The sequence below is a fragment of the Schistocerca nitens genome, chromosome 2 (genome assembly GCF_023898315.1).
Source record: "Schistocerca nitens isolate TAMUIC-IGC-003100 chromosome 2, iqSchNite1.1, whole genome shotgun sequence".
NCBI lineage: Eukaryota > Metazoa > Arthropoda > Insecta > Orthoptera > Acrididae > Schistocerca > Schistocerca nitens.
Window position 1 is genome coordinate 397,194,976 of NC_064615.1, and position 263,933 is coordinate 397,458,908.

A 263,933-nucleotide genomic window follows, 5' to 3' on the forward strand; every position below is an offset into this window, starting at 1 on the left:
GTTCCGGACTGATGCGCCTAGAACCACAAGGCCACCACCGCCGGCTTCACGCCAGTTCCGGAACTGAACGTCCACTGAGAGGCGACAGGTGGCCTTTCCAGATGAATCACGTTTTATGCTCCATCAGACAGATGTCCGTTGGCGTGTATGGCCCTGCAACAATCAGGAAGGTCCAGGCTAGAGGAGGGAGCGTTATGGTCTGGGGAATGTTTTCGTGGCATTCTCTGGGAGATCTCGTCATTCTGGAAGCTACAGTGCGTCAATACAAGTTTCCATCTACCCTTGGGAATCATGTCCACACACATACAGCCTGTCTTTTCCTCGGTACAATGGCATCTACCAGCAGTACAATGCAATATATTACACAACTCGCAGTGTACATGCTTGAGAGTGGGAGGATGAATTGCCGTACTCTACTGGCCACCAAACGCCCTGGATTTGAACCCAGTCGAGAGTCTGCGGGATTACCTCGATCGGGCTACTTGCACCATGGATCCTCAACCGAGAAACCTAGAGCAGCTGGCGTCAGCACTGGAGTCGGCATGGCTCCTCATCCCTGTCGATACCTTTCACAACCTCGCTGATTCTCTTCCTGCACGCCTGCGCTGCAGAAGTTGATTATTCAGGCTTTCGGCAGTTGGTCACAATGTAACTGGACTGTATCTGCGCTCGCATTGTATAGTGTTTCAAGTCCAAAAATTAGAATTCCGGCAAATCGCAATTCTAAGTTTGACAACTAGTGCAAAATCATTTAATGGTGGCAATAGTTGTTTTGGTGCTTATTGTACTCTCAAACTATCTCATCAGCACAAAGTGTTTTTCCGTTTAAAATGAAGTTTAGTCACTGATGTTCAACATACGTTAGTGTGCGTTGTGCACTCACGAAAATTTGAAACGTGGCAATGTGCTGTGCACGAATGACCACGCTTCAGATAGCAATAGTTTTAAGAACTTTATTCGATAGCTAAGAATATAAGGTGGCTTCAGAAAGATCCCGAACGCAGTTGACCATTGACGAACATCAATAGGAGAAACTCGTTCAACAATCACGCTGAAAATGCAGAAGCAGATTCCTCTTCGTCATTTTATTCTTTGTTTTCCACCTAATGTATTTTCAATACGTAATTACCTCCCTACATACATATCTTGGTATACCCATCGCAGCAGAGATTAGCTAAAAACGAGGACCATCAATGAGTGGCTACCGTGCATCACGTTTTAAGACCATTCATGATCTGTTTTCAAACTAATAATATGAATCATAGTCCATACAATAACGTTTTCTAAAGAAAGTAACAAACAATTCTCATTTCCTCATAAGTGAAGAATTTCGTTTTTTTTTTTTTTTTTTCCTGGCCCTAGCGCATCCGACTATGTACCAACTGCAGACCAAATGGTGATATGACCTCTTGATTCTGATGGTGGCAGCCTGATATTTCGAAGAAATCCTACGATCAGTGAATCTTATGATCGGATGGGGACTGTCGGGAAGACAGGGCTGAAGGGGGAAACATGGCAGAAGAAGGATTCTCGTAAAATGCTTCGAAATTTTGGGTTGGAATAACATCTGAAGAGAGATAAAAACAAAATGTACCAAAGAGAGAATCGAAACCTTTACGCACATTCAAGGACAACTGCTCAGAAAAATTAAGAGATAAAAGACGTCAAATATTATTTAAGGAATACTGGGGAACTGGGGATTTCAAGGCAGCTAGTCTTGTGCTATATATTGTTTAACGATGAAAGAATACTGCTGTGCAAATCATGTTTCTCAGGCGTATTTGGTGATACCAGGAGATTTCTGGAAACAGTCATAAAAAAAGAAAAAGAAGCAGACAGACGTGCGAGTTACTGATTGGCTCAAGAGCGGAAACAGCGAAGCTCTTAGAGCTGGTGTTAGACAATCTCAGGAAAATTTCAATCTACAATAGTCACTATTCGAGAAGAGACTGTAGTAAAACGTTGTTCGTCTCACACCTTACGATTACGCCCCTGTATGAAGAGTATCCGAAACAAATAAGGAATAGTGGCAATGCATCCTAAAGAGGTTTTTCTCAGGCATTCCGGAAGATGAAAATTGATATAAAAAGATCGAAAGTGGACATACGTGAGACCTGTGACAAAATAAAATGCAACTGTAACTTGCTCCAGGAAACAAAGAACCTGAGTTAATGAAAACTGTGAAAGAACGATGCAGCTTACAAAAGTAAGGCTGATGATAAAGAAACTGCAAAGAACAGTAACAAAACACAGACCATTACAACTCATTTGCAGCAATGTCTCCCAACTCCTTTACTCAAAAATTCAACATCATTTTACATACGGACGTTATGGACGTACAATCTGGGAAAGGACAGACATACTTATTTATGGCATTAGGCTGACGCCGCAAGACGAGCTAATAAAGTGGTATTGTACTTGTATGAATTTATTCACGATTCCAACCAGAAGTAATTCCGACAGCTGTCCAGACCAAAATAAGAACAGCCGTATTGCAGTGATGTGCATGTTTGCGGTTCAGAAGTCGCCGACTTTTTAAATAGTCGATCATAAGTTATGTATTCCTTGAAACATCCACAAGGACTGTGATTCATCGCACAGTTTAATCAAGCGGAAGAGGAGGACTTTTCAATGGACCTGTATAACACCCATATGTCTGGGCACAACTGATTAGACAAAATGAAAAAAAGAGTTATTACTGTCAAAATGCAGAGAAATTATTTTCTTTACTATACTGCTCTCTTGAAAACTAAATTACAAAATCGAACCAAAGACAACGACGGATTCCATTCCAACGCAGGCATGTTAAGTGGCTTCAGTCTGAAACAGATCAGCCAGAGATTGTTCTTTATAAAACATCACTGGTAAAAGAAGAACCATTTAAAACTGTGTGCTTCAGGAGATGGGGAAAATATCAAACACTGAAACCTTTTTTGAAGTATTCCGAACCATGTAACGTTTTGCCTGAGAAAAAGAATGATTTGAAGGACCCAGTGCCACTTATTTCTCCAGTGTTCCATTAATTTTACCAAACTTTACCAACACCGAGCAGTGCTGGGAATATTTACCCTGGTGCAGACGATGAAGATTAAGAGCCATGAATTTTTTGTGTGTAACTCTATGTTTTGTTCGGTGTGTTTATTCCAGTAACAGTACAGAATAAATGACTATGTTCCTGAATACCTATGCTTTATCTGTTAATTTATTAAACATTCCTAAGAGCTTGCAGAACAACATTTTCCTAACCTAACATCGGAGCCCAAATCCAGCACGAAGACTTGTAACATTCCCTAGGCCGATGTACTACCTTGTAGCATTCCCTCTGCGGAATGACAAACCCTAACTTATAACGAACTGGACCCCTTGGACTGTCTGGTTCGGTAAGCTGTAGATTTACAGGGGTGCATGGCAGGTCCTCTTTGTGCGGTGGCAGTGTAGTCAGCCTCCGCACTTTCTCGACCTGTAATCTTCCCTGCCCTTACCTGCAGTTTAGCTGCTCGTACGTTATTCGGCACCCTGTGGATTCTGTACTTAGCAAATATGTAGAACTAAGGTTTTGGAGAGGAATTCCGCTGCTTCTGAATAATGAAACGCAACTCTGATAATAGCGATTATATTCTAGAGACACATTGGCCTCAAAATCCTTTGATACAATTTATTAGAAACAAATTGCAAAATCGTAGTTTGCACGCCAGAATCCAGCCAGATAGCGGTCAGACGGATGTGCCTCTCGAAGTGGGTTTAAGACTGCTGTCGGATACCGATTGCATTTGGTTTTTGTCGCAATCAGGCTAATCCCAATTGTGATCGTATTAATGTAATTCACTCAGCTGCCACGCGGGTCTTTAATGCACAAGGCCAGGATCTTGTATTATCAGATGCCACGGAACTCAGTCTTTACTTACACTAAACATGGTCATAGCCAATTGGTCATAATGATCATTGGCAGAAAACAGAATTGCGACAGCAGGAGCGAGTACAGCAGCTGACTTACCGTGTTCAATGACTGTCGTGTTGTTGCACGCAATAAGCTTTGCTCGATTAACTATTTGCGTCTGTGTCTCAGTAATTATCACATATTAAGATAAACATTCATTCACAGTCAAAATAACTTCACCACCTACGCGAAAGTTGCTTTGTCACAGTCTTATTCAGATTTAGCCAAAAAGCGAAGCTTAGTTTGCAATCTTGCAGGAGCGCCACTGCCGGCCATCCGTACTGCTACCCGGTCGAACCGCTAGTCTTCAACAATGGCGTGCTGTGCCTCCTTCTCCCCCACTAAACCGCTTGTGGCATCAGCCACCATCTCTTCTCTCAAAACAGACACATTTTAGTTTATACTTTCCCCGTTGTTTTCTGCGCGTATACACTTTTGATTTACACTCTTCTGCAAATTTTACGCTGGTCCTCTGCTCTAATTTAAAGTTTTTTTGAAACTAACTACTTTTTTAAGCCTTCCGCAGCCTCTGGTCGGACCAGTCCACCCTCTCCAGCCCCAAGGGGTGTCAGCCTGTGGATGCTGCGTCGTATTTCTAAGCTACCCGTGGTTTTTCTGCGTCCTTCCGCCTTCACGTTCTTACAAGTCGGCATGATGGCCTGCCACGCCCGACTCGGCTCTTATCGTAACCCTTCGGCACGCTACGTCCGCTCTGCCGTCCGTCTGTCTCCCATCCCGTTGCATTCTAATCGGCGCTCGCTTAATTAAAAAGGCTAGAACTTTAGTTTCATTGCCCCTAAACTCTTGTTCCATTGTCCATACAAAATCCCATCATACACACTCCGAACGTTACCGAGCTCAGGGAAGACTGTGTCATTTCGGAATGGTCGGACTCGACAGTTCTCTGCACCAGGTCAACACCTGATGAACATAACCAACTATACACTAATGCACGGCTCAGCGAGAGATACCAATAGGACTCGACACAACTTTCCAAGACAGGAAGTGAAGTGCCTGGGATGTATTTGTGGACGTAACTCGTTTCCGCCACTTTTGGACTAGACACACTACCTATTCACTGCAAACATATGTTCTCGACCGATTTACTTCAAATTTTTACTCGATACACTAATACATAATCAGGTGGACATAGGCTATACATTTTTTAAATAACAGCGTAGTGATTTTCTGTCAAAATGAACTGCGAGAAAAAAAAGATGCTGCCCTATGAAAAATGTGCGTTTCGTTTTCTTTCTCGCAGTCAGTTGTAACTACGATGTCAGGGGCACTTAAATCAAATAGACAGACTGTTTCTCCCATGGTATATTTTGTCCCATTATGCGAGGTCTATTCATTAAAGAATGATCATAATTTTTCAATTGTCATAATTTCTCGCACTAAATTTAATCTTATGATGTTCTGTTAGCTTAATGTGCAGCAAACACGCCGTAGTAGTTTCGTTGTTGGGACTCCTGGTTCCCGCCTGTGAGAGACAGGCAAGGTCAGACATATTCAGTATCTCCTATAGCTGCAATGGAGGTAACACGCGAGGAATAATATCCGGCTTTGGAATTCTGCTTTCGTCTCAACAAATCTTCAGTTAGTCCTATACAATGTTACACGAGGCCTAAGGAGAGTCTGTTATAACGTACAGCATAGCTCGAAGGTGGTTTAAAATGTTTAAAGAGGGGAGACAATCAATTTCAAAGCGAGTTGGACCCAGTGCTTCAATTGCTGTTCTTACGGAAGAAAACATCAACACTGCTGCTGTTATTGTGAGAGAGGATCGACGAATTACCTTAAAATCACTTTCATTGGGTGCCACTCACACGTTGGTGACAGAAAAATTACACGTGACATGTGTCTGTTCGCGATGGGTTCCAAGACTTGATTCCCGAACAAAAGGACATTCGCGTGCAGGTCTGCATGCAGTTAAAGTTGATGTTAGAGGAAGATCCGGAGTTCCTTCCAAATGTAATCACTGCTGATGAAACTTGGCTGCATCATTTTGATCCTGAGAGCAAACAGCAAGGCTCAGTGTGGAAATCTCCTTCATCACCAACCCGCAAAAAAGCAAAAGTGGTTGCTTCTGCTGGGAAAGTTATGCTCATCTCATTCTTTGATATTCATGGAATGTTTTATCAGCTTGTGGTACCTACACACCCATCAGTAACCGCACAATGATACAGGGATGTCCTGAAAACATTGCAAGTTCATGTTGTTGTGGTTTTCAGTCCAGAGACTGGTTTGATGCAGCTCTCCATGCTATTCTATCCTGTGCTATCTTCTTCATCTTCCAGTACCTACTGCAACCTACATCCTTCTGAATCTGTTTGGTGTATTCATCTCTTGGTTTCCCTCTACCATTTTTACCCTCGACACTGCTCTCCAATCCTAAATTGGTGATCCCTTGATGCCTCAGATGTTCTACCAACCGATCCCTTCTTCTAGTCAAGTTGTGTCACAAATTTCTCTTCTCCCCAATTCTGTTCAATACCACCTCATTAGTTATGTGATCTACCCATCTAATCTTCAGCATTCTTCTGTAGCACCACATTTCTAAAGCTTCTATTCCCTTCTTGTCCAAACTATTTATCGTCCACGTTTCACTTCCATATATGGCTACACTCCATACAAATACTTTCAGAAAGACTTCCAGACACTTAAATCTATATTTGATGTTAATAAATTTCTCTTCTTCAGAAACGCTTTCCTTGCCATTGCCAGTCTACATTTTATATCCTCTCTACTTCAACCATCATCAGTTATTTTGCTCCCCAAATAGCAAAACTCATTTACTACTTTAAGCGTCTCATTTCCTAATCTAATTCCCGCAGCATCACCCGATTTAACTCGACTACATTCCATTATCCTCGTTTTGCTTTTGTTGATGTTCATCTTATATCCTCCTTTCAAGGCACTGTCCATTCCGTTCAACTGCTCTTCCAGGCCCTTTGCTGTCTCTCACAGAATTACAATGTCATCGGCGAACCTCAAAGTTTTTATTTCTTCTCCTTGGGTTTTAATTCCTACTCCGAATTTTTCTTCTCATACCAGGCGAGAACTCATTTCCGTGAAGCAGGATGCATGCTGCACCGCGATAATGCGCGGCCGCATATTGCCAATATTGTTGCTGAAGATCTTGTAAAAATCAAAGTGAAGTGCATCCCTCACCCTCCCTATAGCCCGGATTTCGCCCCATGTGACTTTTTTCTGTTCCCTCGCTGCGGAGGCGATGTTTAAGGACCTCTCAAAAAATGGTTTACCGCATATATTTGAAGATTGGCAGAAACGCTGGGACAAGTGCATCGCATTCATGGGAGATTACTTTGAGAATGACCATCAAAATTATGAGGATGAGTAAAGATATGTTGACAAAAAAAATTATGATCATTCTTTATTGAATAGCCCTCGTATATTGGAGTGGCCGAGCGGTTCTAGACGCTACAGTCTGGAACCGCGCGACCGCTACGGTCGCAGGTTCGAATCCTGCCTCGGGCATGGATGTGTGTGATATCCTTAGGCTAGTTAGGTTTAATTAGTTCTAAGTTCTAGGGGACTGATGACCTCAGAAGTTAAGTCCCATAGTGCTCAGAGCCATTTGAACCATTTTGAACCTCATATATAATTTTAAACAAAATAAGTATAAACAACAATATGATGTTTTGTTTCCTTCCTAGCAGGAAAATGGAATTTATAGCTTTTTGACTAATGATTAGAATGCTAGTCTCGGATATGAATCGTTGGAAACTATGTAATCCCACCCGTTCGCAGATTACAACTGTGTGAAATACTGTAAATGAAGCTACTGTCCTCACATGTCCCATAGCTCTTCGACTGGCTCGCTAAATGACCAAATTTTAATCCCATAGAAAATGTTTGGGACTGCTTGGAACAGTGGATGAAACGTATCAGTCATCATCATCCCGCAATTTCGTTGCACCCGGTGGATATCCTATATGCGAAGAGCCTTGAAGTTTCTCTTCGTCGACTATTCGCGGCCAGAATCAAGGCTATACTGTGGTGTTATACTGTGTTAGCGTTACGTCTCCTGGCTGACTGGCATGCTGATTTCCATTACGTACATAATGCTGCGTGACTACCGCTGGTTGGCTATGCGCTCCCCGACCATTCCAGATGTGTGTGGGTGTGGTTGCATCAGAACTGTGGGCCCGTTGTCTGTGGCTGCGGCAGGGCAGCTGCGCCGAGCTATCTGAGCCTCTGCTGTTTATCTTCGCGGGCGGCAGGGACGGACCTCTCGGCGCCTCTCGCCTGCGTGTTTGGCGATCGTCGGTAAACACTGCGCGGCCCGCCGCAGCCGGCGAGCCAGCCCGGCGCGCTGCTCAGCTACAGCACGGACCCGTCACAGCTAAATCGCGGGTACTTCCTCTCCCTCAACTCATATTGTGTCTTAAGGTTGTACCGGATATTCTTGAACTGCATGTCTTTGATGTGGTTTACAGTAAGGATTCAACACTAGAGAGAAATAATGTGCTGGCCGGTGTGGCCGTGCGGTTCTAGGCGCTACAGTCTGGAACCGCGTGACCGCTACGGTCGCAGGTTCGAATCCTGACTCGGGCATGGATGTGTGTGATGTCCTTAAGTTAGTTAGGTTTAAGTAGTTCTAAGTTCTAGGGGACTGATGACCTTAGAATTTAACTCCCATAGTGCTCAAAGCCATTTGAACCATTTTTTTGAGAAATAATGAAGGAAGACAGTAGTTCAGTCTGGCGCGTGCTCGTAAACTGTTTCCTCAACTTTGTGCTTGAAAGTACTAGTGACGAAGCAAGCGACATCCTAAAGGTTCCTCCAAATTCATCACAATTCATCTCCTTGTGCAACCATTGGATTCTCCAAATAAACCCTTCCAAAACCCAAGCGCCAGGATGAACCACGCGCAGCTCCTGCCCCTGCAACTTTTACCTTACCATTTACGACCGTTCTGTCCAGTTAACAAACATTATAAAATACCTCGTACTCATGCTTGGTCGCCGACTAACACAGAAACCTCATCTAAGAGAGGGTGCTCCGAAATTTTTATGTGAAAACTTAACGCTTTTTAAATAAAGCAACAGTCTATATCTTTATTCTTCAGGTCTACATATTTATTTCTCAATACAGTCACCCTGGCGACGAACACACTTCTCCCAACGGGAGACCAGTTTGTTGATATCTCATCTCTCCTTTAATCGTTTCACCACTGCCAAAGTGAAGTCTTCGAATGTGTTCTTTAAGATTTGGGAACAGACGAAAATCGTATGGGACTAAATTGGCCATCCTCCATAGACGACAAAGGACGCTGTTTCTCATTCGCCGACGTAGTTACATTACACACCGCCATGTTACAAGCTACAATTCGGAGCCCTCTAGCAGGAGAGGTTTGCAGTTTTCATCAGCCAAGAGGGAATGTCGACCGAGCAATAAGTATGACATGTAATACCTCAACCTACATTGAGAACAAATTTAAAAAAAAATTAGAGGAATTAAGTTTGAGCATGCCCTCGTACTAATCGCTGAACAGAAAGCACACAATAGACTGAAACTACTAATCGACCGAACATATGGAAATTTGTGGTAAGTTCCTAAGGGACAAACTGCTGAGGTCCCTTGGGTTACACACTACTTAATCTAAATTAACTTACGCTAAGAACAAGACACACATCCATGCCTGCGGAAGGACTCGAACTTCCGAGAGGGGGGAGGAGGGGGGAGGAGGGGGGAGGGGGGTTGAGCCGCGCGAACCGTGGCAAGGTGCCTAGGACCGTGCGGCTACCCCGCGCTGCCCGAACAGCTGGATTTCAGATTGTATCCTTCCACAATCCTGCATACCCATAAATTCGTGATGGGACTCATCCTCTGCTATGGAAATGTAGCATACCGCTAACATTACACTGCTGGACGCATCCTCCTATGGCAACAGGTGGGACCACACAACAAAACCAGGAACACTTTAGAACGTGATCGTTGTCGTGGCCTAGGTGTCATAGTGCTGGGTGGAATAATGCTGCATAGACATACTGTCCTTCAAATCTCTGAACCTTGTATACTTACCGTTATTGTGAAACTGGACTCCTTCCCCATGTGCGTCTTTTCAGGGATCCATTCACCTTTGACTTCACTCTTATGGCTGACAGTGCGCGACCGCATCGAACCGTGCAGGTGGAGGAGCTTTTGGAACGAGAGGATATTAGACAAATGGACAGTCCTGTCGTCCTCTCTCTTCCCCCCCCCCCCTCCTCACCCTCACCGACCACGATGGGATACTTTGTGTTGCAGCACGTCCACAAGCACCGACGACCAGTTGTCGATGGCACTGGTGAACGAACGGAACTCCCCACGACAAGAACATGTTACCAACCTTGTGACCAGCATGAAAGCACGTTGCAGACCTTGCATTGTCGTCCATAGTGATCACATACCCTAATACGAAGCATGTCACGCCTTTCTGTAATTTCTAGAGAACCATGATAAATCACAGTGACTTCAGTGTAATTATTGTCTTTGAATAATAGCGTCACTTCTGTTCGTCTCGTTGCATGTTTTCTTCATTTAATTTCTATGTTTAAGCTGTAGTAGTTGTTTCTATGTATGGACCATGTTTCATGGAGATATATTGCTTGGCACTGACACATCATGTGAAAGTTACTTTCATCCTTAAGTTTTTCACACCAGTGTTTTAGTTGACAATTCTATGGACCTACGCTTGCGAAATTTTAACAGCAAACCGTACCGTGATGCAGAACACCTCTCTTGTAGCCCCTCTCTGTGGAAAAAAATAAAATGATAGTGTGGCATTGTTGGCCGGGAGGCCCCATCCAGGGAAGTTCGACCGCTGGGTTGCAAGTCTTAATTCAGGTAACGCCACACTGGGCGACTTGCGCGTCGGTGATGAGATCATGAGGAGGACAACACAACACATAGTCCACGAGCGGACAATTTCTCCAACCCGGGCGAGAATAGAACCCGGCACCACTGCCTGGTTGGCAAACACATTACCACTCAGCTAAGCAGGTGGACCCTCCGTCAGTAGCTGGACGAGCATCACCCAGTTAGGACACTAGAGCTATTCAAGTCTCAGACGGAACTGTACTTTTCTAAATCTTGAACTTATACGTCAAGAAAAGAGTTTGTAATTGTGTGCATCAAGTGATGCTTTATTGTTCAAAGACAGTTGTAAATATTCAGCTTATTCCTGTGACAATGGATTGGGATTGGATAAAGTTAAGTAAATCTTTTTGTCATTCTTGTAATAAAATGAAATAATTTTTCAATTGGTGCAGTTCCGATCAGCCGTCACCCAATGCACTCGAAGAACCCGCAGCTATGGTCGGACATTGTAGTTTCGTCAGTTCATAACATTATGCGATATCTCAAAGACTGTAGGCGACTAGCGCCCGATAGGACAGATATATTGTTCGCTGGGCTGCATAGGTCGTACCTTGAGTCGCGAAATGGGCTTATTTGCAGCATCACAATAATCGCACACGGCCTGTGCGACGACATCGGGAGCTCCTGAGTTGTCAGCACGGCAACCGTTGTCACGGCTCTATCCGACGCCGCAGCAGAGACGCTTTACAACGAGTCCCTGCGCAGCATTACGATGGAGACATCCGTGTTTGGAGGCTCCGGAAGAACGCAAGCGGCCAGACTGCGTTGTCATTGTTATGAGTATAATGGCCCAGCACCTGGTATGATAGTATGGTCTGCCACTGGACACACTACATGATAGCCTCTGGTTCGCACAGCTGGTTTATTTTTAATTTTTTTATTTTTTATTTATTTTTTGACACCAGTCTCACGTCATGTTAAAGGCCAGTATTCCACAATCAAAATGTCTGTGGAAAATGAAATGTGATCAAATACTCATCATATTTTTTTGACAAAGATATCTGAAGTGGCGCAAAAAGAGGAATTACAATCTAATGAAATTTTCGTTGTTGTTGTTGTTGTTGTGGTCTTCAGTCCTGAGACTGGTTTGATGCAGCTCTCCATGCTACTCTATCCTTTGCAAGCTTCTTCATCTCCCAGTACCTACTGCAACCTACATCCTTCTGAATCTGCTTAGTGTACCCATCTCTTGGTCTCCCTCTACGAGTTTTACCCTCCACGCTGCCCTCCAATGCTAAATTTTTGATCCCTTGATGCCTCAAAACATGTCCTACCAACCGATCCCTTCTTCTAGTCAAGTTGTGCCACAAACTTCTCTTCTCCCCAATCCTATTCAATACCTCCTCATTAGTTACGTGATCTACCCACCTTATCTTCAGCATTCGTCTGTAGCACCACATTTCGAAAGCTTCTATTCTCTTCTTGTCCAAACTGGTTATCGTCCATGTTTCACTTCCATACATGGCTACACTCCATACAAATACTTTCAGAAACGACTTCCTGACACTTAAATCTATACTCGATGTTAACAAATTTCTCTTCTTCAGAAACAATTTCCTTGCCATTGCCAGTTTACATTTTATATCCTCTCTACTTCAACCATCATCAGTTATTTTACTCCCTAAATAGCAAAACTCCTTTACTACTTTAAGTGTCTCATTTCCTAATCTAATCCCCTCAGCATCACCCGATTTAATTTGACTACATTCCATTATCCTCGTTTTGCTTTTGTTGATGTTCATCTTATATCCTCCTTTCAAGACACTGTCCATTCCGTTCAACTGCTCTTCCAAGTCCTCTTATATCCTCCTTTCAAGACACTGTCCATTCCGTTCAACTGCTCTTCCAAGTCCTTTGCTGTCTCTGACAGAATTACAATGTCATCGGCGAACCTCAAAGTTTTTACTTCTTCTCCATGAATTTTAATACCTACTCCGAATTTTTCTTTTGTTTCCTTTACTGCTTGCTCAATATACAGATTGAATAACAGCGGGGAGAGGCTACAACCCTGTCTCACTCCTTTCCTAACCACTGCTTCCCTTTCATGCCCCTAGACTCTTATAACTGCCATCTGGTTTCTGTACAAATTGTAAATAGCCTTTCGCTCCCTGTATTTTACCCCTGCCACCTTCAGAATTTGAAAGAGAGTATTCCAGTTAACGTTGTCAAAAGCTTTCTCTAAGTCTACAAATGCTAGAAACGTAGGTTTGCCTTTTCTTAATCTTTCTTCTAAGATAAGTCGTAAGGTTAGTATTGCCTCACGTGTTCCAACATTTCTACGGAATCAAAACTGATCTTCCCCGAGGTCCGCTTCTACCAGTTTTTCCATTCGTCTGTAAAGAATTCGCGTTAGTATTTTGCAGCTGTGACTTATTAAACTGATAGTTCGGTAATTTTCACATCTGTCAACACCTGCTTTCTTTGGTATTGGAATTATTATATTCTTCTTGAAGTCTGTGGGTATTTCGCCTGTCTCATACATCTTGCTCACCAGATGGTAGAGTTTTGTCATGACTGGCTCTCCCAAGGCCATCAGTAGTTCTAATGGAATGTTGTCTACTCCCGGGGCCTTGTTTCGACTCAGGTCTTTCAGTGCTCTGTCAAACTCTTCACGCAGTATCTTATCTCCCATTTCATCTTCATCTACATCCTCTTCCATTTCCATAATATTGTCCTCAAGTACATCGCCCTTGTATAAACCCTCTATATACTGACAAAGATTTTTCACGTCATAATTCCTTCAGAATGACCGACGAAGACTTATTACTGTGCTCTGCAGTTTCCTGTACAACAATTGCACTGTATTTGCATTTGGAAGAGGAGAAGAAGAAAAGAAGAAGGAAACGTACTTGAGTGACGCCATGGGTTTCACTGCGAGATGCAAGTCGAGGATGTAAAGCTGTATGATATTTACTTGACATTGCACGAGAGTACATTTCAGAGTACATCTTAGAAAATAGATTAAGGAAAGGCAAACCTACATTTCTAGCATTTGTAGACTTAGAGAAAGCTTTTGACAATGTTGACTGGAATACTCTCTTTCAAATTCTAAAGGTGGCAGGGGTAAAATACAGGGAGTTAAAGACTATTTACAATTTGTACAGAAACCAGATGGCAGTTATAAGAGTCGTGGGACATGAAAGGGAAGCAGTGGTTGGGAAGGGAGTGAGACAGGGTTTTAACAAAAGAAAAATTCGGAGCAGGTATTAAAGTCCATGGAGAAGAAATAAAAACGTTGAGGTTCGCCGATGACATTGTACTTCTGTCAGAGACAGCAAAGGACTTGGAAGAGCAGTTGAACGGAATGGACAGTGTCTTGAAAGGAGGATATAAGATGAACAGCAACAAAAGCAAAACGAGGATAGTGGAATGTAGTCGAATTAAGTCGGGTGATGCTGAGGGAATTAGATTAGGAAATGAGACACTTAAAGTAGTAAAGGAGTTTTGCTATTTGGGGAGCAAAATAATTGATGATGGTTGAAGTAGAGAGGATATATAATGTAGACTGGCAATGGCAAGGAAAGCGTTTCTGAAGAAGAAAATTTGTTAACATCGAGTATAGATTTTAAGTGTCAGGAAGTCGTTTCTGAAGTATTTGTATGGAGTGTAGCCATGTATGGAAGTGAAACATGGACGATAACCAGTTTGGACAAGAAGAGAATAGAAGCTTTCGAAATGTGGTGCTACAGACGAATGCTGAAGATAAGGTGGGTAGATCACGTAACTAATGAGGAGGTATTGAATAGAATTGGGGAGAAGAGAAGTTTGTGGCGCAACTTGACTAGAAGAAGGGACCGGTTGGTAGAACATGTTCTGAGGCATCATGGGATCACAAATTTAGCATTGGAGGGCAGCGTGGAGGGTAAAAATCGTAGAGGGAGACCAAGAGATGAATACACTCAGCAGATTCAGAAGGATGTAGGTTGCAGCAAGTACTGGGAGATGAAGAAGCTTGCACAGGATAGAGTAGCATGGAGAGTTGCATCAAACCAGTCTCCGGACTGAAGAAAACAACAACAACAACAACATTTCAGTGTGCGCTGAGGAAAGAGGCTCCTCATAACCCGAAGCACAACATTCACCTGAGAAGTGCTATATCTGCAAATACAAACTTATACTAACGCTACGACTTCTTGCAATAGGAGAACACTAGTTTATAGTAAAGCACTAAAATACCGCAGTGCACATTGACGAAAATACCGGACACGTGTGAGGCTAATTATAAAGCACTGAAGGAGGAATATCTGAAGGGTAAATGAGTGTGTTGTACACAACGTAGTGAGTAAGAATTATTTTTAATTATCAGCAGTTGTAGATCATAATGACACATCAGGAAAATGATCTACAAACTTTGGAATTTTTCCTCCTCCTCTGTCCGTGCCTCTTGCAATGCAGCTTGGATGATGTCCGAGGCAGAGGTGGACGGCTGTGGCGTTACCGCCGTCAAGTCCCGTCTGCGCATCAACGCAAGATCGATTTCGTGCACTGTGCCTCTCGCAAATGCAACCCCACCTCCCACGACACTCATTTCTCGCAGTTCACATGCAGAGTGATTCAAGAAAACACAAAACTGATCTTCTTTCGGTGGCTGAGGACGGCTCTCAGTAAATTAAACCACCACCTTCAGCGTTTTGGTAGCCTCCAGAACAGCGTCAGAGGATTTCCTTCTTTTCCTTCTTGAAGACTGCTCTTGGATTTGGATTCTAGTCGACTTCACCCTCTTTCTCCTGGAACTCCTATGCGTCTATTTCCTGCTATAAATACAGGAAGGAAAACCATGAGTTACATATTATATTAAATATACAAAAATTTGTTTACAAGTACCCACAAGCAGGAAAGAGTAGGAGCAAATTCCATATGATTTCGAGCAAATGCAGAACGCTTATAACTCCATAGGGGCAAGTGAAGGAAAGCATATTCACACCAGATGTTCACACACTAGTGGCTGTCACCTGTTCCATTACAATCTTTCAACACCACAATATTGTTTACCCTTGCACGTACTAGCTACATGTTCTTGTAAATTGTTGTAGGAACTAATGAACGTGTTGGTGATGCTGGAGTGTTTGCCAAAAGTAAGCTAAGGGAATGTCTTCCCGACAGATCTATTTTGAACATTCCTGAAGGCAAAAGCGAGGAAACACAAATATAACAACTCCAATGGTTGTGCTGGCAGACCACGCTTTTCCTCTAAACTACGACACATGAAGCAATATCCCTTGAAGGAAATCACTAAGGAAGAAAAGCTCTTTAATTACTGGTTGTTTCGAGGAAGAACGCTAGTGGATAGCACCTTCGATGTTCTTGCCAATCGCTTCAGGCTTTTTTCTTACTTCCATAAATCTAGCTCCAGAAAATGTTACTACGAGGGTTGACTGAAAAGTAATGCCTCCACCTTCGTAGCTCTTCAACAGTTGGCAGCATTGGTATGGGGCAGATACTGGCTTGTTCCGTAGCCTCTTCTCTACAGCTCCAGTTGGCGGGAAGCCTTAGCATTGAACGGTTGTGTTCTAACAGTGTCAAGTATGGAATCCGGCGCAGATTGTCGGTCAATGCGATTCAAGCAACGTGCAGTCATTGAATTCTTGACAGCAGAAGGTGTCTCCCCGAAGAAAACAAAGGGTAAACCATTACGACCCAGAGACGAAACGTCAATCTATGAAATATCGACACAAAGACTCGCCCCAGAAAAAGAAATTCATCACGCTGCCCTCAGCTGTAAAAATCATGGCCACAGTGTTCTGGGACGCATACGGTGATATCCATGTTGATTTCCTTGATCGTGGAACAACAATAAATTGAGAGCGTTACATGACAATGCCGCAAACTGAAACGACGGCTAACAAGAGTCCGAAAGGAAAAGGGAAATGTTTTCCTGTAGCATGACAATACCAACCTTCACGCTTCACGAGCCAACACAGCAAAATTTCAGAGACTGAAGCTCACCACCGTACGGCATCCTCCATACAGTCCAGACTTAGCACCATCTGACTTCCATCTGTTCCCTATAATGAAAGACCATCTGCGGGGACATCATTATACTTCTGATGAAGACGTTGTGCCATTACATACCTTTGCTTCTTCATTCGACTAGCTAGTGCAGATGCCATTGATTTTCTTCTTTATGTCTTCTGCAGTACATCCCGGCCGTACTTCACTAAAGGCATCTGCAATTTTTTTATAGCTTTCACTTATTTTCAGTTTGTTCTTGTATTCGGGATGCCGAACATTACATAGTGCTTCGTCAGCTTCGTTCATCAGAGCCAACTTGGTTGTTGATGAGACACACAAAACTTTGTTTGCAGCAGACATGTTTACAAATATCACAGTAGACTTCAAACAGCTGCAACGACGCCAGCGCTTCAAGCGGTTACATTTGTCCTTACAGTAAACAGAAGACGATCGTTCTCTTTGATCAAATCTTAGGCAAGGCGCTAGTTTTGATAAATGAAAATCTGAAATGGTTCAAATGGCTCAAAGCACTACGGGACTTAATATCTGAGGCCATCAGTCCCTTAGACTTAGAACTACTTAAACCTAACTAACCTAAGGACATCACACACATCCATGCCCGAGGCAGGATTCGAACCTGCCCCCGTAGCAGCAGCGCGGTTCCGGACTGAAGCGCCTAGAACCGCTCGGTCACAACGGCCGGCAATGAAAATTTGACTAAGGCCTAACTTTGGATAAGTTTCTTATTAGACTATCAAATTTTATTTGAAAAAGAATGTTAAGACAACCTTGTAGTGTAGCACCGGCCTGTGCTCTGTCATCAAGGTCTATTTGCCCTGGTCAAAACGTTCTGCAGATGTCTCATCCAGTGAAAACATCTGGTCACTGGTTGTAGGAATCACTCTTCAGCCGCTACGATTGATGAACTCTGGGGCACTGACGCATCCGTATCTGTCATCGAAGCTCAGTTCGAACCGATCCCCAACCAGTGTAGACCCGTTGTTGCTGACAGAGGTGAGCGCTATGTATACTAAATTTCGCACCATATTTATCCCCAAATCACCTACAAATTTACTTATGAATTCTTACTTTTTCTTGTCAGCAGTCATCACGTCACGAGTTCTTCCTACTATATGTTGTGCTGGCAGAAGAGCCAACACCGTGTTACTAGAGGAGGCCGATATGCACGCGTTTTAGCTCACGCAGGCTGGCGTGAGGAGGGAAGGACTATACTGACGTGAGGTCTGGAACATGACAAGGAATTAGAATTCAGAAAGCGGACGGAATTAGTTTGATACTTTAATCCAATAATGATGAACGTCGCTCTTGACGGTACATGATTCACAATATTATTTGTTCAGAATACAGTCTTGAAGTGATTAGTTGCAGTAACTGAATATGGCGCCTTGCTAGATCGTAGCAAAATGACGTAGCTGAAGGCTATGCTAAACTGTCGTCTCAGCAAATGAGAGCGTAAGTAGTCAGTGAACCATCGCTAGCAAAGTCGGCTGTACAACTAGGGCGACTGCTAGGGAGTCTCTCTAGACTAGACCTGCCGTGTGGCGGCGCTCGGTCTGCAATCACTGATAGTGGCTACACCCGGGTCCGACGTATGCTAACGGACCGCGGCCGATTTAAAGGCTACCACCTAGCAAGTGTGGTGTCTGGCGGTGACAACACACTCTACTGAATACGCATCATTAGAAAAACTTCGGTTTTTGCTATCCTTACTGGTGTTGCAGTTTAATGGCCGGCATTGTAGATGAAAATCCAGACCTATGTATGGAAGCAGTGTTTACCAGCCGAGGTGAGGTTTCGGGAACAGCGTAGGTTACGCAGCATCTCTTACAGGATGGTAGCGAGGCTGACACGCACACACACACACACACACACACACAAACGCGCGCGCGCACGTGCACGCAGACAGAGAGAGAGTAGGGGGGGGGGGGGGGGGGGGACACTAGTGGAGAGGCCTTGAAATGCGAGATGCTGTGGGAGGCGTCCAAATGGACCAAGGACACGAGCCGGCGAGAGCCGCACAGTTCGGTGCTGATCCGGCAGTCGCGCCCACTCAACGTCACCGAACCTCCAACGGAACGCGCTTCTAGTAAGCAGCCAGAATTCATCATTTCTCGTCCAAAGAAAGAGGACTCTCATTACCGATGGTTTCAGGAGACCCGCATCAACAAGACTGTACACCATAATCTTAAAAAAAAAAAAGTGCTGGCAAATACTAAAATCTCAACACTGTGATGGATACCGCATTCGTGATAAAAATTACTGTCTCACAATGAGAGGAACAAAGTATACTTATTACGATTACGTTCCCCTCCCTCCACTCTCTGCCCCTCGCCATCTCTACAAACTACCACACACACACACACACACACACACACACACACACACAGCCGGCCGGTGTGGCCGGCGGTTCTAGGCGCTTCAGTCTGGAACCACATGACCGCTACGGCCGCAGGTTCGAATCCTACCTCGGGCATGGATGTGTGTGATGTCCTTAGGTTAGTTAGGTTTAAGTAGTTCTAAGTTGTAGGGGACTGATGACCACAGTGCTCAGAGCCATTTGAACCATTTTTGAACACTCACATTATTTACGGTAGGAAATGACGGGAAAACCAAAAAGATGTTAGTACAACATGATGTGTACCTGGCGTCATATTCTACAACATTTATTACTTTACAAACCGGTTTTTGGTTGTTACGTCATCGGGAGGTACAAAGATAAATATGCAGAGCTTTGAATATTTTGTGGGATCAATGATTTTAAGATAAGTATTTTAACTAAAGTTCAGTCTTGATCACAACACTTATGTCTCAATAACATAGGTATGTTATTGAGACATAAGTGTTGTGATCAAGACAACTTTAGTTAAAATATAATAATCTATTGATCATTGTATTCCAAAAATGTTTACCAGAATTTAAGATAAGTGCTATTAAAGAATATCTCAGCTTTGTTTTTAGTAAGGGAGTAAAGCAACGTGATAGTCTCTCTACTTTCTTATCAATATAGCCTGCGCAGCGTAGCAAATAACATCAACAAAAGAGTCGCCATATTTATTAAAAGTGACAGGATACGTGCCTATGCTGATGACATGAAGTTGCAGTAGTAGGAAGGAACGCCAAAACAAAGCAACATATCTGGCAATGAAAAGAGAAGCATTACATATCGGCCTCATAGTAAATGAAAATAAAATATATGGTAATGTCACAATCTGAGGCCAGAAGTACCCCTAGAATCTAAGTGTAAATGGGAGTATCCGCTTTCAGTTACTTGCGAGCTTTAATGTCAAATGATAACAGCACTGGAAAGGCTGTAACGTATAGGTTTCAACAAGGGAATGGAGTTTACTTCAGCAAATCTGCAACTCTTCGGAAACAGCCTTGTGAAAAGAAGCCGCGCGGAGTGGTCGTGAGGTCTTAGGCGCCATGTCACGGATTGCGCGGCCCCTACCGCTGGAGGTTCGAGTCCTCCCTCGGGCATGGGTGTGTGTTGTTCTTAGCATAAGTTAGTTTAGGTTAGTTTAAGTAGCGTTTAAGTCTAGGGACCGATGACCTCAGCAGTTTGGTCCCTTAAAAATTCACACACATTTGAACATTTGTGAAACGAAGAACGAAACTCTTACTGTATAAATCTCCAATTCGCCCAGTTATCACACAAGGGTCACAGGTATCGAAGCTGGCAGCAGGTGACAAAAATGCTTTAAGAATCTTTCAGCGAAAAGTACTACGAAAAATTCATGACCCAAGAAGGAGAAGGAAAGCTGGAGGATACGCTATAACACCGAGCCATAATCGTTAATACGAGGAAGAGTTGTAGTAACATTTGCCAGTTCACAACGAATACGTCGGCTACGACACCTGAAGAGAATGGCGGACGATAGAATACAAAAGAAAATGATGAAGGGTGTTATCCATGCTACTAGACGAAAAGGGAGACTTAGGAGAGGCTCGATGTAGCAAAGCAGCTCACTAGTCTGAGAGTGCAGGGCGTTAAAAGGAGCTACAAAGAGACCAAGAAGCGCGGTGGAAAATAGATAAAGAAGCCAAGGCTCACCAATGGCTGTAGCGCTACCGAAGAGAAGAATCAGTAGTGTTCTCGAAACAGGAATGTGGAGGTAAGAACGAATGCAGTAAGGAATATAAACAGAAAAATTCAGGCTGCTTTTAAGGTCGCCGGTGCATACAATAAATCTAGGGCTATTTTCCGTCCGGGAAACGACGAAGCTACTTGAAGATATCGTCAAGCCAACTCGCAGCAGCCTTACGATGTAGCCGGCCGTTGCGGCCGAGCGGTTCTAGGCGCTTCATTACGGAACCGCGCTGCTGCTACGGTCGCAGGTTCGAATCCTGCCTCGGGCATGGATGTGTGTGATGTCCTTAGGTTGGTTAGGTTTAAGTAGTTCTAAGTCTAGGGGACTGATGACCTTAGATGTTGAGTCCCATAGTGATCAGAGCCATTTGAACCATTCCTTACGATGTATGGTAAATATTCGCGTAGGCATAACGGACAGCCACTTTACAGATGAACTCTCATTGTTCAAAGCTTTTGCCGTAAATACACAGATTTCGGGTGAAGTAGCTGCTGCAACTCAATACCTGAAGTGAGCCGGTTTTAGCATGCTACATACCGTTGAACTTTGTGTAGCTGTGATAGGAATGCAATGCTATTTCATGCAACAAAAACATCCGTCTGCGATAGACAAATCGAATTCTTTCGTAGACTAGTTCTTTGATGTTACTAGTAATTTGCTCAGCGTATGTTATAATTCTACAGTTGTCCTTTGTCCACACCTGTTTGCTAGTTTCGGCACATCAGTTACGGCAGTACCTTTTGGAGCAAAGCTAGAATGGCTGGCAGTAGCTGTTAGAAAAAAATTTTCCCCGCCCTTTGTGAAGGGTTTTTTTTGGCGACAGTGATGCTACAGGTCGGTGCTGACTCCTATAAAATGGCTCTGAGCACTATGGGACTTAACATTTTGAGGTCATCAGTCCCCTAGAACTTAGAACTACTTAAACCTAACTAACCTAAGGACATCACACACATCCATGCCCGAGGCAGGATTCGAACCTGCGACCGTAGCGGTCGCGCGATTCCAGAATGAAGCGCCTAGAACCGCTCGGCCCCAAAGGCCGGCGCTTACTCCTATAAACCAAGCTACTGGGAAGCAGTTGTCCGGGCGAGATCTGTAGACTAACAACAGATTAGGAAGTGGTACCTTCATCGTGCTCTGGAGCAGCCCCGATTACAGTGCGAATAATTTATACCGTGAGTGCCGTTCTGAAAGTTAAGAGAAGTCGAACCCACAAAACAGTCCTCGGCAAACCGAAGCAATGGAGTCATGAATTCATTCCTTCAACTAATTTTCATTTAGATTTGTAAATGTCTCTCTCTGAATTTTTCAAAACAGAGTATGTAGTATCTCCCCCCCTCCTCCCCCCCCCCCACCCCAACCCACAAGACGTTTCCAACTATCTGCACAGCTACCCAAAATAATTCCGTAGGTTTTGTCAGAAACAATGGCATGTAATTCTCCACTGATAATATATAACAGTGTGCAGATCTTTAGCTTTTTTGTGCTGTAACATTGGATGAGAAAACAGAACATTTAACGGTAAAGTCTGAAAGAATCGTTGGAATACATGTCGTACAGATCCTTCTGTAAGTTTCCTGTTTATCAAGGGGTATCAGTGTGAAATAATTTGTTTCGCTACAACTAGCTCGACAGGCGCATCCGAATCAGTGAAAGATGCAATGAGTTTCTAAACGTAACGCATAACAACTAAGATTTTGCTTATGCAAATACGGCAAACTGAAGCGCTTGCGGCCCTTTAGCGTACGTACAGCCAACAAGGCAAAGGGGTGGTGTACTGTCGTTGACATCGAATTCAGAAACTGCAAGATATAGATATGGATTTCAAAAATCACTCGAGATGCAAACACAACTATGATAGCATGAAGAAACATGGCAAGTCGAAGAGGATGCGCGACAATAGTGTTCTTGGGAAAAAGGGCGAAACAACTTTCATCGATAGAAAATTTTCCTTAGGTCTCAAATGCAAAATTCACCCTGATATTTAAAGTATTGCTTATCCGTGTTCACCGTAAGATTATTTGCTAGTGTATTTTCTCACTCACAAGCAGGGTCTCCGGAACACATTAAAATGCGCCTACTAGTTTTCACAACGAAACCTGTTCAAGCAAGCGGCCGACAGTGCATAAACTCACCGACTTCTTGCTGTCTGCGACAGATGGCGTTTGTGACTAGCATCCGGCTGACATCGCGTGGCGATTCTGCGAACTACACAATAAGATGATCGTCACCTGTACGTCTACGATCGACGCTATGAAATATGTGTCCTTAATTGTAGATAATTAACAAGTGGCTCTTCTTCTTTCAAAGATACACTTTGGCTTTCTCGATTGTCGGGGCTACGCATCGGGGCTGTTGTTTATACACATTCATGTGTCTGCGCAGACAGATCGTTGCGTGTGGACCGGGCTTTTGGCAGTTTGGTCGATCACGAATCGATATATGTATATGCGATCAGGATATCATTATACACGGTGATACTAAAGCCCGGTCCAGACGCAACGATCTGTCTGCGCAGACATCGGCGCAGATGTCTGTACATGCAAAAGATCGCTGCAAATGTGATGTGTTCACACGACACAAACCCTAATCTACTACTCGCCCGCCATCTGTCGGTGTAGAAATGAAATATCAGTGGCAAGCGACTACGCTCCCCGTAAACGTCAAAATTTAATTCAGTTATTTTGAAATATAGCAATGGAGGAAGTTCTGTTGTGGTCTGTGTTCGCAACTTGTGTTGCAAAAAACATTCAGACCAACCGCAGGAAACAGAGAAAGCGGTCAAAATGGTGTAGACAGTGGCTGCTAAAGCGAAAGCAATTTTCTCACGTAAATTTACTGCGAGAGTTGCAGGGCGAACCAGTTTTGTTTTACATTACCTCGTGTTCCATTTCCTCGCACATTGAAACTCCAATTTCATCTTCAGTTGTACTCCTGCTTGGCCTTGGCGTTTCTTGATCACTAAGAAAGACAAGCAGATCAAAATACCATAATGTTGGCTGGTATACTTGATCTACTCCTAAACCAGATCTTCTCGATTTCTGAACTTTGGATAATTCTTTTCGGTAAACAATTCGCTGACAGACTTAATTTACTTGACTGGCCTTCATGAACTCATCCTTCAGGAAAGCGTAAATAACTTCACATCTGTTGGGTATTATTTCACTCAATGCTTGTTTCGATATTGCAGATGAAAATTCCAAATCCTTGTAGCTCCTTCCTGTTGCTAGGAATCTTAATGTTACCGCCAGCCGTTCATGAGGAGAAATTGCCCTTCTCATACAAGTATTTTTTTCTCATAATATGAGGGGTTACAAGCTTTAAGAGATAATTATAAGTTTCGACATCCATCCGCAAATAATTTCGCCAATTCGCAACGAAATTATTTTTTTATTACCGTTTCTCTGATTGCCGAGGCGTCAACTGCCCGCAATTTTTCAATTAGAGCATTGTATGCTGCTGTCTTTTTGTCTCGGTCACTATATTCTTTACTTTTAATCTTCCACAAACATGGGTGGTTTCTGTATATTTCAATGAATTCACTTACAAACTCTCGAGAACACTGACGAGTATCAGCCATTTTAATGCTCTGTGCGCACAAATACAAACACTAGACTGAGCAAACAGCTGTTTCGCGCCAGATTTGCGGCGATCTCCTGTCCACACGCTCCAACTTGTCTGCGCAGATGTGGTTTGAACCCACAGATTTGAGAGGTTTCGCTCAAACCTCCAACTCCAACTTTCAGGTTTGCACACACCTCAGGTTGGTGCAAATGTTCTGTCCACACGCAACGATCTGTCTGCGCAAATCACATGTGCGTAGACATTTGCGCAGACAGATCGTTGCGTGTGGACGGGCCTTAACGTTTATAAACCCCGAAGCGACGTAGATGACGTTGGGACAAATAATGTAATATGAGACACATGGGGCCGCAAATGTCGGGAAATACTCGAAAAGTGGGTAACAAGTATTGAACATGTTGCGTCACCAGATGACACACACCTCTGCATGTGAGCGGTTGAGCCTATTGGTCTGTCGCACCTGATGAGTCCAACCCAAGTCAGGTATTCACGTTGGTGTCGCTATGGGCCTCCGTGCTCGACTAACGCGCGTGAGGCTCGGATTTCGAGTCTTGCGTGTGGCAGAAAGTACTTTTTGTTGTTTTGGGCTAGACAGTTATGTCTTTACATTGAGGTAATATTTATTATTTCATTTACTGGTCTCGCGGTCTCCGCTGGTTTATTGCAGAGTACAGTACAACAAGCAATTAGTGTACTGCGTCACAAGTAGCTGAGTATAAACCTCCCAACCGCATCGCCACCAGTAACTGAAGTACGTTTTCTTAACTAAATAGTCTGTAATCAGAAAAAGAAGAGACAAAAGCAAAGAAACACAAAATCAGAACAGCCATTTCTTGCTTACAGTGAGGACAATAATTTTCTTGACTTCTAAGTTTACAACAGATCACAATTAGAAAAGGTGTTCGAAAAAATTGCAGCGTAGGCGAAGACGTGCCTTTATTTGCATATACGTTACGAGAGGTACTGTGGGTGCCCTCCTTTCAAAGATATAATTTGGTTGAAGCACCTGCGTGAGACCATTTTGAATTTGTCAAGCTCATATCTGATGTATTTTGTATTATAATCACATTGTAACTTATGTTGCATAAATAAATGCCATTCCAGAACACTTCTACACTGAAAATCTCTCGAAAAGGGACAATTTATTAATATTAAATGTCAGATAATGAATTATTGGCGTTTTGAAGATTTTCGGAGATGTATGACACAAGAGACAATGCAGTAAACTTTTGCGTAGTGGAGGAAGCTCTTCGCAGTGAATGAGGAGATCTAATTGCGAGTACTGAAGTTTTGGTTCGAGTTGTACCATCAGCAAAAATTTTATTATTCACCTTCACAGTTCTGAGCGCTTCTGTAGCTTGTCATTGTCAATAATTTGCAAATTAAGCTTGAAACACGGAAATGTGAGTGAATATTGAGACACGTCGATATCTGGTGAAAACAAACTACCACTCATCGTCAGAACAAAAAACATAAAAAAGTCTGACATGTGAGAAAGAATTAAAAGTGGCTTGGTCGCACTGTCAACTGCCTAAAAGTATAACAGAAAATTTACATGCCAGTTATTTTAGGAGACTTCTTTTCCAAACAAGAACGTCTTCAAATTAAGCACATATGCAAACGAAACATACTCTGGCACTGGTGCAGGCATATTTCTGCTGCTGTTTCAGTTACTCTTAAGAGCAAAGGAAGAAGTATACTTTCCTAGGAGGGAACTAATTTTAGAACATACTTCACACAACCAGCACATTTATTTAGGTGTGGGGGAGCTTCAAGTACTTTTTGTAATACATACCACTATGTAAATAACTAGTATGTAGTTAACAAGTTCTCATTTGCAAAGAAAGAAAATACGGCAATAGTTACAATTTTTCGCACAAATTAGAATATACTTCACACATTCAGCACACTTATGTTGCGTTGGGGAGCTTCTTGAGTACTTGTCGTACTACATACCGCTATGGAAATAACGAGCATAAAGTGGGCAGGTTGTCACTTCCAAAGAAAAGATGGTGATACTTTTCAGATTTGCAGTGAATGAACCAGCCAAACATATTTACAGTTTTTGCTTTAATTCGTCTGTCAGAATGGCTGCCGCAGTCACAGCACCATCTCGACAACAGAGACATCTATCGATGCCTTCAAAAAAGCCAAACATTGTCTTGGAAAGGAGTACAGCCATGGTACCTCTCGTGACTGTGTGATCAAAAGTATCCCGACACCTGGCTGAAAATGACTTACAAGTTCGTGGCGCCCTCCATCGGTAACGCTGGAATTCAATATGGTGTTGACCCACCCTTAGCCTTGATGACAGGCCTACGTTCAATCAAGTGCTGGAAGGTTTCTTGGGGAATGGCAACCCTTTCTTCACGGAGTGCTGCATTGAGGGGAGGTATCGATGTCGATCGGAGAGGCCTGGCACGAAGTCGGCGTTCCAAAACATCCCAAAGGTTTTCTAGAGGATTCAGGTCAGGACTCTGTGCAGGTCAGCCCATCATAGGGATGTTATTGTCGTGTAACCACTCCACCACGGGCCGTGCATTATGAACAGCTGCGCGATCGTCTTGAAAGATGCAATCGCCATCCCCGAATTTCTCTTCAACAGTGGGAAGCAAGAAGATGCTTAAAACATCAATGTAGGCCTGTTCTGTGATAGTGCCATGCAAAACAATAAGGGGTGCAAGCCCCCTCGATGAAAAACACGACCACACCATAACACCAACGCCTCCGAATTTTGCTGTTGGTATTACACACGCTGGCAGACGACGTTCACCGGGCATTCGCCATACCCACACCCTGCCATCGGATCGCCACATTGTGTACCGTGATTCGTCACTCCACACAACGTTCTTCCACTGTTCAATCGTCCAATGTTTACGCTCCTTACCCCAAGCGAGGCGTCGTTCGGCATTTACCGGCGTGATGTGTGGCTTATGAGCAGCCGTTCGAACATGAAATCCAAGTTTTTTCACCTCCCGCCTAACTGTCATAGTACTTGAAGTGGATCCTGATGCAGCTTGGAGTTACTGTGTGATGGTATGAATAGATGTCTGCCTATTACACATTACGACCCTCTTCAACTGTTGGCAGTCTCTATCAGTCAACACACGAGGTCGGCCTGTACGCTTTTATGCTGTACGTGTCCCTTCACGTTTCCACTTCACTATCACATCGGAAATAAGGGACCTAGGGAAGGAAGGAGTGTGGAAATCTCGCGTACAGACGTATGACACGAGTGACACCCAATCAACTAACAACGTTCTAAGTCCATGAGTTCCGCGGAGCGCCCCATTCTCCTCTCTCACGATTGCTAACGATTACTGAGGTCGCTGATATGGGGTAGCTGGCAGTAGGTTTCTGGCGGTGTCCGGATACTTTTGATCACATAGTGTATACAAATAAAGGCACTTCTATTGGAGCGGTGTGCTGCACTGCCCTCCTTCCCACGAGGCTAGGATTGACAAGCCCAACTGCTGCATGTGTGGCAAGGTACATCATTGGAGCCCTCGTACGTCATCTGGTCACGTAAAAAAATGGTTCAAATATCTCTGAGCACTATGGCACTTAACTTCTGAGGTCATCAGTCCCCTAGAACTTAGAACTACTTAAACCTAACTAACCTAAGGACATCACACACATCCATGCCCGAGGTAGGATTCGAACCTGCGACCATAGCGGTCGCGCGGTTCCAGACTGTAGTTCCTAGAACCGCTCGGCCACTCCGGCCGGTGGCGACGTCACATGTCCAACACGAAGATAGGCCATGGCATGTATAACAATGTCCTTAGGCCTACTACTAATTTGAGCCGCGGGGAGTAGCCGCGAGATTTGAGGCGTCATGTCACAGACTGCATGCCCCCTCCCGCCGGAGGTTCGAGTTCTCCCTTGGGCATGAGTGTGTGTGTTGTTCTTAGCATAAGTTAGTTTACATTAGTTTAAGTAGGACTAGTGTGTAAGTCTAGGGACCGATGACCCAAGCAGTTTGGTCCCTCAGGAATTCACACACATTTGAGCTCTTTTACTAATTTCTGTACTGTAGTTGGAGTCACGAACGATGGTAGTCGAGTTCAGGTTTGTTCTGCGCACCTACGTCATGTATTCTCCGACAACCATTGAGCGTTCAGTTGTGTTTTGAGCGCTCTGCTGTAAAGTGTAGCTAATGTGAGCATTAAACGTGACCGTAACGAGTTGTTTAATGAATTTCGATTCCATTTGTCGTTAGTTGTCGTCGCTGATTGCGGCGGTAAGTGATAAATAATGCATATGCAGGAGAGAGATATAATTTGCAGGATATACGCTTTCTTCAAGCGGAAAGAACGCGTTTGCACGTATCGCAACTGTCGCTTGGAATCGTCAACAGCGCACTCCCGGTCTGTGCCTCGACATGCGCGAACTCTCCATCTTTCGTGGTTCAGCTTATAGGTTAAGGTGACCAGATTTTCCACGTGAAAAAACGGGAGATTTGCGAAAAACTGCGAGTAAAAAAATCTGGACAAAAAGGGGCACTAGACAAAACGAAAATATTCTGCATATATGACTGCATCTCTTTACTAAAATAAATAAAAACTAAAGTTTATACACATAAAAAGGCATATATTTTAACTAGGCACTTCAAATCATGCTTTTAATCGCGCTGCATCACATGCTAATTCATTGTTTTTTTAAGAACTGATTATAATTCAAAATATTGAGAAACTGACAGTATGATTTCTGACAAGTGAATACTAAAGTAGACATCAAAAATCTGTAGACCATTTAGCTACTGTGTGACGAACACTGCTACTAACTTTGTACTTATCAGGAGACGTAATATCTTCCAAAAGCTTTGAATTGGTTGATAGCAGATTGTAGAATACCTTGCAGGTAAGCTTTTGATAATGAGTCTCAACTATCACAGTTGCTTCAGTAGTTTCAGTGGCAAAACGGCTTTTCTCATCAATCCAAAGGTAATTGACAATTGAAAATACCCTTACCACAACAGCATTTGTGCCTGGTACAGCAAAAGAAAAACTTAAAGTGCGTTTATATTTTTACATGAAGTACCTGTACTTTTAAGTGTATGAAATAAATGACCGATCTCTTATCCAAATTAGCTTTATCCCCTTTCTTCAAGTTTCTTGGATACAGTGTTGTTCATGTAACCTATCTCATCAAACAATGCATCTTCATCTATCTAAAATGTTGCACCTGAATCTACTGACTTAAGAATTTTCAGACAATTTAAAAGTCCAGCCCAAGAAACAGAATTTTTCAGTGTCATCCAAGAAAATGATTTCAGAGGTTGAAATCTAGAAGTCAACTTTTCTAAATAGTCACAGAAGTGTCATAAAATAAATTGGTAATCGTAATAAATTGTTGATGGTGTACAGTAATGTGCCACAAATTGGTTCCAGGTTACTTTATTAAAAAAGTAGCGTTACCGGTTTCGAAATTTTTTGCAATTCATTATCAGACGGTTTTTTCATGCTTTCATCAATACAGATTATACACTGGTAACCCGTAAGTTGCCATGAAATGTCCATCTGGCGCATTTGTATTAGCGGTTTTGTTGCAGTGAAATACGTTCTCAAGGATTTTTAATCCTCACAGTCACAAACGTTGCACTGCATTGTAAACGACTTTCGTTCGGTCACAAAACGTTGTGAGAATGTATTACATTGCAAGAAAACTGTTAATACAAATACGCCAGATGGACATTTCACGGCAACTCACAGAAAATCAATGTATAATCTGTATCGATGAAAGAATGAAAAAACTGTCTGATGATGAATTGTAAAAATATTCGAAACCGGTAACAATACTTTTTGAATAAAATAACCTGAAACTAATGTGTGGGTAGCTGCTGTACATCATCAACAATTTATTTTATATAACAGCAACCGTCTTCAACCATATCTACATACAATAAAATTGGATTGGTAATCGTCTCGTATTTTGAATGAGTGAAAATACTTTTCTTTTCCATGTTAATTAAAATTGAAGAAATAGCTGGTACTGATTTTTTTCTTTAAGCAGCTCTTAACTCCTAAACTGATTTTGTAGCTGAAATCGCGGTTCTTTCCAACTTTTGGACTGAATTTGAAAACATTTTCAATTGGCTTTGTGTGGAATGAAGCCAAAGATGTGACTGTTGGTTCTCAAAACACTGTTTCAGCTACGTAGGACACCTATTCTGAGATAGAAAATAACATTTCAAAAGTTCATACTTATCAATAACACTCGTAAATCTTGGCAACAATGACAGCCATCTGGTTTTAATTCTATCTAGAACTTGCTTGTATTCAATATCAACGAAATCACAGATTGATTTTAGTTCCTCCACACACCCAGTGTAAATGTGAAAATACTGAAATTATTTTAATTCATTGTTTCTGTGTCAATGGGAATTATGTCTGCACTTGTTTAAACTCCATTGTGTTCCACATTGGATGGACTGCCGGTGCCTTGAAAGTTTATCTTGAGAACGCTGTTCAGTTTGGAATAAACTTTGTTTTCTCCTGCCCTCTTACACTCACCAAACTTGGTATTACAATTTGCCCAAAATGCGGCAATCTTGTCAACTATATTTTGATTTTTTAAAGTATCCAGAATATAGTTAGCTAATAATTCTACCGTTGCTCCACCAGTGTGCTGAAGACATTACTTTGCACTGAACACCTTTGGCAGGAATAAAGTACCTAGCTAGAATCGGCACTAGCTTTAATCTTTTTTGATTTGATGCATCAGCCATCACAGACACATACTTATCATCTAATCTAATCTAATCTAATCTTAAGTTCTGGCTGAACTTCATGCATTGCTTCCGGCGATAAAACGGTAGCTAAAATGGACTCGCATTTTGTCCTAGAACGTGTGAATTTCTTCTCAAATAGGTCTCTGATGAGAAGAGACGTGCAGTCTATTGAACCGAAAGAATGATTGTGTTTTGCGGTATGGAATGCGTATAGCCCTTCTTCCGCAGCGATACGTTTATCTTCCTCTGTTTGTAATTTATTCGTACTTACAAACTAAGTCATGTTGCTAGAAGTTCTCGCAGAAACTGCGAACAGGTGCTTCTTTTCCTTTGTGTGCTGCATTATATCGGCACGTCCTTCAATGGGGAAAAAACTGTACGACACTACGAACAATCTACCTTCGTACTCGTGGTTTCCTTCAAAAAAGGGAATTCTTCTTTCATGGTTTTCGCGAAAAGACACTTTCTTTTCCCCATGTTAATGGGCAGGAGTTAGTTCCACACACAATAAAACCAGACAATGGAGCGCACTAAAGCAAGCTTACCGAACCCAGTGTTAAAACTGCCACCTACTACAGTCCGAAGACATCGTGCCGGTTGCAAGTACTGCAAATTTATGTCATCTAACAGTGAATAGCTAATTCGTAAAAAGAAATACAACTGAACATTGATAGCCCTATAGCAGTAGCAAATAATCAATACGAATCGCGGCGCTCACGCACTGAGCATGATGGAAAATCTTCTGTTCACACCTCTCCTCATTCTGCGACCAAAATAATGCTTCTTTATTCCAGCTTTGCTTTGAAGACAAAACAAGACTCAAGAAAATGTAAAAAAAAAAAAATATGTCTATGACACTAAATTTACATAAAAATAAATAAAAACACAAAATGATGGACTGTGCGGTTGGTCCCGGCGGAGGTTAGAGTCCTCCCTAGTGCATGGGTGTGTGTGTTTGTCCATGGGATAGTTTAGGCTACGTAGTGTGTAAGCTTAGGGACTGATGACCTTAGCAGTTAAGTCCCATAAGATTTCACACACATTCGAACATTTTTGAACACAAAACGAAGCAAAAGGTACAGTTACTGCTAATTGCCAAAAGACGGGACATTTTGGCGTCTGGTTAAATACAGGGTGTACATAAAGTCCGGGGACACTTTCAATTATTTATTGCACAAGAACCAATTATTGTACAGATATCATACATATGTCATTTTGAAGAGAAACCATGAAAGTTTTTTTTCTTGTTTGGTAATTTGCCGATAGCCAGCGCTAGTCGCAAACATGGCGAGTACCACATGATGTAGCAGAGCTCCGCGAGAGAATACGGGAAACGACTGCGACAGTCGACAATGCCATGCTGAGGCGAGTATGGCAAGAATTAGATTACTGTATTGACGTCTGCCGGGTCACTCATGGTTCGCATATCGAATATTTGTAAAAAAACCTTTCAGAGTTTCTCTTCAAAATGCAATATGTATGACATATGTACAATGTTTAGATCTTGTGCAATAAATAATTGAAAGTGTTCCCCAATTTGATGTACACCCTGTATTTTGCGGGACAATGGGAGACGGAACAAAAAAAAAAGGACAGCCCCGTTAAAAACAGGTCTCTGGTCATCTTATTCTAGGTACAATAAAACTGAAATCATGCAAGAATGATTATCGCTTGCATGAGGCACTACATCTTGTATTAAATGAAGCAAAAGGACTGAATCCTATAAATAAGCAGCTATACCATTAATGTCGAACATAGATCTTAAATCACAGTATACTGCGAAGTTGTGTACTTATTTCGTTGTGGTATTAGTAATCAGTAAGCAGAAGACGTAGATCTCATTTGTACATAAAAACGCAATTACGAGTTAACAGGTTTAGAAACGCAGTTCATCTGCTGAGTTGAACTAGCGAACGAGCTGAGGCCTACACTCGTGAAGTACACGCCGCAACCTGTCTTTTTTGCGAGCCTCGTTCAACATTTGTCGTCCACTTTACGGGTACCTCCCGACATTTGCGGCGCTGTATGTCTTACGTTAAATTGTCTCAGCGTCATCTACACCACTTCGGGATTTCTAAACACTAATAAGGATCACCTTGTATAGATTCTCTAATAAGAATCACCCTGTATAGGTCCTCTAGGCTCATGAGCTCAGTAAGCTCGCTAGTGATTCTATATGTACGGATCTAGCCACACTAGCTGAGAAGCAAAGCAGCGGCTCGGCATGCTTCTAGTGACACTTTAATTGCTATTTTGAAAGCTACTGCTGTCTTTTTGTCCCTCATAACTGAGAACCTGCCAACATTCTTGCGATTAACATCAACTTGTAGGAAGATATAGGTTTCCCCACTAACATACACGTGCTTGTGTCTGTGTGTGTTTAACGAAAGATGCCTATTGAGTTTGGTGGTTCAGTCAGTAAATACTGCGTTAGTATTCTCTAGGTCAGGGGGTTCAATCCCACATTGGAGTCATGCGTTTTTTTTTTTTTCATCTATGACTTCTTTCACCTCTGGAAACGATTTGTTACCTTGAGAAATGCCAAGATGCTCCAGAGGAAGAGCTCCATGTGAAAATGAATAAGCCAATTCTGAAGTTAGTGTTACCCATTTCAGTGGTTCACAACCTGAGGGTAATTCAAGAGCGCCCATATGATAGTCTAGAGGGGGGTGGGGGTGGCAGGACCTGGTGATATGGAGTATTTTTGATATTTTGGAAGATGAATGGGGACTTGTAAGTAGCATTAAAAAGTTCTGGTTCCAACCCTGTTAGAAATCTGTGTAAAAAAAACCAGCTGACTATATTTTTTTTCTTTCTCTGGGAGTTGGGGGAGGGGGTGTAGGTCACCCCACCCCCTTGCAGCTGGGTCAGTGTGCCCTTGGGGTAATTACCCCCTGAGGGGTAAAATAAAATTTTCTGAAAGAGTAAAAAAAAGATTCAGTTGTGTTTTGGTCACGGAACTACATTATTTCTGAAAGAGCATTACTGTTATCACTATTTTGTAAGACTGGAATACTGATTACATGTGTTACCAATAACTACTTCTTTTAAAATTTCAAATACTAGCATTAACACTTGATAAAATATGATGGACATTACAGCTTGTGTGACGACTGTATGGACATCTCCCTCACACTATGCATCAGTACACACATCTTTCTACTTTGTACCATGCATCTGTGACAGTAAAATTGAGACATGTTTGTAATATAACATGTATGATGAGAATGTCTTCTCGAAGTTGTAGGTAGTTCCTGCATGGGAACAGAAATTGCTTTATTATTCACTTTGCAAGACTAAAAGAACTAATTAACAGCACAAAAGTAACTACACAGTGGTCATTGCACTGCTGTGGGCCTCTACACATTATTATTATTATTATTATTGGTGCCAGTGGCCAGACCCAAAGCATTGGCAGCCTAAAGTCTTAGAATTTCTTGTAGCATGCCACTTTACAAACCTGGTATTATTTTCCTTTTCAATTTGTCTCTGGACCTATAGTTGTGGGGTCTTGCCCACTCATCTCCTATAGGTTGCCTAAAGGATGTTGCATTCTCGGAATGCTATACAACAATTCAAGCAACTAACATTAATAGCAGATTGACAATACTTAACTTTGGAATTACAAAAACGTGCCGCAAGCGATGGGCGACATGCAAACAATCAAAGTCCTTTGCTGTCTACAAGGTCCACATAAGCAATTGATATTGATCACATGTCACTGCTATCGTAGTGCTCTCCTAGTCCTGTCCGAATGCTGTCTGGCCGAGGCTGGCAGGAGTGGCGCTTATATTCTCTTCAGCTAGAGGGCACTCCTGTCATGGTGTGCTCCGTGTCAGTGGGCTATTGGCTGACATCATCTCACCGCCTTCTTTGCTCTTGCATTTTTCAGCTTCGTTCCGGCACTTGTGGTTACACCAGAACAATATTAACCCCATATTACTGGGAATATTATGGAGTGGTTTTGAAACCTAATGTTCATCCGCCAGTCGTTCTCTTTCTAATGCACAAAACAAACATGACGCTTCAAATCAAATGCAGAAACTCTTTCGACAAATTATGCTATCATGGCAACTCAGAATTTTGTGGAGCCACGAAGTATACACTGATAAGCCAAAACATTATGACCCTTGCCCACTGCGACGTTGGATGCCACCTGATGGCGTTGCAGGCACATGAGGCGGTAACAAAAGTGTGTATGTGGAGCAGACATGGACAGGTGATTACCCTAGTAAAGATATGTGTTGCAAATGGGGAAATCCTTGAAATAAGCGACTCTGACAAAGGGCAGATTACTATTACGCAGAGCCTGTGAACGAATATCTCGAAAACTGCGAAGCTGGTCGAAGGTACACGTGTTACTTTCGTGAGCATCTATGGAAAGGAGTAGAACAATGAAACTACCATTAGGCACTAAGTGGTTGGACTTTTCACAGAAAGTGGGGTTCGGAGGCTTGTTTGCTTTGTAAACTAGGATAGATGGTGATTTGTGGCATCTCTGCAGAAAGAGCACAATGCCGGTGAACGCAAAAGTGCTTTGGAACACACCGTTCATTGTTGACCATGCAGCTCAGCAGCAGACCACCCAAACGTTTTCACATGTTTACCCACCGACATCGTCTATAACGATTGCAGTGAGTGCAAAACCATCAGGATTCGACCGTCGATCAATAGAAACGTGTCGGCTCTTCGGGTAAATCACATTTTTGCTGCACTAGGTCAATATTCATCTCAACAACAACGTGAACGGCGGCAGGAAACGTGCAGCACGCCATGGATGCAGGCTCGTGGGAACAGTATTAAGCTATAGCAGACATTCTGCTGCGCCTGCATGGCACCCGTAGTAGTAATCGAACAGATGCTGACAGCTGTGAGCCATTTGCATCCCTTCATGCCTGATCTCTTCCCCAACGGCGATGTAATCTTTCAGCAATATTAGCAGTATAACTGTCCATGTCTCAGACCAAGAACAGTCTCGGTGGCCAAATTCACCTGATGTAAATCCTATGGAGCCCATCATGGTCGCTATCGGGGGTCCTCAACGCCTACGTAAATCAGCGCGAATTACGTGACCTGCATGTAGACATCTGATGCCACATACTTCCACAAATCTACCAAAAGGCTGTGGGATTCCTCATGCGCAGAATCAGGGGTGTATTTCGTTCCAAAAACGGACAAACTAGCTATTAAGCAAGTGGTCATAATGTTCTGGCACATCAGTGTATGTTGCCCATGTTTGAAAATTTGCTGAACTCGTCCAACACTTCGCTAAGAAATTAATTTCGAATATTACCATTACAAAGGTACACAGTAACTCGAGCAAGTTTCAAGGACTAGAGTTTATTTTTAAATGCCTCGTCCACCAAGAACATTGCCGATCACTAGCATGATCTGTTGTTTGTCTATGACTTGTCTGAACAGCATTCTCTGCACAATGCATACCTGATTCTTTAGCCAGCATAATCTTCCACGTTCTGGACCATGACTGTAATCAATTTATCCTTGAAGTGTTATTGCAATAGATTGTATTAGTTGCCATGTGTTCAAGTTTTCTTCAAATGGCTCTGAGCACTATGGGACTTAACATCTGAGGTCATCAGTCCCCTAGAACTTAGACCTACTTAAACCTAACTAACCTAAGGACATTACACACATCCATGCCCGAGGCAGGATTCGAACCTGTGACTGTAGTGGTCGCCGGGTTCCAGACTGAAGCGTCTACAATCGCTCGGCAACACCGGCCAGCAAGTTTTTTTCTCTTGATGGTATTGAGAATTTGTAAATCTTTGTTCATATGCCACAGTACTGCCGCATTTTGTGACTTTATCTGTCCACGGCGCCCTTCGAAACGCCGAATTTGAATGCCTGCAATTTCTTATCTAATACTGCTGTAAGTTTCCGTGAATTAACTCCATAGAGTACGAAATTGAACACGTAGTATCGAAGTAATCGAGTGCGAAGCATAGTACTTACGTCATGGCTAGTAAGAACTTCTTTCATTTCCTGGAAAGAATTTCCGCCCATTCAATTCTGCAACGAACTTCTTTAGAGAAATTCCAGTTATCATTGATTTCACACTCCAGATATTTATTTGATGAAACCCTTTCGACCTTATTATTACCAATTGCAAGACTGGTATGAATTTCATCTTTGTTTCTGCTGACGACCATCCATTTTGTCTTCTTATCGTTTGAACGTATTCTCTCGATACTGCTTTCTCCAGTAACAGTTGTTAGTAGTTCTTGCAGATCTTCCTGTCCAGTTCAAGGAGACAGTGTCATCAGCATACCTGATTGTATTAATGAAAGCTCCAGTAGTCCTTGATAATTTCTATCATGAGCGTCTCGGAAAATCTTTTCAGAACAGACGTTGAAAAGTAGCGGGGAGAGAATGCTGCCCTGGCTAACTCCGTCCATAACTGATTCTCCTTATGACAGCTAACCATCGACACGCACTCCAGCACTTTTGTTCCAGTACAGATATCCAGTCAATCAGCCGTCAAAAATATCCAGCCCAGGACAGCAGTATACGTCTCAGTTTGTCATGCTGAACAGTGTCAAATGTTTTTTCATAATCAATGAACCAAGCGTAAATATTTACATAAACTTCGCGACATCTTGAATTGATGGCTAAAGATTAAAAGTGACATCTCCCGAGCCCCAAAACCTCCCCTGAACACAAACTGAAAAATCTCCAATGCTCTCCTTACATTTGCATATATTCTCAAATCAAAAATTTTAAGAAGTAACTTGAGAGCATGACTCATAAAACCGATCATTCTGTACGCATTGTAGCATTTTTAGTGGGGTTTCAAGAAGTTGTATAAACGTTGATGTGAGCCGACCATGTGGTATGATCCTGCATCGATAAATGCTGTTGAACAAACCAACTGGCAATGAAAGAGATAGTTCGTTCTTGAGTAGTTTTAGTACTTCTGTGTGCGTTTCCATCAGGATCTGGAGCCTTCCCAATCGGACAGTGTTGTGGTATGCTCTTGTGTCATCCATACCATTTCTCTCCCAGACAGAATGTTGTCCCTGAAGTGATTTTCAGTGAACTCCTTCTACTAACCCAGTTTCTCCGCAGCTAAGGAGGATTCTGGCATCTTTGTTTCTGAAGAGCCCACTTCCTCCGCTGTTATGAGCCCTTGTCGCTTGCCTTATTTTATTGTTCATGTTAAATGAGTCATACATTGCGTTCAGATCTTTTATTTAGCTACATGTGTTTGAAAGATGTTGTTCTTTTGCACTACGAATTTCTTTCTGTATTGCGTTCTGCAATTCTCTGTACATTACTAGGTTTTTATTTTTGAAGGATCTTCTGTGATCAGTCTTAGGATTTCATCCGTCATCCAAGGCTTGCATTTCATACTCTCTGTGCTCTTTACCTTTTCTTGGCTCACTTCATTCGCTTAGATTTGACTTGGTTCCAAGTGTTTCCAGCATTATTTATATCTATGTGTGACTGGGTGTAGTCTAGTTTTGAGCGCAATACTATTTGAGCTTCTTTACTCAGTACTGTATTCTGGATTTTAAGGGTCGCAGTTCGGCTGTTTCACTACACTGGGTAACATTGTTTTTTTCATTTTCATATTCAAGGGAGTTAGGAAAAAGTTGTGATCAGAGCTAATATCGGCGTCGGTATGTGCCTTCACGCTTCTTGTGGAATTTCTGAATTGGTTATTGGAGAGGGTGTTATGAATTTGACAACTGAAGTTTTTGTCGCTGTTTGAGGTACATGTGTAGAGAAGACGTGGAGGTAACTGAAAATATTTGCTTTTATGAACTTCTTCTCCTGGTATAGCTGGACCATCTGATTATCTCGATCATTGCCTATCCCCAAACCAAAATTACTTACTATATCATTGCACCGACCAAGGCCTACCCTGGCATTGAAATCGTCTGTCACCAAGGTACCTGAGTTGGTGTAAGACCAGGTTGTCCTGATTTGGATGTAAAAAGTTTCGGTATCATCATCGGATGCCTCACAGGTTTGGGCATACACCTTGCAAGTGGGCTGCTTCTGTGTTGGCACCACTGTGTTTTTGCATTGGATCTCTGACTGCACTTTCTTCTTAAGAGACTCTGTGGCTGGTTAGACTTGTTGTTGGAAGTTAATAGCCAGTAGTGTTGGGCAGTTGGAAGTTAGTCGACAGCAGTGATGTAAGTACTGTTGGGCAGTTGGAGGTGAACAGCCAGCAGTGATGGACGTTAGATATGAGAAGTTAGCATTGATGGAGGGTAGAAGTCTGAAGTATTAGCGTAGGCTAACGATCTGTACATGTTCGACTTGGAGATTGAATATTATTCTTGATTATATACCTTTGTACAAGATGTCAATGACAATTTTTATTCGTGTTTGAACTGGATGTCACATCATTAAGGTAAAAAATACATTATTTGGTTTGCTACAAAATCATTCCTTTGCTAACTACATGCCTATTAGTAGTTACTAGCTTTAGTAGTTAGAATCTTTTATTTAGCTGGCAGTATTGATGCTCGCTGTATTGCAGTAGTTCGCATAATGAAGATTTTTGTTAGATAAGTGCTTAATGAAATGTATAGGTTATTGTTAAGATTTCTTTTTAGTCAAGGCCATTCTTTTGAATCAATTATTTGAAGTCAGGTTATCTTTTTTTGAGCAGTCAGATTGCGTTGTGCTGTGATATTGTGGGCCTCAGTCATCCAAGATCACGTTAATGTACGTAATAACTACGACATCTGTACACATAGCATTTTTAATTTTGTATATGACAAGTTAAGTACATTGACTTCTAGAGAACATTGCTTATGAACGACAATAACTACAACACTTGGCACATTTTTACCATTACTTAATGACAGAAATTATCTTACACCAAGACGCATAGTTTAGCGCTACATGACATGCTTTTGAGTGATTATTTTTCGTATTTGGAATGTTTTTAGAAATATTTTAGAACTACTATGATACAGAGAAGGTTTTCGGCAATACATTTCATTCCGTTGTTGTTATCTGTAACATCTGAGGGTAAAACTACATCAACTCTGAAGGGGGTACATGCTTACTTTGTGTACCATGCGTGCGGCAAGCGCAAGGAGCCCTAGCTAATATGGTATTTCCTTATATGGTTTTCGACATCGGTACCATATTTCTCTAACACAGAATTACACAGCTATATGATCATTTAACTGAGAGAGACAAACATCTTCTTTACTGTGTCAGTGACACATATTTACATAATTACACAGTTAGATTACTTCACACTTATAAAATTGTACTTTGCTGCGTTTTGGGAACTTTTCACATTTACTTTAGGAACCACTGTGATACTATGAGAGATTTGAGTGATATATTTTGTATGGGATCATGATTTTTGATGTACGTTTGAGGTAGATGACTCTACTGAAGCTAGCAGAGAGAATTTTTTTAGGAGTTTTGACATTACTGAAGGAAGCTACGACGAGTTTGAGATGTGATTGATCTGTTATGACATGTTATTATAGAATAGTTATGAGATGTGAATATATTTGTGAATGTGAGTACCACAATACCGACAGAAATTTTTGGACACTGTCATTCATGAGATTTCGTTTCTATACACTTCTAATGTAAATTTTCAACCTGTGAAATTTTTTTTGTTGGTATCAACCTGTCATTGTATCGGAGACTGCTGTCATAAATATTTCGGTAAAGTGTGTATGTGACCTAGACGAATCGTTGCACTGGGCTGCGTGCTACTTGCTTTGAAATATACTTATTATTGTGCGGACTTTAAACTTCCCTTGTGCTGCTTTAGCTGCTTTGAAACTACTCGCGCTTTCACAAGCGCTCGCATGGTTGTAGAAAAGGGAAGCTATTGACCTCGTTATTGACTTTTCTTTGCAGAATGCACACAAACATGACACATTATTACTTGGAAACATATGATTATACTGTGGAGCTTGTACTTTGTGCTACTTACAGAAATGTTTATGACGTGATGAGAAATAGTTTTACGTCTACACACCTGATTACAACAAGTGTCTTTCTACGAGAGTTGAGAGAATTTTTACTGACTTATGAAATGCTATATGGCTATTGAATGACGTTTTCATGCTTTGCCTTGTACATGTTTGTTTATTTTATTTGATATCTAGTTTCTAGTTGCACTGTAGCATTGATTTTATAAAATAAAGTTTAATACATATACTAATGTACACACTTTCTGTCTACAGATCTATTAAATAACAATTTTATAATTTACATTCTTAAAATAGGAACACTACGAAACGAAAGAAGCATAAGAAGGAGAAGTGATAGATAACAGGAACAGTATACATAATTACCTTTTCCAAGGACATGGTAATTGTTTCGTTGAATAGGTTGTTGTGGTGCATCACTTTAGAATAGATGTGACACAGGCATTAAGATGTAAATAGACATTCCCTTATCCGTATTGGTATCTTTACTGTAATTTTTTTTTGCTTGTGCTTTGTCTTGTTTAGGTATAAGTTATTGCATTTACTGCTACTACTTGCCATGTTTCTATTTAAATGTTACTTTGAACTAGTCTGATAAACCAGTTACCACCAATTTATTTTTCTTATTTGCTGCATATTGCCTTATATGATTTGTAATATTGCATTTGCTTTGCTGATTTTGATATACTGCTGCTTGCTTTGCAAATTGGCACGTTTTTTGTCATTGCTGTTTGTGTTAATTGTTTTGTACTGCTGCATTGCCTCATTCTCTAGTTTATATATCTGAGCTCAGTAGGATTAAGTTAGCTTAAGAGGGGGTAGGCTATACAAGAGAATGAGTTGTGATGAATTGGGAAGACATGTACTGTAGTACCAAATGTTACAGTGAAAACAAACCCTGTCCTTTCCTTTTGTGTTATTCCGCTATGTGTTTATGTGTACCCTTGTGTATCTGTGCTCTTCCTGTCTCTGTGTATTTACCTGATAAAATTAATTGATTTTTTTCTTTTCTAGCACTAAGCTGCATTTACTATGATGAGGAATACTGTTATCCTCAAATCTAAAATATTCTTTACTTTGGAAAGATGTTTAGACGTTATTTATTCTGTTCTGATTTCCTTTAATGCTCATGTGTCAATTTAATATTTCAATGGATACTCTCATTTTTCATTTATTTACTTATGTTACAATTCCTGGAATACTTATGTATATGGTTATTTCTATTCCTTTGTAAAGCCTGTATTACTATAAATATTATCTGTATTATCATGTTCTTTAATGATGTTTTCTGTACCTTTGTAATTGTATCCTTGTGCTGTAAAATTCTAAATTGTATAGTCACCAGTTCTTCAAATTAAGTAAATAGTAGGGATTCATTTTACTGCACACATTTCTGTTGGTCATACTGTATGTGTAAAATCTCAGAGGCTAACTGACTGTGTTAGTGTTTGGATGTGTGTTGATAATTCAGCAAGGGACTGGTTAACAGCATTGCTGGTTCTACAGACATTGCAAAAAAAAATTGTGAGTGCACAAGTGGTGGTTTATGGACTTTATTATCCACAGGACTCTTCAATTGTGATTGCACACCAGCACAGTTGCAATGGATGGCTGCTGGCCGTCTCTGTAAAGACTACAGTGGATCTGCACCCCTGGTGGCCCACTACTACCATAATCCCTACAAGGACTACAGTTGGTCTGCAGCCTCGGTGGCCCACTACTGCCATAATCTCTACAAGGACTACAGTGAATCTTCACCCATGGTGGGCCACTACTACCATCATCTCTACAGGAAATACTGTGGGTCTGCTCTGTGGTGACCTACTAATTCTACCAATATTCTTCAAGACCTCGACTGACTCTGCTGTGGGTCTCGCTCTCTTGTGGCCCATTACCAATATTCATGTCAAGAGTCAGCACTGTGTTTCCATTAGGAGGACAACACTTCTTCAACACTGCATGGAGATCCACTACTTGCATGTGCATTTTCTTTTACTACTCAGACTTTGTGCATAAACTGTCATAGACTACTACTCTGATATATTATTACGACTGTCTTGAAGTACTGTGAGGACAATATTTGCATTTGACCAACAGTGAATTAATAATTGTGTGCATTTGATCAATTTGATATTGTTAATATAAAAATTTTAACAAATTGATACTGGCCACTGCCCAAAATAATTAGTAATTTTTTTTAGGGGAGCAGAGGGGGCTATGTAAGTGGACTGCTTCTGTGTCGGCAGCGCTGTGTTACGCTTTGCATTGGATCTCTGACTGCACTTTCTTTGTAAGAGACTCTGTGGCTGGTTGGACTCGTTGGAAGTTAATTGCCAGTAGTATTGGGCAGTTGGAAGATAGTCGCCAGCAGTGATGGAAGTACTGTTGGGCAGTTGGAGGTGAACAGCCAGCAGTGATGGATGTTAGATATGAGAAGTTAGCATTGATGGAGGGTAGAGGTCTGAAGTGTTAGTGTAGGCTAACGACCTTTACATGTTTGACTTGGAGATTGAATATTATTCTTGATTGTATACCTTTGTACAATGCGTCAATGACACTTTATATTTGTATTTGATCTGGATGTAACATTATTAATGTACAAATACATTATTTGATTTGCAACAAAATCTTTCCTTTGCTAACCACATGCCTATTAGTAGTTAGTGGCTTTAGTAGTTAGAATCTTTTATTTAGCTGGCAGTATTGATGCTCGCTGTGTTGCAGTAGTTCGCATAATGAAGATTTTTGTGAGGTAAGTGCTTAATGAAATGTATAGGTTATTGTTAAGATTTCTTTTTAGTAAAGGCCATTCTTTTGAATTAATTATTTGAAGTCAGGTTATCTTTTTTTGAGAAGTCAGATTGCGTTGCGCTAGGATATTGTGGGTCTCAATCATTCAGCAATTTAAGTACAGACACACTCATTTAAATATAGAAGTTTCAACCTGCATTAAACTCAGCAGAATGGACTTTGCGTTTAATTGTAAAAAGTGATCCTCTCGGGTACAGGTACAAATTTCTTGGCGGTTGTGTTGATAATTGGCTGTGTTATGAAACTTTCTCCATCGAAATATTGCCTTCATAGGTTACTTGATAACCATTAACGTTACATTTTCTGTAATTAGACCAGCGCATCGTTCTGATTCCAAGGATTTCAACTTTGATTCTCTCAATTTCTCTGACTTCAGCGCTTCTTGCTAAATGACCAAGGTGCCTTCCTTATGGCACCATGACCGTCAGCTAGTCAGTAGACCCGGTGCCGTCCTGCTCCGAACGGTAGATCCGATATACTGAGGGTGGACATAAACATAAAAACAGCGAAAAATGCATGCATGAACATTAATGGAGGTGCTAGCCAGATCTGCTGGTTGCGCTGTTGTATTTGACCACGAATCACCCCTATGCAGTGTCCTCAGTACGTTGCAAGCGTTAGTCACAGTCATAACAGTGTTCTGTATAACTGCGAGTGTATTATGTCTGAATTCATTGATCCGAACTTGGCAAATTGTTGGTGCCCGTATGGTTGGTACTTCTACAACTGAGGTAGTTGAAGTGTTTGGACAGGGAAAGAGGAAAAACAGCATCCATTAAGTCACAAAGCGGACGAAAGTGTATGTTGAGTGATCGTGACGAAAAATAAGAGGACGACAGCTGCAAAGTTAGTCCAGAAGTGAATGTCGCACTCACGTATCGTTCAGCACCAAAACAACACGAGAGGAGCTCCACAAGCAGGGAACTGCAAATCGACCTGGAATTCCAAAACTACTCACTAGTGATGCAAATACCTGAAACGGGAAACGTGGTGCCAAAGGCATGAATCATAGAATATCGAGGAATGGAAGAATGCTATTTGGTCGGATGAGTGTTGTTTCACTCGGTTCCCAGCCTTTGGCCGAATTAACGTTCCAAGAGTGAAACACGACAGGTTTCGATGATGATTTGGGCAGCCATATCGTGGTATTCTATGGGCTGCATGTTACTCTGCACGGCCGCAATAGTGCCAAGAATTATGTGGCCATTTTGGCTGATCAGGTCCATCCCATGGTACAATGTTTGTTCCCCATTGGCGATACTGTGTTCCAAGACGACAAGACCCCTGTTCACATAGCTCACTTCGTTCAGGACTGTTTCTATGAGGATGAAGACGAATTTTCGCATCTCCCATGGGCACCACAGTCAATAGATCCTTGTGGTCTACTTCGGAGGGAAGAGTGTGTGATCGCCATCCACCTCCATCATCATTATCTGAACTTGTCACTGTTTTGCAGGAAGACATTTTTAAGATCCCTTGAAACCACACAGGAGCTGTATTTACCCATTCAGAGAGGAGGGGGATCTGTTTTGAATGCCAACGGTTTTCCTACACAGTATTAGGTAGGCATCATAATGTGTTGTGTTTCATGGTGTGTCCATATTTTTGTCCACTCTTGTACATCTACGTTGTCACGATGTTGTGATCCTAAACTGCAGTAGCAATTCTGACAGACGAATTAAAGTAGCAACTCATTATATCATCATTCATTTGCGTATGGAGATTGGGAACAATGACTGCTTAAATGCCTTTCTGTATGCAGTAATCAGTCTAATCTTGTCTTCGTGGTCTCTATGCAAGTGATAAGTAGAGAGCTGAAGAATATCCTTAGATTGTTCACCTAAACTCTGTAAGTGAGCTTCCATTGTATAATTCACGTCTCTCTCCGAGCATCTGCCAATTCATGTTTTTCAGAATTTTAATGGCGCTCTTCCACAAATCAAACAAACCTGAGCCCAATTGTGCTGCTCTTCTTCGTACACATTCGATATCCCTCATCAATAATATTTGGTATGGGTCCTATATATTTGTGCAGTATTCTGAAATGCGACACACAACCGTTTTGTGTGCAGCCTCTTTTGTAGGTTCTTCCTGTAATAGCTTTTGGAGCCATGGTACCATAACAAAGCGACTGACTTAAAACACTTATTTACTATTTGGGGAGCATATTGTTAGGTATTTTTCGTAATGTAATTGAAAATAATAAGTATGAAGTTGACAGGTTATGACTTTCAAACAAAAAAAAGCAGCAGTAGCTTCCAAAATTTGAATAAATATACTAGTGGGAGATATATTGAGCCACTGCTTTAATTCGTCTTCTAGAATAGCTCCCATATTTTCAGATCATGATACTGCAACAACAGAGACATTTGAAACTCCCTGGCAGATTAAAACTGTGTGCCGGACCGAGACTCGAACTTGGGACCTTTGCCTTTCGCGGGCAAGTGCTCTATCTACTGAGCTACCCAAGCACGACTCACGCCCCGTCCTCACAGCTTTACTTCTGCCAGTACCTCGTCTTCTACCATCCAAACTTTACAGAAGCTCTCCTGCGAACCTTGCAGAAGGTCCCGAGTTCGAGTCTCAGTCCGGTACACAGTTTTAATCTGCCAAGAAGTTTCATATCAGCGCACACTCCGCTGCAGAGTGAAAATCTCATTCTGGAAACATCCCCCAGGCTGTGGCTAAGCCATGTCTCCGCAATATCGTTTCTTTCAGGAGTGCTAGTTCTGCAAGGTTCGCAGGAGAGCTTCTGTAAAGTTTGGAAGGTAGGAGACGAGGTACTGGCAGAAGTAAAGCTGTGAGGACGGGGCGTGAGTCGTGCTTGGGTAGCTCAGTTGGTAGAGCACTTGCCTGCGAAAGGCAAAGGTCCCGAGTTCGAGTCTCGGCCCGGCACACAGTTTTAATCTGCCAGGAAGTTTCATATCAGCGCACACTCCGCTGCAGAGTGAAAATCTCATTCTCCAACAGAGACATTTGTCTGTGCCTTTGATAATGTAGGAGATTCATTATCCTCTTTATCTTTGTTCATCTACTGCTTCCTTTCTTACATAACGAAAGCATTACTTTCTGTTCCACAGTTCCATCTCTCACCTCACATCTTAGTTCAGGAAACAATTCTGTCACTATCTCGCTTATATCCTAACCGTAAACCGTCTTCACTGTTGGCTTCATTTGTTTGTTATTTTAACACTGCTACCCTGCAACATGTCACCATTCTACCTAACTCCACGGTATCACATTCATTTAAGATTTGGCGTTCCATAGCATTGTCCCTGGCACCACTTGCCCATTTAAAGGACTTAGGAATAACCTCGTCTTCTATATTTAGGTCATCTGCTTCTTGCTGCCTATTTATTCATGTAACAAACATCTGCAACCTATTCTTCATCATTTCCCAAACAAGTTGTCAAATAAAATCTACTTACTGTGGTAGTATACTTGACCTCTGAATCATTCACATCTATTGTTCCAGCAGTATTCCTTACCTTGGAGTACTCATTAAATTTCTCATATTGTTTGTGTACTGGACTACTCTATCATTTGTCTTTTTGGATCCTAAATCCATTGACTGCCTTTCCCTCAAAAGATCTGTTTCCTTCTCTACCTCTGTGAAATCGGGATTTACCACGACCCTGGAAATGACACAGGAGGACCAGGCCGCTAATAACAAATCCTTTCTGAGAAAAACTGGTAGAAAAAAATCCAAGTTAATTCGCCATTTTCAGTTTACAGAATTAGAGGCATTCAAAATGATAAATGACACAGTCACTGAACTACAGTAATAATAACCTCAAAAAAGATGCAAGAAAGTTAGACTTTAACAATATTGGCCTTATAAAATTAAATTTAGAAAACGTTTAAATAAACCAATCAATAAAAACAATCAAAACTGAATTCTAAATAAATTTCTTCAAGTGAGCTCAATTCCAAGAAAATGGGCAGACCCCCAAAAGATAAATTTTAACTAGTTAACAAGACATAACAATTCACCTTTATGGCTTACCCAAATGTTTTACACCAAATAGTTTACAATTAAATTTAAAACACAGTTACAATATGTAGTAAGTGGAATTAATGCATTAAAGTGAAAATTTCCTGTGCAAATCAAAAGCCTCTTGGTCAGCAGCAAAATTTCATTTATGAGTGGAAGTCAGATAATATGAGGTACTGAACTTGAGCACAGACAGATAGGACATGTGACTGCAAATAGCAAGCCACACTAGGAAATGCTCAAGAGACATGCACGCAGCTGCAAGCAAGCCAGTCCTATGCGACAAGAAGCCACCTACATGGCATGCTCTCCTGGCAACTTCATAGATGCTGTCAACAAACACTGAACATAAATGTCTCACTGAATTACTCTACAAGTGAAAATTATTGCTTAACCATGATTGCACTTACAGAACATTTCCAATAACTTAATAGATGCTGTTAACAAACACTGAACATAAATATCTTACTGAATTACACTACAAGTGAAAGTTATTGTTTAACCATGCTTGCACTTAGAGAACTTTTCCAATAAGGTCATACATGCTAGGAAATAAGATTCACTATAAATGTAAGACATAAAAGAGAACTCATGAAAATGAACTGTAAATTGTTCCAAGAAAGAAAATAAATAACAACTCGAATAAATACTATAAGCTACTTTGGATTCCCAGTGTCCCAGCGTGTTCCAAATACCTTTATGAAGTTGACTGGGAAACCAAAGTAATTTACAAAACGTAACTTGTTAGGAATTTAAATAAAGTTTTCATAGCGCTTTCTGATCTGAACTGAAACAGGTTAAAATTCAAAGTGAATTTTTGAATGGGCCAAATTATTGGACAAAAATATTTAGTATGACACATTTCTGCAAAAAGCAGTTGAAGTAGTTTGTACATGTTGAAAGGTCTCCTGGACTCAAGACTAATATTGACACCCTGAGAAGGTGTATGCTTGAGAACTTGTAGTGGTACTTAGTCAATACCCACAGTTACCAATGAAAAGTCTCTATACTACCTTAGAAAATGGGATGAAACCTCAGAATATAGATGCAGCCATCTTCAAACTGTAGGGAACCTGCAGCAGAGGAACTGGAACCAAAATAGGAACCCCACAGTAACTGGAAGATGAAATAACTCCAGAAATTATCTGTCAAGCATAATTCGAAAGAGAGACCTACTCATGAAATTTCAGAGGTAGAGTCTTTTATAGGAGGAGAAATCAATGGATTTGGGAACTGAAACTTATAAATAAATTATGGAGTAGTGCAGTATGTAAACAATATGAGAAATTAGCGAATGTTCCAAATGATCGGCATATTGCTGGATCAGTAGATGCAATGATTAAGAAGCCAAGTATACTATTAGAATAAGAGCATTTTATTTGACAACTAGTTTGGGAAATGAAGAACAGATTGTACATATTTGTTACATGAATAAATAGGCAGTATAAGGCAGATGACCTAAATATAGAAGATGAAGTTACTTCCAAATCATTTAAATATGAAAGTGATGAAATGGACAGTGCTATAGGACTCCAAATCTTAGAGAAATGTGGGGGGGGGGGAGTTAGGAAGAAGATAAAATGTTGCAGAGTAACGAAGTGTTAAAGTATTAAACAAATGAAACCAATGCTGATCAGGGAGTATGGTTAGGACACAACAAAAATATTGATGATATTCTTTCTGAAACTAGAAAGTGAGATGAAAGGTGTAACAGAGGAAAAGATAGTAACATGTTTTTATGCGAGAAGGGAAGTAATCAATGGGCAAAGAAAAGTGGATAATTAATCTGCTGACATATGCAGTAAAATGCTAGTAAATCAAACTGGAAAAATTCTGCAAACTGCCATTGGGAATATTTTTAGGAAACTAATGGCAAAGATAAGGTAAGTACTCTGGACGATGAAATGAATCCTATGCAGGACACAAGCAGTGTTGCATATGTAGTAGATAGTAATTACATGGAAATGAATATAATAAATGAAGATTCAGAAACATTTATTGATGATCATCAAACCCTGAGGCTATTTCAATGTTCTTTTCGGATGTATCAGAGTCCAGAACCAACAATGAGTATGACTAGGAAAGGTTAGCTGTTTTGTTTAAAAGTTTCTACTCCAACTGGTGTAATGAGAACAAATATTTAATTTGGTAGAGTTATGATAATAAACACAGAAGCACAGGTGAGTGGGACGATATAAGTGTAACTTTCTTTCATGATGGTCAGAGATGTGATTTATTTGCAATGATCATTCTAGAGTTACGAGGACAACAGGAGAATTGATAACCTGAAACATTTTGAGTTTGAGACTACTCAGAATGACTTAGCTAGAAAAATCAGTAAAGAAGCTCAGAAACAACAAATAAATCTCTTAATAGTGGTAAGGAAAAAGCAGTTTTTATCAAGTCTTTCATACTGAGGAAGAATTTAGAATAGTGTGCACAACATGTGTGAAAAATGAAGAGATAATAAAAGAAATGTGTAAACACTTAAAGATAATACTATACAGGTAATGGTATAAAGGATCAAGATGATCAAAAGTGGTCAGTTTAAATTATAAGTAGTTTCAAGATAGATAACATAGGCTAACGACAAATTTTTGTGAAAAACGGTTCTTACTTTGATAGCTGATCTTTATAGGTTTTTATGAGCTGAATCCAAATCGAACCTTAACATTTTTGTATCACCCATTGTTTTCGAGCAATATGCTTTTTATTATATAGTATAAAAATACTATGCTGTATGGTAAATGGGGAAATTAATGAAACACTTTGTTACAACATAAGCTTGATTTGTATTTACAGTAAGCTACGTAAAACAATGATATGTGTTAATGGAGGTTTCACATGTCAGCTGGAATTGGTTTGTATTTTCTTTCTCTTTTTTCTTTGAAGCTTCTTGTGTAGTTTTCTTTCTATGATGAGTCACTTGCTGAACGTCTCGGTGAAGTGACCAACAGTAACCCATCATGTTGGTGTTCCAGCGGCCTTGATAGGGGTTTTCCATTCCTTTAATGTCCTGGTGAAAACGCTCTCCTTGCTCCTCACTAACATCTCCCCTATTATAGAAATAGGGTGTAAGTAGCGTGAATAAAAGGACGCTATGTGCCAGAAGCATGAAGCGCCCTTTGAATGTATCCTGATAGCTAAAAGAGCCACGCGCACTTTGAATAAGAAAATGCTATTTGACACTGAAATCAATATAAAAGATAGGGTCACCACCAACTCTAGCCACACGACAAAAAGAGGTAGCACTGAGTCGGAAAATTACTTAATTTATTAATAAGAAAAACTCACAAAAGAACATTCATTGTAAAGTCATTGATAAAGAATGGGATGTAGTTATTAATATGATCCAGGCATTCTTCCCGTGAATCAAATATTGCGTAAAGTAAATAGGACGTGAACACCATGCGTAAGTGCAGCCTGCAGCAAGATTCGTGAAAACACGATCTCTTCCAGAGCGTTTGTTTCAGATAAAAGAAGGGACACTAATCACTACACCTGTGCACATGGAAACGCTATAGGTGGGCCAATAAGGAAAACTACAAGGTAAATGGCGAAGGTAACGGCGACGTAACATCGGTACACAAGATAAGATTGAAGGCAAAATTATTTATTCCTTAAAACAATGATGTAGTGCATCTATAGCCTGCTGTTGCATGCTAACTATATACAATTGCTTGTGAAATACGACACGTTTCATAACAGACTCGCGTGTCCACTCGGTCCGCGGAGACAATTTCTATGGACCGTGGCCAAATTTTAATCACATGAGACAAAGAAAATTCACAAATACACAAAAATTACCAAGATCCGGAAAAGATTAGAAGCATACACACACAATTGTAGGCACATAAACATTCACACTGAACCGAGGGCACTTCAACATATGCAACTCCTTTGTGCTGCGTTCCTCTCACGGATCAAAGTCAAGACTGCATTGGGAATCAAACTGAAAGTCTACAAAAGCCTTGCATTCCCTGCTGCAACCCAGCAAGTAAATCTTTATAAGACGAAATTCGAGACCAAAAGCTAAAAGCTCCCCTCTCTATGTGACAACGCGCCACGCGGTCAGTCCAACTCACCCTTCTTCGACTGGAGCCCAGCTGTGTACGCTTCCCGTACCGGCGGCAGACTGCCTCCCGCTTCTCCAGCCTCTTCCACGCTCCGCGTGGACCGGAAAACCCCAGGATGCCATTTCCGCAACCAACCTAACGCAGGTGGATTTCTCCCAAGTAGCGGAAACCTCTTTGCCGACTTGACCACTACGAGCGTTGGCAATGAAAGGTGGCTACAGGACCCTTTCATCACCCCAAACGTCCCGGAGAAGACTGTGCCGCGAATTTTCTAGCCATGCTAGGAGATTCGCCAACAGTCTTCGAAACAAACATACCCTAACGAGTAACAATTGCAACAGTAAACAGCAGCACAAAAGAGTTGATTAATCTCTTATATCCAAGTGAGCTTTATCTGACCTTAGTCAATAATTGTGACCTCATGCGGTCCGCAAAGCAAACAGAACAAATTAAATTAAGCGTGATATCCTACGCTAACATCATGTCATCTGACGTACTACGACCACAACTATGAGATATTATTTTAAAATTGCCTTAACCAACTATCAAAAGTTAACATAGAGACATAGGTGAACAGGTACATAATATATATAAATATATAAACAAATACAATGATGCAAAATCATTATCACCAACCAAAGCAGTATCATCTGGTGCTGACATATATAAAAACATGCAAGTGAAAGTGCAAAATACAATATTCACAACAAATACAGTGATACAAAATCATTAATGAACCCAATGGTATGACAGCTGGTAAATAATCACCTATGGAAAATAAGACATGAGTACAAAAACACATCCAGAAATCAACTCGTTGGCACGCTGTGATTTTTCAGTTTCGCCACATGGTTGTTTCACTGGGTATTCTCTTTAGGTGCTGGGGTGGGCGTCTCTTCTAAAGGCGACTTGGAGGATAAGCTACTAGGGGACCACAACACTGAACTGGGGAGTTCGCAGCGGCGTTGATTGTAACGTCCGTTGTAACCCAGGTTGTTCATCCTAGACAGCACCCCGCGACGTTGCCTCGTGCCCGTTTCCACCCTCTGCGTCCATACTGTGGGATGGTTCGGCGTTGCAGATTTGCAGGACATCGCCACTTGTGGGCCCTGCCTCATCATCGAGAAGGCGGCTTGGCGGTTGTCGTCCGTGTGTTGTGGAGGAATGTGTTTTACCGACACACGCCCCCGTCTCCTGTCGTGTCAATGGGGAGACACGCGCTCTTCTGCGTCGCATCGAGGTCGACGTAAACTCGTGCGGGTGTCGGGCTTGAGACCCGCTTATCACCTCTTTGCACCGTCTCAGCTGATGCGTCAGTGGTGGGACCCGTGTCCCTCCGGGCAGTGGGCGTTACCTCACCGCAGCAGCCGTCTGGACTAGCGGCGCTCAGGGATCGGCGGCCTCGCCTGGTGTGCGTCATACTTTCCCTTTCGCTTGTCAGATGACTAGCGCATGGGGTGGAACGCCGGCCATCAGCTGGCGCTGCCGTGTTGACACGCCTGCGGGCTCCGGTGCGAGCCTGCGCCTGGGGGAAGACCAGCATCCCCTCCCCTCTGACGGGGAAACAGCTGTGACCGCTCGCCGCATCACTGCTTCGCCGTTGATACCAGGGTTCGGCAACGCCTGCCGGTGGACCAAGCCCTGTGCTTTCTGAGGCGGAGGCTCCCTAGGCGGCCTTGCACCCACTTAAGAACTGCGCTCACAGGGATCGTTACAAAATATCATGTGTACAGATTACCACAAAATCTTCGGAGTTTATCACTCCTGATCAATACATGGAATAGTGCCCAAAATTAACTTGACAAAAAGGGCCTTCTTAACATTACTAATAAGAAGAACAACGAAGAAAATTAAATAACCAATATTCAAACAAACAAAAAATCCTTTTTATAAAATATAGTTCCAGCATTACATCTGCTGTCAATCATTCAGGGTAGATCTTGTACAAGGTTTGGTCAGGATTTGGATAGGATTTGGCGCCGCTGCTAGCTACAGACACAAAACTCTACCTACTCCTAACTACGCTCTCACGCACAATCTACACAGCTCGTACTAGTCACCATCACCATATAGCCCGACTACAATTCCCACATATAAACAAAACATTCCTTTCAACACCAATACCCATATCGTTGTTCATTGACTGCTCCTCCAAGGTTTGCAGAACATGTTTGCTGATCTGTGAAAAATTTCCGAGACTTCTTTTCTATGGACATTGCATAATAAAAGTTATGATTAATGAGACACAGAAGGTTCATTCAAGTCACATCTGAAATGGTAAATGTTTCAACATCTATTCATCAGCCTAATGCAAAAGGTCAGTGGGCATAAAAATGGCAATAAAAATCATCCTATCCTATTAGCAAACACATAAACACTTCGTCCTATAAGTACATAAAAAAATACTGTCAAAAGAAATCCATTGTCCAGGGCCATGAGTACCCAACTTACTGCTATCATAAGATACTCATAATGATTACACACTTACTCACCACATGTCCCCAGTGGTCCTCACCTACCGTCATGTTATTTTAGCTTGGAGGTAGTCGCATTGATTCTCTATTAAATATCAAGCTGCTTGAGTTTATAAGCTGTTTCCATATACATCTTCTGGGGTTTCACATTCTGGTGTCCTCAACCGTACCTAGTAGTATGTGACGGCAAGTTACACTTTCCAAATATCTTATAAGATGGCAACTCTGAAAATCAAACACTATTAATCTCCCTTCATACACAAGTCCTTCACCTACAAGTCACCAAGTTGCTTCATTAACATCACAGTACATTTGAAAAATCTCACTGAATCATGCTCACCTAAGGGGAATAAGAACACTAAAACTGTAATTTATCATCAAGAATTACCTTACGACCATTGACTCGCCACGCCAACACACCCGATACCTTTTTAGTCATCAAAGAACGAAAGCCATCTTACTGTAATAGGAAACGCTTCATATGAGCCTCATAATCATTCACATTCAGATGTTTTGAAACTGCACAACACTACTCCTTTCTGCTGACAAGAAGAAATAACTACACATATATTGGGGGACCCTTTACAATACACAGAAAATATACACTTTAATTTTAATCACACCAGTGTGAATCAAAACATTGGAAAATATGCACTGTAATTTTACTCACAAAAGAATGAGTGCGAAAAAGCATATGGGCAATACGTCATTCCGACCTCCGAGGGGCAAGATCTTCTGCTTCTTATTCAATGTAAGGTTTTACGTTGGAGATGTGGTGCAGGCCCTTCGACTTTCGAGAGCGGAGTGTTTCTACTTCAAGCGCATTCGGATGTGGAATCCGCTTGATTCTGTACGGCCCGTTGAATAAGAAGAAGAACTTCTTTGACAACCCAGCCCGTTTATTAGAGAGCTTGTGCGAGCGTACAAGTACTTTCTGGCCCACGTGAAAAGTTATATTCCGCACCTTCTTTTTGTAGGTTCTTATCCGAGCCTCGGCGGCACTCTTTATATTTTTCAGGGCAAGCTCCACAATTGCAGATCTTCGTAACCTGGGTTCTACTGGCCAGGGAACCACCTCTTTTATTTTACTCGGAGGCTCCTTGTTTTTCGGGACCAGAATCGGTGGCAACGTCGTCGAGGAATTTGGCAACTCATTTAGTATGTTCTGGAAACCGGCTAGTTTCGTGTCCCACGTCCGGTGGTCACGGTGGCAGTATAACCTACACAATTTTCCAATCTCCTTCATCCACCTTTCACAAGGATTTGCTGAAGGGCAGAAAAGGGAGATAAAGATCGATTTCACTCGCTTTCTCCGAAGCATATGCTCCCAGTGACGTGACATGAATTGTGGCCCGTTGTCCGAAATCACACGCTTCACAGTGCCAACCTCCCGTAAGAAGTGATTTGCGAACGCGGCAGCTACTGCCTTCCCGGTGGCCCTACGCAGCGGGGTGAGGCAGACGAATTTCGACGTCAGCTCTACTGCCACAAAAATGTACGCAAATCCGTTCCTAGAACGCACTAGCGGACCGAATAGATCTACTGCTGCGAGATCCCTGAGTTTATTGGGAACGATCGGGTGTATTGGTGCGGCAAACGACACAGTGGGCGGCTTGGCTTGCTGACAGGGCTTGCATACCCTAATTACTTTACGTATACGCCGAAGCATATTATTAAAGTAACAGGTTTCCCGCAGCTTCTCCAAGCATTTCCTCGCACCAAAGTGACCGTAGCTCAAATGCACGTACCACACGAGCTTGTTCACCAGTTCCTCCGGAATCGCTAACAGCCACCTGGAGTCATCCAGAGCTCGCCTCTTAAATAGGATGCCATTCCGGATAATATAATACTGCCTGATGGCCGCGTGGGATTTATCATGCCATTTCTCTTTGATGTCACGCAAGACTTCGTCCTTGTCTTGTTCCGCCCCGATATTGCCTAGTGACGTAGTGACATAATTCTCGAATGCCACATTTTGAAGGTATAACACACTGAAATTGTTTTCATCAATAGCGTTATCCTCAGCATGGGTGAGCCCGATAGGCATCCGAGATAGAGCATCAGCAATGATGTTCTTGTGCCCCGGAATGTACTCTATCGTGAAGTGGTATTCCTGGAGGAACACCGTCCACCGTCCGAGTCTACCGTGATTGATTTTGGCGCTCATTAGGAATTGTAGTGCTCGGTGGTCACTGTACACCCTGGTCGTGCGCCCGAACAAATAGTAACGGAATTTCTTGAATGCCCAGACAATCGCCAGGGCTTCAAGCTCCGTGACAGAGTAGTTCCGTTCACTCCGCGAGAGCACACGGCTGGCGAACGAGATAGTTTTCCAGGTGGACGGGTCCTTTCCACCATCCGTCTGGAACAACACCGCTCCCAGCCCCGTCAGTGAACTATCTGTCATCAGGCAAAACTCCTGATTCAAATCCGGATGGGCGAGCAATGGAGCGTTAACGAGTGCATTCTTTAATTCGTCAAATTCGCTCTGTGCTTGTTCGTCCCACATCCAAACGGTGTTCTTACCCGTCAGTGCACATAAACGAGGGGTGGACAAAACATTGAGATTTATAAATCTCTTGTAGAAATTGCAAAGCCCCAAATAACCCCTGAGCTGACGCTTTGACGTGGGCGTTGCGCACTCCGCAATTGCTGAAATTTTTTCGGGATCCGGATGAATTCCATCCGCCGACACAATATGACCCAGAAACTTTATGCTTTCACGCCCGAACTGGGATTTGTCCAGATTCACGGTCACCCCCGCTTTCTCGAATACTTCGAGCAATCGATTTAGAACCCGGTTGTGTTCCTCCCATGACTTCTCTGCAATTAGAATGTCGTCCACATACACAGTTACGCGCGCTCTTAGGTCGTCAGGTAGTATGCTATTCAGGCCTCTTATGAAGGCGGCTGAAGAAACATTCAACCCGAAAGGGAGACGTTTAAACTGGTAGCAGCTCCCATAGCAGAGGAAGGCAGTGTATTGCCTGCAAGACGAATCGAGCATAATTTGCCAATAGCTGTTTCGGAGGTCAACGGATGACAAAACTTTCACGCCATGAAACCTTTGCAGCAGTTCCTCCAATCCTTCTGGCCTATCTGTCTCAGACATGATTACCGTATTTATTTGCCGCGAGTCCAACACCAAACGCACGGACTTGTCCCGCTTTGGCACAACGAGTAATGGCGAGTTGTATGAACTCCTAGCTCGCTCTATTATACCCTGCTCCAGCATCCTACTTATTTCGGCTTCCACACTGCTCTTGTGCACCAGTGGGATGGGGTAGGGCTTAACAAAGAAAGGAAGATGCTCGCGCACCGTAAAGCGGTACAGAAATCCATCAATTGCCCCCGGTGAATCCGAAAATACTCGGGAATGGCTTCTCAGAACGCGACACAGTTCCATACGATTCGCTTCCGAGGCTCCCGCACCAGCAATACACCTTTTCACCGCGCTCGTGAAAACATCGTTCCTACCATACTCATTAGGTTGTGAATCTAGGTCACTAATCAGATTGACCAAAACCTCCTGCCCAGGTCGCGACTCAGTCCTAACGTGAAATTTCAGACAGCTCACCTCAGACTCCTTGCGCAAAACACATTCCTCGAAAATTAGACTGACAGGGTTGCTCCCGGCAATGATAGTCATAACACCGCCAGCCACGTCGATTACGGCGCGGTGGGCATTCATGAAGTCAGTCCCCAATATCATCGCCACGCTCATCAGCGGCATCACAAAAAAATTGAATTCAAACTCATGTCCTTGACAGACGAAGTTTACTCGAGTCTGAACTTTAATTTTAACACTTTTTCCATATATCGCGCCCCTGACTGTAGTTCCTCTCACCTGGAAAGTTGGCCAACTCCCCGTTTCCTCAGACTTCCGAAACGCCGCCTCACTAATCAGCGAAAAGGGGCTGCCAGTATCGAGTACCCATCTAAGACTGACTCCCCGAATGTAAACAGACACGACTGGGTTTACCGCGGGCACACCAATACTGTGGTCCTCCCTCAACAAATCTTCCCTAATATCGTCTTCCTCTATCAAATGCACATCAATATCATTGGTCCTCATTAAGTTGTCGCCAACCGAGTCAGCCGCTAGTCATTGATCCCTTTGATTAGGGTCATGTGGCGGATTGTGACGCGGGTTTGCGGGACGAATTTCAACACCCAATGGCGGACCACCCGTACTGTTTACAGCACCCCTGTTGTTGCTTGTTCGATAATTATTCTGTGGTCGGTCACGACTACCGTTCCTAGGTCCGCTATAATTACTCCAGTATCTCTGCTCATTACCATATCTTCTAAACTCCCGGGGGTGTCTTTGATTTACTCTCGGCGAATGATGACGATTGGCATCGTTCGTTCTGCCCGCGTTCCGTGAGGAATCGCGACGCTGCCAACGCTCGCGCGCCCTGTAACTCTGAAGCGACCCGTTACGTCTGGAGTGCCACCTGTCTCTACGGCTGCGGCTTCGCTCGCGCGGCCGCTGCTCGTAGGCGCTCTGACCGTAATTCTGCGTGGTGCCATTCGCATCGCACTTAAGCTCTAAAAGGAAATTGCGAAACCCCTCTACGTCATCCTTACATCGTCCTGCAAGGATAACGTGCCGCAACTGCATTGGAAACTTTCCCAGGCAAATACGAATAATTTCTGCAGGTCCATAAGGATCGTCAAGATGTTCATTCGCCTGCAGCATGTGCTCGAACATCTGCACAGGGCTGGAGAACTTTGACCTGTTTAACTCTGGTAGCATAATGAGTCCGTGTTTTACACGACTTTGCGCTGCCACTGACCAATATATCGACAGGAAGTGTTGACGAAACTCCCCAACAGTGTAGCAATTGCGTGCAATTGACCTCATCCGCGCCGCTGGCTCACCTTCGAGGTAGCCGCACATATACTCTATTTTGTGCGCACTGGGCCACGTAGGAGGGAGGGAGAACTCGAACTGCTGTAACCAGGCCCGCGGGTGAATCCCCGTAGCCGAGTTACGGAAGACTTCAAACTTCCTCACGGTCAGAAAATGTTTAAAGTCAAATTCGTGAGTTTCCCTTGGCGAACGTTCCTGAGAGGATCCGCGCCGTTCCCACCTGGTACGAGATCCGCGATCATAACGATGATCAAATTCGCCATCGTTCCCGGAATCATCGTCGGAATAATGGCCCTTTCGTTCATTTCTTTCAACTTCATGGGCCTTTAACCCTTTTAGGTGAAGTTCTAAACGGGCCATGCGCTCACATATTCCCTCGGTAACCCCTCTTTGTTGTATTTTTGTTTCACACTGTCCACGCGGACATTTCGTTATCGACCGTATTTCGTCTGCATCCGCTGATGACGAGGTAATCGTTTCCCTATTATTGTCAGACTTACGCGCCACTGCGTCTGAGATCCTGGCTATTTCTTCTCGCATCTCTCGGTGGGCCGTGTCTTGTTTTGTTTGCGTAAGCCCTTGCTCTCGCTCGAGAGCTATTATCGCCTGGCTGAGGGTTTCTACCTGCGCGCTAATATGGACCGGGCACTTAGCCGCAGTGTCCTCTATTCGAGACACAAGAGCCGCGTGGTCACTCTGGCATTGTTCTGCTAACGCGCGGTGATCCCTGGCGGAATTTTGTCCTACTCGGGACTCAAGAGCCGCTCGTTCACTCTGGCATTGTTCTGCTAGTATACGTATATTCCCAGCGAACCTTTCTTCTTGCTCCATCACCTGCTTGCTAATGACTTTCTGCCCCTCTTCTAAGGCGGAGATGCGTTGGTCAATGATCGCCAGTTTCTCCCCAACACCCTGTATTATTTCACTAGTCAATCTTTTATTTGCTTCCTCGATATGCCTCCTATTTTCTTCTGCTTGTTTTTTATTCACTTCCTCGCTATGTCTCCTATTTTCTTCTGCTTGTTTTTTATTCACTTCCTCGATATGTCTCCTATTACTGTCTAGTAATTGTCGTAGCATAGCCTGTAATGAATTTGCATCTATCGAATGATTCGAAATCACTACAGCGGGCTCAGGATGGGCAACACTTGTACTTGCGTTTTCCCCGTTTCGTTCCTGGTCGGACTCGACGTTTTGACCTCGTCCTTGTTCAGGGTTATTTTCTGGCAGGTTTTTCCGATCGCGGCTCCCTGAACAGCTACGCGTCTCCATCATAAGGATAGTTACTCCGTGCTCCAAAATACAACAAGAATAATGCCAAAGTCTCCTAATGGACTCACAGTCCCCAAAAAACACCCAAGATTTACTATATGACACTGGTACACGCCACAGGACAAGAATCAACCCAAACTTGTAACACAATTGAATACTAAATCACAATATTTATGCAGTAATACATATACAAGATAAAACATGTAAGAAAATGCACACCTATATCATAAATTCACGTAAATTCAGTATCACAGAAAGACAATATACCAATTAGCACATCCAACCGAAAATAACTAATCCTCACTGTGCATCAGAAGATCTCTGGTTTACCGAAATCCGTGAGCAGGGTAAGCCATGTGTAAGTGGCGTGAATACAAGGACGCTATGTGCCAGAAGCATGAAGCGCCCTTTGAATGTATCCTGATAGCTAAAAGAGCCACGCGCACTTTGAATAAGAAAATGCTATTTGACACTGAAATCAATATAAAAGATAGGGTCGCCACCAACTCTAGCCACACGACAAAAAGAGGTAGCACTGAGTCGGAAAATTACTTAATTTATTAATAAGAAAAACTCACAAAAGAACATTCATTGTAAAGTCATTGATAAAGAATGGGATGTAGTTATTAATATGATCCAGGCATTCTTCCCGTGAATCAAATATTGCGTAAAGTAAATAGGACGTGAACACCATGCGTAAGTGCAGCCTGCAGCAAGATTCGTGAAAACACGATCTCTTCCAGAGCGTTTGTTTCAGATAAAAAAAGGGACACTAATCACTACACCTGTGCACATGGAAACGCTATAGGTGGGCCAACAAGGAAAACTACAAGGTAAATGGCGAAGGTAACGGCGACGTAACATCGGTACACAAGATAAGATTGAAGGCAAAATTATTTATTCCTTAAAACAATGATGTAGTGCATCTATAGCCTGCTGTTGCATGCTAACTATATACAATTGCTTGTGAAATACGACACGTTTCATAACAGACTCGCGTGTCCACTCGGTCCGCGGAGACAATTTCTATGGACCGTGGCCAAATTTTAATCACATGAGACAAAGAAAATTCACAAATACACAAAAATTACCAAGATCCGGAAAAGATTAGAAGCATACACACACAATTGTAGGCACATAAACATTCACACTGAACCGAGGGCACTTCAACATATGCAACTCCTTTGTGCTGCATTCCTCTCACGGATCAAAGTCAAGACTGCATTGGGAATCAAACTGAAAGTCTACAAAAGCCTTGCATTCCCTGCTGCAACCCAGCAAGTAAATCTTTATAAGACGAAATTCGAGACCAAAAGCTAAAAGCTCCCCTCTCTATGTGACAACGCGCCACGCGGTCAGTCCAACTCACCCTTCTTCGACTGGAGCCCAGCTGTGTACGCTTCCCGTACCGGCGGCAGACTGCCTCCCGCTTCTCCAGCCTCTTCCACGCTCCGCGTGGACCGGAAAACCCCAGGATGCCATTTCCGCAACCAACCTAACGCAGGTGGATTTCTCCCAAGTAGCGGAAACCTCTTTGCCGACTTGACCACTACGAGCGTTGGCAATGAAAGGTGGCTACAGGACCCTTTCAAGGGAAAGAAAATTTAAAATTATATAAAGGCTTTGAAAATATTTTTTTTGTTTTATTGTAAATATACAATGTAAATCAATAATAAAGGTTTGGAATTTGAGCATCGTACTCAAAATTGTAGGATTACTACAGATACATATCTAAAAAATTTAAGAAAGAGAATACAATATTTTAATACAAATGTCTAATTTTCAAACATATGGATCAGGATGGACATTAAATAGAATTATCAGCATATAGTTAGCAATTTATAGATATGTTCCATTAAGAGGTTCATCTTATGTTGAATTATCAAAATAAAAAGGGCCATCAAGCTTGTATTCATATAAAAAAACAATCAAAAATGATTTCATTGGTCCATAGTTTCACCATAAAATACAATAACTAGACAGAAATGTAAATGCGGATAGAACAAGTAATTATAAAAAATTTGTTATAGAGCTCGAAAAAAAAACCTAATACATTTCCTTTTTCAGATGATGACATTTCAAAAATTGAGTCTATAATTAATATATCTATTAATTTTTATTGATTTCATGACAGATAACAAGTAGACACATTAAAATCGAAAATATAAACAAGAAAAACAATTTAATATATTTTATTTCTGTTTGTAAATTTCTTGGGTGCCATAGTTTTAAAATTGTTTAAAAGCTTCTGAAATATTTTTACCAGTATTATCTTTTTAGTGGGACAGCCCAAGCTATACTTACTAAATATTTATATCCTTTATTTATTTTGAGGTAGTTTTCACGTTCTGAGAATCAATTTCTTCTTAATCTGGTTGCCTTAAATTATCCATATGAAAAGAAATCATATTTATTCTTTCAAATTTTTTTTCATTTCAGTTTATGTAATTCATTAATTACTTCTTCATGGATATAATTAGGCAGATCCAAGTACATATAAATTTTTTTATGAAATTTATTTTTTTATTTTTACAAACTATACCAATACTATCAAATCTTTGTCTTCCATTTTTTGTAGTTGTTCTGTTTAGATGATGCTGCCAAAATTTTTTGTATTTCAGATACTGACTATATTTGTCAGAAACGACAAACTTCACATGACTAGGGTTATAGCACTCTAGAGAGTTTTACGTTTTTGTTCTGCCTTATGCAATTAACAGTCGAAGCTCTGTGATATTTTCGAGGACAGACTTCATATAATCAAATAATGAGGAACAGACTTCATTCACATCCTTTCCACGGGTTCCGTCATGATAAACATCTAAAGTAATTAATCCCTTTTCTATGTCCTGAATGGAGAAAACACTGTCAGATCTTTCTGAGATGAAATAGATCCTGTACTAATACTTGTGGCAGGCTAATATTTTGGATATCATCAACATGTGTCTATGCTTTGGCTCCATCTGATTTTTCATAAGTGAGAGCAGAGTAAAATTTTCTGCTTCGACACTGGTGTATTGTAAGTTCTACAGCAGCTGTGTGTTTTGCTATATCATTAAGATGTTGTGATCTGAGCTTCAATTTCAAACCTTCACATGTACAGCATGTGCCGACCTCAAACTGCCCACATCAGTACTTTAAATTTTCTTTGAAATAATACTAGTTGAAACAGTAACTTATTTTGGTGTCGGCATGCTTCTCTAAGAACAACTTCCACATAATTCTGGAAACTTTCACATTGTTTTGACACCGAAATATGTACTAAGGTTAAACAGCTTTTAAGAACAGTAGTGTGATTCCTGCAATGGGAAGGACTGATTATGCTCCCTTACTTGATCACGAATGGAGGAGGGAAGATTATAATTACACAACTGGCCATTAAAATTGCTACACCAAGAAGAAATGCAGATGATAAACGGGTATTCATTGGAAAAATATATTATACTAGAACTGACATATGATTACATTTTCAAGCAATTTGGGTGCATAGATCCTGAGAAATCAGTACCCAAAACAACCACCTCTGGCCATAATAACGTCCTTGATACGCCTGGGCGTTGAGACGAACAGAGCTTGAATGGTGTGTACAGGTACAACTGGCCATGCATCTTCAACATGATGCCACAGTTCATCAAGAGTAGTGACTGGCGTATTGTGACGAGCCAGTTGCTCGGCCACCATTGACCAGACGTTTTCAGTTGGCGAGAGAATTGGAGAATGTGCTGGCCAGGGCTGCAGTCGAACATTTTCTATATCCAGAAAGGCCCATACAGGAACTGCAACATGCAGTCGTGCATTATCCTGCTGAAATGTAGGGTTTCGCAGGGATCGAATGAAGGGTAGAGCCACGGGTCGTAACACATCTGAAATGTAATGTCCACTTTTCAAAGTGTCGTCAATGCGAACAAGAGGTGACCGAGACGTGTAACCAATGGCACCCCATACCATCACGCTGGGTGATACGCCAGTATGGCGATGACGAATACATGCTTCCAATGTGCGTTCACCACGATGTCGCCAAACACGCATGTGACCATGATGATGCTGTAAACAGAACTTGGATTCATCCGAAAAAATGACGTTTTGCCATTCTTGCACCCAGCTTCGTCGTTGAGTACACCATTGCAGGCGCTCCTGCCTGTGATGCAGCACAAGTGTAACCGCAGCCATGGTCTCCGAGCTGATAGTCCATGCTGCTGCAAACGTCGTCGAACTTTTTGTGAAGATGCTTGTTGTCTTGTAAACGTCCCCATCTGTCGACTTAGGGATCGAGACGTGGCTGCACGATCCATTACAGCCATGCGGATAAGATGCTTGTCATCTCGATTGCTAGGCCATTGGGATCCAGCACAGCGTTCCGTATTACCCTCCTGAACCCACCGATTCCATATTCTGCTAACAGTCATTGGAACTCGACCTACGCGAGCAGCAATGTTGCGATACGATAAACCGCAATCTCGATAGGCTACGATCCGATCTTTATCAAAGTCGGAAACGTGATGGTACGCATTTCTCCTCATTACACAAGGCAACACAACAACGTTTCACCAGGCAACGCCTGTCAACTGCTGTTTGTGTATGAGAAATCGGTTGGAAACTTTCCTCATGTCAGCACTTTGTAGGTGTCGCCACCGGCGCCAACCTTTTGTGAATGCTCTGAAAAGGTAATCATTTGCATATCACAGCATCTTTTTCCTGTCGGTTAAATTTCGTGTCTGTAGCACGTCATCTTCGTGGTGTAGCAATTTTAATGGCCAATAGTGTAATTACTCTGCCTCTCTTGTCTTCTGAAGTTTCGCCAGCAAGCTTCAGAACCCTTATCCTCTGAACTCGCTTTTTCACTGATGCCAAACACGGTGAGGAAAGCTTTCATACATACCTCTTCTCCAGATGAGCCCACTAAAACGTGGTAAGTGAAGCTAGAAGAAGATACTACCACAGCTTGTTCCTTTTTGCTTGGACGCCTCTGCTTCATTGGTATGCATTGTATAGTCCTTGAAGAAATAGGTATTACTCATTCTTAGTTGAAACATAATAAACGTGGTAAAGATATCTACGCAGTTGTCTTCTCCAAGGTGTTCTAAACATTTTTTGTTACATCTGGGAAAATACAAAGGAATACAATAACGTTTGGGAGAATATGCAAGCAAGGATGTAAAACACTACATGTTCACTGATAATAACACACTGTGTACGTTAATTTGATTTAATAACAAGTATCAGCTGAAACATACATATCTGTGGACGAGGCATAAGCAAATTAGCAGAGTACCTACAAGAAAATATGGCTTGTTTAGAGTGAACTGGATTCCCACTGTGATTTACGTTGGGTTCGCTTTTCAACAGAGATACTTCTAATTTCGTGCTCTTGTAATAAAGTGAATTTCGTACTGTCCTTCATTTTCGCGTCTTATCATCAGTATCACTATAAACGCGTTCAGCATGATATATTTTGCTCCTAGTAAACATACCACAAACTCGGGAGACACGAGACACGTGGTAGCCAGCTCTTCAATTGTTTGCACTCACCGAACCATTGCCAGCTGTCCAGTTTTAAAAGGGCGCATGTCAGTGACTTATGACCATTTGAAATACAATGTGATTTTTAATTCCATGTGTTACAGATGCCCTTTTAAACTTAAATGATACATCTAGCCCCCTTATATATGTGCCACTATAAAACGCAATGCAGCCGAAGTAGTGACTTACGCCCTTTTAAAAGAGAACGATTCAATTGCGTGCGGTCCGCTGAGCCGTGCACTTTATGTTAACGGTGGCTGTCTCAGTTGTCAACGATGCGTCTCCCGCTGATCCGTGTAGTTCGAATATCCTCAGTGCTATCTCTCTGCTACACTGCGTGGCAGTGCAGTCCTCGCCACAGACATACATGTGGTCTCTACACACCATACATGCAGGGAATGTGCTTCGTATCATGCATGGGAGACTGTGCAGTGTCATAAAATTTATATTGTAAGAGGCAGATGAGAGAGTAAAAATCCCATTAAAAACCATGCTAGAGAGAGTTGCAGCAGCCATTGGCGTTTCCCATTGCACAACAAAGAAAGCAAAGAATGACTGGAAAAACGTATTTCTCAAGGTTTCTCTACTCCAGGAAAGACACAGAAGAATAAGGAAACATATACTAATGGTCTTTAGTTTACATTTCAATATGGTATAATATAAAAGTACATGCATTATGTATATGTTAGTGATTGAAACTTCCTGGCTGGTTAAAATAGTGTGCTGGACTGAGACCTTCTGCCTTTTACAGGCAAGTGCTCTACAAACTGAGCTACCCTACCTTCCAAACTTCAAAGACCTTCTTATGCAAAACTTCTAGGAACAGACCTCCTAGAAGAAAATCAGAAAAATTATTTGCTTTTGTCAATAACTGCATTTTTATTTTGTATAGTGACTTCCATTTTCAATATCAAGTACCATCAACAGGCCATCCTACAGTCAAAATTTTATAGTACATAGTTAGAACATCCTTTAAGCTTAGTATCTTACACTTGGTTCACCTCTTACTTTAAGAACAGAATGCATAAGGTAATTCTCCGCAATATTGAGAGTGGTAGTGACGTTCAGTCCCAATGGGGCACTGTTAAGTGGGGCGTTCCCCAAGGTTCAGTGCTGGGGCCACTGCTGTTTCTTATTTATATAAATCATGTGCCTTCTAGTATTACAGGTGATTCAAAAATATTTCTGTTTGCTGATGAGACCAGCTTGGTAGTGAAGGATCTTGTGTGTAATATTGAAAGAGTATCAAATAATGTAGTTCATGAAATAAGTTCATGGCTTGTGGAAAATAATTTAATGCTAAATCACAGTAAGACTCAGTTTTTACAATTTCTAACTCACAATTCAATAAGAACCGATATTTTGATCAGACAGAGTGGGCATATTATAAGCGAGACGGAACAGTTCAAGTTCCTAGGCGTTCAGATAGATTGTAAGCTGTTGTGGAAAGCCCATGCTCAGGATCTTGTTCAGTAACTAAATGCTCCTTTATTTACCATTAGAACAGTATCTGAAATAAGTGACAGTCCAACACGTAGAGTAGTTTACTTTGCATATTTTCATATGCTTATGTCGTATGGTATTATTTTTTGGGGTAATTCTTCTGATTCAGAAAGGGTATTTTTTGCTCAAAAACGGGCTGCTTGAGCTATTCGAGAACCTCTTGTCGACCCCTATTCAATAGTCTGGGAATTCTGACATTGCCCTCACAGTATATATTTTCCTTAATGTCGTTTGTTGTTAGCAATATTAGCTTATTCCCAAGAGTTAGCAGCTTTTTGACCTTAGGATGGCAAGATAATGGTATCTGGTACTAAAATAGGTAGACATTAGACAAAACAAAAGTGTGACTAGGCAGAAATCAAATCTGCATGTGGAATGCACTTCCTTGACTCTTGTGCAGAAAGGAGTGCAGTATTCTGCTGCATCCATTTTCAATAAGCTACCACAAGAACTCAAAAATCTTAGCAGTAACCCAAACACTTTTAAGTCTAAACTGAAGAGTTTCCTCATGGCTCATTCCTCCTATTCAATTTCAATATCAAGTACCATCAACAGGCCATCCTACAGTGAAAATTTTATAGTGCATAGTTAAAACATCCTTTAAGAAACACTGAAAAATATTTTTGTCTATGGCTGATAATGTATGGTATAAACTGCAACCTTAAAAAGCAGGCAGTCCATTATGTCTTATATGCAGCTCACTTATCCAAGTGTGTAATATACTAGAAGTGAAGGTCAATGCTGAGCTTAAAGAGACCCAAATTTAAGTTGTTTTTTGACCTTAGGATGGCAAGATAACGGTATCTGGTACTAAAATAGGTAGACATTAGACAAAACAAAAGTGTGACTATAGAATAAAGTAAATGTTTTTCCTGGATGATGTAAGGTTCATAACCCAAAACACATCAATAATCCTCAAACATGCACAGTGCATGGGGGCTTAATTAAAATAAAATGCAAATAATTTTAATTTTTTGCTTTAGTAGCTGTCTGTCCGATTACGAAGTCTCGTAAACGGTTGGCCCTGACTAGTATTATTACGCAATCTGACTGCATAGAACAACAACAAAGAATGAAATGGAAATTTTCATTAACACAATTAATTAATTAAGTCCCCAGCAACTATAAAACCTAAGAAACCAAAGCACAAGTGTCACTGTTCTGTGTGTAGAAGTATGACTCAACGTACACATCTGGCACGGTTCTTCTTCAATAACACAAAAAAAATTTTAAATATCATTTATACTGAAGTAATTAAAGAAAATAGAAATAGTAGAATTACGCAAGAAAACCAGAATAACATTCTAATCCAAGAACACAAGCCAGATGCTTTGTTGACTGAACCTGTAATGACACATTATTTAAGACACTGAAATAATAAAAAGAAAGCATGGAATATTTTACCTTCATATATATTGATGAAAACCACTCAAATCATTACAATATCTCCATTAGAACAACATCTGCTATCTATTCCATCAAACAACTGCATAAGACATGGAACAAGCACTCCCTACTACAACATCTCGACAAGCACACTCCACCATGACCTCTCAGCGAGCACTGACTACTACGAGTCCTCGACAGGCACTGCCCACTACGACATCTCAATAATCACTGCCAGTGGAGGCGGCGAAACAATACTCTCTAGCGCGATCTCTGGCGCTGTGGCTCAGTGCAGCCACCTTTCATATGCCCTTCCTCCACGGGCCAGAATTTGATGGTATTTTTGCCAGCATTGGTGGTTAAAATACCACCAAATTCGTCCAAAAAAAAAAAAAAATACAGACAAAAATCAAAAGATAAAATTAATACATAAATATCACATAACGAGATAAAATTTTGGCTTTGCACTGACCTTTCAATAAGCTAATATATAGAATACAGTAAGCAATACAAATTCTTTCATACATGTGACTTTACATAATAGTTTACACAAGTATTATGTGGTTAAACAATTCAATCAATAGCGTCAGCAATGACGAATATGTGCAGGTAAGAGTCTCATAACTTTTCACAAACAGTAATACACAAAAAATCAGTTTATACAAATATTCACATAAACGCTTTTCATAGCTCAAGAATAAGCAGTTGACAGTTCCAGCAGTAGCACCCAGCAATGGTCAACAGGTGCAAATACCAACAAGTAACATTATTTCAATAGAAGCAGTCCATCAGTGGCACCCAGCAATGTTGAGCAGGTGCAGACACCAACAAGTAACACCATTTCAGTATAAGCAGTTCCATTAGTGGCACCAGCAATGTTGAACAGGTGCAGACACCAACAAGTAACATCTTTTCAGTAGAAACAGTCCATCAGTGGCACCCAGTAATGTTGAACAGGTGCAGACACCAACAAGTAACACCATTTCAGTATAAGCAGTTCCATTAGTGGCACCAGCAATGTTGAACAGGTGCAGACACCCACAAGTAACACCATTTCAGTATAAGCAGTTCCATTAGTGGCACCAGCAATGTTGAACAGGTGCAGACACCCACAAGTAACATCTTTTCAGTAGAAACAGTCCATCAGTGGCACCCAGCAATGTTGAGCAGGTGTAGACACCAACAAGTAACACCATTTCAGTATAAGCAGTTCCATTAGTGGCACCAGCAATGTTGAACAGGTGCAGACACCCACAAGTAACACCATTTCAGTATAAGCAGTTCCATTAGTGGCACCAACAATGTTGAACAGGTGCAGATATCAACAGGTGACATCTTTTCAGTAGAAGCAATCCATCAGTGGCACCCAGCAATGTTAAACAGGTGCAGACACCAACAAGTGACATCATTTCAGTAGAAGCAGTCCATCAGTGGCACCCAGTAATGTTGACCAGGTGCTGACCGCTGTCCATAAAATTCACTATCACTAATCACACTGTTCATCAGCAGAAATTAAACATGTCCTAGTGGCACCAATCATGTAGAAAAAGTGCAAATAACAGTCCATAATATTCACTATCACTAATCACACAGTTCATCAGCAGAAATTAAACATGTCCTAGTGGCACCAATCATGTAGAAAAAGTGCAAGTAACAGTCCATAATATTCACTATCACTAATTAGGCGGTTCATCATACAAATAATAATAAACACACAAATGATATCATGTAATTGTCACATTAACTATTACAGTACACAAATAGCAGTAAACCTATAATATTTATGGGTGTCAGTGCAAGCCACAACAAACAAGTAAAATAATATTTAGGAGATAGGTTGGGATCACTTCTCTGGGATTATAAAAGGAAAACACACAAAACACACTCACTCATCTTTCATCCACATTTAGTGCTCCTGTGTAGTTGAATAGTGTTAACTGTGTAAATGCAATTCTGTCAAAATTTTATGTTCATCATGTGTATCAAGTAGTAGTGGCAGCAATGTATAACAGTCAATAATAGTTAGTCAACGTCATAGTCATCATGCCAAGACCAATGTTTGCCAAGCCAGATCAAAATGTACGGTTGCTGAACAACTGTCAGTGTGCCAAGATATGCAAATACTTCCTCTCTTAAAAAAAAAGTATATACTGCTTAGTGATTTAACAAAGTGTGTGTGTAGACAATCTTCTTTCTACTTGAGTGTTCTAGTCTGCCATCTTCATCCTCCTTGTTCCATATAGACCAACAAAAAAAATATGCTCCTCACTTACTTCACCTCTTATCCACCAAAACTCCAATAATCATCAGCATCGCAGTAGAGAACAGAATGTCAACAAGTGGATGCAGCACAATCCCTACAACGAGGCGCTGCCAAGCAAACAATCTATAATTAATACCACAGTGTAACCTAAACTCCATGTTCGTACTCCGCATATCAGCATTTCTATATACGAAATTAAAGAGTACTTATGACAACAAAAGGAAATGTGTTAATATGCAATCGATACGCAAAACAGCAAATATGTATCTTACATAATAAACAGGTCATTATCATCATATCAGCATAAGCAAATAAATGTTCATACGTAATCTTAATAAGTAAACATGAAGGCGCAAGCAGATCAATCACAAAGTATAACTTACATACATAACCATATCAGCACAACTAATCAGGTGACAATTATAATTTAAATAAATAAGCACAGCAGGCACATAATAAAAAAATATGACATCAGTGAAAAGGCATAGCAGCCAAGCGATGCATAATATACATAAGTAACAACACTGTTCATTAATCAATAATTGTCAAAATCAGTAAATGTACACAAGCACGTCGCTTCACAAGTAAATTCATGGAACATGAAATAAGCACAAAGTATGCATCACGTAATCGCGCGCAGCAAATTACGTCTAAAGTACGTACCTAAGTGGAAGTATGTTACCTGAAAAATAAACTCAATTAATCGTTACCTTTTTGGTTTTTTACTTTTTTTTTCGAAATTACATTCTTCCTGAAATTTTCTCCATAGCAAATCCTCTTAACGTCGGACACACACAGAATTTACCTGAAGGTCTTAAATACTTTATACAACCGTATCCTGAAAAATACTGAACGTTAATAACATAATTTATAAAGTCACCATAGCTTTATACTGAATTTAATCCGAGAAATTAGACTGTGTATTTGTTTACGTCTGTCAGTGCATCCGCACCGAGCGCTCGATCAGCTGTAGGCGCGTGACATAGGAAGTAATTGTTTGCGGTCAACGACTGCCTTGTGCGGCGCGCAGACTGACTGTTGCTTTGAGTATGTGCCGCCGCCAAAACACAGTGCGGTATCCTTGTATTCTCTGCATGTTTACATTTAGCTGTTAGTTTCTCACAAGTATGTCATTCCACAAAAATTTTAACGTTTGATATATGATGTATTCCCTTAGAGCATCGAGATTTAAGTGTTTCTACTTCGACAGTGTTATCATGAATGATTTTGCGAACTCTATATGGACCGTTATAAAGCAGAAAAAATTTGCGTCACAAGCCTTTTCCTTTATGAGACAAACGATGAGATTTAATTAACACCTTTTGACCAACTGACAAAATTTTTAAACGACCAGGACGTTTAGCTGATTTCTCTCTTCTTGCAGCCGCAGACTCAATATTTCGTAGAGCCAGGTTGACAACTTCAGAATGCCGCAGTTTCCGTGAAGGCGGAAAAGGAACGATTTCAGAAATGCGATTTGACGGTGCTTTGTTTTTTAATATCAGTATAGGCGGTAAAGAAGTTGAATCATTAGGGAGTTCATTCAGAATGTTTTGAAAAATATGAAGATACTGATCCCAAGTTCTGTGATTCTGATGACAATAAAGACGACACAATTTATTAATTTCTTTCATCCATCTTTCTGAAGCGTTAGACTGAGGGTGAAAAAGTGAAATGAAAATTGGTTTAATCTTACGACGCCGTAGAGTACGAAGCCAAATTTTAGAGCGAAACTGTGATCCATTATCTGATATAACCTTATCAACATGACCAACTTCTTTAAGAAAATGTTTGATGAAAGCATTAGATACTGAACGAGCTGTTGCCTTGCGTAAAGGTGTAAAACACACATATTTTGATGTCAATTCCACTGCTACGAAAATGTACGCAAAACCATTAGTAGAACGAACCACTGGACCGAACAAATCGACTGCAGCCATGTCCTTTAATTTCGCTGGAATGATAGGAAACAACGGTGCTCTGTGAAAAATAGTTGGCAGCTTAGCCTTTTGACATAATTTGCATTTGCCAAGAACAGATCGAATGCGTTTTTCCATATTACTGAAGTAGCAATTTTCTCGTAATTTATGAAAGCATTTTCTGGGACCAAAATGTGCATAACTGAAATGTGTAAACGAGGTGTGGCCAAATCATCCAATCTAACAAAGCGTCTAAGAAAATTACAGACACCAAGGAAACTACGAACATCACGTTTTGTGGTAGGAACAGCATAATTACGAATAGCGTCTAGTTTCTCTGGATCAGGAAGAATACCTTCTGTAGAAATAATGTGACCCAGAAATTTCACCTGAGAACGACCAAATTCAGATTTTTCCAAGTTCACAGTAATGCCAACTCTTGCAAAGATACGTAATAATGAATCCAAAACTTTGTTGTGTTCACTCCAAGAACGTTTAGCAATAAAAATATCGTCAACATATGAAGTAATATTGTCACGAAGATAAACAGGTAAAATTTCGTTTAAACTACGAATGAATGCTGCAGAAAATATAGTAAGTCCAAACGGTAATTTCCGAAGTCACTTTTGCGTAAAACAGTCAAATCCGGTTATTCTTTACCTACTGTCTAGATAGATGGATAGTAGAAGAATTGTTTTTATAGATACAAAGAATAGTATAAGAGTAGGCAGCGGTGCAGAAAACTAAAAGGGAAATAACACCACTACAGCTCGGGGCCCTGTGAGCGCTACGGCACATATTCACTTAGTGTAGTGAATCCCCTGAGGACTTTAATAGCTGCACATAAATTTCAGTTTGTGACTTAGTGGCAAATTTGGCGGAAGTGCGTACGTAAATTGATCTAACCATGCACATGGATGTATGTCATTCTTGTAATTGCGGAAGATCTTAAATTTCCCAACAGTCAAAAAGTGTTTATAGTCAAAGTTTTCTCCTCGTGGCGACAAAGACCTACCGCGTCTGTCCCAGTCCCAATGTTGATTATTGTCAAGTTCGCGCGCCTGGCGCTCTCTTGTTGCATCCCGTAAATGAAACAAATTACTTTCTTCAAACCCCTCTGCTATCTGTGCTTCTAAATTTCTTTTGCTGTCTTTTCCTGCGATTTCGCCTTCGATTTGTTTGACTTGCTTACGTAATGCCTCAACTTCCCTTTTAACGCGTTCATTAAACTTTCCCTGATTTTCAACATGCTTATTTATGTTCTGGTACTCTTCAGTTTCCGCAAATGGTAATGGAGTTGTATCATCCGAATCTCTGTCCCCATTTAAACTAAGACTTATCGATTTATCTGTAATCTCCTCAACTCTTTCCGATAAGTCACCTATTTGTTCTTTCTGATTATTTACGTCTTCCGTAAGTGTCGCGACTCGGGTTTCGGTATTGTCACATTTAGTAGTTGATTGTTCACACTGTTGTGTTAAGTCATTTGGTACGGATTCCTCGATTCATTCAAATACTTCTTCCTTATCGTGTGCACGTTGTAAATTTAACTCTGAAAAATTTTGTACTATCACGCGATCTTTTTCTTCCCGTTCTCTGTCCTGTTCCTCTTGTCTGATTTCTGTTGAAATTAAACTATTATTGTGAGCATTCAAAACCGGTTGTACTTCTTCTCTAATTTCTTTCTTTGATTCAACTTTCATGTTCTTGAAACATGTCCCTATTCATGAGTCTAACCGTGTTGTCATTGCTTTCATCTTGGTTTTAATTGTTCCTATCTCTTTTTTTAATTCAGATCCTAACTGCTCCATTGTTCCCCTTTGTAAGTCTAACCGTGTTGCCAAAGTTCCCATCTCTCTTTTAATTGTTCCCATTTGTGTTTTAAATACAGATGCCAAATTTAATATTACACCCATCAACTGCTCCGTATTAACTTGTTCGAAATTCCTTTCGCCCCTAACATTTCCCACAAAACCAGTTTCATTCGTCATAGCTGTAAAGCTATCTGTGTTCGATACTATTCCAGAATTTTCTATCGTTAATCTCGTATTCTGTGAATTTCCTGATTGAGAAAAATTTTGAAATGGTTCCGGACTATTTTCCCGACTTATTAAATTGTTTTCCACTTCATTATTCACCATACTGTTGTCCTGTGTTGGCGAGTTCGCCATCTCAACAATTTCGTCATTCTGACTATCCATCATTTTTGCCTTTTTCATTGATCGCGTAATCATTTACAAAATATACAAAACTCGTCACTATATGAAAATTACACACAATGACGCTTTATCTCCAACAATACCATTCACACGAAATGTTTCCCTCAAACACGATTAATCGAACAATTGAAATAATTGCACTAAATTATCAAACCCGTAGACAAGACAACAAAAAAAATAAATTTTGCAAAATACCATTAGAAGAATGCCAATTACCAAATCTACACATGCAATATAGACTACAATTACTAAACTACAAATTACTACAACAATACTACTGTCTACTATTTTTACAATCAGAAGAATTCCAAGGGACGATCCGAAGCAGCGGTCGCCACGTGCATGGGGGCTTAATTAAAATAAAATGCAAATAATTTTAATTTTTTGCTTTAGTAGCTGTCTGTCCGATTACGAAGTCTCGTAAACGGTTGGCCCTGACTAGTATTATTATGCAATCTGACTGCATAGAACAACAACAAAGAATGAAATGGAAATTTTCATTAACACAATTAATTAATTAAGTCCCCAGCAACTATAAAACCTAAGAAACCAAAGCACAAGTTTCACTGTTCTGTGTGTAGAAGTATGACTCAACGTACACATCTGGCACGGTTCTTCTTCAATAACACAAAAAAAATTTTAAATATCATTTATACTGAAGTAATTAAAGAAAATAGAAATAGTAGAATTACGCAAGAAAACCAGAATAACACTCTAATCCAAGAACACAAGCCAGATGCTTTGTTGACTGAACCTGTAATGACGCATTATTTAAGACACTGAAATAATAAAAAGAAAGCATGGAATATTTTACCTTCATATATATTGATGAAAACCACTCAAATCATTACAATATCTCCATTAGAACAACATCTGCTATCTATTCCATCAAACAACTGCATAAGACATGGAACAAGCACTCCCTACTACAACATCTCGACAAGCACACTCCACCACGACCTCTCAGCGAGCACTGACTACTACGAGTCCTCGACAGGCACTGCCCACTACGACATCTCAATAATCACTGCCAGTGGAGGCGGCGAAACAATACTCTCTAGCGCGATCTCTGGCGCTGTGGCTCAGTGCAGCCACCTTTCAACAGATAGATGAAAAGTTTTTGCCTAACTGCAATACAGCAAACTTCAGAGAAGTTATGAATCTACAAGTGCAATGAAGTTCTGTTCTCACAAACCAGCATTCTACAGACAGGTGGTACAGACTTGGAAAAATTTTCTTCTCCAATACGCAGTATAAACAGTTAAGTGGTTTTGCCTCATATTCTTGGATCAGAGTCATGTACTGTGTAACAGATATCAGTGGACAACAAACTATCAATGGGCTACTGTGCAGACGACAGCCTTGGCAGTGGAGACATCTGCTGACTCTCACCACAGATCTGATCACCTCAAGTCATAGGAATCTGAGAGAAACTGAAACTTGTTTCAAAATTTTGGAAATTCTGTGGGCTATGAATGATGTTAATTATTTTTTTCTTTTTTCTGTTATCCTCCATATATTAGTCGTATTTTGAAATTAACTGCTGTTTAAGCATGGCACTAGTGTTTGTGTGCAGAGTACTGCCATCGCTTGTGAATGGTCTCTGATTCAGTAAGTGTCTGGGTGTGACAGTTCTTTCTCACATTCGCTTCTTATAAATTCAAAACATGCGGGCTGTAATAAAAATTCCCGCTAAATGTGAAGTGCGAGCGGTAATTAGATTTCTTTTGGCCCAAAACGTTTCAGTAGTAGACCTTCATCATCAATTGTGTATTGCATATGGTCCAAACGTCATGAATGGAAGTGTTGTGTGGCAATACGCATCGGAGTCCACAGAAATTTTTCCATGGGGGTCACGATTCAAAACTTGTCATTTTTGATATTACTCATTCAGTGAGTCTGGAAACTTATCATGCCTCAAGTAGTAAATTTGACAAGAATTACACAAAAATAACTGTCAAATGATTGACAATCATCTACTTACTCTTTTTAAAATAGATAAATTCGGTTCGTTAATGGTAAGCATATTTCAATATTTTATGCAAAGTACATCTCTTTCTGTTATTTCATGAATGTGGATGTTATCTGTTCGATTCAACGATCTGAAATTACATCCTTCTATAATAATTCAGGATGCCCGACAAGTTATGAAATAAAGCTATAAATATTCCGAAAAGTAAAATACTCCCACTATGTTAGGTTGAAACTGAAAATTAAAAATCTGAAACAGGAAAAGAAGTCAGAATGACTGGAAAAATCCTGCTAGATATCAACAAAAATGTCACAATAATACTCCTCAAAGTGGAGAAACAAGAAATAAACTTTCAAAAGGCATATTCAACTTTGATGCCATCCATAAAGTTTGCATATAAAACTTCTCAGCTGTTCATTTAAATGAATTTTTTGCATTTCAAGATTTATATTGTTTGGCGTTGACCAGCATAACTGAAGTTGAACAAAATGTATTTTGAAAGCTGCATTGTTTTAGGTTGGTTAGATAAAGTATAACCCAGTGCCAACAATTACTACATGAATGTGGGAAACCTAAAAAATCTTCAAATTGTCTAATAGAATAAACTTTTAATAGCCCGGGACTGCACAAAGTTTACCTTCGCCTTTCCCGTTGTCGCATCATTGTGCAGCATGCGAACACTGTACTGCAGATTTTGTAGCTCCTTAACTGCATGTGGTGCTGTGTTGCTCCTGTAGACTTTAAGGACGTCGCAGACCTGTAGAACAAATTTTTTGACCTTAAAATTTCACACTTCTTTCTGCACTCTTCTAGCACAGAATATGATATTTTCGAGTAATGTGTTTAGAATTAAGCGCAGACGTAAGTACCTAAAACATAGCATTGCTGTGTTCTCTGAGTGTGCAATATTGGCTCTGTCGTGTAAAACTGAATGCAGATTTAGCAAGCCATCAGGGTTTTGTTTTCCCACAGACAAAGGATAAACTACAGTTGTGTATTCGTTCTGAATCAAGGTGTGAGCACGTCCTTATGGAAACTGGTGGTGGATGACTAGCATATATCCTGATTCCATGTTTATTGTGTTGGGAATCAGTGACGAAATTCGTGCTCCATAGTGTTAGACTGACTCTTCTCTTCACTCAGTAAGGGTTGAATGAGTAAGCCGCAGATAAAAATTAAAGGCATTATTTCAGCTCAGTCATGTAAGGTTTTGTACCTATCTTGAATACAGCGCTGCAACCGTACCAAGGAACTGGCATAATTTCCCATGAGCTGAATAACAGCTAAGAAAACTAGGAATATATAATGAATGCTACGTTGTTTTAAATTCATTGGATAACATGTAACCAGGGCCAATATACGAGTACATGAATGTGGGAAACCGCCCAAAACCATCCTCAAATGGTCTAGTAGAATCAGCTTCATTTCTCATAGGCAATGTTAAATCTTCATTTTAGTGGAGTCGCGCACAGTGATTGTTAGAGAATTCTGCAATGCATAAAAAGGCTGTGTCCAGATTACAGAAGGGGACAAGTGCTCCCTCTTGACCCTTTTTGCAGACGCTTATGGCAGTTGGTCCGATTCACCGCGCTTGTGCTGTAAAAGTGGGATTACTGAGTAAGAAACGCAAAGTTCTGTACGCATTAATCCCGCTTCTTCAGTACAAGCACGCTTTATGAAAAAAGGCGACACTGGTCTGTGACGCTGCACAATCTAGAGGGGACACCACAAGATTGTGAAGAAGATTCGAGTAGAGGGAACGAAATGTCGATTATCTGAAGAAATGTGATGCGGCCTAACAACCCAGAAGGGACTTTTATTATGCTAACTCCATGTTAATTGCTTTGCATTTTTCACTGGTGACAGCTCGCTCACCTCAAGACTGGGACAAAGTGGACGGAATAACGATTAATCATTCAGCAAGATTTTCAGACTTCAGTGCTATGGAACAAAAAGAGGAGTTATACGAACGAACGGATAAAGTGTACAAGAAACACACCACTGGGGATCCGAAACGAGTAGTGGTGAATGTCTCGTCAAAGATACTCGATGAAGCAACTGTTTAAGTCCAGGACAAAGGTCTGAACTTCGCAACTATGCTGAAGAGAATTCCCGATTCGAGAAATTTAAGTGTCGTCGAAGCATCCTTGCTTTGTCTTCCGAAGGTGCAGACTGCAGAAGTAAGACAAGATGTGTCGAGATTTCTAAGCAAATCGAAACCACCCGAAAGCCACATATAGGTGTAGGAAAGGAAAGCTCTTGATGATCAAGAAGCACGAAAGCGTGATTGTGACGAAATCAGATAAGGGGAATGCTATAGTTGCCATGAACCCTGTGGAATGTCACAAAAAGATGGAACAGCTATTAGCTGATGCTGTGTACCACAAGTTAAAAAATGATCCGTCGAACAGAATCGTTCAGAAAGTGAAAAATTTGATGTCAGACTCCAGAATGGATAGCTCTATTACAAAGAAAATAAACGCCTCAAATACCAGTCTCACCCAGAATGTATGGACTACCCAAGACACACAAGGAATCGGTTACTTTGAGACCTATAGTGAATGGGATTAACACGCCAGCCTCCTTTTTAGCAAGTCATTAGCCTGGAAAACTGAGACATCTAGTTGGAAAAACCAATACTTTTGTCAAAGATTCGAGATATTTTTTTAGAAATTATACACATGGTGAAGATATCCACAAGTGACATTCTTTTAGTTGCGATGTGACATCTTTATTTATTAACATACCAGTATCAGACACAATGGAGATCATAAAGGATTAAGTTGCTCCAGGTGTTTTATGCCTTCGACTGAGCTGCTTTAAATACAATGGTGAAGCGATACAAACAATGAACTAGAAACCACCTTTGTGGACAATAATATTTTGGATATAGATGCCCCCCCCCCCACACACACACACATGATCTCCCAGTTTCGCTTCTAGCCAAAGTTGTGTGCCCACCAACGGCAACAGGAGGAATTTTAAACAACACTCTTCTACAGCATAAGTGCGGGAAAAATTCCGTTCCGACCAATGACGTTGTCCCACCAATTGTAGCCACAAGAGTTTTAGCCAATAACTCGTCCTTCGGCTTTAGCGCGGGAAACTGCTCTTATTATCCAATGACGATGACCCACCAATGGCAGCCCAAGACTTCTTACTCGATAATCCCACTTCTCCAGCACAAGCATGGGAAACAACCCTTCATAAGAGAAGGTGACACTGGTCTCTGACAGTGCTCGATCTACTGTGGACACCACAAGATCTTGAAGAAGATCCCAGCAGAGGGATTAAAATGTCGATTCTCTGAAGAAGTGGTCGCAGCCTAACATCCCAGAAGACTTTAACTTCAGTTACAATCGCCACGAAAGCCTGTAGAATTACATAAACTGCTATGGAACTTTACAGTGTCTCATATAATGACAATGTACAAGATACCATAACAATTAAACTAAGAGAAAATGTTTTGCCTGATAGTTCAGAAGTGGGGGAGACTTTTAACACTCACTTTCTAAATGTAGCAACAATAATAGGTTTAAATGGTTCAGTTGAAGAAGCAAGAGAATAGAGTAAACATGCCATTCCACAAAACTTTAAGCAACTACATCCTTACTGAAATTAATAGAATTCTAAAAACTCTAGAAAAAAGCTTATGTTGCGTTCATGGAATTTCAAACAGAATTCTGAAAAGATGTTCCAACGTTTCCATCTTAATAAGCAGTGTCCTGAGTGATATATGAAATGCATCTCTGGTGCAGGGAACCTATTCATAAGAAAGGTAACAAGAAAGACTTAAACAATTCTCGTTCAATTCCCTTACTGACATCTTTTCCTAAAATATTCGAAAAAGTAATGTACTCAAGGGTTGTCTCCAACTTAAGCAGAAACTATTTATTTCGGATACCAGAGTTTGGTTCCCAGAAGGGTTGCTCGACTGAGACTTCTATTTGTATATTCACCCATCAGAGATTACAAGCTGGAAGAGGATGTAGATGAAGATGAAATGGGAGATATGATACTGCGTGAAGAGTTTGACAGAGCACTGAAAGACCTGAGTCGAAACAAGGCCCTGGGAGTAGACAACATTCCATTAGAACTACTGATGGCCTTGGGAGAGCCAGTCATGACAAAACTCTACCATCTGGTGAGCAAGATGTATGAGACAGGCGAAATACCCACAGACTTCAAGAAGAATATAATAATTCCAATCCCAAAGAAAGCAGGTGTTGACAGATGTGAAAATTGCCGAACTATCAGTTTAATAAGTCACAGCTGCAAAATACTAACGCGAATTCTTTACAGACGAATGGAAAAACTGGTAGAAGTGAACCTCGGGGAAGATCAGTTTGGATTCCGTAGAAATGTTGGAACACGTGAGGCAATACTAACCTTACGACGTATCTTAGAAGAAAGAAACCTACGTTTCTAGCATTTGTAGACTTAGAGAAAGCTTTTGACAATGTTAACTGGAATACTCTCTTTCAAATTCTGAAGGTGACAGGGGTAAAATACAGGGAGCGAAAGGCTATTTACAATTTGTACAGAAACCAGATGGCAGTTATAAGAGTCGAGGGGCATGAAAGGGAAGCAGTGGTTGGGAAAGGAGTGAGACAGGGTTGTAGCCTCTCCCCGATGTTATTCAATCTGTATATTGAGCAAGCAGTAAAGGAAACAAAAGAAAAATTCGGAGTAGGTATTAAAATTCATGGAGAAGAAGTAAAAACTTTGAGGTTCGCCGATGACATTGTAATTCTGTCGGAGACAGCAAAGGACTTGGAAGAGCAGTTGAACGGAATGGACAGTGTCTTGATAGGAGGATATAAGATGAACATCAACAAAAGCAAAACGAGGATAATGGAATGTAGTCAAATTAAATCGGGTGATGCTGAGGGGATTAGATTAGGAAATGAGACACTTAAAGTAGTAAACGAGTTTTGCTATTTAGGGAGTAAAATAACTGATGATGGTCGAAGCAGAGAGGATATAAAATGTAGACTGGCAATGGCAAGGAAATCGTTTCTGAAGAAGAGAAATTTGTTAACATCGAGTATAGATTTAAGTGTCAGGAAGTCGTTTCTGAAAGTATTTGTATGGAGTGTAGCCATGTATGGAAGTGAAACATGGACGATAACCAGTTTGGACAAGAAGAGAATAGAAGCTTTCGAAATGTGGTGCTACAGAAGAATGCTGAAGATAAGGTGGGTAGATCACATAACTAATGAGGAGGTATTGAATAGGATTGGGGAGAAGAGAAGTTTGTGGCACAACTTGACTAGAAGAAGGGATCGGTTGATAGGACATGTTTTGAGGCATCAAGGGATCACAAATTTAGCATTGGAGGACAGCGTGGAGGGTAAAAATCGTAGAGGGAGACCAAGAGATGAATACACTAAGCAGATTCAGAAGGATGTAGGTTGCAGTAAGTACTGGGAGATGAAGAAGCTTGCACAGGATAGAGTAACATGGAGAGCTGCATCAAACCAGTCTCAGGACTGAAGACCACAACAACAACAACAACAGGAATTTTTGTGATCTTTCCAATTCTTTTGATTGTGTTAGTCATGCTATACACTTAGAAAAACTCAATGGATCTATGATTGTATATGTAACTGGTTTGAAATGTACTTTAAAATCAGAATGCAAAACGTTGTTCTGATAATTTAAACAGCAACGTTGGAAAGGTAGAAAATTTTTGCGACAGGGGAAAATTCACAAACTGAGTTCCACAGGCTTCAATTCTGGGTCCTTCTCTATTCCTTAAATACATGTGATTGACCTTCCACTTAGTATTCAACAAGCAAAATTGGTACTTTTTGCGGACAATACTAGTGTTGTAGTAAACCCCATTAGAGGGAAAGCAACATAAGAGATTTTTAGTGACGTTTTTCAAAGAATTATTAAGTGATTAACGAACATGTACACTTCCTTAATTTTGAAAAAATACACAATTTTCAGTTCTGTACAACAGACAGAGTCATACCAACAATTGATGTAGAACATGAACAGGGGTCAGTAAATAGGGTAGAATGTTCCAAATTTTTGAGTGTACATATTGATGAAAACTTGAACTCGAAGAAGCATTTTACTGATCTTCTCAAACAATTGATCAGCTACTTTTGCTCTTGGAAAGAAAAAAATCGACGTCCTGATATATTTATATATTTCTACTCAATAATGTGTTATGGAGTAATTTTCTGGGGTAATTCAGATCTTACAAAGAAAATTTTGGTTGCATAAAACCGAGCAGTAAGAGTAATATGCGATGTTCACCCATGGTCGTCATGTAGGTACCTCTTCAAGCGATTAGGCATCTTAACTGACTGATTTTAATACTAGTTGCATGAGTAGAACTAAAAAAAAATGTGTTCATTTATGTTAACACTTATCATCTATACATTTCATGTAAACTGACGCGGTCCACATTCCGATAAAAGAATCGTTCGAATGATCTATGGGATACTTAACTAAACACTTGTGGTCAAAGTTTACCAGATACTTTTTTGCTGCTGTTGGTCCCTGTCACAGTCGACTTTACAGCAAAGTAGGCTGTGCCCCTTTGTGCCCTTGTCCTTCCAATATCGATAATGTATGCCTCCCCAGCATTTTTGATATTGTAATTTGCTCTGTGTTGGCTACAGTGGAAAGACAGACGAATTGCGGAGTTCGAAAGCATAACACGGGCGTTTGTATACAGACAGTGGCTGTTTGAAAGTAGTTTGTGCACAAGTGTGAGTTAATGTGATGACAACACTTTAGATTGTAGTACGGAATGTGAACATATTCCACAAAAAATAGAAAAATGACAGTTAATCAGCCGTTGGATTCAAAAGAAGTCCAGGTATTCAGTAATTTCTTTCTTTGAGACTGCGTATAAAAATGATGTGGCTACTGATCGTACAAGTCGCACACAAGCATTTGATGTATTACTTCTATGGTTTCAGGAGTTCCAGTTCAAGTTGATATGTCGTCTTAATGTTTTTTCGGACGGAGAGTTTGATTACAGTGGTTACCTTAATCTTGTCGCGACAGCGAGCAAATATAACTTGGCTTTCGTTGGATGCCCGAGCGGAGTGCAAGGTAGTTTGAAATCTTTGTGTTTTATGCCGTAGATTTGAAAAGCTTACGAATATCGCAAGCTATTTTCTGTGGTACAGAAATTTTAAAATTAAGGTGTTGCGTTTGAGTTAAGTAACAAGTGCTGTAGATTTAATATTAAGAAAACAGCTAACTTAAATAGGGGCTGTTGTGGAGAGTAGCATTCGATTGAACAATTTGTTTTAATATTTCTCTCCTCTCTTTCACAGCAATAATTATTTCTGCTGTTGTAAACAGTGAAGCCCATGGAAATAAGTCTTTAACCGAGTATCCTCATCGTAAGCTAAACCTTGGCAATCAGCCATCACATCTGAGCATAAGCTGTGACCAGTCATGTATTGTGATTGCGGTAAAAAAGGACGGTTGCCCCCACGCATTGATCTACAGCGTATCATCTTTCTTATCAAAGGTAAGCTTTCTCATTGCTTTGATTATAGGTTAGTGTTGGAAGAGGCTGTACCCTGTCACATTATTCAGCATGCTGGTATTTATTTTTTTATGCTGGTTTATTGACAACCATGAAGCTGCTGTAGTCACTCAAATCAGTTTCTGGGAGAGAAAAAAACCTGTAGGTGAATGCTTTCCGTTAGTGTGAATCTTAAACAATTGATTTGCCTTCTAGTTAAGAAACTGTGAAAAGATAATATGCTCAAGATTATTCCTTGAACATGTTTGTGAGACGGACACAATTTACAGGGGCATCGTAGTAAACCACTTCACTCAAATTTGAAAGCAGCCATGTCTAATCCTAATTACAAAAGAATAAATTTAGATTTTCTGTCATTGACATAAAATACAAAAAGTGAGTTCCAAAACAGGCAATTAAGCAATAACATAGTTAATTCCATTCTCCATTTTACTCTGATGGGATGATCAATGATTAAAGTATAAATATGCCAAAATCAATGCTCAGTGACTTCCTGCATAGGTACATGGATAACATTTAGTCTCCAACTTGTTGGTAACAAAGATGACAAATATTGAGTCACTCTTAAGCATTTGTGACTGTAGACTTTTGTGGCATATACTACTGGTGAGAAGGACGAAGGTTTCCAGCTGGCTGGCAGTGATGAAATACTGTGAAGTGTTATCGATTGTCATGCTCATAATCTTATGAATTTGCTAGAAGATGAGGGGTATGACACTTGTCAAAATTTAGCAGTATTTCAAAATTGCAAATCCAGCTGTAAACCCAAGAGCCTTTAGTCACTGAATGTATTGTTATTAACCCATAGAAAACTTGACATGGTTGAGCTGTGGAGCATATAATCTGATTGCTCATAATCTTATGAATTTGCTAGAAGATGAGGGGTATGACACTTGTCAAAATTTAGCAGTATTTCAAAATTGCAAATCCAGCTGTAAACCCAAGAGCCTTTAGTCACTGAATGTATTGTTATTAACCCATAGAAAACTTGACATGGTTGAGCTGTGGAGCATATAATCTGATTGCTTAATTCAAGTTTTAGTAATCTTGACCAGAAATTGTATTCCAGAATATCGGTTTAGATTGTTTGGACCATTATCTTCAGACGTACACAAGATATACGGGGTACAAAAGAATTAAAAGTGAACATATCATAAAAAGCTTGCTTACTAAAGGTACTGGTAACACGCAATGAACAGTGTGCATACACTTGATACATCACTAAAACTGGTGCAACCTACTTAAGGCAATTACTGGATGTTTCCTTTGAATAATCATAGCCAGTTTCCTGCCTCATCCTGCTCCAATTGGAACTTGTTTGCTGTGTCTAGTGCTATTGCTGTCAACAGAACGTTAAACATTAATCTTCCTGTCAAAGAGACAGGAAGGCTGTAAGTAGTTAACTGCAGTGGTGCAACTATCTGCATTGCAGAGATAAACACGTGGAAGTAAATCGTGGTACCTGAAGCTCTGTGTAGGAGGGGGTGGTGGTAGGGGGGATTGGGACAGAAGTTGGGTGACTGAGTGCCCATTCTAAAAGGGACCCACTTGTTAGGAGGAGGAAGCGAGGCTAGCTGTTTCATTTCCAAACATTGGCTGGTATGCAAATTATTTAGAGTTTCGTATTAAGTGCATTGCATAAAGTCCTAGATATTTTTTGAATTTTTTGGCATTTGATCTTATACGTCAAAACTAAACAAGTAACATGGTCTATAGTGAACCTATACCAAGAAAGGGGTCACACAGAACTGTGAGGAATGGTTTTGGACCAAACTGTTCACAGCTACTTCCATATTTGGTGATAGAAAGAGTGTTGCATATTCTCAGAAATGATTATCAGCATACATCGCACAGATTACTGATCATATTAAGTATAACAGACAGAAATGGAGGCTTTATAATGGGGTAGAAAGAAATAGAGGACCATAGCGGACTAGTCAAAACACCAAACCACCACTTGCTGAGAAAAAGGGAAAAATGGGTCCAACCATTGCCAAACTGTTTTATAATGACAAACAGTTGAATTCAGTTAGATGACTCAACATAGCTAAAGAGCATCTTTCAACAGTAAAAGTAAGTTTTTTGAATAAAATTTACAGAAAACTTGGCAAAACGGAAAGTTGTGATTGCAACTATTTCCTTTGATCCCTGACGCCATTGAGGTGGCAAACACCCCTATTTCACAGCCAACTTGTAGAGTAGGCTATGCCTATTTCAAGCATATACAATATGGTGACCATGATATTGCTCACTACAGCTGCAAGCAAACATAAATAACATACAAAATACTTTATTCTAGCAGTAGAATGAAACTAAAGGGGTAACCATAGGAAGTAGGGAGTTTTAGGAGGGGACACTATTCCAAAACAACTATTAACTAAAAAATTGAATGCACAAGCATTTCACACACACACAAATGGAAAAATGAAGACTACTGCTGTTCTAAATTGCTGTTGTTATGTACTGCAAACAAAGACCATGATATCAGTAACCCACCTGTAAATCAAAAACCCAGTATCACAAATTTCATTTGACCTATATAGCTCAGAAGCACTTTATACCAGGATGCCACACACAACTCCAAAACCCGATACAACAAATTTCACTTGACCCACATAGCTGTATGAAGCCCTTGATATGCTGAACTCACACAAATCTCCAAAACCTGATACCAAAAATTTCAGTTGGTTTATATGGCAGCTGAAACAAAGTCCTCAGTACCAAAAACCAACACACACAAATTCTCAAATCCTTTGCCCACACCTTCACTTGCTCTATCTATCGAAAACCAGTCCGCCGTACAATAAACCAAAATACTTATAACTAATATCAAAAGCATAACCTAACCAATGATGGTAAACCAATATCCACAATGCCCACCAACCACAATCCAACACTAGTACCAAATGCTAGCAAGAAAAAACCAGAAATTCGTGACAACCAGCATCATTGCCAGTTTAGATAGATACAGATAACTATAAACATACTAACCATACACATTACACTATACAAACAACACCTCAAAAAGTACTTATAAACAAAAGCCACCATCATGTAAATAAAGGCTGTGCCTGCTCCTCCCCCCTCACTCACACACAACAAAAAGCTTAAAAATAAAAAAAAAATACCAAAATCATCTGCAGTCACCCCAAATGACTGCAGAAACTTGATCACTGCTACAAGCAAAGACCTACACAGCAAATCCATGACTGACAAAAAAGGGAATCTCCAACCACAGGAAACACACAGCGCTAATAATTCTGTTGACAATCACAAATCCATCTGACATAATATGCAGTCAAAGTAACTCACTAACAAACTGACACAGACGCTCCAAATAACAACCTAACACACTTGAATCACAGTGTCAGATGACTCACTAGCACAAACATAAAAGTGGTTCCATTCCGTACTGGGCACCTGGTACAGGAACCGGTTAGGAATTTCTTGAAATAAGACAGCCTCAGTTGCAAAATCTTCTTATTTACAGGAAATAATGTATTAATGGACAAATTTTGGTTTTCCACATTAATTTTTACACCAAACTCCTGATGCCCCAAAAGGGTGAAGTGCATCATTTCCAGTAAACAAAAAAATTTTAAAACCGAAATTGTCTTATTTCAAGAAGACTTTGAAACATAAACATGCAGCTCACAACACATTGTCAACAAACATGACCCGACTCAAAAATACCATACCACCATGATGTCACACAGCACAGTTACATCGCCGGTCAAAGTAGAAGGGTGGAATTGCAACTTACCATTGACATGAAAATTGATTTAGCTTTTGCAGGAATGACCGCTTTTACAATAATTATGAAGCATTGTTAAATTAACTAGATGTAAACACTATGCGGTTACACTGAAAAAAGTTTATCTTTCAGATAAATATTAAGTATTTTCTGTTGAAGGTAAGGAAGTAATTGTATTCTAAAGAAAACAGTATCCACAAGATGTTAGCATAATATATTTTCTTGTGTATTTGAATTGGGTAGGGTCATGTGCATTCGACAGAAGACTGAATTTGTACATGGAGAGGCATCATTGTACAAAATTTCTATCATTGAATGAGATTAGATTAGATTAGATTAATACTAGTTCCATGGATCATGAATATGATATTTCGTAATGATGTGGAACGAGTCGAATTTTCCAATACATGACATAATTAGGTTAATTTAACAACATACTTAAGTTAATATAACAACTTTATTTTATTGTGTTTTTTGTTTTTCTTTATTTTTTATTTTTTTAATTTTTTTTAAAATTTATATCTAAAAATTCCTCTATGGAGTAGAAGGAGTTGTCATTCAGAAATTCTTTTAATTTCTTCTTAAATACTTGTTGGTTATCTGTCAGACTTTTGATACTATTTGGTAAGTGACCAAAGACTTTAGTGCCAGTATAATTCACCCCTTTCTGTGCCAAAGTTAGATTTAATCTTGAATAGTGAAGATCATCCTTTCTCCTAGTATTGTAGTTATGCACACTGCTATTACTTTTGAATTGGGTTTGGTTGTTAATAACAAATTTCATAAGAGAGTATATATACTGAGAAGCTACTGTGAATATCCCTAGATCCTTAAATAAATGTCTGCAGGATGATCTTGGGTGGACTCCAGCTATTATTCTGATTACACGCTTTTGTGCAATAAATACTTTATTCCTCAGTGATGAATTACCCCAAAATATGATGCCATATGAAAGCAATGAGTGAAAATAGGCGTAGTAAGCTAATTTACTAAGATGTTTATCACCAAAATTTGCAATGACCCTTATTGCATAAGTAGCTGAACTCAAACGTTTCAGCAGATCATCAATGTGTTTCTTCCAATTTAATCTCTCATCAATGGACACACCTAAAAATTTGCAATATTCTACCTTAGCTATATGCTTCTGATTAAGGTCTATATTTATTAATGGCGTCATACCATTCACTGTACGGAACTGTATGTACTGTGTCTTATCAAAATTCAGTGAGAGTCCGTTTACAAGGAACCACTTAGTAATTTTCTGAAAGACAGTATTGACACTTTCATCAGTTAATTCTTGTTTGTCAGGTGTGATTACTATACTTGTATCATCAGCAAAGAGAACTAACTTTGCCTCTTCATGAATATAGAATGGCAAGTCATTAATATATAATAAGAACAACAAAGGACCCAAGACTGACCCTTGTGGAACCCCATTCTTGATAGTTCCCCAGTTTGAGGAATGTGCTGATCTTTGCATGTTACGAGAACTACTTATTTCTACTTTCTGCACTCTTCCAGTTAGGTACGAATTAAACCATTTGTGCACTGTCCCACTCATACCACAATACTTGAGCTTGTCTAGCAGAATTTCATGATTTACACAATCAAAAGCCTTTGAGAGATCACAAAAAATCCCAATGGGTGGTGTTCGGTTATTCAGATCATTCGAAATTTGACTGGTGAAAGCATATATGGCATTTTCTGTTGAAAAACCTTTCTGGAAACCAAACTGACATTTTGTTAGTACTTCATTTTTACAGATATGTGAAGCTACTCTTGAATACATTACTTTCTCAAAAATTTTGGATAAAGCTGTTAGAAGGGAGATTGGACGGTAATTGTTGACATCAGATCTATCCCCCTTTTTATGCAAAGGTATAACAAGGCATATTTCAGTCTATCAGGGAAAATGCCCTGTTCCAGAGAGCTATTACACAGGTGGCTGAGAATCTTACTTATCTGTTGAGAACAAGCTTTTAGTATTTTGCTGGAAATGCCATCAATTCCATGTGAGTTTTTGCTTTTAAGCAAGTTTATTATTTTCCTAATTTCAGAGGGAGAAGTGGGTGAGATTTCAATTGTATAAAATTGCATAGGTATGGCCTCTTCCATTAACAGCCTAGCATCTTCTAATGAACACCTGGATCCTACTATATCCACAACATTTAGAAAATGATTATTAAAAATATTTTCAACTTCTGACTTTTTGTTCGTGAAGTTTTCATTCAATTTGATGGTAATACTGTCTTCCTCTGCTCTTGGTTGACCTGTTTCTCTTTTAATAATATTCCAAATTGTTTTAATTTTATTATCAGAGTTGCTGATTTCAGACATGATACACATACTCCTGGATTTTTTAATAACTTTTCTTAATATAACACAGTAGTTTTTATAATTTTTGATAGTTTCTGGGTCACTACTCTTTCTTGCTGTCAGATACATTTCCCTTTTCCTGTTACAAGATATTTTTATACCCTTAGTAAGCCATGGTTTGTTACAAGGTTTCTTACGAGTATATTTAACTATTTTCTTGGGGAAGCAGTTTTCAAATGCATTTACAAAAATGTCATGAAATAAATTATATTTTAAATTGGCATCAGGTTCACAGTACACCTCATCCCAGTCTAACTGCTGTAGGCTTTCCCTGAAATTTGCAATTGTTAAATCGTTGACTGAACGTACTACTTTGGAGGACTGTTTAGTATTGCTGAATGGAGCTATGTCATATATTGTAACTAGCTGTGCACCATGATCAGAAAGACCATTCTCAACAGGCTGAGCATTTATCTGGTTAAAGTTATCTTGGTCTATAAAGAAGTTATTTATCAGTGAGCTGCTATCCTTTACCACCCGAGCAGGAAAATCAATAACGGGTGTCAAATTGAAAGAACTGAGTAATACTTCAAGGTCATTTTTCCTATTACCCTCTTTCAGAGAATCTACATTGAAGTCCCCACAAATAATAATTTGCTTCCCCCTGTCTGACAGATAGCACAACAAGGAGTCCAAATTTTTCAGAAATAGATGAAAATTTCCTGATGGGGACCTATATACAGTTACAATTATAAATGTGCCTTTATTTAATTTAAGCTCACAGGCACATGCTTCTATATGTTTCTCTACACAAAACTTTTTTGTTTCTATACTTTTTGCACAATGATAACTTTTGACATATATGGCAACTCCTCCTTTCTCCATATTTTCTCTCATTACATGTGCAGAGAGCTTATATCCACTTACATTTACCTTATCCATATCAGTAACAATGTGATGCTCAGACAGGCATAGTATATCTATTTCATTCTCAGCTTCTAAATCTTCTAAACAAACCAGAAGCTCATCTACTTTATTCTTTAAACTCCCAATATTTTGATGAAATATACTTACATTATTTTTAATTATACTTTTATGAGAACCTTTCCTTATTCTAACATTTGCGGTACTCTCCTGTCTGAGTTTCTCATTGTGCTTAGGCCTAGTTCCTATACCAGTGGTCACACGGTGTTCAGAGAGGCAGATTATGTCAACTGGGTTGGGTGACTTTAATTCATCAATGCAATTACCTAGGACTGAGATACAACTTGGTGGAGATAAAATTTCTGGTGATTGGCGAAAATTTATAATTGATAGCTGTTATTGGTGATCCAATGTGCTAGAATTGTGCTGTTTAATTTCTTTCCTAAACTGAAGATTTGTTTCAATCCTGACCTCTCGTAGAACTTGACATCTTTCTGTCTTACCTATCCTAAAAAAGGTGCTGCTCCAACACCTGTAACCACTGGTATTTTACCATTCATGGGAGTGCCTCCCCCCCTTAAACTGCTGTTTCGCCATAATCATGGAAGGAAATATATTCTGGTAACAAAAGGTGGAGTTAGTGTATTTGTTTCCACTCAGAAAAAATAATTATAAGAGCTCTGTTCCACTGTTAAATATATGTTTTGAAAAGTTTACATTTGTTGTTGTTGTCTAATAATGACTGTTTTAAACTATTCTGTGCTAGTACTAGCACATTTCCCATTTAAGGCCTTGTTCAATTTTACAGACTCCAGGAAGCATGTAATCATTGTGCAATGAAATTGATGTTAGCCTGTACATGAGTTTGAGAAAGAAGTTTTGCCTTGTATACATAACAGATGTGTGCTTAACTATAAATTAGTTAACCTGTGTTTTGTGTCCTGCAGAATATTACTTTGCTGAATGAAGTAAGGTTATCAGCCAGCCTGAATACCCACATCTTGGATCTTACTTGGAATCCTGGGATACCAAACATCTTTGCTACTTGCTTATCAGATGGAACTGTGGGTGTTTATGAATTCAAATCTACAGGAACTGATATAAAAACACTTCCTCCAGAAGCTCAGGCTGCGTAAGTTTACAGTATTGTGTATTGATGAGTTACTTTTGTGCATATGTATGTTTGCACATTTAGTTTGTTTATTATAGTAAACTGATAGTATGAATAAACTGTATAGGCAGAAAAGTTTTAACAAGAAGAAGAAGTAGTTTGATTATGATGCGTAAATTGTAACCAGATTTGTGAAACTAGTGAAATAACAACTATCAGTATACCTTCATATTATCAGTAACATAAGATATTATCAGTAACATAAGAATGCTTTCCACTGATGAATTTTCAGTCTTCACCTACTGTGCTTTATGTTCAGCATTAATGTGGATGTACGTTGGTTTAGAGGCTAACTAATGGACAGTTCTTCCTCTGTATTTGTGTTTTTTATATTAATTCTGTACAGTTCTTACTTTCTTCTTAAATGTTTCACTGGCTTAAATATTGACCTGTTGTATCAGCTGAAACATTTTCATAACGTTCTCCCCCTTTTCTTTCATTATTGCGAGTTTATGGAGAATATTGCTTCACTGGTATTTGTATGCTATTCTTCTTGAACATATTGGTGAGGGCCTTGGATGTCATTATGCTTAACAGTGGTGTTACAATTTTAAGAAATAATCAACCATGTACTGTTTGATGATGCTTCAGATTGCCTGTGTAAAACAGCAAACTAACTGGACTTGATAATACAAAACTTATATTGTGACATCCTAAATGAAGTGTTATCATATTTGTTAAGAGCTGAAGAGATAGCACTCAACCACTCACAATTCATGGCTGGTTTTGTCCCCTCTCAACAACCCTTAGTTAAATAACAGCTATGGAGTTCAATGAGCCTGGATAAAATAACATTGTAATCATTTTCTCTTTTATGTTTGTGGGTGATTTTGTTATGTTTGTGAGCATTTGTTTCAGTTGCTTCAGCTGGAGTCCTCGTGGTAAACAACTTGTTGTTGGTACTCGTTATGGAGAGCTTATACAATACAAACCAGACCTCAAGCCAGTCAAAACTCTCCCAGCTCCAACACTTTCTGAGAACCCTGTCTCAGTTGTTAATGTCACTTGGATATCAAATTACCAATTTGCTGCTGTGTATCATGACAAAGTGAATGAAACTGAGAGACCAGGTGTGTAGAAATTGGCGTTGTGTCCTAAATATGTGTTTAACAACTGCTTAGCTGTGAGGTTTTTTGTTTTGATTAATTATTCAGTGGAAAGTTGTCAATGTCTTTGTAAAATTATATATGGTGGATAAAAATTAGAAAACTTATTATGTAACATTCTGCTTGCAAACAGAAATGCCAAAATATATTATTGTTGCGTAGTTTGTGCCATTAACTGCATGTACATTCGTAATGTCTCGGTAGGTGCATTGTATACATTGATGGTGCCACTTGTGTCACCTGTTTACTTTAGGTGGTGGAATCAAAATTATGATGTCAATGAAGTATGTTTTACTGCAGAATACAATAGTAGAATGCCTCTAGGCTAGGGTGCTGCTGTCTGTAAAGTTGACCTTGAGAAAATTGGATGATATGAAAAAATTCAAAACACAAATGGCTAGAATTGTGCCAAGTAAAGGGTTACTATTGGCCATCCATGTGTGATGCTATTCAGTTATCTAAATGTTTGTGTCTATTTGCTCCACCAGATGGTGCATTCTGTACTCAACAATTTGATTTGTTTACACTTTGTTTGTAATTTGAGATTGCCGTCACATTAGAAACAAGTACCTACTTTTCTTGCGACTGAAAGTAAATCATAAAATGAAAACATGAATGCTTATTCAAAACCAGATACTTCTCTGCCACAGTAATTCCCATGATCTCTGTGACATACACTACCAAAATATGCTTCACGGTAAGTGTTTGTATGTCTTTCATACACTTTTATCACTTACATTGTGCAAATTACTCTAACATCAGTACATAATGTTGAATGTGTTTTTCCAAAATGGCTGCTGTTACACTAGAGTACAGTGCGGGTGTTAAGTTTTGCTAAGACATCATTTCCAGAATTAGTCTTTCCCTCTGCTCCAAAGTGTATGCAGTGCTGAAACTGAAACTGATCTGTTCACTGTATTGTCTGTTGCCTTTTGTGGACATGTTATTACTAACAATCATTTTTGTGTTCCTCAGAGCCAGGCTCAAAATGAGGGTAGAGTTTTACTAGGTTGAAGCTTTTGGTCACGGTAAGAGAATTTTCTGTGAAACACAAGGCTTTAGGTTCTATCCACATACCATTTTCCTGTAGTCTTCCTCATTTCGTGGTCATTAAGCAGAGCGGCAATTTAGTCATTCCCTTAAGTTTCCGTGTTTCACTCTCTACCTTCATTTGGGAACCAAATGCATAATGCACTTGCATAATAAAGAAAAATGCAACCTCATTGCGATTCAGCAAGTGTTTCCTGTCTAGATCACATGGATAGTCTTTATTAACGACATGCTACTATCAAAACCCATCTATATAATCTGGACAGGAAACATTTATTGGACTTTGATTTACCTGCAACTGCCTAGCTGTTATTTATTTATTTTATTGATTTATTCATCCCTTGACCATTCGGCACAAGTGTATATACTTATGTAGAACGTACATTAACTAGGATAAGATTAGGTGAGGTCAGGGAATTAACCATGGTCTTGCCAATGGAACCATCTCAACTTTCACTGTAGCCACTTAGGAAAACCATGGAAAACCCAAATTAAGATGACCAGGTGGGATATGAGGCCCACTCCTCCCGAATGTGATTCCAGTGCATTAATACTGCCTTAGTGACCTTGCTGCGTATATCTATAACTATAATGGAAATTCCTGGATGGAAAAATACAAAAAATAAGGGAAAGGCAACAACTTACCTATAGCACACTGTTATGTGGCTCACAGAAACACTTACTAGGAAGCAGTTAACACAAGCTTTCGAGCTCTTGCCCTTTTTATAGGAGAAGTACACACATTCACACGCTGGTTAGATGATACATCTGTTAACAGATGGAAAAGGTACTTGACAATTTCAAGGACATAGTATTTCTGCTAGCTGACATATTCACTTACACCATAGAAACACTTATCAAGAAGAAATGTTTTTTAACTCTAGTGTGAAAGACGTTTCCTTCTGTAACCTCTTTCAGTATGGTGGCAGTGCATTATAAAGAATAACACCATAGTGGCTCTCAAGTCTTTGAGGATGAGAAGTTAAGGTATCAGCAGTTGTGATTGTTGGAAATATGGTAAACACTATTAGTTTGGAGGTCTCCAGGTTCAGCCCTAGTCATCGACACACATTTATTGACTTCTTTCCTGTTGGGAGTGCGTTTTTTATATGGGGCAATATTTTTATGTGCATACAGTAATACCGTGTCAATATTGGAGTCAGTATTCATATTAGTTGCAGTATGCAGTTTGCTACATGTTAACACATTGTTATTTATAGTGTTTGTCCCTCTTTGCAGGTCTGGTAATCGTTAATGCTCCAAAGAGTGGTGCTGTTTCTTTTGTCAACTTTGATGACATCTGTTATAGCTCTGGTGAATTGAGAAGACCACAGTTTTACTTGCATCATCAACAGACGTGGTATGTTATGGTCAGAACTGCTGTTTACAATTTAACTGTTTGCAGTTTTGTGGTGGGCACTATTAAAATATGATAATTATATTTGTCATAACATAGTTACATGAAGTTTTGTGTTATAGGAATGTGATACTTGTTGCATCTGCTAATAGTATGGAAGTTGGGGTGATTGGGCTGACTGAAGATCAAGTAAGTTGGCAGCAGTGGATGCAAGAAGATGCGTGCAGAGCAGAGCTTCCAATGTCTTCAGACAAACAGGAAACATTTCCTATTGGCTTAGCACTGGATACCAGCACAACTCATGAGCTACCCTGGGGTTAGAATCATGTTAACGGTGTTTATATTTCCTTTAGTCTAATACTACACTGCTTTAAACTTTATTAATTAAAATTTGTATTTCAGTTTTAGAATAATTATTGTTTAATATTCATTATTGATGTCATATATATTAAAGTGGAGTCAAAGTATTAAGAAAAAAGTTAGCTAATGCAATTTTTTTTTAATAAAAACTGATACACATAAAAATAAGAAAATATTGGTAAAGGATTTTTTTAATGAAATGAGCTGGATCACAGAGCAAAGGAATAGTAGCTATTAAACACAAGAGGAACAGTAGCAGGAACATACAGGAAAAAGAAAGATATCAAAAGCCTGACATTGAAATTAAATTATATTTAGCAGAAATGACAGTTAAATTTGTTTTCTACATGTATCCAAAGCGTTGCAAGGAATGAAAAATGTGATAATTGACAATAATTCCAGCACCAAATGGTTACTGAACATTAAACCTTGGATTTTTCTTTGTCTGTAGCTTACCCACTCAACCGCGTAATCATACTGATTACGACAGTGATAAGGCAATGACTTCTTTCGTTTACAGGTGGTAAAGAGATTACTTACAGTGGCATTTGTGGTATTTAAACTTATGACCAGAACAAGGAGAGTGTTAATTTGAAGATATGACTGCACTGTTGGAGAGAGAAGTGGTTTAATTTTCACACAAAATCGAGGAATAATGTGAGGTTGTCATAAGCTTAAGATAATAGTGCATATGAAATTCTATACTCATGTTTCGCAAACTTGGGATGAGAGCACTAGTTATTACATGTATTTATGTTAAGAGGTGATGCATATTTATGTTATTTTTGGGATGTAACATATTCAGTATGGAATATGTAATGCAGGGCATTTGTCGACTGCAATACAGACTGTTCAAGTTGTGCCACTGTCCACTTCATAGTTGAAGAGCCACATTTAAGAAGCACACTTATGACAAGTGCTGGAGAACAGTGCTAATGCCAGTAGTAAATTGTGCCCTGACAGACAGTGCTGAGCAGCTGATCAGTCTATGGTATTTGCCACCTTGAATTCAAAGAAGAGCAGTTGAACAGACTTATTGTATCCAGTGCACAATTGTGTGTTGTGGAATGCCACAGTGGAAAGTGTTTTATGGAATTTAGATACATCAATGCTTCCAAGAACAATATTTAGGATTAATATGCACAAATGTCTCTGTCAGTGTTCAGAGTAAAATGTCATTTTTGCACACCTATGGCCATGTGTGCGCAATGGTCGTGAATTAATGATTTATGTAAACCAAGTGTGGTTAGTATTATGACACCTTCTCATGAACCACATTCTGCTATTTTAATAAAAACCATAAAATATACACTCCATCAGCGGCAGCAAATACCTTTCATGTATGTATTTTTAATGGATCTAGCCTTGAAAGGCAAAGCAGGATGCAGGGCATTGTGTCCACTCTCTTGATGTCAGAACACGGTGGAGGAAAAAATATCAGAAAATTGTAGAATAATTTGAAATGTTGGAAGAAATATTTAAGAATGTGCACCAGGAACTGGACCTATATAACAACCATCTAGTGCCTCCACACTAATGAGCCCAAAAAAAGATTATACAATCATCTTGCTTCAGCATTAGCAACTAAAACTTCAATGTTTCACATGTTCAGGAGTGTTATGACTTGTGAAGAGTTACAGAACTTCGTCACCAAATCACTCAGCACTACTAGCACATTCCTGTTTGTGAAAAAGAGACCTGGGCTGAACAGTCCATGGCTTCTTCGCAAAAGACTATATGAACACGAACAAGGGACAACATATTATATTTTCATTGAAAGGCAAGGTGTTCCTGGCGAAAAACTGTCTATCAATAGTAATATAGATAATGATACTGGTCAAGAAGTGGACATTCATCCAGAGGGTGCTTCAGTGACTGAAGAATATGATGTAGATGTAGACAGTGAAAACGATTACAGTAAAAGAGAATATGAGGCATAAAAAATATTTTAAAATTCTGTGGCTTATTTGATATCAGTAACTGATAAGTCTTGCTTAACTCAGAACTTCTTTGCACAGAAATCATGGTGTTACTTTAATTTTGAAATTTATTTTCACATTCAGGTTTTCTTTAGTTTTTTTTTTTTTTTTTTTTTTTTGCCCCCTGCTTGGATTGTTACTGACACTGCAGAGTCATAAACAGAAAACTAAGAATCCATGTCAAAGCCATATAAATGTTTGTTCCAGGTGACAACCAGATGATTCCCCCTATGCCTGTGTTACATCTGCTGTCTCACAAAGGAGTCCTGTGCTTGTTTTATGTTATCAATGTTATTCCTGGAGCTGTTACTGTATGCTCACCACCAGAAAAAGTGGCAGATGAGAGTGTTGTTGCATTATTTTCTAGCAAGGCACCAGATGTGTCATCTGCAACAGAAATAAGTCCTACAGGAAGTAGAGTCAATCTTGCTCCAAAGTATGTATAGTAGCGTCATCTTTTTGACTATTTTTCTATTATACATGGATGGAATTAAGAGAGAATTTTTTTGTAATTTTTGAAGGTTACCATAAAAAACATCTCTTAATTGTTGCAGGTTTGAAAATGCCAGTGTTCCAAAGCCAATGGCCCCCGTTCAGAGTATACCATTACAGAAAGAAGCCTCTAGTCTCACCCTTCAGACAAATGTGTCGGAACCTGGAATTGGGATTCTGAATTCAGGATTTTCATCTCCATTCTTCAGTGTGAAAGCTTCTGTGGCCAGTGTTACTGAAAAACCCCAACCAACAATGAGTTTTATAAATTCATTACAAAGTGGAGCTGGTGGAAACATTTCAGGTTTTTCTACAGGAAAATCGACAGGTGCAAATTTGACACAGGCTCCATCACCGATAAGCTCTCAGAGCAACCAGGCACCATCATTAACTTCCTCTTTTATTAGTCAGATGCCATCAGTGATGGGCTCTCAAAATAACCTGACACCATCAGTGATGAGCTCTCAAAGTAACCTGACACCATCAGTGATGAGCTCTCAAAGTAACCTGACACCATTAGTGATGAGCTCTCAAAGTAACCTGACACCATCAGTGATGAGCTCTCAAAGTAACATGATACCGTCAGTGATGAGCTCTCAAAACAGCCCGACACCATCAGGCATGAGCTCTCAAAGTAACCTGACACCATCATTGATGAACCCTCAGAGCAGCCTGACACCATCTGTGGTGGGCTCTCAAAGTACCCTGGCACCATCAGTGATGAGCTCTCAAAATAAAGTGGCACCATCAATGACGAGCTCTCAAAGTAACATTATGTTTCCTGCTTCGTCTGTTAGTGTAGCTTCCGTAAGTAACAAATCACATAGCAAAAAGGTTAATTTTTCAGTAGCTAATTAGGAGGAGCCTTTCTGTAGTTAAATTTAATTTTGTTTTTGCAGGGTGACAGTAGGAATGATTCTACTCCAGTGAAAGTTGATAACATTGTGCAGCCTAATATTGATTCGTTATCATCAACAGAGAGCAATGAGATAACAGCAAATGTTATAAGAGCTGCAATCACAGAAGAAATTCAGTTATTTGAAAGAGAGCTTGCAGATCTTCGCAAGAGAGTTAACAGTGTAAATACACATGTGAGTGACAATTTCTCTTTAATTATTTGTACGGATTTGTAAACTGTAATATAGTACTATAGTCATATTGACCATAAAAACTCATGGAGTAATAGATATAAAAAATAAAAATTTTCGAAATACATACAGTTATAATGTGTATGTAAGGGGAGCCACTTTCACTTAGCAATAATGCTGTTAAATTGTAAACTGTGGGTGCGTCCATATAGGAGGAAACACATTGATTTTCACATCAAACACAATAACCAGATTTTTGTGCTTAGATTTTGGATTAGCATCACCACTAGCATTTTTTATCCCTGCACGATTTATTTCGTCATGTTTTATTCCTTTTGAAAATCGGCTAGATGCTTTACATTACCAGATTACTTCCTGTTTTTTGCATGCTTGTTGTTCGTTGTGTTAACCTTTACTGTTTAATTCCATGATAATTACTGGGTAGTATAAGAAAACATAGTGAGGGATAAAAATGGGAATCTGTTGTTAACATAGGGGATGTGACAGATAGAAAGAGTATATTGAAGATTTCTACAGTGGTGCTGAATGAAATTGGAAGTTTAGATGAGTATATTGAAGATGGAAAAACTAATTTATGAACAGAACAAGGGACCACCAATAACAAAAGAAGAGTTCTTCTTTGCACTAAACCTGTTAAAATCAAATAAAGCAATGGGTACAAATGACTTTTCTGCAGAGCTCCTTTAGTTATATTGAAAACATCAAAAGTAAATTATTTACTATGGTATCTAAATAATGTGAATGGTATCTAAATAATATGAATCATATGATTCATAAAAAGTAGAACTACTGCATTACCCAAGAGGGCAATTGGTGGAAAGGCCTTTATAAATTATAAAACTCTAGCCCTTCTGTCAGTGCCTCAAAACTGTTGATGTCAGTAGTTAGAGAGAGAGAGGTGAGAAGAAAATAGATTGGAACTTAGTCAGTGATCAATTTGGCTTCAGAACATGGAAAGGAACAAGAGAAGCAATATTGGCACTATGTCAGATTTAAAGAGGAAATTGGAATTAAACAAAAAAAAAAAAATTACATATTTATTTAATTAGAAAAAGCATTTGATTTGGTTGATTAGAAGTTATTGTTCAAAGCAATGTGCAAAGTAGTGCTTAACTGAGAGGAAGACGATTAATTTGGAGTATATACAAAAGTTCAAAGTACTGAAATGGATATTAATGGTAGCAAGAAAGAAGCAGCAGGAGTGATGAGACAGGGATACCCTCTGTCACTGCATAAAATATGTTTCATCGAGGAGGCAACAACAACATGAAAGAAAAAAGTGACGGAAATCAAAATTAATGGTCTTCATATTCACTGCATCAGATTTACCCTGGACATTTCAGTTGTGACAGGCTCAGAGGAAGAACTAATTAAAATGCTTGAGGTCTTTACTCGGAAGACAACAAACTAAAAATAAATACCAAGAAAACATGTCACAGTTGTACACAGGAAAGGAGGTGGAGTTAAGAGTGACATAAAAATAGGCAGTGAGCAACTCAATGAAGTGACTGAATTTCACTGTTTTGGTAGCTTTGTGGAGGAAAAATATATATTTTTCAGGGGAATCGAGAGAACACTGGCCTCCCAGAATAAGAACAACCTTCTATTTCATAATTGTTGTGTTCCAGTCTGGACTTTCCATTGTTTCAAGAACCTTCAACTGAACATATTAAGAAAATATTTGTAAGACCTGCATGTGGAATGTCCTGAGCTATGGATGTGAAACCTGGACGCTAGGGAAGTGGGAGAAAGCTCACCTTGAAGCTGCAGAAATGTGGTGCTGAAGGAGAATTACAAGGACTAGCAGGGCTGACAGAAAAATGAATGAGATAGTCCTACAAGAAATAGGAGGGAAGAAAGACTACTGAATGTTGTAGGCCAATGCAAAACAGAACTCAATGGACACTTAATTAGACATGATATCCTTCAAAAAAACATTTCTAAAGGCAAGACCATAGGGAAGAAAATGAGGGGACAATAGTCTTTTGAAAGAAGAAGAACAAGTAGAGGGAAATACGGTAGATATGCTTGTATAAGAGAGAAAGTGGTTTAGCTGCAGAAGACCAAGACACTGGTGGACATCGATTGGACTATATTGTCAGACATAGTTGTAGAATCTAGGTATAGAGTAGTAAAGCATACTATGGTGCAGTTATGCTCTCCAATTGCAATTGTGTAAGTGTAGACTAAAGTTCTAAAAATAAACTTTAAATATGAGCATTTTAGGTTAGACTTGTCTGTAACTTCTAGGAATATTAGTTAAAAGTACAAATTACTGTTGGCAGTCGCAATGGAAAGTAAATAAATGTAACACTACTGATGTGAGGTGAGAGTTTTAACAAATTAAGAGCTTGTGAGATGAATTTCCAGTTACTAGAAGTGGTGGCATTTGGATTAAACCATTAGACTGAGTTCAAGCGAAGAGATCAAACAAGAAATTAAGACAGAAGAAACCACCTTTAGTATAATAAAGGTTTTCAGAAGTGACATTGATAACTGATGAAACTGTGTTAGTTATGCATGGAAAAAAAAAAGAATTAATAAATGAACTGAGTGTGAAAGCAGTGAAGAGCATAAGTAATTTGCAAACAATGTAAAAAAGAACATACAAAATAAAGATCTTTTAAGTGTAACCACGGGAAGCTGATTAGCAATAATTTTAGGATTGACTTATGACACATGTAAGAAGATTAATTGCAATTTCAGGCAAGAGGTGAAACTGTTAATATGAGAAATTCACATAGGAAACCAATATCAAGTGCTAAGCACAGAGCATATAAACTGAAAGAATATATTAGTGTAAATGTGCTGAGGAAGTGTCTAGTACCATGATAGAAGAGGAGGAATGATGCTGGAGAAATGGGTGATAGTACTGTGGTGTAAGTTTGATGGAGCTCTGGGAGATTTCTATTCTTCCAAGGCAGAAATAGTTAATAAAATCTGTAGGGATATTTGGGATTTATAAAGTTATTCATTATAGTAACTGGAATCCATGAAAGATTACTAACATATTTACAGAAATACTTTATTGGAGAAAGTATAAGTATCCTTACATCAGCCTGAGATCGTGAAAGAAACTATCGAAAAGTAATTTTAACCTCAAGCTTAAACAACTTCATGTCATTTTTCATTTGGTAGGAAGACTTTTAAAATACAGTAGATGACACTCGTAGACAGATTAGTAATTTACATCCATAAAAATTTAAACAAAGCGGAAGTGGAAAAAATGAAATCTCAATGGAAAATCAAACACACACACACACACACACACACACACACACACACACACGTGTGCGCAAATTTAACTCACTCACATAAGATTGCAGTCTCTGGCAACTGAAGCCACTCTGCAAGCAGCAGCACCAGTGCACGATGGGCACACACACACACACACACACACACACACACACACACACACACACACACACACACACACACGCGTGCGCAAATGTAACTCACTCACATAAGACTTCAGTCTCTGGCAACTGAAGCCACTCTGCAAGCAGCAGCACCAGTGCACGATGGGAGTGGTGACTGGGTAAGGGTAAGGAGGAGGCTGGGTTAAGTGGGGGGGGGGGGGGGGGAGACAGTGAAGTGCTGCTGGGGAGCACACAATGATGAGGTGTAGAGAGGGTAGGGCAGCTGTGTGCAGTTGGAAGGTTAGACGGAGGGTAGGAAGAGGTGGGGGGGGGGGGGGGGGTAGCGGAAAAGGAGAGAAGTAAAAAGACTGGGTGTGATGGTGGAATGAGGGCTGTGTAGTGCTGGAATGGGAACAGGGAAGGGGTTGGATGGGTGAGGAGAATGACTAACGAAGGTTGAGACAAGGAGAGTTACCGGAACGTAGGATATATTGCAGGGAAAGTTCCAACCTGCACAATTCAGAAAGTCTGGTTTTGGTGGGAAAGATCCTTATGGCACAGGCTGTGAAGCAGTCATTGAAATGAAGGATGTCGTGTTGGGCAGCTTTCTCAGTAACAGGATGATCCACTTGCTTCTTGGCCACAGTTTCAGTGGCCATTCATGCGGGCAGACAGCTTGTTGGTTGTCGTGCCCATGCAGAATGCGGCACAGTGGTTGTAGCTTAGCTTGTAGATCACATGAGTGGTTTTTCATATATCCCTGCCTTTGATGGGATAGGTGATTTTGTGACTGTACTGGAGTATGTTGTGGTGGGAGGATGTATGGGACAGGTCTTGCATCTAGGTCTGTTACGGGGATATGAGACGTGAGGTAAGGGGTTTGGGAGCAGGGGTTGTGTAAGGATGGACGAGTGTATTTTCTAGGTTCAGTGGATGGCAGAATACCATTGTAGGAGGGCTGGGAAGGATAGTGGGCATGACATTTCTCATTTCAGGACATGAGAAGAGGTAGTTGAAACTCTGATGGAAAATGTAATTCAGTTGCTTCAGTCCTGGGTGGTACTGAGTTATGAGAGAATGCTCCTCTGTGACTAGACGGTGAGACTTTGGGAAGTGGTGAGAGAATGGAAAGATAAGGCATGGTAGATTTGTTTTTATACAAAGTTGGAAGGATAATTACAGTCTGTGAAGGCTTCAGTGAGACTCTCAGTATATTTTCAGAGGGACAACTCATCACTGCAAGTAACTAGGCTGTATGGAAGGGACATCTTGGTGTGGCAGCTGTCAAAGTGGAGGTATTGCTGGTGGTTAGTAAGTTTGATATTGAGAGAGATACTGATTCAGCCATCTTTGAGGTGGAGGTCATCATCTAGGAAGGTGGCTTGTTGGGTTGAGTAGGACCAGGTGATGCAAACGGAGGAGAAGCTGTTGACATTCTGGAGGTTCCTTTTCATTATATTGTTTAATTCATCAATCTTCTGTGCTGTATGACATTCCTTAAACTCATTACCTCGTGTTTGCAACACCATTACTTTCCTACCCGGTTCACGTTGCATTGCTGTGTTTCTTTCTGGGATTATGTACAACCTCAAAATCAAATTCACTCAATCATACTGCCCATGATGTCAACCAACTAGACAGATTCTTCAACATCAACTACTATTCCAATGCTGCACGATCCACTGTTACTCAAATCGTCTTTCCATAGAGATAACATTTCAAATGAGGTGATTCCATAGATATGGCTCAACATTTCCTTGTCCATAATGTGGTAGTTCTTCTCCACTGACTTCGTCTGCCTTGATGCATAGGTGACCAGATGTTTCACTCTCTCAACCTCCTGACTTGGCATGCAACCGAGTGCATGATTGGGCACATCACATGATAGAATGAATTCCTTATTGAAATTCAGAGACACTAAGACTAGACTCACTGCCAAAGCTTCTATCAGTTTCTGAATAGTGTACCAACAATTCTCCTACCATAAAAACTTCGAACCTTTCCTCATCAAGTGTGTTAATGGTCTGACAGTACTTGCAAATCCTTTTATGGACCTTCTCTAATAACTCGCGACACCAACGAACTATTGCAGTAAATTTACCGAGTCAGGTACAGCAAAAACATATACGGCTTTAATTACTATCGGGTAATGACAATGGCTCCTTTGGAAAGAAACAAGCTCTTAAATTCCAACAGTAATTCTTCCATCTGTTCCTTATCACTCCCTCGTAATTCAGTTTCAGTGATGTTTGGTGATCTTGTCCCTCTCTTCCTCCTTCAGGATATCCAGGTTGTCAGTTAACAACACGTTTATTAATCTTAAATCCTTCGCTGGCTCAATGCTTCAATTACTTCCAACAGGTCTACCACACACAACATCCCTGCTGGTGAGTTAGACTTAGCACTAACTCAAAGCGATTTTGCAGTACCCTTTAGTACATCATTGTGTGGATCGAACCTTAGTGTGATTGTTCATGGTTTAACTGATTTGTCGCACTCTATAGACTTCTCTCGTGACACCACTACATTGGCAACAATTTTGCTCAGCTGGAACACTTTTCTGTCAGACTCCACCATGTGATGCCGAAGGTCGATTTGGCACAATGCTGATGCAAAAAATCCCTCTCCAGAATCATGTATAGCCCTCACTTATGTGTAGCACATTGAACTAAACTCTACCCAGGCAAAAATCAATGTCCACCAATCCCAACAGTGTGAAATCTTTATCTCCTACTCCTTGCAGTCTATACCATGGTGGTTTCCACTGCTTATGTTGCACCAGAACCCCACTGGCAATCGACACAAGCACTCCTGTGTCCAACGTCATCCTGTAATTCTTCTTCCCCACTGCCCCTTCCACCCCATATTCCATTTCTGCATATGACTTCATAGCACCTAATGTTACTGGGAATGCCTGTAGGTGGACCTCCAATCCCTTTGGTATTTAACACGTGCTTCTTCCCTGGTCCCCCTCTGAAGTGACCACTACACCATTCTGACTACCACCATTATTGCCACTGTTTTGTGGCTGACAATATTGCTTCTGTATATGTGCTGTGTGTCCATACCCATAACATGTTAAATGATCTGAAAACAATGCCTGTCTGACTTGCAACCCAGCCAACATATCAGTTTCCTTGCATTCCCTGGCCAGGTTAACAGCTGCAAGCAGATTAACCAGAACCCGTGTCCACACTCTCCTCGACATTTCTGAATGCAACCCTTTTAAAAACATGTCCTTCTGCTCAGCCTTCCACAAAATTACTTTATTCACCACAGTGTCCTGCCTTAACTCGTACATACAACTATGGATCTTCCCTAACCTATCTGCAAGTTCATCTCCTGATTGTCCATGCATCTTTGTTACCAGGCGCAATTGTTTTCTAAAATGTATGGCACTGTTCTGCTTCCTATACCTTTGAAGTAAGCTCTTTTTGAATTCAAATGTTTCAGCTCCATTGAAAGCCTCTGTATAACCCACATAAGCTATTGGTTCTGCAGGTAGTCCTTATTTTGCTACCTTCAAAAGTTTCATGTCAAGCCATCCTTTCATCTCTGCCAAATTCCTGAGATCCTCCAGAAAAGCTTTCACATCATCACTTGATTTACTGGAGAAAGGAGCAACTAAATTTGCAGCTGACAAATCTGTATCTCACAGTGGCAGTTGGACTCATAATAGACTGTACAACTCCCTACCAGCTGCTGTTAATTGTGCTACCCTTTCCAACAATATATGCACTGCCTCTGGTTCTGACACTCCTTGCGTTCCTGACTCTCCCAAAGCCTTGCCCTTGTCATTACTCATTTTGGAACACCAACAGTTACAAGACACACAAAATTAGACATATCAACTTAATTCTTACATCTAATCGTCAGCCATTTTGATTCCCGGCAATGGTCTAGTCATGTCAGTTATGCTTACATATGAACACACTACTGCTATCAATGCTGTACACGGTACTGAATGACCGAAGCTACACTGCATACATCTGACAGGCACTAGCCAATCGTGTCCCCTGTTACCTCTAAATTGTGACAGATCCACTGGCTCCTTATTTTTATAAACACTCACCTTGCAAAATGTGTGGAAGTCAACCTTCTTCACCACGACAAAGACTCTTTGACAACAACAGTTCAGTTTCTCGACTCACTGTACTGTAGGCCATAGATTCGGATATTATGTTAAAAAGGCAACACCAGTACTCTGACATCAGTTGTAAGTGGTGTGGTAGAGGTGGGTTGGGAGGCTGCCATGCAGCTCCAGTTGAACAGCCTGTACTTCTAAATGCTTTATTATGGCACCCTGCCATAGATCAGTATAGAAGGCAGCCACTTGACAGTGGCATTCGGTGTCCTGTATGTTTTCACCCTCCCAATGCTAACAGCACAGCATCAGCTGGTGCAACTGCTTCTGTCAGCAACAACTCCAGCTGCAAGCAACGGTGGCTAGCTGTGACTGCATGTGTTGAGATATGGCTCGCACACCCTGCTCTGTCCACAAGATGGTCATCCAGTGACATAATGGCTATATCCCACTCCCCTGAGTTGATGGCTGGTGAGCTGCTAGCCAGGGCCGGTGCTGGCTGTAGTGGTGCCAGCTCCAGCTACTGCAGTCTCTGGACAAACTGCTCTGGCACACAGTCAAACTATGGTCTATGAACACGTTCCAGACAGCTGTCAAATGACACAGCTCTGTGGTGGCAGGGGTGTGATACTAACAGAAGAGACTTTAGTATAAATGGCTGCACTTGTTTGGGATCATAAAGCTGTCTTCAAATCGAGTATTGGTTTGAGCCCTGAAGTTGTTTCCAAGCCATGGTACTCTTCCTGCCTTCATCCAGTGTTCTAACATACTTAACTGACCACCTGTAGGGACTGGAATGCTGACCATAGGTGTGGTTTGCTACTGATGTGGATCAGTTTTTCTTCATTTTATAAATCCCACAGCAAAGGAAAATTTTCAGGGATGTAAATCAAGCCAAGATACAAAAGAAAAGAAATAATGAGTAAAACAAATTATGTAGGTGGTACTAATAATCAACTTTTGTATCTGTACAGGTGTGACAATGCCACAAAACTGTCATTGTAGGCACAAAATATTGTTATATTAGCTGACTGTGGCTCAACTTCAAGACCAGGTATCTGAACCTGAGAAGAGGGGATGCAATTAGATGTGCAGGCCAATCTGTGGATGAACAGAGTGTCTGAACACAATGTAAAGATGAATGTGGAGCAAACATAACACACCAACATGAGCATCACAATAAGCTAAATACTTGGAAAACAGAACATGGCACAAGATGGTGAGGTCCGAGGTAGTTGATGCCCACGTAAGAACTGCTACATGAGGCCTATTTTCGTCAGCAGGTAAACACTTGGGTCAGTGGCTCTGCCCATGCAACACTTCACACTCACCCTCTGTTCAGTGCTGTACTCTGGCACAATACCAATTCCAGCTCATCTGCACCTATCTTGATATCTACTGGCAGGGTTACTAAATCCTTTGCCCCTGAAAACATCATGTAGGGCCAAAAATGGCCAGGTTGTGCTGCAACCTCCAGAGCAAAATCAGAAAGGGCCTGAGATTTTTGGAAATGGGTCGACTACAAAAGGTGACAGTGCCAATGAAGCTGTCTCTGTCAGAGAAGGTTGTGGAGGCTGGAATAACAGTTGGTTCACCAGCATACCTCCATACCTCAGCCACTGGTGAGTGGAGAGGACGGGGAGGGAGGAGAGGAAGGCATCATCAATTCAAATTCTGTGGGCTCTGTAATGGTAGTCGTGCAGCCCTACTCCATGGTGGAATGAAGGCTGGTGGAGGGCACAGTTGGGGCAGGAGCAGGTGGTCATGTTGCCACAACTGGAATCCTCCCACCTGAACAACTCTGTGACCAACCCCATTGCCCGGTTGATTTGGTGCTGGCTTGTACCTACGCTGCAGTGGTCATGTGCGCAACTGATTGGAACGACAGATCTGCTACTCCTGTCCAACCTCCACTACAAACAAATGAAGACCTTTATGGTCTGTCAGGATGCCTGGTGGCCACCCCTGCTGACGCCATAAGTGGCAGCCCTGCGAGAAAAATGTGATGGACTGTAACAATCCTGGACATAAGACTCGGGGTGCAACAGATCCAAAAGACACTGTGGCTGGTGCCCGCACAAATGTTCTGCCAGACTGCACCTGTTAACTGTCATTGCCCTATATGTGACAAGAAAACTAGACAGTGCAGAAAAGGATTTCTTGTTTTGGGTTTTAAATGTTCGCACAAATTGCTCCACCTCACAGTTAGAAACCAGGCGAAATGGGGCTGTAGCCAGACACTGGATACTATTGAAAATGGAAAAATCTGCAAACTCCTGTGAAAACTCCTGTGAGTGACCATTATCAGAGTCAAGGGTCCTGGGATTGCTCTTTATGGCAAAAATGACAAACAACATGTGATTGGTTGCAGTCAACATCATGGAGGACAGTTTCGGTATGTATAACAAATATTATAATGCATTGACCACCAGCCACCATGTGCTTCCCAAAAAAGGGCTTGAAAAGTCGACATGCTCCTTGTCCCTTGGCCCAATCACGCTCTGGGACTGACCAAGGGGGAAACTGATGTGCTGGTGCAGCCATGTTCTGTGGACAGTCTGTGCAGCCCGACCCAAGATGTTAAATATCAGAATCGATCAGTGGCCAATTAAGATGATGGTGCGCCATACAGGACGTACTCAAGAGTGACACATGTAGCAGGTGGAGTATGCAAGGATGCTTTGCCAGAGGGATGATCACTCAACGGCTTTGCTTTTCCGTCATCAGCATGAGTAACCCCTGGACAGTGTCGAACTGATGTCACAACAGAGAAAAACATATTCCATGTTGGATCTGCTCCTGAAGGAGCAGACTCAGGCCACCTCATCTGGACTGCCGAAATGATTTTCCAGAAAAGCGGATTGACGGCTTTGGCAGCCGTGACCTCTTGTGCTGTCAAAGGAAAATCCAGTGATGTTTGCTGCAAGGTATCACCCAATGCAAAAACCAGAACCTCCTTTGATCAAACTCCAAATCGGGTCCTACTGGCAACTGCAATAGCGCATCTGCATTAGTATGCTGCGCAGTTGGACCCGAAACAGATGTCATAGCAGTAAGTACTGAGAAATAAGGGCCACTTCTGCAACCATTGGGCAATCCAATATGGTAGCTTAAGAGTGAGGGCTTAATAAGGAAACCAGTGGTTTTTGTTTGCTAATGAGACGGAACTTTGCTAAATTAAAAAAAACACCAGAAATGACACCCAGTGCCGTCTTTACCACCTGTGATAAATTACATTGCACTGTGAAGTGTCTTCAATGCGTAAGTGATGAACTATTCAGTTCTGTCTGGATTACGATGCAACAGAACGACACCAATGCCTTACTGCAATGTGTTGGTGGCCAGAGTTAACTGTTTATCCAGCATTAAGGAAGCAAAACGGGGAGAGCAGCACAAACACAACTTAAGAGACTGAAAAACCCATTAACAGTCCTCAGACCGGAAGAATTTTGACACCATTTTGATAAATCTGGTTAAGAGAATTGCAGACATGTGGGGCCTGAGTAATCAACTTAGCCTAATAAGAAATCTTGCATAAAAAGGACTCGAGCTCCTTCATGTTCTGGGGTGCCAGGTTGATGATAATAAGTGTGATGTGCTCATTCTTAGGGATAAGGTCATCTATGCTAAGAACATGTCCCAAAAGTCCACATTTGGGGAAGGAGGGTGGGGAGGTATCTACATTTTTCCAGTTTGCAATGAAGACATTCATCAGAAATCATTGGCACCTTTAGATTTCGTAAATGCTCTTCTCATGTGGAGCCAGTGACCCAGATGTCATTGAGATAGTTTACGCAACAGGGAATATCCCGAATCAACTGCTCCAGATATAATTTGTTAATTCCTGGCAGAGACGAAATTCTAAAGGCAAATGATTAAACTAGTAGAGCCCATAGGGGTTGCTGAGCACTAAGAAATTCTGAGAAGCAGCATGTAACAACAGTTGCAAGTGCACATTCCGCAAGTTGAAGCAGAAGAAATACAGGTTTCTTGACATTTTGCCAACTCCTCCAGTTGCAGAATTGGATACGAGTCTACAAAACATTGTGCGTTGACTGTGTGTTTAAAATTGCCTCAAAGGTGTACAGAGGCGTGTGGCTTTAGTATCACCTCCAGAGAGGTGGTCCACTGGCTCGATGAGACAGGAGAAATGGCATAAAGGTCTGGCCAATGCTCCAACTCGGCCTCGACCTTGTCTCATGCAGCAAAGGTTGGGGCAACAAAATTTAGGTGTTGCTAATTGCTCAAGGAAGACATGTGTGCCTCAAAGCTTTCTGCCTGACTGCTCGTAATAAACCATAGTAAAGAGTCCAAGTCTTCAAAGGGCCGCTTGAGACTAAATGTACTTTGTCCACTACCTGAAAATGAAAAGCAGAATAGATGTCTAACCCAAAATATTTTGCACCAACTGTGAATTAACCATTAACAATGTAAGTTGGTGTTCCACATAATTGTAACCTGCACACCCCTCAAAGGAATAAACTGTTTACAGTAAGACGGAACTTGACATAATGGTTGTTGCAGCAGAGGGCAGCCCAAGAGAGCATGTAGATATGTAAGTTAAGTCCCTTGTCTAGCTGAAACTTGATCAGTCATCCATCCAGTACCAGTGGAAACAAAATTAACTGGATTGAAGCTTGCAGGGTGTCAGAGAGAGCCTCGGAGTCAAGGCAAAACACGACGTCCTACTGCAGCTTGCCAACTGTCGGAAACCATTGTCAAATGGCCTACCTTGTGGCATGCTTCACATATGACAAGGCAGGAAATCCCACTGAATATGCAACAAATGATAATTGGTGCAAGACTGCTATCTTGCCCATTGAGCAGAAACAGTTGTGGATGGAGAGGAACACTGAGAACCAAAAAAAAAAAGGGGGGGGGGTTAACGATGCTATGACTGACACAAAACTGCCAAACCCGACTAATTGTGCCACCTGCAAATTATCGGACCGTATGTCCTATGCTGCTGCTGCTGTTGTAAGTCATGTGAATCTGCAGTCACAGCGAGTTTAGCTAAAGAAGGGTCAATCAGCACTATGCCATAGTGTGAAGCGTGGGGTCAGGTATAAACATGGTAATCATGTCCTTAATTAGCAACTTTGTAGGTAGTACACTGAGGACAGTCAAATCGACACTTACGTCAGAGAATTTTTAGGTCAGCAATCAACGCCGCATGTGGCTGTCCAGGGGCCTTGTGATGCTGGTTAAACTGTAACCGAGCTGCCACCACAGTGTTTGGTGACCATTGTACTGCAAGAGCAACTGACATAGATGCTTGGCAGGGGTCTTCAAATTCTGCATGATTTTGTATGATCCCACACTGCTGGACAACAACTGGTGTATGAATTCCTGCCATCTTTCTGTAAACTCTTCAAAGCCAGCAAACGGCATTGAAGCTGACGGGGAGAAAAGGATCTCTGCAGGTACCTGTCTCACTACCCAGTGCTGCACGCATATGGAACAATTCCAGTTTCTGCATCTGCTCTTTCTTCAGTTTTTGTAGCTGCTCCTGAAAGCACATCTGCTTGTACCAGCATGACAAAAAATGCTGGGTCCATAGTGGACAGAATTTAAAACTATGAAAAAGAAAAGCATTACATCTGTGAGACTGTTCTGTATCACCACTTCTGTATCTGCACAGGCATGACAGCACTATGGAGCAGTCATTATTGGCAAAAAATATTACTGCACTAGCCGACAGTGGCTCATCTACAAGCACTGGTGCTGAACCTGGAAAGAGGAAATGAAACTCAACATGCGAGTCAATCTACAAGGTTGGAGAGGGCATGAACATTGTGTAGAGACAGGCACAGAGCAAATACAACATGACCAGTACAAGCAACAGAATAAACTAAACACAGAAAAAAGAGCATGCCACAAGGTGAAGGCCAAGTCCAGGGTGGTTCTTGTCCACATTAGAACTGACAGGCCAGGGCTTTTGCTGCCAGCAGGTAAACACCTGGGTCAGTGGCTCTGCCCATGCAACATGTCACTCGTAGGTTACTGCTATTTTCTTGGTTTAAGTAAAACACACACATATCCAAATCCACCCACCCACAGCCATGTACACACTGCTGGTTTAAAAATAATGTACTGCATCTCACAGGAGCTGCTTTACCTTTTATTTTGTTGCAACATTATACAGTGTCCTGACTGTTCTGCAGATTTATAACTATTGTATTTATAGCTTTGTCACATCAAGCTTCCATCTCTATTTGTACTGTTTGGTTGATTGAACTGGAATGAACAGTACAAATTCTTCTGTCTTCAGAACAGGAAGATCATGCCAAAGAATTATCATCAAAAACTTTGTTCATAGTTGCCCACAAAAACTTCCTGTATTTGTGGTATGGAGCAACATCATATGCTGATGGTACCTGTAGTATTTGGAAGTACTGGACACTTTTATATAATTAAAACTGATCATTTAATCCAAACACAGCTGTGAAATAATGGTTGTAGATCAATAACAGTTTCTGTATCTCTAGTAACAGTGCACACAGTTGAGAATGGCAATAAAAATACAGTCACTTCAATACTTCCCCCTGTGTGTCCGGCAGTTAGAATAGCCCCAAGGTATTGCTGCCTGTCATAAGAAGTGACTAAAAGGAGTCTCACACGTTTCGGCCTTTATGTGATGATCCCCTAGGGATAGACCTCCATTTTTTAAAATTTTCGTGAAGAGTGAGCCAATTAGGGAAGGTCGCCTTACGTGGTGCATCGTGTCCATTGTGCATTGAGATCTTTAGCCCACTCTCTCATTGTTGCATTGCAGTCCTGCCCATTCTCCATCTCCTGGGTGAGGACACCATCCTGGGTGCGTTTTCTGTCGTGCACTATGCAGTGTCACTTTCTGTGCCGATGATGACCATGGACTTCTTTGCACCTCATATCCAGCACGGTAGCCAGTCCGTTGTGGTGGGGCCGCCATGTACCCTGTTGGTTGTAGCCCCCTGACAACACAGGAATCACTCTGCTGATGCCTGCTCCATTAACTCCCCACGTATGCCAAGGAGTAGATGCCCACCACCCTGGATCTTCGGGGCTCCCGGCAATGGCCATCCTGCCACGTGGCCTTAGCTGTGGCTGGGTGGCGCACCCCTGGTCGGAGTGGGTGGCATCAGGGCGGGTAACACGTCATGAAGCATAGTACTTCATCTCTTGCAGGTGGTCCACAGCCAGCAGTCTCTAAGCGTTCACGGGCTCAATTCAACACACAGAAGTACGACCCAAAATCATTCCCCTCCCTGGCCACACCATGGGAGGAACGTCATGCCAAGGATAGCAGCGGCTCTTATTAGCCCCAGTACTTTTTATGTTCGAGAGGTGACGGGGAATCTTTCATTACAATGAAGCCTCAGTTTTTTTGTTGAGCATTTAGAGACCAAGTGTGGGGAGATGGAGGGCTTTTCCAAAATGAGATCTGGGTCAGTCTTGATCAAAACAGCATCCTCTGTCCAGTCATGGGTGTTCCTCACTTGTGACTAGCTGGGGGATGTTTCTGTAACCATCATGCTCCATAAGAGCTTAAAATTGGTCCAGGGTATCATATTTCACAGGGACCTTCTTTTTCAGTCTGACAATGAGCTGCGTGCTAATTTAGAGCGGTGAGGTGTACATTTCGTTCGGCATGTCCTCCGGGACCCGAGGGATAATCAGATTGCCACTGGTGCCTTCATCTTGGACTTCGAGGGTGACACATTGCCCAAGAAGGTCAAGGTGATGGTCTACTGCTGTGACGTCAAGTCGTAATCCCTTCCCTGATGCAGTGCTGGAAGATCAGCCTTATGTTTTCCTGCTGTACTTCCAGCCCCACCTGTCGAGATTGTGGACATCCATCGCATCCCAATACTCCATCTGCCCCACCTCCCATCAGTGTCAACTGCGGAGAGCATCATTCATCTTACTCGCCAGACTGCAGAATTTTACAGAAAGAGAGGAAAATCATGGAGTACAAGACCCCTGACCGACTGAACTACACTGAGGCTAAGAGGAAATTTGAGCGCCTACATCCTGTGGCGATGACCACCTCATATGTCGCTGCTATGAGAACTGTTGTCACCCCCATCAGTTCCTCGAATTCCTGTCACCTCTCAGGACCCGGTGACTACACTTGCCCCTTGATGGTGGGGAGCACTTCCCTCCATACTGCTCCTGCACCACCTACTTCGGGAGCAACACACCACCAGCCATTGGGGATTTCAGTCCCCTCTTCTGAGCCAGAGAAGTGTAAGGCTTCTTCGCCTCCTCTCGCTAGGAAGAGGTCCCTTGGGTCACTCCCTTTCCAGGTTTCTGCAAGTGGGAAAGATGACACCCGCCAGTGGCTGAAGAGCCCAAAAGCAGCTGGTCATAGGGCTTCACACCCATCCTCAGTCCCGGAGACTGATTCAGTGAAGTCCTCCCAGCCAGGGAAACCCAAGGAACACCATGAGAAATCGAAAAAGAAGACACCCAAGAACAAGGAACTTGGGGTGGCACCCACACCACTGCTACCTAAAAGCTCTGGGTCTGAGGACAGGGTAGAGATTCTGACATCCACTGAGGACCTGGATCTCACCGGACCCTCGGACACAATGGATATAGACTGCTCAGGCAAAAAGTCGGTGGCAGCAGGTGACCCTGAGGCATAAACTGCCTCATTGAATGTTCCATGACTCACGATGATGACATCCTCCAGTGGAATCGTGGCGGTTTTTTCCCCCGCCTGGCTGAGCTACGGCTACTGTTAAGCATTACACCTGCTTTCTGCATTGCCCTCCAGGAAACCTAGTTCCTGGCAGTGCGGACCCCTGCCCTCTCCGGCTATAAGGGATATTACAGGAACCGTAGCGACTATAATCGAGTGTCAGGTGGAGTTTGCATTTATGTCCTAAACTTGGTTTCTAGTGAAACTGTGCCCCTTCAAACCCCTCTTGAAGCCATGGCTATCAGAATAAGGACGATGCAGGAAATAACTGTCTGCAATGTGTATCTTCCTCCAGATGGTGCAGTACTCATGAATGTATAAGCTGCACTGATTGATCAGCTTCCTAAACCTTTCCTACGTTTGGGAGATTTTAATACCCACAACCCCCTGTGGGGTGACACCGTGCTTACTGGCCAAGGCAGAGATGTCGAAACGCTACTGTCTCAGTTCGACGTCTGCCTCTTAAATACTGGGGCCAAATTGATAAATTGATTTATCAATTTACAGCCCAGGACTTCTCCCTTCTATCCAATGGAGAGCAGATGACGACCTGTGTGGTAGTGACAACTTCCCCGATCTGCCTGTCACTGTCCCAGCATCAGGCCCACGGGCGCCTGCCCAGATGGGCTTTAAACAAGGCGGACTAGGAAATTTTCACCTCTGATGTCACCATCGACTCTCCCCCACATGGTAACATCGATGTGATGGTTGAGCACGTGACTACCACAATGGTTTCTGTGGCAGTAAACGCTATCCCTCGCTCTTTAGGGTGCCCCCGGCAAAAGATAGTCCCTTGGTGGTCCCCCCAGGGGGTCCACATCTCTTTTGTGGATACGTGCGTGGCGAGCACGGGGCCCCGAGCCATTGCAGCCTTCTTTCTCTCCCGGGCTGCATTTCCTTTTCCTTCCCCTCCTTTCCCCTCCATGCTCCTTTCCCCTCGCCCTCTCCTCTCCCACTATTGGTGTCCTTGCTTATGTTGGCCCCGCTATCCTCCTGGTTCTGTTGGTTTTACTCTCTGGCTTTGTTGCGTCCTTATCACCTCTTTTTGGCATTCCTTGGTCCCCCTCTGGGGTTTGACCTCCATTCCAAAATTTCTCTTCCGTAGTGTGAGCCATTTGGGGAAGAGCACCTTACCTAGTGTCTCCGACGTGCGCCCTCCTAGTACATTCCACCTTTTCTTTCACGTCGTGGTCTGATGCTAGGGTGCATAGCCAGCACGGTCGCCAGCCCGTGTGGTGGGGTCGCTATGTACCCTTTTGGTTGAGCCCCCTGAACACACAGGGATCACACTTCTGATACCTGAGCTGTGACCTCCTCATGCATGCCTTGGAGTGGTTGCTCGTCATCCTGGAGCATCGGAACTCCCGGCAATGGCCGCCGTGCCAGACGGCCCTTGCTGTGGCTGGGTGGCGCCCGTGAGGAGAGCCCCTGATCGGAGTGGGTGGTATCAGGGCGGACGCTATGCAGATGAAACGCATAAGGGTCCAAAACTCTGGCCGTTCTGCGGCCGTCTCTGCGTGGTACTGATTCCTCAAGTGCTGCTTCTCTTGCCCCTTCGGCCTTCCCTTCCATGGCTACCCCCTGGGAAGAGGGTCAGGCCCGTCGTCTAGGGGCAAAACCTTTCCCCCGTTATCTAGTTTGCACCAGGACTGATGGAGATACTTTCACCAGTGTCAAGCCTTTATTCTTTGTGGAACACATTGAAGACAAGTTTGGCGAAGTGGACTCCCTGAGCAAGATGCGGTCGGGTTCGTTGCTGATTAAAACTACTTCAGCTGCCCAATCTGCGGCCCTTCGTGCCTGTACCCATCTTGGCACAATTCCTGTGTCTATTACCCCTCACCAGTCTCTAAATATGGTACAAGGTGTGATTTTCCACAGGGACCTCATCCTTCAAACTGATGAGGAACTTCGGGACAATCTCGCACGGCGGGGTGTTCACTTTATTCGGCGTGTTCAGAAGGGTCCTAAAGATAACCGTATTGATACTGGTGCCTTTATCCTGGCCTTTGAAGGGGATACCCTTCCTGAGAAAGTTAAGATTATGGTCTATCGCTGTGATGTGAAGCCGTACATCCCACCTCCTATGCGGTGTTTTAAGTGCTTGCGTTTTGGCCACATGTCTTCTCGCTGTTCCCAGGACCCTCTCTGTGGTGACTGTGGACGTCCACTCCATGAGGGGAGTCCCTGTGTTCCCCCTCCTGTATGTGTAAATTGTCGTGGTAGTCATTCTCCACGTTCACCAGATTGCCCAGTTTATAAGAAAGAAAAAAAGATCCAAGAGTATAAGTCCCTCGATCGTTTAAGCTACACAGAGGCCCGTAAGAAATATGCACGACTGCACCCTGTGTCTATGACATCAAGTTACGCCTTGGTTACATCTTCCCCCCTTCCCCCCCCTTCCTTACCCCCATCCCGGACCCCACTCCTCCCCCCCTCCCCTGCGGCTCCCACACCTTCTCCTCTGGGTGCTGCTCCCCCTCCCCAGCCGGAGAAGTGTCCCACTCCTTCGGCGTCTGCCGGTCAAGGGCGCCTCTCCCGGGATGCCCCTTCCCGGCACCTTCCAGGTCAAAGGTCTGCTGCCGCGCGGCGACCGCGAGAGCCGCGGTCTGTCGGCCCCCAGGTCGCCCGGTCTCTTTCTGTTCCTGATCTTGCTGCAGCTGGCTCCTTTATGCCACACAGCCCTCCTCGATCTCAGCCTGAAAAGAAGAAGAAACATAAGTCCCGGGACAAAGAGCCTCTGGTGTCACCGGAGGTCCCTTCCCCGACTTCACAACTGGATTCTGACCTGTCGTTTATGGATGTCGCCCCCTCCTTGTCTGTGACGGGTGGGGACCCAGCAGTATGACTGGATTTAGCGTGTTCAGCCCTCATTTAAACCATCGTTCTGTGGTTCTCCAATGGAATTGTAATGGCTACTATCGACACCTTCCAGAATTGAAATCCCTTCTTTCGTCCTACTCTGCAGCTTGTGTGGTTCTCCAGGAATCACATTTTACTGATGCTCACTCACCGACCCTCCGTGGGTTCCGTGTTTTCTGTCGCAATCGGGTCGGACCCTTGCGGGCTTCTGGTGGCGTTTGTACGTTGGTCCGTACCGACATTGCTTGCTCGTGGATTCCTCTCCAAACTACATTGGAAGCGGTTGCTGTTAGGGTCCACTTAGACTCTGCAGTCACCGTTTGCAATCTTTATCTCCCTCCTGACAGGGCTCTTACACCTGCTGCCTTAACCACCCTTCTTCAGCAACTTCCTCCTCCCTTCCTCCTCCTTGGGGATTTTAATGCTCATCATCCTTTGTGGGGCAGTGCCTTTCCATCTAGACGAGGTCTTCTTATAGACCAATTTATTGCAGACCACGACCTGTGCCTTCTTAATGATGGCTCCCCTACACATTTCAGTGCTGGTCATGGTACCTTTTCTGCCATTGATCTTTCTCTTTCTTCTCCCTCTCTCCTCCCTTCATTACACTGGTCGCCACACGACGACCTTTGTGATAGTGACCATTTCCCGTTGATTCTCACGCTCCCTTCGCGCTCCCCGATGGACAGGTTACCTCGTTGGTCTTTCCACCGCGCCGATTGGCCTCTATACACTGCACAGGTCGAGTTTTCTCCCTCTTTGTCGGGTTGTATTGATGACGTCCTACGTGACGTGTCTGACGCGATTGTTCGCGCTGCTAACGTTGCTGTCCCGCGCTCATCTGGACTATTTCGTCACCGGCAAGTCCCGTGGTGGAGTCCGGCCATTGCCATTGCCATCCGTGATCGCCGTCGAGCTTTGCAACACTTCAAGAGGCACCCATCCGTAGCCAGCCTTACTACTTTTAAACGCCTTCGCGCTAAAGCCCGTTATTTAATCAAACAGAGCAAGCGGATATGTTGGGAACGATTCGTTTCTTCCCTTGGTTCCACTGTCCCTCTGTCGCGGGTATGGGCTACACTTCGTTCTCTCCAAGGTTGCCATCGGCAGTCCACCCTACCAGGCCTTCACCTCCCAGATGGCATTTGTACGGACCCATTAGTTATCGCCGAACATCTTGCGACCCATTTTGCAGTGGCATCGGCGTCAGCCTCCTATCCCGCTGCTTTCCTTCATCACAAACAGCAGGCTGAAGCTCTCCCCTTATGTTTCACCACTTGTGAGTCAGAATCTTATAACGCACCTTTTACTGAATGGGAATTTCTTTCTGCTCTATCTTCTTCTCATGATACGGCCCCTGGCCCAGATTCCATTCATAACCAACTGCTTCAACATCTCAGTGCTCCACAACGGCAACATCTTCTTCGGGTGTTTAACCGTATCTGGCTCCAGGGTGACTTCCCTTCTCAGTGGAGGGATAGCATTGTGGTTCCTGTCCTTAAGCCTGGTAAGAACCCCCTATCTGTTGACAGCTATCGGCCAATTAGTTTGACCAATGTTGTTTGTAAGTTACTTGAACGGATGGTAGCCCGTCGGCTCACTTGGGTCCTCGAATCTCGGGATCTATTGTCCCCTTACCAGTGTGGCTTTCGAGAGGGACGATCTCCAATCGATCATTTACTTCGCTTGGAATCCGCAGTTCGGCAGGCTTTTTCCCAGCGCCGCCATTTGGTTGCAGTGTTTTTTGACCTTCGCAAGGCCTATGACACGGCCTGGCACTATCACATCTTACTAACCCTTCATCAGTGGGGTCTTCGGGGCCCACTCCCGAATTTTATCCGCCAGTTCCTGATCCATCGGTCATTCAGAGTTAGAGTTGGTACTGCTTTTAGTTCTCCACGGACCCAGGAGACGGGCATCCCACAGGGTTCTGTCTTGAGCGTCCTTCTTTTCCTCATTGCTATCAATGGACTTGTGGCCTCTGTCGGTCCCTTGGTCGCCCCTGCCCTGTATGTGGATGATTTCTGCATTTGGGTTAGTTCCTCCTCGATGGCATCTGCAGAACGGCAGCTCCAGGTGGCTATACGGCGTGCCTCTGCATGGACCCTCTCACACGGGTTTCAATTCTCTCCTTTAAAATCGCGGGTGGTCCACTTCTGTCGCCGTACTACGGTCCACCCTGATCCAGAGCTCTATCTCGCTGCACAACGATTGCCTGTGGTTTCACAGTTTCGTTTCCTGGGTCTTCTTTTCGACAACAAGCTCACTTGGTTGCCCCATATCAGACTCCTGAAGGTAGGATGTTTACGTAAACTCAATGTCCTTCGCTTCCTTGCCCACTCCTCTTGGGGTGCGGACCGTTCTCTCCTCCTCCGTCTTTATCGTGCTCTAGTTCTGTCTCGTTTGGACTATGGTTGTCAAGTTTATGGTTCAGCTGCTCCTTCCACACTGCACGTGCTGGATCCAGTCCACCATCGTGGTATCCGTTTGGCCACCGGTGCCTTCCCTACTAGCCCTGTTGATAGTCTCCTGGTTGAAGCTGGGATCCCACCCCTTTCTGTTCGGCGGTCCCAGCTTCTGGTGTCTTATGCCCTCACTATCCGTTCTTCTCCCTCTCATCCTTCCTATTCTATCCTGTTCCCAGACCATGGACGTCGCCCACCCGACTCCCGCCCTCGGGCGGGTTTACCGGTTGGGCTGCGCCTTGCGTCTCTTTACCGTGATTTTCAACTTCCTTCTTTGTCCTGTCTTCCTCGCTCCCTCCCCTCCACCCCTCCTTGGTTAGTTCCTCGGCCTCGAATTCGGATGGATCTCCGCCGCGGTCCGAAAGATTCCATTCCCCCGGTGGTGTTTCGTTCCTTTTTCCGCAAAATTTTATGGGAGTTTCGGGATGCTGTTGTTTTTTACACTGATGGCTCTAAATCTGCTGATCATGTTGGGTATGCCTTCACGTCCTCTGTTGGAACGGAAAATCATCTGCTGCCACCTACATGTGGGGTGTTTACTGCGGAATTGATGGCAATTTCACGGGCCCTTACCTTTATTAAACAATCCCAACACAACCGCGTTTTGTTATGTACGGACTCGATGAGTGGCCTTCTTGCTATTGACCGGTGTTTTTCGCGCCATCCCTTGGTCTCTGCCATCCATGACCATCTCGCTGATATTCACCGTGCTGCTTGTTCCATTGACTTCCTATGGGTCCCTGGCCATGTGGGTATCCCGGGAAATGAGCTCGCTGATCGTTTGGCTGGGGGAGCAGTTACTTACCCCCGTTTCCTGTAACCCCTCCTGCAGCGGATTTACGGCTTCACATCAAATCCCACTTCGCGCAGTCATGGGCCAATTCTTGGGAGGCTACTCCACTGTCTAATAAACTTCGTGCAATTAAGGTGACACCAGGCCCATGGCGTTCTTCCTTTCGCCTCTCCCGAAAGGACTCGACCACACTGTGTCGTCTCCGCATTGGTCATACTAGGCTGACCCATGGTTTTCTTTTGCGTGATGAGCCACCCCCGCTATGTGGTTGTGGAGCCTTCCAGTCAGTGGCCCACATTTTGGTTGAATGCCCCCTTCTTTTGGCTCTGCGTACTAAGTACAGACTCCCCCACACTTTACCTTTGATGTTGGCTGACGATTCCCGGATGGTCTCTCTGGTTCTCGGTTTCCTCCGGGAGAGTGGTTTTTATTCTCAGTTTTAAGGTTTTTAATCTCTCTGGTGTTGGGGCAGGGCGGTGAGTGTTTGGGTGTCTCCCACTGTAGGCAGTGTTTAGAGATTCCCGATTCACCTCCCTGACCGGAATCCTCTTTTCTTCCCCTTTTACTCTTTTTACCCTTTTTTAAGGCTTGGTTAGTCTTTTTATTCCCATACGTATTTTCTGCATTATAGCAGTTGTACCTTTTAAGTCACAGGTGGTCTTGCCTATGCTGCTTCAGCATAGTGTTGGGTTCGTTCTCTTGCCGACTTCCCTCATTTGTTTTTACCAATGACAACGTGACTGCCCTTTACGTTTTTTCCCTTTTTCCGTTTTATTGTTCTGACTTTTCTGAGATGTCCCGTTAGCAGAATGGAGTATATTTGAAACAAGGGACTGATGACCTCGCTGTTTGGTCCCTTAAACCTCAAACAACCAACCAACCAACCAACCCTTGGTGGTCACTGGAAGTCGCTGAGGCAATTACGGAGTGTCGCTGAGCTTTACAGTGACATAAGCGGCACCCTTCCCCCAGAGCATCTGATAGCCTTTAGGCGGCTCTGTGCCTGTGTATGCCAGCTTATGAAACAACAGAAACAGGAGTGTTGGGAGAGGTACTTGTCGACCATTGGGTGCCATACGTCACCTTCCCAAGTCTGGACAAAGATCAGACGTCTTTATGGGTACCAGACCCCAACAGTCGTCCCTGGCATTACCACTAACGGTGTGCTATATGCCGACGCAAACACGATTGTCGAGCACTTTGCTGAGCACTATGTTCGTGTTCGAGCCTCTGCATCAGAGAAGTACCCCCCCCCCCCCCCCCCCCCAGCCTTTCGCACCCTCAAATGGCGGATGGAAAGGAAAGTCCTCTCGTTCACTACACACCACAGTGAACCCTATAACGCCCCATTTACAGAGTGGGAGCTCCTCAGTGCACTCGCACATTGCCCCAACACAGCTCCTGGGCCGGATCGGATCCACAGTCAGATGATTAAACATCTGTCTGACTACAAGCACCATCTCCTTGTCATCTTCAACCAGATCTGGTGCGATGCCGTCTTTCCATTGCAATGGCACGAGAGAACCACCGTTCCAGTGCTCAAACCTGGTAAAAATCCACTTGATGTGGATAGCTATTGGCCCACCAGCCTCACCAACGTTGTTTGTAAGCTACTGGAACGTATGGTGTGTCCGCGGTTGGGTTGGGTCCAGGAGTCACGTGGGCTACTGGCTCCATGTCAGGGCAGCTTCTGCCAGGGGCGCTCTGCCACTGATAATCTGATGTCCCTTGAGTCTGCCATCCGAACAGCCTTTTCCGGACACCAACACCTTGTTGCCATCTTTTTTGATCTACGAAAAACGTATGACACCACCTGGCAACATTATATCCTTTCTAACTATAGAGGTAGAGTCTCCAAGGCCCCCTTCCAATTTTCAACCAGAATTTCCTGTCGCTCCATACTTTCCATGTCCAAGTTGGTGCCTCCCATGGTTTCCACCATATCCAGGAGAATGGGGTCCCGCAGGGCTCTTTATTGAGTGTATCACTATTTTTAGTGGCCATTAACAGTCTAGCAGCAGTTGTAGGTCCATCTGTCTCACCCTCTATGTATGCAGACGACTTCTGCATTTTGTACTGCTGCACCAGTACTGGTGTTGCTGAGCGGTGCCTACAGGGAGCCATCCACAAAGCGCAGTCATGGGCTCTCGCCCACGGCTTTCAGTTTTTGGCCACTAACTCGTGTGTCATGCACTTCTGTCGGCGTCATACCGTTCATCCGGAACCAGAAGTTTATCTTCATGATGATCCACTAACTGCATTGGAGAAATATCGATTCTTTGGACTGGTTTTTGACGCCTGGTTGACTTGGCTACCTCACCTTTGTCAGTTTAAGTGAAAGTGCTGGCAGCACCTGAATGCCTTCTGCTGCCTGAGCATCTGATTACAACTGACATCTTGTCATCTTCAGCTGGATCTGGTGCGATGGCGTCTTTCCATCACAATGGCAGGAGAGCACCATAATTCTGGTGCTCAAACCCAGTAAAAACTTGCTTGATGTGGATAGCTATTGGCCCATCAGCCTCACCAATGTTTGTAAGCTACTGGAACTATGGTGTGTTGGCGGTCTTGGAGTCACATGGCTTCCACCAGGGTCGCTCTACCACTGATAATCTTGTGTCCCTCGAATCTGCCATCCGAACAGGCTTTTCCAGATGCCAACAACTGGTTGCTGTCTTTTTTTGATTTATGAAAAGCGTGTGACACAACCTGGCGACATCATATCCTTGCCACATTATACGAGTGGGGTCTCCGAGGCCCGCTCCCGATTTTTATCCAAAATTTCCTGTCGCTTCGTACTTTCCATTTCCAAGTTGGTGCCTCCCATAGTTACCACCATATCGAGGAGAATGGGATCCCACAGGACTCTGTATTGAGTGTATTTCTGTTTTTACTATACCTTATACCACTCACTGTAGTGGAGAGGTATCGATTCTTAGGACTGGTTTTTGTCACCCGATTGACTTGGTTTCCTTACCTTTGTCAGCTTAAGCGGAGGTGCTGGTAGCACCTGAATGCCCTCTGCTGCCTGAGTAACACCAGCTGGGGTGCAGATCGCTCTATGCTGCTGCAGCTCTACAGAGCTCGTGTTCAATCCCACCTTGACTATGGGAGTCTGGTTTATGGTTCGGTGGAACCCTCAGCATTGCGTGTACTCTATCCAGTGCACCAATGTGGCGTTCGCGTAGTGATGGGAGCTTTTAGAACAAGTCCAGTGACCAGTGTCGTGGTGGAGGCCAGAGTCCCTCCATTGCAGATCCGACGTGCACAACTGCTCGTAAGTTACGTTGAACACATTCATAGTTCTCCTGAGCATCCGAATTGCTGTCTCCTTTTCCACCTGTGGAAATTCATCTCCTGCATTGGTGGCCCAGGTCAGGGCTAACAATTGCGGTTCGCATGCGATCCCTCCTGTCGGCTGAACTGGAGTCCTTCCCTTTACCACCTCCCATCCAGGTCCATCCGCATGCACCTCCATTTTGCACACCTAGGCCGCAGATTCATCTGGACCTATCACATGACCCTAATGACTCAGTTACTCCTGCTACTCTTCGCTGTCACTTCCTCTCGATTCTTAACGTGTTCCAGGGCTCTGAAGTGGTTTACACTGACGGCTCGATGCCTGATGGTCACAGAGGCAATTTTGAACAGCATTACTTGCCCGATGGCTGCAGTGTATTCACTATAGAGCTGGTGGCCATCTTTTGTGCACTTCAGTATATCCATTTCTGGCCCGGGGAATCGTTTCTTCTGTGTACTGACTCCTTGAGCAGCCTACAAGCTATCGACCAGTGCTACCCTTGCCATCCTTTGGTAGCGTCCATCCAGGAGTCCATCTATGCCCTGCACGGGTCCCGACGTTCAGTGGTATATGTGTGAATCCCAGGACATGTCAGCATCCCAGGCAACAAACTTGCTGACAGGCTGGCCATACAGGCTATGCGGAAACCGCTTCTGGAGATAGGCATCTCTGAACCTGACCTGCATTCTGACCTACGCTGTAGCGTTTTTCGGCTTTGGGAGACAATGTCTTAATAGTACACACAACAAGCTGCGTGTCATTAAGGAGACTACGAATGTGTGGAAGACTTCCATGCGGGCCTCTCGCAGGGAATCAATGCTCCTCTGCCGGCTCCACATTGGCCACGCTTGGGCGGCCCACAGTTACCTCCTGCGCCGTGAAGGCCCGCCTGATTGTCGGTGCGGTGCCCAGTTGACAGTGGCCCATATTCCAGTGCACTGTCCCACTGTGACTGCCCAGCGACGAAATCTTGTGTTACCGGATTCGTTTGCCGCTAATTTCATCTGACAATGCCTCATCGGCTGATTTAGTTTTACGTTTTATTCTTGAGGGTGGGTTTTATCATTTGATCTAAGTTTAAGTGCGTGTCCTTTGTCCCTCTGTGTTCTCCACCCTAGTGCTTCTAGGGTGGAGGTTTTAATGTGTTGTAGAGTGGCTGGCTTCTCCTTTTTTATTCTCATGATCAGCCAGCCATGGTAATATGCTTTGTTGTTTAATCTCTTCACCCCTTTTCGTGCATTTCTGTGCTTTTCTTGTCCCCTTTTGTCCATTTACATGTTTGTTGCCCTTCATCGTTGTTGTGATTTTTTTCTTTCATTCCATTTTGAATTGTCAGTCTCATTTATTTTATTCTCACACTTGTGGCATTGTTTTATTCGGAACAAGGGACTGATGACCTCGTAGTTTGATCCCTTCCTCCTCTTTTAATCCAACCAACCAACTCCAATGCTGAAACCACAAATACATTCTGTACATCATCCTTGTGTGTAGCTGTGTCAGTTTCAGTTTGAGATATAATGATCTTCAAGTGGAGTGAAGTTTACAAGAGCGTTACACCATTACAGAATGAGACAGAAGCCACTGTGATCCAGACTGAAATAGAATGACATGTGATGTTTTCACATTAGTAGCACTGGGTGACAGCTGCATATACTGCTGTCAGCACTGTCTGAAACTGCTGGCGGCCAAGCTTAGCTGTCGAGCACCAGCATAGTCTGATTGAGTAACACATGACAGGCTGACACTCTGTGTCATTCTGAACTTTGAAGGATGGCGAGGTGCTGGTGCGATTAAGGTAATAACCTTGGGTTACCACAATCCTCTCCTTTTGTCTTGGCACCTGTAAGCTGGGGCTACCCCAGTGTTCCTCCTTTGTAGTGTGGGACAACATTTGGTGCTCAGGAAGGCAACATCCGTATCTTCTTTGGTACCACCAGTGGGTTCCCTCCATGCCTTGTCAGCCTGCATTGAATAGGGCCAAAAGTGACCTGGACAGTGACGGCATCGCTGCAGGTGGGTGCTTGCAGGCTGGAAGGCAGGATGGCAGCCACTGGTGGCACCGACACTTGAACTGGATCCATGGATGTACCCGGAGGCAGGAAGTGGCTACAGCAGAGACGGTGCTAGCTATCCATGTGGCACCTTCAGCTACTGTGTATGGCCATCTGCACCTGGGGCCTGATGAACTCGTGGAGGGCTGGTAACAAAAATGGAGGAGGGTGAGCAAGGCCTAATATCATATGGGGGCAGGTGAAGTAGGAGAACCAGATGCAGGAAGAAAGGATGATCTCATAGGCATGTGAGGAGGCGGAGGTGGCCAGGCCTCCCTGACAGAATCCAACACTTGCAGTGACCAAACCCGCAACCGCAGACAACCGTCTCACGTGTGTAGCACATGGTCATATGTGCCGTGAGAGGCCTTGGTGTTGGGTCCACTAGATTCAGCACTGTGCATGGCTGGCAGTCATGCAGTGGCTCTGCTAGGCTTTTCTCACTGATGGGCATGGTCCTATAGTAACTAAGGAAACATGTGAGAGCCTCTTCTGCAGGGGCATTAGCAATATAATTCTTCATTTGCATGTTAAAAGTTCGGACTAGGTGTTCTGCCTCCTTGTGCAACCGAGGGCGGAAAATGGGTGCATAAACATGATGAATACCGTGGTGTGCACAAAAATTGTGAAAACACTGAGAGACGGAAGTGTGGATTGTTGTCAGTTACCAGCATGTGGGAAAGGCCTTCAATGGAGAATATTAGAGTGAGAGCCCCCAGTGTTGCCTCTATCATGGTGAAGCAGCAGTTGACAATGTGTGGAAATTGGAAGTAAGCATCAACAACCACCAACCAATAAGCATCCTAGAAGAGGCTTCCAAAGTAAACATGGACACACTCTCAAGCCTGCGATTGCTCAGGCTGCAATGAATAATGTGGCCAGTGATTGGCCTGATGACGTTCACATTTAGAACAAGGAGTGATTATGCATGAGATGCCAAAATGATTCTGATGTAGTAGATGAAGAATGTCGTGCCTGAGAGATACTTCAATGACCACCCTTGTAACAACACATTCTGTGGACAAGAATATGATGCCATCGATGAGCATGAGTCTGTGCTGAACAGTGAATAATTGCAGATGGTATCTGGTGCATGAGCCAAAGGTCACTTGGGCCCTCCATGCTGATTGTTTTGTTGCTTGTGATAGAGAACAGGGTAGGGGCAGGGGCTTGAACAATGTGAGAACTGATAATAGTGAATCCATCCACTATCTGCCAAGCTTCCTTGTCAAAGCAAAAACAAAGTACTCCCTCACGATTGAAACCAGGGTCAAGGTACCGTTGATAAATGCAAAAGAGCTTCTGCATTTGAATGCTGAGCCATAGGTCAGAAATGAATCTCATAATTATATCTACTAAGGAACATGGCCCACCTTTAAAGTCTATGGGCTGTCTTGTCCAGTAAGTGTACCATGGGGCTAAACAGAGGGAGTAACAGCTTGTGATAAGTCACCAAAGGAAACATAATGCTGTAAAGACACACATAAAACTTCTTGATAGTCTAAATAATAGCAACAGCCTCCTCTATCTGAGAATAATTATCCTGTGCGTCATTAAGTGTCTTGACACAAAAGCAATGGGCTGCTTTGAACCATCCACATAATGTTGTCAACAAAGCCCCCACATCATATTGTGGTGTGTCCATTGCAACCACAAGCTGTAGTCCCAGTTGATAAGTGGCTGAGAACGGAGCAGAATGCAAACCATCCTTCAACGTCTTGAATGCATGGTTGCAGGCGGGGATCCAAGCAAATGCTGCACCTTTCTTAAGCAGTGATTGAGAAGGTAGGAAATCGAAGCTGCCTGTGGAAGGAACTAGTGGTAATATGTGTCTTTGCGTAGGAATACCTGAAGCTCCTTCACATTCTTAGGAGATGGAAGGGCTGCTGTGTGATACTACAGGGAATTCGTTGGGTAAGCTGCTCCAAATAGCGTTGACAAATTGTTGGTGCAATTGCAATGCCAACACCAATTAGTTGTACCTGTAGAGGCCATACGGCATATTAACGATAAGAAGCTGATGTGATTCTTCATCAGTTGGCAGCTGTAAACATGTTTTCAACAAATCTAGTTTTGAAAAATATTGTACACCCATCAGCTTCGTCATAAGTTCATCCAGGTGAGGAAAGGGATGTGTGTCGACCTAGCGCTGTGATTAACCATCACCCTAAAGTCACCACAAAGACTGAGTTTGTCTATCGGCTTGTTGGTAAACAGTGTAGTCCATTGAGTGGACAACATGGGTTCTGATGTGTAAAGCTGTAAATCTGTCTAATTCTTCCTTCACTTGAATGTGAAGTGGGTGGTACAGACCTGGCATGGAAAAAATTGGCTTGTTTTGTATATTTGAGAGTGATATGCGCCATATAATCAGTAGCGTTGCCGGGTCTTGGTGAAAAAAGGGATAGAATATTACTTCCACAAGTCATCCAACTCTTGATAAATCACAAGAGCTGATATTAAATAAATGGGATTGGAGATTGTAAATCCAGAAGCCCAGAAAGTCTCCAAGTCAAACAGATTTCTATAAGTTGCTGACTGAATCACCAAATTGTACATTGTTTCCACAGTAAATTGGCTCAAAATAGGAATCTAACTGACAATACAGTGTGAAGTAGCCAGCTTTGAAAGAGAACCAAGACTGAGATAAGTATCCACTTGGAGGTGTATTGGGGTGCTGTTAATATGCACCACTCTCACATCTGTCAGCTCTGTCTGAAAGTGCCATCCCCTAGCAGCTGAACTTAGCCACTGTGCACGATCATGTGCAGATTGAATAACACATAATGGTTCGACGCCACACATCCTGCTGAACTTTGTCGGATGTTGGATGTAGGTGGTAACTGCGGGTTACCATAGTATCTATCAGAGATGTCTCTCTTTATTTTGTTACAGCATTGTTTGGTGTTACAAATTGGAGGAACCATTAGTGAACTAACTTAAATAAACACATGTTTGGAATAAGATGAACCAGCATCTAATGTATCAGCTATAGTTGTCATTGCTCATTAACCTTCAGTCATGCTTTTTTTCTCACTCTTTTAATTCACCCTTTCCTATTTCGAGCCTTTCAGTACTAGAGTGTACTTTTTCTCTCTGTTTCTCATTCGACTGTCCCCCCACTGCCATTTGTGCAATATTTGGGTACATTCGTATGTCATGAGGTTAGATTCCGTTGGAACTATTGCACGCAGTGACTGTGATCTAATTCAAACAGGAAGTAAGTCAGCAACCAGTTATGATTCAGTCTGTACTTTATTGCAGAGCCAGATTTCAACTACAGTATAGCTATCATCATTGCATATGGAGTGAGTATCGTAGACTCGACAGGCTTGGAAATGCAACCCTCAGCATGCACATAGCTTAATTCAGCTTCAGCTGAAATCTAGATCTGCAATAGAGTACAGATTGAATCGTGACTCGTTGCTGACTTACTTCTGTTTAGACATTTGTATGAGCTATACTTTGGGATGCATTGCGAGTGATTTATATGACATGTTTTGTCGTCATTGTCATTATCATCTTCATGATTATTTATCACATTCATTTATTACGTGCTAACTTCAAAAATAATTTTACAATCATGAAAATTCCGGATGGGATCAATCTATTTATCTGAAGCTGATTGTTGTGTGTACAGGGAGACTTGTAACAGAGAAGGAAAGGTATCATGTCTCTCATTACCTCACCCCCCCCCCCTCCTCCCTTCCTTGCCCCCCGTTACCGACATGGTCCCCTCCCCCCACTTCTGTGAGTCTGATCAACCACTCGTAAATCATCATTGTTGCTGCGGCTGTGGAAGGGTGCATTTGGATGTCATTGTGATTGTGATTCCACCTAAACTGGAAAAACAGCAGTAGCTCAAAAGCTAGTAGTGACTGTACTGTTACATGTGCCTATCTGCAACTTTCCATACAGATTCAGGCAAGTGGTTGCCTTTCTTAAAAATATAATATAACAATTAGTCATGCCGACATTCTTTGTTTCTACCAGCTATCTCTTTGTGATGTACTTTGGCTTGACCTACACCCCTGAAAATTTTCCTGTTGTGTTGGCAGAAGAGCCAACACCATGTTACTAGTGGGGGCCGAAATGCACGCGTTTTAGCTCACGCAGGCTGGCGTGAGGAGGGAAGGACTCTACTGACGTGAGGTCTGGAACATGACAAGGAATTAGAATTCAGAAAGCGGACGTAATTAGTTTGATAATTAACTTTAATCCATTAATGATGAACGTCGCTCTTGACAGTACATGAGTCACAATATTATCTGTTCAGAATACATTCTTGAATATAGTGATTGAATATGGCGCCTTGCTAGATCATAGCAAATAAAGTAGCTGAAGGCTATGCTAAACTGTCGTATCTGCAAATGAGAGCGTATGTAGACAGTGAACCATCGTTAGCTAAGTCGGGTGTAAAACTGGGGCGAGTGCTAGGGAGTCTCTCTAGACTAGACCTGCCGTATGGTGGCACTCGGTCTCCAATCACTGATAGTGGCGACATGCGGGTCCAACATATACTAATGGACCGCGGCCGATTTAAAGGCTACCACCTAGCAAGTGTGGTGTCTGGCGGTGACACTACATTTCCTTTATGAAAGAATTTACAGAGTGCTTAGTGACTAAATTTTGGCTCCTATTTATTTATTGATTTAATTAGTGTAGAATGATGATATTCACTGTTTAAATTTCTCAGAATCTATACTTAGTATTGCCTTATGCGTTCATTAATTTGATTCCTTTGATTGATAATGTTGTTAATGTTACTGAAATCACATCGCTTCATTATTTTTAGGTTGGAATACAGGAGGAAAGAACATTATTGCAGAAAAAAGTAGAAAATATGGAGGAATTTTGTCGTGAGCTTGAAGAAACAACACGAGCTCAAACAACTGAGGTGCAATCCCTGAGAGGCTTGATGATGGAAACATTTGTTTGGGTAGAGGATGCCAGATCTCGTCGACGGAAAATCACCAAACCACCTGAGTAACTACACAAACTACTATACACGGTTTTTTCTGCTATAAATAATTTATAAGGATACCATATTTTTTGTGTATTTATGTGACTGAATGACAAATTTAGTGAAGAGAAATGGTTAATACACGCATCAAAAGAAGTTTTGCATCACCCCGGTTCCCAGAACTTCTGAAGATAGACGTGGACCGTGGATATTGTATCACAGACACAGTCGCTTTGACTGTTCAGAGATGTCACTAAACCTGCCCAAAGATGTAAAGAATCATGCATGAGCAGTGCCTATTAGATGGAGGGGGTGCAACAGCCAATCAGTTCATCATTCCACCAGGAAGGAGGTACACGGCTGATGTTGTCTTTAGTTCAACCATGCCTAGACGGTCAATACTGTGGTTCGATTGCGCCCACATTGTTACTTTGTGCCAGGAAGGGCTCTCAACAAGGGAAGTGTTCCAGGTGTCTCGGAGTGAACCAAAGCAATGTTGTTCGGACATTGAGGAGATACGGAGAGACAGGAACTGTCGACGACATGCCTCGCTCAGGCCACCCAAGGGCTACTATTGTAGTGACTGGCCGTTACCTACGGATAATGGCTCAGAGGAACTCTGACAGCAACACCACCATGTTGAATAATGCTCTTCATGCAGCCACGGGATGTCTTGTTACGACTCGAACTGTGCGCAGTAGGCTGCATGATGAGCAACTTCACTCCCGACGTCCATGGCAAGGTCCATCTTTGCAACCGCAACACCATACAGCGCGGTACAGATGGGCCCAACGACATGCCGAATGGACCACTCAGGATTGGCATCACATTCTCTTCACCGATGAGTATCGTATATGTCTTCAACCAGACAATCATCGGAGATGTGTTTGGAGGCAACCCGATCAGGCTGAACGCCTTAGATACACTGTCCAGGGAGTGCAGCGAGGTGGAGGTTCCCTGCTGTTTTGGGGTGGCATTATGTGGTACCTTCGTACGACCCTGGTGGTCATGGAAGGCACCGTAACAGCTGTGCGAAACGTGAATTCACACCCCCAACATGCACATATTGTGAATGACTTCCTTCAGGATAACGACATCACTCGACTAGAGTAGCCAGCATGTTCTCCAGACATGAACCCTATCGAACATGCTTGTGATAGATTGAAAAGGGCTGTTTATGGACGACGTGACCCACCAACCACTCGGAGGAATCTATGCCGAATCGCCATTGACGAGGGGGACAGTCTGGACCAACAGTGCCTTGATGAACTTGTAAACAGTATGCCACAACGAATACAGTCGTGCACCAATGCAAGAGGACATGCTGCTGGATATTTGAGGTACCAGTGTGTAGAGCAGTCTGGACCACCACATCTGAAGGTCTCACAGTATGGTGGTACAACATTTACTGTATGGTTTTCATGAAAAGTAAAAATGGTGGAAGTGATGTTTATGTTGATCTCTATTCCAATTTTCTGTACAGGTTCCGATACTCTTGGAACCGAGGTGATGCAAAACTTTTTTTGATGTGTGTATTTCACCTGTCAGTGCGCAACAAGTTTTAAGATGGTCATGAAGCTGTGAACTTACCATTCTCCTCCGTGTGCTTTTGCTTAGTGTTCACATTATTGTTTACTTTGCTTGAAGCTCAGGTAGTTAACATTTTAATTTCTTCTGTTTCAACATGTAGCATGCTTGCTTTAGTAGTGTAAGAGAAAAGATATCTTTTATATCGCACTTGTATTTTTCATCCAAAAATGTATTTCAGAAACAAGCTACAGGTAGTGTGTTTGTAAACTGTTGTAGTGGGCCATATGTTGACATCTTTATCACATGTAACTAATTAATGTAAAAGTTACTACCTGAAATAATAAATTAAAGGTACAATGAATGCTTCAACCTTCTCTTCTATGCAAGAGAAGCAGGATGAGTATTGCTGACAAAAACATTTGTTGTTAAATTTAGTAGTTGGACCTTACTCTAGAGACAGATTTTGATAATTTTTTCCTGTTAAATTTTTGGCTGGCTCAGCACAGTTGTTGTTTTTCTCATTTGTAATCGCAGAAGACCCCTATAAATTTTTACACTAGGCGATTCAAAAAGAAAGAACAGATTTCATTTGTTAATTGTGACCAACTACAAAATGTAGAAACACATTGCACATGTCACTGTTTAGGAGAAGGTTCAAAGTTTTGACACAGCTGCACTGTTGTTTGTTTGTAGCAACTTGGTGACTACAGCACAGAGAAATCATTTTGTATGTTGGAATTTGTGTGAAGTCAAGCCACTGTTTTGGGTGCAATGTGCATGTTGCTGTTGAATCAGCAAGAAACCACCTCTGCACAAGGGGTTTTATGAGCATGTGGCGGCATGGTTTCTTTCGTCTATTACCTGTAGCTACCTGTGAACTCGTTGCAGCAGATCGCCGGTAGAACAGCCGAGCAGAAACCTACCATACTGCAACTCACACCAGGCTGCATACAACGTAACTATTCCAAGAATCGGGAAAAGGTCTTAATTTTGAATGAAAGGTGGGAGTACTTTGGTATATTCTGAACCTTGATAATGTTCATGTCCACTGCCAAGCCCGTGCTAATCTTAACACAGTCACACACAAACCCTTTCATTCACGTTAGCAAGTTTATGGTCGCGTATTTCCCGAAATCTGAACAGCTGCTAAGCACAGATTGCTCTTAAATGAAAATGCTTGCCATACTATTAAGTTTATCGATGTCTAATGCACTCAAGGTTTTAGTCACTGATCTGCTCAATATGCCATGTGGAATTACTGCCTTTTCTCATACACAAAATCACTTAAAAAATCTGTACTTTCTGAAAAACAACTAAAACCGACCAATTATAACATCCTGTGGAGCTCGTACTACACATGACCGGACCATTGAAAGGCTGAGCTCCGACCACCTAGACTGCTGTTGTAGTGTCGGCAGACTTGCCAACACTACGCACACTAATTGAAAGAGGCGGCCAAGATGCACGCGCTAACTCACGAAGGATGGAGTGAGGTCTGAAACAGGAGACTTAATGAATGTGATAAAGAAAATATGTATCTTTGGAATATACTTAACTTTTAATACATCCTTGTATACATCGTTCTTGATGAGACATCTGGAGATTGTGGCGATACAAGTGACTCTTTATATACAAGCTATTTAAGGCTAATGGCGCCTTGCTAAGTCGTAGCCATTAACTTAGCTGAATGCTATTCTAACTGTCTCTCGGCAAATGAGAGAAATGGCTTCGTCCGTATAGTCGCTAGCAACGTCGCCGTACAACTGGGGCGAGTTCTCGTACGTCTCTCGAGACCTGCCGTGTGGTGGCGCTCGGTCTGCGATCACACAGTGGCGACACGCGGGTCCGACATGTACTAATGGACCGCGGCCGATTTAAGCTACCACCTAGCAAGTGTGGTGTCTGGCAGTGACACCACAGCTGTAAGCATTCTATATCTCAAAGAGAAAAGGCGTGTTCTGATTTGTCAGTTTTCTTTAAGGCCAATAGAAAAACGTTATTCTCCCACATTAGTCCGCACTCTTCATGGCTAACCAGTCAACAAATAACACACTTTCAAACTGTACTTTTTCCCGAAGTAAATATTTAACATTCTGGTATTTTGTTTATACTTAATGTTTTTAACTATTTTCATTTTCACTCAAATTAGCTTTCCTTTTACCATAAATTTATTTAACACATGATACAAAATTCCCTGTTGTTTGCATTCACATTGTCTTAAAACTTTCTCTCACGAATTTGTACAGCTTTCATCAGTAGAGCAATGAGCTACATTTTTTTCTTTAGACCACATTCACACTGCTAAAGCATATACAAAACTTTACAAACGTTAATAAACAAAATAGCCTTCAAGAAATAAACAGAAAAGTTCACAAAAACATTCTCTTGACCTGTTTCTTGAATGTCTTTGCGCATTACTGTCCTCTAGCAGATGAAAATTAGAACCCTGTACTTGACTGAACCCGCTTCAGACCAGCTGTCACTGTGCACGAATGAGTCATTCTCCTGATACACAGGCTGTAGACAGAAGCGATAGAAGACCTCACACACCCTGTGATTATAAATTTTCTTTTTTCTTTAAAAATTTTTAGAATTATACAAATGATTAGTCCTGGCTTCAAATCTTAAATCTTTCAAAAAATTCTCATTCTTATAAACTAAAATTACGAATTTCTTTCTCCAGACTTGGCAATCTGCAACTAGCCTAGCCTAATCTTTAATTTCTGTATAAAAATTGTTTCTTACTTGACAAAATTGATGCAAATGTTCAAAACAAATTTTCAGTGTTTTAAAAGCTCTTTCAATATTTTTAAAAATTCATGTTTCATGAAAGTCTTTTGAAGTTAACTACTTGTTCACTTTTTCATTTAAAGGCACTGCGATTTGTGTCCTATTTGATAACGGTATTTTAGCCTACCTTAGCATCAGCACAGCACTATCGTATTTTCGTCGCATACATTTCCCTGGTTTTTGATTATGGCACCTTGACAGTGTAGCATTCATAACATTCCTCCATTCTGCACATATCTATCCTACCAGGGTTTACATGCAGTGTTGTCCTTGAAACCATACTTCTGTCAAAGACTACTTTCTTTGTGCTCATCCTAATACACAACCACTTCGTATTACAAGAATTTACAAATGTTATATTTCATTTAACTTGACTTCAAATGAAAGTAAATTAACAGAGTGTTGCTTCTTTATTTTACTTTAATCAGTAAGATCAAATCTACTAGAAAATTTTTTTCAAGAATTTATTTCCTTTAGAAGAGTTAATGAGTTTCTTTTAGAGAAAACTAGTTGCTATTGAAAGCAAAACTTAAACTTTTTCTTTGCTTTAACTCAACTTGAGAATATTTAATAGTGGAAACACACATTTCACACAAAGCAATTATTTACAAACATTTTACAAAAACATAGTTACCACTTTTGTGCAGTGTCTCTTGCATCACTTCTTCTTCATATATTTTTAATTTATCACTATTGAACAGAAATCAAACTTTTTTTAATTTACAGTATAATCTCCACATCCATTCATATTCCTTTCATAATAAATGTTCTTCAGCTTTATCCAGGTATATTTTTCGTCATATTTGTTAAACTTCCTTTAACTATGTGGCCATTGTATATCCGTTTTCATCATTATAATATGCCTTTTTCTGACCCCTACACTTAAGTGTTCATAATCAAAATCTCCTTTATTTACTGCACTTGTCACATCTGGTTACTTTCATTTCCCCATATTTCACAAATCTCTGGTAATTCTTCAGCTTCTGTACTTTCTCCTGCCCCAGAACATGACTCTACTTCAACTTAGTTGGTAAACACTTTCTGGCAATCAGGTTCTATCACATTTTCCGCTAATACATCACCCATTTCATCTGCAACAGAGTGCTTATTTTGTTTATCTCTGTCCAAAAAATCCCCTAAACCTCCGTTAAATGTACAGCTCTTTATGTAGCTCATTTCGTCTGTTGTTGCTACCTTCTTCTGCTCCTCACTTATAATCCCTGTCTGTTTAGTATTAACACATACAAAGGGTTTAGCTAGCAGGTTCAAATACTACTTCCTGTCTTGTAAATGCTAGCCCTTTCACAGACAGCATTTAGTTTAATGGATTCTGGGATTCTGTACCATTTCTTACATTCACCCCCATTTGCTGTCGACTTGGTGCAACATCTTCCTCTCGCACTGGAGAATATGTTCGATAATTGTGCACCTGCTCCCCATTATTTTGCTGGATAGTGCCACCTCCCAGCACCTCTGCTCCTGCACTTTACCTTCCAGATCCATAATAATTTGTTCTGGCTCAACTTTATTGTTTAAATGTGACAAATTTGTCATCCACTTTCTTACACTTTCCTTTCAGGGATTAAACTTTTCCCCCATCCCAGAAGCTATTTAGCAACACCATTTGTTTTTGCTTGCCCCAATATTCTTTAAAAAGCCTACTTAAATTTATCTAGAATATTGTACTATTCAGTAGCAATAACCCCCCAAGTTCTAGACTCTCCCAAAAATTTAGACGTAATAAACCGTATTTTTTGTCTGTCTGACCACCAACTAGGTAAAACACCTTCAAAGTCATTCCAAAATTCTTTTGGATGTACATTTCCTGTTGGATCAAAAACTGCCTGTTGGTGACATATAATATTTCCGATGATTCTACTACAAAACGACACCCACTACTGTTAGTTCCATGTCTGAGGTTAGTTTCAACTTGCTCATCCAACTTATTTTCAACCTCTTCTACTTGGTTGGTTAGCTGAAGAAAATTTTCTTCAGACATACCCACTTGGTCACACATACTTTTTACTTCATTCGTACATTTGACATATTCAGAACTGATTTTACTGTCTAACAATTTGTGATCATTTACACATACAGACTCTACCGCCTCTAGTTTGACCTCTACTTTCTGCACACTTTCTTTTATCAAATCTACCCCTTTTTTGTTGTCAGCAGCAAAGTTTTTTAAGGCCTCTGTTAATTCACTTTTACAGTTTTAATGAATTGTTGGCAGTTATTCTCAACTTAAGAAATTTTGCCACCCACTTTGCTTTCCAATGACTTCAAATAATTTTTCCACATTTCTTATAAAACAGCAGTCTACTCTTAGAGTTTTTCATCAAGTTTACTAATTTTCTGATCAATTATTTCAGCCAAATTAGTATGTTGTTTGTATCCATCTTTTATAGAACCCATTAACACACCAAAGGTTTCTTGCATACTTCCAGTTTCTATTTTCTGCATTACTGTTTCATTTTTACCTTGTTCCACCGATACTGTACCTAATTTGATATCCACATTTGATTCAGTAACACTGCCGACACTGTCATCATACAATTGGTTGTTACTGATTTCATGCATAATGTCACTTTCAGGATTTACATTACCCCCACTAGTTACATTAACTGACACCCTTGAAGCAGATTCCACTCCACTGTTTGTAAATAACATGGAAATATTATCAAAAACCTCCTCTTTTACTTTAACATCTACTCCTTCCCTCTGTTCAGGTGTGCTAGTTTGTGAACCACTTTCACCGAATGAGAGTTCTTCCTCTTTTATCGTATTTACAAAATCTTTATCACTTACCATGTTACTCAGTCTTTCAGCACGCACACACACACACACACACACACACACACACACACACACACACAGATGTAACAAACTTAACTTATCTTTTGTTGAATGCTACAGCCTCGGCATTCTGAAACTGTCTGACTTGACCTGCTCCATCTGCTGTACCAGTTTCAGGATCCCCATTTGTCATGTAAGTTGGCAGCACTGCCCTGCCATACTGCTGCTCATTGATATCGCTTTGATGCTGTCTCCTACTTCAATGCGCTTTAACATCATCACCTTTCTTGTAAGTCTCTCTGGTGACTCGAAACAGGTTCCATTCAAAATTCTGCTTGTACCGATATACTAAATATTTCGTCATTGTTCACTATATGGTCTTTCACAAAATTTCTCTCAACCACAGATTCAATGTACTACAGCTTTTTAACTATTTTCTCGACACAGATGCACCACGTGCGGCAGCACAGTTTCTTTCGTCCATTACCTGCAGCTACCTGTGGACTCGTTGCAGCAGGTCGCTGGTAGGAAAGCCGAGCAGAAACCTACTCTACTGGAACTCACATCAGGCTGCATACAACGTAACTATTCCAAAAATTGGGAAAAGGTCTTAATTTTGAATGGAAAGGAGGAAGGTACTGGCAAAACTTTGGTATATTCAGAACCTTGACAATGTACAAGTTCACTGCCAAGCCCATCCTCATCTTAATGCAGTCATGCACAAACGCTTTCATTCACATTAGCAAGTTTATGGTAGCTTATTTATCAAAATCTGAACAGTTACTAAGCACAGATTGCTCTTAAATGAAAATGCTTGCCATGCTATTGAGTTTATCAGTGTCTAATGCACTCAAGGTTTTAGTCACCAATCTGTTCAGTATGCCACGCAGAATTACTGTCTTTTCTCATACTCAAAATCTCTTAAAAAAACCACCGGAATAAATAAGTCTTCACTTTAAAACACTTTTGAAGCATGTAGCACAACTAAAACCAGCAAATTATAACTTCCAACAATGGAAAATCCAGGATGGAGTGTAACAATATTATGAGAAGGAAAGTTGCCACTCACTATGTAGCAGAGATGCCGAGTCACAGATAGGCACAATAAAAATATTTTCACAATTAAAGTTTCGGCCAATGGGCTTTGTCAACAGTAGACATGCGCGCCCGCGCGCCCACACACACACACACACACACACACACACACACGACCGCAGTCTCAGGCAACTGGAACCACACTGCAACAGCTCCGCTATATGGTGAGTGGCAACTTTCCTTCTCATAATATTGTTACAAATTATAACATCCTTCAGAGCTCACACTACTGTACCATTGAAAGGCTGGGCTCCTACCATTTAGACTGCTGTAAGCATTCTGTATTTCCAAGCGAAAAGACACGTGAAGAATACTCCGTTCTTATTGGTCAGTTTTCTTTAAGGCCAATAGAAAAACATTATTCTCCCACGTTAGTCCGCACCTTTCATGACTAACCAATTAACATTCTGATATTTTGTTTATACTCTACATTATTAACTATTTTCATTTTCACTCACATTAGCTTTCCTTTTACCATAAAACTCATGATACAAAATTCCCTGTTGTCTGCATTCACACAGTCTTAAAAATTTCTCTCAATACAGTAGAACTCCTCTAATCCGCCACCTTCAGGACGGGGACCATGGAACGATTTAAGAACTAAAAGACGTCTGCGCACACTATTTTATGTATTGGTTTTAAAAGGAAAAATGACAAACAACTTACAGTACTGTGCTGTACTTAATACTGTATAAACGATATATACTGTCAACTAAAAAATGTTTATAGCACTTTCTTGTGCAAAACTATCGCTTTTTCTTTGAGAATTGGTCCAGAAATTGGAGTTCCTTTCCTTCTTTCTTGGCAAAACCACATCCACAATGCGTTATTATCAGGCAGTTCAAGTTTAGGCTTTTTTAATGTTTTGTGATTCTTCAGAGTGTTTTCACCATCAGTTGTAACTGTATAGGATTCAATGTCTTTCCGATTCTTCCTCCAATCCTTAATTGTTGTAACACCTACATTCAGTTCCTTTGCAATTTTTTGGAAAGATTCTCCTTCGTCCAGTCTTTGTAGCCCTGCTAATTTTTTATTTAGTGAAAGAGTTGTGTGTTTATGTTTGAACCCAGATATGGTGAAAAACAGACAACTGTACACACAAGGAATCTACAGTAATAAGTACTGTAGAGAACATGGAATAAAGTGGACGACAATGTTTTTTAATCCCAACAAAGGATAAAACTGCACAATAACATACAGTGTAACACTATGCACAGCGATAGACACCGCAACAATGGCCCGACAGGCGTCCAGTCAGTGACAAGTCGGCACAGGCTCGCGAGCCTGAGCATGGTCGGACTAACCGGAATGACGGACCATCCAAGGTCGGATTAGAGGGGTTCTACTGTAGTTCGTACAGCGTTCATCAGTAGAACAATGATCTACATTTTTACTTTAGACCACATTCACGCATCATTCTCACTACTAAAATCATATACAAAATTGTACAAACAAAAACAAACCAAAAAGCCTTCAAGAAATAAACAGAACAATTCACAAAAACACTCTCTTGGCCTGTTTTTTGACTGTCTCTGTACACTATTGTCCTCTAGCAGATGAAAATTGTAATGCTGTACTCGACTGAACACGCTTCAGACCATGTGTCACAGTACATGCACGAGTCATTCTCCCGTAACACAGTTTCTACACAGGAGCGATAGAAGCCTCAAGTGGCATGCAAAATTCTTGGAAGTTCGATGCATGTGCAAAGGGAAAAGCACTGGTTGGTTAGGAATGTCTGATGGAAATGCCAAGCGTATTGGAGATGCGTTACCATTGAGCCCTTGGAATCCAAAAGACAAGCAGGCCAAGAACATTTACTTCCTCAAACAACAGCGTGGTGTGGTCTGGAAGTTCACCTGCATATGAAGCCTTACAAATTGCAGTTACTGCAGCAACTGCGTTCAAGTGATGATAAAAGAAGGTAAGAATTTTGCTTTACTGTTCTCCGGGATAAGGCAGAGGACACTTATTCCGAACGCTCATCTTATTGGATGAATCAATGTTTCATGTGTTTGGTGAAGTAAACCAAAATGATGTAACAATTTGGGGGTCACAAAATCCTGATGTTGTCATCGAACATGAAAGAGACTCACTGAACTGAATGTGTTTTGTGCTCTTTCTGTTCACAAAGTTTCTTTTTTGCAGAGAAGCTGTAACAGGAATATCTGGACATGCTGCAAAACTCGTTGTTTCCTCAACTTCACAAAGATTCCAGTGCTTTCAATTGTGTCGTAACACTGTCCCACATTGTTGGATTGGAAGAAGCGGACAACAAAATCTTGTTCATTGTTTTTGGCTTCACAGGTCACCAGGCCTCACAACTAGCAGTTGTCGTTGATATTATTTTTATTATTATTATTATTATTATTATTATTATTATTATTGTATTATTTATTTATTTATTTATTTATTGAGGGATGCATAAAAGTCAAGAGTATTTGTCCCACCTATGGCAGCCATTCAAGAGCTGAGAAATCAAATAGTTGAAGCTGTTGATTTATGTGGTCCATATTTTGAGCAAATCAATGTGTTCATGCTGGGTATATGGTATAATGTTTGTGTGAACATGGAACTTTGAACCTTCCTCTTTCCAGTGAATGTGCAATGTGTTTGTATCTTTCATATTGTGTTTTTAATAAATAACTAAAGTCTGTGCTTTCTTTTTGTATCATCCAGTATCTAACATGGGTTCAATAAATAAATAATTAAAAAATGTAATAAAGACCCATGTGAACCATCATCAACAGAAAACTTTAAAATATAAATGAATTTTTTTTAAAAAGTACCTGTTACTTTGGTGGTTAATGTTTTTTCACGGAATTATAGGACCCTACTTTTTTTTGCAGTTTTTTTGAGTAATGTTGTGATGTTGGCAGGCTTGAAGAACTTCCATTACTGCAAGACCTGGATCCTGTTATTTTGCACTACTGGACAAGCATCCAACAGTCAATGTTTTACGTGGAGAATCAGCTGAAACAACTTAATGATACCCTTGATCTTGATTGGCAACAGTTTCAGAATGCCTGCAAAAAGAATTCAGGGTGTGTAAACTTTTCTGTTTCCTCTGTTAGTTTTGATATAGACAAAATTATGTTTATATTCATTGTAGTGTATTTAATTTTGAAGAGATCCTTTGTTACTTATTGCACTTATAATTCTGTTTGTGCAGAAGGGTAATGTGCAGGTCATAGGGGAAGTAAAGGGAGTGGCATCAGCAGGGATAATTTCAAATGAGAACACATGAATTAGATAGGTAGATAAACATTTGTATTTCAATGTGTAGGATGCAAGAGACACCTAGGGGAATGAGCAGATCACTAGCTGCTTGAAGAAGCCATCAGTGCTGGGGTATGGTGAACCAAAGTCCAGAGTGAAGGAAGGTGTCTGATGCTTGTAGTGTGTGTCTAGCCATCAGTTTCTACCCGCTAAGAACTATGTGTGGCATGAAAAATATGCCAGTTCTGATGTACAAGTTGTGGGAATGGTCCAGCAAGTAGACAAGAACTTGGAGTGTGAAGGAAAAAATGTTTTATATAAGTGAATATCTTTAATGAAATACTACCTAATTATGCCAAGCAGATGGCCACCTGCACAGTAACATTGAAGGAAATCATTTACCAGTTGTGCATCCATTCTAAAATTGTTCTTGGATCACTACTGTCAGTAGGCCACAATAGATACCTTGACAACTACTTTAAGTGAAAAGGGAAAAAGAACATTTAATTACTCCCAGACAGTGAATACAGGAAGTATGTGGGGTATCAGCTGAAATGATGTATAAAATGCTAATTCTAAATTCAGTTTAATTTCTGTCTGTTTCCTAGTGAAAACTGTAAAATGTACAAATCAGGCATCATAGATGATGGTAGCAAAAGGTGATGACTATTGTTTTACGAGAAGGGGAACAGTACAAAATGTCCAGGCTTGATTGAATGTACAACTTTCAAAAAAGTTCTGGGAAGATTTATATATAAAAAAAATCAACAATCTTCCATATTATATCAAAAATTAATAACTCTGAGAAAAATTTAAAATAATATAGCTTCTTTTCGAAAGTAACAGGATGATTTAAAAAAGCAAAACACACAACACATCTAGCAAATATTATTAATAATCATTATGTAAACTCATTAGAAAAAACTCATGCAGGCAGCACAAAAGAAAAACTAAGAACATGTGAAGAGGGCTATCATAAACAATCAAGCAGTATGAAACTCTTGGGGATTTAATCTGTTTCCTCAAAAGTATACATCTTATTGGGCTTATAATGTTTCAGGTAAAATATTGAGACCATGATATTATCTATGTTGTAGACAGCAGTCTTGCATCTAGTTTAATGAAAAGGAAAAACTGTGTGTGTGTGTGGGGGGGGGGGGGGGTGTTCCCCCTGACAATCTGTATCTCAGCATAACCACCGTTCAAGCTGTACATTGGTTTCATTTCGTATACAGGATGGTTATAATTAAACTTTTGCTACTTGAGACACTGTAAACAGAAAACTGTTTGCTATATGGGTACCCAACTTTATAGATGCTGGGGGAATTAGATTAGGAAATGAGACACTTAAAGTAGTAAAGGAGTTTTGCTATTTGGGGAGCAAAATAACTGATGATGGTCGAAGTAGAGAGGATATAAAATGTAGACTGGCAATGGCAAGAAAAGCGTTTCTGAAGAAGAGAAATTTGTTAACATCGAGTATAGATTTAAGTGTCAGGAAGTCGTTTCTGAAAGTATTTGTATGGAGTGTAGCCATGTATGGAAGTGAAACATGGACGATAAATAATTTAGACAAGAAGAGAATAGAAGCTTTCGAAATGTGGTGCTACAGAAGAATGCTGAAGGTTAGAGGGGTAGATCACATAACTAATGAGGAGGTATTGAATAGAATTGGGGAGAAGAGGAGTTTGTGGCACAACTAGACAAGAAGAAGGGACCGGTTGGTAGGACATGTTCTGAGGCATCAAGGGATTACAAATTTAGCATTGGAGGGCAGTGTGGAGGGTAAAAATCATAGAGGGAGACCAAGAGATGAATACACTAAACAGATTCAGAAGGATGTAGGTTGCAGTAAGTACTGGGAGATGAAGAAGCTTGCACAGGATAGAGTAGCATGGAGAGCTGCGTCAAACCAGTCTCAGGACTGAAGACAACAACAACAACAACTACTTTATAGGAATGATGTTCAGACTGTTTGCTGCAGGATTTGTTTTTTTTGTTAGTGTCATGACTTGTCATTAGATGCCAATACTGGTATGGCAATGGAGGGTTGAAACACAGGCATCAATGTGCATTACAGTTGCAGACAGTCGACATGGGTCTGGACAGGGTGGGGAGGGCTTTACTTGTAAAGCTGTTTCTTCAAAACAACAGCAATAGTGCTGCTGCTCTTTGTGAATATAAACCATTAAAGGAATATGGAGAGAGGTTCCCTTTGTGCATTGGAGTTGGGAAACATGATCTCTAAGTCCAGATTAGCTGGTGATTTGTGAATTGCTCCTAGTAAAGGTCGACGGACAATTGCACCACAATTTATTGGAGAAGTCAATGTTGCCATGGGGTTGAGAATACTGGACGTAATGCGCAATATTCAAGCAGTGCGTGAGCTGTGTCACAACAGCTAAACATTCCATGATCCATTGTTCGAAAAGTGCTACGAACATTTATGAAATGGTATCTGTAGTGTGATTCCAGGATGTCGTGAATGCAGTTGGTCATCACATTGAACAATGTTTGTTACCTGCCACATAAACATGGTACACAATTAACAAATGTTACCTCTCTCATGTGAGAAGCAAAATCTGGTTCTTTCAGTGGTTTATTTATATTATTTCTCTTTCGGATGTGCTTACAAATGTTTCCACAAAGTTTCATTGTCCTGTGACCATTTGTTATTCATGGGGGCCCTTCCAAGTAGCAAAAGTTTAATTAACCACCCTGTATATTGCTAGGTATCCTGTCAGTGTAGTGGAGTTTAAAAGGATATGATTGTTTTGCATGTAGTTGTGAGCAAAAAAGTTCCATGGCTCATGTACTGTATTAAAAATATATTTGTGATACCTGCAAATTCCTTTGGTGATTGCTCTTTCCTGGCTGGAAGGCAGCACACATGAAGTAGCCATTTTGTGTTACAAAAATAATTTCTTTTATCGCGGTAAGTGTACTTACTAAAAACCCTAAAAAATGTGGTCTTGTGTAAAATTAGTACACACATTCCAGAATGAAATTTTAATTCTGTAACGGAGTACTCACATTGCTTAGTGACCATACGGTAGAGAAAGGGTTGAAAGACCGAATTTGGTCTTCAGAAACTATTTCTCCACAGAAGACCTCTGGTACCGAGCGACGCAGGTTTCGAATCTGCACCAGATGGCATGGAACTGGATGACCACTAGAGATCTCTGCAGCAGTCATGCCGGAGGCCGTGGCTGCGCATGCTCCTGGCGCGAGTCTAACGTGAGGGCGCCACTATGGAGCATGTGGTCCCAGTTGCCAGTAGCGACATACCCTGTTGTGTATTTAGGCGGCTGCCTCTCACTCAGCGAGTCAGTTTGGTATTCAGGTTGGGTCGGTTGATATCTCACTTACAGACATCGTGTTTACTTTGCGTGTACTTCCTTCCTGTTTACGAGTGGACGTTGTTTTGATTTCGTGAGGTTATCTCTTGTGACCCCGTTGCTTAATACTTTGTTGTTGATCTTTGGGTGTTGCTCGGTTGTCTGTCGTCATGCTTGTCCGTCCATTCCCGTTCATCAGTCTTATTCGTTCACGGGCCGCTCCCATTTGGTCCCGCTGTGTTTTCATTAGCGGCAACCCTGCGACCATTCCTGTCGCAGTTACAACAAGACCATAATACAGTTCTTCCTTTCAATCATCAAACAAATGCTGAAATTGCAGATATTGAGATAAGTAATCATGGAATAAAATCGCAGCTATAATTCATTTAATAGTAGAAAGGCTTGTGTACAAGATGAGGTACCTGTGAGATTCTGTGGAGATAATAAAAAAGAACTTGCTCCCCTTCTAACAGTGGGTTATTGCAGGTCTCTTGAACAATGAAAGATACATAGCAATTGGAAAAAAAAGTGCAGGTCATTCGTGTTTTCAAGAAGGGTTGTACGGTAGAGGCAAATAATATGTTCACATCACTGATGTGACTCTCATGTAGAATTATGCAGCATGTTTGTATGTGTATTATGATGTTTTTGGAAAACAAAAATCTACTCTATAAAAAACATGGAGTCTTCAAACAGAGATATCGTGAATCTGCTCAGCTCGGTTTGTCCATGAGATCCAGAGTGCTGTAGACTTTGGCACGTAAGTTGACTTCAGGAAGGCACTTAATACAGTTCCGTACTGTCATTTTGTAAACAAAATATGACCTTATTGATTATTGGAACAGATTTGTGATTGGGTTTAAGACTGACATGTAGATAGAACTCAGCATACCACTCTTAAAAGAATGAAATGGCAGATGCAAAGGTAATTTCAGGAGTATCCCAAGGAAGTGTTATTGGCCCATTACTATTTACATTATACATAAATGACATAGCGAATAATGTCAAAAGCTGCAGGAGGGTTGTCAGCAGATGTAGTGGTGGTAGTCTGTAAGAAGACAGCAATGTCAGAAGGCTGTAGTGAATTTCAGAAAGACCTGCACAGGGTCAGTAATTGATATAGGAAATGATTGTTCAATCTGAATGAAAATAATTGTATGATTACAGTGTTGGCCACAAATCAGTGGAAACAATGACATCAAAAAATATCTATCTAGAAGTAACCATCCAGAGCAACCTAAATGAAATAAGCCTATCCAATAAATTTCAGGAAAAGCAGGAGTCAGGCTGAGACTCATTGGAAGAGTTTTGAGGAAATATATTTAATCCACAATTGAAGTGACTTACAAACTACTTATTTGACTGATTCTTAATTACTGCAAATCAGTCTGAGTTCCTTACCAGGTTTGCTGTTGAAATTATGATAGCTTATGGTCCATGAAAAATGGGGCAACATATTATTCTCTCCCACATACGTATTGCGAAGTGACCACAAGAAAATTTGAGTAACTGGAGCTAATACAGAGAATTGCCGCCAAGCGTTCTTCCCACATGCCATTCATAACTGGAACAGGGGAAAGGGAGAGGGATTTATTTGTGTATTTATTTATTTATTTATTTGCTCCAGGAAATCGTTTTTAGTACATTGTACATGTGATGTAGGACAAGCGGTAAACATAATTAAGTTATGATTGTAGTAGTCATTGTGACTACATGAAATGCAATTGAAGTACATAATAAATTGATATACTACATTGCTTGTACATGTGATAGCAGTAGTTAATTAATTGAGACTACTTGATTAACACAATCAAAATAAACTGTAGTATAAAGTTACATAATACATAATTAACAATATTTGATAATGAGTTTTACTTATTGTGATGTTCCAAAAATTCAGAGCCAGTATTTTAAGAAATAAGGTTTATGGTTACATAACATAACTCCAGTATGGTGTATTCCCCTATGTATAGGTTTGTACTTACTGTGTTTGCATGTAGATTAAGCTTCTGGCTAGGCTCATATGTGTAGAAATCATAGTTTGGCCATAGATATGTTTTTTTAGGAAGCTTTCTTTTATAAAAACGAGGATTTCATATTTACACAAACAAAGCAAAGGCTGCATTTTCAGACTGTTAAAAAGAGGTCTGCTGAAATCCCTGCATTTAACTTTCTTTATCCCCTTGATGTTGTATTACAGTAGCAGAAGTACCATCTGTCTCACACCATATAGTAGCTTGTGGAGTATAAATGTAGATTTATAAAAAATATATATATGTACTGATATTGAAGGATTAAATTTTTATGTTATTGCTTTTGTACGCAATATGACACCGCTTTACAACAGATGGTGCATGACTTCTAATGCATTATTCTGTAATGTATTTCTTAATGCAAATGTGACTTGATTCATATCTGAATGTCAATGTTTAAGAGAACAGGAAAGAAAACTTTGTTGTTTTAAAATGCTTTTATTTATATGACATTAATCCTGGCTCCAAGAGTTCATAAAAATTTTGTATTAATTATTTCTTATGGGCTAATAACTATATCATACAACGTACATATACACTCATGCTCATAAATTAAGGATAATTGCAGAATGTGGTGCCACACAATGTGGCACTACACAAAGCTGGCACTAGTAGCATAGTCACATAGGGAATACACAAGACACAGATCTATTAAGTCCATTGTATTGGTGATAAGTTGAGAAAACCATCCCGAAACACGTGCTTCAAAATGCCGCTGTTTCTTGCGCATGTACCGTGACATCAATATGGGATATGATCACCATGCACATGTATACAGGTCACACAACAGATTGGCATACTCTGGATCAGGTGGTTTAGCAGCTGCTGGGGTATAGCCTTCCATTCTTGCACCAGTGCTTGTTGGAGCTCCTGAAGTGTCCTAGGGGTATGAAGACGTGCAACAATACGTCGACCGAGAGCATCCCAAACGTGCTCGATGGGGTTTAGGTCTGGAGAATAGGCAGGCCACTCCATTCACCTCATATCTTCTGTTTCAAGATACTCTTCCTTGGTGGGAGCTCGGTGGGGCTGTGCGTTATCATCCAGCAGGAGGAAGGTGGGACCCACTGCACCCCTGAAAAGGCGGACATACTGGTGCAAAATGACGTTACGATACACCTGACCTGTTACAGTTCCTCTGTCAAAGACATGCAGGGGTGTACGTGCTCCTCTGTCAAAGACATGCAGGGGTGTACGTGCTCCAATCATAATCCCACCCCACACCATCAAACCACGACCTCCATACAGGTCCATTTCAAAGACATTAAGGGGTTGGTATCTGGTTCCTGGTTCACGCCAGATGAAAACCCGGCAAGAATCACTGTTCAGACTATACCAGGACTCGTCCGTGAACATAACCTGGGACCACTGTTCCAATGACCATGTACTGGTGCAAAATGACGTTACGATACACCTGACCTGTTACAGTTCCTCTGTCAAAGACATGCAGGGGTGTACGTGCTCCAATCATAATCCCACCCCACACCATCAAACCACGACCTCCATACAGGTCCCTTTCAAAGACATTAAGGGGTTGGTATCTGGTTCCTGGTTCACGCCAGATGAAAACCCGGCAAGAATCACTGTTCAGACTATACCAGGACTCGTCCGTGAACATAACCTGGGACCACTGTTCCAATGACCATGTACTGTGTTCTTCACACCAGGCTTTATGGGCTCTCCTGTGACCAGGGGTCAGTGGAATGCACCTTGCAGGTCTGCGGGCAAATAAACCATGTCTGTTCAGTCATCTGTAGACTGTGTGTCTGGAGGCAACTGTTCCAGTGGCTGCGGTAAGGTCCCGAGCAAGGCTACCTGCAGTACTCCGTGACCGTCTGCGGGCACTGATGGTGAGATATTGGTCTTCTTGTGGTGTTTTACACTGTGGTCATCCCGTACTGTAGTGCCTGGACACATTTCCTGTCTGCTGGAATCATTGCCATAATCTTGAGATCACACTTTGTGGCACATGGAGGGCCCATACTATGATCTGCTGTGTTTGACCAGCCTCCAGTCGCCCTAGTATTCTACCCCTCATAACGTCATCAACATGTGTTCTTTGAGCCAATTTCAACACACAGTCACCATTAGTATGTCTGAAGACGTCTGCACACTTATTCGCTGCACTGTACTCTGACATGCACCAACACACCTCTGCGTATGTGGACTGGTACCAGCACCACCATGCCACGACTGCAGGTCAAATGCACCTCATGGTCATACCCAAGGTGATTTAATCCTGCAGACTGCCCACCAGAGCATTGTTTCACCGTGTATCACCATTATCCTTAATTTATGAGCATGAGTGTATATCGGTTTTCACCGATCATGAAGATCGTCTCCTGACCTTACATCGTTTCTCCGTAGATGGCAATCTTGTGCACTTTGGATTCAGTTCTCATGGACATACTATTGCTGAAGGTCCTTCTGCAGTTCATCCTCAACTCACTTCTGTAGCCTTCCAGTTGGATGAGGTTCATCAGCTTTTCCCATAATCACAGCACTTTTCTGGCCTTCTGGCAAAGCTCTGCCAGGCTTATTCTCCATTCTTTCATTTTCTGCACAATGTTCAGTTGTTTGTTTAGGCTATACAGTTCCTAGTGCTTGGTTCTTTCTATGTCTGCATGTGCAAGTGTTCCCTTTGCATGTTGGTCCAAAGATCTTTCTCATGGTTTTTTTGTTCAGAGATCAGCAGGTTCTCTTCATGTTTTTTGTGATGCTTAACATTTTTGTCCCATGTAGAAACACTGCATTGTGGGCTTTAAGTTTGGTCTTAACTGACAGATTTTTTGATGATGTTATCTGCTTCAGATTAAAGTCAGTTTTAGACCCATTGACTGTACATTGATTAATTTGTTGTGTTATGTTATTATGGTTGTTGAACCAGGTGGCAAGGTATTGAAAATGTCCAACTCTGGTTGTTTTCCATATTATTAGGAGCTTCTCTGGATACTTCTCTCATTTCAGTCATCTCCATATTAATCCTCAGTCCAGTCCTACTGGCATTCTTTGCAAAGTTCTCTACAGTTTCTGCCATCTCTTCCTCTGACTCCGCTATGGCAGCAGTATCATCTGCTTATCCCAATAGTTGTGTCCTTCCATTTAGCTCCACCCTTTTACCCCTTTTCATTTCCCAAATTTGTTTCTCCAGGACCCAATTAAAAAGCAATGGTGAGATGACATCACCTGGCTTCACACCTGTTCTGATTCATTCACTGGTATTTTCCCTTGGGTTTTTCCTCTACTGCACACACTTTCACCAAGTTAATTAACTTCCTTGGTATTCCAAACTCCCTTAGGATGTTGCGCATACTTAATGTTTGTAAACTATCACATGCCTCTGAGAAATCTATAAATATTACCACAAACTGATGATTGAATTCCCAGCAATTATCCCAGATTTGTCTCATATTGCAAATTTGATCCATGGTTGATCTTGCTGCCTGAAAATCTAAACCTGCCTAGTACCCTCCAGCAGTATCTTCAGCAATAGGCTTCAGCTTTACAAAAATTGTTAGTGATAACACTTTGTATAGTACTCTTAGTAGAGAAATATCTCTATAATTACTACAGTTCCTTCTATTGTTCTTTTTGTAGAGTGGACTTCCACTCTTTTGGGACCTCTTCCTTTCTTTACATTACTTATGAGACTGTGTATCTCTTTCTGAACTGTTCCAAGTCCTGCCTTCAACTTCTCTATGATTATCCTATCTTTTCCTGGAGGTCTTATTATTCTCAATTTCTTAATTGCTCTATCTACATCTTGTTGAGTTACTTCAGTTTCTTCTTCCTCTACACTTTCTGGAGTTTTTTCTTCTGGGAATACATTTTCATGATCTTCAGCATTCAGAAACTGCTCAGAATATTCCCTCTACCTGTCCAGAAATGTTTGCTTGTCCAGCATCATATTTCCATTCTTATCATTAATAACTAGCACATCATTTCTTTTACTGTTCCTCATATGTTTCAACACATGGAACATTTTTCTGCTGTCACGTTTCATTAATCACATTGGGCATTAACTTTCTTTTCTCTGTCCTCAGAATCCTGTTTGTTTCTCTTTTTATGTTTGTGACTACTTCCTGCTTTTCTGCAAGATTTCTATGCAGTGGGAGTGTTTCCCTAGCTCTCTTGCTGGCCTTCACAGCTTGTTCACACACACAATTGAACCATTTCTGATTGGTTGTTGGATTTTTTTTCCTTTACTGCATCACTTACAGCAGTCTGTATCTTCTCATTGCTCATTAACACTTCTTTCATCATTGTGATTTGATACCAGGACTTCAAATTTGTTATGCACTCTGATATATTACTGGTGGCCCAGCTCTGGATCCAAACTCATTCTCCCTCTCTCTCTTGACCATATTGTTTATCTTTCTTTTACAACACAGCTGTAGTTGTAGTTTGCTGATCACTGTGTAATTTCACACAGAAAAAAAGCAAAATTTTTATTTTTTTCCAAATATGTACAACAATCTTCAAACTTTATTTAGTCACAAACTACATACAGTATGTGTCTCTTGAAGTTTTTATAGCAGATAGAATATTGCTTTGTCTTTTGGTTATGCATATCTTCTTCAGAGATTTCAGACGATAACCTTCCCGCTATCCTGCAGGTGAGTTGGTGACAGAATTAAAACCACTTGACACAATACTGTGGAGTAAATTTTCCTGATCCCAGATGCACACACAAAAGATGCTGGAATAATACATGCAAAATATTTATTCCTTTAGTACATATACCTTGCTATTGTGTCTGGGAGCAACACATCTGATTTGAAACCAATGTATGCTTTAAGACGGATGCTCTTCTTTAAAGTTAAGTAAAACTACTTCCTGACTTGGACTTGCCTTTGAGGTAGAGCAGTCTCTGAAATAAATTAAGGCAACTGGGTGCTCAGCAGGGTAAGTTGAATGCTGTCCGGCTAATTGACTTTGTTTGAATAGCAAAATAACACCCATTACTAATGGGAATGTATTATGGATATGAATCACAAAGTTAACAAAGTGTCCAACCCTAATAGTCGCTAGACTGCAACTTGTCTGATGGGATGAATACTGCCAACATACAACAAGGGACAAGTCTGTGGCACTGATGAGGTTAAAGGGCAGACCATCAGCTGGATACTTCACCAGCTTTCAGGAGTTAATGTGAATAGAAAGAAATGGTGACAAGATTTCCTGAACCCAGTAAAATATTCCACAGGATAAAAATATCAGTGGAGATCACCAAGAGGATTTCAAGAAGAGGTTTAAGGTGCCCAATTCCTGATCATATTGTGAAGAGTAGAGTCCGTAGGCAACCCAAGAGACTTGTAGAACATTTTACCACAAACATTGCCACAACTACTCTGGGTCTAGCCTTCCAAAACACTGAATGGTCACTAAGAAGAATAGTAGGGTCTTGAGCTTGACAGCTTTCAACTGCTGCTCCTCCTTGTTTCAGCTGGACTCGCCATTGGCTTAGGTCAGGGACACAGTAGCTATTCCAAACAAAATCTATTACAGTATGTTTTGATATCACACTAGAAAATTAGTTTAATCTAGAAGGCTTGTGGAAGAATTCCACTTTAATCTTTTTTCAAAATAGAAATTTGGTAAGTATGTTACCACCTTATTAACAGCAGCAGCCTTGTCTGGATTGCTTTCACTCCTAGTTCGAGAGATACCATACTACTATTGATGTCCTGCCATTGCTAGAGGTGAGCATACAGCAGGTCTTCCTGCACTGAGATCTCATAATGTGTCTTATTCTCTTGTCACGACCTGGAGAAAACTTATGGTACTGCTTGGAGATGTTATCCTTATACCAACATTGTTTCAATTATTAATTGGAGATACACTTTCCGACTGCTCTTTCCAAGTGAATGGTAACCTGAAGGTAGTGAAGCAGGACAAGGGGGAAAAATATATTTGTGCATATGTGTGCAAGTAAACAAGTCTTTCAAGCTCAAATGAAATTTATTATGACATGATCATAAGTTTAAAAATTAATTGAAAACAGCATAGAGAGCAACTAAAGTTATTCATCGAAGTGCATAGCATCTACTACAAAAGAAAAATGTATAAAAATGTTAAAAGTGAAGGAAATGTAGCAGAAAATTTAAAACATGTTTTAGGCATTTTTCTGAGAGAATGTTAAATAACACTGTGATATTAATCTGTAAATAGTCTTGGAATCTGTGAGCAGATTTGTGATTTATCAGATATGTGGCATGACTAGTTGGTGTACTATTGGGCATGGTAGTATTATTAGAACACTGTTACTAAATGTAGCAGTGAAGCTTCGTAACAAGTGGCCACTATTGGTAGCCCCCGAAATTCTGGTATCACTGTTCATAGTAACAGTGCAGGAAGAGAGGTATGGTACTGAACTCCTCATTGATTGTATCCTGCATACCAGTGTTGAATTGTGCCACTTGCAGCAAAAGTGGACAAAATGAAATAGACTGGACTACCAAATGTGAGGCACTGCTAGTGCCTGTGTTCAGCAAGGTGGATGCAGCATGTTGCATGGATGGCAGATCAAATTCCATTGAAGGGGGGAAAAAAACTGTAACACTGAGAAGAAGTTGTGCAACATAAACAAAAGTTGGTAGGCATGTTTCTACATCTGAACGGTGATCTCTATTCAGATTCCGCACCAGTTGCATAAGAGTGGCACTAATAGCCTTAAATGTGCTCTGTAATTGTCGTGAGCATTGTTACCTTTGAGATTGGATGTGGTGCATTGCTATATGTGAAGAATGCCTGTAAGGCGACGAAGACACCATTATCAGCACCTCACTGAGTTTGAATGAGGTCATGTGATAGGGCTACAAGAAGCGAGACATTCCTTCTGCAATATTACAGAAAGAGTTGGCAGGAATGTAGCCATTGTAATGATTGCCGGCAGCTGTGGTCACGAGAATATACGGTCACAAGAAGACTGGGCTTCAGACAGCCCCATGGCACTACCAAGTGGGAAGACCGTGTGGCTGTGGCACATCATACTGCATCTGCAGCAGCAGTCTGAGCAGCATTTGACACCACAGTGACATAAAGAATTGTTACAAATTGGCTACTTAAACTCCAGTTTCAAGCCAGACACCTGGAAGCATGCACTCCAGACTCCAAATCACTGTCATTTGCGACTTCAGTCGTGTCGAGTGAGAGCTCATGGGAGGGCAGGGAGGAGGTCTGTTGGATTTCCTGATGAAAGCTGGCTCTGCCTTGGTGCCAGTGAAAGCTCTGTGTTGGCTAGGAGGAGGCCAATTGAGGGTCTGCAATGAACATGTCTGTGTGCTACACACACTAGACCTACACATAGGGTTACAGTCCGGGATGTGTTTTCGTATGACAGCACGCGCACTCTTGTGGTTATCCCATGTGCCCTGACTGCAAATTTGTAGGTCATTCTGATGATTCAATGTTTTGTTTCACCATTCACAACAAGCATTCCAGTTAGGTCCCCCCCCCCCCCCCCCCCTCGCCCCACAGGATAATAGCTACACATGATGTTGTAACTCAACATGCTCTACAGGTTGTCGATATGTTGCTGTAACCTGCACAATTACTGGATCTTTCTTGAGTGGGACATCAGCGGATGACAACTTCAGCAACATCTACAAACAGTATTAACTGCCCCAGTATTGACCGACCAGTTGCAACAGGCATGGCACTCCATCCCACAAACTGACATCCGGCACCTGTGTGCAACACATTGCATGCACCTTTGCATGCTTGCATTCAGCATTTCGGCAGCTACACTGGTTGTTGATGTACCAGCATTTCACATTTGCAATGGCTTGTCTTCCACTTACATTAATCTGTCAACTTGCAATGTTAATCACTTAAATATATTAACTAGACAAATTAATTGCTGAAATTTTATTACTTGCTCAAAATGTTTTATTTTTTGGTGTTGTGATTGTTTTTTCATGAGTGTATTTCTCCATTCACAACCATTTCTGCTCTATGGAGGCTTGCTATTGCTACTGTGTCTTGTATGGGGTCACAGATTGTATTAATATGCTGTGGTGTGTGTGTGTGTGGGGGGGGGGGGGGGGTTGGTCAGAGATGGTATGGACCTAGAGGAGGTGGAGGGATTGGGGGCAGCTGTGGTTTCTGGGGTATCTTGGTCCCTGAGTTTCGTGGGTGGAGGCAATTTATTTGCTGGCTCTTGTGGCTAAAACTGATTTCTTTGATGACTCATCTTGTCTGGTCACTATATCAAATGTTCATGCCCCCTGTTCCTCCCTGAGCCCAGATGTGGAAGTCTGACTCAAAGCTCACTGTGTTGCGAACAGAAGGTGCTTAATTTTGGTTACGCTATGCCCGTTCACAAGGGTAGAGTGGCATGTGGCAAGAAAGCTGGCTAGTGCTTCCTCAGATGTTAATGACAGCATAGTTTTCTGTGTGTTTACACTATAATATCCTCTCTAGATGTTCCACCCTGGAATACAGTGTGGTTGGAAGGGGGCCATTGTCAGGCATACCGTGCTATTTCATTGAGAGAAGAGCTTAAATACGGAGGCTACAAATAGAGGACCACTACAGGACATTATGTTGTGCAGAGTATTCTTGAACATGGAAATGGCAGCCATAGCAGAATGGTGGTCACTAATAACCACATAGTTCCCTGGAACGGGCTAGCAAAAGTGATATGTTAGCATACTCAGGTTTTAACCAGGTGGAGGAATGTTGTGCTGTAATTGACTGGTGCAAGTGTGTGTGGTAGGCCTGGACAACGCATTCAGTCACAGAGTACTTTTTAACCCAGTAAGCATAGTGTCATGTAGTGCTTTCACCCTGGTCATATACCAGTGCAATGTGTGGAGCATCTGCAGGATCTGGGGGCAGAGTGTGGGTGGAGTCCCAACATGACAATTTTCTGACTGTATAAATAATTGTTAGCTTACACCTTTCTTTTTATTTGCTTGTAGTTATAATGGGTTTCTGTGATCATTTTCAGCATGAACACTATTAGCTGCTCTGTGCCATCTGCGTCTTTATGTGGTGGGAGGGCTGCTGTCCCTTCCTGTGATGTGTCAGTTACTAAACATGTAATGATTGTCAGGTGTGAATGTCACCAGGCACATGGCAAATCATAGACACTTTCTTAGTTGCAGTAATGGCTTGCTCTTATACATCAGAACACACAAGTGGTATCCTTTTCAGCAGAGCTGGTTTAGAGGGTGCACTATCTAAGCTACAGGCTTGTGAATTTGTTGTAAAAATTTATATTATGTGGAAAGAACATTACTTCTTCTAGATGTCTCAACATTGTAAGTTGGTTGGTGGTGTTTACATGCTCCATCATGAATTTGAGACCATTCTTCACTTAAAGTGGGTCCCATATTTGTTTTGTTGTTGTGCTCAAAGAAGCTACTCATATTCAGCTGGTAGTGCACCTCCATTTTCTTGCAAGTGGGTAAGCAATGTTTGATATGCCTTGTTCTCAAGTAGGTCCCATTGTAATGATGTCTGAAAGATAATTTGTACAATTCAGAGCATCTTGAGTTACTGTTCAAAATATATTTGAAACATTGCAGAAGCTGTAACCACTCAAAGCAACTGCTTTTTATACCCACACATCCTGAATGGAGTGTGCAACATAAGGTGATTTTTAGATTAATGTCTGTGGGAAGCTGCAAGTATGCGTCAACAAGGTATGCTTTTGAAAAATTTGGACTCCAGCCATAATGTGAGTTAGCAGCATAAATAATTTAGACAGCATATGACGAACTAAAGAAAACTGTAAAACGACTAGAATCAGTCATGGCTGTAACTTTTGGACTTACATGTGGTGTTTATCACTTGCCTTGGAATAATGGAGGAAACTATGCAGATAGACTTCTCGAGTTTCCACCATTTTGTCAAAATTGGCGAAAGCCAAATAAAACTGTGGTGGAGCCTTTGCTTTTGGCTGTTTTTATTTTTATCTGCAGAAGTCATTTCAGTAACTGTAAATGATGTTATTCTTGTTGCTGCTGTAGTGCTACTCGTTGCAGAAACTCTGCTGCTGTTGACGTAACAACTGTATGCACAGACTCAGAACAGTGAATCTGTGTTGGCAATGTCACTGTGCTGTGGGAACTTTCCTCGTCACAAATGTGATTTGGTTTAATATGAGCTGTATTCTCAGGCCAGTGTTACTGAGTAGCCCAACAAAGCTTCATATTGGGTGGCCCATGTTGGTAGTGGTGAAAATGATAAAAACATGTTCATTATAGCAGCGATATATTAGAAATGTTAACTGACAAGTGTATCAAAAACTTATCAGTGACTGAGATGAACCCAAAGTCATTGCAAGCCATAATCCACGATACAAAGTTGCAGGTCTTGAAACATAATTAGTTAGAGTGTTCCAGGTCTTCATGCAGGTAAAAGAAGGTTGCATTTCTGTTGGGTGTGAACAGTCTAAGAGCACACAGCATGGATTGTGAGTAAACTGATGAAAGATGAAAGTAATGAGGAATATCATTAATGAGATTAGTGGTAAACTTGATGTCAAAATTGGAGACCATATGGCAGACAAAGTTGAGGAATTCTGTAACCTTGGGCCCAAATAACACAATGAATGAAACAAAGAGGATGTAAAAAGCAGACTAGCACAAAGAGGGCATTTCTGGTTAAAAGAAGGTTAGAAGTATCAAACATAGGCCTTAAACTGGGGACTAAATCCTTGAGAAAGTACATTTGGAGCACAGTATTGTATGGTAGTGAAACACAGACTGTCGGAAAACTGAAAAAAGAGGAGCATTGAAGAGTTTGGGATGTTGTGCTTCAAAAGGATTCCAAAAATTTGGTGCATTGATAAAGTGAGATGTTTTCTGACCAACTGGCAAGGAGAGAAACATCTGGAAAACATCGACAAGGAGAAGGGACAGAATGGTAGGAGATCTGTTAAGACACTGAAGAATACCTTCTATGGTATTTGAGTAGAGGGCAGAAATTGTAGAAGAACAAGATTGGAATATGTACAACAAATAATTGAGGATGTTGCATGCACGTGCTACTCAGAGATGAAGAGACTGACACAGGTGAGGAATTTGTGGTGGACTTCATCAAACCAGTCAGAAGACATGACATCACTGTGTCTCCTCCCAAAAAAAGGTTAATTCAGAACATTGGAGTTAGTATCAGTGAGCTAAACCTGATTGATTGTCAGATATGATCATTTTGCTTGTATAGCACACATTGTATAGATGAGCTCAGAAGAAACTGACACTGATACCATTAATGTGTTTGTCTTGTCATCAAAGTTGCATTGTACTAAATATGCAACATGGGATTGTGTCACAATAAGTTGTACCCAAGGTGGTGTTAATAGGGATTGAGATAAATCAGCAGGTCTACAACCAAAGGAAAATATGAAGAAAGATAATATACTAAAATTGGGTGGTGAAAACAATGCTAAATTACCGTACCTTACCCACAGTTCAGTGGAAAGCAAATTTCCAGGAAATTGCTTTCAGTTATGATTGGAGAAGAAAACACTTCTGTCAGCAATTACCAAAATACTGATTCAACTGTGGCACTGATGTATTTATATATTAGTGTGATTTGTCGGGCCTCAGCCCACAGAGATGACAGTGACCATGTGTGTGTGACTTGTTATGAAAGTGTGTGAGTTTTTCTAAATCTGGTGAATACCTTTGTCTGATAGTTTAGTCTACTTTTAAACGTATCTGTCTTCCACTCAGTGCCTCTATATAGTGAGTGTTAATCTATCCTAATTAATGTTGTTGATTTGTTAATAAGTTATGATAATTCCTGGAGGCTTGTTTGGGAATAGTGATTCTTTTTACAGCATCCATTAGATCTCTGTTGTCTTCAGTTACTTTGTGGTACTGAGTCATGAATTTTTTATTTATTTATTTTTGCTTTGGAGAAGAATTTTTTTTCTATTTTAATGTTAGCTCACTGCAGAGGGCACTTAACATTTTATTATTTTATATGAAACTAGTGATTAAAGTGAGAAAAGAAGAGAGCATGATGGACACAATAATACAAATATTTCACTTGATCTGTGCATTACAAATTTTCAGTGACGTTAATTTTCATAGAAGTTCCTTTCTGTTTTGCTTATTCTCTTGTTTTTTTGTTTGTGTCTAATGATTTTTGAAAAAAAATTCTAAGTTTCTTTGTGTGTTTGTGTGTGTGCAGAAATACTTTACAGGTTCCTACACTTGAAGCTATATACAAAGTGTTAACACTGGAAAATAGCATTCTTTTAAAAAAACGAGCCGATGTCGAGAAAATAATTAAACAAGTGGATCAGTACAGAAAGAGACAAGGAAAACGGACATCATTGCTTGCAGCATTGAACTCTTCAAAACGTCAACCATTTGATAAAGGGTAAGGACATCACTAAATTGTGTGTGTGTGTGTGTGTGTGTGTATGTGTGTGTGTTAGTGTGTTTGTGGGGGAAGTTAACTGCAATTTAACTGCATTCATAAATACATGTTTGTGAAATGTGATTAACAAAAGTAAAATGAAAACATTAAAAATTTAAACTAAGTTGAATAAAGGAGGACCTGCTGTACAAATGGTTTTACATCAGAAGCCCATATTGTACACAGTTTCAACAAACTTTCTTCCTCAGAATTCTCCATGCTAACATATAACAATATAGAAAGGATAGATTGCTACTCCCCACATACATAAGGTTTTGAGTCACAAAAAAGCACAATGAAAAGAACACTACAAATATTTAAGTTTTTGAGCAAAGTCCTTCCTCAGAAGTGGAATTCATAAAAGCAAGCACACATACCCCCCCCCCCCCCCCCACACACACACAGACTACTTTTTCCACCTGTGGTTGGGCGCTAGTGGCTGAAGACAGCAGCAATGGGTATGTGAGTTGTTTTGTGAATGTGTGAGAGTTCTACTTGTGGAAAAGGGCTTTGCCTGAAAGCTTAAATATCCAGTCCCTGGTTCGACAGAATTTGTGTTGTGTTATGTTCACTTTGTGTGTCAGCTTCACCATGATAATCTATCCCTCTATTGAATATCTTTCAGTAGACATGTAATATACGAGTGTTGGAACTCAAATAGTGGCAACTACTTATTCACACCTGACATGAAAGAGTTACGTGTTTGCACCTGTTACTGTCCTTCAAAGTAGTCACCAGTGTTGTGTAGAACCCATTGACAGTGATGTGGGCGGGGTAGTATACCGTTAGCAGAGCCTGTTCTGACGATGATGTGAATGGAGCTGTCTACTGCTTGTCAAATCTCGGGAACGGTTCTGAAGTGAATGCCACAAAGTGGTTCCTTCATCTTCGGAATCAAATCAAAGTCACAAGAACTTAAATCTGGGGAGTATAGTGGATGGTACAGTACTTCCCAGTCCCATCGACTGAACAGAACAGCCACAGCTTGCGCTGTATGTGCCTGCGCATTGTCATGCAAAATGATGGGTGGATTGCGCAGAAAGTGTCGCCGCTTCTTTCGCGAAGCTGATTGCAGGTGATGCTCAAAAAATGAACAGTAATACTGTGCATTGATGGTCTGCCGTGGAGGAATGTAATGCAATAGGATAACACCATCACAGCTGCACACAAGAATCACCATAACTTTCACCATATTGGGGCTTTGACACACTTTTGACTTTCGCGGCGACCCATAATGACACCATTTGTTGGATTGGTGTTTCAGTTTTGGCTCGTACGATGTGGCGCATGTCTCAGCCAGTGTTACGATACGGCATAAGAAAGCCTCTCCTTCGCACTCATAGCACTCCAAGTGCGTCTGAGCAGCATCGTAATGCATCCATTTCTGCATTTCTGTCAAGTCATACGGAACCCACCATAATACAATTTTTCGCATGCCCAGGTGTTTCATCTGGATGCAAAGCACAGTCATATGCGCTAATCCAGTTTTGTGGGCAAGGTCATGAATCGTATGGTGTCAGTCACTGTCCACTAACATGGCAACAGCATGCACTTCTTCTTCAGAGATGCTAGGATGACTTGCCACAGTTTGCCGACCTTTGTTGAAGGTTTTTACCCAACGTGCCACTGTTCTGTACGGCAATGCTAATTCCCCGCATGCCTCTTGAAGACCTTGATGACACTGTCATTATGTACAACCTCTGGCACTTTCAATCTTGAACCAACTCTGTTGTTCCTGTTTCGAAAACATAGACACACCGTTACATTAGACCGCTCACTCACGAGTGGCTGTATTTCCCTCGATTGTGCACACGCCGGTGACATGGGGTGGGCGAGTCCATTTGCTCGGAGGTAAGGCAGGTATGTCAACAACGTGTGCTGTCCGCAGCAATAGTAGATTCCATTGCATAGTGTCTCCACAGCAGTGTTGCCACTATTTAAGTTCCAATCTATGTATTATGATGTGAAAAAATGTTTACTGTCAGTATATTTTTTTTCTTTTCATTGTTTGGCTGATCTTTCTTTTTTTAGGTTTTAGAAATGCAATATCTTATTATTTGTACCATGATGTTCGATAAAAGTTTATCATTGGGAAAAAAGATACATTCCTGATGTGTGGAAGATTGTGGGGTTGAATCCATAAATTTTTTATTTGTATATTTTTAGCATTTTGATCATTATTTTTTTCAGCTAATTTATTTCAATACATTTTTTAATTCTAATCTTTCTCTGTGTCATCTCATCGTCATATAGAGTTTTTTATTTGCTCTCATTTCTTCTTCCTATCAATCTTTTTTCATTTGGAATCTTCGTGCATGTGATTTTAATTATTTTCATTTTATCTACCAGTTAAAAACAAAAGAAAAAATAATCTATTCATATTGATGTGCAGTGGTGTGGACAATATATTTTTTGTTACGAAATTAACATTTTTTGTGTGATGATTATCCAATAAATATTTAAAACATAAATTTTTGTGCTCTATGGACAAAATAACACAGATGAAGATACGAAGAAAAGAAAGGATTGTGAAAAAAATGAGGAAAAGAAGTTAAGAGTCCAACAATGTGGTGAAAATATCAAATGATAAAACAGAAGAAACTAAATCAAAGTTAATACACAGAAATAGTTAAAATCACATAGACAAAAATGTCAAACGAAAAAAGAATATTAGGAAAAAAATTAGAGCAAATTAAAAAGTTTAAATGATTAAAATGACGGGATAAATGATTAGAAGTAAAAACCTACATTAACCCAGTTAATTGAAAAAAATAATGGCCAAAGGTATTTAGATTATTTATAATAAAAAAGTGTGATTTGAAACCACAACCTTCTCCATCTTAGGAATAAATCTTAACCAATACACTACACTACTGCTACGCATAACTCTGCTATTTTGCAGACTCTACAGCAGCGTTATCAAACTGTGGCCTGTGGACCATGTCTGCCCTGAATCATTTATTTGTGCGGCCCATAGTTCTCAGCCGTATTTTATAACGACATTCATTCTGTAGGTAATATCAGAATCCAAAACACTCAACATATGAGAACTTGTAAAGTTCAGGGCATCAGCTTGGTAACATTATTATAGAGACAGTAATATTTTAAGATGGGTTTAACTGTAGTTGACATTGGCGAACTTGGTCAGCAGCTAAGTAAAATTGGCTGGCTGCTACAGGCCAAAAGGCCAAGTAGCACAACCACTGCAAAATTAGAAGATTAGAGAGGGGGAATGTTGTATTCCTTGTCTTCCAGTACTGAAAATTCACGGGCATTCACGGCTCATGCTAACCAGTTGGTATGGTATAAATTTCAAACGGAAGTAGTGTGGATTCATGAATGCACATTATGGAGACAATCATGTTCAAATATGGCACATATTTGTAGTAATGAATCCATATATATTATAAAAAAATGTATGTATTTACAGGATGTTTCACAATTCAGGTTACACACTTCTAGAGATTGTAGAGGAGATTTAGTAGATCAAGTTTTACTTAGGAACCCATGTCCTGAAATGGTTCGTTTCAATGTTACGAGGAAAACAAGATGTACAGATTTCACTCCTATTTACTGCAGTGCTGTAACAGCTGTTCGATATGATGACCACCAAGTTTGTTGCGCACAGTGTATCTGTTCAGTTCGTTTGCATAAATTCTGTCCAACATGCTTGGTGTATGGTTAATCACTTCTGCGTAGCCATACTCTGTGCAGCCGGATCTTCCTCCAGCTGGACAAGGGGCTCACAAACAAGATTCTTCATGTAGCTCCAGAAAGTCCAAAGGGGTTAAATCTGGGATCTTGGTGGTCAAACATGTGGTCCACCTTGATGAATCTAACTGTCCCATAGACAGTTCAGATGGATTAAGACAGAACCTAAAAAATTTAATGCCGCCCTGTCATGCTGGAACAATAATTTGTGCCAAATGTCCAGTGGCACATTTTCCAAAAACAGTGCCAGCACTTGTTGCAGGAATATCAAGTGCCCGGCACCCATTAGATGGGGAGGAAGGATATACAGTCCAATCACATGGCCATTGCAGATACCTGTCCAGACATTGATGCCGAAGGTGTGCTGGGGTTTTTCTTTATCCCAAATGTGACTATTATGAGCATTCAAAACAGTTTCCCTGTTGAAATGTGCTTCGTCGGTGAACAAAATTTACTTTGGAAACAGGAAAGTCCACACTGTGGTGTAAAAACAAAGCACAGAAATTGATATGTGGCACAAAATACTCTGAGAGCATAGCATGTGCCTTCTGAGAGTATTATGGGTGGAGTTTCTATTCATGCAGAACATGCCAGATGGATGAGTGAGACACAAACGAGTGACATGTAATGGCTCAAATATTCTTTGATAGGTTCTCTTCAACTTGAAGCATATCCTGTTCCAATACAATAGTGCGCTGCCTTTTTGGAGCACTATAATTTGCTCTATCGCTTCTGAATTTCCCACTTTCCTGCAGCTATTGTTCTGCTGTGGCAAACGTTGGATGAGATGGAGTCACACGATTTGGAGAGTATTTGTGGTACATATGTTGAGCTACTCTTCCATTATGGAGCTTCACCGTAAATTAATGGTATATTGGTTTACTCTGCGAACATATACTCAGGCATCCTGACTGTGGTATACGGTCACCATAATGTCAACTGATGCATCACCAGGTAGCACAAAGACAAGGCAGATGGAGACAAAACTTCACATCACCATGCCATTTGTGAATGTAGGTAGCCTACCATAACAGGCAAACTGCGTAAGAAACATATAGTGGGTGATTGAATATCTCTTGTTTTCCTTGTAACATGGAAACAAATTGTTTCCGGACATGTGTTCATATAATAAGAATTGTGAAACAAGCTGTGTGTGTGTGCATGCATATATGTTTGTATGTATATTCCACATCTCCTCCTAAACCACTGGACCGATTTTAACTAAATTTGGTATACACATCACTTATTGTCTGGAAAGAATTTCTTTGGGGTTAAGAACCACATACCTATCACAGGGATAGGGGTGGTCTTGATTACCCGGAATTTATTCATCCAGTATTTGAGAATGAGAGCGATTAGTGTTGCTGTTTCAGTGCTTTTCAAAACTTTTTTTGTGCTGACAAGCCTTGCAAAATGATGACAGGAAAAAAGTTTATCGCTTACTGCATTTTCTGTGTTCATGCAATAAGACTACTGTATCATGTATGATGTCTAACTTTATAACTTCTTTACTACTACCAGTATTTGTGACATGTTTTGCAGACTGTGTTGACGTATACCAGTGACGGTACTTATATCATTCTATGACACACAGTTTAAAAGATATGATGTCGCAAATACTGGGATGCATGTGAAACTGCTGCATCATGCATGACATCTAAATTCATTGCTTCTATGTTACTAACTTCATTCATAACACATTTCACAGACAGCTTCTATGTACCTCCAAAATTGTATCACTGTGTCACACATAGTTCAGGAACTTTGACGTCATAAACCTTGAGCTGTGTGTAAACAAAACTGCAGGGCAAAATTGGTTAGAGATACAGGTGAAATATCTGTACGGATATGTGACGTGCATATGGTATTGTGGAAGTGGAAGGTTAGGGAAGGTAAACCTTCCCTAGTGGATGTACACCATCACTAAAATGAACAGTGAGAGCTTACCATAAACTGAAAAAAACACTACACTGTACTCTACTAGGGAAAGTGTACGGTAGCATATTATCCACTAGTGAAGGTGTACCATCGCTGCTCCTGGGTTATTAACGTTGTGTCGAACTATGCTACCATGCATCAGCATGAATGTAATTGTCGTCATCTTGTTATTGTTATGTTGTACAGTAGTGCAGCTATGGTTGACAGTAGTGTAATTACGATTCACATCAGTGGAGCTATGGTTTAATCAGTGAAGTTCTACGAACATCTTAGAGTGGAATGGCAAAATCTCATCTATAATTCTGTCTTCATAAACAGAGAAAAGTACGAGTCACTTATCAACAACGCTAAATCCTTAAAATCTGGATGAAAGAGGGGCGGCAACACCTACATGTTTTTGAAGAGATATGAAATGCTGGAAGTGAATGGAGTAACCAAATTAATGCAACCTGTAATGGAAGAAGGTAAGATTAAATACTATGCTTATGGTGAAGAGGCAATGGCCTTGCCACAGTGGATACACCGGTTCCCATCAGATCACCAAAGTTAAGCACTGCCGGGCGTGGCTGGCACTTTGATGGGTGACCATCCGGACCACCATGCGCTGTTGACATTTTTCGGGGTGCACTCAGCCTCGTGATGTCAATTGAGGAGCTACTTGACTGAATACTAATGGCTCCGGTCAAAGAAAACCATCGTAATGACCGGGAAAGTGGTGTGCTGACCACACGCCCCTCCTATCCGCATCCTTAGCTGAGGATGATACGGCGGTCGGATGGTCCCGATGGGCCACTTGTGGCCTGAAGACGGAGTGCTTATGATGAAGAACTGTATGGTATTCTGCATGATGCTCATGTAATGACTGGCCGCAGTGGACGAGACCAAATGAAGAAATGCTTGAAGTCAAAGTTCTGTAATATAACATACAGAGATGTCCAAATTTATCTTAGTTTGTGTGAACCTTGATTACAAAAGCAAAAAGGTCAGAAAAAACTAATAGTAGTTGTTCAAGAAGCTAAATTCCGGATGTCAAGTTGATCTCATCAACTTCCAATCCCAACCAGATGGAGATTACAAATTCGTAATAGTTTATCAGGACCACCTCACTAAATTCATTGTTCTCAGGCCACTGAAGTCCGAAATAGCTGAAAAGTATGCAATAACATTATTGACATTTTTACATTGTTAGGTGCTCCCTTAGTTTTGCAGTCTGACAATGGTAGAGAGTTTGTTAACAAAATAATGAGCAGCTTAACTGAACTATGGCCCAATTGTAAGATTGCCCGTGATAGACTTAGACACAGTCAGAGCCAAGGCAGTGTAGAGTGAGCAAATCAAGACATAGAAAATATGCTAACTACAAGGATGCAGGTGCGCAACACTGTGGAGTGGAGCCATGCCTGAAGATTTGTGCAGCTAATGAAGAATACCACTGTACATTTTGGAATTAAAAGATCTTCGTACAAAGCAAAGTGTGGCTGCCCTCCTAAACATGGTTTGTCTTCAACAAGTTTACCTCCTGAAGCATTGATGAACGTTCACTCTGAGGATGACCATGAAAATATAATTAATCAAGTGAGTGTTGGCAGTGAGACAGGTACTGAAATGTTGCAGGATAATAATCACAGTAAATCACCATTGCAAGAGGATAACATACCAATAGGAACAGAAGTTGAGAGCAGGGAGAAAGAAAGTATTCCTGACAATAATGACTACTGCCTGACTGATTTAGACGAGTCAACTTGTGCTATTAAAAAACACAGAAGCGAAGCATACAAGTGCTTAGAAGAACAAGTGCAAAGAATGCGGCAGTGTTTAGATCGCTGCTTTCCAACAGTAGAAAAGTGCTGTACCGTGAAATTTCCAGTTCCCAAATGCGATAGAAGAAGAGGAGGTGCTAGCTCGATCTTGGTTGTCGTCCTGGAGACAACGACTGATGGCTTCTACCGAATAGGGACGAGAAATGGTGTGGTGAGCCAGCTAGATGCACGGTAATGAATTGTTTCTTTTTAAACAATTATGGATGGGATAATATGATATGCCACTGCGATTACAGCTACAACAATTTGTTTCAGGTCCAATTCAGTTCTTGCCCTTTAAGAACAATGCCATAGGAGGAAGTTCCAGCAGAGTAAACTGTTGCCTTGAGGATAGTTGCGACGTCTCAGTTGATGGGAAGCAGCCAGGGACTCTGCAATTGCCAGCAAAAATGTCAGACTCGGATATGCTTTTGCAAAAGCAAAAATGTGTTGTGCAACTCAAAGTGCCATGGTGCACGTCCTTGCTGCAGTAAATGAATTTTACAATATATGACTATGTTTTCAAACTACAGGTGATAATTGTAACTTTTGAAGTATGACTGCTCCTCTTGGCAGTGAAGGTATACATTCATTAGTGAGAGTGCACTATCCCTAGTCAATGTGTATTGGCATACAGAACTGGAATCAGTAATCCACTTTCACTAAACAGATACTTTCCCTGAAACTTCCACTCCCACTGGATTGATTTCAACCAAACTTGATGCACAAATTACTATCTGATAAACAAATACTGTGGGCATAAGAACTACCACCTTCCTATTGGGAGAGAGAGAGAGAGATGTATTAATAATGGACAGATAAAGGGTGAGGAGGAGATGGAGAGATAGAAGGGGGAGGAGGAACTGGACAGAGAGAGGGGTGTAATGAAGAAAGGGGGGGGGGGGGGGTCGGTGAGAGGAATAGAAGGGGAAAGTGGAGGAGAGGAAAGATTTAAATTTTATTTTGATGAAACAGCAGAGACTCAGGAATTTATGTGAGTAATAAATGTGACATACACATATGCGGCAAAGCTCTGAACAAAACCAAACTTGGTGCACCTATCACTCACTGTCTGAAAAAACGTGCTGAGATTGTGTTGCGAAAGTAAAAGAGAGAGAGAAGAAGAGGGAGATGTAGTGAGATGGGGGGAAAGGAGAGGGATATATGGAGTTTGGGGGAGAACAATATAATAATAGGAGGGAGGAAGATATAGAAAGAAAGGGGAGGAGCAAAGATATAAAAAGTGAGGGCGAGTGGAAAGGAGATAGAGAGGAGAAAGGTGAGGGAGATATAGAGAGGGCGGTGGGGGGAGGCTGACAGAGAGAGAGGAAAGGGGAGGGAAATAGAGGAGGGAGGGGAGAATGAAAAACAAAGAGGTTGGGGAATGAAGAGAGACAGGAGGGAGTGAGATATATTGAGGGAGGGGAGGTGGGGATAGGGATGGGCAACAATAGACAAGAAGCACTGGAATACTTAACATGAAGTCTCTGCAAAAACAGGTCTACAGATATCGTATGAGAAAATGCAATACATGGTAAGAAAGAACAACCACAAGCGAGCCATGTGCACAAAATACGGAAAGGTTAACAGATTAGAAAAATTCAAATATCTTGGGGAATATATACAAATGGGAGGATCAAACAAGGGATTCAACATACAAAGAACTGAAAAACCAGAAAATGTACAAACTGACACGAATGCACTACAATAAAAGAAATATTTCAAGACAGGCTAAACTCAGGTGCTGCAGTACAGTTGTACTACCAGAATTGCTCTTACACATCAGAAACGACCACAGTTGGAGTGTCAGGCATCACAGAGGAAGAAAAAATAGAATGTAAAATCCTCAGAAAATGTTTTGGAACAGTACACAGAGATGGTATATAGATGAAGAGACCAACCAAAGAATTATATGAACACACAGGCAGGCTCACAGACATGATCAGAAAACGCCATCATTTTGTGGACACATACATATAATGATGAACAACAGATTCACAAAGAGGATTTTTGGTGTTTTTAACAGTTCAATAAAAAAAAATTGTTTCAAGAAATAGAAGACAACCTAAAACAAGCAGGGATCAGTATTGAAATGATAAATGAAAGACACAAACTCAGAAGCAATATTATGAACACAAAATTTGAAGTAAAAGAAAGGAGGAAAATATGCAAAATATGAACAGAACAAAGGAAATGGGAATACAGCCAGAGAATGAAGAGGTTTCTGGGAAGCGAAAAATAAGAAGAGAACAAGAAAAAAATTGAATAATAATGTGACATTCAGGTTCACCACTGTCCTGGAGGCAAAAAATGTGTAGCAGCAGCAGTAGCAGTAGTATTTGCTAAAAATATTGTTTACAGTCAAGTTTTGAGATAAATTAATATTGCAATGAATTCATATTTTGTTTGCCATTTTTCTTAATTTGTATACTGTACTTACAGATTTGCGCATATATTAGCAGCACGTTACTTTGTTTGAAATTTCTATGCTGTTTTCATGAATATATGGAAATGAGTTTTTTTCATTTTTACAGTATACACACATTTCTTTTTTTTTTTTTTTTCAGTAAAAATTGGAATAAATGAATACCCGAGCAACATCGGGTTTCTCAGCTAGTATGAAATTAAATGAAGGCTGTTGTAACACCAAGCAATGAGTGAAACAAAAATTACATTAAAATGTTTAGTAAATATTTGTCATTGTGTCTCATATTACATAATGCATTTAAATACAAGTATAGTTAGTATTATTAACGAGTTAATAAGACCATAAACAAGATGGAGAGACCAGGTGAAGGCTGATTTGGAGCGAAGAGGACTGCCGAACTGTGGGAGAAAGAGAAGATTGGAAATGGCTCTGTGAATGGCCTGCATAATTAGAAATGTTTCAAGAAGAAGAAAGATCATTTAATCATCCCATCACACAGACAACACAACAGCACTTCGCCAGGCAGTTACAGTGTTACAAAGTCGGGCTCAATGATGATGGCAGCAATCTGAAATAAAGAAAGAACAGTTAACATGAAGTGTTCCAAATGGTGCCGACTTTTAACGATCAGTACTACAGGGCTAGCGGACAACTATAGTTAATCTAATGGGGGATCATAACATACAAATTTATTTTTGTCACCAATTATCAATAATATTGGTACATATGTGACCCAAGGTGCTGCTGCAAAATGTCAGTATTGGCTCTTGAGCAAAAATTTTGACCATCACTGTTGGAGCACACAAAATTATATTTATTTATTTTTTTGTTGATTACTCACAAATGAGGGCTCATTTTGATGAGTGGCTGCAGGATAGGATACCCAGGACTGCAGTTGCATCACCATGTGTATGGTTTCAAAAAGTTATACTATCCCTGGGGATATCCCATTGTCAAGTCACAGTGAGAAAGCCTATGAGAAAGGAATAATTTGAAATGCAGAAAGGGACTAAAATTACGAGCAATCAGCCCAGCACAGAATGAGCATTATCGTGAGTCATAGGTACGCTATGCATTTATTTGGATTGTCTGACAGGATTCTTGCAAAATGTCACAGTACACAATAGTGTTGATGAATGGACACATGCGAAGATCATTTCAGTTATGTTCAACTTTAAAAACTTGTTACAAGTTTTCATCAGCTCTCTATAAAACACAAGAGGGTGTTTACTCACCAAAACAAAATGTTTGACATTTATACGCAGAATGACTCCTATTTCACAGCATTGCTGGAATTAATCAAAAGAGCTTGCATTTGAATCAACTATCACATTTTTCTTTTAAAAAAATTTGGCTCTTTCTTTTCTGTTGTTTGTGGAAGAACAAGTTTCACGTGATTTTTCAGGCCAATCTGATTAGTATTTTCTGTAGTTTCTTTCAATTCTTTTAATTCTATTTTATTTTTAAATCATTAGAGAGTGCCTCGTAGATCTCTTCCCCATTCATATCCATCTGAACTAGTGCTTTGTTGACAGTAATTTAAAGTCAATAATTTATTTGCATATTCTCTTGTTTCAGGTATGCTTTCCTTACCCTTATGAAAGACTTTCCAAAATCAACATTTTAACTTTTCAGGTTTGCAAATCTTGTCTCTTGCTGGTATATTTTGTTACTTATTTTTACCTCACTCGATCCTACTTTAATCTGGGGCCTTGGCAGGATTTCCTGTCTCAACCTAAAAAGTGTGATTGCCTCTTTCACTGAAAGCGTAAAGGTTCTGTACCATTTCTGTATTTCTTTATCAGCACACTTGTGCATCACAAGTAGGTGTTTCTCAGTCTTTATTTCTGTGTAATTAGTGAAGAATAAAATATACTTTGTATTTGACTAATATTTTTTTCTTTCCACAGAGAGAATGACATTTCTAGGTTGGCTGAAAAATTACTGCAGAGCAAGCTGTCAGATACGGATGCTGTTGGATCAGAGAACATTAAGAAGATGGTGTCTATGAATAGAAGGGCTACACTTACTGCAAGACAGAAGAAGCTGAGTGCCAAGAAGCAGAATGTGCTTCAAGATCTTTTGATGCAACACGTTGCTTCCCACATTACTCCAATCAAAACTGTTAGGGACCGATTCACTCCTAGTTCCTCACTCCTTAACTTGGCACCCTTTACCACTTCTTCACTGAAACTTGGAGGTATTTTGTCTGGTAGGCCTGTTGCCCAGAACCAAACAGCTACAATTTCTCAATCTTCATTGCTGACAGCACCAAACATACAGCAAAGGCTAAGTAGTACATATTTATCAGATAATAAAAGTGTTCCCCAAACATTTACCATGGCAACAAATAACAGACCTCAGCAGACAAATCCTCTAGCTTCTTTGAGCAATATGGTGGTTGGTGTAATTAATTGTAGCACTGAATCGATAAGTACCTACAATCCATCTGGTTTTACTAAAACTGGATCTGCACCATTATTTATGTTTAAAGTACCCAGTGATACACAAAATGCACCCATGGCCAGACCAGGAACTATAGCAGTAAGAGATGATCTACATAATGTGGTTTCATCTGCATCAAGTTCTCTCCCCTTAACACCAACTGTTACAGGTGTGACCTCCTATGATTCTAGCTTGAATAAGGGAATTTCACCTAGTTTCAATTTTGGTCAGTGCATTCAACCTGCAGTACTTGGGAGAGACATGGGAAAGAAAGAAACTTCTGGGTCAGCTGGTGCACAGACTGGACAGCTGCAGTCATCTACTGTCTCAATTGGCACTGTCGCAAAATCTGTAACAGATGTGCAGCAGCTGAATAATTCAAATTCACTTATCTCAAAACCAAGTGCTTCAGTGCATTCCTTGTTTGTAAATTTGAATTCTCAGAGTTTTTCATCTAGTACTACACTTGCTTCTAAGTCAGAAGTGAACAGTGCTATGGCAGGCAAGAACCAGCCAGTGTGTGATACAACAACTGTTACACAGCCAGCTGATCTTGTTTCAACAGCCTCATCAAGGTCACTTAATACAGGATTTGCTTTCAGTGGCGGTTCACCTTCTGCACCAGGTTTATCGTTTCAGAAGTCAACTCCAGCAACAGTACAATCATCACCAACTCTTTTTGGAACCAGTTTCTCAAAAGGAAACACTTCACAAGCCAGCAGCAGTAGCAGTAATTTGTCTGAACCAGCCACAGTTACTGTTACACAAGTGTCGCCATTACTTGCCAGCTCTGGTGATAAAAAAACATCTACTTCTGAATCATCTGGCAGCTTTGCATCCTCTGTATCACAGCCATTGTTTGGAAATATCCAAGGAAAGGTTTCAGCACCTGTGACAGCCTTCAGCTTCGGTCAGGTAGCAGTGTCATCAAAGTCAGACAAAGAAACAGAACTATCAAGTGCTTCTTCAACTGGGGGATCTATTTTTGGTTCACTGCAACAGAAAGGAGTACCATCATTCAGTTTTGGACAATCGGCAACAACAGTATCCTCAAGTGCAGTAGAAAGCCCTAAAATGGGTTCTGTCGCTTTTTCAGCTGCTTCTGAAAGTCCATCTGCCAGCTCTAGCACAACATCTGTGGAATCTGAAGAAACTGATCTGACAAAAACTGATCCAAGCATTGTGAAACCACAGGCACAAGTATCGTCAGAAATTCCAGAGTCCACCTCTGCTTCATCAGTTGTGCCTCCTGAGAGCCAATTATTTTCTTTTTCTCTCTCAGATAAGGCACCTCAGTCACCTGTGCAGAATCAAGCAACTGCTAATACAATTGCTGCTGCTGTTGCTGCTACTACTACTACTACTACTACTACTACTACCACCACCACCACCACTACCTCCACTACTAATGCCACTACCACTACTACAGCAGCGTCTTTATTCTTTGGACAACCTATTTGTAGTGTTGCACCAACTGGAAAGGGAGGAGCAAATATATTTTCCCAAGCAGCTGGTTCAAAGCAAGTGTTTGGAAATTTATCAACAACAGCTAATAGCAGTATATTTGGAACAGCTCCATCTAACACAGCAGTCACAAAACCTCTTTTTGGGTCATCAGCAACAAACACTTCATCACCACCAACAACAACAGCAACAACAACATCATTGTTCACTAATGTGTCAAAAAGCACATCTCTGTTTGGTACAGCATCAACTACTATATTCTCAAATACTCCTCTCTTTGGAGGATCCTCTTCCCCTGCAGTTACCACATCAGCACCATCTGCTCCATCAGGTGATGCACTGTCAGTCATACCTACTAGTGTTTCAGAGGTTTCAAGTACCATTGCAATAAGTACCTCCCCTAGCACCACTACACAACCAGATACAGTTTCAGTAGTTAGTGTGTCATCACTTGCAACCCCTGACACATCCACAACTGCTCCAGCCACATTGCCTACTCTTTTTGGTACAAATGTAACAAAAGTTTCAAGTTCTGCTCCCTCTGTGTTTGGAACATTGGCAACTCCTGCTGCTGTGTCATCATCAAATCTGTTTGCTACACCATCTACTGTTACACCTACCACGGTAGCTGCTGTATTTGGTGCATCAACTGCTCCAACAACAGTGTCACCCACTGTCACCACAGTAGTTACTACTGGTACTACTGCTTCTTCTATAACAACAGTATCAAGTAGCAACACTGCTGCTCCTACTGCTACCACTACCACCACAACTTCATCCAGTGTATCACCCATTTTTGGAGGGTCTACTGTACCAACCACATTGTCGTCAATATTTGGTGCAATTAGCATTACAACATCAGCTCCATCATTGTTTGGTGCAGCTGTTAGCACATCGACATCGGCTCCTTCACTGTTTGGCTCAGCTGTTGCAACATCACAATCAGGTTTTGGAGCAACTACGACAACATCAGCTCCCTCCTTATTCGGGACAAGTTTGCAGCCCTCTGCAGCGCCCTCATTATTTGGTCAACCTCAAGTCAGCCAGTCCACCACACCTTCACTGTTTGGTAGTACTCCTGCAACAAGTACCCCTTCATTGTTTGGTGGTAATACAGATAAACCTTCATTATTTGGTGGTAACTCAACACAGTCTAGTACATCTATATTTGGAGGTAAGCCTGTATTTGGACAATCTCCTGTTGCAACGTCATCTTCTGCTTTTGGTCAGACTGCTAACGTATTTGGCCAGAACACAACACCAGTGTTTGGTGGAGGTACTTCAGGGGATGGATTCGGAAGCAAACCAGCATTTGGACAGACAGGGGGCTCTGTGTTTGGACAGACACCAAAGTGAGTAATAAACATTCAATGATTTATGTATTTGTTTTGATTTTTGATTCATTTGCTGATGTTGTTACAGTTACAATTTTTACTGTGAAACAGCCATGTCTAAGAAATCTTTAGTGAATAATTTGTGGTGTGTGTGTGTGTGTGTGTGTGTGTGTGTGTGTGTGTGTGTGTGTGTGTGGGCGCGCACGTGTGTGCACGCACATGTTACTTTATCAAAAGGTATAAAATTACAGAGAGACAGAATGGCTGGCCAGTACTTTCCAACATGAAATTCCAGTGCTGCTGATTCACATTTTAAAGTGAAAAAACTTTGTAGCTTTCAGAATTATTAGTTCCTTCTTCGGGAAGGAAAGAGAGATAAGTTGGGGAAGGTTAGGAAGGAGGGGCTTGCCATTCAAACCACAGGATGACAAGGAACCACCCGTTGTGAGGTTTTCACACATTACATTATGAATCATTCAATTTGCTACTGTATATAACATACACTTTTCGTGTAATTCTTTTATATGAATGATTCTTAATACTTGGAAAAGAAGTTGAAATAAAAGATAGAGAAGTGCAAGTGACTGAGAAATGTTTCGTTAAAATTGAAGCAGTGCGGAGTTGTCAGACAACTAAGCTCCTACTGTTGATAGTATATTTAAAGTGGATTACATTGTATATGTGTATTTATCGTTGCAATTTTGGTGTATTATGTATAATTCGAGCTGCAGCAATAATGACGATAACGATGATGATGATGATGATAGTCTAGAATTACTGAAATGTGAGGGTAGCTATCTTCCTTTGCTTCATTTTATTAATACTATATTTTATATAGTGTTTTATTTTCCAGATTTGGGTTTGGTGGTTCAAATTTTGGAGGAGGAACATCTCTTTTTGGTGGTTCCAGCACAGCGGGGAATTCTTTTAAGCCAGGAGGTAAGATATTGCCCTCTCAAAACTAGTGCACTTTTTGAAATACCTAGTGGTATTTGTGACCTGTTTCCAAAATTTTCATTGTATGGAATTGGAAAAACTTGGTTATATTGTTAGTTTTATGAGATTTACATTTAATGTTAAATTTATTTCTGCTTTTAAGCAATGTTCTCAATAATGGTTTGTCATATTTTAGTGTAGTGTTCTAATAATTATAGGTGTGCGGATTATCTGGTTTTCAGGTTAAGTGCAATATTTTTCTCTTGCTGTCAGCAATAAACCACCTGCCACCTGGCAATAAGTGGTATTTCCATCATTTAAACAACTGCCGGCTTGTTCTGTGCAAATCAGAAACAAACTCATTGTTTTCTTATGTTAATTGGCATGTAAGTGTCAATGTAGCAAGTTTAGAGAAACTTATAAAAGAGATGATGGCGAAATGAAAGAAGTGTGTTGACATTAAAATAAAAATTAGAATTAATTGAAATATGTGAGAATCGGAAAATTGCTAGAAAACTAACAATAAGTGTCGATTATGATATTGGAATGCAGACTGTTCAGGACATTAAAAAGAATAGGTCTAAGCAGAAAATACAGGATTTTGTGGGGAAATGAAATTCTAGTTTGGACCAACTGCATGAAAAAAAACTTGAAGAGATCTACATTTGATGTATTAGATTCTGCTCTTTTGCAATGGTTTCACCAGGAACGAGCAGAAGGTGTCATTGTTTCAGGTTTGATGTGTGCCAAAAGAGCTAAATTTTTTCATGAAGGTCTAGGGTTAGAGGGAGAATTGGATGCCTACTTAGATTCAAACAGTGTCACAGGATTCACAAACTTACAATGCAAGGAGAGCAGCTTAGTTCAGATCTTGTGGTAGATGATTCTTTCTCGGAAAAGGTCCAGAAATTTGTGCAAGAGGAGAATTTCACACCAGGCCAAATTTGTAATGGTCTGAATTGGAAAGATCTAGCAATCAGAACCCTCGCTTTTGGAAGTGAAGTTCGTGCTTCTGAATATGTCATCTAAAGAACACATTACAGTTTTGTGCACCGTAATGCTTCTGGGAACCACAAAGTGAAACTACTAATGTTTGGAAAAATGAGAAAAGCCCTGAGCATTCAAGAATGTTGCAGTTAAAGATCTGCGTGTGCATTTTTACAACTAAAAAGTAACATGAATTGATAGTGAATGATTCCATACACATTTTGTACCACAATTTTGGTGATTTCTGGAAGAGAAAAGTTTGTCAGAGAAGGTTGTTCTCTTGTTTGATAACACACATTTACATCATGATCAGAGGATTCCCGTATCTGATGATGGTCCCATCAGAACTAAGTTTTTATCTTCTAACATAACTGTCATTATACAGCCAATGGAACAGGGCATAATTGCATTAGTAAAATGGCACTACTGGGATGGTCTACTAAAAGTGCTAGTTGATGAGGAAGATTGGTGGCATTCTGGAAGAAGCTGACAATTCTAAATGCCATACACAATATTTTTGATACCTGGCAAGAAGTCAAGCCACATACATTAGTTTGATCGTGGAGGAAAATTCTTTCAGATGTAGAAGAAAGTGATTTTCAAAGATTCTGTGATGAAGTAGTAACAGCTGCAAAATAACAAATTTGGCAGTGAGTTTAAATGGTTTTGAAGATGTCAATGAAGATAACTTGAATGAGTGTCTATAGATCGACGCATGTGAATCTGGCTTCCAGTTCATGAGTAATGTCGAAATTGTGACCACTGCTTCATAATGAAACAAAGAGGACAGTGAATGTGAAAGTTGGGGGATGAAGACAGTAACGTTGTCGGTCACTGTGCCTTATGGCGATATGATAATACTCTTCTGGATTTTATGGTCCAGAGGGGTTTCAGTAAAGTGACAGTATTGCTGCAAGAAAAATTCAAAATGTCGTGTGAAAAAAAGTCAGCTTGTCTCAGAAGCAGACCCACATCACAAACTATTTTAAGAGATAAATAGCAGGCTTACAGTACTTATGTACAGAACTTGGATAAACACTTGAACAAAGAATACATGTTTGAAAATATCTTGATAATTCATTTTTTTCAGTTATTCATGCATCATCTCCCCGACATTACCCTGAATAATCGGATGTGTACTGTATTTGTCTACCCCTGTATCCCATCTTCAGTTTCTTCCAGCAGCTGGTTAATTATTGCTTCTGGTGAGGCTATTACACAGACTTTATTTCTTTTTCATTCAGTCTTGTACCCTTTTGATCTCTTACTTAATCTGTACTCTTAATTTTTAATGGTTAACTCATCTTCATAAGAACCATTTCTTTTGCTGTTTCAATCTACCTTGCATTTCCCTTGCTTCAGTAATTTTGGGTAACCTAGATCCATAGATTGTAGAACATATTGCCTTTTACTCTCTCCCCTTCCAAATTCTTACATTTTGGTTAAACTTCTCTCAGATATTATGTTAATCAAGCTGCTCATTTTATTCAGCCTTCTATATTTTAGGGAGAAATTGATGCTTCTGTGTGTTATAGTTATCTGTAGCTTAGAAGCTTGAGAAATCAAATTGATTTTCCAATAGCTCTCACATTTATCCACCTTGCCATCTTTCATTGTGGGATGATGACTTTTTCTGGAAATATAATGGTTTTCATTCTGCTTCGTAAATTATGGCTAGTGTAATAGAGCAGCCAGAGACTGTGGTGTCTCTCTCTCTCTCTCTCTCTCTCTCTCTCTCTCTCTCTCTCTGTGTGTGTGTGTGTGTGTGTGTGTGTGTGTGTGTGTGTGTGTGTGTTTCTGACAAAAGCCTTGTTGGCCGAAAGCTCTGTTTCTGACAGTCTTCACGTTGTGCCTACCTGCGACTCGACCACTCTGCTATATGGTGAGTAGCAACTATTCTTTGCATAATATTGTTGCATTCCACCCTGGATTTTCCATTGCTTAACAGATAACCTTGTTGTTCATAAACGTTGGAAAATCAGTTCCACATTTCACACAACTTGGTTCATAAAATGAAACTGAAGAACAGGACAGTCAGATCATTTTTTCTCTATGATCATACAACTCCTATTGTTCTTGCTTGTCTCTGGAAAGTCAGCATTGCAGCATTATTTGGCTTCTCTTGCATATCACCTGTCTTGTCAGCAGGAAAATCTTTAACTCTCTATCTGAATCCCACGGTTGGCTGCCCTGACATTCATCTGACTTTGATGATGAGTAATCACATGGCCAGGGTTGCGTAAATTCAGTACATGTTCTCCAAGTCCTTGGACCCTCATGGCTATCATGTTTTGAACAGCCATACGTATCATTTTTTTAACCAGATTTCTTAACCCTTAGCTTTACTTTTGGGATGATTTAAGTTTGTTTTGTTACCACAAGACTTTGTGCAAGCTTTTAATCCAAAATCAGTTGTAGATAGCACAGTTTTCATCTTGAGCCTCACTGCTTTGTAGTTTAGCATCCTCTTTCATTATGTTACATCTGACTACAAATGATTTACAGTAATAATCTCTTCTAATAAACTTGCTCTGTGATGTTCAGTCTGTGAATGCAACCTAACCCCCATTGTTCAAGAGCACATATAGTTTGCTAGCATTATTTCTCTTGAGCAAGGTGCATTGAAAAATTAATAGAGATTATTATTTAGTTATATAAAATAATCAATCTTCAGGTATTACCATTATTAGGGAGAAACAGTAATATAGCAGAGATTTCACAAAGACGAAATTTGAGTTGGATGTCATTCAGGAAGCTTCACCAATAGCTCAAATGGTGCTTTGCTGGTGTATCGAATTCATGTCATGTTGAATTGATGGTGCAGTTACATATAATTTGGTAGGGCTTTGAATGCTAAGCTTAACAACAATCTGCCTTGCATTGTTTAATTCATAAATTTCGGGCGTATTATAGTATTTGAGAGTTGTAGCATCATGTTTTAGTACCTGAATAGTGTAAAATCGCGTAGTCTCCTTCTGCCGCCAAGCAGTGTCAGCAGTGCGCAAGTAGCACCATTACTGCATTTACTAGGCAGTCTTGGATTTTAATAACTGTTTAAATTTTGTGTTGAATTGTTTGTGCTCTCTGTAGAATAGTTCAGACGTTCTCTGCACAACAGTATTTAGCATGGATAGGGACTGCGACTGCTGTGTTCGGATGCAGGCTGAGTTGGCATCCCTTTGCTCCCAGCTTCAGGCAGTGTTGGCTTCGGCCACACAGCTTGAGGCTGTTGCTAGTGATGCGGTGGTCCAGACGGGGGTTTGTCGGGGACGGCCAGCTCGTCCCATGCATCCCCCGATCGGACTACGGCTGTGGCTGCCCAGGATACTACCCACATTGAGGCTGACCCCTCACCCGTGGTAGAGTGGGAGGTCATCTCGAGGTGTGGCAGGGGGCGAAAGACATTCTGGAGGGCTGAATGGAAGGCCTCTCCAGTTTGTCTGATGAACCGGTTTCAGGCTCTGTCTCCGGCTGATACTGATCTTCAGCCGGATATGGCTGCTTATCCTGTTCCAGAGGTTGCCCCTCACTCTGCAAGATCCGGGTGGTCGCAGAGGATGGGCTTACTGGTAGTTGGGAGCTCCAATGTCAGGCGCGTAATGGGGCTCCTTAGGGATATGGCTGCAAGGCGGGGGAAGAAAACCAATGTGCACTCCATGTGCATACCGAGGGGAGTCATTCCAGATGTGGAAAGGGTCCTTCCGGATGCCATGAAGGGTACAGGGTGCACCCATCTGCAGGTGGTCGCTCATGTCGGCACCAATGATGTGTGTTGCTATGGATCGGAGGAAATGCTCTTTGGCTTCCAGCAGCTATCTGATTTGGTGAAGACTGCCAGTCTCGCTAGCGGGATGGAAGCAGACCTCACCATCTGCAGCATCGTCAGCAGGACTGACTGCGGACCTTTGGTACAGAGCCGAGTGGAGGGTCTGAATCAGAGGCTGAGACGGTTCTGCGACCGTGTGGGCTGCAGATTCCTCGACTTGCGCCATAGGGTGGTGGGGTTTTGGGTTCCGCTGGATAGGTCAAGAGTCCACTACACCCAGCAGTTGGCTACACGGGTAGCAGGGGATGTGTGGCACGGACTGGGCGGTTTTTTAGGTTAGATGGCCTCGGGCAAGTACAGAAAAGGCAATAGCCTCAAAGGGTGCGGGGCAAAGTAAGGACATGTGGGGACCAAGCAGCAATCGTTATTGTAATTGTAAACTGTCGAAGCTGCATTGGTAAAGTACCAGAACTTCAAGTGCCGATAGAAAGCACCGAAGCTGAAATTGTTATAGGTATGGAAAGCTGGCTGAAGCCAGAGAAAAATTCTGCCGAAATTTTTACAAAGGTACAGACGGTGTTTAGGAAGGATAGATTGCATGCAACCGGTGGTGGAGTGTTCGTCGCTGTTAGTAGTAGTTTATCCTGTAGTGAAATAGAAGTAGATACTTCCTGTGAATTATTATGGGTGGAGGTTATACTCAACAACTGAGCTAGGTTAATAATTAGCTCCTTTTACCGGCCTCCCGACTCAGCAGCGTTAGTGGGAGAACAACTGAGAAGAAATCTGGAGTACATTTCACATAAATTTCCTCAGCATGTTATAGTCTTAGGTGGAGATTTCAATTTACCAGATATAGACTGGGACACTCAGATGTTTAGGACGGGTGGTAGGGACAGAGCATCGAGTGACATTATACTGAGTGCACCATCCAAAAATTACCTCGAGCAATTAAACAGAGAACCGACTCGTGGAGATAACATCTTGGACCTACTGATAACAAACAGACCCGAACTTTTCGACTCTGTAAGTGCAGAACAAGGAATCAGTGATCATAAGGCTGTTGCAGCATCCCTGAATATGGAAGTAAATAGGAATATAAAAAAAGGGAGGAAGGATTATCTCTTTAGCAAGAGTAATAGGAGGCAGATTTCAGGCTACCTAACAGATAAAAAAAGAAAATTTCTGTTCTGACACTGACAATGTTGAGTGTTTATGGAAAAAGTTCAAGGCAATCGTAAAATGTGTTTTAGACAGGTACGTGCCGAGTAAAACTGTGAGGGACGGGAAAAACCCACCGTGGTTCAACAACAAAGTTAGGAAACTACTGCGAAAGCAGAGAGAGCTTCACTGCAACTTTAAATGCAGCCAAAACCTCTCAGACAAACAGAAGCTAAACTATGTCAAAGTTAGTGTAAGGAGGGCTGTGCGTGAAGTTTTCAGTGAATTCGAAAGTAAAATTCTATGTACTGACTTGACAGAAAATCCTAGGAAGTTCTGGTCTTACGTTAAATCAGTAAGTGGATTGAAACAGCATATCCAGGCACTGGGATGATGATGGCATTGAAACAGAGGATGACACGCGTAAAGCTGAAATACTAAACACCTTTTTCCAAAGCTGTTTTATAGAGGAAGACCGCACTGCAGTTCCTTCTCTAAATCCTCACACGAATGAAAAAATGGCTGACATCGAAATAAGTGTTCAAGGATTAGAAAAGCAACTGAAATCACTCAACAGAGGAAAGCCCAATGGACCTCACAGGATACCAATTCGATTCTACACAGAGTATGCAAAAGAACTTCGCTCCCTTCTAACAGCCGTGTACCGCAAGTCTCTAGAGGAACAGAAGGTTCCAAATGATTGGAAAAGAGCACAGGTAGTCCCAGTCTTCAAGAAGGGTCATCGAGCAGATGCGCAAAACTGTAGGCCTATATCACTGTCATCAATCTGTTGTAGAATTTTAGAACATGATTTTTGATCACGTATCATGTAATTTCTGGAAACCCGGAATCTACTCTGTAGGAATCCACATGGATTCCGGAAACAGCGATCGTGTGACACCCAACTTGCTTTATTTGTTCACGAGACCCAGAAAATATTAGATACAGGCTCCCAAGTAGATGCCATTTTCCTTGACTTCCAGAAGGCATACAATACAGTTCCGCACTGTCTCCTGATAAACAAAGTAAGAGCCTATGGAATATCGGACCAGCTGTGTGCCTGGATTGAAGAGTTTTTAGCAAACGGAACACAGCATGTTGTTCTCAATGGAGAGACGTCTAATGACGTTAAAGTAACCTCTGGTGTGCCACTGGGGAGTGTTATGGGACCATTGCTTTTCACAATATATATAAATGACCTAGTAGATAGTGTCAGAAGTTCCATGCGGCTTTTTGCAGATGATGCTGTAGTATACAGAGAAGTTGCAGCATTAGAAAATTTCAGCGAAATGCAGGAAGATCTGCAGCAGATAGGCACTTGGTGCAGGGAGTGGCAACTGACCCTTAACATAGACAAATGTAATGTATTGTGGATACATAGAAAGAAGGATCCTTTATTGTATGATTATATGATAGCAGAACAAACACTGGTAGCAGTTACTTCTGTAATATATCTGGGGGTATGCGTGCGGAACAATTTGAAGTGGAATGATCATATAAAATTAATTGTTGGTAAGGCGGGTACAAGGTTGAGATTCATTGGGAGAGTCCTTAGAAAATGTAGTCCATCAACCAAGGAGGTGGCTTACAAAACACTTGAGTATTGCTCATCAGTGTGGGATCCGTACCACATCGGGTTGACGGAGGAGATAGAGAAGATCCAAAGAAGAGCGGTGCGTTTCGTCACAGGGTTATTTGGGAAGCATGATAGCGTTACGGAGATGTTTAGCAAACTCAAGTGGCAGACTCTGCAAGAGAGGCGCTCTGCATTGCAGTGTAGCTTGCTGTCCAGGTTTCGAGAGGGTGCGTTTCTGGATGAGGTATCGAATATATTGCTTCCCCCTACTTATACCTCCCGAGGAGATCACAAATGTAAAATTAGAGAGATTCGAGCGTGCACAGAGGCTTTCCGGCTGTCGTTCTTCCCGCGAACCATATGCGAGTGGAACAGGAGAGGGAGGTAATGACAGTGGCACATAGGGTGCCCTCCGCCACACATCTTTGGGTGGCTTGTGGGGTATAAATGTAGATATATATGTTTTACCAAATTCCAAATTAGGGGTGATCTCTTGATCTGCCCACATGCTGTGGGAATTTCGTAATTATTAAAATGTACTCAATGCTTTCTGTCCTTCAGTACTGCCTGAATTCTTAGAATGTAAAGCAAGTCCATCTATCAGTAATTACTTGGTTTTTATTCCAAAAATCAGTTTTCTGTAATTATGTATCACTAATCACTTCTGCTGATTTTGTAATCTCTACGTGGTACAATTGAGTAAAATTGATAAATGTGTCAGTAAAATGTAGAATACAATTTTATCGTTTGTGAGTTGCATTGCTCCAAAGTGATCCATGTGTTAAGTATGTCATGATTCAGTCATTTTGATTTCACATTGTGTGATATGTGAAATCATTTGAGTTTGTCTTCCATCATATAATGTTGCAAGAATTCTGTGTCTCACTAAAAAGTTGTCTTATGGTCATTCTTTGAGGATATTTTTCATCACTGCCAAACCAGTGTCCTACCTTCAAAACAAACAGTACATTCATACTGTGAATTAATGTCTATGTGTTTCACCCTAGTACCAGATCTGTGTAGGAATACCCTTCTTTCTAAGAACAAAGCTTATACTGCTTTTCATGGTAACTAGTTCTTCATATGGTCATTTGGAAAGCAGCACAGTCTGTTACAGTTTTGAAATGTTATATGTTTTTGATCCTGGTGTTATATTTATGAATTCACTCAATAACAGAGTGACTGTAGTGTGAGGCTGTTATTAGCATACCTAACGTTTTAAATGGTTCCGTACATCAAGTTCAAGGGTGGCTGCTAGGTATTGTTGTTACAGCTCTTTTCTATGCAATGAATACTTTGTGTCCACATGTGGAATTGCTCCAGGTAATTATTTCATGTAACATCATTAAATGGAAATTAGTAAAGTAAGCTAATTTTCTAATGTTTTATCACCAAAATCACACTTACGTGGAAAACAAATGTTGCTGAACTCAAATGTTTGAGAATATATCTAATATGTGAGTTCTGATTAAAGTTCTTGTTAATATGCACACCCAGGAATTTTGAACAGTTTTACATATTTCCTTTCTCCTGTACTGTACATTTATTGATGATGATATAATTTGCCTTGTACAGAAGTGAATGAACTTTGTTGTTCCTAAGTGACAGACCATTTACTGACAACCAGTCAATAATACTTTTGATTATCTAATTTATTGCTTCTTCTGTTGTTGCAGCTTTGTTGGGTTTCACTATAATATTTGCACCATTGGCAAAGAGCACTATTTCTGCTTTGTCAATCTAGGATGGTAGGTTATTTATATGCAGAGTGTAACCGATAACTGTTTACAACATACTACACCTGTGTCGAGAAAGTTGAGCCAAACAATTTGATACAGGACACTTGTGTATCAAATGGCCTACAGGAACCACCTAAGCTACAGCATATGTGCATCACATGATATTTTCAATATTCTCTCACTCTCTTTGCACAAACTATTAGTCCTAGTGAAAAAATGAATATAACCTCATTTGTAGGAAATTTAATGCAGTTTAATTTTGTACTGAAATATGTTTTCCTTAGATGCTGTGGTTTTCGATCAAATGACCATCAAACCCATACTAATGCCCCACAGGTCAGAATTTTTAGTATATTGTTCATGGCACTCCCTTCTACGCACTGAGTGAGGTGGCGCAGTGGTTAGCACACTGGACTCGCATTTGGGAGGATGACGGTTCAATCCCGCATCTGATCATCCTGCTTCAGGTTTTTCGTGATTTCCCTAAATCGCTCCAGGCAAATGCTTGGATGGTTCCTTTGAAAGGGCACAGCCGACTTACTTCCCCGTCCTTCCCTAATCCGATGAGACCGATGACCTCGCTGTTTGGTCTCTTCCCCCAAACAATCCAGATCCAAAACTCCCTCCTACCACTGTACAAAAATTTGTGACTACAGAAATTATTTCCAATAGTCAATCTCTTTTGGACTTCATTAACTGGATAATTACACTGCCAGAGAGCAGAGAGAATATTGAAAATCTCTCACAGTGAATATGTGCTGTAGCTTGGATGGCGATTGTAAGGTGTCTGCGTAGTGAGAAAAGGAGTGAAGGTCAGCCTTTGGGTGTTCAGAAGAACCGTTGATTCCATATGTTCACAGTATGTCGATGACTGACAGTCATGTCATCATCTTCAGGTGCTACTATCTGTGATAATGTGTTTATGTGCTGCCTGGAGTCCATCTGAGTGGAGTCAAGGCAATGAGTATGCATAACAACATAACTTGCAGCACCTGATGAGGATGACTGGGTTGGTCATCAAAATATTGTGCATAAATGGAATCTGCAACTTGGCTTAACAACCAAAACATACCATTAATCTATCACGCCTAGAAAACTTGAGAGATCTAGAACAGGCGTGATCAGAGAAATGAGTCTTTTGGAACCCTAGTACTAATTTGCCCCGTTCAGAAGATTCACCTTGAGGGCTGCAAGACCTATCAAACTTGATCCTTTGTTTTCTTCTTCTTCTTCTTCTTCTTCTTCTTCTCCTCCTCCTCCTCCTCCTCCTCCTCCTCCTCCTCCTCCTCCTCCTTCCTCGTCTTTTCCCTTTTCTCTATGAAGTTGGCACTGTTATACGGTTTTGGTGATGTTTATATATAGTGACAGTTGGTGGTTGGGTGCCCTTCTTAACACTACTTTTGGAACGGAATTTGTGTGCCCCATATGTCTGCATCTGCAGTAAACCCCCATGCTCATATTTGAGAACGTTTTCTAAATATTTGTGTAGCATGTATTGGAGGTGGGTTGTGTATATCAGACTGATATTTGCTAAGTTGGATGTGGAAAACTGTCTAAAAACTACATCCAGGCTAGCCAGGTCACCGGCTCTTGTAATTAATTTACGAGGCATATTCGATCCAGGGCAGGCTTGCCTTCCCAAATTCGAGAAGTGACGCTTTAACACTCTTGGCTGTGTGGGTGGGTATAACTCTTGTTTTCTGTCAGTTAAATCACAGCTGTGAATGACTTACTACCTCAAAAGCTGTAACCTTTAATAAGTTTCTCCAAAGGAATGCTGTGATTTGCACAGTCAAATGCATTAGACAGATCACAAAAAACCTCAATAGGTGAAGTCTTTCCTTCAGGTATTTTAATATATGGTGAGTGAAAGATTGTGCTTTCTGGAGTCATGGAGGTAACTTAATTGTCAAAGGACATACAGTGCTGATGGTGGCACAAAGTGGATGCGAAAACATGTATACATGTTTCAGATCAGTGAAAACATTTTTGTTGTTGCTGCTGGTGGTGGTGCTGCTGCTGCTAAACTGTAATCAACTTGACTTGGAAAGCAAGTAAATGAAAGGATAAAGTTTTTAATTGCCAAGTAGTTAAGATAGTGTGTACATAAATTTAGTTAGTAAGTAATGTTATTACAGTATTTAGTGTATTAGTTGAAAAAGGTTCTCTCTGAAAACAATTACTAAATAAAATTATAAACATATACTTACCATAAACAATAAACATTACAGACTGCTTCAATTTATAGGTGGCAGACCTATATGTGTACCAGCAAGAAATAAATGAAATATCACTACTTTCACCTCTATCACCAATTTGTAGATTAAAAATGCCAAGTTGCAATGTGATTGGGAGTTCCCTTTTAAATCTTGGTTCCCACTATAATTGGCTGGGTAAGGCCATTCACAGGTCAGAAGAAAAGGGCATACCATCCCAAATATAAGCATGCCTAGATCATCACTGTGGTGTTCGGAAACACCTGTGGATTGAGAACAGCTTTACACTTTGTTCTCATTAAATCAATGCTCTGTTCCATTGTTTTCTTTGCCCACCTTTTTTTCTCTGAGATTTTTCTGTTGTGAACGTAATGCAGAAAATATGCTCCAATGTAAAGCTGTTAATTTTATAGCCGGCTGGAGTGGCCGTGCGGTTCTAGGTGCTACAGTCTAGAGCAGAGCGACCGCTACGGTCGCAGGTTCGAATCCTGCCTCGGGCATGGATGTGTGTGATGTCTTTAGGTTAGTTTGGTTTAATTAGTTCTAAGTTCTAGGCGACTGATGACCTCAGAAGTTAAGTTGCATAGTGCTCAGAGCCATTTGTTAATTTTATAACCGTACAGGAGCTTACATGAGTGTATAGTGAAATGCAGGCCTTTTTTGCCCCCTCTCCCCACAAAACCCAGTTGCAAGGTTTTTGCAATGATTACTCTAGTAAAATGGTACCTTGTTGAGAGAATGGCTATTTGTAAATAAGGGAACAGTGCTATAAAACACACACACACACACACACACACACACACACACACACACACACACACACAAAAGGATTATCCACTCAGGAAGGGGATATTCAAAAGACTGAGTAATTTGGTGGAGACTGCAAATGATGATAATTCTAATCATAATTTCAGCAGATATTCCTAATTTAATTGCTTGAAAACCAGAGGATTATACTCACTGATCCTTCTGTTATTATTTTTTATTGTCAGGTTCACTGTTTGGTGGAGCCAGTACAACTACTACTCAGTCTGGTGGTACATTCAGTGCTGCTGCAGGCCAAGGAGTTGGGCAAACAGGATTTGGCTCAGCCCCTGCATTTCAGAATAAGCCAGGTAAAACTGGTTGTGATTTACTCTAAAGTAGTTCTGAGTAACAGCTGTCTTTGAGAGGGTTCTAGGTGGTAGCGGAGACTTTCAGCCTTTTCATTGCAACTTTGTGAGAGATTTCCCCCCCCCCCCCCCCCCCCCCCCCCGCACTCTCTCTCTCATAGCTCATTTATATACAGATAATATTGTTTCTCAGTTTAATTTTAGATTTTTGTAGCGTAAGAATATTTTGAATGTTTCTCAAGTATTCAGCCATGTGGTGTTGTCTAGAAGGTGCAATATTGTGATAAGCTGACTTCTTGCCATCTTCAGTTGTTGCTGATGACTCACCCCCATTGGGCATTGCATTTATGTCCCCCCCAACTCCTCCACCTCCCCCTGTGCCCCTCCTCCCTCCTGTGGCCTCAAATCAGCTACCTCCAGGTGTGGCCTGGCACAGTGGTGGGAGAAGCACCCCACTGGGGCATGATCCAGTGTCCTCAGTCCCGCTGTCACCATTGACTGACAGTTTTCTGTCAGTGGAACGACAATGCGTCTTCTGTCTTGTCACTTGCCGTGATGGGAGCAGATTTTCACGCAGACTGCTGCCATGCTTTGATCATGCTGAGGCCTGGGTCCCAGGCCTCATTTAACTGAAAACCATTATCTTTATGTATTACTTTGTTGTATAGCTAGACCTCTACAGCCTCTTTTAGAATATTGTTGCAATAACTCTGGTGCCATCACAATTCATGATGTTTCTGTGGGAGCTTCAATTCTCTGCTACAGAGCAGAATTTGTCAGCTGTTTGTTGTCTTTGTGCTGTTTATGCTCCGTGCATCTGTCCTGTACTGTCTGGATAGTCTGATCTACATATATTTTCCAACACTGGCAGGGGATGCGATAAACTTGCAGTTTTGGGAGTCCTAGGTCATCCTGGACTGACCCCAACAAGGCTTTCGCCTTGTCTGGTGGGCGGAACACATCTTGATGTTATTGTTCCAGAGTATTCTTCTGATTTTTGTCGATATGTTTCTGGTGTATTGGATGATTGCAACCTGACAGCCTCAACAAGCTGTGGCATCAGCTTATTTGTTCTTATAGCATGTTGTGGTTGCTGTAAACATTTGCGAGGATCATAGTCTTTAGGTGTTTCTATTGGGCAGCCAGACTGTCTTAATCTAAGATTTCACATGTTCTGTGCACTACTGTGCTTCAGACACCTTCCCATTGTGAAGGAGCATGACAGCTGGAGGTATACAAGTACAATCCCGATCCCGTATGCACCAGTTTACGGTAGACACTGTTTGTTGTTTTGGTGCAGAGAATTGAGGTGTTGCAAGCAGTCTTGCAGATGATGTTGTTTGTGCAGCCAGATTACAAGCGCACTTTTCACATATTTAAAAAAGCATGAGGGGTTGTAGACTGTTGAATCTAGTGTTTCTTCTTCTAATACCTCCGTAGATACAGGGTGTCCATGATTAAAGTTCCAGTTTCAAAGTACTGTAGAAAGAGAATCAACACTCAGAATGATATCAGATGTGAACAGGATCATATTGACACAGTGTGTTAACATAAATAATGTCGGCTACAAGTGACAGATGAATCACAATGTGGTGGCTATGGTTTGAGTTGCTACACCATCTGTATTGTTCATTGTACGTGACTGCATGTTAGTTAAGGAAGCTCATCCACCATGGCAAGGTCATACCACTTTGGATGGGAAAAATGGGTTTTTAATTGCCCTGAGTCCAAAAACCACATGAAAAGCAAAATGACATAAGTTTTTGATTGTCCTGGAACCAAAAACCGCATAAAAATCAAGATGACATCAGTTTCTCTTTGTTGTTAGACTGGCACAAGACATGTTCATTATATTGCCCACTGTTTTCTGCCACAAGTTGAAACTGAGAAACCACATGTTCCGTAAAGACTGCAGTGTCTTGGGGGCACATTCAGAATGTGTTACAAAATGCATGCCTTCAGTTCAGCCACATTCGTAATTTGAGCACGGAACACAATATCTTTCAGAAACCTCACAACCCGAAGTCATCGTGGATGAAGATCAGGTGATCTAGATGACTAGGCCGCAGGGAGATGATGCCTGATAATTCTATCATTTCCAAAATGCCACTGCAGCAGATGCTTCAGTGGCTGTCAGGCTGTGCAAAGTGCATAAAAGTCCCATCTTGCATAAAAGTTATTCTGCTCACACATCCACGCTGTTGAAGGGTTGGAATGACTTTGATTCACAAAAGACTCTCGTATCATTTACTAGTGATGTACAGGTAACAGGACCTGCAGGACTCATCTCCTCTGAAAAATATGCCCTAAGATAAATAATGCTGTAAACCCACACCTCACAGTCACCATTACTAAATAAGGTGGTACTGGTTGATGTGTGTGCAGATTTTCTGTTGCCCATATTCTGCAATTCTGCGTATTGACATGTCTCTGGAGATGGAAATAAGCTTTATCTGTCCACAGAATACTCCATGGGCTTTAATTGTCTACTTCGACATGAGCAAAAAATTACAGAGCGAATATTTATCTTGCTGGCGAGTCAGCAGGAAGCAACTTCCAACATCTGTGATTTTGTATGGATGGCAGTGCAGGATTTTTTGTAGGATTTTATGCACCATGCTTGCAGGCATGTCCAACATCGGGGCAATTCTTCATGCACTACATGTTTGCACACCACCGCTTCACCCCTCCTGTAGTACTATGGCCACATCTTTGACTTGACAAATGTCAGATCAACTGCTTTCCTCCCTCTGCCACGTTTCATTTCAAAAGAACCTGTCGTTTTGAATTTTGTTATCATTTTCCCCAGGCACTGAGCAGACATTGGAGCAGTGCCTTTTCTCATACCCTCAAGTGTCCAGAACTTCTGCAGAGCTACTTAACCAGCAGTGTGTGATCCTTCATGGAGACAGTCACATTGGGTGCCTCAGATTCAAACTGAGGAACAGCTGTGTGCCCCACATCTGTCGGTGTGCGTGTCCTGACACTTATAATGGCACCTGTTGAGCAATATTATTATTATTATTATTATTATTATTATTGTTATTATTATTATTATTATTTTTTATTTTTTATTTTTTTGTTCCGTGGTGCACTTGCACATGCACTTGGCGGGTGAACTTCCCCGGATGAGGCCTCCTGGCCAACAATGCAATACACTCGTTTCCATATTTTTCCTATGCACCAAAATGTGCTGTTCAAATTTGACATCATTCTGAGAAGTGGCTCTCTTTCTACAGTGTTTTGAAACTGAAACTGGAACTTTAATTGTGGCCACTAAAGTGATAGTGGGGAGTCCATCGCCACTCTGTCTGTTTGTTGGTAGTAATTTTGGTCGAACAGAAAGCAAGCTGACATTAACATGAGCTTGAACAGTTTCAGTAGCACTGGCCCAAACTTTTTTCACACAAATCCTAGGTAATCTATTAAGGGTAACCTTGTAAAGAGAGACACTACATTGAAGCTCATAATGAGGTCTTCTTCACTCAGTCAGAAGCTCCATAGCTGCTGAAAGACATGTGCTGAAAGCCTTGTTGGGGTCAGTCAAGATTGACCTAGGACTCCAGAAATCAGGAATCTACCACGTCCCCTACCAGTGCAGGAAAATATATGCAGTCTAAACTATCTATGTGGTACAGAAGAGATTCACAGAGCATAAATGCCACACATACAATGAACAGCCAACAAAGGTCGCTGTAACAGGGCAATGTGTCTTCCATAGACATGATATGATTTATGATGGCACAAACTTGTTACACTAATCCAACAAACACCTTATTTGGTTTTGTATACTTACTGGATGGTATGTCTCTCCTGATCTGGGGTTCTGGGTGACTTGTCCGAACTGTTCGACCTTGATTTTTCTAAATTTCACAGAAGTGCAAGCTCTTTGGGGAAAGATACTTTATGTAGTGCATAATCTAACCACATTGTGCCATGACCTTCTGCACCTATTACTAATAATAGGTGCAGAAAGTCATGGCACAAGGTGGCTAGATTTATGTTCGCACCTTAAATTCATTGTGTTAGCCAATCCATTGTAGCGAGGCGGGGATGGTCATCATGTATCCTCATGGTTGTAGTCCCATGCCAATGCGGGGATTGCATTGCTCATTCCTGAGCTGCAACCTCCCCATTTATGCTGAGGAGTGGGTGCCTCTCCAACCTGGGGTACTGGGACTATGGACAACAGCTCCAATGCCAGGTAGCCTTTGCCCTGGTTGGCTGACACCCATGGGGAGAACCTCTAAGGAGTGAGTGGCATCAGGGTGGGTGATATACAGCTGAAAGGATTTGACCCTTAATTTTGTAAATTTCACAGAAGTTCAAGCCATTTAGGAAAGGATATCTTATGTGTGGCATGCTCTATCCCACCATGCACAAAGACCTTGTGCACCTATTATCAGACTGGATTATGTTTGTGCCCAAAATCCAGCACAGTAGCCAATCTGTTGTGGCGGGGGTGGCGATTTTTGTATATCCTCACAGTTGTAGCCCCCTACCAATACAGTGATCACAATGCCGATGCCTGAGAAGTAACCCCCCTTTCCCATGTATGCCAAGGAGAAGGTGCTTCCCCAATCTATGGACTGGAACTTTAGGCATTAACTCATATGCCAGGTCGCCTTTGCCAAGGCAGGGTGGCGCCCATGGGGAGAACCTCCTGTAGCGTGGCATCAGGTGGGTAATCCACAGTAAAATAGCTCTAACTCACCCATACCAGTGGCCATGCCAACACAGCCATCACAGCAGACAGACAGCAAGATTTTAATACAGAGGATTGTGACTCCATATCGTTTGCATCTTTGGCCATGCTGTCGGATGAGAATCAGGCTAGGAGAAATGGAGGTGGACAGTTCATCCGTTTCTTGATGTGCTCCAGAACAGAGGGAAAATCATTTTGCAACAATGAAGCCATTGCTTTTCATTGAAAATGCTGAGGATTGGTTTGGAGAAGTGGTGCAATAGAGAAGATGAGAAATGGATCTTTGTTGACTGAAACATTAAATGCTGCACAATCACAGGCACTTCAAGTGTGCAACAAGTTTGGGGGTTTAACAGTTACCATCTCTCCTCATAACAAAGTCAACAGAATTCAAGATATCATCTTCCATCGAGATCTGACGCAGCTAACAGATGAAGAATTCAGTGCTTACGTAGAGTCGTGTGGAAGAGTGGTGTGGAGTCCATTTCGTTCATCACATCCAGAGATATTGCAAGAATAACAGGGTGGACAGTGTAGATTTCATTCTAGTCTTTGGTGGAAATCTTTTACCTTAGAAAGTTAAGGTAACTGTGTGACGTCAGGCCATGTTTTCCTGACCTTGTGAGTTGATTTAGGTCCCAAAGGTTTGAACACGTGCCCTCTTGGTGCACTAATGAGGCTACTTGGGGGGTGTGTGCCAGGACAAAGCATGAGGGGAGCCCTTGTGAACAACCCCCTATGTGTGTAAACTCACCAGAATGCCATCTCCCTCATTCAGTGACAGTTTTCAAGAGGGAGAAGAAAATCCAGAAATACAGAATGCTTTACCACCTGCTTATCAGAATGCTAAAAAAATCTTGAACAACTCCACTTGATCGATCTGATGTCTAATTTTGCAATCAGTGTATCAAAATCCACACCTAGTGGGATGCCAGATTCTCAAATGGCAATTACTGACCCTAGCTGCAAGCCAGTACCTGTTTTTCAATTGAGGGGAGGGGACAACGGCTCCCTTTACCCCTAATCCCACAGCATCAGTGCTGACCACCCATTGGTGCAACTGGAGATGCCTCTGGCATCATCAGGAAATAGAACACCAGTAAGATGCCCCCACCCAGAACAAAACAGACGTGCAGTTTACCACCAACCAGTTGGTGATAGAGCTGCAGGCTGTGGGTCACAGAAGAGAATGGTCCTCTTATATCCCAGAAGTCACAACTGGAAAATCCTTGTAGAAACTAAAACCCCACAGTGATAAGAAGGATAAATCGAAAGTTAAACTGAATCCTGCTGTTGTGGTCAGTCCGGCCCCCATTCTGTCAGAGTCAGTCCCGTGAATACCAATGAAGACTCTCACATTCAGGTGGCACATGACTCAGAAGCAACATAATTTTTACTTATGTTTCCTGTTCACTGCTTTCTCAGACACTAATCTGACATTCCTTCGGTGGAGCTGTAATGCCTACCATCACCACCTGGCCAGTTTCCACCAGTTAATGGCTACTTAATCTGCAGTTAGTGTGGCGCTTCAGGAAACATGATTCTCAGAAATCCAACTCTCTACTATTAAATACAACAGATTCTACATTAAAAATTGCATTAACACCAAGAGGTTGCCTGGAGGGGTCTACACTTTCAGTGAGCAGGTGCCGCTAACCACTGTATTAGAAACTGTGGCTGCTTGTGTTTGCCTGTCAGGTAGTAACAGTCTGTAATATCTATCTATCTACCTACCTGCCTGACTGATTTGTACCGTATCACAAGCTGTTGGAATTGGTGGAACAGCTGCCTCCATCTTTCCTTCTACTTGGGAGACTTAAATGCCCACAGTCCTCTGTGGGGAAGTGAAAACATACCTAGCAGGGGCCAAATAATGGAATAGTTAATTTCAGAACTAAGAGTCTACCTACTTAATACTGGAGCTGTAACAAATTTCAGTGCGGCCGATGGAACTTACTGTCTGCAGCCAAACATCTCACAATTGATCCAAAGGACTGTCCATGACAACCTCTGCAACGATGACCACTTTCCTATCACTCTCTCTTTCTCAAATGACCAATGGAAGCAGAAGCTTCGATACCTTATTCTTCAGGCCCGTGTCGCTATAAACCAGTGCTGTGGTGGCCTGGCTATCAGTGTGTGCCAAAGGGCACTCCAATGACACAAGTTCCACCCTTTTGTGGAACATTTAATAGCATTCTAGGGACTTCAGGTGAAGACACAATTTTAAACAGAAAAGAATGAGGAGGAGTGTTGGGAACAATATGTATCACCTATGAGAGTCCACACCCCATCGTCTCAAGTATGGACTACAGTCTGCCACATATGAAACCACCCACCATCCACTATAGTTCCTGGCATCTCCTTCAGTGGTAATGTCTGTGCTAATCTTGCAGTCATTGCTGAACGTTTTGTTGTACACTTCGCCAAAGTGTCCGCATCGTAAATTCCTGATTTGGAAGTGCCTAGCAGAGCTAAACTATATACCCTTCTGTGCACAAGGCCTGGAATCTTACAATGTTCCATTTAGTGAATGGGAGTTCCATAACACTTTCGGTGAGTGTCACGACACAGCTGCTAGGCTCAGTAAAATCCATAATCAAATGCATAAACACATTCTTTGGTTTTTCAATTGCATTTGGCAGGAATCACAGGCATCTCTAGTGCCTGTCTGTTGTGGTCTTCGATCAGCAGAATGTGTGTAATGCGACCTGGCACCATCACTTCTGTCTTCTCTGCATGAGTGTGTCTTCTGGGGCTGCTGACCCAATTATTACCCAGAATTTTGTATCCCCCAGGCCGTTTTGGGTCCAGATAGATCCAGCCCTCAATGACCAATATGTACAGGAAACTGAGGTCCCTCAAAGATTGGTCTTGAGTGTAACACTCTTCGACATCACTGTCAGTGGTATCATGAATGGAGTGGAACCCACTGTCTCACTGTCACTGTATGTGGACGACCTTTACCTGTATTACAGCTTCACATCATTGTGCACTGCAGAGCACCAGTTTCTGGGGGGCCATACTGTAAGTACATAACTGGGCCCTGAATTAGTAATGTCAATTTTCATCCGTGAAAACTCATGTCATGAACTTTTGTAGACTTAGGACTGCGCACCCACCCTCAGAACTTTACCTCGGTAACCAGTTAATTGAAGCTGTTGAAACTTTCAGATTCTGAGATCTTTTATTTGGCAGAAAGTAAACATGGTTACCTGGGGCACAGACCACATGTTTTTTCTACAATTCACAGTGCTTTGATTTTATCCTGGCTGGACTATGGATATGTTACTTACGGGTTGGCAGCACCACAGTACTGAGCTTGTTAGACTGCTGTCCATCGTAGGAGTGTGCAGTTGGTGACTGGATCTTTCCGTATGAGCCCTGTAGACTGCCTGTTGATGGAAACTGGTACTCCAACACTGAGGACCAGATGCCAGCAACTCTTTATGAGCTATGCAGTCACACTCGGTTAGATGCCTACCCATCTATGTTACTGGACTCCATTTCACAACCAGCAGTTAAGACTGTTTACGAACCATCCAAAAATTGATAGACCAATTGGGATACAATTGGAGGTTCTATGCGAGGACCTCCAACTGCCCCCTCTTGTCTGTGTTCATAGAGTTCCCTCCCAGCACCCCCTGTGGTATGCACACAGTCCTCTGATTTGGGTGGAACTCTTTTGTGGCCCTAAGAAAAATGCTGATCTTACCATTCGCAGATGCCTGTTTCACATGGTTCTCCTTGATTACTCAGATTCGATATGCATTTACATAGGTGGATCGAAAGTCAGTAAGAGGGTCACTTTTGCTTTTGCACACATGAGGGGACATGGGAAGTATTACCTGCAGACTGCAGAGTTGGTCACCATTATCACAGGCTGTGTGGTACATTAAAACTCTTGCCACAAACAACTTCCTGGTTTGTAATGACTCAATGAGCTGCTTACAAGGCCTATTCAGGGCTACCCCAAAAACTTTTTGGTTGCTTATGTCCAAGATGTATTAGTTGACATCCACAGCTCTTGTATGATAGTAACATTCATCTGGTCACAGAGCTACATGGGTATTTCTGGGAAATGAACACACTGATAAATTAGCAACCACAGCTGACAAACTTGAACTTGAAGTACCAGGCCCAGGCTTATTATTGCAACTGCAACATCACATTTTGAAAACCTAGGATGTGGAATAACAGGCTACCACAACTAAAATAAGCCAAGGGCAATTAAGGGCACCAACAAGGCATGGCGTACTTCTCTTCATGCCTCTTGGAAAGATGACTTATTGACCACTTTAAGAGGACTCTCCCCTCAGTGCAACAGAGGTAGTCCTCTCGTGAATGCCCATATTCTCGCCGAGTGTGCCCCGGTGGCTGATACAAGACAAGCAGTCAACCTGTCTACCTCATTACATTGGATATTTGTGAATGATGTGTTAGCAACTACCAGTGTCCCGTTTCCTGAAGGAAAGCATATTTTTTAACAAAATTTAACACTTAATGCACCTCTGTGTTTGGTGTCAAGGGGGATTTTGGAGGGAGGGTGGGTGTACCTCCCACTGTGATGTGCGACTCAAGTGGTCTCAGGCTACTTTTTTCCTCAGCATGTCATGAATTTTTAAACTTTTATGTATGTATCTTATGTATCTATTTCAGTAATTTGCTGTGTAGTCTGTAAAGTCTGCATTTCCTTGCACCATTTTAGTTGTACTGACTGTGATCACCCTTCTTGGTGTATCTTTCATTGTCCAGCTAGAGTTTTTAACTGCCTGGATATTATCTCACTTTTATCTATCCTTCTAAAACTCCTGTCATGCTCATTTTCAACCATGCAGACATGGTCGCAGATCCTAGAGCGTACAATTCTCCTTTCTCGTTTCATATCTTATGAAGGGTCTGATAACCAAGTAGTTTAGTCCTTTTAAACCCTGGATCATCATCATTACTCAAGTATAATCAATGTCAGTGGCTAGTACATGCCCAAGGAACAGCTCCCCTGATATTGGAAGAATTACGTCATCCCCTGTAGAAGGTGTTTTGGAACCCTGAATGTAATGTATGATTACAGCAGGAATCGTGCACAGATGCAAATGATACAGTACAAATTGTTTCACCCCCTGCAGCCCAGGGGTTAGAATAGGCCTGAGGTCTTCCTGCTTCTTGTAAGATACGACTAAACAGTCTTGCGTGTTTCGGCCTTTATGTGATGGTCCACTGTAGGGATTGACCTCCATTTTTCAAAATTTTCCTGAAGAGCGAGCCAACTGGGGAAGGGCGCTTTACATGGTGCATCATGCGCTGAGACCTATCACATCTTTCGTTGACGTGGATCGGCACTTCTGCTCATTCTCCAACTGATGGGCGAGTGGGCGAGGTCACTCTCCTGGATGCGTATTTTTCCATCAACTGTGCAGTATCGTTTACTACACTGATGATTATAATGGACTTGTTTGCATTGTTGCACCTGATATCCAGCACGGTATCCTGTCCCTTTTGGTGGGGTCACCATTTACCCTGTTGGTTGTAGCCTCTGACCACACAGGGATCGCTCTACTGTTGCCTGCGCTGTTAACTCTCCATGTGTGCCAAGGAGTAGATGCCCATCATCCTGGGGCACCGGGGCTCCCGGCAATGGCCACCCTGCTAGGAGGCCTTTGCTGCAGCTGGATGGCGCCTGTTGGGAGGGCCCCTGGTCGGAGTGGGTGGCATCAGAGTGGATGACACGCCATGAAGCATAGTACATCATCTCTTGCTGGTGGTCAAACACCAGCAGTCTCTAAGCATTTACGAGCTCAATTCAACACACAGAAGTACGACCCCAAGTCGTTCCCCACCCTGGCCACACCATGGGAGGAACGTCAGGCTAAGGATGGCAGCGGCTCTTATTCACCGCGGTACTTCGTATGTTCGAGAGCTGACAGGAAATTTTTCATGACAATGAAGCCTCAATTTTTTGTTGAGCATTTAGAGGACAAGTTTGGGGAGGCGGAGGGCTTGTCCAAACTGAGATCTGGGTCAGTCATGATCAAAATAGCATCCTCTGCCCAGTCATAGGCGTTACTCGCTTGTGACAAGCTGGGGGATGTTTCTGTAACCATCAAGCTCTGTAAGAGATTAAATATGGTCCAGGGTACCCTATTTCACAGGGACCTTCTTTTTCAGGCTGACTGTGAGCTGCGTGCCAATTTAGAGTGGTGAGGTGTACATTTCGTTCAGTGTGTCCACCAGGGTCCAAGGGACAATCAGGTTGCCACCGGTGCCTTCATCTTGGACTTACAGGGTGATAGATTACTCAATAAGGTCAAGGTGATGGTCTACCACTGTGATGTAAAGCCCTATACCCCTCCCCCAATGCAGTGCGGTGGTGTAAATGCTGAAAGTTTGGCCACATGTCTTCTCGCTGTACTTCCAGCATCACACGTCGAAATTGCAGACACCAATCACTTCACAATACTCCATGTGCCCTGCCTCCCATCTGTGTCAACTGCAGAGAACACCATTTGCCTTGCTCACCTGACTGCAGGATTATTCAGAAAGAAAGGAAAACCATGAAGTACAAGATCCTGGACCGACTGACCTACACTGAGGCAAAGAGGAAATTTGAACGCCTACATCCTGTACATATGACATCGTCTTACGCCGCCATTACAACTACAACAGCTCCGCCAACCTAAGTCACCTCTCAGAGCCGGAAGACTCCACCTGCTCCTTGATGGTGGAGGGCACTTCCCTCCCTGTTGCTCCTGCACCACCTAATTTGGGAGCAACCCCCCCCCCCCCCAACCATTGGAGTTATCAGTCCCCACTTCAGTGCCAGGGAAGCGTAAATCTTCTTTGGCTCCTCTCGCTAAGAAGGGATCCCTTGGATCACAACCCTTCTCAGGTTTCTGCTAGTGGGAAAGACAACACCTGCCAGTGGCTGAAGAGCCCAAAAGCAGCTGGTTGTAGGGCTTCACGCTCATCCTCAGTCCCAGAGACTGAATCAGTGAAGTCCTCCCAGCCAGGGATACCCAAGGAGCAGCGAGAGAAATCCAAAAAGAGCATCCCCAAGACCAAGGGAATTGCGGCGGCATCCACACCACCACTACCTACAAGCTCTGCGTCTGTGGATCAAGTGGAGATTCTGGTGTCTGCTGAGGGCCTAGATCTCGCCGGACCCTCAGACACAGTGGATATAGACTGCTCAGGCAATAAGTCAGTAGCAACAGGTGACACTGAGGCCTCATTGGATGTTCTATGCCTTCCCAGTCTCACGATGTCATCCTTCAGTGGAATCGCAGCTGTTTTTTCCACTGCCTGGCTGAGCTACGGCAACTGTTACGCTTTACACCTGCTTTCTGCATTGCCCTCCAGGAAACCTGGTTCTTGGCAATGCGGACCCTTGCCTTCCGCAGCTGTAAGGGATATTACAGGAACCGTAGTGACTATAATCAAGTGTCAGGTGGAGTTTGCGTTTATGTCTGTAGTGAAACTGTGCCCCTTCAAACCCCTCTTGAAGATGTGGCTGTCAGAATGACGATGACACAGGAAATAACTGTCTGCAATGTATATCTTCCTCCAGATGGTGCAGTAGCCCTGAATTTATTAGCTGCACTGATTGTTAAACACCCTAAACCTTTCCTACTTTTGGGAGATTTTAATGCCCATAACCCCTTGTGGGGTGGCACCATGCTTACTGGCCGAGGCAGTGATGTTGAAACTTTACTGTCTCAGTTCGACCTGTGTCTCTTAAATATTGGAGCCGCCACATATTTCAGTGTGGCTCATGGTAGTTATTCAGCCATTGATTTGTCAATTTGCATCCTAGGACTTCTCCCATCTATCCACTAGGGAGCACATGATGACCTATGTGGTAGTGACCACATCCCCATCTTCCTGTCACTGCCCTGGCATCAGGCCCACAGATGCCAGATGGGCTTTAAACAAGGCGAACTGAGAAACTTTCACTTCTGCTGCCATCGTTGAATCTCCCCTGCAAGGGAACATCGATGTGATGGTTGAGCAGCAGAAAAAACAATACCTTGCTCTTTAGGGTGCCCCCGGTGAAAGGCAGTCCCTTGGTGGTCGCTGGAAGTCGCTGAAGCAATTAGGAGCATTGGTGAGCCCTACAGCGGCATAAGCACATCATAGCCTTTAGACTGCTCCGTGCCCGCATTCGCCAACTTATCAAATTACAGAAGCAGGAGTGTTGGGAGACATATGTCTTGACCGTTGGGTGCCATACGTAACTCTCCCTAGTCTGGGTAAGGATCAAACATGTTTTCGTGTACCAGACCCCAACAGGTGTTCCTGGTGCTAACATAAATGGCATGTTATCTACCGACACATTTGCGATTGCCGAGCACTTTGCTGAGCACTATGCTTGTGCCTCTGCAACGGAGGATTACCCCCCCAGCCTTTCGCACTTTCAAACCGTGGCTGGAAGGGAAAGTCCTCTCATTCACTACAGACCACAGTGAATCCTAAAACGCCCCATTTACAGAGTGGGAGATCCTCAGTGCCCTTGCACATTGCCCTGACACTGCTCCTGGGCTAGATTGGATCCACAGTCAGATGATTAAACATCTCTCATCTGATTACAAGTTACATCTTGTCATCTTCAACCAGATCTGGTGCGATGCCGTCTTTCCATCACAATGGCAGGAGAGCAACATAATTCTGCTGCTCAAACCCAGTAAAAATCTGCTAGATGTGGATAGCTATCGGCCCATCAGCCTCACCAATTTTTGTAAGCTACTGGAACTATGGTGTGTCGGCGGTCCTGGAGTCACATGGCTTCCATCAGGGTCGCTCTACCACTGATAATCTTGTGTCCCTCGAGTCTGCCATCTGAACAGGCTTTTCCAGATGCCAACACCTGGTTGCTGTCTTTTTTTGATTTATGAAAAGCGTATGACACAACCTGGCGACATCATATCCCTGCCACATTATACGAGTGGGGTCTCTGAGGCCCGCTCCCGATTTTAAACTAAAATTTCCTGTCTCTTCGTACTTTCCATTTCCAAGTTGGTGCCTCCCATAGTTCCCCCATATCCAGGAGAATGGGGTCCCACAGGACTCTGAATTGAGTGTATCTCTGTTTTTAGTGGCCATTAATGGTCTAGCAGCAGCTGTAGGGCTGTCCGTCTCATCTTCTTTGTATGCAGACGTCTTCTGCATTTCGTACTGCTCTACAAGTATTGGATTGCTGAGAGACACCTACAAGGAGCCATCTACAAGGCGCAGTCATGGGCTCTAGCCCACGGTTTCCAGTTTTCAGCTACAAAGTCATGTGTTATGCACTTCTGATGGCGTTGGACCATTCATCCGGAACCAGAACTATACCTTAATGATGATCTACTCACTGTAGTGGAGAGATATCGATTCTTAGGACTGGTTTTTGTCACCCGATTGACTTGGCTTCCTTACCTTTGTTAGCTTAAGCGGAAGTGCTGGCAGCACCTGAATGCCCTCTGCTGCCTGAGTAACACCAGCTGGGGTGCAGATCGCTCTATGCTGCTGCAGCTCTACAGAGCTCTTGTTCAATCCCACCTTGACTATGGGAATCTGGTTTTTGGTTTGTCAGCACCCTCAGTGTTGCCTTTACTCGACCCAGTGCACCACTGTGGTGTTCGCCTAGCGACAGGGGCTTTTAGGATGAGATCTGGTGACCAGCATCCTGGTGGAGGACGGAGTCCCTCCATTGCAGGTTAGGCATACACAACTGCTGCCCAGTTACATTGCACACGTATGTAGTTCTCCTGTGCATTCGAATTACTTTTCCCACACACGGTGGTTCATCTCCCGCACCGGTGGCCCAGGTCAGGGCTTCCAATTGCAGTTCATGTCGGATCACTTCTTTCCGAACTGGAGTCCTTGCCTTTAACAGCTGTACTTGAGGTCCATTCACGTACACCTCCATGGTGTACGCCTATGCCGTGGCTTCGCCTGGACCTTTCACATGACCCTAAGGACTCAGTTAACTCCGCGGCTCTCTGCTGCCACCTCCTCTCGATTCTTGACATGTACCAAGGCCACACCAACGGCTCGATGGCTGATGATCACGTCAGCTTCGCATATGTCCGTGGAGGACATACTGAACAACATTCCTTGCCTGATGGCTGCAGTGTTTTCACTGCCGAGCTGGTGGCTATATCTCGTGCTCTTGAGCACATCCGTTCATGCCCTGGGGAGTCGTTTCTTCTCTGTACTGACTCTGTGAGCAGCCTACAAGCTATCGACCAATGCTAACCTCCTCATCCTTTGGTAGTGACCGTCCAGGAGTCCACCTATGCCCTGGAACGGTCCAGTCATTTAGTGGTGTTTGCCTGGACCCCAGGTCATGTCAGAATCCCAAGCAACGAACTTGCCGACAGGCCACGTGGAAACCGCTTATTTATATCGGCTTCTCTGCAACTGACCTGCGTTCAGTACAAGGTGTTTATAAATGAATATCGGGGTTTTAATGCTTTATAATATGTATTAGATTAAACTTACAGTTATAAATGATATTTCAAATGAAAGAGCAACTCAAACAGTTTTACCAAGAACCTTATTAATGTTCAATGTGAGCACAATTTGTCACACAGCATACATCTAGTCTATAGCCAAGTTCTTTCCAAACGTTGATAAGTGTGTCCTCAGTGATTGTAGCAACAGCAGCTTCAATGCGGTTTTTTAATTCAGGGAGGTCTGGTGGTAGCGGAGGCACGTACATATGATCCTTGATGAAGCCCCAAAGGAAAAAATTGCACAGCGTTAGGTCCGGTGAATGTGGAAGCCATGCAAAGCAAGCCCTGTCAATGTTTGGTAAGAACTCGGCTATAGACTTGATGTGTGCCATGTGACAAACCGTGCTCACATTGAACATTTATAAGATTCTGGGTAAAACTGTTTGAGTTGCTCTTTCATTTGACATATCATTTATAACTGTAAGTTTAATGTAATAAATATTATAAAGTGTTAAAACCCCGATATTCATTTATAAACACCCTGTACTATGCTTTGGGAGACGGAATGATATAACCTCAGTAAGCACAACAAACTGTGTGCCATTAAGAAGACTAAAAATGTGTGGAAGACCTCCACGAGGGCCTCTCGCAGAGAATCTGTGATTTTGTGTCGGCTCCACATTGGCCACGCTTGGGTGACACATGGCTACCTCCTCGCCATGCTGACCCACCTCAGTGTCGGTGCAGCATCTGGCTGACAGTGGCCCATAACTTGGTGAGCTGTCAGTATCTGGCTGCCCTGCGATGGACTCTTCAGTTACCTGACTCGTTGCCATTATCTTTAGCTGACAATGCCTCATCGGCTAATTTAGCATTATGTTTTGTATGTGATGGTGGGTTTTATCATTCTGTATAAGTTTTTGTGCATGTCCTTTGTCCCTTTGTGTTCTCCACTCTAATGCTTTTAGGCTGGATGTTTTAATGTGTCGCGGAGTGACTGGCTTTTCCTTTTTACTCTCGTGGCTGGCCAGCCATGGTAATCTGCTGTCTTGTTTGTATCCCTTCTATCTGTTTCTTGCTTCTCTCTGTGGTTTTATTTTCCTGTTTCATCCATAGTAGTGTTGGTTGTCCTTCTGTTGTTCTTCTGGTTCTTCCATTCTCCTGTTATTGTGCTGTATGTCTCCTTTCTTTTCTTCTTTCCCTTGTGTAATTATTTTACCAGGAACAAGGGACTCATGACCTTGCAGTTTGGCAGTTTGGTCCCTTCTCCCCCTCCTTTAAACCAACCAACCAACAAATTGTTTCATGCTCATTGTTCTTAGACCAGCTACTTCCTCTGTCTTGCCACAGAACTCCACTGCTGTAACTTCCTGTGATTTTTCCCCACTCTTATTTTTAGTTTTGGTCTGTGATTTCTTACATATGGAAGCATTAGGTGTTGTTGATGAACATTGTGTTTGGCACCAAACTAATGGATAATGTGGTAAAACTGTTATTGTGATTTGATTCTGCCTTCTTCCCATGAAATACAACAGAAATTTTCTGACAAACATGCTTGCACTGCAAAATAATCTAACAACTGCAGCTAATTTTATGGAACAATTTGAAAGAGGACAAAAGTGATAAATTTGCCTGCAGATGGGACCACTATCTAATGAACTTTAAGGCACGTCAGTGCTTGTGGTGGAGAAAAGGCAATCTTAGCAACTGCTGATAGTGCTACTCTTTAGGAGGAAATAGTGCTGTTAGTATTTTCAAACCAACAGGTTCAGCTTCAGATGGCTGTTCACATTTAAAATTTCATTATGCCTACTGCTTGAAGATGAACCAGTCAGTTCAAAATTGGTAATGCTGCTGTTTGTTTGTAATAACACCTTATTAACAGTAGCTGGTTGCTATTTTTAGTTAGAATTAACCTGTTTGTAGATATCCTTTTTGGAGTGGATGAGGGTGTACTCCCTATGAACTCTGATTTATTTTGATTTCCTCTGTTTGGTGCAACACTTATTGACAAACAGTAAGGAGTATAGAGAAATATCTGCAACAAGCTGGGTACAGATCATCATAGCTATTATAAAATGTGGGATAACAGAATATGAAGTTTTGTGGTAATGTTTTAAATGTAACAGATAATTAAATTCCAGAATGAGATAATTAAATTATTCTAAAAAACAGACAGATACTGTGGCGGCAGAAGTGTCATTCTTACCAATATGTTTACAGCAGAGGATAATCAGATGTTTGATGTAGTGTCCTCTCCAAGCAGTAGTTTTTTCATTGTTTAATTTATTGTCATGCCTTGTGTCTTCTACCCAGCATTCTTTATCTGAAACTGAATGTGGTCTTGTTATCCTGGAGAATACTTCATGCATTAATTGTATACTTGCAGATGATCATTATTTTAGACAACATGTGAAATGTTTGTTAGTGGTAAATGGAGGACTACAATGCAGACTTTTCATACTGTATCAGATCATACAGTGCTTTTTGAGTCAGTATTGATTTACCGCATAGGTGACAATGCAGGTTAAATCTGATTGTTTCTCTCTATATGTTTTGAAAATGTTTACAACATAATTTTCCATCTTTATATATTGCCATTTTTTTATCAGTCTGACTTGTTTCTAGGTGGATTTGGATCTGCACCAGTTTTTGGTGCTGGAAGCCCAGCGGGCAGTGCTGGCTTTGGTTCTCCCCCAACATTTGGAGGTGCTCCAACCTTTGGGGGTTCACCTACATTTGGCAGTGCAAACAGAGTATTTGGTTCACCTGCAGCAGCAAGTCCAAGTAAGTAAGTTTATGAGTGTGTGTACGGGGGAGGGGGAGGGGGAGGGGGGGGGCAACCTATTATAAAAAGTAATGAAACAATCATCTTTGGAAGATGAAATCAGTTTACAATAAGCAGTAACAAGATAAGAAACTTTGCTTCTGAAGAAATTTTCCAAGATTAATAATGTGTCAATAGGGTTGTTGAGAGGGGAAATTTGTTAAGTGTTCATATCTTCTATTACTGATTTTAAAAGTAGGTTTAATTATTATGATTATTAAAGCAAAATTACAAGCACGGTTTTAAATGAAGTATGTTAGTGAACATCAAAGAAGGCGTTGTTATTCGTTCTGTACTAGGGGTTGGTGTATCTACATGAAGCCTCCGCCACCCATGTACAATAGTTACCAATACCTGTCTGCATAAATTTAGATATTCCAGGGTGTTCAAAAATTAAATTAAAAAAGAAAAGAAAGAATCTAGAATGAATTTAACCCTACAGCAGAGTGTGCATTTATGTGAAAGTTCCTGGCATATTAAAACTGCATTCTGGACCAAGACTTGAATGGGGGACCTTTGTCTTTTGTGGGCAGGTGCTCTACCAACTGAACTACCCAAACACAACTCATGACCTGTCTTCACAGCTCGACTTCCGCCATTACCTTATCTCGTATCTTCCAAATTTCAGCGTACACTTTGTTGCAGAGTGAAAATTTCATACTGGAAACATCTTCCAGGCTGTGGCTAAGCCACCTCTCCACAGTATCCTTTCTTCCAGGAGTGCTATTCCTGCAAGTTCTGCAGGAGAGCTTCTGCGTTGCTTGGAAGGTAGGAGATGAGGTACTGGTGGAAGTAGAGCTGTGCCCGCAAAAGGCAAGGATCCTGAGTGCGAGTCTCAGTCCTGCACACAGTTTTAATCTACCAGGAAGTTTCAAGAAAGTATCTGAAACTACAGCTGTTTCTGTACATAGTAATGTGCGTTGTTGCAATCTCTGCACTACTTAATCATGTGCAAACCTTTTCTTCTTTGAATAATAACTGCAACCTATATTCATTTGAACCTGCTTATCGTATTCATCCATTGGGCACACTCTACAATTTTTACGACCCTACACTTCTTTCCATTAGCAAACTGAACGTTCCTTGATGCCTCAGGATTTGTCTTATGAACTGATCCCATCTTTTAGTCAAGTTGTTGAAAATTTCTTTTCTCTTCAGTTTGATAGAGTATCTCTTCGTTAATACCTTGATCTGCCCATCTTGTCATAAGCATTCTTCTGTGGCACCACTTTTCAAAAGCTTCTATTCTCTTCTTGTCAGGATTGGTTATCATCCATGTTTTGTATGAGACTACACTCCAGGCAAATACATTCAGAAAAGAATTCCCAACACTTAGCTTTATGTTACTGGACAAACTCTTCTTTTTCAGGAAACCTTTTCAGGCTATAGTGAGTCTGCATTTTATATTGTCTGTACTTAGGCCATCGTCAGTTATTTTGCTGTTAAAATACTAAAACCCATCGTATCCCTTTAGTGCATCATTTCCTTATCTAATTCCTTCAGCATCATCTGATTTAATTAAAGTACATTCCATTGCCCTTGTTTCACCTTTGTTGACATTCATCTTATGTCTTTCCAAGACACTACCCATTCCATTCAGTGGCTCTTTGAAGTTCTTTGCCTTCTCTTCAGAATTACATCATTGACAGATCTGTGTTTTATTTCTCCTCTCTGAACTATAATTCCCTTTCCAATTTTATTCTTGTTTCCTGTGCTGCTTGATCAATGTACAAATTGAATGTCATTGGTGATATGCTACAACCCTACCCCATTCCCTTCTCAGTCAGTGCTTCCCAGTCATTACCTTTGACTCTTAGAACTGCAGTGTGGTTTTTGTACATGTTGTGGATAACTTTTCTCTTCTTGTGTTTTATCCCTGCCACCATCACAATTTCAAAGGGTGTTTTCCAGTCAAGTATTGCCTCATGCGTTACGACATTTCTCTGGAACCGAGTTTGGGTTCTACAAGTTTTTCAATTTTTCTGTGAATAATTAGTGTCACAATTTTCCAGCAATGGCTCAAAAACTGGTAGTTTGGTAGTATCACACCTGTTGGCACTAATTTCTTTGGATGTCTTCTTGAGTCTTATGGTATTTTGCCTGTCTCGTGCATCTTATGTTCCAGGTGGAATAGTTTTGTTGCGGCTGGCTTCCCCAAGGAACTTAATAATTTGGGGGGAATGTCATGTAAGTCCGTGGGACATACATTGCTGTATGTTTGTCAGCACTCTGACAAATTCTTCTCGAAGTATTGCAGCTCATGTTTATGTACATCCTCTTTCCTTTCTATTAAACTGCCTTCAAGTTTACTTTCTTTGTATAGCCAGCCTATAGATCCCTTCCACCTTTCAGCTTTCCCTTCCTAGCTTAGTACTGGCTTGCATCTGTGCATATTCATTCAGCTGCTTATCTTTTAATTTTACTGTAGGCAGTCTATATCTTTCTGATAGTTGTTCCTGCTTCTACATCCTTGCATTTATCATCTGGCCAGTCCTGCTTTGCCATTTTACACTTCCTGACAATCTCATTTCGTAGACATTAGTATTTCCTTTCACCTGCTGTATTAACTGCATTCGTATATTTCCTCTTTTTGTCAACTAAATTCATTACTTGTGTGTTATCAAAGGATTTCTACTAAATGTTGTCTTTTTGCTTATTTGATGCTCTGCTCCCTTCATTATTTCAGCTCTCAAGGCTACCCATTTGTCTTCTGTTGTGTTCCTCACCCCTGCTTGTCATTCATTGCCTGATGTTCTCTCTCTGCAACTCTCAACAACCTCTGGTTCTTTCAATTTATACAGGTCCCATCTGCTTAAATTCCAACCTTTTTCTAATTTCTTCAGTTTAGATCTGCAATTCATGACCAGTAAATTATCGTCAGAGCCCATGTCTGCCCCTGGAAATGTAGTACAGAAATCTATTTTCAAAATCACTGTCTTACCATTATGTAATGAGTCTGAAACCTTCCAACATCTCCATATTTCTTTCATGTATAGAACTTTTTCTGTATGATTCACAAGCAAGTGATAATGATGATTAAATTATACTCTGTGCAGAATTCTACAAGTGGCCTTGTCTTTCGTTCCTCGCGCCTGCACCATGTTCTCCTATTATTTTTCCTTCTCTTCCTTTTCCTACTGTGGAATTAGAGTCCTCCATCACAATTAAATTTTTGCCTCCTGTAACTAACTGGAAAACTTATTTGATCTAATCACATATTCTTTCAGTCTCTTAATCATTTGTGGAGCTAGTTGCATATACACTTTTACTACTGTGTACTACTTGGCTACAATAATGCGCTCACTGTGCTGTTCATAGTAACTTATCAAAATCTACTTTCTTATTCATTATTAGACCTACTCCAGCATTTCCTCATTTTGAATTTGTATTCAGAAACCTGTACCCCCAACCAGAAGTCCTGTGCTTCCTGTCATCGCACTGCATTGATTACCTCTACACATAACTTAAAACTATCAATTTCCCTTTTTAAATTCCCTAGCCCAAATTCACTCTGGCCCTCTGAATGCCAGTTTTGTTTTTTCTGATGACAACATTCTCTTGTGTAGTCCCTGCCTGGAGACCCACATGGTTAATTATTTTACCTCCAGAATATTTTACTCAAGAGGGTGCCATCATCATGTAACTAGACAGTAGAGTTTCACGCCTTTGCGAAAAATAACAGCTGTAGTTTCCCCTTCCTTTCAGATGTTCACAGTACCAGTACAGCAAGATTGTATTGGCTAATGTTAAGAGGCCAGATCAGTCAGTCATCCAGTATGGTGCTCCTGTAGCTACTGGAAAGCTGGCTGCTCCTGTTCAGTAATAGTAGGTTAGTCTGGCCTGTTCATGGATACCACTACATTGTGGTCACACCTGCGATACAGCTATCTGTATTGTAGGCACAAGCAAGCTGCCCTTCCTGGCAAGGTCCATGGTTCTTGGGGATAGACATAGTAAGATATAAACTTATATCCCCACCATTATTTGCCAGCATACAATCAAAATCAACAATGAATATGTGCCATACCAACCACACAACTTGCATCATTCTCTCCGTGGCTGTATTCAACAGTTTTTGTTACTCTCAATATCACTTCAGGTGGGTTGCTCTCATCCTGTGTCTGAATGAGCTGCCTTACCCTATAACTTTCCTAAATGTATCCCTCTCTCCTCCTCAAGGGAGAAACTACTAGTTCTGAAAGTTAGGAAATGTGTTACTGCTCTTTTTGAATGTGTCTTTCAGTAGTACTACACATTTTTCCTCGTAATTTATTAGTTTTGTTTTATGTGTGTAATCTGAAATCAGAGCTGCATGACAAGCATATTGTAGCATCAGAGACCATTTTGGAGGATGTTAAAGATACTTTCAGAAAGTTCCCTGAGAATCTTGGGAGCCATATTGGGCTAAGTATGAACAGCTTAATGGAGGCTGTTGTGATATATCTTGACCCTACCTACATTATGTTATTAGCAAGACATTCATTGTAAATCTTCATTAACTCAGTCTCATACCTTAATGGTTATTTACCTGAGAGTGTAGCAGATGCCATGCCATTATCATGACTATCTGAGCCTGCAGAAATTTTTGTCTGCACAAACTAAGCAGGTGTAACACTGTGTGTATATAGAAAATGTGGCAAAGTAATGTTACTATACCAAAGTCATTTGATGAAGGTAAAATAGACCCCATTACTTAACTCCACCTTCTGGCCTCAGACGAGGTAGTCGGGACAAACAGACTGCCATATCATCCTTTGCCATACATCATCATTTGGATGTGGTGTGGAGGGGCATGGGATCAGCAGCTAGGTGACTGCATCAAGGGCACCTTGTTAGTTGCAACTCAGAATGTAAATTGGGATAGTGATTGAAAAGTCCTTGGTGAGGTACAATAAATAATGGAAGGAGTAATGGCAACAAGTCAAAGAAACACACACACCGGCGGGGGGGAGTAAGGTACACCAGCAAATTGAGCTGCAGCATTGGTACTGTAGTTGGCCAAAACAGTATTGCTGTGCGTGTGTGTGTGTGGGGGGGGGGGGGGCACGAGCTTGAGCGTGAGCGCATATGCATGCGCACATGTGAGTGTGACGTTAGTTCATTATAACAAGGCAAGGCATAATAAGAGAAGTCCCTGATATTTCGACTACCTCAAATAATGTGCAGAGGGGGAGGGGCTTTCCATTCAGCATATTGCCTTATGTAGTGGTTTATTTTACTCCTTTTTGCTCTGATTACAGAAATTATGTTTTTGTTTCCTCCTCTGTTAGCTTTTATCTGTTGAATGTAATTCATTCTTTGCTGTAACAATTGTGTTTAATCAGTTCTGTGGGATAAGTATTTACTTGTTTATTGCAGTTACTCTGGGCACTGTTAGAGTGTATAGTGCTACACATAATTTTTACAGTTTATTATAATAAACCATATTCTTAGGACAGGTTCCTGCTGCTTGTGATGCAACATATTCAGAGGTTTACAGATATTTAACATTTTATGTCAAAAGGACAACCACAATCACCGTGTCAGTAACAGTTTTCATATGACATTCGGAGACTGCCAAAGTTTTTGCATGTAATTGGTTTCAGGACTGATGTGCTCCTAGACATTTGGAGACTATCTAGCTTGTGAAGGAAAAACTGGTGATCTCAAACTGTTAAATATTATAGAAAGCAAAATGATGGTGCATTGTGGTATTAGAATGTTAGGAAAACTATCCTGTATTTTACTGATACAAAGAGGAACTCATCTTTTTCTGTAAATCACCACAATTATATTATATGTATTGTCTAAAGTAATCTGGATGACATAACAAAGATACATAAGGAAAATTTTATGTTTTATAAAGTCCATCTGTATCTTACTCTGGCTGTTTTTCTCAGCTCTAAGTGTAGTCAAATTTCTACAATAAAGTTTTCTTACAGTTAACAAATTAGAAGTATCCTGCCACCCTGTAGATTACTACAGAGAAGAGATTTTCTGTCCTCAGTCTGGTTTTCTATTAAATGCAGCGAATTTTGTGATCTTATTCTGGACAGATGGCAAATCGTTTTTTGAGGTGGAGACATGGTGAGAGATATTCGCTTTAAAATATGAGTGTATTTGTTATTTCTAAGTTTGTAGTCATAACCAGTTTTTAATTTCAATGAATAAAATTTAAGAGACTGGTATGTCTTTATTTGTATGATACTTGTTGTGTTGTATAGCTGAAAAAAAAAGGAGCAAAACACACTGGATATTTATGATACCCTTAGCCAAGTCAAGAATGTCAGAATTGGTTTCTTTGCAATTTTTCTCCAGGTTTCGGAGCATCACCTACAGGACAGCAGCAGTCGAATACCTTTGAAAGCTTAGCTTCTCAGAATACATTGACATTTGGAAATTTGGCCAATCAAAATCCTGGATTTGGTTCTCCACAGCCATCATTATTTGGAGGGACACAGACATCTCCAAATAACCCACCAGCATTTTCCAGTAGTAGCAGTACCAGTTTTGGGTAAGTTGTTTCTGCTATTCCGTTGCAATTAATTTTTGTCTTATTGTGAGAATATTACTTGCAAACTATGCTGGTAACTGTGTTAGGTAAGGCAATACAGATACTGTATTATTTTTAGTTAGCTCAGTAATTGTTACAGATGTACAGTGCTCGTGTGTAAGGAGCCTAATGCTAATGTAATAGTGACCGACCTTTGCTGCAGTTTGGCAATAATTAATTTGGTGGTTTTAGAATCTCTTAGGATAATGTTCTGCTAATATCAGATTTCATTTTAAATATAATATACAATTTATAAAGAAGACATATGCTACCACTTATTACCAAGCATTATAACGAATTTGGTGATTGCTTGAGCTGCAACCTTCCCAAATTGCCAATTGATCCCTCTGTCAGGTGTTTGGGAGGTGTGAACAATCACCTAATGTGGGTGCACCCCCTTGTGTAGGGGGTCCCCAGTTGGAAGGAGCATGCCATCGGAGACGCTGGCAATCTTGGAGGATTTTCTCAAAATGAGCCAATCATCTTCACAATCAACGTCTATGAAACATTAACGTAATGAGGCTAGCAATTCAAAGACACTTCCTGTTGCACCACAGTTCCCCGTGGTCTCACGTACTGAAGACGGTCAGTTATTTGCCACGGTAAATCCGTTTATTATTCAGAAAGGTGTTGATGCAGTTGCGGCCCTGTGATCCTGCTCTCGTTTACAGAACGACACTTTGCTTTTGGAGACTACTTCTGATTCTCAAGCACAACAACTGCTTACTGCCTCGCTTCTCCGTGGCTACCCTGTTCATGTCGAGGCCCATAGAACTTTGAACTCTTCCTGTGGTGTTATTTATACTAGGCAGCTCGACAGTCTGAGGCTGAAATCCAGTTGTATCTCTCTGATCAGGGTGTCATAGCTGTCCATCAGGTGACGAAAAAGGTAGATACCTCCGTAGTGCCCAACCGAACTCTTTTTCTTACCTTCGATGACGGTGTTTCCGTCCAAGATCAAAGCAGGCTATGAAATTATCACAGTCCGTCCTGCACTGCTACCAGTGTTATTGTTTCAACCACACTAGAACGTCTTGTCAACACCCAGCCAAATGTGCAACCTGTGGTAGGGATGCGCACGAGGGCAATTGTCCTCCTCCTCCTCCCCGCTGCAATCGCAGCCATGGTGCCTCCTCTCAGGATTGTCCCATGCATCTTGATGAGCGGCCTGTCCAAGAGATCCAGGTAAAGGAAAAAGTGCCTTACCCAGTTGCTCACAAGTTATTGGCTAGTCGCAAATGCTGCATTCTCCCGTCAGGCACTTATAGTTCTGTTCTTGTTACCCTTTGCTCCATGAAGCACATGGCCACGCAGACATGCGACCTCAGATTCAGCTCTGAGGTTGTGAAATTGCCCAGTGTCAAGGTAGCATCACCCCCCCCCCCCCATCCAGCTGTGCAGCAAGCCATCAAACTCTTGCCTCAAGGGGCGAAACAACCAGCTACACAACTGGTAGGCCGGAAAGGACAGAAATAGTTCTCCCGTGAAGAATTCCTACATCCTTCCAGCCAAACAACACCAGAGTCTTCCTCTAACCGGAAAGGCTCAAAGACGTCTCCTTCGCCGACTCAAAGATCCTCTTCGACGGTGCTGCCACTTGATACCTTAGCCCAGTCAGCCTCTGTGTTGCCAGTGCACACCACTAAGTGTTTTTTGGCATTGTATTTCACAGACTGACAGCACAAGCAAGCCGATGCTACTATGGACCCCATGGAGCAGGGTCCTTCTGCGTCTGTGCCCTGTGGCAGTGACTCTTCACAGGCTGTCAATCGGCAGCTGCCGAGGTGACACCCCTACATCTCTTCCTTATCATGACTCTCCTCCTATGGAACGTTTATGGCCTTCGGTCCCACAGGGAGGATTTATGGCTGCTTTTAGCATCGCAGGCCTTCAGCAAACAAAATTACACCCTCACGACTGCTTTGAGCTTTCACATTTCTTCCCGGTTCGTTTTGACCTTCCCCCTGAGTTCAGCATTCCATTTCATGCTGCTCATATGGGATGACATTCATAGTCAACCAATCTTCCTGACTACCCATCTTCAAGCTGTTGCAGTTCGCCTTTTTCTTCCACATCTGACCTTTTCCTTGTGTGCCATTTATACCCATCCGTCATTCTGTGTCACCACGGCAGACTTTCTTCAGCTTATTGGTCAGCTACCTCCCTCATTTCTGCTACTCAGTGACTTTAATGTGCATTGTCCACTTTGGGGTTCTCCCAGAACCTGTCAGAGAGGTGCCCTCTTGGCTGGTCTTCTTAACCAACTTAACCTCTTCTGCCTTAACAGTGGAGCACCCACTTTCCTTTTTGACTCCTCGCACACCTATTCCCATTTTGACCTATCTTTCTGCACTGACCAGCTAGCCCATCATCTTGAGTGGATTTCTCCAGTTGTGATGACCAGGTGGAACATCTCACAAACGTTATGCTTACTGCTGCGGAACCTTCCATTCCTTGCACTTCCTCTTTACCACGCCATGTCCCAATCCCTTTGTTGGACTGAGGCATGCTGTGACACAATTCGCATACAGACATGTGCTCTCCATGTTTTTAACTGTCGTCTTATAATGGCGGACTGCATTAATTATAAACAGATGCATGCAAAGTGCTGTTGAGTTCTTCAGGATAGCAAAAAAGCTAGCTGGCTTTCATTCACTAGTTCTTTTAACAGTTCCACCCCTTCCTCTGTCGTATGGACCAACTTCCAATGGCTCTCTGGGACCAAGATCCATGTGCCTATTTCCTGCCTGACAGTAGCAGATGATGATGTCATCGTGGACCCTATTGCTATCTCCAACACCTTGGGCTACCAGTGTTGCGGAAGCTTCAAGCTCTTACCACTATCACCCTGTCTTTTTCCATCGGAAACGAGTGGAGGCGGCTCAGGCGACACCCTTCTCTTCTGAGAATCGGGAGTGCTAAATTTATTATGAGGGAACTAGATCATGGTCTCAGTTCATTCCAATCCTGCATCCCAGAGCCAGACACTATCCACATTCAGATGTTGCAGCACCTTTCTCTTGTGGGCAAGCACTTTCTGCTTAACACGTACAACCGCATATGGGCAAAGGGCACATTTCCCGGACTTTGGCTTGAAGCCATTGTCATATCCATACCTAAGTCCGGTAAGGACAAAAACCTTCCTTCTAGCTGCTGCTCCATCTCTCTCGCCAACTGCGTTTGCACAGTGATGGAATGTATGATTCATGCCTGGCTGGTATGGTGGCTTGAGTCTCGCAATTTACTAACGAATGCACAGTGTGGATTTTGAGTACGGCATTCAGAAGTTGACCATCTCATTACTTTGTCTGCCCATCTCATGAATGAATGGTTTTCTACAGAAATCCCAGACTGTGACAGTGTTTTTCGATTTGGAGAAGGCCTATGACGCCTGCTGGAGAACTGGTATCCTCTGTACTCTTTACACATGGGGCTTCTGTGGCCACCTGCCCTGTTTCCTTCAGGAATTTTTAAAAGACCGAATTTTCGATGTGCTTGTGGGTTCTGCCTTGTTGGACACCTTTATCCAGGAAAACGGTGTGCCTCGGGGTTCTGTCCTGAGCGTCATCCTCTTTGCTCGCCATTAACCCTATAATGGCCTGTCTACTGCCTGGCATCTCCGGCTCCCTTTTTGTTGTCTGTTTTGCCATGTGTTGCAGTTCTCCATGGACTTGTCTCACTGAGCAGCATCTTCAGAGATGTCTTGATCCTCTTTACTCCTGGAGCATTGAGAATAGCTTTCGTTTTTCCGCTGACAAAACTGTCTGTATGAATTTCTGGCGGCACAATTGGTTTCTCCCACCATCTTTACATCTTGAGCCAGTTGTCCTCCTGTTCATTGAAACTACAAAATTCCTGTGGATCATGTTCAGTAGGAAACACTCTTTGTCCTCTTATGTGTCTTACCTGGTAGCCCTCTGTACGGGGTTCCTCAATGTCCCACGTGTCCTCAATGCTACTTCCAGGGGTGCCGATCGAACCACAGTCCTCCATTTGTACCGGTCCATTCTTCATTCAGAACTCGACCTTGGGTGCGTTGTTTTTGCGTCTGCACGTCCATCCCCCTTAAGTCGTCTCAACACTATCCACCATCGTGGCATCCGTTTGGCCACTGGCACCTTTTACATTAGCCCGGTTGAGTGTTTCTATGCTGGAACTGCTAAACTACCACTGTCCTACTGCCGTGACTTTCTCTTCAGCAGTTATGCATGCTATTTGTCTGCCATGAATGGCCACCCATCCTATGCCACCTCCTTCGATGATTCCTTTGTTCGCCAGTAATGGGCACACCCTTCTTCCCTGTTACCCCCTGGAGTCCGCTTTCGGCACTTGCTCAGACTCTGTGTCCTTTAAAGTCTCTGTGCACTGTACACTGCTCATCCCTTAGTGCCGCGGGTCCAGGAAAACTGTCACTTGCTCACTCTTGGTGGAGCCACTTTGATGTTTATGTGGGATCCTGGTCATGTTGTCCCACCAGGGAATGAGGCTGCTGACACTGCTGCCAAGGCTGCAGTCCTCGTACCTCAGCCCGCTAGTTCCTGTATTCCCTCCGATGATCTCTGTGGTTCCATCTGTCAGGAGGTGGTGTCCCTTTAGCATTGCCAGTGGTCCTCCCTTCATGGGAATAAGCTCCGGCTTCCCCCTCTCAACCCACCCGCTGGGAGGAGATCAGTTTAACTACGCTGTGTATTGGGCACTGCCTTTTTAGCTATTGTCATTTGACAAGTGGCGCTACCCCTCCACTTTGTACACATTGCAATCAACTTTTAACTGTCCACCACTTCCTGATGGAATGTCCATTTTTTTAACCTTTTAGGTTCCCATTTGGGTTTGCTATCTGAGTTATCAGTGGTTTTAGCAAATGATGCTCGGGCTGTCAACCAAGTTTTACTTTTTATCTGCCAAAGCAATATGGCAAAGGCCATTTAATTTGTAGTTTTGGACCTCCGTTTCAGTATGGTGCCTTTTTTAGCCCATTTTCCATGCCCCCTGTTTTTAGCTGTCTTCTCTTATGTCAATTTTATAACTCCTCTCTGTCTTCGTGTTTTATTGTTCTTGTTGTTGCGGTGGTGGTGGTATTGGTATTCAGTCCAGAGACCGGTTTCATGCAGCTCTCCATGTTACTCTATCCTGCACAAGCTTCATCATCTCCCAGTAACTACTACATCCTACATCCTTCTGAATCTGCTTATTGTGTTCATCTCTTGGTCTCCCTCTATGATTTTTACCTGCCACACTGCCACCCAGTATTAAATTGGTGATCCCATGATACCTCAGAACATGTCCTACCAACCAATCCCTTCTTCTTGTCAATTCATGCCGTAAATTCCTCATCTCCCCAATTCTATTCAGTACTTCCTCATTAGTTACGTGATCTACCCATCTAATCTTCAGCATTCTTCTGTAGCACTTCATTTCAAAAGCTTCTATTCTTTTCTTGTCCAAACTATTTATTGTCCATGTTTCACATCCATACATGGCTACACTCCATCCAAATACTTTCAGAAAACACTTCCTGACACTTAAATCTGTTTTGGTTGGCAGGAGAGCCAACACTGTGTTACTAGGAGGAGGCCGAAAGGCACGCGTTTTAGCTCATGCAGGCTGGCGTGAGGTCTGGAACAGGACAAGGAAATTAGAATTTAGAAAAACGGACGTAGCGGGTGGAATACTTAACTTTAATCCGTTAATGAAGAACGTCGGTCTTGACGGTACATGAATCAATATCAATAGTAACTGATAATGGCGCTTTGCTAGGTCGTAGCAAATGACGTAGCTGAAGGCTATGCTAAACTATCGTCTCGGTAAATGAGAATGTATTTTGTCAGTGAACCATCGCTAGCAAAGTTGGTTGTACAAGTGGGGCGAGTGCTAGGAAGTCTCTCTAGACCTTCAGTGTGGCGGCGCTCAGTCTGCAATCACTGATAGTGGCGAGACACGGGTCCGACGTATACTAACGGACTGCGGCCGATTTAAAGGCTACCACCTAGCAAGTGTGGTGTCTGGCGGTGACACCACATTCCTCCCCCGCAAATCGGCGTACGGTGGTGGCATAAGATTTCCGCCCGCCGTGGGGAGGACCCCATGTTGACGTATGCGACGAGGTGGGGAGCCTAACAACAGGCGAGGCTGTGCCACCCGCACCCTGCCATTCGGACCGTGGGGAGCTAGGAAACGCCTGAAAACCTGCTCCAGGGTGCACGCCAACATGTGGTGTATGCGCCTGCAGAGAGACAGGAGGGGCCGAAGGGTCGACCTCCATCGAGCCGGGACACCAGACGGGCGAAGACGACATATGGTCCGGAGCGGGCAAGAGTTCCATGTCGGTGGACATCCGGTCACGGGAAGCAATCGGCAGCGCGTGACCCAGGGAGGCGCCCGGCGGTTGCAGCGACGCGTCCACTTCGGGCGTCACCGGCGGGAGAACAGGCGGCGGTGGCGCGTCGCCATGGGGCAAAATGGAAGGCAGCGTTGGTAACACCTGAGGCTGAGGCGAGCCAGTAGATGGGTGCCCAGGGCGCTGACCGGACGGCACCATTGCTGAAAGCAGACGGCGAGCGGCAGATCCCATGCGACGACAGAGGCACAGCTGGTTGAGATGCCGGTGCACCTCACCAGAGGCCCCCAAAACCAGATACATAGCGCGGCCGAGGCAGCGAAGAATGCGCCCTTCAAGCCAACGCCATGAACCACGGTAGTGACGATAGTAGACAACGTCGCCTGGAGCAAAAGCAGGTGTCTGCCGCTGCACAGGAACCTGATGCGGCAGATGTAGCAAAGACATCAAGGTTCGATGATGCCGACCGTGGAGCAACTCAGCCGGCGAGCGACCATCTCGGGGCTGAGAGCGATAAGAGGACAAAAAGAGCAAAGCCCTGACCAATCGTTCAGCGGCACCATTTGACTGTGGCGAAAATGGCGCGGACGTCAGATGTTGAATACCATTGGCCTTGCAGAATGACTGAAATTCTGCGGACATGAATTTTGGGCCATTGTCGGAAACAATAGTCTGTGGAAGACCTTCAGTGCAAAAGATAGCAGATAACGCTTGGATGGTGGCAGATGACGTTGTGGAAGACATCCGGACAACAAAAGGAAAATTACTGAATGAATCAACCACAACCAACCATCGAGCATTCCAGAATGGACCAGCAAAATCGATGTGTAAGCGTTGCCATGCAAAGAATTTCCGCACTGGGGCTGATTGTTGTTCGGCACACACCATGCAAGAAGAGCACATATTCGTAATTACGGCATCGATTCCGAACCAAGTACAGTGCTGATGAGCAAGTTGTTTCGTTCTCACTATACCCCAATGTCCTTGGTGGAGAAGCTGTAAGACAAAGGACTGTAATGAACGTGGGACCACGACCCTGGACTGATCATTATCAGAACGCAACAGCAAAACACCACGTCGAACAAAAAGTCACTCCTGGTGAGCAAAAAATCGGCGAACCAACGGATCCCCGATCCATGACTTTGACAAGGGCCATTGCGTAGTAACAAAACGCAGAACGGTAGCAAGGACAGGGTCGGCAGCTGTGGCTGTAGCTACACGACGAAAATCAATCGGAAACTATTTGACCACGTCATCAGTTTCCGCATCAATGAACATGCAAGCAAGTTCGGAGGAATCGAATGCTCTGTCCTCAGCAACAGGCAAACGGGACAAGGCATCGGCGTTTCCGTGCTTTGCAGTGGGCCGATACAAGATATCGTAGCGGTACTGCGAGAGGAAAATAGACCAGGGAATGAATTTCTGTGCTGTACGTGGAGGTACAGGCTTGTTCGGATGAAAAAGCAATGTCAAAGGTTTGTGGTCTGTGATGATGATAAAGTGACGACCATACAAGAAATCATGAAACTTTGTAACACCAAATACGAGAGCCAATGCTTCTTTCTCGATCTGGGAATAATTTCTTTGCACAGACGAGAGCAATTTGGACGCAAAGGCAATAGGGCGATCGTGCGATCCATCTTTGTTCGCAAGCACAGCACCGATCCCGAAATCCAATGCATCCACCATCAACAAAAGGGGCTTCTTGGGATCGAATGGCGTAAGGCAAGTATTGGAAAGCAACGCCGATTTCAACTGGCGAAATGCGCGTTCGCATTCTGTCATCCAGACGAACGGAATACCTTTACGGCGTAAGCGATGAAGTGGAGCTGAAATGGAAGAGGCATGCGGCACATATTTATGATAATAGTTGATTTTTCCCAGCACACTCTGTAGCTGCTTCAAATTCTGCGGCGAAGGCAAGGCTTGTATGGCACGGAGGTGCTCGGGACTGGGATGTATGCCTTGGGCATTGAGTACATGTCCCAGGTAGGGCAAGTCACGAGCAAAACACACATTTGTCCTTCCGCAAGCGAAGACCATTTTGTCGCAAGACCTGAAATAATGTTCTGAGATTGGCTAAATGTTCTTCTTCCGTCTTTTCGGGGATCACAATATCGTCCAGATAGTTTGCTGCAGTAGGGACCGACGCACAAACAGTTTGTAGATATTGCTGAAACAATGCAGGGGCGGATGCACACCCGAATGGCAGTCGTTTGAATCGATACAAACCAAGATGCGTGTTAACCACCAAAACGCGCTGGGAGTCTTCGTCCACCGGTAGTTGCAAGTACGCATCTGCTAGGTCCAACTTCGAAAAATATGTACCCGGGTACAGTTTGTTAAAAAGATCTTCTGGGCGGGGTAAAGGAAAAGTTGCAATCGCTAGTTGTGGATGCACTGTTGCCTTGAAGTCCACACAAAGTCTCAATTTTCCGGAAGGTTTTGGCAAAATTACTAAGGGTGATGCCCAGAGAGAAGCCTGCACACGTTCAATTACACCTTGTGATTCTAAATCGTGTAATGTTTTTGCGACCTCATCACGCAATGCGTGGGGAACATTGCGCGCTCTGAAAAATTTCGGTTGCACGTTTACTTTCAGTTCCAAATGTGCTTTATAGTTCGTAGCTCAACCAAGGCCCGGTGCAAAAATGTCTGCAAATTCTTCACATAGACAAGAAACACTGTCTGAAGGCACAGTCTGGTTCACTGATAGGACCTGATTTACTATAGACAAGTTAAACAACTGAAATAAATCAAAACCAAACAAGTTCACTGCAGAAGAAGAACGGAGGACTTAAAATGACACAAGTTTTGTTTGTCTTTTGTATGCTGCAAGAAGGCTGCACTGTCCTAACAGGGATCTTTTGACCTGAATAGCTAGTTAACTTAACATTTGCGGCACGCAACGGCGGTGTGCCCAGCTGTTTGTACGTGTCGTGATTGAGCAGTGAAACTGCAGCCCCGGTATCGAGCTGGAATGGTAACACTTTGCTGTTAATGTCCAAGTCAACAAAAAGTTTATTGTCCTGCTGACGACAAGAGCGACTGTCTCGTGCAACGTGAACTGACTCTGGTACAAAATCGCTTGCGACTTGACTGGATTTCCAGCGATGTCGACGCACACTGTTTGTGGGAGGAACACAGTCACTGTTAGAGAGAGTGACACTGGGCGGAGTGGAATGAACTACATGAATTTCCATGGGCGAAGTTTCATGAGCCGGAGTATCCTTTGTTCGATTCCGATTCCGGCGCGAAGCAAAGGGCGTGGAATGGTTGTGAGTTTCCGATCTGAGCTTTTTCTGGCAAACACTCTGAACATGTCCTTTTTTATTCCAGAAAAAGCAAATAGCCTGCATGACGGGCAATTCTCACGCGAATGTCTAGTAGCACACCGTAGGCATGATTTTAGTACTGCATTTGCTTGCCTGCGCGGCACACGTGGCTGAGAGCCTGGTGGCAGCGGCGCGGCCAGGCGCGAGGGCTGTTTACTGCTCCGTGCAGCTCGCCCGGCGGGCCGGTTAACCTGACACATGGCTGGTGAAGTTTCAGATGATTCCTGATCAAAGTCAAGTGTGTCCTGCCAATCCAATATGTCCATCACTTGTTGAAGGGAGGGATTGACTAGTTTCAAAATATGTTCCCTTATACGAACATCAGAAACGTTCTGTGCAATTGCATCACGTACCATAGTATCTGAATAAGGGAGTCCACATTGACACTCGAAAGCACATTCCCTAGTAAGGCCTTGCAAGGTTGCAACCCACTCCCGATTAGTCTGACCTGCCGTACGTTTTGTACGAAAGAAGGTATACCTTTTCGCAACTACATTGACTGATTCTTTGAAATATGCATCTAATTCAGACCAAATTTCTTCGTAGGACAGAGTTGCTACGTTGCGTTAGGGAAATAATTTGACTATCACACAGTACGTGGTCACCCCGACTGAGGATAACAAAAAGGCTGCTGCTCGTTACCTTGAATTCTGTAGGCGGCGAGATGGAATCCAAATTGGCGTGACCACTCCGTCCAGCTTTCCAGTGCAGCATCAAAAGGTCGAAAGTTGGTGCAACAGCGTGTTGTGGCTGCGTTAGCGGTGGAGCGGCAGCTGCCGCATCGTTTTGCATTGCCCGTTGACCCTGGCCGAGCTGTCCAAGGACATCCAGTAAGGCCTGCATCTGCTGATTCTGCAAGCGATAAAATTCGGACAGTACATCTAGAGATTGTGGTGAGGCCATTACACAAGTAAATCATGGCAATATCGATAAGAACACAGTTTTGCCTCGTCACCATTGTTTTGGTTGGCAGGAGAGCCAACACCGTGTTACTAGGAGGAGGCCGAAAGGCACGCATTTTAGCTCACGCAGGCTGGCGTGAGGTCTGGAACAGGACAAGGAAATTAGAATTTAGAAAAACGGATGTAGCGGGTGGAATACTTAACTTTAATCCGTTAATGAAGAACGTCGGTCTTGACGGTACATGAATCAATATCAATAGTAACTGATAATGGCACCTTGCTAGGTCGTAGCGAATGATGTAGCTGAAGGCTATGCTAAACTATCGTCTCTGCAAATGAGAATGTATTTTGTCAGTGAACCATCGCTAGCAAAGTTGGTTGTACAAGTGGGGCGAGTGGTAGGAAGTCCCTCTAGACCTGCCATGTGGCGGCACTCGGTCTGCAATCACTGATAGTGGTGACACGCGGGTCCGACGTATACTAACGGACCGCGGCCGATTTAAAGGCTACCACTTAGCAAGTGTGGTGTCTGGCGGTGACACCACATTCCTCCCCAAACTCTTTGTCTTTAAATATGTCTGCTTGTGTCTGTGTATGTGTGGATGGATATGTGTGTGTGTGTGTGTGTGTGTGTGTGTGTGTGTGTGTGCAAGTGTATACCTGTCCTTTTTTCCCCCTAAGGTAAGTCTTTCCGCTACCGGGATTGGAATGACTCCTTACCCTCTCCCTTAAAACCCACATCCTTTCGTCTTTCCCTCTCCTTCCCTCTTTCCTGATGAGGCAACAGTTTGTTGCGAAAGCTTGAATTTTGTGTGTATGTTTGTGTTTGTTTGTGTGTCTGTCAACCTGCCAGCACTTTCATTTGGTAAGTCAATTCATCTTTGTTTTTAGATATATATATAAAAACAAAGATGATGTGACTTACCAAACGAAAGCGCTGGCAGGTCGATAGACACACAAACAAACACAAACATACACACAAAATTCAAGCTTTCGCAACAAACTGTTGCCTCATCAGGAAAGAGGGAAGGAGAGGGAAAGATGAAAGGATGTGGGTTTTAAGGGAGAGGGTAAGGAGTCATTCCAATCCCGGGAGTGGAAAGACTTACCTTAGGGGGAAAAAAGGACGGGTATACACTCGCGCGCGCACACACACACATATCCATCAACACATATACAGACACAAGCAGACATATTCCAAGATGAAGAGTTTGGGCAGAGATGTCTGTCGAGGCCGAAGTGCAGAGGCAAAGATGTTGTTGAATGACAGGTGAGGTATGAGTGGCGGCAACTTGAAATTAGCGGAGATTGAGGCCTGGTCGGTAACGGGAAGAGAGGATATATTGAAGAGCAAGTTCCCATCTCTGGAGTTCGGATAGGTTGGTGTTAGTGGGAAGTATCCAGATAACCCGGACGGTGTAACACTGTGCCAAGATGTGCTGGCCGTGCACCAAGGCATGTTTAGCCCCAGGGTGATCCTCATTACCAACAAACACTGTCTGCCTGTGTCCATTCTTGCAAATGGACAGTTTGTTGCTGGTCATTCCCACATAGAATGCATCACAGTGTAGGCAGGTCAGTTGGTAAATCACGTGGGTGCTTTCACACGTGGCTCTGCCTTTGATCGTGTACACCTTCCGGGTTACATGACTGGAGTAGGTGGTGGTGGGAGGGTGCATGGGACAGGTTTTACACCGGGGGCGGGTACAAGGGTAGGAGCCAGAGGGTAGGGAAGGTGGTTGGGGGATTTCATAGGGATGAACTAACAGGTTACGAAGGTTAGGTGGACGGCGGAAAGACACTCTTGATGGAGTGGGGAGGATTTCATGAAGGATGGATCTCATTTCAGGGCAGGATTTGAGGAAGTCGTATCCCTGCTGGAGAGCAACATTCAGAGTCTGGTCCAGTCCCGGAAAGTATCCTGTCACAAGTGGGGCACTTTCGTGGTTCTTCTGTGGGAGGTTCTGGGTTTGAGGGGATGAGGAAGTGGCTCTGGTTATTTGCTTCTGTACCAGGTCGGGAGGGTAGTTACGGGATGCGAAAGCTGTTTTCAGGTTGTTGGTGTAATGGTTCAGGGATTCCGGACTGGAGCAGATTCGTTTGCCACGAAGACCTAGGCTGTAGGGAAGGGACCGTTTGATGTGGAATGGGTGGCAGCTGTCATAATGGAGGTACTGTTGCTTGTTGGTGGGTTTGATGTGGACGGACGTGTGAAGCTGGCCATTGGACAGATGGAGGTCAACGTCAAGGAAAGTGGCGTGGGATTTGGAGTAGGACCAGGTGAATCTGATGGAACCAAAGGAATTGAGGTTGGAGAGGAAATTCTGGAGTTGTTCTTCACTGTGAGTCCAGATCATGAAGATGTCATCAATAAATCTGTACCAAACTTTGGGTTGGCAGGCCTGGGTAACCAAGAAGGCTTCCTCTAGGCGACCCATGAATAGGTTGGCGTATGAGGGGGCCATCCTGGTACCCATGGCTGTATCCTTTAATTGTTGGTATGTCTGGCCTTCAAAAGTGAAGAAGTTGTGGGTCAGGATGAAGCTGGCTAAGGTAATGAGGAAAGAGGTTTTAGGTAGGGTGGCAGGTGATCGGCGTGAAAGGAAATGCTCCATCGCAGCGAGGCCCTGGACGTGCGGAATATTTGTGTATAAGGAAGTGGCATCAATGGTTACAAGGATGGTTTCCGGGGGTAACAGATTGGGTAAGGATTCCAGGCGTTCGAGAAAGTGGTTGGAGTCTTTGATGAAGGATGAGAGACTGCATGTAATGGGTTGAAGGTGTTGATCTACGTAGGCAGAGATACGTTCTGTGGGGGCTTGGTAACCAGCTACAATGGGGCGGCCGGGATGATTGGGTTTGTGAATTTTAGGAAGAAGGTAGAAGGTAGGGGTGCGGGGTGTCGGTGGGGTCAGGAGGTTGATGGAGTCTGGTGAAAGGTTTTGCAGGGGGCCTAAGGTTCTGAGGATTCCTTGAAGCTCCGCCTGGACATCGGGAATGGGATTACCTTGGCAAACTTTGTATGTGGTGTTGTCTGAAAGCTGACGCAGTCCCTCAGCCACATACTCCCGACGATCAAGTACCTTGGTCGTGGAACCCTTGTCCGCCGGAAGAATGACGATGGATCGGTCAGCCCTCAGATCACGGATAGCCTGGGCTTCAGCAGTGGTGATGTTGGGAGTAGGATTAAGGTTTTTTAAGAAGGATTGAGATGCAAGGCTGGAAGTCAGAAATTCCTGGAAGGTTTGGAGAGGGTGATTTTGAGGAAGAGGAGGTGGGTCCCGCTGTGACGGAGGACGGAACTGTTCCAGGCAGGGTTCAATTTGGATAGTGTCTTGGGGAGTTGGATCATTAGGAGTAGGATTAGGATCATTTTTCTTCGTGGCAAAGTGATATTTCCAGCAGAGAGTACGAGTGTAGGACAGTAAATCTTTGACGAGGGCTGTTTGGTTGAATCTGGGAGTGGGGTTGAAGGGAGGCCTTTGGATAGGACAGAGGTTTCAGATTGGGAGAGAGGTTTGGAGGAAAGGTTAACTACTGAATTAGGGTGTTGTGGTTCCAGATTGTGTTGATTGGAATTTTGAGGTTTTGGAGGGAGTGGAGCTGGAAGTGGGAGATTGAGTAGATGGGAGAGACTGGGTTTGTGTGCAATGAGAGGAGGTTGAGGTTTGCTGGAAAGGTTGTGAAGGGTGAGTGAGTTGCCTTTCTGGAGGTGGGAAACCAGGAGATTGGATAGTTTTTTGAGGTGGAGGGTGGCATGCTGTTCTAATTTGCTGTTGGCCTGTAGGAGGATGCTCTGAACAACCGGTGTGGATGTGGGAGAAGAAAGATTGAGGACTTTTATTAAGGATAGGAGTTGACGGGTGTGTTCATTGGCTGAGTTGATGTGTAGGTGAAGGATTAGGTGAGTGAGGGCAATGGATTTTTCAGTTTGGAACTGGTATAGGGACTGATGGAAAGAAGGGTTGCAGCCAGAGATGGGAACTTTAAGTGTGAGGCCTTTTGGGGTAATGCCAAATGTCAGACAAGCCTGAGAAAATAGAATATGGGAGCGTAATCTGGCTAGGGCGAAGGCATGTTTGCGGAGGGAATGTAAATAAAACTTAATGGGGTCGTTGTGGGGGTGTTGTGAGGGTGACATAGTATTAGAGGGTGGAAAGTGTAACATGAGGCTGAAATGAAAATGAAAATAAAAATGAACTGGAAAGTAACTGGAGATCTGGTGTGAAAAAAGGCGAAAAGGTGTTGGTTACAGCTGGGCTATGTTGGACTTGGTTGGTAGACAACGATGTGCACAAAGGTTAGGTGGTTGTGTTGCCGCCAAAACACGTTAAAGGACGGAGAAATTCGGGAAAACTTCGAAAAAACTGCGTGTAAATGTATTAAAAGGAGTGGTTTTGTGCTGGCAGATTATGAAAATGAGGCTAACAATTGTCTGACTAAGAAATAATGACGTTAAAACCTGTGGGAAGCGGCTAAAAATTATCAGTGATGTGGGAAAAACGGAAATGGAAATAAAGCGAAAGTTATTAGAACTAGCCGAAATGGTTGTTTAATAGGTGAAAGGAGCTGTTTGTGAGCTAGAAACGGTGGATTTTATAGCAGCGGTAGTGTTGAAAGCGGAAAAAAATTTTTTTGGTTATGGTTTGGAAGTGGGTTACGTATTATTGAGTATATATAGGCGGGATAGAATTGTGTAGTAGATTACGGTAAAAAGGAGAAGCTGAATACAAAGTGAAACTACTGGCAAAAACAGAAAGAGAAAATAAGACGATAGAAAAGATTTCGAAATTCAACAGTGACAATAACAAACGTCATTGTTGGGTTCAAATTAACGATATGAATATAATAGAGGGAAACATTCCACGTGGGAAAAATATATCTAAAAACAAAGATGATGTGACTTACCAAACGAAAGCGCTGGCAGGTCGATAGACACACAAACAAACACACAAAATTCAAGCTTTCGCAACAAACGGTTGCTTCGTCAGGAAAGAGGGGAGGAAAGGGAAAGACGAAAGGATGTGGGTTTTAAGGCAGAGGGTAAGGAGTCATTCCAATCCCGGGAGTGGAAAGACTTACCTTAGGGGGGAAAAAAGGATGGGTATACGCGCGCGCGCGCACACACACACACACACACACACACACACACACACACACACACACACACACATATACGGACACAAGCAGACGTATTCAAAGACGAAGAGTTTGGGCAGAGATGTCAGTCAAGGCCGAAGTGCAGAGGCAAAGATGTTGTTGAATGACAGGTGAGGTATGAGTGGTGGCAACTTGAAATTAACGGAGATTGAGTGAGGCCTGGTGGGTAACGGGAAGAGAGGATATATTGAAGAGCAAGTTCCCATCTCCAGAGTTCGGATAGGTTGGTGTTATTGGGAAGTATCCAGATAACCCGGACGGTGTAACACTGTGCCAAGATGTGCTGGCCGTGCACCAAGAGGCATGTTTAGCCACAGGGTGATCCTCATTACCAACAAACACTGTCTGCCTGTGTCCATTCATGCAAATGGACAGTTTGTTGCTGGTCATTCCCACATAGAATGCATCACAGTGTAGGCAGGTCAGTTGGTAAATCACGTGGGTGCTTTCACACGTGGCTCTGCCTTTGATCGTGTACACCTTCCGGGTTACAGGACTGGAGTAGGTGGTGGTGGGAGGGTGTATGGGACAGGTTTTATATGTGTTGATGGATATGTGTGTGTGTGTGTGTGTGCGCGAGTGTATACCCGTCCTTTTTTCCCCCTAAGGTAAGTCTTTCCACTCCCGGGATTGGAATGACTCCTTATCCTCTCCCTTAAAACCCACATCCTTTCATCTTTCCCTTTTCTCCCCTCTTTCCTGACGAAGCAACCAATATATATATATATATATATCATTAATTTGAACCCAACTATATATATATATATATATATATATATATATACAAAGATGATGTGACTTACCAAACAAAAGCGCTGGCACGTCGATAGACACACAAACATACACACAAAATTCAAGCTTTCGCTACAAACTGTTGCCTCATCAGGAAAGAGGGAAGGAGAGGGAAAGACGAAAGGATGTGGGTTTTAAGGGAGCGGAAAGACTTACCTTAGGGGGAAAAAAGGACGGGTATACACTCGCATACACACACATATCCATCCACACATATACAGACACAAGCAGACATATTTAAAGACCAAGACCATTTTTCCCACGTGGAATGTTTCTCTCTCTCTCTCTCTCTCTCTCTCTCTCTATATATATATATATATATATATATATATATATATATATATATATATATATATAACAGAGGGAAACATTCCACGTGGAAAAAATATATCTAAAAAGAAAGATGATGAGACTTACCAAACAAAAGCGCTGGCAGGTCGATAGACACACAAACAAACACAAATATACACACAAAATTCAAGCTTTCGCAACAAACTGTTGCCTCATCAGGAAAGAGGGAAGGAGAGGGAAAGACGAAAGGATGTGGGTTTTAAGGGAGAGGGTAAGGAGTCATTCCAATTCCGGGAGCGGAAAGACTTACCTTAGGGGGAAAAAAGGACAGGTATACACTCGCACACACACACATATCCATCCACACATACAGACACAAGCTTGTGTCTGTATGTGTGGATGGATATGTGTGTGTGTGTGCGCGCGAGTGTATACCTGTCCCTTTTTCCCCCTAAGGTAAGTCTTTCCGCTCCCGGAATTGGAATGACTCCTTACCCTCTCCCTTAAAACCCACATCCTTTCGTCTTTCCCTATCCTTCCCTCTTTCCTGATGAGGCAACAGTTTGTTGCGAAAGCTTGAATTTTGTGTGTATATTTGTGTTTGTTTGTGTGTCTATCGACCTGCCAGCGCTTTTGTTTGGTAAGTCTCATCATCTTTCTTTTATATATATATATATATATATATATATCTCCAGTTACTACAATATATATCTGTGATATACTCGTGTACTATGTGCGTGTGAGGCGGCTGAGGTTTCACATGATGCTCTAGTTTTGCAAGCGTCGCGGTTCACTGAATTAACTTGACACAGCATCATATCTCCCATTTCATCTTCACCAGCATTCTCTTTCCGCTTTCCATAATATTGCCCTCAAGTACATTGCCCTTCTATAGACCCTCTGCATGCTCCTCCCACCTTTCTGCTTTCCCTTCTTCACTTAGAACTGGTTTTCCATCTGAGATCTTGATATTCATACAGTTGGTTCTCTTTTCTCCAATTCATGCTTACTCATAAACCAGCAGAGCAGTGGGTTGTGCTTATGAGAGCTTGTGAGCAGTTAAACAGGTCTTTCTTCGCCCAAGACAATATTGATTGGTTTCTTCTATTCACACAGTCTTACTAATGTACATATTTGAGTCAGAACAGTAGGATATGCTGCATATGTTTACCAGTCACTGAAACAAGACACAATGAAACTCTTCTTACAAACATGAAGCATAGAAGAAATTGGTTTGTTGTACCATGTTTGTTGTACCAAATGAGAGGAATTTTTTCTGTCTTTATGAATCGTTACATTCATAGTTCTCTCTCTCTCTCTCTCTCTCCCTTTTTTATTTTTATATTTTTTTTAAATATGTAATTTTAGAAATGAGATTCTGATGGCAAGTTTGTCCCCATGTTGTAACAAGTTATTGTTAAGTAGTTAATTTCTTACTCATATATAGCTTCCAAAATTCCACGGGTTTATCATTCATGATCTTAGCTGCCACTTTCATGCAATAAGTTGAATGGTACTATATCAGCATGTTGTTCTAGATTATATTTTTAACTAACTGATGGTCATCATAGCCAAGCTTCGGTCTATAGACATACAATGTGTGTTGAAATGGAAATATTATTATTCTCCATATAGGTTAAAGCTCCATCACTCATTAGTAGGTTACAAACAGTGTATACCAGGTAAATGATGTCTTTGTTTCCCAGCAATGGTGGGTCTTATAAGGATTTCATGAATAGGATAGTTGTATGATGAGGTCTTCGCGGATTATCAGCCAACTCAGGGTGACATTCTGCGGCAACGTTTCAACAAGTTTTCTACTTGTCATGTTCAGGTGAAGACTTTGCTTGAAGATGACTAGTAGGAAACTTGTTGAAATGTTGCCGCGTAATGTTGCCTTCCTCGGCTGATAACCTGAGAAGACTTCATCATCAAGATTCACAGAGAGAGTCTAAATTCGCATACAGGATAATTGTAATTATACGGATGTAAATTAGGAATGGTTTCAGTTTATCTGGGAATTGAGAAGCATTGAGAGAAAGCTACAGTAGCAGGTAATGACATGAATTTGCTTATTTATTGCTTCTGTTAGAAAGACAGATCAAGTGTTGGAGAGAACAGAAAGTTGCTCCAAAGCATAAATTAATAGGAGCATTCCAGAAGTAATGTTGTTGAGTTGTGAAAATTCAAATTCCCGAGCTAGTAATAAAATAGTCTAGATTAGATTAGAATAGATTAGTACTTGTTCCGTAGATCATGAATACGGCACTTCGTAATGATGTGGAACGTGTCAGGTTAATAAAAGGTGTCTATACAAGATATTACATTACATAAAATATTACATGACACTTAATATTTTTTAAAAATTTTAACCATCTAATAAAATGTAGATGATAATCTCACAGACTGTGTAACAAACATAAAATTTCTGTAATGAATATTGACAATTAGTTAAAGTGGAATAAACACAGAAATGTACTAATAAAGAGAACGTCACCACCATGTTGTTCCATTAGAATATTGTCATCAATGTGTGTTAGCAGTTGCCTTGTAGATATATGCTGTTTCTGGCAATACTCAGTTCTTAACTAACAAATCATTTTTTTTTCTAGCTCAAATGCAAAAATATGGAGTCAATTTTTAAACCATAAAAAAGGATCATAGTGTCAATTCTAAAGTAGGCGGTAATTTCACGGATTGTGGAACAAACAGAATATTGTAGGCATAAATATTGAATCTCAGTTGCAGAAAAATGAGCACTCAAATAGATTAGCAAAGAAGATATCATCAGCATATTATAACCTTAACTTCCAGTCATCAGTAGCAATGCCTCGTAGTTAATACATGGTCCAGTCTTATATTTGAACTAGGAAGAAACTACATGTTGCATATCAAAACAAATTGTATAGAAGGTTGTTAAAGGAAAAAAAAGACAATGGTGGAGGGGTAAAAGGGAGTAAAAGTAAAACTGGGAGGCAGAATTCCTATAAACTGATAAGTTAGGAATGGTCATGTGCAGGTCAGAACTTGAGCATGTGTTTAATAGACAGTTCCCATCTTCAGAGTTACAAGCCCTGGTTTAGTTTGATGGGGATCAATTCACATAATTGTAGCTGGAAATGTGAATATAAATTTTATAAGCAACAGCCCTGAAGTTTCAAAATGGAAGTGCATACTTCCCTGCTCAGATCTTACACTGTTTCCATGTGGGCCAACTCATCATACTGCAGACACTAATACCTCTGTCGATATTTTTGCAACAAAGTTTCCAATCAGAGTATAATTTATGATAGTTTCTTTACATTCTTGCCTAGTTTCTTAAATCTTTTATTTTCTTGTACAGGCTACATCCTCTCTCTGCCACTCCATCCTATCAGCCCCTTATTTGTTTTTCAAGATTTCACACAGTAGTTGCATTTCTAGTTAAAACTGCTTTCCAATTTGGCTTCACGTTTGACACCTTTCCAATTCAGCCTGCTTATTTCATAATAAATGAACTATTTTTTATAGCTCAAAAGTTAGATTGCTTCTAATTTTTTTTAAATAAGATGTCAGCCCTGTAATAATTATTTTATGGGTAATATGTAGATGATGATGATAATAATAATGGTGATGACGATCAGAGTCATTGATTATACAGGAAATTTCAAAATATTTTATTACTAAATGGTATTATGTGGTAGTGGTAGTCACCTACAATATGGGTCTCTTTTGGTGCCATTTATCTACTGATTTCAATTCTTTTGTGGACGACTAGAGCAACATGATTGTGCAGATTTCTAAAGCAACATTACAATGAAGCCATGTACATTTTGAATATGAGATTCTGTAAAATTACAGGTCATGGCCACCTAAGCATCAATTTGTCAACATTGTACAGCTTTGGTCTGTCAAGTGCAGGTGAAGAAGCGGAATAGTTATCTTGTATGGCATTAAGTGGTACCTAGTAGTCCTTTTGTCTGTGGAAACTATTTTTTGTAGAAGTCTATGTCAATCTCTGTTTGAACCCTGCTCTACATCAGTATTACTCTGGTTTTGTAGGTTTGGCTGTAATTTTGTGCAAGTAGTAATTATTTTTCTTGTATCAGGGACTTCCTCTCAGAAACATATATGCAGTGACATAGCATAGTAAAACATAATTCAATCAATTACCATTTGTTTAATCTGGACTGTGGGTATTAGTATATAATTATGCAGTGCAACAGTTTGTTACTAGGGCCTACTACTTGATATGCATTGTAAAAATAGTCCGCCTCCGTAGCGTTACCGCCTACCACACAGGGGGCACGGGTACGATTCCCGGCAGGGGACTGGGTGTTGTGTGTCCTTCATCATTATTTTCATCATAATTGACTCACAAGTCACCGACGTCGCGTCATCTAAAGAGGACTTGCAATAAAGTGGCCGAACTCCCCTGAATGCGGAGCCAACAATGCCATATGATTATTTCATTGAATTTGTTGTAGAATAGGAACTGTTCTTGCAGTTAGTCAAACTGGCGTGATTGCCTGATATCTATAAGAAAATATACTAATTAGATTGTATAATCTTAACAAAAGCCATATCATTGCTTAATAGTTGCTGTAATGAGGGCTGACATTTTAATGATGTGAATGAACTAGAAAGAAGTGTCAAGACTTAGAACTTGTTTTAGTTAGTAATGGGTTGTAAAAATTATGTTTATTCTGCTTTAATCCAAAAAAATTGTTTGATAGTTTCTCACTTACAAATTTATCTTTTTTTCAGTGGCAGTTCATTCTCCAGTTGGAGGTAAGGCAGGAGCCTTTACCTTGCTCCTACTTTTTAAGACTGTTAGCACCTTGGGGCACATGCAAGGTAATTAAAAAAAAAATGAAGACTAGAAAATGTTCTGTATTTATGTAAAATTTATTACTGTATTCTGAAGCACATAAATAAATGAATGCTGTTTTTAGTCACTTATTTTGCCTACACTCTTCTAAATACATTCCCTGAACAATGGAGTAATCACTTTCTTCCAAGTCTAATAATAATTGTAAGAATGCGGATTACCTTCTTAATTTCTTGTTGATGATGTCATTATAAACTGAGCACAAGATCTGATTCCTTTTCAGAGGAACTATGCTGGCATTTGCTCTAAGGTATTTATGGTTGGACGGGGATTTCAACCCAGCATCTCTTGAGTGTGAATCCAGTGTCTGAACACTGAGACGCCTCACTCAATGGTAACAGATGGAGTCTTCTTGAGGGGGGGAGGGGGGGGGGGGGGCGAAAGTTCTTAGTTTTTCTATGTATGAGGTGGGACACCCTAAAGTAATGAGACTGATTTTCTTTGCAAGATGTGGCAACCCTGCAGGCTTGCATAGGCACAATATCTTTGATCTTGGTCTATAAGCTGCTTCTAGTCCAAGCGGCACATCAATGCAACAACTCAGCCATGAGTTGTGCTGTAATAAGTTAATATGTGTTTATGTCTCTCATCACGGAAATGGAACCGCATAATATTGCACAATGGTATGCCATTTCTTTTTTGGGTTAAATTGGGTGAAAATGCAACAACTACTTACGGTAAGCTTCAGAAGGCTTTTGGAGAGGAGGTTATGCCAAGAGGTCAAGTTTTTAGTTGGCATAAAATGTTTAGTGAAGGCAGAACGAATGAAGATGAAGACCGCAATGGATGACCATCAACCTCACAGACAGATGTCAACTTGGCCTGGGTGCATGAACTCGTACAATCTGATCGAAGATTATCCGTGAAAATGCTTGCAGAAGAACCGAACATCAATTAAGAAACGGTTCGTCTAATAATAACTGAAGATCTTGGTATGAGAAAGATTTGTGCAAAAATGGTCCCCAAAAATCTCGCAACACAACAGCGAGAAACACGGAAAAATGTGACAAACGGAAATCAATCCAGAATTGTTGAGCCGTGTTATCACTGGTGATGAAAGTTGGTTTTTTCAGTACGATCCAGAGACAAAATATCAAAGTTCGCAATGGTGTTCAAAGTGATCACCCAGACAAAAAAAAGCTTGCATGTCAAAAGTGAAATGCATGCTTGTGTGCTTCTTTGATTCCAAGGGAATTGTTCGTAAAGAGCGGGTGCCTCCTGGACAAAAAATTAACCAATATTACCACAAAGAAATTTTAGAAAGACTTCATAAAGGAGTTCTGCGTGTCCTTGCCAACATTGCTGATAATTGGATTCTGCATCACGATAATGCGCCATCCCATACTGCTCTGTCAATACAGCAATTTTTAACCTCAAAACAAATTTCAGTACTACCGCAGCCACCTTATTCACCAGATATCGCTCCGTGCGACCTTTTTTTTTATTTTCAAGAGTCGAAATGGCGATCAAGGGACACTATTTTCAAACACCAGAAGATGCCCGTAAAGCTGTGACGAGGGTCTTGGAGTATATTACAGAAGATGAGTTCCAGAAATGTTACCATCAATGGCAGAAGCACTGGAAAAAGTGTGTGCAATCAGAAGGGAAATGCTTTGAAGGAGACAACACTAAACTTGACTAAAATGGTAAGCAACATCTTTTTCACATCAGTCTCATTACTTTATTGTCACACCTCGTATATATAGTGTTGTTTAAATTGTTGTCTCCGATGCTATGGAGGGAATCTTGATATAGACTAAACTGTCTTACATCACATACATACAACAACAGAAAACATGCAACTGTGCAAATTTGGTTTCTCCTATAGTAAAACAATGACAGAAAAAGCATTTAGTCATCAATGACTAAACAGTTAACACACACACAAGTTTGTGGAATCAAGGGTTTGTTAGTTTGGGTACTGAGAGGAATGTCTGAAAAATACCAGCTATGTCTCCTTTGTTTTGAGAAGGTATTTTCCCTCTTTGATAATTTTCCTGGCAGATTTTTGCTCTAATGTGTATGTAGTATGAGGGGAGGAAGACAAAATATCTGATGTTAAAACCTTTGACAGGTTGATACGAACACAGGGATGAGAAATCATTTACAGATGCAAAGAGGAGTTCTATTTGGATTGGTGTACCTTACTGTATGCAAACAGAGAAAGCCGTTTAAAGACTTTCATAATGAATTGAGGACTCTCAGTTTCTTCATGTGGGATGTTAGAAATTACAACGAAGTTTTCGTTTCCATTATTTCCTTTTTTGCCAGTCATTATTAAACAAGCTAAGTGTCTATCCATTTTAACACTCACCTGTACCAAAATAACCAAGTGGTCAACTGCCAAGCATGTAAAGGGGACAGTGTTTTTCGCCATAGCCTTGATGTGCTGTATATCTTCCATAAGAGAACAAATGGCCAATCACTTTCTAAGTTTGATTCTGGAGTAAATAGTAAGGTGTTATGTCACCACATGCTTTCAGATGTTTATAGTTATTTGGAGTTAGTGAAAAGAGACTACCACCAAAACACAAAATATTGCTCCAGAAGCTAGACTATTATGGGGAGTAGCTCACAATTAGTTCACCTCTTACTTTAGCAACAGACAGCAAAAGGTAATTATTCATGATGTTGAGAATGATTGTGATGTGGCGTCTGAGTGGGGTATGGTCAAGTGAGGGGTACCCTGGAGATCAGTGTTGGGGCCACTCCTGTTCCTGTTATGATATGCCCTCTTGTATTACAGGTAACTCTAAAATATTTCTGTTTGCTGGTGACACTAGCTTGGTAGTAAAGGATGTTGTGTGCAACATTGGCTCGGTTTCAGATAGTGCAGTTCATGACCTAAGTTCATGACATGTAGAAAATAAACTAACACTAACTCACAGTAAGACTCAGTTTTTTCAGTTTTAACACACATTTCAACAAAACCTGATGTTTTAATTTCACAGAATGGGCATACGATTAGTGAAACTGAACAGTTAAAATTTCTAGGTGTTCAGGTAGATAGTAAACTCTCGTGGAAAACCCATGTTCAGGATCTTGTTCAAAGACTTAATGCTGCCATTTTTACTATTCGAAAGGTATCTGAAGTGAATGATCATTTGACACGAAAATTAGCTACTTTGCTTATTTTCATTCGCTTATGTCGGATAGTATTATATTTTGGGATAACTCTTTCCATTCTAAAAGGATATTTTCTGCTCAGAAATGGGCAGTTCGAGCAATAAGTGGCGTAAGTTTATGAAATCCTTGTCGACCCCTGTTCATGACTCTGGGTATTTTGACATTGTTCTCTCAGTGTATATACAGGGTGTTACAAAAAGGTACGGCCAACTTTTCAGGAAACATTCCTCACACACAAAGAAAGAAAATATGTTATGTGGACATGTGTCCGGAAACGCTTACTTTCCATGTTAGAGCTCATTTTATTACTTCTCTTCAGATCACATTAATCATGAAATGGAAACACACAGCAACAGAATGTACCAGTGTGACTTCAAACACTTTGTTACAGGAAATGTTCAAAATGTCCTCTGTTAGCGAGGATACATGCATCCACCCTCCATCGCATGGAATCCCTGATGCGGTCATGCAGCCCTGGAGAATGGCGTATCGTATCACAGCCGTCCACAATACGAGCACGAAGAGTCTCTACATTTGGTACTGGGGTTGCGTAGACAAGAGCTTTCAAATGCCCCCATAAATGAAAGTCAAGAGGGTTGAGGTCAGGAGAGCGTGGAGGCCATGAAATTGGTCCGCCTCTACCAATCCATCGGTCACCGAATTTTTTGTTGAGAAGCGTACGAACACTTCGACTGAAATGTGCAGGAGCTCAATCGTGCATGAACCACATGTTGTGTTGTACTTGTAAAGGCACATGTTCTAGCAGCACAGGTAGAGTATCCCTTATGAAATCATGATAACGTGCTCCATTGAGCGTAGGTGGAAGAACATGGGGCCCAATCAAGACATCACCAACAATGCCTGCCCAAACGTTCACAGAAAATCTGTGTTGATGACGTGATTGCACAATCGCGTGCGGATTCTCGTCAGCCGACACATGTTGATTGTGAAAATTTACAATTTGATCACGTTGGAATGAAGCCTCATCCATAAAGAGAACAATTGCACTGAAATGAGGATTGACACATTGTTGGATGAACCATTCACAGAAGTGTACCCGTGGAGGCCAATCAGCTGCTGATAGTGCCTGCACATGCTATGCATGGTATGGAAACAACTGGTTCTCCCGTAGCACTCTCCATACAGTGACGTGGTCAATGTTACCTTGTACAGCAGTAACTTCTCTGACGCTGACATTGGGGTTATCGTCAACTGCACGAAGAATTGCCTCATCCATTGCAGGTGTCCTCGTCGTTCTAGGTCTTTCCCAGTCGCGAGTCATAGGCTGGAATGTTCCGTGCTCCCTAAAATGCCGATCAGTTGCTTTGAACGTCTTCCTGTCGGGAAACCTTTGTTCTGGAAATCTGTCTCGATACAAATCTACCGCGCCTCCCTCTGCTATTGCCCCGTGCTAATCCATACATCAAATTGGCATCTGCCAACTCCGCATTTGTAAACATTGCCCTGACTGCAAAACCACGTTCGTGATGAACACTAACCTGTTGATGCTACGTACTGATGTGCTTGATGCTAGTACTGTAGAGCAATGAGTCGCATGTCAACACAAGCAACGAAGTCAACATTACCTTCCTTCAATTGGGCCAACTGGCGGTGAATTGAGGAAGTACAATACATACTGACAAAACTAAAATGAGCTTTAACATGGAAATTAAGCATTTCCGGACACATGTCCACATAACATCTTTTCTTTATTTGTGTGTGAGGAATGTTTCCTGAAAGTTTGGCCGTACCTTTTTGTAACACCTTGTATATTCCTTGCTGTCATTTATTGTTAAAACTACTAGCTTATTCCCAAGAATAAATAACTTTCACTCAGGTAATACTCGGCAGAAATAAAACCTGCATTTGGATCAGACTTCCTTAACTCTTGTGCAGAAAGGTATGCAGTTTACTGCTGCATGCATTTTCAGTAAGCTACCACTCGAATTCAAAAATCTTGGCAGTAATCCACGTGCTTTCAAATCGGAATTGAACAGTTTGCTCATGGGTCACTCCATCTATTCTGTTGAGAGTTCATTGAAAAATTAAGCTGATTCTTGTTGTATTGCTGATTGTGTTCACTTAAACTTACAGATTGACTTTTTTCAGGGTTTATAAACATTTTATTTTTATCTGTTATTACTTTTATGTTGTAATTTCATGTACTGTTATGTTCCATGACCTTGGAGATTTGCTCCCCAATTTGGTCCTACGGAATTTGACATGTAAATAAATAAATCAATTAATCAAGACATAGATCGTGGGCATTATTTGAAATAATATAACTTATATGTTCTCTTAAATCAGTTTAAGGTTTTAGTAAAACTGTCATTGATATATGGCTCAAATAATTAACCTTTATGCATGTACAGGGTTACCTGTAATAAAGCACCTATAAAGAGAATAGCTAATGACTCATGGACCTTGCTGTGGTGGGATGCCTTATGTGCCTCAGCACAATAGATAGTCACTGAAGGTGCACCTACATCAGATGAATATCTGTGGATAGGCAAGACTCATATGCGGTTATTGAAGAGTGCCCTTTTTAGTAGTTGCAGGGGCAACAGTCTGGATGACTGACTTTCTGACTGGCATTGTAACATCAGCCAACACGGCCTCGCTATTTTGGTACTGCAAATGGCTGAAAGCAGGAGAAAACTATACCATTATCATTCTCAAGAATATGCAACACTTCTGTATTGTTTAATGATGGTGGCATCCTCTTTGGCAAAAATATTACAGAGGTAAAATAGTCTCCCATTCAGATCTCCAGACAGGGATGACCCAGATGATGAGATCATCAGGAAAAACAACACTAGCAGTCTGTGGGTCAGAGTGTGTAATATTAGGTCTATTAATTGAATAATTAGGTTAAAAACTTTGAAAGTATACTGGTCAGAGTGGCTGGAGATAGTGGACATGTGTATATGAGGTGTGCTTTCTTGTGTGGATGTGTGTTTTTTCCCTCGCGAAGAAGGCTTTCGGTGGAAAGCGCAAAAGCCTAACAATCTTTGTGTCATGCCTGTCTGCAACTCAGTGCGCCATATTTACCGTGAGTAACAATTTATGCTTTTCATTATGTTGAAAGGATACTTGGATCGGTTGAGGTTATACATTGTGTGAATTGGTGAAGCACAGCCCGCATCTCGTGGTCGTGCGGTAGCGTTCTCGCTTCCCACGCCCGGGTTCCCGGGTTCGATTCCCTGTGGGGTCAGGGATTTTCTCTGCCTCATGATGGCTGGGTGTTGTGTGATGTCCTTAGGTTAGTTAGGTTTAAGTAGTTCTAAGTTCTAGGGGACTGATGACCATAGATGTTAAGTCCCATAGTGCTCAGAGCCATTTTTGGTGAAGCACAATGGGAGAAAGAATAATACCTCTGTCCTGGTGGATACAGAGTTATTAAAAAATAAATAAAATAAGAGTAATGTAGGGGTAGGTGTAGTAACAAATAAGAAAATAGGAATGCAGGTAAAGTACTGTTGCTGTTGTGGTCTTCAGTCCAGAGACTGAAAGAGAAATTCAGTAGTAGAAAGAGGAGAAGGAAAAACAAGAGGCTGACTGAGAGAAAGGATTGTAATATAAAGCTGCATGATAGAGCTTCGCACAGAGTGTAATTTAATCATTGCAAACACTTGATGTAACAATAACGAAAGGGGACTGTGTATGTGTAAGAGACCTGGAGATATTGGAAACTTTCAGATAAATTATATAATGGTGAGAGAGACATAGAGATTTAGAAGCCAGATTTTAAACTGCCGAACATTTCTAGTGCCATATGAGTTAACTGGCCATAATTTATTGGTTATTAATTGTTGGTTAAAACTGGAGAAATTTCAGAAAGGTGAGAAATTAATAAAATGAAGTATGGATAAGTTAAAAGAACTAGAGCCTACTAAAAGTTTCAAAGGGAGCATTAGACAACATTTGACTCCAATAGAGGAAAGGAATATTAGGCGAACTGGTAGTTTTGAGAGGCAAAATAGTGAAGGCAGTGAACTATCAAATAGGCAAAAAGACAAGGCCTGGTAGAAATACTCAGATAATGCATAAGATATTGAATTTAACTTATAAATGGAGAAAGTATGAAAACAGCTGAAATGAAGCAGGGAAAAAAGAACAGAAACATCTAAAAATGAGATTGACAGGATGCATAAGATGGCAAACAAGGAATGGCAGGAGAAGAAATGCTGAGCTGTAGAATCGTGCATGACAATGCAATAACAGATGCCCTTTACAGGAAAATGAGAGAGACCTTTGGAGAAAAGAATGTACTACACTGTAAATGCACAATAAGTGAATATCATTATTTGTTGTTCTTCCTGGTGTTGCAATTTTGATTAGTGCCAAAGACTTTAAGCATGAGTATCATTTGGTTCTGTCTGAGATTTAACTGGAAAGTGTGCAACTACTGTTAGTCCAGTGCAGTTCAGGATTGAAGGAGAGTTCTTTTCCCATCTCTCAGATTAGGCACAGGCAAAACTTTCAAGGAAAGAGAGCATTTGTTTTGGAAGTAGTATGTAATGCTTGTTGCAAATTGTTTCCTTTCTGTTTTCTAGACAGTGCATGTTTACTGATCTGTGTGACAGCCTAAAATATTAAGTACTGAGCTCAATTTGTCTTAGTGATACAATTTATGCAATGACATAAAATTTCCTGATTATTTACTATGACTGGTAGCAGATTAATTAGTGTAAGGTGCATTTATATTGGTGCAGCCCTGGCTGATGAGATGATGTCAGTACCTCCTGCTGTCGTTGGCCACCAATGACTGTGTTGAGTCCCCTTGCTGACTCCCTGAGCTCTCATGGAAAAGGAAAAATGTAGTGCATTCAGGATTCACGTGTTTTTCTTCCAAGAAAACAATTTAAAAACAGTATTACACAGGTTTTTTTAACATGGTCAGATATGAAAATTTTCTATTGCTACTTGCAAGTCACCATTAGTCTTCCAAAATAAATAAAATAAACCATCCCCCAGGTTTACGCCATCCCCCCTACAAACTATTATGTGGATGCCCTTGGTTGTATTAGAATGGTAGTGCAGTGTGCTATCTATGCTGTGCTTCTTATGCTGTTTCATCCTGTTTAACTCAAAATCTGACCAGTCCACACAACAACTGCCAAAACATGACACTTGCGAGATTTACATTGGCCTAATGACAATTATTTGAGTGTGTCTTTCTTACACTGGCTGACCACTGCCTTCAACCCCCTCCCCATACATGCTCCGGCATGACACCAATGCCTCTCGGGCTAAGCCCTGAGTCTAATGTTTGGTAAGTTTTTGATTTACTATTTCAGGAATTGGCTTTCATCTGTGAATGTGACAATACTCATAAGTGAACCCTGTACAACCGTTCCCAGTGGGTTGTCAAATAGTAACATGGTATACGGGCATGGGGAAAGTTTAAGTCTTGTTAGTCTTGCAAGAATACCACAGGTAGGGGTGAAATTTTAAAAATGGAAATAGTTTTCATTACAGAAATTACTCTCAAATTAACCAAATGTCATACTGGAGGAGGATAGGGAAGGAAATTGTTCATGCCCTTTCAAAGGAACCACCCTGGCATTCACTTTATACAGCCTAGGGAAATCTACTTCTGAATTACGGAAAATCTAAATCTGGATGGAGATTTGAACTACTGTTTTCCCAAATATGAATTCTGGTCTTACCACTGCACCATCTTGCTGAGGAAATTGGCTGCAAGAACAAGATATAGTGTTCGGGTTGAGTGTTGACTCCTTGGTGCTTTCGCAGCAAACAGTCATCTTTTATGTGAATTTTTTGTTTGAACAGTCATCTTTTACTTTGGTGACAGTTTTGTGATGAATAGCTGCTTTCACTAAATAAACCTTGTGCATTGAATATAGAAGCAGTAGCATCATCAGGACTCATCTACTGACAATAACGGCTGGAGGGATTGGCTACATGGTAATCACATCTCACGATCATATATCACTCCTTGTACTGCCTGCCTTGTAAACAGCAGTCGGCTGGTCAGAACAGGCCTAAGGCCTAATCTGAGTGACGTTTACATTTTACATGTCTATATGCACTTGATCTCGTGATGAGAGGTTTTTCACTGTTCATTTAGTTGTGTAGTGGTTGACAATGTGGGGTAAATGATAGATCTAAGATGTATGGCTGGAAGTAGTTGCATGTAGTGCCCCACATTACTGTATGTGCAAAAGTAAACAAGAACTAGTGGAAAAATGATATTGTGGTTACTGTACGTTATTTATTTAGGTAGCAACAAGATGTGTTCAAAAAGAAACCAAACTTTTGAAATAGAGTGCCAACCAGCAGAGAGAGCGTGCTGCAGCTATTGAGAGCAACTAGTGGCAGGTTTAGAAAACAAACTGTCATTTGCCTCATGTAGCTTGGACAATTAGCAAGCAAACCATAGCCACTGAATTAAGCACATGTACAGCCTGCTCGTCAGATTGGTGCAATGGAGGAGCTTGTACAACAACGTGTGTGTGTGTGTGTGTTTGAAATTCTGCTACAAACTTGTCAAAACTTTCACAGAGAAATTTCAAATGCGTAATCAAGCATACAGGGAGGACTGTATGAGATGCACACAGTGCTACGAGTGGTTTAAACATTCTCAACAGGGCAGAATGTCAGTCTGTGACAATTCCAAGTCTGGACACCCTTCCACATCAACAGATGGGGGTCATATGGATAGTGTTTGTGCTGTGTTTTGTGGAAACTGTTTAACTGTTCGGGAAGTTACTGAGGAGATGTCCATTAGTGTAGGATCATGCCATCAAATTCTGAGTGAAAAACTTGAAATGCGGTCAGTGCAAAATTCATACCACATTTGTTGGCTGAAGATCGGAAACAGAGCTGTGTTGAAATGTACGAGGAACTGCTTGCTGCTATTAATGACAATGAAGTCTTTCTTAAGAACATCATAACATGCGATGAGACATGGGTGTGTGGCTAAGATGCTGAAACGAAGATGCAGTTGTTGCAGTGGGTTGGCAAAGGGTTACCTCATCAAAAAAGCATTCACGAGTCGGTCAAAGATCAAGGTGATGTTAGTTGTGTTTTTTGTCTACAAAGGCATTATCCATCATGAATTTGTACCATGTGGTCAAATGGTAAACAAGCAAATCTACCAGGGAATCCTAGTGTGCATGAAGGATGCTGTAAACAGGAAAAGGCCTGAATTGTGGGAAAACCAGATTTGAGTATTGCATAATGACAATGAGCCAGCTCATGTGTAAATCCTTATCTGCAACTATGCAGCAAAACACCACATTCCCGTTGTGCCCCATTCACCATATTCTCTGGACCTAGCCCCAGCAGACTTTTTCCTGTTTCCCAAATTGAAAAACAGGTTGAAAGGATGTAATTTCCAAACCATGGAGGAGATACTGAACAAGGCGATGAGAAACCTGCACACTATCCCAAAAAGTGTGATCCAGAAAGCGTTCCAAACTAGAAGAATCGATGGGAACGTTGTATTGTTAGTAGAGGGGACTATTTTAAAGGGGACAATACTTAAAATGGTGTACAATAAGCGATAAAGCTGATACAGTAAAAGTCCGGTTTCTTTTTGAATACACCTCGTATGTGGGTAGTCTCATTCTCAGGACTTGCGGCATTTGTGGCAGAAACTGCACCAATAGGTATTAGGTACAATTAATAAAAAAGTACATTCTACCTATTTGAAAAACACAGCTCATCCTTACATATTTCACATTGGGCCAATTGTATAAAGCAGTTGAGCTTAGCACAAAAAAACAACTCTGATCAAGCTGAATTCAAAAGTGTGAATTGTATAAACATTAATTTTCAGTTATCTCACAGTGATATAGAATCAGTCTTGGTGAGCAAAATTTTGCTGATCAAGTAAGTTCAGTTGCTGTCATCAATTCACAACCTAGTGACTAAACAAAAGGACAGTTAGCTTTGCACACGCTGAAAAAATAATAAAGAAATTATTGTGAACACTCCCATACTGATGAGGTCTGAAGTCCTCCGTGCCCCCCCCCCCTTCCTCCCCCACATCTGTAAACTTAGTTACAGAGAATATAAATAATGGGTGCCTATAATTCTCCAGTAACAATTGTTTGAGATGACTTGTAATTAAGGTGAAAAAGGTTAAAGATATTTCATAGACACTTAATGGCATGGTAAGAAAAGAAAATTCAGACCATTGGCAGCTAAGTATGAGTTTGACAGCACTTGAAAATGACTGAACACTTCTTACAAAAATGCTCTCTAGGCCTGTGTACCAGTAATTACATAATTAATTTTAAAATCTTAACTGTCAGACATGTGCTTATACTACTCTGACACTTGAATATGTATTGTGTAAGTCAATTACACAATTCTAGCGTCATTGACAGAAAGTCTACAGTCAGTAGTTTGGATCTACCCAGATCATGCAATATTAGTGAGAAGCAACTTTAAACTACTGAGTATAACTGAAACATCTCTGAATTCATTGCAGGGAATACAGACAGACAGTGTTGTGAAGTTCTTAGGAACATTTTTTTTCTGAAAATTGTCTTGAACAGCTAGTTCGACAGCCCACGTGCACTTGAAATATTTTAGACCTCGTAGCCACAAATGGGCCTGACGTAATTGACGGTGTCAGACACAGACAAGAATTTGTGACCATGATGTCATCATAGCAACTGTGGTTATTAAAGTTAATAAATCAACCAAGAAGGCTTGGAGAGTATTTCTGCTAGAAAGAGCAGATAGACAGTTGTTAGCATCCCTTTTAGACTTTGAATTGACATCATTTAGATCCAGTATGTTGGATTTAGAAGAATTATGGGCAAAGTTTAAAGGGATTATAAATCATACTCTGGGGAATTACGTGCAGAGTAAATAAGGATGGGAAAGGCCCACATGGTATAACAACAAAATTTGAAAAATGCTGTGGAAGCAAAGGCTGTTGCACACTCAGTTCAAAAGAGAATACGTGAATGACAACAGGCAAAAATTAATAGAAATTCATGCGTATGTAAAAACATCGATGCACGAAACTTACAACCACCACTGTCATATTTTAGCAATAGAGTCCAAGAAAATTCTGGTCCTACATAAAATCACTAACTGTGTCTAAGGCTTCTGTTCAGTCACTCGTTGACCAGTCTGGTATGGCAGCAGAAGACAGAAAACCAAAGGCTGAAGTTTTAAATTTTGCATTTAAGAAATCATTCACACAGGAGAATTGTACAAACGTATTGCACAGATTCCCGCATGGAGGACATTAGCATCGCGGGTGTAGAAAAACAACTGAAAGAGTTTAAAGCAAAAGTTCCCAGGTCCTGATGGAATCCCAGTTCGGTTTTGTAGATTACTCTACAGCATTGGCAACTTACTTAGTTTTCATTTATCACGTACCTCTCACTCAGCCCAGAGTCCCAAGTGAGTGGAAAAAAGTACAGCTGACTCCTATATATAAAAAGGGTAAATGAATGGACCCACAATATTACAGACCAATGTCTTTAACATCAGTTTGCTGCAGAATCCTTGAACATATTCTCAGTTCAAATATAAAAAATTTCCTTGAAAGAGAAAAGCTTCTGTCTACAAATCAACACAGTTTAGAAAGCATCGCTCATGTGATACTCAGCTGGCATACCCTATGGTTGGGTCTGACCTGCCACCAATTTTGAAAATTCTCCAGAAGTGCAGATCATGCAGGTAATGTTTACCAGTGCGGTGTATGCTCCATTTTTGTGCCTTTCCATCTGTGTACACTTCCCTTTAACCAGGTAACACATGCAAAACAGTAGCCATTCCATTGTGGGGGTGGGGGATCATCAAGTACTTGCACAATGGTAGCACTGTTACCACATAGGGATCACACTGTTGGTGACTGAGTTATAAACTCCCCTTGTGTGCCGAGGAGTATGGGCCTGTCGTGACTGGGGCACCAGGGCTCTGAGCAACGGATAACTGGCCAGGTAGCTGTTACTGAGGCTTGGTGGCGATCATGGGGAGAGCCCCTGTTCAGAGTGGGTTGCACCATGGAAGAGCTACCACAAGTGAAGTGGATGAAGTTATCTCTATCTGGTGACCATACGGCCTCATAAGTCTCTAAGAAAGGACAGTCCTTTTTCAATGCAGAGAGAGACGGCTCTAAAATATTCCCTTCCCCAGCTACACTGTGGGAGGAACATAGGAATAAGTGGTAAGCAATGCAATATTCCCTGCAATACTTGATTTGTACAAGGACTGATGGTGATTCCTTCTTGGCCACAAGGCCCTTATTCTTTGTAGAGAACTTAGAAGACAAGTTTGGGGAAGTGGTGGCCATCTCTAAAATGAAAAGGGGTCAATTTTGATCAAAACAGCATCTGCTGTCCAGGATGATGAGCTACATGCCAACTTGGAGTGACAGGGTGTCACTTGGTTGTGTACATCGGGGGCCGAAAGACAATAGGGTCACTACTGGTGCCTTCATCTTTGCCTTTGAGGCCAATTCATTGCCTGAAAAGGTACCGATGCGATGTGAAATCGTACATCCCTCCCTCCCCTCTTCCCACCCCCTTTCTTCAAGTGTGTGAAATTTGGGCACATGTCTTTGCATTGCAACGCTAGCTCCATCTGTCACAATTGTCTCTTTGTGTCCCTCCCCCCATCTGTGTTAACAGTGGAAAGCACCATTCTCGCTGCTCATCAGATTGCACTATTTTCCAGAGTGAGAAGAGGATACAAGAATACAAAACTCTGATCGAACTGACTCACCAAGAGGCCAAGAAGAAGTACGACCGGTTGCACTCAGCATGTCATATGCTACAGCTATGAAAGACTTCGCGACCCCCTTCCCCCCCCCCCCCCCCCCCCCCCCTTTTGGTGACGGTACTCCCGTCAGTTAAAATGTGCCCTCAGAGCTGCTCAACCCTGCCTGGCCCCCTGATGGTTATAGGATCCTCTCTTGCTACTTCCCTCACACCTACTTTGGGATCAATGGCTTCCCACCTACTAGGGACATTGGTCCCTACCTGCCGGGCAGAGACAGATCTCCTTCCTCTGGCTTCTCTCACCAGGTAAGGGGTCCCTCAGGACACTTTCTTTCAAAGTTTCTGCCAGTCTACAACTGGACATCAGACAGAGGCTGAAGAAGCCACAGGCTGCTGGTTGCAGTGCTTTGCAATCCTCATCTTTGCCCGACTCTGATTAGAGAAGTTCTCACAATCATTGAAATCCTCTAAGCAGAGGAAAGACAAGAAAAAGTACTCCAAAAAGGAGGACGTTCTGGTGGTCCCCATGCCACCTGATCCTGCCCGTTCCACTCCTGTGGCCAAGGCAGAGATTCCAGTAGCCTCTGGGGCCCCAGTTTGCATCACACAGCGGAACTTTGAGCCTGTGTATATTGATACCATAACCCCTCAACCAGTGGCAGCAGTTGACCCTAAGGTGTAACCTGCCCCCATGGTCTATTCATGGCCTTATTGTAGATTGATAGCATTATTCTCCAGAGGAATTATAGTGGTTTTTCCACCAACTGGCTGAGCTATGACATCATTTAAACACTTCCCTTGCCTTCTGTATTATCCCTCAGGAGACTTGGTTTCCAGCAATGTAAAACCTGTCCCTTTGTGGATGCTGAGGGTATTATAAGGTGCTACTTATGACAGGGTGTCAGGCAGAGTTTGCACTTATATTCTAGTCACTCTATATAGTGAAATTGTGCCTTTTAATACAGCTTTGGTGGTTGCAGCTGTTTGGGTAAGGGCAGTTCAGGATATTTCCATCTGCAAAGTTTACATCCTTCCTGATGGTGAAGTGTCTCAGAATGTACTATTTGCATTGGTTTTCCAGCTCCCACACCTTTCCAAATCTTGGGTGATTTCAACCCACATAACCCTTTGTGGGATGGAACCATGAAGCAAAAACTTCGAACATTTACTGGCCCAACTTGACCTTTGCCTCTTGGATATAGGTACCCACTCACACATCAGTGTGGCACACAGAACTTTCTCAGCCATTGACCTCTCCATTTACAGTCCTTGTCTTCTCCCATCCATCCACTGGAGGTTCCATAATGACCTGTATGGTAGTGGACAATTTCTGATCTTTCCATCCTTACCTGAATGTTATTCCCCTGGATGCATGCCCAAATGGACACTTCGACAGTGCTGACTGGGGTGCTTTCACCTCTGAGTTCAAAGAACATGCCAGTGTTATGGAGATGCTTCAGGAACTCAAATGAGAATCACTGGAGAGAAGGCAACGTTCTTTTCGAAGAGCACTATTGAAAAAATTTAGACAATCTGCATTTGAGGATGACTGCAGAGCAATTTTACTGCTGCCAATGTACGTTTTCCATAAGGACCGTGAGATTAGGGCTTGCATGAGGCATGCAGGCAGTCATTCTTCTCTCGCTCAATTTGTGAGTGGAACACAAAAGAAAGTGACTAATAATGGTACAGGGTATCCTCCACCACATACCAAACAATGGCTTGCGGGGTATGAATGTAGACTTACATGGGCGTAGGAAAGCCACATTTATTAGTGAACCAACATTCAGTACTGTCTTGAGAGCTGTTTGCCCAAATCAGTTCCTTTTGTTGCTTCTTTTTCTTTGCAGCAATTCTTGTTAATGTAGAACATCCTGTGTTGTATTGTTATTTGGAGTATATGTTATTGTGTAAGTCCCCAAATATATGGATTGACAAGTCTGTTCAGCTGCTGAACAATGTAATTTCTGATAATGGTCATGAAGATAATTATGACAACATTACATTTTGAAACTACACTACCTGAATATGCCAGTTGGTGTTTTCCTTGAATTTTGGACCACTGTGGTCAGCAGCATTTTGTGTTGAAGAGCCTAAAGCATTAAGAACATTGCTTATTTTCATTTGTTGTACATGTATATGACTAGTTTGGCTGTGGAGGGGTTTCCTATTCTTAATTTTCTTCATCTTTCCAAATTAAATCTTCAATAATAAATACTGTGTATTTATATGTGCCCAAAGTGTGAGAATTGTGCCAATACCTGACTTAACGGTTCTGCCAAGTGTGTCTCGTGCGTGTTAGACGGACACCTAACCTCCTTCAGCTGATTCAAGTTTAAAGGTATACAATGTAGTGAATTTGTGAGCAGGGTTCATTTTCTAAACTGAAATCAAAATAGATCTCTAATCAGTGATGTTTATGCCTTAATAGATCATTCCACAAGGCATAAATCATGTTGCAGGTAGATTATAATCTGACAGAACATCTGAATTGTTTGTAATATTGGGTACATTAAGAGTTTCTTCTCAGGATCTGCACTGTGGAAGAATATGAACTGCAGGAGGCGACAACTTACAGATGTTCACTGAGAAAGTATTTTTTGGTCCACCATGTAAATAATAACCAATTATTTTCAATTATACCCTGATGAAGTATCTATAAAGTTAAAAGAAGGTGGTATTTTCCACTTTTGCTGTATAAACTTTATTTTATTGCTTTCTAGGTCACTCTCAAGTGATTTTGTGGTTCTGGAATAGAAAACTTTGCCTAACATATTGTCAGTGTCTTTAAATTTGTGTTTTCTGTTCATGTTGGTTCAAAAATACTATTTTCGCAAGCCAACAGAAATAGAAAACACAAATTTAAAGACAATGTCAATGGTTTAGAAGGCTGAAACTAGTTGCAAACAAAATAAAATTAATACAGCAAAAGTGGAAAATGCCACCTTCTTTTGACAAATTTGTTGCTGTGGTACCCGCTAGGAAGGAAATGTATGCATAATGAAATCATCATTATTGACTGTTTTGTTTCAAATCCGGTCACTGGTGCCGAACGTAACCATTTTTTCCCCCTTATTGGGCCTGACTAAAAATTTTATTTGATTCAGAATGACACTGTTAAGTGACCTTGACTAGAGACTTTACCTGCAGATTAGATCATCGTGCTGGAAGGGTACAACATTCTCTTGAAGATACATGTACCACTCACTACAGAAATGTCTGATTCAATTATAGTGTGTGTTTCTCCTTGTGAATGACAGTCGACACATTTTATATTCTGCATTCTTTTCCTTAAATCAAGGAAATACATAAAAATATTGCTCAGTCAAAGCAGTCGTTTATGCTATTGATACAACATGTACAAAACAATTCAGTGTGTCGTTGTGGTCTTCAGTTCGTAGCCCGATTGGGCGCTAGTCTGTCCTGTGCAAGTCTCTCTATAACACCTGCAACCTACCTCCACCTGCATCTGTATACTGCAGATGATCACCCTCTCCCACACACAAAGACTTCATCCATTACCTAATATCTGTTACGTGATGCCTCAGAATGTGAGAACCAGTGTTACCACATAAATTCTTCTTCTCCCTGATGTGGTTCCAAGCCTCCTCTTTGGTTATCTGATATACCCATCTACTCCTCAGCATTCTTTTGTAGCACTACATTTCAGAACTTCTGTCTTTCTTCTTGTCTGAACTGCTTATCATTCCACAAAAGACTTCAATAAAAGGCAACACATCAAACACTTTCATAAAGACTTAGTAATATTTCAATGTAAGGCATCACTCTTTTTCAGAAAAACTTTTCTTGCTATTATCAGTCTGCATTTCATAAACTCTTTACTTCTGCCAATACCAGGTATTTTCTACATCTACATCTACATATATATTCTGCTAGCCACCAAGCGGTGTGTGGTAGAGGGCACAATTGGCGCCAAAGTCATATCCCCCCCCCCCCCCCCCCCCCCACCTGTTCCATTTGCGGATTGCCTGAGGGGAAAAAGACTGTCTGAATGCCTCTAATTTCCCTTATCTTCGAATAGCGATCATTGCGCGATTTGAAAGTTGGTGGTAATAATATATACTCCACATCCTCGGCCCCCCAGGGGCTCAGCATTCATTTGCTGAGTACGGGCTTGGCGACCCTGGGGTCCTGAGCTGGGGACTGGTCTGCGCCGCCAGTCTCCTGTCACCGTAACCCCTGGACATGCTTCAGCGACCACCGTATGGCGCGGCGGTGGAATGTTGTGTGCTGCGGGGAATGGTAATCTTGGCTTGACCGCCTGGATTGCGAGGAAAGCCAACCTCTATAAAAACCCCTCAATCTTACGGTGTGCTCCGCGCCTATGAGATGCATGGCTGTTGGGGTGGAACAGTCGCAAGCGGGCAACCTCTGGGGCACCTGCCGCACCCCAGTTGTATACGGCTTACTCAGGCACGCGGGGCTCTGTCTGAGCGGACCTTTAGTTCCCTAGCTGCTCGTGGGACCGCAATGGACCCTTCGACCTCTACATTTCCCCCTACCAGTGTATTGGGTGGGCCACTGGTAGGAAAACACACCCCATTGAAAAAGCGACTTCGTGCTGCGAGTCCTCCAGCTCCTGGTGTTGCTAGAGATTTATCAGACTGTCGTTACAGAGCACATGCTGATAATCAGAATGTGTTTTTGATTATTAAACGGAAGGAGGGTAGCTTTCAGAGGGTTTCTCCCTTTTACATCCACAAAGGTCTTGAGGGAATTGCAGGTACACTGAAATCTGTTAAGCGACTGCGCAATGGTACTCTGTTAGTTGAGACTTCTAGTTCCCGTCAAGTCGCTTCTCTTCGGAAAGCAACATGTCTCGGAGAGTACACTATCGAGACCGAGCTCCACTCCACTTTGAACTATAGTAAGGGTGTTGTGACATGTAGAGACTTGGTGGATATCCCCACAGACGAGTTAAAATCTGAGTGGGCTGACGAAGGTATTGTTGACGTGCAGCATATTATGAAACGAGTCGATGGGGACCTAGTCAAATCCGACTCGTTTATTCTCACGTTCAGTTTCCCGAGACTCCCAGAGCATGTTAAAGCAGGGTTCTTACGTTTGCCAGTACGACCATATTTCCCCAACCCAATGCGCTGTTTTAAATGTCAGCACTTTGGGCATACTACGTGGGGGTGCAATGGTTTAGCCACTTGTGGTAAATGTGGTCAGCCTGCCCATGAAGGAGCCGATTGTTCATCGCCTTTGAAGTGCGTGAATTGCTCTGGGAGTCACCCTGTCTGGAGCCGGGTCTGCCCCGTCTATCTCGACGAACAAATATCCAGGAGATCAAAACATCTAAGCGCATCCCCTATGGTGAGGCCAAGAAGCGCTTTAAGACCATGCAACCTCCTGTATTTACGACATATTTCGCTTCTGCTCTGAAAAAACCGGTACAAATGGCCACTGTTGCTACGCAAACGGAGGTTGCTAGTGTTAGCACTAATACCTGCGTTTGCCAGTGCACCTGTGCTGCTGCGGTTGTTTTGAAACCTGTGGCTCTCCCCGCAACGTCGGACAAGGCCGTGGTTGCTGACATTGGGGTACTTCCTGCCTCTTCCCATATGGCGCCTTCTGCCCAGGCGAGTAAAGCTCCACCTGCTGACAAGGCTCTGCATTCTAAGCCCCCCAAGACGAAGACGCCTAAGGTGAAGGTTTTGCCACCTGAGGAGACTGGTCAGGGTTGGTCCGATGATGAGGCCATCGTACTGTCTGACATCTCCCGTGGGTCGTCATCGGAGCTGATGGACATTGATGTTGACCGGGGGCGATCTTCTCACCCCAGGAATAAATCTCCGGCCAGTACGGGCTCTCCTCCAAAACACAGAGGCAGGGTGAAAGTTCAGCCACCCTGATCACTGGCTCCCATATTACAGTGGAACCTGAATGGGTTCAGGATGCATGTGGCCGAATTACAACTCCTTGTACGAGAGTGCCCTTTGTGCTTATGTCTCCAAGAGACACATTTTCGGGCCACTGATGCTCCTTCTTTACGGGGCTATACCGTATATCGGAAAGATGATCTGACGGGGGAAAGGGCAAAGGGTGGTGTTGCGGTTTTTGTCCGTGACATGCACCCCTCATCTGAGCTCCCTCTCGTTACAGACTTGCAAGCAGTTGCAGTTGACCTTCTTGTGGGTCGGAGGCTCATACTCTGTTCACTTTACTTACCACCTCGGGATGTGATAGACTCTGAGGCTCTCACAGACCTTATTAGCCAACTCCCCTGCCCATTTCTTCTTCTGGGGGACTTCAATGCTCATAATGTCTTATGGGGCTCTTTGACTACTTGCCCCAGGGGTCGCATTCTGGAAAGCCTCATGATGTCTGAAGAACTGTGCCTCCTCAACTCTGGTGCTCCCACTCATTTCTGTACTGCTTCTGGGTCGTCATCAGCTATTGACCTTTCCTTTTGCTCTCCAGCACTCGCGGATTCTGCTCTATGGGAGGTTGCTGCTGACCTCCATTCTAGTGACCACTTCCCCCTTTGGATTCGCCTACTGGATGAGGCTATGGCATTACAAGTGCCGCCCCGGTGGCACCTCTGCTGAGCTGACTGGACACTTTTCAGCCAACTGGCTGTTTTGGAACACCGTGCCAGCATCCACGAATGGGTAGACCATGTTACAGCCATGATCTCCCATGCTGCTGAATTGTCAATCCCACGGTCATCCGGTCATCCCAAGAGGTGTCCTGTCCCTTGGTGGACCACTTAGTGCCGCTCAGCCATCCGAGCCCGCCGTGCAGCTCTGCGCCGCTTCAAGTGCCGTCCCTCAGCTGACAATCTTGCGGCCTTTCGGGTGGCAAGGGCCAAAGCGCGGCGAGTGATTAAAGAGAGCAAATGACGGTCATGGCAATCGTTCTTGAACTCCATCTCCCGCTCCACTAGTTCTACGAAAGTATGGGAAGCCATCAGGAGGATTTCCGGGAAACTCGGCCAGCTACCTGTCACGGCATTGCTGCATCAGGGAAGTCTTCTCACGGCGCCGAGAGACATTGCCCAGACACTGGCCATGCATTTTGCGGCATCTACCGCCACTATTAACTGTGATCCAGATTTCTGCCGCTACCGCAGTGCCATCGAGAGGGGTCACTTGGACTTCCGGTCTCCAAATTCTGAACCCTACAACTGCCCCTTCACAATGTGGGAACTGGATTCGGCGCTGTCTGTGGCTCATGATACTGCGCCTGGTCACGATCAAATCCGGTACAGCATGCTGCAGCACTTGTTACTGCCTTCCAAGGAAGTTCTCCTGAATTGTTTTAATATGATATGGTTATCCGGCATGTACCCTGACTCGTGGAGGGAGGCGATTTTGATTCCCCTCCTCAAACCGGGGAAGGACCGAACGCATCCCAGTAGTTATCGGAGTACTGCTTTGACGAGCTGTGTCGGGAAGACGTTGGAACGCATGGTCAACCGTCGCCTGGTTTGGCTGCTCGAGACCAGGCAGCTCCTTAGCCCCTCTCAGTGTGGCTTTCGGAGATGTCGTTCCATTATAGACAACTTGACCCTGCTTGAGGCGGCCATCCAGCAGGCCTTCCTACGTAACCAGCATTGTCTAGGTGTATTCTTTGACATTAATAAGGCGTATGACACTACTTGGCGCCGCCTTATCCTCAATCAACTCCATCAGTGGGGCTTTCGTGGCCGTCTCCCCATCTTCATTCGGTCCTTTCTTTCCCACCGCCTCTTTCGATATCGGGTTGGTACTGTGCTTTCTGATTTGTACGTGCAGGAGAATGGTGTTCCTCAGGGAAGCGTTTTAAGTGTCACCCTCTTTGCCATCGCCATTAACAGTATCGCGTCCACTATCCGGAGTCCTGCCCAATGCTCCTTGTTTGTGAACGATTTTGCTGTTTTCTGTTCTTCCTCTAGTCTTGTCACTGCTAGTCGGCAGTTGCAGCTTACGATAAAGCGGTTAGAGGCATGGACTGCAAAGACGGGTTTTACCTTTTCTGCAGACAAATGTGTGTGTGTTCATTTTAATCGTTCTCGACGTCTTTTTACCTCCCCTGAATTGCGTCTGAGGGACACCATTCTTCCTTTTAGAGACACTGTGAGGTTCCTGGGCCTTACTTTTGATTCCAAGTTGTCGTGGTTGCCTCACCTTAAAGACCTCAAGGTGCGGGCCCTGAAGGCACTGAATATTTTGAAGTGTCTGAGCCATCAGTCCTGGGGAGCAGATCGGGCACGTCTGCTGCAATTTTATAGGGCTTTCGTCCGATCGCGTCTTGACTATGGTTGCACCGTGTATGGGTCCGCAAGGCCTTCGTATCTGAAGATTCTTGACGCAGTACACCATGAGGGTATCAGGCTGGCCACTGGTGCCTTCCGTACTAGTCCCATCCCCAGCCTGTGTGCTGAGGCAGGGGAACCGCCGCTCGCCATCCGGCGGAAACTCCTCATGGTGCGGCGACGGGTGTGTCAATCCCTTGCCTGTCCTACCTCCCCTGTGTACCCTACCGTTGCCCGACCGCCTATGGAATGTCTCTTTTCCAGTCGTCCCAGGGCAACGAGACCATTTGGGATTCGTGCCAAGCATTTGCTTGCGTTCCTTGGTGTGGAGCGTGTGGCCCCCCAACGACTGGGTTTTACTCGTCTCCCTCCCTGGTTGCTCCAGAGGCCCAGCGTCCTTTTAGACTTGTTGGAGTACCGGAGGAGCTGCACTCCTGCGTTTGTTTTTACCTCCTTATTTTCCTATATTTTACACCAGCATCCGGACCATGTACCAGTGTTTACGGATGGCTCTAAACAGGGGGACTCTGTTGGTTGTGCTGTTGTTTTCCCTGATCGAGTCGTCAAGTTACGGCTTCCTGCGGCGTTTACCATCTTTGATGCCGAATTGTTTGCAATCCTGCGGGCATTGGAGCAGATGAGATGTGTTCCCAGTCGTAAGTTCCTCATCTGTTCTGACTCCCTGAGTGCCCTTCAGACCATTCAACACTTGTACCCAGCAGATACGGTCGTCCAGAACATCCATGATGCCCTACTCCACCTGCAACTGGCGGATGTGGCTACCAAAGATGCATGTTACTTCCCTCACGTTGTTGAATGTGCCGTCCCCCTCATGCTGTTACCTTCCTCCTGCGTTTTCGTGTTATGCGTCAATGGGAAGAGGAGTGGCTGGCAGTCGGTGACAATAAGCTGCGTCTGGTCAAAGCCACCACGCGGCCATGGCGTACGTCCTACCAGTCATGCAGGCGGGATGATGTTCTCCTCACTCGCCTCCGCATCGGGCACAGTCCCTTCACACATGGTTTTTTACTCCGGCGGGAGGATCCCCCAACCTGCAGTGCTTGTGGCGCCCAGATTACTGTCCGCCACATTTTACTTGACTGTCTTTTATTCTCTGACCAGAGGGCGGTGGTTTCTTTGCCACCGGATTTGCCCTCTATTTTGCAAGACGACGCAACGTCTGTGGTTAAGGTTTTACGGTTTTGTGTCCTGTTCAATTTGTTGCCTCAGATTTTAGGGAGAGGGTTTTAATGTGCTGCTGGATGACTGGCTCACCCAGATTTTAGGTAAGAGGTCCGCCAATCACGAATACCTCCTTGTTTCCCTTCGGTTTCTGTCCTCCCTTCCTTGTGTTTCCTTTCCTTTTTTAGTGCATTCCTTCTCCTCTTGTTTTGCCTCTGTATGTGAGGATTTGGAACTGCGTCAGGTCTGTGTCTTTTAGCTGTTCCCCTTGTTCGCTGTCCGTCTTAGTCCCTTCACTGCATGTGTTCCTGTTTTTATGCGTTTGGGTGCTGATGACCCCGCTGTTTAGCGCCCGTAAACCTCAAACACACACTCTACATCCTCGGATAAGTTCGGATTTCGGAATTTGGTGAGCAGCCCCTTCTGTTTAGCACGTCATGTATCTGCAAGTGTAACCCACTTCAAACTTTCTATGAGATTTGTGACGCTCTCGTGATGGCTAAATGTACGTCACAAATCTTGCTGCTCTTCTTTGGACCTTCTCAGTCTCTTGAATCAGACCCAGCTGGTAAGGGTCACATACAAACGAACAATACTCTAAGACTGGTTGAACTAACGTATTGTAAGCAATTTCCTTTGTAGAAGGACTGCATTGCTTCAGGATTCATCAGTAACCTAGAGTTTGCCTTGTCCGTTACTTGTGTAATCTGATCATTCCATTTGAGATAATTTCGAATAATCACACCCAGATACTTGATAAATGTTACCACTCCCAAAGACTGGGCATTTATTTTGTACTCGTACATTAATTGGGATTTTCGCCTTGTTATATGCAGTAAGTTACACTTACTAATATTGAGAGATAACTGCCAGTCATTACACCACACATTTATTTTCTGCAAACCCTCATTGATTTGTTCACAACTTTCGTGTGATACTACTTTCCTGTAGACTACAACATCATTGGCAGACAGTCTAATGCCGCTGTCAATCCCATCAACCAGATCGTTTATGTAAATCGTAAAAAGCATTGGACCCACTATGCTGCCCTGGGGCACACCCGAAGTTGTGCTAGTTTCGGTTGAAGTCTCCCCATTCAGGACGACATACTGCTCTCTGTTAGAAAACTTTCTATTCAACCGCATATGTCATCGGATAAACTGTAAGTGCGCACTTTTTGGAGCAAGCAACAGTGCAGAACTGAGTCGAATGCCTTTTGAAAGTCAAGAAGTATGGCATCAACCTGGGAGCTGGTATCTAGAGCCTGTTGTATATCATGCACAAAGAGGGCCAGCTGTGTCTTGCATGACTACTGTTTCTAGAAAACCGTATTGGTTTCTGCAGATGAGCTTCTCAGAGTCTAGAAAGGTCACTATGTCTGAACACAAAATATGTTCCATGATTCAAATCGATATCAGTGAAATTGGCCGTTAATTATGTGTATCCGATTTTCTACCCTTTTTATAGATTGCTATGACCTGGGCCTTCTTCCAGTCCCGAGGGAACTTTCCGCTATTCCAGTGATCTCTGATAGATGATGGACAAGAATGGTGCTATATTTGTAGCACAGTCAATACCTAATCTTACAGGGATACCGTCTGGGCCAGATGCCTTCCTGGCATCTAAGGATCTTAACTGTTTTACAATCCCAGATACACTATGTCAGCCATCCTTGCGTTTGCTTGATAATTGAAAGGGGGAATTGTGCTGCAGTCCTCTACCATAAAAGAGTTTTTGAAAGCTAGGTTTAGAATTTCGGCCTTTTGTTTCTGCTGCATTACCCATACTGTCAGCAAGAGAAGGTATTGAATTATTTGTAGCGTTCACAGATTTTATGTAGGACCAAATATTTTTAGATCTCTCTCTCTCTCTTTCTCTCTCTCTCTTTCTCTCTCTCTTTTTTTTTCTGCAGATAAAATATTGCTTTCAAATTCGCTAAAAGAATCTCTCATTGACCTTTTGACAGCTGCTTTCATTTTCCATAATTTCTGTTTGTCAGGGGGGGCAGTGACTACGTTTAAAACGACTGCAAAATTCTCTGCTTTCTCAGCAACTTCCTAATATGTTTGTTGTACCAAGGTGGATCCTTTCCCTCCCCTATATTTTTGCTAGGCACATACTTCTCTAGCACATGGTGGACAATACCTTTAAATTCCAACCAAAGATGCTCAATATCTTTTTGTCCCGCGGTGATTGCTTGGAGCTGATTACGAAGATATTCATTAATGAAACTTTTATTTGCTTTCCCAAACAAGAAAACTCTACACTGTTTTAACTTCCACTGGCGTATAAGCCACCATGACATTATGGTCGCTAATACCTTCTTCTAGATTAACTTCCTCAAAAAGATCAGGTCTGTTTGTTGCCAAGATATCTAATATGTTCCCATCTCGAGTTGGTTTTCTAATCAATTGCTGAAGGTTGTATGTTGAGAGCGCTCCTAGAATAACTTCACACAAAACCCCCTGTGATAAACATGTAATTTTCCCAGTCAGTGGATGCCAGGTTAAAGTCTCCACCTGTAACTAATGGATAATTTGGATATTTATTTCCTATGTACTCAAGAATTTCCCTGAAACATTCTGCGATGTTTGTTGCAGATGCTGGTTGTCTATAAAAAAATCCTAATACAAAACATCCTAATACAATGGTCAATCATTGTCTGTTTGACAGCTTTATTGAGACTATTTCACGGTCCGACCCAGTATCGATCTCAACTACGTTTAAACAGCTTTTAACTGCAAAGAACACACCACCTCCCATAGCATCAGTCTTATCCTTCCTAAACATTGTCCAATCCAAGTTCAAAATTTCACTGCTATTTATGTCTGGTTTCAACTAGCTTTCGATACCTAATACAATATTGGCATTGTTACTGTTTATTTTGTAAACTCGGGCATCTTGCTACAGACACTTCGACAATTTACTAACATGAGATTTAGCATATTTAAATCCTTTGGAATGACCTGTTTAGGGTGAAGCAACAATTTTTACAGTTGGCACACCCACATCAGTGTCATGAACTGGTAATTTTTCAGGACAACGGTTTGTTTCCCAGGTGGAGGAACCTAATCTAAAAAACCCACATGTGCGTGCCACAAGTACTGTGCTACCCATGTAGCTGCTTCTTGTGTGTAGTGCACCCCATAGCATAGATCGAGGAATCTACAACCATTTTCGTCTCAGAGTTGACGTAGCCTCTGGTTTAGATTCTCCACTCTACTCTAAACCAGAGGACCTGTCCACCCTGGGTACGATGCTGCAGATCGTTAGCTTGGCTTCCACTCCTCGAGAGACGGAGGCCGCCTTCGCCAATTTAGCCAGCCATCGAAAGGACCCAAGGATTTCCTCGGAACCCCAACAACAGGCATCGTTGGTGCCGACATGTGCAACAATCTGCAGCTGGCTGCACCCCCACACGCTTGATAGCCATCAGAAGAGCCTCTTCCACATCCCAGACAAGGCCCCCCGGCAAGCACACTGAGTGAACATTGGACTTCTTCCCCGCCCTAGCCGCTATGTTCCTGAGGAGCTCCAT

The 263,933-nt window shown here is 41.8% G+C and overlaps 1 protein-coding gene and 1 pseudogene across 3 annotated transcripts; both read left to right on the top strand.

The window, feature by feature from the left end:
• Window positions 1-84,099: 84,099 nt before the first annotated feature.
• Window positions 84,100-237,180, top strand: LOC126236245 (nuclear pore complex protein Nup214-like). 3 transcript variants are annotated; one of them, XM_049945390.1, is made up of 20 exons: window positions 84,100-84,265; window positions 84,369-84,504; window positions 84,732-84,931; window positions 92,891-93,075; window positions 93,973-94,184; window positions 96,510-96,630; window positions 96,750-96,943; window positions 99,174-99,402; window positions 99,521-99,965; window positions 99,999-100,265; window positions 100,358-100,549; window positions 132,964-133,154; window positions 144,222-144,386; window positions 162,083-162,274; window positions 174,100-177,450; window positions 178,286-178,371; window positions 190,806-190,928; window positions 208,692-208,850; window positions 215,188-215,383; window positions 236,986-237,180. In XM_049945390.1, exons 1-20 carry the CDS (start codon window positions 84,227-84,229, stop codon window positions 237,011-237,013), a joined length of 6,711 nt encoding a protein of 2,236 aa, XP_049801347.1. In that variant the 5' UTR covers window positions 84,100-84,226; the 3' UTR covers window positions 237,014-237,180. The 3 variants fall into 3 exon arrangements, with proteins under 3 accessions (XP_049801347.1, XP_049801345.1, XP_049801346.1); XM_049945388.1 differs by having other exon boundaries at window positions 99,521-100,265; XM_049945389.1 differs by having other exon boundaries at window positions 93,982-94,184; window positions 99,521-100,265.
• Window positions 168,458-168,575, top strand: LOC126238525 (5S ribosomal RNA; annotated as a pseudogene).
• Window positions 237,181-263,933: the final 26,753 nt, after the last annotated feature.

Bases quoted from the DNA above. Each gene is read 5' to 3' on its own strand.
- LOC126236245 (XM_049945388.1), top strand. From the start codon at position 84,227: ATGACAGTTAATCAGCCGTTGGATTCAAAAGAAGTCCAG. The intron at 177,451-178,285 runs GTGAGTAATAAA...TTTATTTTCCAG, and splicing joins GTGTTTGGACAGACACCAAA to ATTTGGGTTTGGTGGTTCAA. The intron at 190,929-208,691 runs GTAAAACTGGTT...ACTTGTTTCTAG, and splicing joins TGCATTTCAGAATAAGCCAG to GTGGATTTGGATCTGCACCA.